At 39.9% G+C, this 278,073-nt stretch overlaps 18 protein-coding genes and 3 pseudogenes across 23 annotated transcripts in view; 5 read left to right on the top strand and 16 right to left on the bottom strand.

Moving 5' to 3' along the window:
- Window positions 1-1,665: 1,665 nt before the first annotated feature.
- LOC311500949 lies at window positions 1,666-14,897 on the top strand (annotated as a pseudogene). Its single transcript, XR_014699995.1, has 12 exons — window positions 1,666-2,122; window positions 3,490-3,768; window positions 4,265-4,564; window positions 4,786-4,899; window positions 4,988-5,005; window positions 5,102-5,136; window positions 6,341-6,441; window positions 9,669-9,970; window positions 13,143-13,421; window positions 13,797-14,099; window positions 14,308-14,427; window positions 14,839-14,897. The product of XR_014699995.1 is annotated as an uncharacterized misc_RNA (transcript).
- Window positions 14,898-24,486: 9,589 nt separating this feature from the next.
- Window positions 24,487-55,257, bottom strand: LOC311501346 (major histocompatibility complex class I-related gene protein-like; the record flags this gene model as incomplete). Its single annotated transcript, XM_084563109.1, has 7 exons — window positions 24,487-24,923; window positions 25,029-25,046; window positions 25,344-25,457; window positions 25,737-26,039; window positions 28,296-28,574; window positions 29,002-29,271; window positions 55,209-55,257. 7 exons carry the CDS (start codon window positions 55,255-55,257, stop codon window positions 24,874-24,876), a joined length of 1,083 nt encoding a protein of 360 aa, XP_084419235.1. The 3' UTR covers window positions 24,487-24,873.
- On the top strand, window positions 30,616-33,809 carry LOC311500922 (major histocompatibility complex class I-related gene protein-like; the record flags this gene model as incomplete). Its single annotated transcript, XM_084562558.1, has 6 exons — window positions 30,616-31,044; window positions 31,162-31,431; window positions 32,029-32,307; window positions 32,723-33,025; window positions 33,241-33,363; window positions 33,784-33,809. Exons 1-6 carry the CDS (start codon window positions 30,996-30,998, stop codon window positions 33,807-33,809), a joined length of 1,050 nt encoding a protein of 349 aa, XP_084418684.1. The 5' UTR covers window positions 30,616-30,995.
- On the top strand, window positions 37,364-44,118 carry LOC311501349 (major histocompatibility complex class I-related gene protein-like; the record flags this gene model as incomplete). Its single annotated transcript, XM_084563112.1, has 5 exons — window positions 37,364-37,412; window positions 37,769-38,038; window positions 42,549-42,827; window positions 43,433-43,735; window positions 43,988-44,118. 5 exons carry the CDS (start codon window positions 37,364-37,366, stop codon window positions 44,116-44,118), a joined length of 1,032 nt encoding a protein of 343 aa, XP_084419238.1.
- On the top strand, window positions 45,929-50,067 carry LOC311501318 (major histocompatibility complex class I-related gene protein-like). The gene is made up of 6 exons (XM_084563065.1): window positions 45,929-46,254; window positions 46,624-46,899; window positions 47,426-47,704; window positions 47,964-48,266; window positions 48,505-48,624; window positions 49,454-50,067. Exons 1-6 carry the CDS (start codon window positions 46,035-46,037, stop codon window positions 49,504-49,506), a joined length of 1,251 nt encoding a protein of 416 aa, XP_084419191.1. The 5' UTR covers window positions 45,929-46,034; the 3' UTR covers window positions 49,507-50,067.
- Window positions 55,258-58,294: 3,037 nt separating the features above from the next.
- Window positions 58,295-71,194, bottom strand: LOC311501314 (major histocompatibility complex class I-related gene protein-like). Of its 2 annotated transcripts, XM_084563055.1 has the most exons (9): window positions 70,924-71,194; window positions 70,503-70,829; window positions 69,276-69,439; window positions 69,067-69,193; window positions 67,539-67,805; window positions 66,990-67,268; window positions 66,567-66,869; window positions 64,996-65,100; window positions 63,852-64,817 (listed from the first exon to the last, which is right to left on the bottom strand). In XM_084563055.1, exons 1-9 carry the CDS (start codon window positions 70,979-70,981, stop codon window positions 64,804-64,806), a joined length of 1,644 nt encoding a protein of 547 aa, XP_084419181.1. In that variant the 5' UTR covers window positions 70,982-71,194; the 3' UTR covers window positions 63,852-64,803. The 2 variants fall into 2 exon arrangements, with proteins under 2 accessions (XP_084419180.1, XP_084419181.1); XM_084563054.1 differs by lacking the exons at window positions 63,852-64,817; window positions 64,996-65,100; window positions 66,567-66,869 and adding an exon at window positions 58,295-58,651.
- A 5,527-nt stretch (window positions 71,195-76,721) lies between these two features.
- On the bottom strand, window positions 76,722-80,642 carry LOC311501335 (major histocompatibility complex class I-related gene protein-like). Its single transcript, XM_084563095.1, has 7 exons — window positions 80,592-80,642; window positions 79,943-80,218; window positions 78,734-79,012; window positions 77,551-77,853; window positions 77,221-77,349; window positions 76,906-76,923; window positions 76,722-76,809 (listed from the first exon to the last, which is right to left on the bottom strand). Exons 1-7 carry the CDS (start codon window positions 80,638-80,640, stop codon window positions 76,751-76,753), a joined length of 1,113 nt encoding a protein of 370 aa, XP_084419221.1. The 5' UTR covers window positions 80,641-80,642; the 3' UTR covers window positions 76,722-76,750.
- Window positions 80,643-84,345: 3,703 nt separating this feature from the next.
- On the bottom strand, window positions 84,346-87,007 carry LOC311501345 (major histocompatibility complex class I-related gene protein-like; annotated as a pseudogene). The gene is made up of 6 exons (XR_014699994.1): window positions 86,643-87,007; window positions 86,411-86,535; window positions 86,010-86,279; window positions 85,152-85,430; window positions 84,687-84,989; window positions 84,346-84,467 (listed from the first exon to the last, which is right to left on the bottom strand). The product of XR_014699994.1 is annotated as a major histocompatibility complex class I-related gene protein-like (transcript).
- Window positions 87,008-93,361: 6,354 nt separating this feature from the next.
- On the bottom strand, window positions 93,362-141,700 carry LOC311500948 (major histocompatibility complex class I-related gene protein-like; the record flags this gene model as incomplete). Its single annotated transcript, XM_084562585.1, has 7 exons — window positions 93,362-93,456; window positions 93,553-93,664; window positions 93,748-93,863; window positions 96,680-96,982; window positions 97,092-97,370; window positions 141,251-141,520; window positions 141,652-141,700. The coding sequence occupies 7 exons, from the start codon at window positions 141,698-141,700 to the stop codon at window positions 93,362-93,364; spliced, it is 1,224 nt and encodes a 407-aa protein (XP_084418711.1).
- Window positions 101,874-106,561, bottom strand: LOC311501347 (major histocompatibility complex class I-related gene protein-like; the record flags this gene model as incomplete). Its single annotated transcript, XM_084563110.1, has 5 exons — window positions 101,874-102,130; window positions 102,412-102,714; window positions 103,954-104,232; window positions 105,899-106,174; window positions 106,513-106,561. 5 exons carry the CDS (start codon window positions 106,559-106,561, stop codon window positions 101,997-101,999), a joined length of 1,041 nt encoding a protein of 346 aa, XP_084419236.1. The 3' UTR covers window positions 101,874-101,996.
- LOC311501333 (major histocompatibility complex class I-related gene protein-like) lies at window positions 111,098-115,708 on the bottom strand. Its single transcript, XM_084563093.1, has 7 exons — window positions 115,587-115,708; window positions 114,945-115,220; window positions 113,819-114,097; window positions 113,143-113,445; window positions 112,638-112,745; window positions 112,078-112,095; window positions 111,098-111,965 (listed from the first exon to the last, which is right to left on the bottom strand). Exons 1-7 carry the CDS (start codon window positions 115,633-115,635, stop codon window positions 111,916-111,918), a joined length of 1,083 nt encoding a protein of 360 aa, XP_084419219.1. The 5' UTR covers window positions 115,636-115,708; the 3' UTR covers window positions 111,098-111,915.
- On the bottom strand, window positions 118,480-133,923 carry LOC311501329 (major histocompatibility complex class I-related gene protein-like; annotated as a pseudogene). Its single transcript, XR_014699992.1, has 7 exons — window positions 133,854-133,923; window positions 132,975-133,241; window positions 132,436-132,714; window positions 131,471-131,773; window positions 131,098-131,247; window positions 120,051-120,068; window positions 118,480-119,944 (listed from the first exon to the last, which is right to left on the bottom strand). The product of XR_014699992.1 is annotated as a major histocompatibility complex class I-related gene protein-like (transcript).
- On the bottom strand, window positions 135,758-137,953 carry LOC311500921 (zinc-alpha-2-glycoprotein-like; the record flags this gene model as incomplete). Its single annotated transcript, XM_084562557.1, has 6 exons — window positions 135,758-135,923; window positions 136,020-136,037; window positions 136,345-136,461; window positions 136,681-136,983; window positions 137,398-137,582; window positions 137,949-137,953. The coding sequence occupies 6 exons, from the start codon at window positions 137,951-137,953 to the stop codon at window positions 135,865-135,867; spliced, it is 687 nt and encodes a 228-aa protein (XP_084418683.1). The 3' UTR covers window positions 135,758-135,864.
- A 2,388-nt stretch (window positions 141,701-144,088) lies between the features above and the next one.
- Window positions 144,089-228,882, bottom strand: LOC311500947 (major histocompatibility complex class I-related gene protein-like; the record flags this gene model as incomplete). Its single annotated transcript, XM_084562584.1, has 7 exons — window positions 144,089-144,153; window positions 144,259-144,276; window positions 161,101-161,211; window positions 161,592-161,894; window positions 162,296-162,574; window positions 186,746-187,021; window positions 228,834-228,882. The coding sequence occupies 7 exons, from the start codon at window positions 228,880-228,882 to the stop codon at window positions 144,089-144,091; spliced, it is 1,101 nt and encodes a 366-aa protein (XP_084418710.1).
- On the bottom strand, window positions 145,219-151,280 carry LOC311501331 (major histocompatibility complex class I-related gene protein-like). Its single transcript, XM_084563091.1, has 7 exons — window positions 151,155-151,280; window positions 150,654-150,929; window positions 149,778-150,056; window positions 148,535-148,837; window positions 148,209-148,322; window positions 147,894-147,911; window positions 145,219-147,797 (listed from the first exon to the last, which is right to left on the bottom strand). The coding sequence occupies exons 1-7, from the start codon at window positions 151,201-151,203 to the stop codon at window positions 147,739-147,741; spliced, it is 1,098 nt and encodes a 365-aa protein (XP_084419217.1). The 5' UTR covers window positions 151,204-151,280; the 3' UTR covers window positions 145,219-147,738.
- Window positions 189,799-226,164, bottom strand: LOC311500920 (major histocompatibility complex class I-related gene protein-like; the record flags this gene model as incomplete). The annotated part of the gene is made up of 5 exons (XM_084562556.1): window positions 189,799-190,234; window positions 190,679-190,981; window positions 222,055-222,333; window positions 225,033-225,254; window positions 226,134-226,164. The coding sequence occupies 5 exons, from the start codon at window positions 226,162-226,164 to the stop codon at window positions 190,107-190,109; spliced, it is 963 nt and encodes a 320-aa protein (XP_084418682.1). The 3' UTR covers window positions 189,799-190,106.
- LOC311501320 (major histocompatibility complex class I-related gene protein-like) lies at window positions 202,979-208,802 on the top strand. 2 transcript variants are annotated; one of them, XM_084563068.1, is made up of 6 exons: window positions 202,979-203,044; window positions 203,864-204,139; window positions 205,481-205,759; window positions 206,645-206,947; window positions 207,264-207,380; window positions 207,638-208,802. In XM_084563068.1, the coding sequence occupies exons 1-6, from the start codon at window positions 202,984-202,986 to the stop codon at window positions 207,769-207,771; spliced, it is 1,170 nt and encodes a 389-aa protein (XP_084419194.1). In that variant the 5' UTR covers window positions 202,979-202,983; the 3' UTR covers window positions 207,772-208,802. The 2 variants fall into 2 exon arrangements, with proteins under 2 accessions (XP_084419194.1, XP_084419193.1); XM_084563067.1 differs by lacking the exon at window positions 202,979-203,044 and having other exon boundaries at window positions 203,422-204,139.
- A 15,074-nt stretch (window positions 228,883-243,956) lies between the features above and the next one.
- On the bottom strand, window positions 243,957-249,471 carry LOC311501323 (major histocompatibility complex class I-related gene protein-like). The gene is made up of 7 exons (XM_084563072.1): window positions 248,835-249,471; window positions 248,434-248,703; window positions 247,394-247,672; window positions 246,675-246,977; window positions 246,305-246,451; window positions 245,990-246,007; window positions 243,957-244,729 (listed from the first exon to the last, which is right to left on the bottom strand). The coding sequence occupies exons 1-7, from the start codon at window positions 248,881-248,883 to the stop codon at window positions 244,641-244,643; spliced, it is 1,155 nt and encodes a 384-aa protein (XP_084419198.1). The 5' UTR covers window positions 248,884-249,471; the 3' UTR covers window positions 243,957-244,640.
- Window positions 249,472-255,221: 5,750 nt separating this feature from the next.
- LOC311501327 (major histocompatibility complex class I-related gene protein-like) lies at window positions 255,222-261,186 on the bottom strand. Its single transcript, XM_084563079.1, has 7 exons — window positions 261,096-261,186; window positions 260,446-260,721; window positions 259,258-259,536; window positions 257,335-257,646; window positions 256,977-257,111; window positions 256,662-256,679; window positions 255,222-256,559 (listed from the first exon to the last, which is right to left on the bottom strand). Exons 1-7 carry the CDS (start codon window positions 261,142-261,144, stop codon window positions 256,495-256,497), a joined length of 1,134 nt encoding a protein of 377 aa, XP_084419205.1. The 5' UTR covers window positions 261,145-261,186; the 3' UTR covers window positions 255,222-256,494.
- A 4,177-nt stretch (window positions 261,187-265,363) lies between these two features.
- LOC311501352 (major histocompatibility complex class I-related gene protein-like) lies at window positions 265,364-269,586 on the bottom strand. Its single transcript, XM_084563115.1, has 4 exons — window positions 269,400-269,586; window positions 266,936-267,214; window positions 266,179-266,457; window positions 265,364-265,797 (listed from the first exon to the last, which is right to left on the bottom strand). The coding sequence occupies exons 1-4, from the start codon at window positions 269,446-269,448 to the stop codon at window positions 265,427-265,429; spliced, it is 978 nt and encodes a 325-aa protein (XP_084419241.1). The 5' UTR covers window positions 269,449-269,586; the 3' UTR covers window positions 265,364-265,426.
- Window positions 269,587-274,115: 4,529 nt separating this feature from the next.
- Window positions 274,116-278,073, bottom strand: part of LOC311501338 (major histocompatibility complex class I-related gene protein-like) — a 5,502-nt gene continuing 1,544 nt past the window's right edge. The window contains exons 3-7 of the mRNA XM_084563100.1: window positions 277,814-278,073; window positions 277,142-277,444; window positions 276,568-276,660; window positions 276,253-276,270; window positions 274,116-276,147 (exon numbers count right to left, since the gene is read on the bottom strand). The exon at window positions 277,814-278,073 is cut by the window's right edge and continues 19 nt beyond it. Of these exons, the coding sequence (XP_084419226.1) occupies window positions 276,098-276,147; window positions 276,253-276,270; window positions 276,568-276,660; window positions 277,142-277,444; window positions 277,814-278,073 (724 nt within the window). The 3' untranslated portion in view covers window positions 274,116-276,097. The remainder of the gene's footprint in view (window positions 276,148-276,252; window positions 276,271-276,567; window positions 276,661-277,141; window positions 277,445-277,813) is intronic.

Raw genomic sequence — 278,073 nt, 5'->3', positions numbered from 1 at the left:
TTACATAAAAATAAATAAGTAAATGAAAAAAAATATACATTCCAGTTCTTAATAAGCAGGGAGGAGGTGCCTCTGTTGTATTTATGTTTCTCTGTGCTAGCATGCCTTTCAGTGGCCGCCTTTCCTTGTGTGCTAACGTCCACATCACAGCGACAAAGTGTGCAGTATGGATGCAAATCGTCTTTGCTTCTTTTGCTGACAAACGTGTGCTCTTTTGACCATTCTGCATTAAATGAGGTCCGTCTTTTCGGCATGTTAACATTCAGGTAACGAGATGAGTGACACAGCCAGCAGGTGGGAACAGGGGGCGGCTTCTTTACATTTTCAACCAATGAGAAATCAGAATTGAGTGACACCGCTTTTAGCCAATCATTTTTAACCAATCATTTTTTAAGCGAAAGTTTGACACCATTGGACGACATGCAGCGTTGCGTTCAGGTGCAACTCCAAAAAGGAGGACAAATAAGCGTCCGGACAAGGCATTTAAATTCCGGACTGTCCGGCATAAATCCGGACGTATGGCCACCCTAAAATAAAAAATGAATACATAGCTGGGGGTTTAAGGGAGTGGGAAACACATTTCTGTGACCAGAATTTAAGTATATATAATTGTCAAAGTGGGTGAAAAGATATGTTTACCATTTCGGACAGTGCCCCCACTTAGCTACTGTCTTTATCCACTAGGTATAGTCACACAGCTGAGTTCATAAGCTTTCTAGAACACTTTGTCCTATGTCCCTTTTGATGCAGAAGTACAACCCTTCAAAAAAGGTCAATAGTTCAAAGACAGCTTTGAGACATCCAGATGGAATGTCATTTTAGCAGTGCTTACAACTGTTCCACTATTACATACCATTATAAGAGTATTATATGCCATCTGATAAATATTTAGTCTAAAAATAAATGAGACTGTTGTCATTCAGACATTGTGGACAGATGCTGATCACTCTTGATATATTACACATCCAGAAATCTAAATGATCTGCTTCCATAACCTGTTTAAACTCTTTTACTGAAGATGCAGCTCCACAATCAAAGACGTAAATAAATAAAAAAGAAATATTCAGCATTTTTAAAGGAGGTAAAGATTATTTGATAACTAAATGGAGCTTCAGAGTTTGATTATTGTTGAGGCCTTAACTGTAAATGACAGGAATCAGAGTGAAATCTGGAGCAATGGTGACGTTAGAAACAGAAATCATTGCATATGATAACACAAGTATAATACGTGTTATTTTACCACTGCAGCTGGTAAACAGAAAAAGGTATTATTGTCAGACAGTCACACTTGAAGAATCTTATGTTGGATGAAATCCCATCATTTTTAAATTAAATAGAATAGAATGGACTCCTCTGACTTGCAGGTTACTTGAATTTTTACATTTCTTGTATCTCCACTTGTAAATAAAGAAAGTTAAAAAGAAGGAAGAAGGGAGTTGTTAAAATCCAGCTTGAGGGTACACATGACAGGGTTACAAAAATAAGGGTTTATTTCATTAACTTGCTCAGCCAATGGAGGTGTAGAGGGGCGTGACAAAGTACAGAGCAGCTTTACTTTCGGTTCAGTCAACCACACTCTAAGCAGCTCAGTCAGCTGGTGGTTTAATTGTACATCTTTACAAAAATGGGAACAAGATGAAAACTTTATTTCTGTTACTTCTCTTCTTTCATGTTTCATCATCAGGTAAGATCACAATTCTATCCTTCATCATCTTTTCATTGACTTTATTTTTAACTTCACAGTCACAGTTCCGCTTCAACCTCAAAATTTAGTTTCACTTTCTCTACAACTTTATGAGAATCCAGTGTATTCATTTATTTACTGACATTATAAACCTTGTTCGTCCCACAGTGACGCACACCCTGAAAATGTACATCACTGGCTCCTCTGGACTCACAAGCCTACCAGAATATTTTTCTATGACAGTGGTTGATGACATTCAGGTGATTTACTGCGAACGCAGTGACAAGAGTTTAGAGCCGAAACATGACTGGATGAAAAAAGCCTTTGACAACGATCCTGAACAGTTATATTTCTACAGTGAGAGGTGTTTTTCACTGAGTCCTAGCCTGTTACAATCCTGGATTTCCAGTTTGAAGGAGCGCTTCAACCAAAGTGAAGGTACAGTATGTTCTGACCTCAGATCATTATAGATTATAGAATACATGTCCAAACAGAACTGGCTCATTAGTTTGTCTTTACTATAGATGGTACATTGGCATTTTGTGTTTCTCAGTTGATAAGAACAGAAATGATCAAACATTATTTTTACCACTCCTTAAAAATCCATGATAAAAAGGTATATTTTTTACTTCAAGGGGAATGACCGTTTTTACAACCTGGACCTTATTTCTGGCATAAAATATGATCATTTACTCACCCATATAACTTTGGGGTCATGTGGAGTCGTTCGGATGATATTTAGATCCGCGTATATCCATATAGTGGGAGTGAATGGGGCACCGAAACGCAGCCTCTAAATAACGCATTATCTGCCATGAAACTCATTCATTTCACCAATATTTTGTTATGATACACTATGCCCCGTTGGGTCCGGAGTTACCTGTTATCCATTTGCGGACGTGCAGCAGTTTGTTGTTCTTTGGCCAGCTGTTCCTCTCTCTCCCTCCACATCCTCCTTTCAAGGAGCTCCTCATCCGTATACTCTGGCTCAAAATGGTAAGGACGTCCATCATAAACAAAGTCGTTGTCCACAACCTCAGAATCGGAAAAATACTCAGCCATGTTGCAAAAAACTAGCAGTAGCAAATTACAGGTAAACAAGCCGTGCTCAGAGATGACATCATCCAGGTCAGAGGTTAGTAGGTCAATCTACAGACTCTGAATGATGATAACAGGTAACTAGGGACCCAATGGGGAACAGTGTATCATAGCAAAATATTGGTGAAATGAATGAGTTTCGTGGCAGATAATGCGTTATTTAGAGGCTGCGTTTCGGTGCCCCAGTCACTCCCATATATACAAGAACCCTTGAGCAGAGCCCAGCTCTTAGAGGGAGAGGACCCATCATCCCATCCTCTTGACGCCAGCCAAGTACAGGCAGGAAAAAAAGGGTGGGTGAGGTGGCAGACAAGTGAAGGGAAAAGAGAGTATGTTGGTTACAGGCGATACATCAAATTAATTGGATTCTTTTGAGTTTTTATTTTTTAATGGTATAACATTTTTTTGTGGTCAGAGAACTGACCTCTTTTGTCAGGACACAACAAGCTTGAGCAGCAGACAAAGTGACACCAAATGAAGGAAGTCATGTTACTATAATGCAATGTAAATGGTTTACAGCTGCGTAAAGTTTATAAAGTGTTGTTAAATAAAAATTAAAAAATGTTATTAAATGTTAAATGTTATAAAATGTTATTAAAACTAAATGTTTGTGTAGCACAATGCGCCATGAACAATGTTTAAAAATCATCTTTAGATATTTGTTCATGATTGTTTCTTGAAGTCTCTGGTGTCTGTTTGTCTCTCAGGTGTCCACATCTTACAGGTAATGCATGGCTGTGAATGGGACAAAGAGACTGGAGAGGTTACTGGCTTTCTGCAGTACGGCTATAACGGAGAAGACTTCATTTCATTAAATCTGACGACTAAAACATGGGTCGCTCCGAAACCACAGGCTGTCTACACCAAACTAAAATGGAATACTGATACAGCTAGAATGAATTACAATCTGAGGTTGCTCACTCAGACTTTTCCTGCATGGCTGAATATGTATGTGGAGTATGGGAAGAGCACTCTGCTGAGGAAAGGTAGAATCATGTGACCTCATGTAGTTTAGTAGTTTAGTGAACACAGTATTTCTTGTGTACAGCATCTTATTAGTCTTACATGATCTTCTTTCTGGCTGTTATTTCTGCCCTCTGGCCTTTTATTCTTCAGCATCACAGGCAGATTTACATGTTTTGTTAAGATTCAAGTACCTGCACCAACACTTGATGGTAGTCCATGAAATGTGGTACACACATTCAAAGAGGATGAACTGAATCCCTGAGTTTTCATTTAGCACCATCTTCAGGTCAAAGGGTCAGTTTATCCAATACTTAATGACCTCAGATCAGCCTCATGTGTCCTTTGTTCTTTGAGTTAATCCACAAAGACATGCAAACAGGCAGAAATAAGACGGTATTTAATTTGCTTTGATTTTCCATCTTGTGTCTCTTGACTTCTTTCCTTTCCTGTTTGTTCTTTATCATCTTTGTCTACTTCCTCCTCTCTCTCACCTCCCTACATTCTCTCTCTCTCCAGACCTCCCCTCAGTGTCTCTCCTCCAGAAGACTCCCTCCTCTCCAGTCAGCTGCCACGCTACAGGTTTCTACCCTGACAGAGCCATGATGTTCTGGAGGAAAGATGGAGAGGAGATTCATGAAGGAGTGGAACATGGAGAGATCCTCCCCAACCATGATGGATCCTTCCAGATGAATGTTGACCTGGACATTTCATCAGTCTCAGCTGAAGACTGGAGGAGGTACGACTGTGTGTTTCATCTCTCTGGTGAGGAGGACATCATCACCCAACTGAATAAAACGGAGATCAGAACCAACAGAGGTAAGAGTGACTGTGGTTTGTTGGATATTTCAGGCCTTGTCCTGCAGGTTAGTTGGTAATTTATCTAACCGGACTGTAATGAGGCTTTGAGCCACAGAAAATGTTAGAAGAAGAGTTTTATTTTATACAGATTGAAAGTAAATGAGGTGGAATGTACCTCTGTTCTAACCTTCTTTATGTGGACTGTTCTTAATCTTTTGTCATTGTTCTTTGTTCAACAGAGAAGTCCAGTAACATGACCACCACCACCACCATCATCATCATCACTGCAGTGGTTGTTCTTGTTGTCGTCTTTGCAGCAGCTGCTGGATTCATGGTTCATAAAAAGAAACAAGGTGAGCTACTTTGAGTTAGTATTTGAGCTGAATCCTACAATTTGAAGCATCCAGCATTAAAATGACCTGTCTTTACTTTTCATTTCAGACCAAAAGGCTCCACCTGGTAAGTAAAACTGATTTTATTCTGTTTCAACTGATCTAACAAACTGTTTCTGATTTCTCCAGACTATGAGTTGACCTTTAACTCTGTTTGTTTCAGACCTTACAGATAGTGAAGACAGCTCTGAGCTCTCTGTGAGACTGAATCCAGGCTGACAGTCATGTTTGGATATTATTTGGGATCCTCTTCACTAAATCGATGTCAAAGTTGTTGAATAGATTTGTTCTATTTTAGAGTTGACTATAACGTATGAAGCCTAGTGGAACCAGGTAGTGATGGTGGTTTAATTACTGAGCAGGAAATCACATTCACATGAAGTTACCTTCTGAGCCAGTGTCCCCACTGTGGGATAAACATGTTAATGGGTGTAGCTAGTGATGGCCCTCTGACACCCGAAGCTCCGACACATGCGCGGTAGCTCATGAAGCGATTGTCTCGAACCACCGTACTGAGGCGTGGTTCGGTCACGTGACTAGTGACGTTTGAACCACTTGAGTGACATTCGAAGCAGTTCAAGTACTTCAGCGGGCAACCGAATCATCCGATGGGTTCAGTTTGTCATGTGAATCATCCAGAGCACAGGTGTAAAACTGAACCGTGAAAGGGCCACCGTGGCTGCAGGTTTTCATTCCAACCATGCAGCAGCACACCTGACTTGGCTCAATCAATCAACTGAACTGCCTTCACGCAGTCATTTCAGGTGTCCTCTTGCTTGATTGGAACAAAAACTTGCCAGCCACACCCACTGCATGGGTGCTGCATGGTTGGAATGAAAACCTGCAGCCACAGTGGCCCTTTCACAGATCAGTTTGACACCCCTGATCTAGAGGGATAGAGTGTGTTCAGGGATATCCAGGATATCCTATCCTTATTTAGTGGTGTTCATTTGAATGTTTCTTTGCAGAGTAGGTTGGTTTGTTGCTGTTGTTGGTGTTAGTTGTAGATTGTAGATGGTAAGGTACTGAGAGAAATAGATAAAATAGTTACATAGTTAGATAACACTAGATTGGTAGATAGACATAGTTACATAAACGGCACCATTTAAATGGTTCATTACATGATATAGCTACGTGAAGAGTATAGGGTTACAATCCGACATGCCAAATAGGAAACATGGTCTTCAATAACTAGTATCCTTATCATTATGATTATTATTATTATTTTAATCCATTTGAAACCATACAGTAGTCTAGACTCTAGAGCAATCAAACATAAATTTGCTATACAATCCTACTGTCACTGAGACTCTGAGTCAGAAGTGCGTGTGTAACCCGCATAAAAAATCAGGTCACCAATCCTGTGTATGTCATTTAGACAGTATTATTGTATTTCCTGTAGGGGGCAGTGTTCCCCGTGAAGGTCAGTTATTGCGGGAAGTCTGCACCTGTGTGCAACGCCACTTCCTGTAAAAACGTGAAGGATACGCTGAGAGGTAGACGGTGGAAATAAGGCTAAGCAGACAGCAGCAGATAGAGAGCATTAGCGGATAACTGGAAACAGACATCTGTAAGCAGAGCCCAGTAGTCACAGACAGGTCCAGCTTCGTATCGGTAAGCTGTGAGCCGAGGAGGATTACCTTTATACTTGATGACACTCTGGTGAGTTAGCGGATTGTTAGCTGGCTGTTAGCTAGCTGCTCTGAAGGAAAAAGGCATATATTGTGTTATTAAATTAGTATATCCTGGTCTATAATGTTCGTAATATATTGTCCAGTGTTTACCATGACTTTTGTGCACTTTATATTGTAATTTTAAGCTTGAGAATAGATCGCTAGTTTTAATGCTAACGCGAATCGCGACCATGATATGCTAGTTGCTAGCAAACGCTAGCGATTAGCTAGCTAATTGTTTGTTATATTTAGCTCTTGCTAATGGCTACGTTAAAGCTAAGTTACATATTTTGTATTGAGAAGATGTATTTCATTTATTTTTATGCTGTATGAATTCCTCATTTTGTGCTTTTAGCCACTACAATGGTTTACAGTGCCACTAAGGTGTGGTATATTTCATTTGTGGTTGAAAAAATTACATAAATTGGGTATAAAAACTGTAATTCGTTTTGTGCTAAAAAGTTAAATATTAAAAAGGTGAATTAAATAGCTAAAATTGATGATTTAAGTCAAATAGAGGTTGAAAGAGATACATAAATTATGTGTTTGTTAAAAAATAGTACTGTTGTGTGTGGTAATTCATAAACAATCGGTTACATTTATGGTTAAAACTAATTGTTATAATTCATAATAGTTAATTTTTGCTTGGTGATACACATCATGCATAGAACTGAGAAAGATGTTGAGATCTGATGAGAAGTAGACAGAATCAGATGAAGAATCTCACTCACTTTCTGTGTAGGTTGCTTTTTTTTTTTTGTACTGCTAGTAGGGCTTTGGCTTTTGCCCAAAAATCATATTCGAAGTTCGTTTGTTTATTAATATTAAAATTCGAAAATATTCGAATATTTATTAATTATATTTTGACCATTAAATGTCTTCAGTTCTATATGTTCTGTCCACCAGAGGGCAGTGTATCAGTCAATGTTAATAGACTACGTGCACGAAAGGCTGAGTATTTATTATTATTTATTTTTTTATTTTTTTATGCGTGTTAAAATTTTTATTATTAATCAAACAAGATATGCAGTGTCGGAATGAAGATGTAACGAGCAGAATAACGAAGTTCGGAGTCAAAGCCCTAACTGCTAGTCTGATCAACTGTCAGAGAAAGAGAAATAGAAAGAGACGACTTAGATGGCGAGCCCAGCCCAGCGATTCTGAGAGAGAGAGAGAGAGTTGGAGATGCGGCGTGGCCAGCCGCAGAACCTTCCTTGACGACTCCAGATCATCTGAATTACAAATTCAGAGAACAGATAAGACACACACACACACCTCACCTACCTGGATAATAGAACTGAGGACGCAATAAGTGAGTGGACATAAAAAACATAAACATCTGGATTCCTTTTCATAAGTGAACTCACCAGAGCTGTGACTTCAACGGACTCTTGTTTTGTTTTATTTTTCTGGCGCCTTATTATTTTGATAAATGTACAGCCAAGCTGTCACTGTCAACTGTTGTGTGTTGACATTAAAGTGTCACCTTTTCATAAACTAACACACACTCCTCTTTGAGTAATTTCCTGGTGTAACTCCTACCGGACCTAGAGTGATGTGAGTATCTCTAACCTAACAGTTTGGACCAAAGGTGCTACACGTGTATAGTTTTGGTTCGGACAAATCACATGTTTTATGACGTATGACCCATTTCACTGCTTCATTCAGAAACCCTGTCACTGGTTTGGTTGTCTTGGCTCTTCGGGAGAGATGAGATGAGTCTTCAAAAGCAAGAGAGATTTGGTTTGACAGTGTTGCATCAGTACAAATATACTCTAACGCTACTAAACCATGATACCAAGAGCGAGTGCTGTAACATAAACATTGGTGTAAATTAGCGAAGGTTCATAGAGTGTAGTAGTGAAGTAAAGCAAACGGTCCAATGACAGTAGAGTTCACGAATGGGGCTAGTGGTACATTGATAAAACAAAGGTCTTTCATTAGTGAAGCAAGGGTTCGATTCCCATTGATTACTTTTTATGTATTTTATTGTTATATGTATATAATTTATTTATTATCGCCTTTAAACCACATATCCATGTAGTGTAGTCGAATAGGAATGTACATAGCAAATCAAGTCCCACACAAGCGTGGACCAGGACACGTCTCGATGGTACTACATTTTATTGTCCACTAGATGTCCTAATAGAGCACTGTGTCATTGAAGCTTCGATTAATGAACCTTTTTTTTTTAATCACGTAGCCTCAGTTGGCCATCACTAGACGTCGTAATCGAGCAATGTGTCGCTGAAGCCTCAAGTAAGGAACCATTACTACCCAGGAACACAAGGAACTGAACAGGAACACAAGGGAACATACACACTGGTGAATTCCCAGACGAACTGACAGAGAACAAAAGGAATGGCAGGACTATTATGTAGCCACATTGGCAGAGGGGTTAACGAGACACAGGTGAAACTAATGAGGGCGGAGCCACAAGGAGAAACCAATCCAACAATTAAAAGGGGAAAACACAGGAAGTGAAACAAGACAAGAAACAACAAGGAACAACTTTACAAAAAAAAAAAAAAAAAACAGGAAAAGCCAAACAAAACAATATAAAAAGTTTATATTTATATAAATATAAAAAGAGTCACAAAAAATATTTAAAATCCAAAACAATGAAATTGAATGTGTGATAACAATAACTCCACGATACATATTTCTACACAAGTACAAATGTTTTTCCAAGAATCATTTTTTTTTATAATTAGCTTATATGCGTTCTAAGTGATTGTGTAGAATTTGCAGACAGTTTTCTCTGTTACATACATCCTCACCAGCTTACAGCTACAGCAGCAATGGCCCCAAACCCTTGAATGGGCCACATTACACATATGAGCGTGTAAAACTTTTTATTTTGGTGAATTACGTTCACATTCTTTATCATCTTTTCTTTAAACTCTTTCCACTCGATCTTGCATGTTGCTCTGAGCCATGGCTTTAACCGCTCTGCAACAGCTGACGTTTTACCGGACTCCTTCTTCAATCAAATGATAGCCTAAGTCCATATTTTAATTTAGTATTATTATGTAATTCTTATTATTTAATTATCAGTGACATTATATTTGTTGTTTGTTCCACGGTGAAACACTCACTGAAGTATTACACTACTGGATCCTCTGGAGTCCCAAACCTTCCAGAGTTTATGATTGTTACACTGACTGATGACATCCTGGTGGGATACTGTGACAGCAACAAGATATTAGAACCAAGACAAGACTGGATGAAAACATTACTCGGTGACAATCCTCAAGTCTGGAAATGGCACACTCAGCAGTGTTTTGAGATTCAACCACACCTCTTTAAAATGAGGATGAACAGTTTGATCCAGAGCTTCAACCACAGTGAAAGTACAGGTAGGCCTACATATTCCAGGTTTTCTAAACAGTTAGTTCAGGAAGGACATTTCTCTCCACCAGACATTTAGAACTGGAGGAGCTTCTTGGATGAAATATTTCCATTTGACATCCCATGTCCTGGATGACTGAGAACCTTCACATTCAACAGTGGTCACCAGCAGATGGTTACCATTTATCAGTTCAGCAGTCTTGGATGTAAAGACAACTACTTTAGTATACATGACAAATTAATCATCTGATCTAATTTAGGAACCCCCAGTGCTCAGCTCTGGTTAGGGGTGCAACGGATCAAAAAACTCACGGTTCAGATCGTTTCGCGGATCAGAAGTCACGGATCGGATAGTTTTTCGGATCAGCAAAAAAAAAAAAAGTACACATAAATACACATAAGTTTTGTCTTTTTGTTTATTAACACTTAAATTATTAAATTAAACTATATAAAATCAACTTAAAGTGCACAAGGCATGATATCTTCTTTTTAACATAATTAATGAAAAACAACTTAAAGTGCAACATAAAAAGGCATATCTCGCGTTTTCGCTCCTGTCAGTGAAACACCGGCGTGAGGTCGCTTCAAATGCGTGGCCATGCTTGATGTGCTTCCACTGTCATATGGCTACACACCGTCACGGTTTTATCCACTAACCTCTTTCCTTCATCATTATATTTGACAGGGAAGCCAAAATGCTCCCATACAGGGGATTTAAATTACGCGGGGCGTTCAAGCTCCTCCGTTCCTCCGCTCGCCGTGACCACGCTGTGTGTGGACTGAACATGCGCACAGCTTTTATTTATTTTTTTCATAAATCAATCTGCGGATCACGTGTGTTCCGAACCGAAGATGTTGATCCGAACGGATCACGGATCAATGATGATCCGTTGCACCACTAGCTCTGGTGTGTGCTCTTACTCACTCAAGCTAGAACGTCTAGATGTGTAGAAACACTTTGAGTAGTAGGCTACCAATCAGTAATAATAATAATAATAATAATACATTTTATGTATAGGCGCCTTTCACAATACTCAAGGTCACCGTACAAAATTGTTTAAAATAAAACACAATTAAAGTACACACAAGCATATATATAAATAGATAGAATGGGAGATAGAAGTGAGACTATGGAATGGAGTAGGCCTGTCTGAATAAATAAGTTTTGAGCTGAGAATTGAAGGTGGTGACTGAGTGTGAATTTTTATAAGTGTTGGGTGATATTGTTAATGTGAAAATGGAAAGAAAGAGTGCTGTCAAGGATGACACCTAGACTCTTAACCTGGGGAGAGGGGGAGACTGGGGAATTGTCAATTTGAATGGAGAAGTTATTTATATTAGATAGGGTGGATTTGGTGCCAATGAGAAGAATTTCAGTTTTACTACTGTTGAGTTTGAGGAAGTTGGTGGAGAACCAGGTTCTGATTTTCCTGAATACAGTCCAAGAGGTAAGTGGGTGGAAAGGTGGAGCTGGGTTTGGTGGACAAGTAGAGCTGGGTGTCATCCGCATAACAGTGGAAATTAATATTATACCTATGAAATATCTGGCCAAGGGGGATGAGGTAGATGATGAATAAAATGGGCCCAAGAACAGAGCCTTGGGGAACAAAGGGGGGATGGGCGGGATGTAAATGTTTTTAAGTGAATGAATTGAGTGCAGCCAGAGAGATATGAGATGAACCAATCGAGAGATGTGTCAGAGATACCAGTGGAGGCTAGTCTATGGATGAGAATGGAGTGGGAGATAGTGTCAAATGCTGCAATTAGATAAAGGAAAATGAGGATTGAAAGGAGTCCTGAATCAGCAGCCATAAGGATTTTATAGTATATTATAGTAGGAGATGGTCCATTCAGTTGAATGACCAGAGATTCAAATGACTGGTGGGCTGGGATGGAGACCGACAAGACTTTCCATTTCTTTTGGTGAATTACCACGATAGAGGAGATAGAGTCATTAGTATAGATTAGTCAGCGACCTGTGTATTTTTGCCGAGGTGTGCCACTGAGAGAGAGAGAGAGTGGGCAGCGGGAGAGATGGGAAAGCCGGGCCTGGCAGCGGGGAGTGGAGGCACAGCAGAGGGGCCTCCAGACTCCAGGGCAAAAGATGATGGCGGCAAAGCAGCGTCCTGCTCCTGCTCCTCTAAGCTGGAAAACATGTTTGACGTGGACAACTTGGATGGGGGCGATTGAGGAGTTTTCCACCATGTCTCCCCCTGCTGGCAACGGTCCATTCACCAGGGGTAGAGGTTGGTCCCAGTAGAACCTTTGGCTTGGCTCCTAGGTGATCCCAGTGGTCAGCAGAGACATCAGTGGTAGTGGTGGGGACGGTCTTACCAAGTTCTTCAGTAGATAGAGGAGCAGACTTCTTGCCCAGGACGACAACAGAGTCATTTGAGACTGACAATGCAGTCGCGCCAGGATACATGGAGTCCATGAATTCTGCTTAATTTATGATTTGATGTAAAGCAGAGATTCTGCCTTCCAGCTCAGAGATGGTGTTTGATTTGTGGAGACAACTATTGCATCCTGGAGATGAGGTGAGTGGCGGTATGACTCGTCCAGAGGTGGAGGGTTCTGGGGAAGAAGATACAGCTGTGGCAAGTATGGAGGTCTTTGGTGCTATAGAGTGAAGTAGCAACATACTCTACTGCAGGCTAGCAGTGAGTACCAGTGGAGTGTAAGAGGGATAAGCACTTACCGGCAGAGGCCCATTTCTGGGCCTGCTGCGTTGATTCAGCTTCGGTAGGTGGATCAGATGGTTACAGTTGTAGTTCCTCCCAGCCGATGCTGAAATGTTGATGGTGCAAATTTGCTAAGTGTTGTCAGTTAGTCTGGGTGCTGATGCTAATAGGCTGAGCCGCCGAACAGCGCAGGTAGTATCAAACAGTGAATGCAGGTTAAACAGCTAGCGATTTCTGCGATTCCGGCAGAGCTGTGATAGTGAACTAAACGAAAAGTAAAATCCACTAGAAACACCTTCAATTTGTGGGTCAAAAACAGCTAAAACGGTCTCAGGACGCGATAACGATCCGGCATGCAGCACAAACACTTCAACCCGGGAGTACATTGTACTGCAGCGTCTGCATACCAGTGCATCACACAATGCATAATCATTTAAAATCATCTTAAGATATTTGTACATCACTGTTCATTGTAATCTCTGTTGTCTCTCTCTCTCAGGTGTTCACATTTTACAGAGGATAGAAGGCTGTGAATGGGATGAAACGACTGGAGAGTTTACTGGTTTTTCACGGTATGGTTATGATGGAGAAGACTTCATTGAACTGGATCTGAAGACATTGATGTGGACCATTCTGAAAGCAGAGGCTGACTTCACCAAACAGATATGGGACGCTGATACAGTTACGATAAAACAAATTGAGCAGTTCCTCACTCAAATTTAGCCTCAGTGGCTGAAGCTAAGTTTGAAGTATGGGAATAACTCTCTGCTGAGAACAGGTAGAGTCACATGACCTGATGTAGTTTGGTGAACACTATACTGTTTATTGTATATTTGTTGTGTTATCAGTTCAATGAGTCTGACTCTTTTTGATTGTCTTCTGTCAAAGATAGAGAGATGTTTGGATTTAAATCAGTGCTGAAGCTATGATAAACTGTTCAATATATCCTTAAATATACTATATGACCATAGATCAGCCTCATCTGTACTTTGTAGTTGAGGTTTATAAGCAAAGATTAACAAACTTGAACATGCTTGTATTATCATTATCATGTCAGCCAATATATAGTATGTCTGCAATTCATTCTTTTATATTTACCTGATTGATTTCTTCATCTTTGTTTCACCTTCCTCCTCTTTCTCTCTCTCTCCAGTTCTCCCCTCAGTGTCTCTCCTCCAGAAGACTCCCTCCTCTCCAGTCAGCTGCCACGCTACAGGTTTCTACCCTGACAGAGCCATGATGTTCTGGAGGAAAGATGGAGAGGAGATTCATGAAGGAGTGGAACATGGAGAGATCCTCCCCAACCATGATGGATCCTTCCAGATGAATGTTGACCTGAACATTTCATCAGTCTCACCTGAAGACTGGAGGAGGTACGACTGTGTGTTTCATCTCTCTGGTGTGGAGGACGACATCATCACCAAACTGGATGAAGAGGAGATCAGAACCAACAGAGGTAAGAGTGACTGTGGTTTGTTGGATATTTATTAGTTTTTCCTGCATCTCAGTTTGTCATTTAACTACTAATTAAATCACTTAAATCACTCGCGTATGCTATGCTGTGGAGTAGAGGTTAGAGGCGCATCACATTGATGAATGTACCTCTGTTCTAACCTTCTTTATCTGGACTGTTCTTAATCTTTAGTTTGTTCTTTGTTCAACAGAGAAGTCCAGTAACATGACCACCACCACCATCATCATCATCATCATCATCACTGCAGTGGTTGTTCTTGTTCTCATCTTTGCAGCAGCTGCTGGATTCATGGTTCATAAAAAGAAACAAGGTGAGCTACTTTGATTTAGTCTTTGAGTTGAATCCTACAATTTGAAGCATCCAGCAGTAAAAGCTGAGTAAGTCTCAGAGTCAGGAGAAGTCAGGAGAACATGACTATACTATGATGATGAGGGAGAGAAGTGATGAAGAAAGAAACAAAGTGAGAACTAAACAGAAGAGCAGAGTGGATTTATTCTTCAGGTTGAGTGAGTAGAAGAGGATCATATTCACTGGAGATAAGATGATGAAAGATATTCTGACATTAACAACTGGAACTGAAATGACCTCTCTTTACTTTTCATTTCAGACCAAAAGGCTCCACCTGGTAAGTAAAACTGATTTTATTCTGTTTCAACTGATCTAACAAACTGTTGATGATTTCTCCAGACTATGAGTTGACCTTTAACTCTGTTTGTTTCAGACCTTACAGATAGTGAAGACAGCTCTGAGCTCTCTGAGAGACTGAATCCAGAAACCTGATTGACAAAGAAAAAACAACAAAAACAAAAAACAGGACTGACCTCATGGGATGAAAAAGTGAAGTAGCATTAAAACAGTGTTCTCGATCATTTTAATGGAAGGTTTAATGGAATAATGTGCTTTTAAGGAGTGTACGTATATAACCTCAGTGTTTTTGTTACATTTATGTAGTAATTATTTATGTTTTAATTATTATTATACAGCTGGGATAGGCTCCAGCAGACCCCCCCCCACACACACCCCCCCCCCCACACACCCGACCCTTAACAGGAATAAGCGGATACAGAAGATAAATGAATGAATGAATGAATTATTATTTTTGTCTTGGCATTAAGAACTTATTTTTCTGCATTGTCATGGATTTTTATTTTCATCAGTTTATGGTGAAAAAAACACCAAAGTTTAAGCAACAAGTTAGCTGAGTATGGTTCTATTTTATTATACTGTCTAATATTTATTATCTTGTGTCTCTCTTTCTGTATTTAAATGTGTATGTTGCACCAGTTCACTTAACAGTTTAAATTAAATTGAATTCAACTGTGCGTTCATGTTCAAATCTTTCTTCACATTCAAAGTACATTACATACTCCTATGTTTGACTGAGCAAGCAAATGTATTCACATGAAGTTCCCTGTTAAACCAGGTGGATCAGCTGATGGAGTTTAGTCTGCACAGATACCGTGTACATGTAGGTGTAATGAGGCCAAGGCAAGCAGCAGACCTCATATGGGATGAAATCACCTCGGTATGGTGACGTCACCACCAGCCGCCTTCGTCAGCTGCACCTGTGGCTGAAGGAGTACTGCCTGACCAGAAGTATCCCATGTGTTGACAGTTTTGCAGCTTTTTTAAACAGGCCTCACGTCTTTAAACGGGACGGCCTCCACCCAAATCAGGAGGGCTCACGGCTTTTATCAGTTAACATCAACCTGACTGTCCAGTCCTGCACCTCAGCCACCTCCTGACTCACCGTTAGATCATGTGTACACAGACCCTCTGCCCCTCACTCACCCCGAACACACATTACACCCACACCATATACACCTCTCCATCAGTAGGCCTCTCTCTGCCACCAGAATCTCAGGACATTCACGCCATCAAAACCATCATTACACGGAGACAGTTGAAACTCAGCAATGTTTTTAGACCCTAAGGTGTTTTTAACATTCCTATAAAATACCATGATAAGCTCACGTTCAGCACAGACATCAAAATGGCTGTGCTGAATGTGAGCTCTCTTTTAAACAAATCTTTTATCATAAATGATTTATTTTAGATAAAAACTTAAGACAGTATTCTCCTGACAGAGACGTGGCTTGGCACCGATGCACCTGTTGTTCTCACTGAGGCTTCCCCACCAGATTTTAACTTTCTATTTTCTGCTGGGGGTGGGGGCAAAAAAGGGGGAGGAACTGCATCTATATCAAGAACCACAATGTCCTCAAATGAAGTTCCTTTTAACAGCTACTCATCATTTGAACATCATGCCTTTGTTTTTAGCAGCCCTCCTACTCTTTGCATAACAGTCTACAGGCCACCCCAGTACTCCACCTCTTTTATCAGTGAATTTTCAGATTTTTTTATCAGTCATTCACACAACCTACAACAGGATTTTAATAACTGGTGATTTTAACCTACACGTAGACAACACCTCAGACCCAGTACCCAGAAAAATTTTAAACCTCTTAAACTGTTTTTAAGAGATTTTAAACAGCATGTCACACAGCCGACCCACAGCAAGGGGCACACCCTGGACCAGGTCATAACCTATGGCCTGCTCCGTGGGTGTGTCCTCTGTTGTGGACTTGGCTGTGTCTGACCACTACTGTGTGTTTTTTAACATCACCAGTTTTAACCAGCAGGAGGCCCCGGTGAGAACGCTGAGGAAACGCTACCTAACTTCTGAAGTGGCTGCAAATTTTATCCAGATTTTACACAGCACTCCTGCAGAGATTTTACCAGCACCTTGTGATTTTATCATTGGCAGTTTTAATAACAATCTGAAATCACCGCTGGAGTCAGTGGCTCCTCTTTTAACAAAGACAATTAAGACAAAAGCTACACCCCCGTGGAGAACTGAGGAGATAAAGCAATTGAAAAGAGACTGCAGGAGTGCTGAAAGGAGATGGAGAAAATCAAAACTAACAGTCCACCATGAAATTTCACACCAACAACACAAATTTACAATAACGCAATCAAACTGGCAAGAATTTCCCATTTCAAAAAACTTATCACCGACCACAAAAACAATCCTAAATTCCTCTTCTCCGCCACTGATGTTTTAACAAACAGTAATTTTAACAAGTCCCACAAAACAATATCAGATACCCTCTGTGAGGACTTTGCAGACCACTTCAGAGGTAAAACTGATGATATCAGATCCAGTCTTTTATCTCAACAGATTTTAACTGTCGCCACACCTGGATCTTTGATGGTTGATGCAAGGACACTTGGTCGAGTTTTCTCCCAGGTAAACCCTACAGCCTGCCTCTAAGATCCAATTCCCACATCGTTTTTTAAAAGCTTTTAAACATTGTGAATTGCTCTTCTTCAGACAGGAATCTTCCCCACCTCCTTTAAAATGGCAGTGGCGAAGAAGAGCAATTTAGACCCCAGCATTCTTAACTAGAAAATTCCCGCAGGAAACTTTGAGAGTGACTCGAGGGCTGCTGCCGGGGTTATTAAAAAAAGAAAAGGAAAAAGATGTTAGCATTACCATTACTAATACTACTTTCATGAACCCGACTCAAACTGGTACAATTATACACACAGACCAGTGAGTGGAGGCAGCGGCAGACAAGTGTTCTCTGTCCTGCCCGTTTGACTCCAGGGCTGAAGTTAGCTTTAGCGTCGGGGCTAACCCCCTTACACTTTGTCTCTACAGCGTCTAAGGAGCACACACACGGAGGCTCGACTTTACTGACTGACACACTGTTATCCTCACTGTACATTTGATACTGAACGGCACATTTTTAGTCAAGTCACTCCAACTTAGCTGCGCTCTCCGGTCACTCGCTCACCGCTCTCTCACTCTTGCTTCACCAGTCACTCAATACGCAAAGCGTCATTCACAACAAAAGCTTAAATGAGTCTGGTGGCTGTGAGTATAGCTATTTATGGATAACAGAGAATAATACTCATCATCAAAACTAGTCTATCTCAGTACAAATCACGTTAATAATTTCATCAGGCAAAATAACAACAGCACAGAGGCACACAAACTGAACTTCACTGAACTCTTCCAAGTGTACACAGACCAGAGACTAGTGAGTGGAGGCTCACTCGTTTTCAGCATCGCTCGATCGCTCATTACGCAGTTATTCACAACCGATATATCGCTATTATAATATAATTAATATACACTTATATTAATATTAAAAAAAATCGCTAATGTTAGCATTAGCATTAGCATAGCTGGCAAGCTTGTGAGCTAACGCGCTAACCAACTACCAAGCAATTAGCTGTCGTTAGCATCAGTGGCTAGCGATTAGCACAGTCACATACACACACACACACAACAGAAATTAAGTTTCCCCGAGGAAATTAAGGGAAATTAAGTTAAATTAATTATATTAAAAACCAAATTAAAAAAATACAAATAACATCCATAATTTCAACCAGCAGATATACTTTCATTAACATAGTTAGACATCAAATCTGCCCTTGAAGATTGACACACAGCTTCAGCCGCTAGCATGACACAGCATTCTTGTTCAAAAATAGACCGACTCTAAACACTTCCATCTTAGTCCTTTGTACTCAAACATGAGAGAATAATGTCTAGCTTAAATTCTATTACTTTTTGGCTAGTGCTATTAAGCTAGCAAAGTTGAAAAAACGTAGCATGTACTTACCTCTGATGATCAATCAAAGGGGAGGAGCAGAGCGGCTGGGGGCCTTTTATATGACAGGCAACGAAAAAAGCCAGTAGCCAATCAAAATCCTCCTGGATCCGACTGTCCAATCAGATGACTGATATCTGTGGCGTCATACGCATAGCAACCACAAGGCAATTACTTAAATAAACTGAAATTAACTGCCAAGGACTACAAAAATGGCTGCAGCTGTGGCCCTGGCCTGAGGCTGCCATGGTGACTTTGCTGGTTGCCATGACTACTCACAGACACAGGAGAGGAGAAGGAAGAAATTTTGATTTTTTGCCCTCTGACAGTCCTCGCATTTGGGCTCACTGAGGCAAAACCAAAGCTCACATCAGAAAAAAAAACAGACAGTGATTGGCAGGAGAAGTTCCCGAACACACTGATGTAATTTTGGTGTCTCTGGAGTAAATATTGTGGAAACTGTGGCGAGTATAAGAAGAGGGTGGATTCAGCTTTCCTCGAAAATCAGCTTCAAATTTTGAATGGGAGTTCATGGGCAGTTGGAGCGGGACACTCCTCACTCTGGGGCACGCCATTCAAATTCAGAAAATGTCTCGTCTTAGGCGAGCACATTGTATGAATCAGGACAAGATCCTCTACAAAAGTGGAAAAAATCGAATGTCTACGATGTAAGATGTGCCCAGGAGCAGCGTGGAAAGAGAAAAATTTCAGTGAATTTCAGACAGCCTCTCTCACTCTAGCCTGTGAGGTCCCCCACTCTAGGCCGAACATTCCACACAATACACACCCATTACAAACTCAGAAATTTCACATGATTGATCACGATGATTGACGAGTGATTGATCGAAAAGTATAAAAGATATCAACAATCTGAATGGTATTTTTATAGAGGACAAATTTACCTACATTTTAAAGTTTAAATGAAGTCTCTAGGTGAAATTTTGCGGGAGGAGTTAGCTTTTGAAAATGCCCCTCAAAAGTGTCAGTTTTTCCTTTTTTTTTCGTTTTTTCGCAGTTTCCCATTCATTTCAATGGGACGAATAAATTCGCGAAAAATTCGTGTATTCCTTATAAAAGTAATAGCACACCGATCCCGATAAAGGCGCACGTTTTGATGTAATTTTTGTCGGTGTCGCCCCAAAATTGCGGGGCGAGTTTGAAATCGAAAAAAGGTACGGAAGATGAATAATAATATAGAAGAAACATGCATAGTGTCTCGTGCGTAGCCTCGAGTCACTAATAATTACCGGCCTGTATCCAACTTACCATTTTTAGGTAAAGTTTTAAGTAAATTATTTTTTTTAAAGACAAACAACATTTTAGAGAGGCATCAGTCTGGTTTTAGAACGAACCACAGTACAGAGACAGCCCAGATTTTAAATGATATCAGGTTCAACATGTATAAAGATAAACTCAGAGTCTTGGTACTACTGGATCTAACCGACGCCTTTGATACAGTAGACCATCACATTTTATTAAACAGATTGAAGAACCTGGTCAGCCTCTCTGGTACTGTTTTCAACTGGTTCGTCTCTTACCTCACAGATCGACACTTCTTTGTAAGTATGGATACATGTTCCTCAGGAACCCATGAGATCAAGTGTGGGGTTCCCCCGGGGTCAATTTTAGGCCCAATTCTTTTTAATCTCTACATGATTCCCCTTGGGGATGTCATCAGGAGGCACGGCATCAGCTTTCATAGTTATGCTGACGATACACAACTGTACATGGCCATGTCTCTTGATGACACACAGCCTATTGATGCCCTTTTTAACTGCATTTTAGATATCAAGTCATGGATGGCAGCGAACTTCCTGCAGCTCAACCAGGACAAAACAGAGGTTTTAGTCATTGGTCCTGAAGGCCAGAGAGAGAAACTTTTAACAAAATTACAAGATTTTAAACCGTCTCAAACTGTAAAAAACCTTGGTGTGATTTTTGACTCTGAGCTTAGTTTTATCCCACATATCAAAAACATAACAAAGATTGGTTTTTACCATCTTAAGAATATAGCCAGACTATGCCCATTTCTCTCTCAGGCCAGCACGGAGGTGCTGATGCATGCTTTTATCTCTTGTCGTTTAGATTATTGTAATGCCCTGCTCTCTGGTCTTCCCAAAAAAAGGATCTCTAATCTCCAATTACTACAAAATTCAGCCGCACGAGTGCTGACGAGGACCAGAGGGCGGGAGCACATTACACCGGTTTTAAAATCGCTGCATTGGCTTCCCGTGCGCTTCAGGATTGATTTCAAGGTTCTTTTACTTGTTTTTAAGTGTCTTAACAGTCTTGGGCCTTCTTATTTATCTGACTTACTTTTACCATATCAACCCTCGCGGACGTCTTCCAGCACTGGCCTTTTAACCATACCTAAAGTTAGATCGAAAACACACGGGGAGGCGCCTTTTAGTTATTATGGCCCCCGATTGTGGAACAGCCTGCCGGAGAACCTCAGGGCCGCAGAGACTGTTGATGTTTTTAAAAAGAGGCTCAAGACCCACCTTTTCAATCAGGCTTTTAATTGATTTCCTTGATTCCCTTTTCTCCTTTTAATCAGACTTTCTATCATTTTAACTATATGCTTTAACTACATGTTTTTATGGTGCAAGATGAAAGAATTTTATCTGTATTGTTCATTTTTATCCTATTTTACCGTTTTTGTTTTAGTCCGTCAGTTTTTAGCAGTTTTTAGGTTTTAGCAGTTTTTATCTGACTTTTTATCATTGCTTTTTCTATTTTTATTTTAATTATATGTTTTAACTACATGTCTTAATTTTACAAGCTGAAAGCATTTTATCTATATTGATCATTTTTATCCTATTTTACAGTTTTAGTCCCTCAGTTTTTAGCTCCAGTGTCTCCTCATGGGGGCCTACCACACTGGGAGCTGCTGCTGGTCTACTGACAGGGGTGCTGTCCTGTGGGCGGCTCTGGCCCTGGTGGCTGGAGGGCTCTGCACCTTGGTGTGGGGCCTCCTGTCTGCCCGGGTTGGGGCTGTCTCTATGGCGGTGCTCCCTGTAGTCGTGGGCTGGAGGCCCTCTCGGTGTGGTCGGCCCCCAAAGGTGGCTTTCTCCGTGCTCCAGGTCTCGGTGCCCGGCGATGTCTCTCTCTAGCTTTTACAGTGACTGTGAGCCTGTGTATGTGTGTGTGTGTGTGCGTGTGTGTGTTTGTGTGTGTGGGGTGTGTGTGTGTGTGTGTGTGGGGGGGGGGGGGGGGGGGGGGGTAGATAGATAGGTTTTATTTGTCACATGCACAGTTATACATAGTACAATGCACAGTGAAATGTATTGTTGTACCTGCAGCCAGTAGTAAAAAAAATTATAAGTACTACAGTAAACAGTAGTTTGCACACAAGGTAAGCATTATAAGTGTAATGTGTAATGTGTAATGTGCATCCATTTGTATGTTAACCCAGAGAGATGAACACAATGTTCCTCAAGAAAAACATCTTCTCAACTATGACATCAAAACATTATAGAGCAGAAAATTATGCTGAGTTTGGTTTGACAGACTAACGAGTTATGAATCAACTCAGTCAGGTTTCTGGATTCAGTCTCTCAGAGAGCTCAGAGCTGTCTTCACTATCTGTAAGGTCGGAAACAAACAGAGTTAAAGGTCAACTCATAGTCTGGAGAAATCATCAACAGTTTGTCAGATCAGTTGAAACAGAATAAAATCAGGTTTACTTACCAGGTGGAGCCTTTTGGTCTGAAATGAAAAGTAAAGACAGGTCATTTCAGTTACTAAATTCAGCTGAACAATTAAAAGAAATATTAAGGTAAAAAAGTAAATAGAAACAACTTGTATCTCGACCCTTAACAGGAATAAGCGGGTATAGAAGATGAATGAATGAATGAATGTATCTCGTTTGAGATAGGAGAAGGAGAATATAGACCAAAACCCAGGTCATGTTTCTGTTACGTCCACTCGGTAGCTCTAGGGGGAGTCGTTGACCTGGAATATTTCAGAGAGACTTTGATTTGTTCACAAGACAAAAACCAACCAACCATGAACTCAGTGTTTGAACCATTTCTGCATCAGATGTGGAAGATGTTTAGAAACTACATCTAACTCAGAGAGAAGATAGAGTTTAACTTGAGGTTGTTTTTATAATGAAAGCTGTGAATCTGAGAGAAAGGGTTAGGGTACAAGTCACTGTACAACTCAGTGAGCTACAAATGATGCAGACCTTCCAAAGAGAAGATGAAAAAGTCAAGAAAACTACTGCTGAGATTAGTTGCAGGTAAGTAGAGACAAACAGCTTTTGTTGAAGCAGCAGGACCACAGACACAAGAAAAGTTCCAGAAACAGATTGACTGATTAGCTTTATTTACAAGACTGTAACTAAGCAAGTTTCAGTAGGAGTTTCCTATTTAAACCTCAAACTTCCCATTAGTCCCCTAGAACTGAAGAAACTACTCAGATGAGTGGTGAAACGTCTTCACAAAAAATTCTACAAGTCCAGTTGCCTTTTTAAACCTTTTTTGGAAATAGATCTGATGTGATTATTCAGGTTGTGAACAAGCGGCCTTGTCAGTTTAACTGTTATTGTATTTGAAGATCAAGGAAACACTGAGAAAATGTGTAAAGTTGATTAAATTATTAACCTCTTAGGTTTAACATTACCTATCACTCCCAGTAACTCTGTTGTCCTCAGGTTTATCATGTACTCATTAAGTGAAAAGTACCTGGCACATGTGCCAAGATTACAAAGCCAGATCCAAGTGAACATTAACCAAAGAAATGGACTTGTTGTTGGTGATAAATATTCACAGGATATAATTTACTCACGTTTGCTTACTGAGCCTAGAGTGATTTTTACATTGGTGTATGGGATGTGTAGTGGCCATCGCAGAGTCACTTAAAACATAAATGTCCCTCTCTAGAGACAGTGTTTGGTTTGTCCTCTCTTGATGACTGAAGAAGGAGGGTCCACTAATTCTCTCCATCAGTGAATTTGGGGGTTGAGGTGTGTGGTGAAAGAGGTGTCTTTTTTTTGTTTGTTTGTTTTTTTTTGTCCCCCAAGATGATTGATATTAAAAGGAATACAGACCAATTCCACTCCAGACTGCTAAGTGTCACACAAGAGTTAAAAAACAAACAAACACAAAGCCTTCTAAATTTACATTGGATTTAAAGGCAGCTTCACAAACACACATGGATCTAATCATGTATGCCTTGTAGTCCTAAAAAAGACTAAAATCTCGGTAAAACGAATGTCCGTTAAAGGGAGTTCAAAGAAATCAAAGGCTGTGCAAAACTGTGCCACACAACCCAAGTTACAGTGGTTCTGAGTTTTTTATGACTACATTTTGGACTTTAGCAGCAGACAAGTAGAGACAGGCAGCTTTAGATGAAGCAGACACACTTATCTGTGAGTGGGTTCAAACTTCATGAATACCATTTTAAGGTGTGTACTATCATTAGTTTATATGACTGTTTGTTTTGGTACTGAGCAATAAAACTTCTCTTTTGTGCTCAGTCAGGTGAATCAGTTACAGAGCACCAGTCTACTTCTATCCATGTGTTGGTAACACTGAGAGCTGAACACAGTGAAAAACATCTTCTCAACTTTAACAACAAAACATTAAAATGTTGAAATAAGCTGCAGAATCCAGCTTCAACCAACAAACAGGATCGGATCAAAGATCCAGACACAGATTTATTCAGGACAGACTGTGATGACACAGATATACTGTTGATTATCTTTAAAGTTAACCAAAAGAACAATAAGGGTGATAGTGCTGCTCATAGTAATGGCCTTGCTTTTATATAGCGCTTTTCTACCTATTGGTACTCAAAGCGCTTTACAGTCATAGACACATCTACCCATTCGCTCACACTTCAGCATGTGGCACATTCCGGGGATCAAACCAGTAACCCTCTGGTTTGTGGACAACCCGCTCTACCTACTGAGCCACAGACGCCCGTCAGCTGTCAGGTCAACCTAAATCACAGATTTAAAGATCTACCTACTAGAAAGCTGCTGGAAAGTTTGTGTAGAGATTGAAAAAATAAATGAAAACATGTCTTTTGTACTCAAACATCTTCTCAACTTTGACATCAAAACATTATAGAGCAGCACATGATGCTGAGTTTGGTTTGACAGACTAATGAGTTATGAATCAACTCAGTCATGTTTCTGGATTCAGTCTCTCAGAGAGCTCAGAGCTGTCTTCACTATCTGTAAGGTCAGAAACAAACAGAGTTAAAGGTCAACTCATAGTCTGGAGAAATCATCAACAGTTTGTTAGATCAGTTGAAACAGAATAAAATCAGTTTTACTTACCAGGTGGAGCCTTTTGGTCTGAAATGAAAAGTAAAGACAGGTCATTTCAGTTCCAGTTGTTAATGTCAGAATATCTTTCATCATCTTATCTCCAGTGAATATGATCCTCTTCTACTCACTCAACCTGAAGAATAAATCCACTCTGCTCTTCTGTTTAGTTCTCACTTTGTTTCTTTCTTCATCACTTCTCTCCCTCATCATCATAGTATAGTCATGTTCTCCTGACTTCTCCTGACTCTGAGACTTACTCAGCTTTTACTGCTGGATGCTTCAAATTGTAGGATTCAACTCAAAGACTAAATCAAAGTAGCTCACCTTGATTCTTTTTATGAACCATGAATCCAGCAGCTGCTGCAAAGACGACAACAAGAACAACCACTGCAGTGATGATGATGATGGTGGTGGTGGTCATGTAGCTGGGCTTCTCAGCTGAATAAACAACGTTAAACAAAAGAGATAAACAGTTCCAGGTTGAACAGGTTTGAACAGAGAAACATCCATCCATCAATGTTCATTATACAGTACAGAAACATGACCAAATAGAAAAATCTTTATTATTTTGTCTTAGACAATCTACAGAGATGTACTGATGATCTCTAGAGATGCTAGAAAGAAGAGCATGACATGACTGAAGTAAATAATTTCCTGATTTAATTACCAACACAATCCCAGGACTAGAGCTGGAAATCTATTAAACCTCATTCTTACCCCAGTTGGTTCTGATCTGTTCTTCATCCAGTTTGGTGATGATGTCGTCCTCCACACCAGAGAGATGAAACACACAGTCGTACCTCCTCCAGTCTTCAGGTGAGACTGATGAAATGTCCAGGTCAACATTCATCTGGAAGGATCCATCATGGTTGGGGAGGAGCTCTCCTTGTTCCACTCCTTCATGAATCTCCTCTCCATCTTTCCTCCAGAACATCATGGCTCTGTCAGGGTAGAAACCTGTAGCGTGGCAGCTGACTGGAGAGGAGGGAGTCTTCTGGAGGAGAGACACTGAGGGGAGGTCTGGAGAGAGAGAGAGAGAGGAGAAAGTAGGGAAAGATGATAAAGAGCCAACAAGGAAGGAAAGAAATCAAGAGGTACAAGATGAAAAATCAAAGTAAAGATAAATAAATACTAACAATCTACAGTCAACTACTATATCAGCTCTGTCAGTCTACAGTCCCTGACAAAAGTCTTGTCACTTATCCATTTTGTAGAAACAACAGTTTATAACCTGACTTTTAATTAATCCATTGGTTTTAGAAATGGCTCATATGAAAGCTAAAACCCTCCCAAATTTTGTTTGATATGCTAAAATAAATTTGCTTCACTGAAGAAAGATTGATCATTTAATGAACACAGAAAGGTCAGATTTTGGCAAGACAAAAGTCTTGTCGCTTGGGTACAAGTTGACCCTAAGTGCCCCTCAAAAAAGTATTATCAATTTGTTTTACAAGCAATGGCTAATTACAATCCCAACAGCTTTTGAAATAATGTTTTGGTGCCAAACAAAACTGCTGAAAAGCATTCTAACGTTCACAGCTTGGTAAAGCCCACTGAGTCAGTTTTTGCAAAGACAAAAGTCTTGTCGATTATCATATGATGAACCCAATCCTAGATTACAGCCTCAAAGAATAAGAAAAAGATTTGAAGAGACTGGAGATGTTTTTGACAAGCCCAGGTCCGGCAGACCCCGCAAGACAACTGCTCGGGAGGACCGTTTGTTGGCTCGAAAATCCAAGGCCAGCCCCTTTTCCACTGCAGCAGAGCTCCACCAGGCCTTGTCACCTCAAGTCCCCGTGTCAACCAAAACAGTTTGTAGAATTCTGTCTCGAAATGGCCTCCATGGTAGAATCAGTGCCCAGAAACCAGCACTAAACAAAAGGCAATTAAAAAAACGTGTGGCATTTGCCAAGGCCCACAGCCTGCTAAAAGGATGGACGCTGGAAAAGTGGCAGAAGGTGGATTTCTCAGATGAATCTTCGGTTGAATTACATCACAGCCGCCGCAAATATTGCAGGAGACCTACTGGAGCTCGCATGGATCCGAGATTCACCCAGAAAACAGTTAAATTTGGTGGCGGAAAAATCATGGTCTGGGGTTACATCCAGTATGGGGGTGTGCGAGAGATTTGCAGGGTGGAAGGCAATATCAATAGCGTAAAATATCAAGAAGTATTAGCTACCTCTTACATTCCCAACCATAAAAGGGGTCAAATTTTGCAGAAGGATGGTGCTCCATCGCATACTTCCATCTCTACATCAAAGTTCCTCAAGGCGAAGAAGCTCAAGGTGCTCCAGGACTGGCCAGCCCAGTCACCAGACATGAACATCATTGAGCATGTCTGGGGAAGAATGAAAGAGGAAGCATGGAAGACGAAACCAAAGCATCTTGATGAACTCTGGGAGGCATGTAAGACTGCTTTCTTTGCTATTCCTGATGACTTCATCAATAAATTGTATGAATCATTGTCGAACCGCATGGATGCAGTCCTTCAAGCTCATGGAAGTCATACAAGATATTAAATATGGATCTCACAGCACCAGTACTTCATTCACTGATGTTATGCATCATATTTTTGTATTTGAAGTAAATGATTTGTTCAATTTTCACATTACTTTCTGTAGGCGACAAAACTTTTGTCTTGCCAAAATCTGACCTTTCTGTGTTCATTAAATGATCAATCTTTCTTCAGTGAAGCAAATTTATTTTAGTATATCAAACATAATTTGGGAGGGTTTTAGCTTTCATATGAGCCATTTCTAAAACCAATGGATTAATTAAAAGTCAGGTTATAAACTGTTGTTTCTACAAAATTGATAAGTGACAAGACTTTTGTCAGGGACTGTACATTCAGACACATTCAGTCTTTATGCTACATGTAAATGTCATCATGTCACCAAGTTAAATACCATCTTATTTCTCTGTTTTCATGACGGTCTTTGTGGCTTAACTCAAAGAACAAAGGACACATGAGGCTGATCTGAGGTCATTAAGTATTGGACAAACTGACCCTTTGACCTGAAGATGGTGCTAAATGAAAAGTCAGGGATTCAGTTCATCCTCTTTGAATGTGTGTACCACATTTCATGGACTACCATCAAGTGTTGGTGCAGGTATTTGAATCTTAACAAAACATGTAAATCTGCCTGTGATGCTAAAGAATAAAAGGCCAGAGGGCAGAAATAACAGCCAGAAAGAAGATCATGTAAGACTGATAAGATGTTATACACAAGAAATACTGTGTTCACTAAACTACATGAGGTCACATGATTCTACCTTTCCTCAGCAGAGAGCTCTTCCCATACTCCAGATACATCTTCAGCCACTCAGGAAAAGTCTGAGTGAGCAACCTCACATTGTATTTCATGCTCTTTTTCTCAGTCTCCCATATTATTTTAGTGTAGACAGCCAGTGGTTCTGGAGCGACCCATGTCTCAGTCTTCGGATCAAATGTAATGAAGTCTTCTCCATTATAGCCATATTGCCATAAGCCAGTAACCTCTCCAGTCTCTTCTTCCCATTCACAGCCATACACAAGCTGTAAGATGTGGACACCTGAAAGACAAACAGACACCAGAGACTTCATCAACAATCAGTATATTTTTGTTCTGAATCACATGACATCCCCAGGTAAAACTAATCCTGTGCAAATAGGACATTTGTGGTGTAATTTATACTTTACAAATTACAGACATGTCCGGTTCACCTGCCATTAAGATCACAGATGACCTCTGACATTATTACCAATTTCCAGAGGTCTCCAGGTAAAACTAGTCCCATGTAAATAGGGCTTACATTAATATACTTTTTATCACAGATTTTTAAGGGGTGGTATTAATAATGTTTGATCATATCTGTTCTTGTCAACCGAGAAACACAAAATGTCAATGTACCATCCATAGTAAAGACAAACTAATGAGCCAGTTCTGTTTGGACATGTATTCTATAATCTACAATAATCTGAGGTCAGAACATACTGTACCTTCACTTTGGTTGAAGCGCTCCTTCAAACTGGAAATCCAGAATTTGAACTGGCTGGAACACTCTGAAAAACACCAGTCAGTGTTCACCTTTAATTGTTCAGGATCGTCGTCAAAGACGTTTTTCATCCAGTCCTGTTTTGGCTCTAAAATCTTGTTGGTGCCGTCGCAGTAGATCGCCGGAATTTCATCAACCACTGTCACAGACAAATATTCTGGTAGGTTTGTGAGTCCAGAGGAGCCAGTGATGTACATTTTCAGGGTGTGCTTCACTGTGGGACAAACAAGGTTTATAATGTCAGTAAATAAATGAATACGCTGGATTCTCATAAAGTTGTAGATAAAATAAAGTCAAGTGAAAAGATGATGAAGGATAGAAATGTGATCTTACCTGATGATGAAACATGAAAGAAGAGAAGCAACAGAAATAAAGTTTTCATCTTGATTTTATTTTTGTAAAGATGTACAACTAAACCACCAGCTGGCTGAGCTGCTGAGAGCGTGGTTAACTGAAATGAAAGTAAAACTTCTCTGCACTTTATCTACACCTCCACTGGCTGAGCAAATGACTTGGCTTGTGCTTAATCACCCTGTAGCTAACGTTAGTTAAACCTTACCACAAAAAAAAAAAAAAAAAAACAAGCTCGCAACAGTAGCCTTGTAATAAATGTTATTTATATGCTGGGTTGCTGAAGTGTTGCATGCAGTATGATCAGTTACTATACCACACATACGGTTACACATGCACATAAACACACACTCATATATCCCTGTAAACATGCACCTACATATACACATATCTATCTACATAATATATACGTTCAGAAACATATACATATATGAATGTGCATGCACAGATAGTGATCTCTCAGTCAGCTGTCACGTTACGGGTTTCTAAGAGGAAATGTTTGTGTTATGTGGATACTCTATTTTTTTTTTCCAGTAAAAAAATCAATTATAATAAGTGTTTGTTCAGTCAAGTGGGCCAGTGACTGTAGTTTAGTCCCTGAAGATAAAGTGTAGATATAAGATAGAGACAAGTAAGTTAATGTTCTCTATTGTTTGTGATACTCATGAACAGAATATCAAGCTAATGCTCATGTCACACAAACTAGTTTTTCTCTTTCTTTATAGTTTTTACATTTTCACAGTGTAAAAAGAACCGTGAGCTTCACTGAGGTGATCAGTTTCCTGTTGTTGTCGCCCTCTGGTGGACAGATGGTGGACCTGATTGTGGCTTTCACTCCAAACATTGAACACATCAGTCATTTTAAATGCTCATTAAATGTTGTACATGGTGCTTTTCCCTAAAATAAATAAACATGAAACAAACAGCTACAGTGGAAGACTATTTGACCAGTTTTATGACCTTTTTATTTATAAATATCTTTTTGCTTCTTTGTTTTCATGCTGTTTCATCTAAAGCTGTCTGTCTCTACTTGTCTGCTGTATTGCTCGAAAAAGACATGAGGTAATGACAGGGATAAGTTGGTATATATTGTGCTCTTGTATGTCCAAGAAAAGAAGCTTGGCTTAAATGCTGATATCAAAGAATCTGACTTCCGAGGGGACAAAAAGACCTGAAGAACTAAAGTCCCAAATGTCTCATACAGGGGGTGAGAGGGGTTGTTCCTGTTATTCGACAGTTTGGCCAACATCCTCCTCTCCCCCACCTGCTCCACTGAGTCCAGAGGACAACCATGGAAATGACTGAATAGTGATTGGTTTATGAAAGACATATCTGCAGCTCAGCAGTAGATTCCTTGATGATTACTTTGTAATATTCTCTCTGTAAGGTCTGTATGGATGAGGAAGTGGAATTTCAAAGATCCTTTTTCTTTAATCTTCTGTCACATGTTTACTTGTGAGAAACCAAAACCGTTTGACTTGATTGTCATTAAGTTTTTGCTGCAGTCAGCAGGTTTCAGTCAAACACATTCATATCAGTCCAACCAGCTGGTGACTTGGTCTAAAGTCTTTATAGAAACAGAACAAGATGAAAACTTTACTTTTGTTGCTTCTCTTCTGTTGTGTTTCATCAACTGGTAAGATCTCATTCACATTCTTCCTTTTCTAGTTTTCTTTTAACAGAAATCTACCATATTTGTGACCATGAGTCTATTTATGTTTCACTCACATTATAAATGTTGTTTTTTCCACAGTGAAACACTCACTGAAATATTTCATCACTGGATCCTCTGGAGTCTCAACCCTTCCAGACCTTGTGCTTGTTGCATCGGTTGATGACATCCAGGCTGGATACTGCGACAGCAGTAACAACAAATTAGAACCAAAACTGGACTGGGTGAAAAAAGTCTTTGAAAATGATCCTGATCATTCAAAGCTGTACACTGACTATTGTGTTGTGGATTATCCTAATTTCTTCAAAACCATGATTTCCAGTCTGAAGCAGGTCTTCAACCAAAGTGAAGGTACAGTATGTTGTGTGTTGTATGTGGGTACCTGACCTCAGATTATTATAGATCATAGAACATAAACTAAACTGACTCATGATCATAGCCACAGAGTTCAGGTGTTAGATGTAAAATGGATGGATCAGAACAGAAATGATCAACCTTATTTATGTATAAAACAATAAATATATTTATTATTCTTTGATGAATTAAACTAGTCATTCAAAAAATGAGACCATAAAGGTTTCATTCTACATCTCAGTGTTTTTATAGTCTGCATATCTCTCTGTCACCTGACTCCTGGTCTGATCCTGGATCAGTATCTGTTCTTGTTTTCCTTAATATGCACTAGAGCAAAAGAGATTAAGTTAAAGAGAAGTGTAGGACATTCCCATGACTATGATCAGTAGCCTACATGACAATAAGGATCTCTGAGTTTAGATGTGAACCAGTTGCCTGGACACATGTAGCCTATACTGCAGCACATGTCTGATGGTCAGCATGTAAATGGTTGTTTGATTATAAACGCTGAGGGAGACGGATCCTTGTAGTGTGTGATTTTAAAATTCATCATTGTTCATTATACATTATATCTCTGTTGTCTGTATCTTATAGGTGTTCACATTTTACAGCTTATGCATGGCTGTGAATGGGATGAAAAGACTGAAGCGGTTACTGGTTCCGTACAGTATGGTTATGATGGAGAAGACTTCATTGCTCTGGATCTGAAGAACTTGACATGGATCGCTCCGAAACCTCAGGCCGTCTCCACCAAACTGAAATGGGATTCAGACAAAGATAGAATAAAATACAATGAGCAGTTTGTCACTCAGATTTGTCCTGAGTGGCTGAAAATGTATTTACAGTATGGAAAGAGCTCTCTGTTGAGAACAGGTACGTAGAATCATTAGAAAATGTTGTTGATTCCACTTGAAATTCACAGGTCACTAAACACTAAATAAATGTAAACTGTCTGGACGAGAGGACACAGAGTGGAGGAAGAAACTGGACAGAGGCAGGAGATGAGAACACCAGGTTCTCCATGAACCACCTTCATAGAAAATAACTGCTGACTGACAACAGAGGATTTTACATGGAGCTGTAGCAGTGAAAGCTTTTATTTCTGTTATTAACCTGACGGTGTCCAGTGGTTGTCCTTCTCATGGACGAAAAGAGACTGTGTTTCAATGGTTTAATGACTGCAACAGATTCTGGAACATTTTAACACAGAGAATATTTTTAGCTGTTTTACTGTGACATGGTCAAAAACTACCTTCATTAGGAGCTGATCCTCTTTCTCTCTCTCCAGACCTCCCCTCAGTGTCTCTCCTCCAGAAGACTCCCTCCTCTCCAGTCAGCTGCCACGCTACAGGTTTCTACCCTGACAGAGCCATGATGTTCTGGAGGAAAGATGGAGAGGAGATTCATGAAGGAGTGGAACAAGGAGAGATCCTCCCCAACCATGATGGATCCTTCCAGATGAATGTTGACCTGGACATTTCATCAGTCTCACCTGAAGACTGGAGGAGGTACGACTGTGTGTTTCATCTCTCTGGTGTGGAGGACGACATCATCACCAAACTGGATGAAGAACAGATCAGAACCAACAGAGGTAAGAGTGACTGTGGTTTGTTGGATATTTCAGGCCTTGTCCTGAAGGTTAGTTGGAAATTTATCTAACCAGACTGTAATGAGGCTTTGAGCCACAGAAAATGTCATAAGAAGAGTTTCATTTTATACAGACGGAAAGTAAATGAGGTGGAATGTACCTCTGTTCTGACCTGATTTATCTGAACTGTTCTTAATCTTTTGTCATTTTTTATTCAGCTGAGAAGTCCAATAACAAGACCTCCACCACCACCACCACCGTCATCATCATCACTGCAGTGGTTGTTCTTCTTGTCGTCTTTGCAGCAGCTACTGGATTCGTGGTTCATAAAAAGACAAAAGGTGCGCTACTTTGATTTAGTCTTTGATTTGAATCCTACAATTTGAAGCATCCAGCAGTAAAAGCTGGGTAAGTCTCATAGTCAGGAGAAGTCAGGAGAACATGACTGTACTATGATGATGAGGGAGAGAAGTGATGAAGAAAGAAACAAAGTGAGAACTAAACAGAAGAGCAGAGTGGATTTATTCTTCAGGTTGAATGAGTAGAAGAGGATCATATTCACTGGAGATAAGATGATGAAAGATATTCTGACATTAACAACTGGAACTGAAATGACCTGTCTTTACTTTTCATTTCAGACCAACGTTATTCATCTGGTAAGTAAAGCTGATTTTATTCTGTTTCAACTGATCTAACAAACTGTTGATGATTTCTCCAGACTATGAGTTGACCTTTAACTCTGTTTGTTTCTGACCTTACAGATAGTGAAGACAACAATGAACTCTGAGAAACTGAATCCAGAAACCAGACTGAGTTGATTCATAACTTGTTCGTCTGTCAAACCAAACTCAGCATCATTTTCTGCTCTATAATGTTTTGATATCATAGTTGAGAAGATGATGCAAATTTCCCAGCAGCTTTCCAGTTGGTATCAAGGACAGCCCACACCTAATGATGATGATCTTTAAATATGAACTCTCACAGCAGTTACTTGTTCTCTTGCAGCTCAGCATATTGATTGATCTTTAAGGTGGATGAAGATCCTAATGAATATGTTTAAATGCTGAACCAATGAGCTGGTTTTAGTTCATACTGTGATTTAGATTGACCTGACAGCTGACTGTGAGCAGCACTATCACTACTATTGTTCTTTTGGTTAACTTTAAAGATAATCAGCAGTATTTATGTGTAAATACAGTCTTGTAAATAAAGCCAATCAGAAAATATAAATCTGTTTCTGGATCTTTTCTTGTGTCTGTGGTCCTGCTGCTTCAACTAAAGCTGTTTGTCTCTGCTTATCTGTTTCTAAACTCAGCAGTAGTTTTCTTGACTTTTTCAAATTCTCTGTGGAAGCTCTCCTCAGGGCTTTGTGTACCTGGGCTGATGAGACGGTTTGTTTTCATGCAGTATAACATTAGACTTTAAAGAGCAACATTATTGTTGTGCAGAACTAAGAACATTATGAGATTACCATCCAGTGATGACACATAACATATTGATTGAGTCTAAATGTGTATGGATGAAGATTTAGGAGAGTAAGGAGAGAAAGACTGGTAAGAGGATGGAGCCAGCTGGTAAGAGACATATTCAGTGCCCTCATTCTAGTTCCACAAGCATTTTCACTTTCCTCTGCCTCCTTAAGCCCATGCCATTTGCCTAAAGTGACAAAAAAACATTACACAACCTGCCATATCATATGATACTACCATTTTGGGAAAATTTACACACACAGAATACATTCAAAAATATTGTATCATACACATGTGATAATTTAAGTAGAGAAATTATTTGGTCATACATTTTTTTTGTAATTCATAGTCATTCCCAAGAGCCATTACAGACACAAAAATTCAATGCATCACACATTATGTGGTTAAGAGCTACAGCTGCCTGTGAATATACACCTGGCCAGTAGGTGGTGTCGTGTGCATGTAAAGCTTCGAGAGATTAACCCTTTCTCGAACCAACTGGCTCAAGTGGTTGGATGCCTCATAAGGTTTCATCTCACCATCACTACCCTCCAGCCGTTCTGCTCTACGTCTGCTGCTAACTCTGCATACTTAGCTCTCTTACGCTCGTTAGCCTCCTCAACTCTATCTTCCCACGGGACAGTCAGCTCTATGAAATAGACTACTTTCTCTGGCTCAGACCACAACAGCAGATCTGGGCGTAGTTGGGTGCTAGCTATCTTGGCTGGAATAACTAGTTGTCCATTTAAATCCGCCCTCATCTCCTAGGCTCTTCCTACTCTTAACTGTCCCGTGTTATGCCTGATGCCTGCTAGTCTAGCCTTTTCTCCTTCCCATACAAACTTAATGTGTGTGTTCTCTCTGTTAACGGTTATGGAATTTACATTCACCCGTTTTTTCTCAATTGCAGCTGCTAAACATTTCAGTACCTGATTGTGACGCCAGGTATAACGTCCTTGGGAAAGACTAACCTTACAACCTGTCAGAATATGGCTAAGCATGCATACACAAGTGCACAGTGGGTAGGTAGCATCCTCACCTACCCACTGGTTTAGGTTCTGTGGAGTTGGCAGCACATCATAAGTAGCCCCTATCATAAATCTGATCCTGCTAGCCTCCATGCTCCAAAGCTTAGTGTTGTACACATTTGGTCTACGTGACTCTGAATATAGTTCAATCAGAGACACATCTGGAGAGTACTGCTGGACCTATTTAAAAAGCCTTAAATAAAAAGAAAAATCACCTAATTCGCTGTTAAACATTTAGAGGCACCTTCTTCTCAACCAATTACTATATATCAGACACTTCTTTTCAGAGTCCACATTCCACAACCACATTTATATCAAATTATGTGATTTAGAAACATTCACGTCAAATTTGACCCAGAGGACAACAGGAAGGTTAAGTAGTGAGTTGTGTGATTGTATTTATTGTGTCAATATTTGAAGTGTAAGTATGTTTTATTTAATTTCACATGATCAACCCCAGTGCCACTACTCTTTATCATGGATTTACTGCATGAAATGTTTATTTTTCATGAATACTAAAGGCCATGCATCCAAAATGCTGAACTGTCACCTGTTAATAATGATGATGAAACCCCTTTTATAATGAAATCATGGTTGGGTTTGTCCGGAAATACTGTTCAGTTTGACACGAGTTTAATTATTTATGGGAATTTATGTCGCCCTCTAGTGGATAGTGGTGGTAACTACTGGACGTTTCAATGAAGCAGGCCACACTGTGTTTGGTTATATTTATAATAAAATGGACAGATCAAAACTTTATCCTGATGATACAAACTAAACATTAATTATTACAGTTCAGCTTAAACATGAATGTGTGTGTGTTTTGGTGGCGGTGGAGAAAAATCATGAGATCAAATCATTTCTCGTTTGTTGGCCAACATTAAAAATACAGTCAGTCCTTGGTGAATGGACGTCAGTCAAAGGAATCTGAATGAGCTGCATGATTAAGAAGTGTAAAGGTCTAATTAAAGTACACACATGGAATATCAAACACTGTACACTGTGGAGTCATAGAAAATATGTTTAAAACACAGTTAATGAGCTAAGGTCAATGGGTTTGAGGTTGAAAAAAATAAATAAATCACATTATTTTTCTTTTAGCAACATTGTCCCACAGACCCGGACACCACACAAGGGTTAAAATGAAGTAAACTTGTAAATTTAAATTAAAACAAGAAGAAAAAGAGTCGATTCCACCACATTTCTGTATGAAGTTTCATAACAGATGAAGCTCATGTCACTTTATTTGTTCATCATATGAATATGATCCATGTTCAGTGAAGATGCAAATAAACAGCTGGTTGATCTGCAGCTCATTTCTGCCTCAGTCCTCCTGCTTGGATCCAGCTGCTTCCTTAAAGAAAAAAAGGGGAATTAATGTCAAGTCACGTCTGAAGGACTTTGCCTCAGTTGCACTTCTCACATTTTCAGCTTTAATGAACTTTAATCTCAGTGAAACCAACACTATTCAGTTTCAGTTTAAGTTTTTCCCTCATTTTATTGATGATATTCAGAATAAAGTGTCAAGTAACAGACACGTCAGAAATGTTTTTATACCGTCCTGCAGCCAAAATTAAAAGGCTTGTTGTATTCAACATAAATACTACAGCAGGTATAACATTAAAGAAGTCTCCTTCAACGTTTTACAATAAATCCACCACATAAAAGACATTTTACCAAGATTTTGGGACGAAACTGGTTATGTTTTTTGTATCAGAACTTCCTTCTTTCCAAAAAAAAAAAAAATAAAAATCCCCTTACACAATCAGTGGAGACTCCGACATTTTACTATTAGGTTCAGTCAGTTCTCATCCAGCTGTTGTCTTGCCCACATGTCAAATAAGATGATAAAGTTAGTTTTGCTGCTTCTCTTGTGTCGTGTTTCATCATCAGGTAAGTTCACATTCTTCATCGTCTTTTCTTTAAATTCTTTCCTCTTGACTCTGTTCCACAGTTCTGCTGCAGCCTCAAAGTTTAGTTTCACTTTAAGTTCAACTAATAATACAAATAAAACACTTTCAGTGCAACTTGAACATTTTTATCTGCACTAAATGTTTTATTTGTTTACTGACGTTAGAAACCTTGACACGTTTTCCTCTCGACTCTCCATGTTGCTCTTCCTCATTCCTTTAACTAAATACTGACCGTATCTTTTTCTTTTTTCTAGCGATATAAAATCTATTTAAAGTTATTATGTCATTGTTATTATTTCATTTACAGTGACATTATATTTGTTGTTTGTCTCACAGTGAAACACTCGCTAAAGTATTATGTTACTGGATCCTCTGGAGACCTTCCAGAGTTTGTGACCGTTGCAGTGGTTGATGACATCCAGGTGGCATACTGTGATGGCATCAACAAGATATTAGAACCAAGACAAGACTGGATGAAAAAATTAGTTGATGACAATCCTGAGATCTGGAAATGGCACCGTCAGCAGTGTTTTGAGATTCAACCACAGTTATTTAAAAGCTGGATTAACAGTTTCATCCAGCTCTTCAACCTCAGTGAAAGTACAGGTAGGCCTACATATTCAACTGTTGGTTTGGAAAGGACAAAGTCATTTAGAACTGAAGGAGCTTCTTGGATGAAACATTTTCTTTTGACATCCCATGTCCTGGATGACTGAGAACCTTCACATTCAACAGTGGTCACCAGCAGATGGTTACCATTTATCAGTTCAGCAGTCTTGGATGTAAAGACAACTACTTTAGTATACATGACAAATGAATCATCTGATCTGATTTAGTTCATCACATTTCATTTTAGGCTCAGGTAATCCATAAAAAAAGAGCAGCAGCACTAGGGTTGATAATGTAAATAAGTCAAACACTTGTGAAACAATCGGTGCAGCCACAGACTATTTAAATGATGTAAAATCATTTATCTGCGATGGACTGGCGACTTGTCCAGGGTGTACCCCACCTCTCGCCCAATGACAGCTGGGATAGGCTCCAGCAGACCCCCGCGACCCTTAACAGGAATAAGCGGGTACAGAAGATGAATGAATGAATCATTTATTGTGAAATGATGTTGGTCTGTCTTTCAGAGTAGTACAATGATCAGTTACCCCCTCAGTGAAATGTTCCTGAAAAGGTCCCTCTCCTTGGAAACTGTCAAAAAGGGTTGGCGGGATAATGGGGGTAGGACCCAATTGCAGGACAAAGTGGGCACAAAAATGTATTCAATGACAAAAACAAGATAAAACCAAAGGCAGTGCAGACAAGGCAGGTAATCCAAACTTGAAGAGACATAACTACCAGGAGACATGAATCCAGGAATGTGACAAGACAAATTTTCTATGAAAAAACATATATATCCATAAGACAAGTACAAGTACGTGACAGCAAACAAAAGGAAAGGCAGGACTATATATACACACACACAAGTGGGCAGAGGGGTGATGAGATACAGATGAAACTAATACCAATACCAATGAAACCAGAAACCAAATCAGGCCAGCTGACAGTCTTGCCTGGGCCCGGGACGAGATAATCTTAGATGTTGTGTCAGGCTTTTATACAAGCTAATGGATGTTGACATTAGAGCTAGCCTGTTAGGTTACGTTACAAGGCTGGTAAACGTTGGCTGCGCTGTTTCTAACCTTGCTCTACATTCACTTTACTAGTCCCAGCTTCACCGTCACCACCTTTTTTAAAATATTTGTTAAGAAAATCTTTAAGGCCTCTATTTTCTTGTTCCCTTCTTCTCTTTTCTTTCCTTTTCTGAGCATGGGACTAGTGCAGACATTTTGGGTGTACTGAACTTCAAATCTTCTTCTTCTTCTTGTTTTATGGCAGTTGGCAAACAATGTCTGGTTGCATTACCGCCACCTTCTGAAATGGAGTGTGGGTCTGAATACTATATTTCCCTATGCTTAAATGATCTTTATTAAACCAGTTCTTCTAAGAAAAGAAAAGAGAAACTTAAAACATAGCTACATCTCCAGAATTCTTGATCGCTATTTGAAGGAGAATTAGGAAGAAATCAAATAAAAAACTTTTATGTAACTCAAATATTAAATTTTTTTTCCCCCCCACAAATAGGCCTATTTTATTTTTTTTTTAATTATTCCATAATTTAATGAGGGCCCAGTTCTGGGCACCCCCTCTACCCTTGGCCCGGGACAGCAGACCCGTTTGTCCCCCCCTATCGGCGGGCGTGAACCAAATAACCAATAAACAGGGTGTTACCAATGGGTGTTACGTCCCCCGAAATGCTAGGGGAAAAGGGGAGTAACATACAGTCAAACCACTAATCAAGAGGAGCGACGCAATACAGGAATGGACAGGAAAACGGGGGGTTTATTTTCAAAAGTAAAACATAACCTAAAGACAAAACCCAAAAAACACAATTAAACTAAGGCCGAGTTCTCAATAGTGATGTTACGAGACGTGTCGAGGCTTCGAAGCGTGTGTCGAGAATGGAGGCGGGGTTTCCGCGAAGCGCGTATCGAGGCTTGCTTCATTTAGGGGAGGGGCCAAAAATAATGACGTCCGAAGCCTCGCTGCCCGGCTGTACCACGTGACTGATTCAGAAAGTGGTTCTGATTTTCCCGCGAGGTTTGACAGCACTATAAACCCCTCGGGGTTTTTGATAGAGTGTCAAGTTGCGGAGTTTGGATAGAGTTTATAATTTGGAGATAGTTTGGATAGTTTAAAAAGAGAGAGATATGGTTTGAAGATTTAGGAGAGTGAGGAGAGAAAGATAGGTAAGAGGATGGAGCCAGCTAGGAAGAGACATAATGAGTGCCCTCTTCCTAGTTCCACAAGCACTTTCACTTTCCTCTGCCTGTTTAAGCCCATGCCATTTGCCTAAAGTGACGGAAAAACACATAACCTGCCATATCATATGATACTACCATTTTGGGAAAAGTTACACACACAATATATATTGTGTGTTTTATTCAAAAAATATCATACACCTGTGATAATTTAAGTAGAGAAATTATTTGGTCATACACTTTTTTGTAATTCATAGTCATTCCCAAGAGCCATTACAGATAGTGATGGCCCTCTGACACCCGAGGCTCCGACACATGCGCCGTAGCTCATGAAGCAATTGTATCGAACTACTGTGCCGAGGCGTGGTTCGTTCGAAGCAGCTGAGTGACGTCCGAAGCAGTTCAAGTGCTTCGGACGTCACTCGAAGCACTTGAACTGCTTCAGACGTCACTCAAGTGCTTCGGACGCTTCAGCAGCAAACGAATCACGAGGGGTTCGGTTTGTCATGTGAATCACTTGGCGGATCGAGTGTGTTCAGGGATTTCCCGGATACCCTATTTGGTGGTGCTCATTTGAATGTTTCTTTGCAGAGTGGTTGGTTGCTGTAGTTGGAGTTAGTTGCGTATTTTGTGGAGATAGATCGTAATTAGAGATTCAGAGAGAAATAGATTAGTTCATCATCTTATCCAATAAACCAATAAATTAGTTACATAGTTAGATAACACTGTACTGATAGACATAGTTACATAGATAGTCCTAAATAGCGGTATATATAGATAAGACAGAGAGAGAGAGAGATACAGATAAGATATAGATATATATAAAACTATAGCCCAAAACTATACCCGCACTTCTGACTATATATAGTCACACTACTAAACCATGATACCAAGAGCAAAAGAAAATAGTTGACGTAAGCGCTGAAACATAAACATTAGTGCAAATTATTGACGGTTCACAGAGTGTAGTAGTGACGTAATGAAAATGGTCCAACGACAACCGAGCGTCATTAACGGGTTTAGTGGCACACTGTGAAATCACCGGTCTTTCGTTATTGAATCAAGGGATCGATTCCCATTGTTTGTTTGTTTTTTTATTTTTTATTGTTAGTATGTATATAATTTTCTTATAATCAACTTTAAACCACATATCCATGTAACGTAGTCGAATAGGAATGTGCATGGCGAATCAAGTCCCACACAAGCATGAACCAGTAAGACACGTCTCCATTGCACTACATTTTATTGTCCATACAAAAAATATAGCACGGAGTCACTGAAGCTTCGAGTAATGAACCTTTTTTTAATCACGTGTCGAGGCGTCAACAAAGCCTCGATTGCCCATCACTAATTACAGACACAAAAAAATCAATGCATCACACATTATGTGGTTATACACCTGGCCAGTAGGTGGTTTCATGTGCACATGAAGCTTCGAGAAATGAACCCTTTCTCGAACCAGTTGGCTCAAGTGGTTCGATGCCTCATGAGGCTTCATCTCGCCATCACTAGTTCTCAACATGGGAGGACAGTTCTGCCCAGAACCAGCACACAGCTCACACACTGGCAAAATGTCCACTCTCCTCAACAGGTCTTGCCTCCCTCCTAGATATAACCTGCTGATTAGCAATAGGCGTCACCTGTGGGAATCCAGAGAGGAGGAGGAGCACCTGAAACACATAAGGGAACACATGGGGGAGGAGAGAGCAACCAAACACACGGCCCCTGGGCCGTAACACAGGGAAAACACAGGGAGTAACACCAACAGGAAACCAAGAACTTAACAAAATAAAACAAACAAACCAAAAACACCGAACTATGACAGTAACCATGGCCAGTACATTCAGACATTCAGTGCTGCAGGTTGTTGACAAACCACAAGGTTAGCGGTCCAGTCCCTGGTACATGGAAGGACAGTGTCAAGTACACATGTTGAAGAGTCCTTGACACTGAACCCAGAGGAGCCCCAGTGCTCAGCTCTGGTGTGTGTTCTTATTCACTCAAGCTAGAACGTCTAGATGTGTAGAAACACTTTGAGTAGTAGGCTACCAATCAGTAGAAAAGCCCTAGATAAATACAAGACCATACCACTGACTTGTGTTTCACATGAATGTCTTGACTGTTTGTTGAATGACTGCCCCGTAAATGAAAAGGTCACATATGACTAAAGCATGCTACTGAAACCATTCAGATTGTACTGCAGCGTCTGCATACCAGTGCATCACACAATGAATAATCATTTAAAATCATCTTTAGATATTTGTACATCACTGTTCATTGTGATCTCTGTTGTCTCTCTCTCTCAGGTGTTCACATTTTACAGAGGATAGGAGGTTGTGAATGGAATGAAACGACTGGAGAGGTTACTGGTTTTGTACGGTATGGTTATGATGGAGAAGACTTCATTGAACTGGATCTGAAGACATGGACGTGGACCGCTCTGAAACCAGAGGCTGACATTATCAAACAGAGATGGGATACTGACAAAGTTAGAATGACACACAATGAGGAAATACTCAATCAGACTTACCCCGAGTGGCTGAAGAAGATTCTGAAGTATGGGAATAACTCTCTGCTGAGAACAGGTAGAGTCACATGACCTGATGTAGTTTGCTGAACACTACGTATACTGTTTATTGTATATTCATTGTATTATCAGTTCAATGAGTCTGACTCCTCTTCTGAGAAAGATAAAGAGATGTTTGACTTTAAGTCAGTGCAGAGACTGTGATAAACAGTGAACAAGTAGCATGAGTCAAGTAAGTTTACAGATTCTCAGTGTGGGACTGAATATTGAACGTTGACAAAGGTAGAAATCAACCATGCAGGCACATTGCAGCATTTCCTATTTAATGACACAGAAAGTCTACACACTACTGTTCTGATTCATTATTTGATGCTTATTGCTGTGCAGTGTTTTGATCAGATCTTTTTAAACCACTTCTTAGGGCATATACAGTATTTAAACAGTTTGATGTTGAAATGTTTTAGGAATACATTCTCTACATCTCTCACAAAAAAGTACATGCAGTGTTTTGTGTAACTATCCCAGTACTAAGGTTTGTGGTTAAACAGCTGGTGATGGTCATGTTACCAATAAATAGTATGTCTATAATTGATTTTTGAATTGACCTGATCAATAATCTAAATTATTTTTTGTTTCACCTTCCTCCTCTCTTTCTCTCTCCAGACCTCCCCTCAGTGTCTCTCCTCCAGAAGACTCCCTCCTCTCCAGTCAGCTGCCACGCTACAGGTTTCTACCCTGACAGAGCCATGATGTTCTGGAGGAAAGATGGAGAGGAGATTCATGAAGGAGTGGAACAAGGAGAGATCCTCCCCAACCATGATGGATCCTTCCAGATGAATGTTGACCTGAACATTTCATCAGTCTCACCTGAAGACTGGAGGAGGTACGACTGTGTGTTTCATCTCTCTGGTGTGGAGGACGACATCATCACCAAGCTGGATGAAGAACGGATCAGAACCAACTGGGGTAAGAGGAAATGAGTGTGGTTTGATGGATATTTTAGCTTTTGTCTTACAATTATGTTTGTAATCAACCAGATTCACCTTAAAACCTTGGAAACATTTATAATTTACGGTTTCTTTTCTTTGGCATTTTTCATTTGTTTCATGCTGTAGTTGCAGTAGAGATGGACGGAAAGGACACGGATGAATTAGTTGATGGATAACCTGCTTCATCTTGACTGTTCTTAATCTTCTGTTATTGTTCTTTATTCAACAGAGAAGTCCAGTAACATCACCACCACCACCACCACCATCATCATCATCACTGCAGTGGTTGTTCTTGTTCTCATCTTTGCAGCAGCTGCTGGATTCATGCTTCATAAAAAGAAACAAGGTGAGCTACTTTGATTTAGTCTTTGAGTTGAATCCCACAATTTGAAGCATCCAGCAGTAAAAGCTGAGTAAGTCTCAGAGTCAGGAGAAGTCAGGAGAACATGACTATACTATGATGATGAGGGAGAGAAGTGATGAAGAAAGAAACAAAGTGAGAACTAAACAGAAGAGCAGAGTGGATTTATTCTTCAGGTTGAGTGAGTAGAAGAGGATCATATTCACTGGAGATAAGATGATGAAAGATATTCTGACATTAACAACTGGAACTGAAATGACCTGTCTTTACTTTTCATTTCAGACCAAAAGGCTCCACCTGGTAAGTAAAACTGATTTTATTCTGTTTCAACTGATCTATATGTATGATTTCTCCAGACTATGAGCTGACCTTTAACTCTGTTTCTGACCTTACAGATCCTGAAAACAGCATTGAGCTCTCTGAGAAACAGAAATCAGTAACTGGTCTGACAAACACTGTTGATTGAGTCACTACTTGTTTATTTAGTTCAGTTGTTGATGATGACATCTAGTGGAGAGTTATTGAAACACAACCATAAGTCTAATTGGTGTTAAATGCTAATGCTAACACACACGAGTGTCATATTTACCATCACTGTAGTTTAGTTGTCAGCATGCTAATTAGCAATTAAAACAAAGCACTGTGACTGATGTCAATTTCAACAGCCTTTCAGAGTATTTGGTTATATTTGTGTGAGTCAGATTTCAAAACCAACAAATGTCAAAGCTTTGGTGGTGCTGGAGAAAAATCAGGAGATTAAATCATCACTTCTCATTTATAGACCAACATTAAAAATACAGTCAGTCCAACATCTCAGAAAATAACCACAGACTGAGAGGGTGCGTGTTTAAGTGTGACAGTAAATAAAGTTTCAATCAAATGGCCGAGCCTCTGTCTTATTCCTAAGGTTACTGCAATTCCTACTTCCTGCAGTTAGAATAACTTTGTTTTGAAATGCACTATTGTTCAAGTTGTTGATGTGTTTTGTGGACTTGGAGAAGGCCTAAGACCGAGTTCCCCGGGAACTTTGTGGCCTCAGAATCACGTCCCTGCTTTGTGCAGATGATACGGTTCTGCTGACTCCCATAAGACTCCAGCAAGCACTTAGACGGTTTGCAGCCAAGTATGAAGCGGCTGGGATGAGGGTCAGCACCTCCAAGTCCGAGGCCATGGTGCTCTGCCAGAAATCCGTGGATTGTTCCCTCCGGGGTGGGGGTGAGTTCCTGCCCCAGATGAGGACGTGCATGTATCTCAGGGTGAAGTTTGCGAGTGATGATAAAATTGAACAAAAGAATAGAGATGGGATCTCTTTGAAGGGAGCCGGATCTTGAGGAGTGGTTCCTTTCAAATAGCCATTATAAACACTGCCTCGTTGTTACAATCATTTATTTTTAGAAGTCAACCAGGGGTAACTGTTTTTTATCAAGGAAACAATCACTTGTAGCAAACATTCCACATGGTGGCGCAATATCCCCATGATTTGACAGTGGCGTCACTATTTTGAATTTTCCCTCACCTAAAAAAACAATAAAAACTACACAGGGTACAGATAACTTTCATGCGAAACAAATTTACTGTGAAATTTCCACACAAGAACATTTTAACAATGCAGACAACTACGTAAAAATAATAAATAATAATAATAAAAAAATTTATGTATATAAAATAATATAAATAAAACTAGAATAAAGATTAGGATAATAATGATAAAAATGTGAATGCAAAATGAGTGGCCTGGCGTCTTACACTATTTGATGTGGAGGCAGAACTAGCGGAATCAGTTGAAGAGGGACTGGTGGAGACGTCACATTAGGGCTGGAGTCAGTCAGTTATTTTTGTGACATTGGAACGCCTCTGGATTCCTCGTGGAGTCCTGGCCAGGAAGAACTGGAATGTGTTGCTGTGACAAAAACACATGGAAATGAATCAGTGGATGAAAGAAGGAAAGTTTGGATCAGAAAACGTTAATTTTAAAGCAACAGTACGATATCTTCATTTCCCATCTGGCAACGCTGCTGGAAACTCCGACATTTTACTTTCCAGTCAGTTCTCATCTTGCTGGAGTTTTGACCACACGTCGAACAAGATGATGAAGTTAGTTTTGCTGCTTCTCTTGTGTCATGTTTCATCATCAGGTGAGATCACATTCACATTCTTCATCGTCTTTTCTTTAAATTCTTTCCACTCGACTCTGTTCCACAGTTCTGCTGCAGCCTCGAAGTTTAGTTTCACTTTCAGAGATACAAATAATACAGTTTCGGTAATGCACATAAAACACTTTCAGTGCAACTTGAACATTTTTATCTACACTAAATGTTTTATTTATGCGTTTACTGACGTTAGACACCTTGACACGTTTTCCCATCGGTTGCTCTTCCTCATTCCTTAAATACCGTATTTGATTAATTGGTTTTCCCGTACGAGTAAAATCAATTTCAGATTATATTTATACCCTCCTTATTATTTCATTTACACTGATATTATATTTGTTGTTTGTTTCGCAGTGTACCACTCACTGAAGTATTACGTTACCATGTCCTCTGGAGTCCCAAACCTTCCTGAGTGTCTGATCGTAGGACTGATTGATGACGTCCAGATATGTTACTGTGATGGCAGCAACAAAATATTCGAACCAAGACAGGACTGGATGAAAAAATTACTCAACCTCAATCCTCAAGTCAGGGAATGGTACAATAAGCAGTGTTTCGAGATTTTACCTAACACATTTAAAAGCAGGATGAACAGTTTGATGCAGCTCTTCAACCACAGTAAAAGTACAGGTAGGTCTACAGTAGGTGTCTGTGGCTCAGTAGGTAGAGCGGGTTGTCCAAGAACCAGAGGGTTAGTGGTTCGATCCCCGGAATGTGCCACATGCCGAAGTGTCCTTGAGCAAGACACTGAACCCCCAGTTGCTCCCAGTGCGTGGCACTGGTGTGTGAATGTGTGTGTGTGTGTGTGCTTGTGTGAGCGAATGGGTAGATGTGTCTATGACTGTAAAGCGCTTTGAGTACCAATAGGTAGAAAAGAATATTAAGGAAGAAAATTTATGTTAATAGAGGAGGCGTACAATGTGATATGTTCTTGCCAGTACCACTTTGTTACTAAGAAATATGGTTGATACCACCACCACCAATAATACTACTACTACTAATAAAATAATAATAACAATTGACACTGAACCTAGAGGAGCTCCCAGTGCGCAGCGTCTGCATACCAGTGCATCACACAATTAATAATCATTTAAAATCATCTTTAGATATTTGTACATCACTGTTCATTGTGATCTCTGTTGTCTCTCTCTCTCAGGTGTTCACATTTTACAGGTGATAAATGGCTGTTATTGGGATGAAACGACTGGAGAGGTTATTGGTATTGCACGGTATGGTTATGATGGAGAAGACTTCATTGAAATGGATCTGAAGACATTGACGTGGACCGCTCTCAAACCAGAGGCTAACATTATCAAACAGAGATGGGATACTGAAACAGATAGAATAAAACAAAATGAGCATGTCCTCACTCAGACATACCCTGAGTGGCTGAAGATGAGTTTGAAGTATGGGAATAACTCTCTGCTGAGAACAGGTAGAGTCACATGACCTGATGTAGTTTGCTGAACACTATACTGTTTATTGTATATTCATTGTATTATCACTTCAGTGAGTCTCTTCTGAGAAAGATAAAGAGATGTTTGGATTTAAATCAGTGCTGAAGCTATGATAAACTGTTCAATATGACCTCAGATCAGCCTCATCTGTACTTTGTATTTGAGGTTTATAAGCAAGGATTAAATTAATAATCTAAATTCATCTTTGTTTCACCTTCCACCTCTCTCTCTCTCCAGACCTCCCCTCAGTGTCTCTCCTCCAGAAGACTCCCTCCTCTCCAGTCAGCTGCCACGCTACAGGTTTCTACCCTGACAGAGCCATGATGTTCTGGAGGAAAGATGGAGAGGAGATTCATGAAGGAGTGGAACAAGGAGAGATCCTCCCCAACCATGATGGATCCTTCCAGATGAATGTAGACCTGAACATTTCATCAGTCTCACCTGAAGACTGGAGGAGGTATAACTGTGTGTTTAATCTCTCTGGTGTGGAGGACGACATCATCACCAAACTGGATGAAGAACAGATCAGAACCAACAGAGGTAAGAGTGACTGTGGTTTGTTGGATATTCTAGCTTTTGTCTTACAATTTCGTTAGTAATCATCCTTACCAGATTCATTAATGTTTATCAGGATCTCCTTGCTAATTTTCTTTGCCATTTTACATGTCTTTCATGCTATAGTTGCAGTAGAGATGGACGGAAAAGACATTGATAACTAAACGAACTGATAACCTGCTTCATCTGAACTGTTCCTAATACTGAGTTTGTTCTTCAACAGAGAAGCCCAGTAACATGACCACCACCACCACCACCACCACCGTCATCATCACTGTAGTGGTTGTTCTTGTTGTCGTCTTTGCAGCAGCTGCTGGATTCATGGTTCATAAAAAGAAACAAGGTGAGCTACTTTGATTTAGTCTTTGAGTTGAATCCTACAATTTGAAGCATCCAGCAGTAAATGCTGAGTAAGTCTCAGAGTCAGGAGAAGTCAGGAGAACATGACTATACTATGATGATGAGGGAGAGAAGTGATGAAGAAAGAAACAAAGTGAGAACTAAACAGAAGAGCAGAGTGGATTTATTCTTCTATTTTATTCTAAATGACCTGTCTTTATTTTTACTTTCAGACCAGCGTTGTCCATCTGGTGAACCTTAACTGATCTAACAATCTGTATATGCTCTTTATTTACTATGAATTGACCTTTTACAGAGTTTGTTTCTGACCTTACAGTTCCAGAGAACAGCTCTCAGCTTTCTGAGAAACTGGAACCCGAAATCTGACTGACAAACACAGTTCACTGAATCACTAGTAATACAATGTGCATGATTATATAATGACTTACAACATTAACATGAATTACAGGTACACACTCAGTACACACATCATGTCAATACACACTCAGTCTTGTGGAGCCTGTTGTGGTGTAACCATGGTGCAAATGTAAACTCAACTACAAGCTTCTACTTTATATTTTTCCATGTATTAATCATCCTTTCATAATAATTTCTTGTCGTATTCACTGGTTCATGTTCTTGTGTCTCTTTCATGCTGACCTATAGCTTCAAATGAGGAGTTAGAGATGCTAATGCAGTCTTGTATTGACTGTTGTAATGTTCACATCACATTACATCACATCAGTGTCAAATGTGTCTAACATTTCCAAAATGTCCCCAATTTCAAAACATTCATGTTATGGCCCCTGCCATTTCTGTCGTTGTGTTCACAGGTGGGGCAGATTTTCCACCGGGAGACTCATCGCCACGCCCTTTGAACGACTGATTGGTCGAGGGATTCTACTTAAAGACTGTGTTACTGTCACTCTGGGGCAGCTGGAAGCGTACCTGCAACTTGCTTGACACTGGTGTGCCCATTCTGTGAATTTATGGATCTGTGCTTATTGTTCTGTTAATCTACTTCCAGAATACTTAGCCTCTGGAAACCTTTTTAATTAAGCACTTGATTTTGTTTGCCTAAGAGCTAGACTTCACATTTACACAAATTTTGGTTCACTCTGGCTAGTTTCTGTTTGTATAGACACATTTAGGTTTGGCATGTTGTTTATTGGTGTGTTTCGAGTTTGGTTAAGGAGGTAGGGTTTTCATTTGAGATTTTATTTCTTAAAAAATACTTGGTCTATATGTTTAGTTTCATTTAGTTTTACTAATTTCTTTGATTTATTCAACACCCCTTTGTCCAGCCTTAGCGCTTCCCTCACCTCTACCAGAACTGGGTCCAACAATTTAAATATGTGTCAAATGTATTGATGTTTTTATACTGATGTCTGACTTTTTAATAAAGTCTCCAGTTTTCAAAAATTTGTCTTTTTTCCACAGTCCACACACGTCTAGTAGAGTAACAGGATTATGAATATTATTTGTGTATTCAGTTAGCTCCCAGGCAAGGTTAGCTTAGCTTGAACACCAGTCTAGTACTTAGTCTAATGATATTGTGGCTCAAAGAAGAACTTTGTAATACAACTTTGTCTCCATTGTTCACATTTAGGTTAGTACACATTATATTTCTGACAGTTAATTACATTTTCAGCTCAAAGCTTGCTTAAGTAAACAGCCACCCCACCCCGACAACCAACCACATAAACATTTTGCACTGAATGTAGTTGTTTTGCACAGACTCCAGTAGTGCACAATTGTCACTTTCTATATTTATTTTACTTACTTGCCTATTTTTTTATACTCCGTTAGCTAATTTTACTCTGTTTTTATACTCTTACTTTTACTGTTTCTGCTTTGGCTTGCACAAAGCAAGAAACGGCCCTGCTCAGTGAGGTTTAACATTGGACCATAACTGAAATCTCGCTCTAATAATACATAGTACAGGTGTGCTACCTGTTGTTCACATTCAACCACGTTGTTTGGCTAACTGTCAGTGTCTGTCATTGTTGTACACGTTTGGTCCTCATGACTGAATATAGTTCAAACAGAGACACATCTGGAGAGTACTGCTGGACTGCTTTCCATCGTCAGGCACAAAATAAGTGACAAATGTAATCCTCATGCAACTTTTATCCTACCAAGTCAAAACTGACCAGATGTTTTCTGACTATTTAAAAAGCCTTAAATAAAAAGCAAAATCACCTAATTCGCTGTTAAACATTTAGAGGCACCTTCTTCTCAATTAATTACTATATATCAAGCACTTCTCTTCAGAATCCACATTCCACAACCACATTTATATCAAATTATGTGATTTAGAAACATTCGGGTCAAATTTGACCCAGAGGACAACAGGAAGGTTAGTAGTGAGTTGTGTGATTGTATTTATTGTATCATAAGTGCAATATTTGAAGTGTAAACAATGTTTTAATTAATTTCACATGATCAAACCCAGTGCCACTACTCTTTATCATGGATTTACTGCATCTAAAATGAAATGTTTATTTTTCATTAATACTAAAGGCCATACATCCAAAGTGCTGAACTGTCAACTGTTAATAATGATGATGAAATACCTTTTATAATGTTGAGCCAAAATCATGGTCGGGTTTGTCCAGAAATACTGTTCAGTTTGACACGAGTTTAATTATTTGTCTTATGTCGCCCTCTAGTGGATAGTGGTGGTAACTACTGGACGTTTCTATGAAGAAGGCCACAGTGTGTTTGGTTATATTTATAAGAAATGGACAGATTAAAACTTAAACCTGATGATAAAAACTAAACATTAATTATTACAGTTCAGCTTAAACATGAATGTGTGTGTGTGTGTGTCACATTTCAATCCATCAAATGTCAAGTCTTTGGTGGCGCTGGAGAAAAATCAGGAGATCAAATGATCATTTCTCGTTTGTTGGCCAACATTAAAAATACAGTCAGTCCTTGGTGAATGGACGTCAGTCAAAGGAATCTGAGTGAGCTGCATGATTAAGAAGTGTAAAGGTCTAATTAAAGTACACACATGGAATATCAAACACTGTACACTGTGCAGTCATTGAAAATATGTTTAAAACACAGTTAATGAGCTAAGGCCAATGGGTTTGAGGTTGAAAAAAAAAATCACATTATTTTTCTTTTAGCAAACATTGTCCCACACACCCGGACACCACACAAGGGTTAAAATGAACCAAACTTGTAAAGTTAAATTAAGACGAAAAAGATGAGTTGATTCCATCACATTTCTGCATGAAGTTTCATAAAATGAGGTAAAGTAAAGTAAGTAAGTGGTTGGTCTGCAGCTCATTTCTGCCTCAGTCCTCCTGCTTGGATCCAGCTGCTTCCAAAAAACAAAAAAGGTGAATTAATGTCAAGTCACACCTGAAGGATTTTGTTTCTGTTGCCCTTCTCACATTTTCAGCTTTAATGAACTTTAATCTCAGTGAAACCAACACTATTCAGTTTCAGTTTCAGTTTTTCCCACATTTTATTGATGATATTCAGAATAAAGTGTCAAGTAACAGACACGTCAGAAATATTTTTATATTGTCCTGCAGCCAAAATGAAAAGGCTTGTTGTATTCAACATAAATACTACAGCAGTTATAACATTAAAGTTTTACAGTAAATCCACCACATTAAAAACATTTTACAAAGATTTTATAACTAACCTCATTATAGTTGTTGTTGTATCAGAACCTTTTGTTGTAAATAACGTTAAAAAAAAAAAAAAAAGAAAAATACAAAAAATTAAAACCCCGCCTTACAGAGTCTGTGGAAACTGCGACATTTTATACTTTCGGGTTCAGTCAGTTCTCATCCAGCTGGAGTCTTGCCCACATGTCGAATAAGATGCTAAAGTTAGTTTTGCTGCTTCTCTTGTGTCATGCTTCATCATCAGGTAAGATCACATTCACATTCTTCATCGCCTTTTCTTTAAATTCTTTCCACTCGACTCTGTTCCACAGTTCTGCTGCAGCCTCGAAGTTTAGTTTCACTTTAAGTTCAACTATTAATGCAAATAAAACACTTTCAGTGTAACTTGAACATTTTTATCTGCACTAAATGTTTTATTTATGTGTTTACTGACGTTAGAAACCTTGACACGTTTTCCTCTTGACTCTCCATGTTGCTCTTCCTCGTTCCTTTAACTAAATACTGACCATATCTTTTTTTTTCTAGTTTAGAGGCTATTTGAAGTTATTATTATGTAATTGTTATTATTTCATCTACAGTGATATTTATTGTTTGTTCCACAGTGAAACACTCACTAAAGTATTACACCACTAGCAGGAGCCCTGCTAGTGGTGTAAGTCTCACGCATTGGGTGTGAGACACACGCATTTCAACCCGTTCACACGCCACACCTTGTATTTCTCACGCAGAGAAATTACCACGATAACGCGCACCAAGGTGCGCCGCTATTTTTTAAAACAGTGGAACAGGTCTGAATCAAGCGCGTTCCCGTAGAGTTCAGAGGCGCCTTTCACGCACCAACCAATCAAATAAAAAGAATATAGCAACTGAACAGCCAATCAAAAAATAGCATTGTTGTATCCGGGCAAGATTTACATTTTCCCGGTTCAGACCATACAGTCAATGGTTCAGACGCTCGCTGAGAAAAGGACACATCGAGTCACTTCACGCATTACAAAACTTCCGGGACACGTAAACCCGACCAATTAAATATTAAAATCAGTCTTGTGTCCCGTTTTTCCATTTCGTATTTTTGACCTGAGCCTAAAATTGAAATATTTATTTTCGTTTTGTGTAAGATTAAAAAACAAATAACAAATTACCAGTCACTTTTTAATTTTTTGATTTTTGAATGCCCTTTGAAAATGGAAAGAACGACTGATACACCAATTGTAAGTCATCTCATCATTTGATTTTTGTTGCTGGGGAATATTGTGTCATTTATCAGATCAAAGCCCCATCCCCACCCCAACCAAATTCCTGCCGTTGCCGCCAAAATCTCACTCTGAACTCAGTTCAAAACTTGAGAGCCCTGCACTAGATCTTCTGGAGTCCCAAACCTTCCAGAGCTTGTAGCTGTTATAGCGGTTAATGACATCCTGGTGGGTTACTGTGATGTGACTTATAATAACATATAAGTTTCATGTCTACTAAGCCACATCAGGCCATTTGACTCTACCTGTTCTCAGCAGAGAGCTCTTCCCATACTTCAAATACATCTTCAGCCACTTGGGGAAAATCTGAGTGAGGAACTTCACATTGTCTGTCATTCAAACTGTCTCAGCGTCCCACTTCAGTTTGGTGGGGACAGCCTGTACTTTAGGAGTGATCCACGTCATGGTCTTCATGTCCAATGCAATGTAGTCTTCTCCATCATAACCATACTGCATAAAACCATAAACCTCTCCAGTCATTTCATCCCATTCACAGCCACTCATCAGCTGTAAAATATGAACACCTAAGAGTGAGAGAGAGAGAAAGGTAGAACGACAACATAAACAGAGGAGCAGCTTCTCAACAGGCAATGCATGTAACTGTTTGGGGCCCCTGACCATTGGTTGGCCCCATAGAGCTGACAAATTTTAAATTGCAGCTGTGGTAATGTGTTAAGTTTTCAGTTACATTAAAAGGTCTCTCTAAGGGGCTGACACTTGATACAACTCTGCACACACAATAAAACGCAGTGTTTAAGACACTTCAAAAGGAAAAGAAGTTATCCCACTGTCAATGAAGAAAAAGAAATGATTGAAGACAGCAAGACAGTGGCAAATTAAGCATTTATTTTAGTAGCTAAAGTGAAAGCTGCTAGTCTAATTATAACTATAGGTATAGGGGAGAGACAGTAGAATAATACCATGTCATACTGTACCTTCACTTTGGTTAAAGAGCTTCTTCAAACTAGAAATTGAGGCTTTGAAGAAGTTAGGACACACTTCATAGCACTGATGAGTTGCCCAATGCCATTGTTGAGGGTCATCCTCGAACACTTTTTTCATCCAGTCCTGTTTCGGTTCAACTATCTTCTTACTGCCATCGCAGTATCCCGTCTGGATATCATCAACTGTTGAAACAGACACAAGCGCTGGAAGGGTTGAGAATCCAGAGAATCCGGTGGTGTAATACTTCAAGGAGTGCTTCACTGTGGGACAAACATGCATCCAATGCTTCATTTAAATGTATTCTCATCAAGTCATAGTTCAAATTAAATTCGAGTCTGCTGAAAAGATGATAAAGAATGTAAATGTGATTTTACCTGATGATGAAACATGACACAAGAGAAGCAACAGAAACAGTTTCACCATTTTGATTAGAACTCGTGACCAAATCGCCAGCTGGTCGAGCTGCTGCACTGCGTGTGTTCACTAAAAACGAAAGTAGAACATAAGTAGTTGAAGTAGAAAGTAGTTGAACATAAAACCTTAAAAATTAAGATAATGTGCACACAATTATTATTTTGTCCCCGCGAATGAGAATTTCGTGACCTCGATTAATTATTTTTTTTCTCGTTAGTCGTGTAGGGCAACGCGGACTGACGATGGACTCAGTTAAATCAGATCCTGATGACCTGTCACGTAGCGGACAGCTTTTAAAGAGAACACTATAAAGAAGGTGCTCTTACCTGCTGATGAAACACGACAAAAGAGAAGAAAGAAAGTCAACGTTTTCATCGTGTTTTAATTTCAATAAATAAAGGCTAAATCAGCTACATCGTTGTGACTGAAATTAAAAGTAAATGGTTGGGGTTTTTTTTTTTCAACTTTCTTTATTGACAACAACGAAAGAGCTGGCGCCTAAAGGTTGCTTTTTTTGTTAGTTTGTTTTTTTACAATAAATAATGGTTATTTTTAAAAACAACAACAAAAAATTAAAAGTCATCACTGAAGCGTCTTTCACATCAAATAACCTTTACCGCTCTTAAAATACTGAAAATGTTTTTCCTTGTTATTATTATGAGGATTTTGTTAGGGTTTTTATTTGTGGAAGTGAAATTTATGAAGAATGAACAGGATGTGTCTAACACAAAAGTGAAAAAGTGAGTTTACTGTCTGTATGACAGTAAACTCAGCTCTAAGCTATATTCAGGATAAAGTCAGTTTGGTGTAAAATAAATATAAAATAGTGGAAAATGTATAAAAAATAAAACATTTCTGAGAATTCATTCTCAATATGAATATCTTCAATAAAACATGAGCAGAACATTCTGTTGCTCTCATTGATTTCTGTTGCATCATTGTCCATATTGTGGCAATAAAAGTCTAAAGTATTATTATTGTAATATTTATGGCAATTAAAGTGAATCTGAATTAGTCAAAGTTAAACTATGGTCACACAGAAGTGTGTGGACTAATGAAAAGAGATAATCTTTTGAAAAATGGAAACTTTATTGAGAAGTGAGACATCATAAATACAAAAATAAAACTCAACAGACTCAACGCTGATATTCAAGTATTTTTATTACATTAGAAAGTACAACTATATTTGGAGGCAGCAGCAGAAATGAGACACAGAAACATAGAAAAGATGAGGAAGAATCTGGATGTAATTTTACCTGATGATGAAACATAAGAGAAGAGAAGCAAGACAACGTTTTCATCCTGTTGTTATCTCTATGAAGATGTGAGACCAGATCAGGAGCAGACATGTGTTCAGTGGCCTTCCACTAGATGGCAATAATAGGACACTGACTTCCTACACTAGTTTTTATACAGTGATTATATTAACTTAGACAGGTGAGAGGGATCCCTCCAAGGACAAACATTAACAAATAATGAATAAATGAATGACCTCCCCTCCTCCTCCTCCTCCTCCTCCTCCTCCTCCATCTTCTAGTGAGTGTCTCTGGCCTGGAGTTGTGTGTTTCTGACCTGTGGAGCTCTATACCACATCTGTGGTCCTGGTACTCATCAACCTGCCCAGTCTTCATGGCCTCCTGCAGTTATCCACTCCTACCTGAATGAACAATTCTCCATCGTGCCCATGATGCCTCTTATATTCAATCATTATAGCAGCTAACTCACCTGTGATAAAACAACCGCTGTCACTAACAGCTTTATTTATATTCATTATCAAACTGTCATATAACATCATCATCTTCAGTCAGATGTTTGTTTATCTCGTTCCTCCTATCCTCTCTCTTCTCTCTCTTTCCTGTCTCTACCCGGCTGGCCTTAGGCAGATGGGTCCATTCATATGAGCTTAAGGTTCTGCTCAAGGTTTCTTCCTGTTAAAAGGTTTTTCTTGCCACTGTCACCTTCATGCTTGTTCCGGGGGTTTCAGACTAGGTTTTGTAAAGCGTCATGAGACACTTTGTTATTGAATATAATAGCTATAATAATAGCTGCCGGTCTACGTTGATGGAGCGATAAGTGGACACTCTCAGGCTGCTCTACACCAAATAAACCTGCTTTAAGTGAGGACTTTTCTTTTATTATTATTTTTGCTGGCTCTGACATGTTTGGGCATTTTTAAAAGGATTCAGTGAGTTTAATCTAAATGTTTGTGCAGCATCTGTTCCTTATTGCTTCCACTGAAGCTTCAAAATACCCTGCATCATCAAGACTTATTTCACCAGATTTGTTATACAACGAAGCATGCTAAACATGAATTTGAATTGAATGAATTTGTCTCTGGGACAGCGTCACAGGTTGACTGCTAAAAGGAGTTTTCATCTCTCTACTCCCATTTTTCATGCTAACCTTGCCTGGATGCTAGCTGATCCAGATGTTCTCCTCTGAGTGCACAAATAATATTCATAATCCTGTTATATTAACCATAGACACAGAGAAGTGTGTGGACTTCATACAGAGAGCTACTCTTCTAGAAATGAAGGTCTTTATTGAAAAGTGAAATATTAGCAAAACAACTGAGAGCAACACGTTTAACACTGACGTTCAAGTATTAATACATGAGAAGTTGAGATCATTCCTACGTAGGTTCACTTTAGTCCACACTCATCACTAGTTATAGACACAATATGAAAGTTAATCAACAGGAAAACAAATATTTAAAACCAGTACAGAAAGCAACTATGTTATATACTTCCTATCTAATAAAGCTAAAAACTAAAAACTAATAATAAAATAAGGAAAATATGATATAGATGACTGAAGTTATTCAAGATTTTTGGAAAAAAAAAACTCATGTAACGTTATCTAAATGGCGTCTTTGCCTTAATTAAAAAATCGGACATTTTGAAAACAAATTTAAAAATAAAAGCTTAATGATGAATATATTAAAAAAATCACATCTTTCATTGAAATGATTTGTGTAACACACCTGTAACACTCATCAACATGTCTCGACTTTGTCTTTTAGCAATACAATATACCAAGGTTCAAGGTTCAAGGTTCGTTTTATTTTACAAATCATTTTAAAATACAACATACAAATTCAAATTCACAATACACAGTAAACATGATCTTGTAAAAAAGGGTAACCCCAAAAGCTTCTGTAGCTTATGAACGGGGGCCCAGTGCTGCAAAGATGACAACAAGAACAACCACTGCACCGATGATGATGATGATGATGGTGGTCATGTTACTGGGCTTCTCTGTTGAACAAAGAACAAACTACAGATTAAGAACAGTCCAGATAAAGAAGGTTAGAACAGAGGTACATTCCACCTCATTTACTTTCCATCTGTATAAAATGAAACTCTTCTTCTAACATTTTCTGTGTCTCAAAGCCTCATTACAGTCTGGTTAGATAAATTAAAAACTAACAGGACAAGGCCTCAAATATCCAACAAACCACAGTCACTCTTACCTTCATTGCTTCTAATATCTGCTTCCTCCAGTTTAGTGATGATGTCGTCCTCCACACCAGAGAGCTGAAAAACACAGTCGTACCTCCTCCAGTCTGAGACTGATGAAATGTTCAGGTCAACATTCATCTGGAAGGATCCATCATGGTTGGGGAGGATCTCTCCTTGTTCCACTCCTTCATGAATCTCCTCTCCATCTTTCCTCCAGAACATCATGGCTCTGTCAGGGTAGAAACCTGTAGCGTGGCAGCTGACTGGAGAGGAGGGAGTCTTCTGGAGGAGAGACACTGAGGGGAGGTCTGGAGAGAGAGACAGTGATAGATGGAGTGTTGTGTTTGTATTTGCTGAAATATGTAATTAGATTAAAACAAACAGACATGTTGTTGTGCATGAAGCTACACCAGGTCATGTGATTCTACCTCTTCTCAGCAAGAAGCTCCTCCCATAGTCCAAAAACTTCCTCAGCCTCTTAGGACAAAGCTGAGTGAGATGATTGACAGTGTGAGATAATCCAGCTGTGTCTGATTCCCACTTTTGTTTGGTGACGTCAGCCTCCACCTTCACAGCGATCCATGTGTTTGACTTCAAATCAAACGTTATGAAGTCTTCTCCATCGTAGCCAAACTGATCAAAACCATTAATCTGTGAAGTCTCATCGTCCCATTCACAGCCAAACATTCTCTGCATAGTGTGGACACCTGAGAGACGGACAGAGACTAATGTAGTCAAACAGATACTAAAACTATGATCTGTAACAATTAGTTACTGATCTACATGAACTGAATATTAATGTGTTACTATAAAACGATTTTGGACTGAATGCATAACATTGTACGTGCAAAATCAAAAATATTAAAACGTTTAGCAGACAGTGTTTATCTCAAATCTAAGAGGCTGCTAGACTAAATATTAGACTCTCTTGTCTTTACTCAACAAAAGTTCTTAAGCATGTGAAATAAAATGTACCTTCTGTCTGTTTTAACTTCAACATCAGATCCTTGATGGTGTCATTGAAGAACCTGTGACTGTCCCGACACTCAGCATTGTACCAGTCTATCTGTGTTGGGTCGTCTTTCATCAGCTCTGTCATCCAGTCCTGTCTGGGTTGTACTCTTTGGATGTCGCTGTCATAGTAAAGAACCTCGACTCCATCAACCATTGCAACACCAACAAACTCTGGCAGGTTTCTGACTCCCAGTGATCCAGTGAAGAAAACTTGCAGACTGTGAGTCACTGCAGAACAAAGATATTCTATTAAATTTAACATTGTCTTTGCTTGAAATCAACCCATATACAATTTGGTTAGAGTTTTGTTTTTATACTATCACCAGTGTTGGGCAAGTTACTTCAAAAACGTAATATATTATGTATTACTTGTTACTGTCATTTCAAAGTAATTCATTACATTATAATATTTCTGTCTCTGAATTGTAAGGCATTACACTACTACTGCATTACTTTTAAGTTACTTTCACCAAAAGAACTGGAAATATATATATATTTATTCTAAATGTATCTTATTATGCTCCTAGGCTTAAAGCAAACAACAGAAGAATGTAATAGGCGCAGTCAGGGGCGATTCTAGGGTCAGAGCTTTAGGGATGCTGAGCACCCCCCACCAAAGACTGGAAAGACAACAATAATGAGAGAACACATCTTCCTTTAATGTCAAACTACTGTGTCACGAAGCTATCATTTGGTTTAGAAAAGAAAGAAAAGAAATTGTATTTAAATGAGAAGATGAGGTAGGAACAATAAGTTCAACACAAACTTAAGGTCAATAAACGTCAAAAAAGCAACCCCTAGCAAGCTAACCTCCTGACTACCAGGAAGAAAAATATTATCCAATCACAATTTTTATTTAATTCCCCAATCTTTGTAAGGTAATTAGAATGCTGAAAACATTTTTTTTTAAATATTATTTTTAAACCACATACTTTCTTCAATTGTGCTATTTTTTTGTTATCTTATCATAGACAAACCCTTTTAAAATAAGACAACCAATTTGTTTAGGGGTGCTGGGACAAAACGGATTAGACGCGCCTATGGGCGCAGCGATGGCTCGTAATGCAATAAGGAATGATCATAGGCAGAATTTAGTTAAAAACAGACCTTTAACTGCTTTGTCTCCGCTTTTGTCCTCAGTTTGCTTTCTTTTCACAAAGTTAATGTTAGCGTGGCACTGCTAAGGACGAAATTTTGATTTCAGAAGTGTGTGTGTGTGTGGGGGGGGGCAAGTATTTTTAATAAAACTCTAATCGTTCAGTTCACTGTTTTTTCTAGTAGTTCTTTTAGTTTTCTATTGCTACAGATAGATAGATAGATAGATAGATAGATAGATAGATAGATAGATAGATAGATAGATAGTTTTTTATTTATCCCAAACTGGGAAATTTCTCTGTTGCAGCAGCAATGTACAGGCATTCAACACCAACATAAATATAACAAAAAGCTAAAAATCAACAATAAAAATAGAGAACTAAAAAAAAGAACAAAAATCTATACACAATATTTACAAAACCTTAAGTTTAATGTTCCCTTTTTTGGTGTGACTAGTTGTAAAGCATGTAGCAAAAAATTATCACCCAATTCTGTGTTTCACCTTGTTAGTCAACTTCACTCCAACTCAGTACCACCAATTTTACACTTATTTATGGCATATAGTAAACAGAGCTCGTTTACACAGCACCACCCAGTGGTGGGCAGGTCAAACTGGCATCACAGGTGGAGAGAAACTGAATAAAATGTCATGCACATACGCACATGGACACCGATTCAAACATTAATGTAAATGAAACCTCTGATATTACAATCCTTCTAGCTGACGTGACCCAGTCAGAACATACGCCCAACGTACATCTGTGAAAACACATCCAAGGGTAATACGATACCAGCCACGCTGTCACGGCTGATAAGTTGGAAGAGGAAGTGGAGAAAATATTCTGGCAGTGTGATTCACTTTGGTCACTCTCAGTTTCAGAGTCAGACTTCACAGCTGTTTGTGCAGCTATTGACATCTGGTGGAAAGTTCCTCTGATCCACGTCGTTTATTTGACTGTTTTCAGCTCAAACATGAATGTATGTGTCAGATTTCAATCCATCAGATGTTAAAACTTTGCAGGTTATGGAGAAAAATCAGGAGATCAAGTCATCGTTTCTCGTTTGTTGACCGTCAGATTGTCACAGCTTTCCAAAGAGACGCTCCACTGTTGTTAAAAAATACCGCCAGTCCTCAGTGAATGGACGCCAGCCTTTAGAACGAGCTACATGTTTGAGCATCAGCACTTTTCTGATTATTGTCTCTTTAGTCTTCAAACTGCATCCGCTGTCAAGACAAAGAAACAAACTGACGTCATTATCGATCTGGATACTCTCTCTTATAGAGTTAAACTTTGAGAAGAAACTGACTGTCAGCAGGTTTGAATCCTAGTGATCTTTCATTATGGGATCAAACCTCGACCTCTTTGAGAAAATTCCCATTTGATGGTGTGAACAGTGTTTCTGTGTGTCCCCTTAGAGACAAATTTGGAACTGCCAGTGACTGCACAGTAGCAGTGAGACATGTCAGCACTGCTCTCCACCTCACCCTCTCAGCCTCCAGAAGTGTCATCTCCTGCTTATCAATAGTTTCTCCACTTCTTAACCTCACTGCCAGTTCCTTGCAAGCTTTCATGCAACTGAGGTGTTCTGGTCTGTTTTCATGTGATGTGAGGTAAGTGCTCACATGATTCCAATTTGTCATTCCAGAAAATATGTCTAGAACAGCGACATTCACTGCGTTAAATGTTGTAGATTAAATGGAGCAAACCTCATGTGCTTCACCCTCTCACACATCGAAACCTTGGCCTTGTTATCATATACAGGAAGACGCTGTTCACCTCAGTACAGGAAATTCTAAATTTGTCCTTCGGTTGCTTCTTATCCACAGAATCAGAGGTTGAGTCGTGCAGCTGATTGAATTTGGGTCTTAAAATAATAGCTGCAGGTCTTAAAAGGTAAAGCGACTAAGCGACACAAATCCTCAGTTCCTGTCATGCATAGAAACAATGCACCAGTCCACTGGGCTCACTGTCTTAAGAAAAACACCAACGAACCAAGAAAACACCGTCTCAACTACACCGTAAATATGAAGCATATCTCTACAGCATCAGCAGAGGAGAGACCACAGAGCTGTGGTGGATTCTAGGGACATAATTCACTATAACATAGATGGACTACATTTTCTGACACATCGGACAGCTTGAAGTTAATGTTTTCTCCTTACGCGCCGTGTCCGTCCCAAACTCCAGTGTTGGGAGTAACGCGTTAGAAAAGTAATCTAATTACAGTAATGTATTGCTTTTTGCTGTAACGCGGTAATGTACCCAAAAAACATTTGGGTAATATTTTATTCAGTACAAAGGTCAGTAACGTGCGTTACAATGCATTTTAACCCGAAATTTAGTGGTGTTTTGTTTTTATACTATCACCAGTGTTGGGCAAGTTACTTCAAAAACGTAATACATTATATATTACTTGTTACTGTCATTTCAAAGTAATTCATTACATTATAATATTTCTGTCTCTGAATTGTAAGGCATTACACTACTACTGCATTACTTTTAAGTTACTTTCACCAAAAGAACTGGAAATATATATATATACTTATTCTAAATGTATCTTATTATGCTCCTAGGCTTAAAGCAAACAACAGAAGAATGTAATAGGGGTAGTCAGGGGCGATTCTAGGGTCAGAGCTTTAGGGATGCTGAGCACCCCCCACCAAAGACTGGAAAGACAACAATAAATGAGAGAACACATCTTCCTTTAATGTCAAACTACTGTGTCACGAAGCTATCATTTGGTTTAGAAAAGAAAGAAAAGAAATTGTATTTAAATGAGAAAATGAGGTAGGAACAATAAGTTCAACACAAACTTAAGGTCAATAAACGTCAAAAAAGCAACCCCTTGCAAGCTAACCTCCTGACTACCAGGAAAAAAAATATTATCCAATCACAATTTTTATTTAATTCCCCAATCTTTGTAAGGTAATTAGAATGCTGAAAACATTTTTTTTAAAATATTATTTTTAAACCACATACTTTCTTCAATTGTGCTATTTTTTTTGTTATCTTATCATAGACAAACCCTTTTAAAATAAGACAACCAATTTGTTTAGGGGTGCTGGGACAGAACGGACTAGACGCGCCTATGGGCGCAGTGATGGCTCGTAATGCAATAAGGAATGATCATAGGCAGAATTTAGTTAAAAACAGACCTTTAACTGCTTTGTCTCCGCTTTTGTCCTCAGTTTGCTTTCTTTTCACAAAGTTAATGTTAGCGTGGCACTGCTGAGGACGAAATTTTGATTTCAGAAGTGTGTGTGTGTGTGTGTGGGGGGGGGGGGGGGGGGGGGGGGGGGGGGGCAAGTATTTTTAATAAAACTCTAATTGTTCAGTTCACTGTTTTTTCTAGTAGTTCTTCTAGTTTTCTATTGCTACAGATAGATAGATAGATAGATAGATAGATAGTTTTTTATTTATCCCAAACTGGGAAATTTCTCTGTTGCAGCAGCAATGTACAGGCATTCAACACCAACATAAATATAACAAAAAGCTAAAAATCAACAATAAAAATAGAGAACTAAAAAAAAGAACAAAAATCTATACACAATATTTACAAAGTTTTTAAGTTTAATGTTTTTTTGGTGTGACTGGTTGTAAAGAATGTAGCAAAACATTATCACCCAATTCTGTGTTTCACCTTGTTAGTCAACTTCACTCCAACTCAGTACCACCAATTTTACACTTATTTATGGCATATAGTAAACAGAGCTCGTTTACACAGCACCACCCAGTGGTGGGCAGGTCAAACTGGCATCACAGGTGGAGAGAAACTGAATAAAATGTCACGCACATACGCACATGGACACCGATTCAAACATTAATGTAAATGAAACCTCTGATATTACAATCCTTCTAGCTGACATGACCCAGGCAGAACATACGCCCAACGTACATCTGTGAAAACACATCCAAGGGTAATACGATACCAGCCACGCTGTCACGGCTGATAAGTTGGAAGAGGAAGTGGAGAAAATATTCTGGCAGTGTGATTCACTTTGGTCACTCTCAGTTTCAGAGTCAGACTTCACAGCTGTTTGTGCAGCTATTGACATCTGGTGGAAAGTTCCTCTGATCCACGTCATTTATTTGACTGTTTTCAGCTCAAACATGAATGTATGTGTCAGATTTCAATCCATCAAATGTTAAAACTTTGCTGGTTCTGGAGAAAAATCAGGAGATCAAGTCTTCATTTCTTGTTTGTTGACCGTCAGATTGACACAGCTTTCCAAAGAGACGCTCCACTGTTGTTAAAAAATACCGTCAGTCCTCAGTGAATGGACGCCAGCCTTTAGAATGAGCTGCATGTTTGAGCATCAGCACTTTTCTGATTATTGTCTCTTTAGTCTTCAAACTGCATCCGCTGTCAAGACAAAGAAACAAACTGACGTCATTATCTTTCTGGATACTCTCTCTTATAGAGTTAAACTATGACTGTCAGCAGGTTTGAATCCTAGAATACAAATAATAGATTATTATCAGTGATTCAACATGGTCACAGGGTTGAAATATTAAAAGAATATGTTGTTTTCTCCCCTCACTGTTTATTTTCTTCCTCCAGATGAAGAGTCCACTGATGGTGACCGCCAACAGGAGCAGCACTACAACAGCTCTGACAATTAAAAGACCACCAGGGTAACCTGGAACTGGAATGACAGGACATTTAACTTCAGCTTCAAACATCTCAATGTGTTTCTGCTAGTGCAGTTTCAGTCTGAACTTTGCCGAAAGGTCAAAAGAAAAAAACTGTAGAAGTGTACTCATATTAGAGTACACTAGAACGAACCTTTCAGTGATCTTTGATGACACCATCTGTACCCACAGTATTACAATTAGTCAGTGTTTGGAATAACGCCGTTTAAAATAACGGCGTTACGTAACGCTGTTCTTTTTTCAGTAACGGGGTAATCTAATTAATTACTTTTCCCGTCGTTACAACGCCGTTAACGTTACTGGACATTAAATGCGGTGCGTTACTATTGATTGAATAAACTGTGTAATCCGAACGCACCCCTGGCTCACCGCTAGTGAGGAGGTGGGTTAATAACGAGGTAAGCGATTATGATTGGCTAAGGCAGAGCCATGTTTCATGGTAGCCAATCAGAGCCAGGTTTTTACACACATGCCAGCACACGCGCCACACACACACACAACAGCTAAACAGAGATTCCACGAAGCAGCAGAGATGGCGAGTCAGGAGCAATCCGATGAAAAGTTGGCATTTTTAAGGTAGAGATATAAGCACTACATCAATAAATAAAAAAATTAATTTTGGTCAAAGGGAGGAACGTGCATGTAATGTGTACATTATGTCCAGGAGCGAAGACTTTCTTGACATCCGTTGTAAGCAACTCTAATTTAATGAAGCATCTCACAACGACACACGCATCTACAAAGCTAGTGGCCAAAAACACCGATACCGAAAAAAAAAAAAAAAAAAAATAAATAAATATATATATATATATATATATATCGAAAGTTATGTACAAACACGTGTCTGTTCTACTCATTTCAACTGACTTGTGAAAACTGCTAAAAAAAAATCCAAATTCTTTGACATATAGCAACTTTTATTTTAACAGTAATGCAAATAGTTACTTTCCCTGGTAACGAGTTACTTTTATTATAGAGTAATTCAGTTACTAACTCAGTTACTTTTTGGAACAAGTAGTGAGTAACTATAACTAATTACTTTTTTAAAGTAACGTTCCCAACACTGCAATTAGTTAATGGACACCTATCTGTATGGACAAAATACCATGTCTGTACTATGTCAGAGAGATTTCAGCTACGGTTAAATGTTGAACTGAAATCTTCAGCCGGATCAATGCCTGCATCCGTGTTTAACAAACAATACATCAGATGTAATGTATCTGAATATATGTTAAATACAAACTGAAATAATTAAATACTCACCAGTACGAGATAAATGTTGTTTAACAACCAGGAAGGTAGAAATAACAATGACATGGACCAACACAAACTTTACTCTCTCCCTCTTATCCACATAACATGAGGTTCTTCATTTGTCGTCTGATTAAATTCTGGCATATTGTATCAGTTGGGATTTTCAAAAACAGCTGGGTGGGTGAAATGATTTATAATATCTTACCTCTGTTGGTTCTGATCTGTTCTTTATCCACTTTGGTGATGATGTCGTCCTCCACACCAGAGAGATGAAACACACAGTCGTACCTCCTCCAGTCTTCAGGTGAGACTGATGAAATGTTCAGGTCAACATTCATCTGGAAGGATCCATCATGGTTGGGGAGGATCTCTCCATGTTCCACTCCTTCATGAATCTCCTCTCCATCTTTCCTCCAGAACATCATGGCTCTGTCAGGGTAGAAACCTGTAGCGTGGCAGCTGACTGGAGAGGAGGGAGTCTTCTGGAGGAGAGACAATGAGGGGAGGTCTGGAGAGAGAGAGAATATCATAGATGGATTTTTGTGTTTGTATTTGCTGAAATATTTCATTACATTAGAACAAACAGACATGTTGTAGTGTGAAGCTACACCAGGTCATGTGATTCTACCTCTTCTCAGCAAGAAGCTCCTCCCATAGTCCAAAAATCTCCTCAGCCTCTCAGGACAAAGCTGAGTGAGATGATTGACAGTGTGAGATAATCCAGCTCTGTCTGATTCCCACTTTTGTTTGGTGACGACAGTCTCCGCTTTCACAGCGATCCACGTGTTTGACTTCAAATCAAACGTTATGAAGTCTTCTCCATCGTAGCCAAACTGATCAAAACCATTAATCTGTGAAGTCTCATCATCCCATTCACAGCCAAACATTCTCTGCATAGTGTGGACACCTGAGAGACAGACAGAGACTAATGTAGTCAAACAGATACTAAAACTATGATCTGTAACAATTAGTTACTGATCTACATGAACTGAATATTAATGTGTTACTATAAAACGATTTTGGACTGAATGCATAACATTATACGTGCAAAATCAAAAAAATGAAAACGTTTAGCAGACAGTGTTTATCTCAAATCTAAGAGGCTGCTAGACTAAATCTTAGACTCTCTTGTCTCTACTCAACAAAAGTTCTTAAGCGTGTGAAACAAAAAATGTACCTTCTGTCTGTTTTAACTTCAACATCAGATCCTTGATGGTGTCATTGAAGAAGCTGTGACTGTCCCGACACTCAGCATTGTACCAGTCTATCTGTGTTGGGTCGTCTTTCATCAGCTCTGTCATCCAGTCCTGTCTGGGTTGTACTCTTTGGATGTCGCTGTCATAGTAAAGAACCTCGACTCCATCAACCATTGCAACACCAACAAACTCTGGCAGGTTTCTGACTCCCAGTGATCCAGTGAAGAAAACTTGCAGACTGTGAGTCACTGCAGAACAAAGATATTCTATTAAATTTAACATTGTCTTTGCTTGAAATCAACCCATATACAATTTGGTTAGAGTTTAGTTAATTTTCTCAAAGATGCCAAAGAGAGTGAGGTCAAGATATAAGAAAGAAAATACATGTTATAGCTTTGTTTTTTTTTTTTTTTAAATTCCTTTGCTACAAAAGACTGACCTTACTTGAAAATGACAGAAAATGAGCAACAAAAAATGACATTTCATCGTACTATAGGAGAGATGAAGTGGATTTGGAGTCTTAAGGGGCATTAATTCACAGGTGTGTGCACAGGCTGACACAATGTGAAACCTGAGAGGACGTTTGACATTTAGTTGGTAAGAAACAGCAGAGCCCAGCGTGGAAGCCTCATAACTTAAACATTAAAACATCTTCATTTGTGTTCATCTCTGTCGTCTTTGCAGGGAAGATCATCAGATGTATATACATGGGTCTGAAATGGCAGTTTCTGTATAACTGGATTCATCTAATATGGAGGCTTTAAAGAAATTAACATGCATAAAGTTAGTTCAGATAGTATATATTATTATTAACTGAAAATAAACCTGATGGTCATCAATGAATTAATGAAATATATGGTTAAATTACAGAACAAACAGACATGTTGTTGTGGATGAAGCTACACCAGGTCATGTGATTCTACCTCTTCTCACCAAGAAGCTCCTCACATAGTAAAAAATACTCCTCAGCCTCTTAGAACAAAGCTGAGTGAGATGATTGACAGTGTGAGACAATCCAGCTCTGTCTGATTCCCACTTTTGTCTGTCAGTCAAGAACAGATTCGCCTCCAGCAAAGATCTGTCTTGCCAATCAGATTGTGTGGGTGGGATTTAATGTTGTGATGGACAGAAGAGTAACAGTAGTCATACATGTCATCTGAGAACCGTGGAGTTAAATTAGTTATCTTTATGATGTTATGGCTATCATATCAGCTAACATGAGCTTCTTAAGGCTATGATATCAGCTAACATGAGCTTCTTAAAGCAGCTAACATTTGTTTGTTTCAGCTAATGTCAGTGTTTGTGCTAACGTTGCTAAAGTTGACTGACAGTTGGACTTTCTTGGACCTGAGCTGCGTCACTCGTGTCCTCAGGTTTGTGTAGATGTCTTCAGGCTTCAGTCTCTGCAGGAGGACTGGTTCATTGCTACTCCTGATCTCCTGCAGCAGCTTGAAGCTAGCAATGTGTTTCTGTTCCCAGCTGGTGTTTAGTTAGAGAGGGGTTACTCACAGAAGACGGTGGGGTTGAAGGGGGCACTCTTCTTCGTCTCCAGTGCATTAATGGCTGAGCAGTAGATGGGACCCATGAGATCCCATCGGAGGACGTTCCTGATGGTCAGTGTGTTGGACGTCGCCTCCTGAGAAAAGAAAAAAGAACCAATGAGAATAATGACCGACAATTTCTAAAAATTTAAAAATCTAAATCTAAGATAAACTGACGTCTTTCTGTGTCACTCGTTTGCCGTCGGCCACGATGTCTGCCCTGCCGTTGGTCCAGGTGAACTTGCTGACGGAGCCCTTAGCGGTGCATGTGAGGATGACGGTGGTGTTGTGTTCAACACCTTCCAGGGGGTCGGACTGGATGATGACATCAGACACCGGCTCTGCACAGAGAACCATGGAGTCAGCATGAGGAACCTGACCTGTGACCTCTATAACAACCCATCAGATGACACTAGAAATGTAGTGGCCCCGGGGCCCCAGAGAAAGCACCAGGAAGTCAGATGTTCCTGCTTCATCAACAAATCTCCTTCATTTAAAAGTCATGTCCTGATCTTTTAATATTCACTATCGTCTGATTCTCTTCTGTTAAACCAGCGTTCAGTGTTTGTTGTTGTTCTGGTCATCCAGCGCTGCCATAAACTCCCTAATGGTTAGTGGTGATGGTGGTAGTGGTGGTGTTGGTGGTGGTGGTGGCTCATCAGTGTCTCTACATACACAGCTCCCATAAAGCTGCAGCCTGATAATCAGAGAATGTTGTGTTTCCAGTAATAATCTGGTTCAGTCAAACGAGGTTAGTTTCAGATTTGGATTTTGGGTGGATGAGGGCGTGTGTGGGTAGATGTTTCCAGGATCTTTGCTGATCAAATCCTCTTTCCAATGAGAGGCCAGTGACCAACCATCATTTTCAATCGTAATCTGAAATCCACATTTGAAAGCAGCGAGCGCTCGACCTGCTGGACTCATTCTGGATAATCCTGGAGCTGCAGCTCTGAGCCAACGCTGTGGGAACAATATGAAGGAGTGGCAACCAGTTCTGACTCCACTCACCTCACACAACAGTAACTTTTCATGTGTAAAGCTGACGGCCCTGAGGGGACATTATTGATCTACTGCAGCCAAGCGTCCTACGCTGTTTGCTGGGTGTGTGGTTTCTGGTGCTGAGTATGAATGAGAGTGAATAGTTCCCCAACAGCCGTCCTGATAAATACAGATGTAGAGGACACCAGCCAGACTCATGTTATTCCTTTAATTTCTGTTAGTTCATCTGAATATATTCAGCTTTATCGCTAGCTTCTGATCAAGTTGGCATCGATCCAGAGATAAAATAACGATTCACACACAATTTAAAACGTGATTAGAATGAAAATTAAAAACTGAACCTGTCTGATGTTATCCAAAATGATCTAGTTACAAACAGAGGTGTGACCAGGAGACATCACTCACCCAGGACCCGGAGCTCGATCTCAGCAGTCTGACTTCTATCTGTAATAACAGTGATGCTGTAGTATCCTCCGTCCTGCACCTTCAGGGGCCCCAGGGTCAGGGCTCCGGTGCTCTTGTCCACTGAAGCTCTTCCGGTGTAATCACTGCCTACCCTAACCTCCCAGGGTTCCAGGAAGATCACGTTAACACTCTTTTCCTTCCCGTCGCTGTAGTTCCACACGATCACATCGTCCTTTAGGTCCTTCAGCAGAGTCTTCAGGGTCACGTTTGTCCCCATGAATACGTCCACGGGACCGTCCGGCAGGATGTCCTGAGCCAAGCAGCATCCTGAGGAGACAAGGCAGAGAAAGTCAGAATGAGGCATGTACAAGGCTGCTGGCTTAAAGCTTCAGATTATCAATCTGCTGTCATTTCTTCTCACCCGTCAAACAGAGAACAAACACCAACGACTTCAAGGAGATCAGATCCATCCCGGACATTTCAAGTCTTCCTAGCAGAAATAGAAAGAAACACACACCCAGGTCCCAGAGCAGTGTTTGAATGAGAATGAATCATTTCCTGGAGTTTAACTGACACCACTCTACAGCTCATGTCTGATGATGGGACTCTTTTATTCATGAAGTAGTTCAGACCCTGGTTTATGGGCACAGTGCGCCCCCTGCTGGTTAACGTGTGTCTGCGCTCATACTGTTGCCAGGTAACAGACTCAGCATTAGATATAAATTATGTTAAACATGATCTAATGAAAGATCATCTCAGAATGATGATAAAGTTAAGTTAAACTTATCAATGATTCTTCAACAGCAGAATAAAAATGATTTAATTAAGGAGAGAATGAGGATGAGGAGAGACCTGAAGAGGAAGATGAGGATGAGGGGAGACCTGAGGAGGAAGATGAGGATGAGGGGAGACCTGAGGAGGAAGATGAGGATGGTAAATGGTAAATGGCCTTGCTTTCATACAGCACTTTTGTACCTATTGGTACTCAAAGCACTTTACAGTCACAGACACATCTACGCATTCGCTCACACAAGCACACACACATTCACACACCAGTGCCACACACTGGGAGAAACTGGGGGAAACAAACATCCCATAAATATCTACTAATGTTAAATGAATGAATGCATATTTTAAGATGACTTAACTTTAAATTCACTAGCAAGACCACGCCTCTTGATATTCAAAGAAGTTTATTTGACCAGGTTAAAGAGAAGGTAAAAAATAGGAGATCGAACGGAAGGGTCGAGGGGTCGAGGGGAAGGAAAAGAGAATTGAGTAGCGACTGATGATGATCCATGGACGACTGGACGTAGGAACCCAGGGAGAGGGATTCAGGGTGGGGGCATATCTCTGGAGGCATCGGCTCCTTGACCCCCTGGTTCCTGCAAAGAGATTGTCAAGGAGAAGAGAGAACAGAGAGGGTTGGGGTGGAGGGGTTTGAGAACTGAGTCAAACAGGCGAGGAGAGGTTATATGAAGTTATTTAACTTCATATAATCAGTTGAACACCATTAAACATGAAGTAACGCAGACTGCATGTTAAAGGATTGAGGTTAAGTTTCATCTGCCCCCTGTCAGACCCTCTGCAGGACTCCTCCTGGATAAAAGGTTCTGGTTCAGACCGGCCGTTCTGATGAGACGGACACTGGGTTTTCAGCTGCTCACATTAAAACTGAAGGCGGTGGAGAGGACCTGGACCCAGCTTCAGGTCTGGAAGCAGAGAGCAAAGTCCCTGTCATGGCCGAGGACTACGACCCAGAGGACAGCGAAGACTACAGGGGGGAGGAGGCTGGACTCTGCAGACCAGAGGAGACAGCAGCAGAAGGTCAGAGGTCAGACAGAGAGAGGAGGAGCGCGTCTGACCTGCAGGAACACAAACAGCTTCCTCCTGAGTTCGGCTGCAGGGTGTGTGGCAAGTCTTTCCAGAGGATGAGTTACCTGGTCTCACACACCTCAGCTCATCCCAGAGCCTGCGCCGTGTGCGGGAAACACCTGGAGCTCAGCGGCTGCCTGAAGTGTCACCTCCGAGTTCACAGGGAGACGTCGCTCGACTGCAGCGCCTGCGGCCAGAGCTTCACGCAGCGGGGGAACCTCCGGACGCAAAAGATACATTTTATTTAGTTCAATGCCAAAACAGTCACATAAACTAATGATAGTACACACCTTAAACTGCATGAAAACAAAGAATCAAAAAGATATTCATAAATAAAAAGGCCATAAAACTGGTCAAATAGTCTTCCACTGTAGCTGTTTGTTTCATGTTTATTTATTTTAGGGAAAAGCACCATGTACAACATTTAATGAGCATTTAAAACGACTGATATGTGCAATGTTCGGAGTAAAAGCCACAATCAGGTCCACCATCTGTCCACCAGAGGGCGACAACAACAGGAAACTGATCACCTCAGAGAAGCTCACGGTTCTTTTTACACTGTGAAAATGTAAAAACTATAAAGAAAGAGAAAAACTAGTTTGTGTGACATGAGCATTAGCTTGATATTCTGTTCATGAGTATCACAAACAATAGAGAACATTAACTTACTTGTCTCTATCTTATATCTACACTTTATCTTCAGGAACTAAACTACAGTCACTGGCCCAGTTGACTAAACAATATTTATATGAATGTGATTTCCTGCTCAGTAATCAAACCACCTTCACTACCTGGTTCCCCTAGACTTTATTTGATCTGGTCTCTGTAAGCTCTACTGGTATGATGATGTGTTTAAGTTAGAGTCAACTCTAAAATAGAACAAATCTATTCAACAACTTTGACATCAGTTTAATTAAGATGATCCCAAATAAAGTAACTCATGGTGTTTGTCAATCAGGTTTCTGGATTCAGTCTCTCAGAGTTCAGTGAAGTTCTCAGGATCTGGTAATTAAACATTAAACTGACTTCTCCTGACTCTGAGACTTACTCAGCTTTTACTGCTGAATGCTTCAAATTGTAGGATTCAACTCAAAGACTAAATAAAAGTAGCTCACCTTGTTTCTTCTTATCAACCATGAATCCAGCAGCTGCTGCAAAGACGACAACAAGAACAACCACTGCAGTGATGATGATGATGATGATGATGATGTAACTGGGCTTCTCTGTTGAACAAATACCAATAACAAAAGATTAAGAACAGTCCAGATACATCAGGTTAGAATAGAGGTACATCCATATATAAACATGGGTTTGTTATCATGAAGTAAGACTCCTGTCTTCCCTCACATTTACTGTTCAGCTGAACCACATTTGATCTGAGCAACAAGAATAAAAATCTTTCTTTAATCATTTGCTGACAATCTGGTTTTGCTCATGAGCAATTCCAGATTGAAATATGCGAAATTAAATGAGACCTTATTTTGGAGGAGAAAAGACATAATATCCAACAAACTATAGACATTTCCTCTACCCCCAGTTGGTTCTGAATATGTCTTATTTATTTATTTATTATTTACGTTTTTGATTGCGGAGCTGCATCTTCAGTTTAAACAGGTTATAGAAGCAGATCATTTAGATTTGTGGATGTCAAGTATATCAAGAGTGACCAGCATCTGTCCACAATTAATGAATGACAACAGTCTCATTTATTTTCAGACTAAATCTTTATCAAATGTCATATAATAGTCTTATAATGGTATATGTACTAGTGGAACAGTTGTAAGCACTGACCTGGAATATTTCAGAGAGATTTTGATTTGTTCACAAGACAAAAACAAACCAAGCATGAAAATACAAGATTACAAGATTGTGGCTGTTTAATAATATTTATTTTATTGTGTAATAATGTCAGAGACACCAGTCACAGGGAGTCAGTGTTAGAACCATGTCTACATCAGATGTGGAAGACGTTTAGAAATTACATCTAACTCAGACAGAAGACAAAGTTTAACTTGATGTTGTTTATATAATGAAGCTGCTACAAATGCTGCAGACCTTCCAAAGAGAAGATGAAAAAGTCAAGAAAACTGAGTTTAGCTGCAGATAAGTAGAGACAAACAGCTTTAGTTGAAGCAGCAGGACCACAGACACAAGAAAAGATCCAGAAATATTATATTTATTATATTATTATTATATTTTCTGATTCACTATTCAAGGCGATGATCAACACTTTTTCTTAACATGAGTGATGAAACCTAATGCTGTAACATTTCAAAATGAAAGTAAAAAAATGACCTGATCTCTGTGAAGGTTCTCAGTCATCCAGGTCATGGTACATCAAAAAAAAAAAAAGGTTTAAACCAACAACAAGCAAGTTTCAGTTGGAGTTCCTATTTAAACCTCAAACTTCCCATCATTTCCCTAGAACTGAAGACACTACTTGGATGAGTGGTGAAACGTCTTCTCAAAAAACTCTAGTCCAGTTGCCTTTTTAAACCTTTTTTGGAAATAGACCTGATGTGATTATTCAGGTTGTGAACAAGCGGTTTTGTCAGTTTAACTGTCATCGTATTTGAAGATCAAGGAAACACTGAGTATAAAGTTGGTTCAATCTTCACCCCCCTTTCCCCAGTCCCCCGGTGCAAGTTGTTTTGAGTTCTTATGTTGTAAAGTGAGCTCATATGTGCTTATGTTGCTGAGGTTTTTTTCCCGGCCCCACACTGTACTCCCCCAGAGGAGTGTAGTCTGGGAGCTGCTTTTTTTCTCCTCCCCTCTCCTCTTGTTTTTCTTCCCCTTTTCCTCCCCTTGCAGTTTCCCCATTGCGGGACTAATAGAGGTTATCTTAATTATTAACCTCTTAGGTTTAACATTACCTATCACTTCCAGTAACTCTACTGCCCTCAGGTTTATCATATAGTCATTAACTGCAAAGTACATGCGCCAAGATTACAAAGCCAGATCCTGGTGAATGTTAACCAAGGAAATGGACTTGTGTTTGGTGATAAATATTCACTGGATATAATTTACTTAGGTTTGCTTACTGAGCCTAGAGTGATTTTTACATTAGTGTGTGGGATGTGTAGTGGCCATCACAGAGTCACTTAAAACATAAATGTCCCTCTCTAGAGACAGTGTTTGGTTTGTCCTCTCTTGATGACTGAAGAAGGAGGGTCCACTAATTCTCTCCAACACTGATTTTGGGGGCTGAGCCATGTGGTGAAAGATGTTTTTTTTTTTTTTTGTCCCCCAAGGTGATCGATATTAAAAGGAATACAGACCAATTCCACGTCAGACTGCTAAGTGTCACACTAGATTTCAAAATAAAAGCCCCACAACATTGGATTTAAAGGAAACTTCACAAACACACATGGATCTAATCGTATATGTCTTGTAGTCCTAAATGCAATTAGTTCACCTAACATGGAGTTTTAGGCCGAAATCTCGGTAAAATGTATATACGTCAAAGGGAGGTGAAAGAAATCAAAAGATCTGCTAAGCTGTGCCACACAACCCAAGTTACAGTGGTTCTGTGTGTTTTATGACTATATTTTGGACTTTAGCAGCAGACAAGTAGAGACTAACAGCTTTAGATAAAGCAGACGGACTGATCTATGAGTGGGTTCAAACTTCATGAATACCATTTTAAGGTGTGTACTATCATTAAATTGTTTCTGTGTGACTGTTTGTTTTGGTACTGAGCAATAAAACTTCTCTTTTGTGCTCAGTCAGGTGACTGCTAGTGAATCTGTTACAGAGCACCAGTCTACTTCTATCCATGTGTTGGTAATACTGAGAGCTGAACACAGTGAAAAACATCTTCTCAACTTTAACAACAAATCATTAAAATGTTGAAATAAGCTGCAGAATCCAGCTTCAACCAACAAACAACAGGATCACTGACACAAAATAAGATCCAGACACAGAGTATACTGTTGATTATCTTTAAAGTTAACTAAAAGAACAATAGTAGTGATAGTCACAGTCAGCTGTCAGGTCTCAACTCAACTCAGCTTTATTTATAGAGCACTTTAAAACAACCACAGTCGAAACAAAATGCTGTACATAGGCTGTACATAAGAACATAAGACAAATGATTAAAACAATAAAACAATAAAAACAATAAAAAACACTAAAAGCACTAAACAAAAAAACAGGGTTAGAAAAAAAGCTTTTAAATATATATTCTGTTTTGCCGACGAGTGAATCAGTTCCAAATCTCCAGTCTACCTGCATCCATTTGTATGTTAACCCAGAGACATGAACACAATGTGGCTCAAGAAAAACATCTTCTCAACTATGACATTAAAACATTATAGAGCAGAAAATGATGCTGAGTTTGGTTTGACAGACGAATGAGTTATGAATCAACTCAGTCAGGTTTCTGGATTCAGTTTCTCAGAGAGCTCAATGTTGTTCTCAGGATCTGTAAGGTCTGAAACAAACAGAGTTAAAGGTCAACTCATAGTCTGGAGAAATCAGAAACAGTTTGTTAGATCAGTTGAAACAGAATAAAATCAGTTTTACTTACCAGGTGGAGCATTTTGGTCTGAAATGAAAAGTAAAGACAGGTCATTTCAGTTCCAGTTGTTAATGTCAGAATATCTTTCATCATCTTATCTCCAGTGAATATGATCCTCTTCTACTCACTCAACCTGAAGAATAAATCCACTCTGTTCTTCTGTTTGGTTCTCACTTTGTTTCTTTCTTCATCACTTCTCTCCCTCATCATCATAGTATAGTCATGTTCTCCTGACTTCTCCTGACTCTGAGACTTACTCAGCTTTTACTGCTGGATGCTTCAAATTGTAGGATTCAACTCAAAGACTAAATCAAAGTAGCTCACCTTGTTTCTTTTTATGAACCATGAATCCAGCAGCTGCTGCAAAGACGACAACAAGAACAACCACTACAGTGATGATGATGCTGGTGGGGTTTCTAGTGGTAGTGGTGGTGGTGGTGGTGGTGGGCTCCTCTGTTGAACAAAGACCAATGACGATTAAGAACAGTTCAAATAAAACAGGTTAGAACTCATTTACTTTCCATCTGTATAAAATGAAACTCTTCTTCTAACATTTTCTGTGGCTCAAAGTCTCATTACAGTCTGGTTAGATAAATTACCAACTAACCTGTAGGACAAGGTCTGAAATATCCATCAAACCACAGTCACTCTCACCTCTGTTGGTTCTGATCTGTTCTTCATCCAGTTTGGTGATGATGTCGTCCTCCACACCAGAGAGATGAAACACACAGTCGTACCTCCTCCAGTCTTCAGGTGAGACTGATGAAATGTCCAGGTCAACATTCATCTGGAAGGATCCATCATGGTTGGGGAGGATCTCTCCTTGTTCCACTCCTTCATGAATCTCCTCTCCATCTTTCCTCCAGAACATCACGGCTCTGTCAGGATAGAAACCTGTAGCGTGGCAGCTGACTGGAGAGGAGGGAGTCTTCTGGAGGAGAGACACTGAGGGGAGGTCTGGGGAGAGAGGAAGAAGGGGACCAAAAATTGATTATTAAGAAATTAATCAGGTAGATCCAAAGAATTGATTACATACTATATATCGCTAACAAGATCATCTTTGCTGATTATCACAAACACAGAGTACAGATGAGGCTGATCTATGGTCATAAAATATATTAAAGGATATATTGAACAGATGATGGTGGTTAATAAAAGTTCAGGTGATCAGTTCTTTCACTTTAGATCATGAACAAATCAAGTTCATTAAATGTATTAGAGCTATAGTGTGGGAATCTTTGTCATTTCTTTTTCTTTCTTGCAGATGTTGGTGTGTGATCACTGGAGTAAAGGAATAACAACACAACACATCAGTTGTTGCTAATATTATGTCTCCTTCAGAGAGCCTCCTCTCTGCTGTAACCTTAGTACTGGGATAGTTACAGAAAACACTGCATGTACTTTTTTAAGAGAGATGTAGAGAATGTATTCCTAAACTATTTCAACATCAAACTGTCTAAATACTGTATATGCCCTAAGAAGTGGTTTAAAAAGATCTGACTGATCAAAACATCACACAGCAATAAGCATCAAATAATGAATCAGAACAGTAGTGTGTAGACTTTCTGTGTCATTAAATAGGAAATGCTGCAATGTGCCTGCATGGTTGATTTCTACCTTTGTCAACGTTCAATATTCAGTCCCACACTGAGAATCTGTAAACTGACTTGACTCATGCTACTTGTTCACTGTTTATCACAGTCTCTGCACTGACTTAAAGTCAAACATCTCTTTATCTTTCTCAGAAGAGGAGTCAGACTCATTGAACTGATAATACAATGAATATACAATAAACAGTATAGTGTTCAGCAAACTACATCAGGTCATGTGACTCTACCTGTTCTCAGCAGAGAGTTATTTCCATACTTCAAACTCATCTTCAGCCAGTTAGGGTAAATCTGAGTGAATAATTCCTCAGTGTATCTGATTCTAACTGTATCATTATCCCATCTCTGTTTGATAATGTCAGCCTCTGGTTTCAGAGCGGTCCATGTCAATGTCTTCAGATCCAGTTCAATGAAGTCTTCTCCATCATAACCATACCGTACAAAACCAGTAACCTCTCCAGTCGTTTCATCCCATTCACAGCCATTAATTCTTTGTAAAATGTGAACACCTGAGAGAGAGAGAGAGAGAGAGAGAGAGAGAGAGAGAGAGAGAGAGACAACAGAGATCACAATGAACAGTGATGTACAAATATCTAAAGATGATTTTAAATGATTATTCATTGTGTGATGCACTGGTATGCAGACGCTGCAGTACAATCTGAATGGTTTCAGTAGCATGCTTTAGTCATATGTGACCTTTTTATTTACGGGGCAGTCATTCAACAAACAGTCAAGACATTCATGTGAAACACAAGTCAGTGGTATGGTCTTGTATTTATCTAGGGCTTTTCTACTGATTGGTAGCCTACTACTCAAAGTGTTTCTACACATCTAGACGTTCTAGCTTGAGTGAATAAGAGCACACACCAGAGCTGAGCACTGGGGGCTCCTCTAGGTTCAGTGTCAAGGACTCTTCAACATGTGTACTTGACACTGTCCTTCCATGTACCAGGGACTGGACCGCTAACCCTGTGGTTTGTCAACAACCTGCAGCAGTGAATGTCTGAATGTACTGGCCATGGTTTCCAAGGAGAGGGACCTGGTCAGGAACATTTCACTGAGGGGGTAACTGATCATTGTACTGCTCTGAAAGACAGACCAACATCATTTCAAAATAAATGATTTTACATCATTTAAATAGTCTGTGGCTGCACCGATTGTTTCACAAGTGAGGCTGAATTGTAAATGTTTTATTTATTTACATTATCAACCCCAGTGCTACTGCTCTTTTTATGGATTACCTGAACCTAAAATGAAATGTGATGAACTAAATCAGATCAGATGATTCATTTGCCATTTGTCTTAACATCCAAGACTGCTGAACTGATAAATGGTAACCATCTGCTGGTGACCACTGTTGAATGTGAAGGTTCTCAGTCATCCAGGACATGGGATGTCAAAAAAATAAAGCTGAAACAAAATGGAATATGTAGACCTACCTGTACTTTCACTGTAGTTGAAGAGCTGCCTCACACTGTTCATCCTGATTTTAAAGCGGTGTGGTTGAATATGAAAACACTCGTGACCGTGCCATTCCCAGACTTGAGGATTGTCATCAAATAATTTTTGCATCCAGTCTTGTCTTGGTTCTAATATCTTGTTGCCGCCATCGCAGTATCCCACCAGGATGTCATCAACCACTGAAACAGTCACAAACTCTGGAAGGTTTGAGTCTCCAGAGGATCCAGTGGAGTAATATTTCAGTGAGTGTTTCACTGTAGAACAAACAACAAATATAATATCACTGTAAATTAAATAATAACAATTCCATAATAATAACTTGCAAAAATATTTTACATTTGTCCCTATAAAAAAAGAAAAACATAGGGTCAGTATTTAGTTAAAGGAATGATGAAGAGCAACATGGAGTAGAGAGGAAAACGTGTCAAGGTTTCTAACGTCAGTAAACACATAAATAAAACATTTAGTGCAGATAAAAATGTTCAAGTTGCACTGAAAGTGTTTTATTTGTATTATTAGTTGAACTGAAAGTGAAACTAAACTTCGAGGCTGCAGCAGAACTTTGGAACAGAGTCGAGTGGAAAGAATTTAAAGAAAAGACGATGAAGAATGTGAATGTGATCTTACCTGATGATGAAACATGACACAAGAGAAGCAGCAAAACTAACTTTATCATCTTTTTTCATCTTATTTCACATGTGGTCAAGACTCCAGCTGGATGAGAACTGACTGAACCCAAAAGTAAAATGTCGGAGTTTCCACCGACTCTGTAAGGCGGGGTTTATTTATTTAGTTATTTATTCATTTATTTATGTATTTTAACTTTATTCACAACAAGGGAAGTTCTGAAACAAAAACAACTATAATCAGTTTCGTACCTAAGTCTTGGTAAAATGTCTTTAATGTGGTGGATTTACTGTAAAACGTTGAAGGAGACTTCTTTAATGTTATAACTGCTGTAATATTTATGTTGAATACAACAAGCCTTTTCATTTTGGCTGCAGGACAATATAAAAATATTTCTTGACACTTTATTCAATAAAGTATCGGTTTTAGGCACGGGCGGCTTCTTTTCATGACACAAGGGGGGCGGCACGAGCACTTGAAAAAAAAAAAAAAAAATCTGCAACGCTACATGGTTTTCTATTATCTGTCATATCTGTGTGGGGAATTGGCAAATTGGCGCCCCCTGCTTGCTGAGAAGGTGCCGTGCACAGAAGCTGTGTGTGAGAAAGGGAAGGGAAAGGAAAGGGGTTCGCCTCTGGGTCTCTCCCAAATTGAACGGACGGGGGGTCCACTGTCTAAATGGGCTAAAGTCAGTCACACCTTGACTTTCTTCCGTATAACGCACATTTCATTCATAATATTATAAATACAGGCCTATAATTCATGCACGTTTTTGTTTTTAGGAATTGTGTGAAATGGTCAAATAAAAACAGGTAATACAAAACGATGATGTGGTGACCAAGGTGAACTGGTTTAGTCTTGACTTCTGGTCGTGAGTGACAGCGTTGGGGAATGGGAAAAAGGTCAAAGCCATCAGGTGTCCAATTTAGGAAAAAAAGAAAAGAAGAAGAGGAGAAACAAGCAGAAGATAAAGGTATGCTATGTTCTCTCTGTATAATTACAGTATCCATGTCATGAATGAAGGGCTAATGTGAATTGGTGGTATACGTTTGTTAGCCTTTTTACTATGATGCTTGCTTATACAACAGTAATTCGTCTTAACAAACACCAGATCTAATTTCACCGTAAGATTGTGCTTTGCAACAAAACTGTTACAAGTTCAGTTATTATTTATTTCCATCACGTTGGGTCCTGTAATTAGCCAACGGACTTTTCATATCTGTAGGTAGTTTCAAAGATGAACATTTGCTACAACTCTATTTCATGACAAAACATAGTTTAACCAGTCATAACTAAAAGTGTGCCAAGCATAGAATTGGAGGCAGTAACCAAGGAGCTAATTGTTCCTGCCTGAAAGATAGATTAATATAGCGTCTAATGACAGACACTTAACATGTAAGGGCATGTTTATTTAAATTTTCAATTCATGGATGTTTTGTATAAGAGTTATATTGTAGTCTACGGTCTTGTGATGTCAGCTTCAATTGCAGTTTGAGGGGCACTTTTTGGATATTTTGGAGCATCCTCTGCCACTGGTCAGGATGGGCCACCCACCTCCCCTGCCAGACAAGACCTGCCATCTACCTACCTATGTTGGAGGTGGAGATTGTGCACCTTAAAAAGTGTGTTTCCTGTTGTAATTGCAGTAGTTGGGGTCGCCCGGGGAGCAATTCAATGTAGAACTGCCACTGCTTTATTCTGAATATCATCAATAAAATGTGGGAAAAACTGAAACTGTTGGTTGAGAGTTGAATGAGAAGATCTATTTGATCCAGTTAGTAATGAAGCATCAGCATTCTGTATGCAAGAGACTGATTGGATCACTTACTAAGTGATTAATTACTGCAGTCAATATAATAATGCATAAGTATCTCTAATTCCTCATTTGAAGCTATAGGTCAGTATGAAAGAGATGCATGAACATGAACCAGTGAATACAACAAGAAATTATTATGAAAGGATGATTAATGTAAATATAGAAGTGTAGCTTGTAAGCTTCTACTTTAACAATTAGTTTATTGTTTCTTTTTATAGTTAAAGCAGTTGTAAGCACTGTTAAAATGACTCATGTGTAAAAAAAATCCATTGAAGACCACAATCCAGCCTGGATGTCTTGGTTTGATTGGACTCTCAGTGAAACCTGTGTTTCAGTGTCCTTCCACTAGAGGGCGACAAAAACCGTGAACTGGTCACCAAGGTAAAACTCACTGTCAGGACATTTTCATATCTTCAGGTATAATTGTAATAACTTAGAAACAAAGAATGGTGATGATGATGATGATGATGATGTAAAAAGCTTAAATTTCACCAAACATTAAAAGAAAGTGCAGAAAGAAGTACTGGTTTAATAAAACAAGGAACAAGAAGAAAACTGACTCACCAGGAAACACTGCCAGAAAAATAAACTCACTCTGTCCTCCATATTAGAGAGTTTATTGGGAGCACGGGACACGTGAACAACTGCATCATGTCAAATGTGTCAAGTTCTACGTGTTACCTGAGCTGGTGTGTTTTGCACTTTAGCAGCAGACAAGTAGAGACAAGCAGCTTTAGATGAAGCAGCAGGGAGATAAATACATGATAAGATCTAGAGATAGATTCATATTTTCTGATTTGTTTTATTGGAAAGACTGAAATTATTCATTCACAGGTACAAATGTGTCAGTTTTCAACCTAAATCACAGTATGAACAAAAACCAGCTCAGATGATTGGTTCAGCATTTAAACATATTCATTAGGATCTTCATCCACATTAAAGTTCAATCAATACAAACAAGTAACTGCTGTGAGAGTCCTGGTGTCATTAATTCTGTTTTGGCATTTAGACACTGAGCAATATAAAACTATTTTTAGTACTCTGGAGTTGTAAAAACTAGACACTTTTTAAACTATACTTTCTGAAGAAAAACACAAATAAACTTAGGTTTAACAAGACAATATCAAAACATTAGAATGAAAAAGAGAAATGCTACAGAATTAGGCCCAACTCAGTAAAAACTGAGAAAAGCCAGTTTGACACATAGTAGTAGTAGTAGTTTATTGTTATAAACATAATGAGGAGAAACCCATGTACAACATTAACATGAAAACTGCAGTGTATTTACTATACTCATTCTTTTTTACATATCAGTCTTTTTTAAGCTGTTGTCTCTACAGAGGGTTATCAGACTGACACTGTTGGATGAACAGGTGAATGAGAGACATAGTACAGAGATTTGGGAACCAGCAAAGCAGGAAAACACAAGTGTAGACTTATGAATTACGATAAGATAAGATAAGATAAGATCATTGCTTATTTATCCAAGTGTGGTGTAACTTCATTTCAGTTCCAGTTGTTAATGTCAGAATATCTTTCATCATCTTATCTCCAGTGAATATGATCCTCTTCTACTCACTCAACCTGAAGAATAAATCCACTCTGCTCTTCTGTTTAGTTCTCACTTTGTTTCTTTCTTCATCACTTCTCTCCCTCATCATCATAGTATAGTCATGTTCTCCTGACTTCTCCTGACTCTGAGACTTACTCAGCTTTTACTGCTGGATGCTTCAAATTGTAGGATTCAACTTAAATCCAACAAAGGTTCAAAAAAGGCAACTGGACTTGTAGAGTTTTTTTGAGAAGACGTTTCACCACTCATCCGAGTTATGTCTTCTCAAAAAACTCTACAAGTCCAGTTGCCTTTTTTGAACCTTTGTTGGATATAACATGACCTGGATGACTGAGAACCTTCACAGATTCAACTCAAAGACTAAATCAAAGTAGCTCACCTTGTTTCTTTTTATGTACCATGAATCCAGCAGCTGCTGCAAAGATGACAACAAGAACAACCACTGCAGTGATGATGATGATGATGGTGGTCTTGTTACTTGGCTTCTCTGTTGAACAAAGAACAAACTAAAGATTAAGAACAGTCCAGATAAAGAAGATTAGAACAGAGGTACATTCCACCTCATTTACTTTCCATCTGTATAAAATGAAACTCTTCTTCTAACATTTTCTGTGTCTCAAAGCCTCATTACAGTCTGGTTGGATAAATTACCAACTAACCTGCAGGACAAGGCCTGAAATATCCAACAAACCACAGTGACTCTTACCTCTGTTAGTTCTGATCTGTTCTTCATCCAGTTTGGTGATGATGTCGTCCTCCACACCAGAGAGATGAAACACACAGTCGTACCTCCTCCAGTCTTCAGGTGAGACTGATGAAATGTCCAGGTCAACATTCATCTGGAAGGATCCATCATGGTTGGGGAGGATCTCTCCATGTTCCATTCCTTCATGAATCTCCTCTCCATCTTTCCTCCAGAACATCATGGCTCTGTCAGGGTAGAAACCTGTAGCGTGGCAGCTGACTGGAGAGGAGGGAGTCTTCTGGAGGAGAGACACTGAGGGGAGGTCTGGAGAGAGAGAGAGAGAGGATCAGCTCCTAATGAAGGTAGTTTTTGACCATGCCACACATGACATATAATATATATACATATATATATAACAGAACAGAAACCATACAATAAACACCACTGTGCTCACTAAGCTGCAGCAGGTTATGTGATTCTACGTACCTGTTCTCAACAGAGAGCTCTTTCCATGGTGTAAGAACATCTTCAGCCACTCAGGACAAGTCTGAGTGACGAACTGCTCGTTGAATTTTATTCTTCCTATGTCTGAATCCCATCTCAGTTTGGTGGAGACGGCCTGAGGTTTTGGAGTGATCCATGACGATGTCTTCAGATCCAGAGCAATGAAGTCTTCTCCATCATAACCAAACTATAAGAAGCCAGTAACCTCTCCAGTCTTATCATCCCATTCACAGCCATGCATAAGCTGTAAAATGTGAACACCTATAAGATACAGACAACAGAGATATAATGTATAATGAACAATGATGTACAAATAAAGAAGAGGATTTTAAAATCACACACTACAAGGATCTGTCTCCCTCAGAGTTTATAATCAAACAACCATTTACATGCTGACCATCAGACATGTGCTGGAGTATAGGCTACATGTGTCCAGACAACTGGTTCACATCTGAACTCAGAGATTCTTATTGTCATGTAGGCTACTGATCATAGTCATGGGAATGTCCTACACGTCTCTTTTACTTAGTTAGAAAACAAGAAGAGATAGTGATCCAGGATCAGACTAGGAGTCAGCTGACAGAGAGACTATAAATAGCACTGTGGAATGAAAGCTTGATGGTCTCATTTTTTTGAAGGACTAGTTTAATTCATCAAAGAATAATAAATATATTTATTGTTTTATATATAAATAAGGTTGATCATTTCTGTTCTGATCCATCCATTTTACATCTAACACCTGAACTCTGTGGCTATGATCATGAGTCAGTTTAGTTTATGTTCTATGATCTATAATGATCTGAGGTCAGGTACCCACATACAACACACAACATACTGTACCTTCACTTTGGTTGAAGACCTGCTTCAGACTGGAAATCGTGTTTTTGAAGAAGTCAGGAAACACGGACGAACATCTGTGACTGTAGAACTTTAATTGATCAGGATCATTTTCAAAGAGTTTTTTCTCCCAGTCCAGTTTAACTTCTATTTTCTTGTTGCTGACGTTGCAGTGATGAGCCTGGATGCCATTAACTGATGCAAAAGCCACAAGTTCTGGAAGGTTTGAGACTCCAGATAATCCAGTGAGGAAATATTTCAGTGAGTGTTTCACTGTGGAACAAACAACATTTATAATGTGAGTGAAACATAAATAGACTCATGGTCACAAATATGGTAGATTTCTGTTAAAAGAAAACTAGAAAAGGAAGAAAAGATGATGAAGAATGTGAATGAGATCTTACCAGTTGATGAAACATGACAGAAGAGAAGCAACAAAAGTAAAGTTTTCATCTTGTTCTGTTTCTATAAAGACTTTAGACCAAGTCACCAGCTGGTTGGACTGATAAGAGTGTGTTTAACCAGAAACCTCCTGTGCCAGTGAATACAAAAAAGAATCAAGTCAAACAGTTTACATGTGACAGGATTAAAAAGAGGATCTTTGAAATTTCACTTCCTCATCCATACAGAACTTACAGAGAGGAAAGGACTCTGTCAGGGTAGAAACCTGTAGCGTGGCAGCTGACTGGAGAGGAGGGAGTCTTCTGGAGGAGAGACACTGAGGGGAGGTCTGGAGAGAGAGAGAGACTAAAAAGTTTAAAATCTTCCACTTCCGTGGAATCAGTTCTTTTATATCCAGGTCCAGATGAAGACTTTTTTTGACCATGTCACAGTAAAATATCTAAAAATATTCTCTTTTAAACAAACAGTCTGTTTTTGTTCATCAAAGGGACAATCACTGTACATCGTCAGGTTAGTTATAGCAATAAAAGCATTTTAGCTTTTTAGTCCACATTTATAAAAGGTTTTGTGTCAGTCGAACATATTTCTGCCCTAGATGGAGAGCCAGACCAGGTCCAGCTACATCCACCAAAGACTCCACTGGGACACAGTGGTGAGACCTGGTGTTGTAGTGTCCTGAAGCAGGCGATAGATGGATCTGCTCTGCTCGTTCTACTCCAACCCAAAGAAGACCTTGGACGGAGTATGCATCATTGCAGTGTTCAGAAAATGTGAATGAACTAGCGATCCTTGGGCCTTAGTTCCTAGCAGGTCTCTAAGAGTTATCTTTTCAGACTTGAGGTCTTCAATATGACCTTGAATCCCAGTAGAATCAACAACATTTTTTAAATTTGCAGTTGCAGAGGAGGAGTCTTCTGGAGGAGAGACACTGAGGGGAGGTCTAGAGAGAGACAGAGAATGAGACATCTAGTTCACATCAAGCTCATGTAAAAATGTTCACACTTGTCTTTACCGGAAGTGACTGACTACGTTCAAATAATTCCATCTTTTTGTCAGACATAATCTTGGTTGAGTCATGAGCCACAAAGATCTTACAAAGCATTCAATGGATCTCATTGTCGAAGAGTTCATGTGAGAGCTGCAGTGAAGACAGTAGTTAACAAATGGGGAAAATTAAAGAATTATCTCATCCTATCTTAATCACAGAAGAAAATGGGGCAGGGAGATTGTCAAGACACTGACAGCAACATTAAAGGTCTTTTGGCAACTAATGCTTGTTTCCTACAGGTGTATCTCTCTATTTTAATCTGTCTGTGCTACGTGGTAAGGTGGAGAGACACAAGCAGTTACTACTGAAGAATACATACAAAAGACACAAGACATACATCTAACCTCTCAGAACCATGGGGAATATGTTATGGTCTGATGAGACCTAGATTGAACTCCAAATTGTAAAATCCTGAGATTGGGCTGATAAATTCAAGTCATGCAATTCTACCTGTTCTCAGCAGAGAGCTCTTCCCATACTGCAAACACTTCTTCAGCCACGCAGGACAAATCTGAGTGAGGAACCCCTTATTGTAGTCTACTCTGACTCTGTCAGAATCCCATAACTGTTTCGTGAAGACGGCTTCTTGTTTTGGGGCGGTCCACATCAGCGACTCCAGATCCAAGGCAATGTAGTCCTCTCCATCGTGACCATACTGCATACAACCATAAATCTCTCCAGACTCATCGTCCCATTCGCAGCCGCTCATAAGCTGGAACGTATGAACACCTGAGAAAGACAGAGAGAAAGAGAAGCAGAGACTGCAATGAGAAATAATGTACCAATGTCTTACAATGACATGGAAAACAGGGGAGCTACACCAGGCTGCTCTTTGTGGATTTTTGCTCTGCATTCAGCACCGTCCTCTTCCAGAGTTATCAGGTGTAGGATGATCTCACACCTACAAACAAAGGACTTAGACTTTATTCATCGACAAGGGAAATTGCTTGGTCACAGTAGCCCCAATGCACATAAAAGAAAACATTGTTCTTGAAGATCACTAGTAAATGAGAGTTTAGGTATATGGTGTAAGCTTTGCTCTGTAGGTTCCCACAGAGCTACTTATCTAAAAGAGAATGCAAAGGATATATAAGATTATATAGCTTATTAGTAAATTTCCATTACACCCTCACATCTTCTCAGTAGTATCATTAAGTCATCTGTTCTGAGGCTGTCAGAGGATAATAGATTTTTGGAGAAATATATATATTTTTTCATTTAGATTCATTTAGATTGTGTTGTGGCATCGTAGGAGTTACTGTAACACAATACACGGTGCAGAATATGGCAGCATTTGTCAGCATGTTAGCGCAAAGACTAATAGTTTAGATTCTATATTAGATTATACTCCCAGAAACTCCCAAACAATGCACAAGCCACTTGCAGCTGATATGGACACAACTATTTGTACAGTTTTTATATTTATAGTTGTGATATTTTGCACTATATGCATCTGTAGCAATCTGAACACGTTAGCGCTGTCGTCAGTACCCATTCTAGCAAAAATAATGCTCATTCTGTATATATGTCAATAACAGTGTTCACTCTAGGTAAATAGCCTGTACATCTGTATCTATCGGTAGCAGCTTTTATTCTTACAGCCATCCTGTGTGGTTGTATTAGTAGCAGTGTACATCCACTGTATAGTTGAAAGTTTCACTTGTAGATTCAATATATTTTGTTATTTTTTTTAGAAAATCCTTTTGGATTCTGTGTTGTAACATGTTGTAGTGGAGCAGTAGTCATTTTGTGTGTCTTGTCAGTGCATATGTATATATTGTTATTGTTCACATACAACAGAACTTACTGCACCTTCACTTTGGTTGAGGTGCTGCTTCAAAATGTAAATCATGGCTTTGAAGAAGTAAGGATGGTGTTCTTGACAGAGCTGAGTGTACCAGTCCAACTGCTCAGGATCGTCCTTAAATATCTGTGCCCCCCAGTCTGTGTTTACCCTGATCTTGTTGCTGTCGCAGTAACCAGTGTGAATGTCATCAACTGCTGGGGGGTATTGCACAAAACTAGGATAAGGGATTAAGCCGGGATATGTTGGTTATCCTGGCTCAATTTATCCGTGATCCGGTTGCACAAAAGCGGGATAGGGAGCAGTAGGATATGTTATGATATAAGTTACTGTGGAGATTTATTCTGTGGAGCTAGCCTGCTCCAGACCAGGCTAAGTTCCAGGATCTATTTAATCTCATCCCTTATCTCAGTCAGCAGTCACCGCAAATGGAAACCAAGTTATTCCACTGCCCACTACACATTGTTATCACATAGAATTACACCCACTGTTATTATTTAAACATTTGTGATCATTAATTTTAATCATTTTGGATAAATGATGATTTTAGATGATGTTGCAATCATTACATAATTTAGTTTCCCATAGGGCTATATATAAAATCACAGACTATTAGGGCCACAGAGCAAGCAAAAAACAAAACAAAAACAAAAACAAACAGACTTTGACAATAAAGTCAAATATTGTAACCCGTTGTTTTAGGGGACAGTTGTTAAAATGAGGGCTGTGGAGCATTTCGCAGAATTGTACTTCAATATAGGCTTCACAAACAAGGACATACTTAATCTTTTGCCAACAACAGCATCACATTGTCATAATTGTCAGGACTGTAAAAAGAATATGCATTTTTTCCGCAGAACCAGGGTCATAAATTCATGGCTTTTTCTTCTTCCTCAGTGTGGCCCTAATACTCCGTGGTATAAAATACACATCCCATTTAAATATAAGCACACATCAAAGTGTAACATCATGTTCTTTTATTGAATAAGGATAAAACAAAACATGTAAACCATCAGCTCCTTTCAAAATTGAAGTCACACAGTGACTCTACAAGATGGAAAGCACAGAATAAAAGCATATTATACAACACAAGGAGAAATACACATTCAGAGGTCTGTATAATACACCCCACATGTCTGTACACTGAAATAAATGCAGGACAAATCCATACACATGAAATGAACAGACAAATGAATGGATGCAGTAGCCTCCCTGCAAGCTTGTACACACACAATTTATAAGTAAGTATAGGCTAAGTGTATATATATTCTTTTGATCCCGTGAGGGGAAATTTGGCCTCTGCATTTATCCCAATCCGTGAATTAGTGAAACACACTCAGCACACAGTGAACACACAGTGAGGTGAAGCACACACTAATCCCGACGCAGTGAGCTGCCTGCAACAACAGCGGCGCTCGGGGAGCAGTGAGGGGTTAGGTGCCTTGCTCAAGGGCACTTCAGCCGCTTTCTACTGGTCGGGGTCCGAACCGGCAACCCTCGGTCACAAGTCGGAAGTTTTCAATTTCAAGATTTCAAGTAAATAAAAAGAAAAACACAAATTCCTCTGCCACTGCAGGATATATTGAACTGAAAAATGTGAAGCACGCATTTTAACTGAAATAATTTCGCACATATTGGTCCCTCACCAGCCGACCACCGGCGTCATCAGGGAAGATTGCAGGATTGTCCCAGTTCATGGCTGGTGGCACTCTGGGGGCCCTCTCCTTCCTCAGGCAGGCCACATTGTGGAGGACAGCACAAGCCACAGTAATGTCACATGCCCTCGAAGGGCTGACCCTTAATTTGTGCCGACACTGAAAGCATTCCTTCAGGAGGCCAAAGGTCATTTCGATTTTGGTCCTGGTTCTGGCATGGGCATGGTTGTAGGCCTGCTGTGCTCCCTGGGGGTCTGTGAACGGGGTCAGAAGAAAAGGCTGGCATTCATACCCCCTGTCTCCCAGCAACACACCAGAGAATTCACCTGTCAACACAAAATGTCATCATTACAACCTCATAAACAGAGTGATATTCCTGACAACAGCCAAGATGTAAAAAGTGGTTATTAATAGGGATTGTATGGCTCACCTTGTGATAGGCGCTGATAGACCTCAGACCTTACATTTAACATTACAACCCTTTAATAATTAAGTAGTTTTTAAGTAGAAGTGTGCATAGATTTATGTCGATTAAGGAGAAAAGAATCTGAAAATACTGAATTTACCCCTTACTTTTTCGATTTCCCCTTAATCCCCCCCCCCCCCCCCCCCCCCTTAATCAAGGAATTCCTGAATTAAAATACAATTAAGATATACTTAAATCGTCCTTAATTACCCCCTTAATCCCAACAAATAAAGGGAACCCCTGACTTGACACGTTAAATGAAGATTAAGGGGTCATACTTTAAAATGGCATTTAAGGTAAAATGAACAGCCTGTTTAACAAATTCAGGATCACTTAATTTAAATTAAGTGGTATTGGTGTGTTTTCAGGGGTAATTTAAGGTGAATTTGAGTACATTACGTTTCGTAGTGAACTGCGTTTTTGGAGATGTGAATAAACTATTTGGATTGTAGGCTAATAGTGATGTTTCAGCGGAGGGGCGAGTGTGTAATTGTGCACTACTTACGCATTCAGGCGGTCAGCAATACTTTGCCACGCGTTTTCTCTTTGACTACTGTGGTGGTGTTGCCTTTCTTCTTAATTCTATGTTTCACCTCCTCGTAGGCCTCCATGAGGAGTTGCGCCTCCGACGGGGAAAAGTACGTCGCTCTATTTGCCATGGTGAATCAGTGAATCTGCGATCGGTGGCGGGGTCTATTTGAGGAAGCCGTGAGCGCGCACTTATCCAGGATAGGTTTCACCTGAGGGGTATTGCACAAAACTAGAATAAAGAAATCCAGGATAATTGAGCAAGCGCGGCTTGACTTAGCCTGCTCGGCGCATCCTGGCTTAATTGGTTGCACGTTTGCCGAGCCAGGATTAAAAGGCGCGGCTATGTTAAACCAGATGAAGATAGCTGGGATAAATGCGCATTCACGGGATACTTAAACAGACCTCGCGATCGCTCACAGAATCACTGATGAGAACATAGATAAAAGTCGCGCGTCATATTTCACAGCCGCGGAACAACAGCTCCTGATGCAGTTTTACGAAGAGGTGAAAGATTCAATATGAAAAAAGGCAATACTATTGCCATAATTAAACAACGCGAGAAAGCCTGGCAGACAATAGCGGACCGGCTTAATGCGTAAGTAGTCCAAAACTGTACAATTAATAAACAGTGCTCCATTGGAACCGTCATAATTAGGCTACAATTGAAAAGGACTAAAGGAGTTACTTTTCAAGTTCCTCAGGAAATGTAGAGTATGATTAAGTGCAAACAAGTATCCACAATGTGTGTGTTTAATCTATTTTTCTCATGTTACGTTTTTATCTATTTTATCTTTAATAAAGAACAAACTTGTCTGGCCATAAAAGGGCCTGGCAGCAAGTTAAAATTAAATATAAGAACATTTTGCAGGCTGGTAAGTGACTTTAAATAAAGGGAGGCCAGTGATGGAGGGGATCAGGGAGGGACAGTAACCGACTCTGTCCCTGCCACAGAAGCTGTCCGCTTCATACAAGGTACATATTGTAGCACTACTGCACATGGAACACAATCAAATCAATAAATCAATCAATAATTTTTTTTTTTTTAAACTAGAAAACATTGTGGTGTCCTCCCTCTTTCCTGAATGTAAAGTAGAATTTAAAAGAGCCACCAATGCTAAGCAAAATGCACACAACAAAAAGTGACATTTAAGATCTTTTATTAACTAAAGAGAGGCTAAATCCAAAAATTAAGTGAAAAAACTTGCAATATACTGCTCCCTCACGAGTCTGCCATTAGTGTTGTCTGGGAAGATGGGAGCATTTTCCCAGTCAACATCAACAGCCACTCGGGGGGGCTGCAATGTTATGCAGTACTACACATGCAGCCATAACGTCACAGGCCGTGTCCGGGGGAACCCTCAGGTAGTGCAGGCACTGAAACCGAGGTTTCAGAAGGCCGAATGTCATCTCGATTCGAGCCCTTGCTTTATTGTGTGCATGGTTGTAGGCCTACTGTGGTGGGGTTTGGGGGTCCGCAAGGGGAGTCAAGAGGAATGACTCGCAGGCGTATCCTTTGTCTCCCAGCAGCACACCAGAGAATTCGCCTGACAATACAAGATATCATTTAGAAAACACAGCAGAGTTACACACACAATGTCCAAGGTGCTTACAGTACAAATAAAAAAAAATGCGTGGCTTACCTTGTGAAAGCCACTCGTAAATTGGACTAGCCTGAAAGACTCTGGAGTCGTGCACTGAGCCAGGCCACTTTGCCTCTAAATTGCTCACAAGGCAGTCAGCATCACAGATCATCTGAAATGTTAAGTTGTAACGTATTAAGGTCATTAAATGCACAGAATTAAGTTCTGTAGGCCATAACCACAAATCACTCTTACCTGAACATTGATGCTGTGGAAGGATTTCCTGTTGATGTAATCTCCCTCATGTTCTCCTGAGGGGCGTTTGATCCTTACATGTGTGCAATCCACTGCACCAATGACGTTAGGGAAAGCTGTAACAAAGAATAGTGAGTATCCAACTGTGACTGATCAAATTAGAAACTAATGGTTGCACATTGAAATTGAGGTTACCTGCAGTCTTGTAAAACTCCTCCTTGATGTAGAGGGGTCTTCTTTGGCCAGGGAAGGTGATGAATATGTTGCTAAATGATTTCAGCACCAGACAAACACGTCTTATTGTGCGGCAAATGGTTCCTTAATTGAGGTTCTTCTGCATCCCCAACAGAATAAAGGAAGCTCCCACTTGCAAACCATCTCAATGTAACACAGACCATCTGTGGTACAGTGAGAGCATGGCTTCACGCAGTCTGGCGCTGTATTTTTGGACCCAGCAGCCTACATAAATATCTGAGTCCATCACCTGAGATCAATTACTGCAATAAAACACATATTTATGAAACCTCTGACAGCAATTTGACAAGCAGTCTTCATTAGCATAGCAATATAACACTTGGCCTGAGTAATAATACTACCACTTAAATCAATATAAAAAGACTATTGAAATTACAAACAGCCAACAGATTTAAATGAAATGAGAAATGACTATATATATGTAATATTTTAATACAGGATAATTAAAATGATGCAACATACTTAGAAAGACCATAGACATGCTGTAAAACACATTAATTCCTCACAGGATTGACGTTGGAAATACAGGTGGATCACCAGGATTAATCTTAGCCTGGCTGTTAGCCTGGTCTGGAGCAGGCTAGCTGCAGAGAATAAATCACCATAGTAACTTGGCCGGGTTAAGTTTGAGCTGCTTTCATGCAACCGACTTGAGGCTAAATTAAGCTGGGATAACCAACATATCCCGGCTTAATCCCTTATCTTGGTTTTGTGCAATACCCCTCTGGCTTGATGAATCCGTGTCCGTTCATCCTGGCTTGGTCTTTGTGCAACCAATTAAGCCTTCACGCTCTTGTTTCGGATTCATTGAGCTCAGCTCAGTAACTTATCCTGGATGTCTTAATTCTACTTTTGTGCAATACCCCCCTGGCCTCCAAATTCACTAGATCCCAAACTGATCAAGTATCTGTGGGATGATCCACAGATGCCCCTCCCCTGAAAGGACCCACACTAACAACAGTTAAGCACTGTTGAAATTACTTGTGTGTGAAGAAAATCGGTTTAAGTGCACAATCTAGTGGTCAGCCTGAATATCTAGGTTCGCTGTGTTTTGATGACCTTCTACTAGAGGGCGACAAATAGAAATATCTAGAATTAATATAGTATAATAGAAAAACACACTCTTAAACAAGGAGAATATTTAGGCAGCAAGATGTTTTCTTAGCACTTGGCTGGACTTGATCCTCTTTGTTGTAAATAAATAGAATAACTTTGAACACTGAATACTTTTGGTTTCAACCAATGACATTTTGGGTTATAGCATGTATTTCTGTCATGCTAATCTATGTTGTGTATAATTGTAGGGCTTTGCAGGATTCAGATTATTAAATAACTGTTTCATTATAAGCTCCTTCACTTTATAGTAGTAGCACCCCGAACCAGAATGAAGTGAATGAATGAATTAATGAAAAACACAACAATTTGAATCAAATTCAAAACAATGAAGTTGAAACTTTGACAGCACAACATCAAAACATTAAAATGCACAAAAAAGTTGCTGAATTTGGCTCAACAGACCAACCAACCGACTTTGGGGGGTAAAGGCAGTTTTACATATACTCGTTTATAGTTGTGGTTTTCTCTGTTCTGGGGAGCACGGTGCTGAAGCTTCCGGAGATATGGCCCCTCCCGGAGTCTCACTCCCTGGGTTCCTCCTTCTGAACATCAGAGGACCATCATCAGTTTCTACTTTTTCCTTCATCCCATCCTCTCAAGCCCTTCATCTCATTATAATGGAAAAATACCATTAGAGTACAGAACCATGAATCCAGCTGACAAAAAAACACTATTTTTTCCACCTTACCCTACGATATAAGGATATCACATACTCTAGACGTCACTTGATTTAGTCTCTAACTGTAAACTCCACCGGTCTCAGCAGAGAAAAGAACGTGGTTTCATTGATAAAGTATCAAGCGTGTACAAGTTATCCTAAACTATAATAAGACATATCAGAAAACAACAGGGAAGTAAGTAAACAGATTTCATCCCATATACTGTAAGGTGTCTCAGTGTGTTTATCCTTCAGGTTTCTGGATTCAGATTCTCAGAGAACTCACAGCTGAACTTCTCAGAATCTTCAATGTCAGAAACAAACAGAGTAAAAAAGTCCCCTCACAGTAAACAGTTTGTTCGATCAGTTGAAACTGAACAAAATAAATTTACCTTACGAGGTGGAGCCTTCAAATCATAGAACTGATGCTCGTTTTTTATAAATGATGAATCCAGCAGCAGCAGCAACAGCAATGAGGACGAGAACAAGAACAACCAGTGCAGCAATGATAACGCTGGTAGTGGCCTCGTTACTGGGCTTCTCAGCTATATTAAAAACAAGGAGATTAAGGACAGTAAAGCCAGTTAGAAGGGAAATATGGTATTTATCAATTAATTCATCAGTGTGGGCTTGTTGTTTTGAGCTAAGATTGACTGCTTTCTCTTGTTCCATCTGCAACTATCTAATAAAGGCAATATAGCCAAATATCCATCCATTAAAGATCATGAAGAATGAAAGGTTATTTTAATGTCAAAGAAAATCAAAAGGAATCTGCTAAAATTTGTGAGTGATCCTAGAGGAAAGAACATTATATTATTTAAGCAATGTATTATTATTATTTAAATTATTAACTGAGTTGCAGGACAAAGGCTAAAATATCCAACAAACCACAGTCACTCTTACCCCAATTAGTTCTGATCTGTTCTTCTTCCAGTTTGGTGATGGTGTCGTTCTCCACACCAGAGAGATGAAACACACAGTCGTACCTCCTCCAGTCTTCAGGTGAGACTGATGAAATGTCCAGGTCAACATTCATCTGGAAGGATCCATCATGGTTGTGGAGGATCTCTCCTTGTTCCACTCCTTCATAAATCTCCTCTCCATCTTTCCTCCAGAACATCATGGCTCTGTCAGGGTAGAAACCTGTAGCGTGGCAGCTGACTGGAGAGGAGGGAGTCTTCTGGAGGAGAGACACTGAGGGGACGTCTGGAGAGAAAGAATGTTTTGATAAACCTTTGGACTGTTTCCTGTGAACTATGGGTTAGAAACTGAAAGTGTAGTTGTAGTGTGTATAAACAACATATCAGATAAGTACCTGTTCTCTGCAGAAAGCTCCTCCCATAGTTCACATACTTCTTCAGACATTCAGGGCATGTGTGGGTGCAATAGTTTTTATTGAACTGTAATCTAGCTCTATCAGTATCCCATCTCAGTTTGGTGGTGAGAGCCAGTGGTTTTCTTGCAGTCCAAGTCAGTGTCTTCAGGTCCAGTGCAATGAAGTCTTCTCCATCATAACCATACTGATTATAACCTTTGACATCTCCAGTCTCATCATCCCATTCACAGCCATTCATCCTCTGAAGAACATGGACATCTGGGAAAGAGACAGACCAGAACCAATAGAGTCACCTGGACAGATAGAAACAGACAGAAGGGCAGAGACTGCTGGGAAACTGAACACTCGGTATTTACCATAGAAACAATACCCGCATTACACAACAGAAAGAAAACCAGCTTTTCTCGTAATTGTTCGAGGCTGTTGCATATTTATATAAACACTGACAAACTAAGAGATTCAAGCAACATCTACAGCAGATGAGTTTAAAGTATTTGAGCAGATAATTGTGACATTACCTCCAGTTTGGTTTAAGTGTTGCTTCAAAGCATCAATGTTGGCTCTGAAGAACTGCTGATTCTCTAAACACTTTTGAGTGTACCACTTCAAGTGCTGTGGGTCATCATTTATTAATCTCTTCATCCAGTCCTGTTTGGGTTCAGCTCTCTGTATGTTGCTGTCACAGTAACCCACTTGAACATCATCAACTACTGCTGCTACCACGAACTCTGGGAAGTTTGGTATCCCAGAAGATGCAGTGATGAAATATTGCAGGGAGTGTTTCACTGTTGGACAAATATAGTGTAACTGCAGGTTTTAAGTGACATTCTTACAATGTTTACTTTTTAATAGACTAGGTTCAGTTTCAGAAATGATAACAATAACTAATATTATTACCACTTGGCTTCTTCTAATACTGTCACTGATGTGCAAACTGTGAGTAGACTCACTCGATGACATGAGTGGGAACAGCGTGCAACAATATGAAAATGCAGCCATCATGTTCACCTTAATTCATGTTGTCCATTAAAAATCCTTAAAATGAACTGAATCAACAACAGATACAGTCTAGAGTTGATTTGTGTGAAAAATGAACACCTACAGATCATATCATTCAGGTGAAAGCAAAACAAAAACGCTAGTATTGCCACTATCTAAAAAGGACGTACAGGTGTAAGAACTATTGCATAAACATGTCGCAAAGAAACATTTAAAATAGTTTTACCTGGAGATGCAAAGTGACAGAAGAGAGAAAACACAAACAATTTGTTCATCTTGAATTCATAAAAAAAGTAAAGCCCAACAGATATGATCAGCTGTTCTGAGATTGCTTGTAGAGTAGAAGGCGTGTCTAGTGAAGACTCATAGTCACCCAAGTCACATGGTCTGTATGTTTCTAATAATAATAATGGTTGTCTTGGCAGATACTGAGTAGCTGTAGTAGAATAAAACAGGTTTTCAGTACAGTAGAAATAAAAGCCTCATCAGTCAGTTGACGGGGTGATAAGTGGATACACTCAGTCTGCTCCACATACAGACCAAGTGAAACTGATTTAAGTAAAGATTTAAACTTTGAGCTTTTCTTTCATTATCATTTTTTCTGGCTCTAACATGTTTGTCCCTTTTGATTCAGTGAGTTTAATCTAAATGTTTGTCTTCTGTTGCTGCATCTGTTCCTTACTGCTTCAACTGAGGCTCGTCCTGATGTGTCTGTACTTGTTGACCAACCAAGCTTCAAAATACCCTGAATCATTTAACGCTAAGATCAAGACTGATATCACCAGATTCAGTTTTACTTCACCATTTGTCCTCCTCCTCTGAGACACCAGCATTACAGGTCAGAGAAAGTGGTCTGTAATGCTGGAGACAGTTTGATCTGGTCTGTAGACACATAACTGGCTAACAGGATCTGCTGTGTACTTTTGTTCTGCAGTGGACAGCAGCATTTATTGGAGACTCGTCAGAAAAAGATCTGAGACGGCACTATTGTCTTTTCAAATAAATCATGTTTGATGGTTCCTATATTCTGCATCAATATAATGGACACAGAGAAAAATATATTTTATTCTTTTTATTTATTTATTATTTACTGTGCAAAGTTTACTGTCAGATATATAATGTGTACTAAGCTGAATGTGAATAATTGAGAAAAAGTCGTATTACAGAGTTCCTCTTTGAGCCACAATATCATTAGACTAAGTATTAGACTGGTGTTCAGTGTTGGGAGTAACGGCGTTTAAGTATAACGGAGTTACTAACGGCGTTATTTTTTCATTAACGGAGTAATCTAATTAATTACTTTTCCCATCGTAGCAACGCCGTTATCGTTACTGAGAATGTAAAGTGGCGCGTTACTACAATTTGGTTGAATAAAGCGCGAGGGGCTTTGGCTACACATCAGCTGCCTGGAGAGAGCAGTGGTGGGGATGATGACACCGTTGCAAATGCGATGATGATTGGCGGGTGGGCGGATGCACTGCTCACGCTCTCTCACTGCACGCTCTTACAACCACTAAACACACAAGACCGCGACAATGGCGACGAGCCAGGGAAATTCAAAGGTAGCGTTTTCTGGAAGTACTGGCACTACTTCTCACTCATGGAAATTAAAGGCAAGAATGTGTATGTAACATGCACGCTATGCCCAGGGAAAAAAACGTTATCCACGTCTGCCTCAAGTAACTCAAATCTAATGAAGCACCAGAGGTGGAAAAAGTACTAAAATATCGTACTCAAGTAAAAGTACCAATACTTGGATGAAATATTACTCAAGTACAAATGAAATTACCCATCTGAAAAATTACTCAAGTAAAAGTAATAAGTAGCTAATTTAAAATGTATTTTAAGTAAAAGTTACTTAGTTACATTTAAAAAAAAAACAAAAAACTGTAGAACGGGGCGGGGGATCTCTCCCATGTAGTGAAAATAGGACAAGGGGTCATACATCCAAAACTGTTTAGTTTTTAATTAAAGAACACTCTATATAAATGTATAAAAATCTATACAAATGTATACACATGTAATGACAACATAACACATGTCACACATGACATGTAAGACCCTTAGAAAGGTATAATGTGCAATGTTAGTTCTGACCCTCCGATAAAACTTTTTCAAACAATCAACTGTCAATCAAACTGTCTCTGAACCGTCGTCGCTCTTCTGATCCACCTCCATCTCGTTCTCAATCTCCTACAGAAAGACTTGGCGCTTGGTAGTGGTAGCCTACATGCTGACCATACGTCACTCACTACGTGGTTCCGGGCGCGATTTTTTTTTTCGGTTTTCGTTAGTCAACGTTTTTTTTTTTACTCAGTAACGGATGGGATTTGTAATGTAGCGAAATACAATACTTCGCTCAAAACGTAATCAAGTAAAATTTAAATTACCGATTTTAAAAACTACTTGAAAAATACAAAATACACAAAAAAACTACTCAATACAGTAACGTGAGTAAATGTATTTTGTTACTTTCCACCTCTGTGAAGCACCTTACATCAACCCACGCGAATATGACACTTGTTGCTGCTGCAGCTGCTAACCCAAGTCCAAATGTAGCTAGTGTGAGCTCCAGCGAAGGAGATGGAGCCACTCTAAAACAAACAACGCTCGATTTTTCGGGTCAGCAGCAACAGGTACGGTACGGAATATTTAAGAGTAGGATAGTGTTCTGTTGTTTACATTTGTGTGTCTTAATTTTGCACTTGAATTTTATTTTCAATATTTATTTTCTATATGGTTTTATTTCTATGCATCATATGGCAGGCTGCAATCTGTTGAGTTCAAATAAATACCAAATGCTCTAAAATACTGTATATAGTGTTTTTATTCTTCAATCAGTTAATATAAACGTTAAAGATGTTATAGAACGTAACAGCGTTATAGAACATAAAAAATAACGCCAGTTACTTTGCTGAGTAACTAATTACTTTTACAGTGTGGTAACTGAGTTACTAACTCAATTACTTTTTGGGAGAAGTAATTTGTAACTGTAACTAATTACTTTTTTAAAGTAAGATGACCAACACTGTGAAAGGATGATTAACACATGAAAAAATATAAAGTAGAAGCTTGTAGTTGAGTTTGCATTTGTCATATGGTTACACCACAGCAGGCTCCACGAGACCATGTCTTAGCAAAGACACAAAAGTGGTCTCAGGAATCTAGTATCAGGTGTTTTTGACAATGTATTTAATGGATGAATGTAATTCATGTTGGTATTATAAGCCATTATACACTGCCTGGCCAAAAAAAAAAGGTCACACATTAATATTTCGTTAGACCTCCTTTAGCTTTGATTACAGGGCACATTCACTGTGGCATTGTTTCAATAATCTTCTCCAGTGTCACCAGATTTATTTCCATCCATTAATTTTTCATTTTTCATGTGTATAAACACATTCTCCATACTATTACTACTACTACTCTGATAAGGTGATGCATGATGAATTACAAAACCCATATACTGTAATGTGACTCAGTGAACTGTTTGTCAGTCAGGTTTCTTGATTCAAATTCTCAGAGGGATCAGAGCTGTTCTCAGGATCTGTAAGGTCAGAAACAAACTGTGTAAAAGGTCAATTCATAGTAAATAAAAAACAGAAACAGCTTTTTAGATCAAGTGAAACAGAATAAAATAAGTTTAACTTACCAAATGGACAACGCTGGTCTGAAAGGAAAAGTAAAGACAGGTCATTTAGAATAAAATGGAAGAATAAATCCACTCTGCTCTTCTGTTTAGTTCTCACTTTGTTTCTTTCTTCATCACTTCTCTCCCTCATCATCATAGTATAGTCATGTTCTCCTGACTTCTCCTGACTCTGAGACTTACTCAGCTTTTACTGCTGGATGCTTCAAATTGTAGGATTCAACTCAAAGACTAAATCAAAGTAGCTCACCTTGTTTCTTTTTATGAACCATGAATCCAGCAGCTGCTGCAAAGATGACAACAAGAACAACCACTGCAGTGATGATGATGATGATGATGATGATGATGGTGGTCATGTTACTGGGTTCCTCTGTTAAATAAAGAACAATGACAGAAGATTAAGAACAGTCCAGATAAAGAAGGTTATCCATCAGTTTATTCATCAATGTCCCTTCTGTCCACATCTACTGCAACTACAGCATGAAACAAATGCAAAATGCCAAAGAAAAGAAACCGTCATAAATGTTTCCAAGGTTTTAAGAAGATCAAGAAAGGAGGTCCTGATAAACATTAATGAATCTGGCTGGGATGATTACCAACATAACTGTAAGACAAAAGCTAAAATATCTAACAAACCACAGTCATTCTTACCCCAGTTGGTTCTGATCTGTTCTTCATCTAGTTTGGTGATGATGTCGTCCTCCACACCAGAGAGATGAAACACACAGTCGTACCTCCTCCAGTCTTCAGGTGAGACTGATGAAATGTTCAGGTCAACATTCATCTGGAAGGATCCATCATGGTTGGGGAGGATCTCTCCATGTTCCACTCCTTCATGAATCTCCTCTCCATCTTTCCTCCAGAACATCATGGCTCTGTCAGGGTAGAAACCTGTAGCGTGGCAGCTGACTGGAGAGGAGGGAGTCTTCTGGAGGAGAGACACTGAGGGAAGAGCTGGAGAGAGAGAGGAGGAGGAAGGTAAAACAAAGATTAAGAAATTCATCATGTAAATACACTTCCTGGTAAAAAAAAACAAAAAAAAAAAACAGGTCCCACACTTATTGGACCTCCTTGAGCTTTGATTCCAGCACACATTCTCTGTGTCATTGTTTCCATAATCTTCTCCAATGTCTCCAGATTTATTTCCATCCAGTGTTGCATTCATTTTTCACCAAGATCTTGTATTGATGATGGAAGACTCTGACCACTGCACAAAGATTCTCAATGCGGTTAAGGTCTGGACTCTGTGGTGGCCAATCCATGTGTGAAAATGATGTCTCATGCTCCCTGAACCACTCTTTCACAATCTGAGCCCCATGAATCCTGGCATTGTCATCTTGGAATATGCCCGTTAACATCAGGGAAGAAAAAATCCATTGATGGAATAACCTGGTCATTCAGTATAATGAGGTAGTCAGCTGCCCTCATTCTTTGGACACATAATGTTGCTGAACCTAGACCTGAGCAACTGCAGCAACCCCGGATCATAGCACTGCCCCCACAGGCTTGTACAGTAGACACTAGTCATGATGGGTGCATCACTTCATCTGCCTCTCTTCTTACCCTGATGGTTCTCCACTATCCTTCCAGTTTTTAATAATGTGTTGGATAGTTCTTAACCCAGTTTTAGTAGTTTCTACAATCTCCTTAGATGTTTTCTCTGCTTGATGCATGCCAATGATTTGACCCTTCTCAAACAGACTAACATCTTTTCCAAGACCATAGGATGTGTCTTTAGACATGGGTGTTTAAGAAATGAGAAGCTACTCATTGCATCAGTTGGGGTTATATTAACTTTTTGCCAGCTGAAAGATAATCACCCATGCAGTAATTATCCAATAGGAGGCTCCTACCTATTTGCTTAGTTAAATCCAGGTGGAGACTTTTTTTTGGCCAGGCAGTGTATAACGAATCAATTACAGACATAGAATATATTGGCTAATATAATAATGATAATCTTTGCTGATTAACCTCAAACACAAAGTACAGATGAGGCTGATCTATGGTCATATAATATATTTAAGGATATACTGAACAGTTTGTCATAGCTTCAGCACTGATTTAAATCCAAACATCTCTCTATGTTTGACAGAGGACAATCAAAAAGAGTCAGACTCATTGAACTGATAATACAACAAATATACAATAAACAGTATAGTGTTCTCCAAACTGCATCAGATCATGTGACTCTACCTGTTCTCAGCAGAGAGTTATTCCCATACTTCAAACTCATCTTCAGCCACTCAAGGTAAGTCTGAGTGAGGACATGGTGAATTTGTTTTATTCTATCTGTCTCAGTATCCCATTTCTGTTTGATAATGTCAGCCTCTGGTTTCAGAGCGGTCCATGTCATTGTCTTCAGATCCACTGTAATGAAGTCTTCTCCATCATAACCATACCGTCCAATACCAGTAACCTCTCCAGTCTTTTCATCCCATTCACAGCCATTTATCACCTGTAAAATGTGAACACCTGAGAGAGAGAGACAACAGAGATCACAATGAACAGTGATGTACAAATATCTAAAGATGATTTTACATGATTATGCATGATTCTTCTATTGTGCAGTCATTCAATGAACGGTCAAGTCATTCATGTGAAACACAAGTCAGTGGTATGATCTTGGCTCCTCTAGGTTCAGTGTCAATTGTAGTTATTATTATTGTTATTATTGGTGGTGGTGGTGTATTAACCATATTTATTAGTAACAAAGTGGTACTGGCAAGAACATATCACATTATACGTCTCCTCCAAACTAGCCCCTGTTGCATCACTCTGGGGCTCGTGATGGTCTCTATTCTTTGTCTCTTCATTTAATGTTCCATTGACATAAATTTTCTTCCTTAATATTAAACTGGTTTGTTTCTTTGTTTTGTATTTGTGTGTTGTCATGACCAGGCTCAAGTGGCCACAACAACATGAAGACACATCAGTATATCAATTATATACTTCATTCACCAAATTAACATGTAAAATTAAGAATCAACATATGAGATGCAGAATTCAGTAAAGTCAGCGGCGTATGATGTGCATGATTGAAGAGTATGTGTGTAAATGTTGTAGAGTGTAGGAGACGTACAGATAACCTAAAGGAACAGAACCAAACATGACAGTGAAGTGCCTGGGAAGAAGAGCAGAGAGAGACTGATTAGACAGGGAGGACTTTTTGTAACCTGGGCGCCACAGGTGCCTCAGATCACAACAATCACCTACCTGCAGAGAAGACAAACAGATGTTACTCCAATAACACACCCAAAGATAACAGGGGTCATCACAGCGTGTGTTGTGTATGTGCATACAACACAAATCATCCATACACATACCATAATATTCATCACTTTCATATTATGTATATGTCAAATATTATTATTACTGTACTGTTACCACTATATCTATCACCAATTATCAATGTTGTTTCTTTATCCTTTTTGTCTCTATTCTTTCATGCATTTATTTTTTATCCCCTTTTCCTCTTTACATACATATATCACATATATATACCTTCCAGATTCACCAGTTTCACTCTGCACCCACACACACATCCTTGCACACACACAGAGAGAGTACATAACCTCCTATGTTTGGTAGTTTTCTTGTGCCAATTGTTGTGTCCCTGTCTTGTAAGTGTTTCTGTTTTCCAGCTGCAAAAGCTTCTTCTCTATTATTATTTAATATACATGTGAGTGGGGTCAAGTTAAACATTTTATTTTGAATTTTATTTTATTTTATATTGTGCATTGTTGGAATGTGCTAAATAAATATTTTCATAATTTTGTAATTGATTTATTCTTTGAAACATTAATATTAATGTAAGCAATTGCAATGCCTTGATTTTAGTGAGGTTAGTACACAGTCATAGCCATAAATGCAATGGTACTAATAATTGTCATAATAATTTCTTTCGATGTTTTGGTTTTCAGCTGTGGGTTTTCGGTTTCGGGCCAAGAATTTTCAATTCGGTGCATCACTAATGAAAACTATAAAGTGACTCATCACTGTCTTTACATCCAAGACTGCTGAACTGATAAATGGTAACCATCTGCTGGTGACCACTGTTGAATATGAAGGTTCTCAGTCATCCAGGACATGGGATGTCAAAAAATAAAAAGCTGACAAAAAATATAATATGTAGGCCTACCTGTACTTTCACTGTGGTTGAAGAGCTGCATCAAACTATTCATCCTGTTTTTGAAGATGCGTGGTACAATCTCAAAACACTGCATATTGTACCATTCCCTGACATGAGGATTGAGGCTGAGTAATTTTTTCATCCAGTCCTGTCTTGGTTCGAATATCTTGTTGCTGCTATCGCAGTAACATATCTGGACGTCATCAATCAGTCCTACGATCAGACACTCTGGAAGGTTTGTGTCTCCAGAGGACATGGTAACGTAATACTTCAGTGAGTGGTTCACTGTAGAACAAACAACAAATATAATATCACTGTAGATGAAATAATTTAACACACTAAATCAGACTAGAAACAAAACACTAGAAAAAAAGATTAGTTAAAGGAATAAAGAAGAGCCATGGAGAGTCGAGAGGAAAATGTGTCAAGGTTTCTAACGTCAGTGAACACATAAATAAAACATTTAGCGCAAATAAAAATTTCCAAGTTGCACTGAAAGTGTTTTATTTGTATTGTTGAACTTAAAGTGAAACTAAACTTTGAGGCTGCAGCAGAACTGTGGAACAGAGTCGAGTGGAAAGAATTTAAAGAAAAGACAATGAAGAATGTGAATGTGATCTTACCTGATGATGAAACATGACACAAGAGAAGCAGCAAAACTAACTTCATCATCTTATTTCATCTTATCTACATGTGGTCAAGACTCCAGCTGGATGAGAACTGACTGAACCTAAAAGTAAAACGTGGGAGTTTCCACCGCCTTTGTAAGGCGGGGTTTTATTTTTTTTATTTTTTTATTTACAACAAGGCAGGTTCTGATACAACAACAACTATAATCAGTTCGGTACCAAAATCTTGGTAAAATCTCTTTAATGTAGTAGATTTACTGTAAAACGTTGAAGGAGATGTTGTAACTGCTGTAGTATTTATGTTGAATACAACAAGCCTTTTCATTTAGGCTGCAGGACAATATAAAAATATTTCTGACGTGTCTGTAACTTGACACTTTATTCTGAATATCATCAATAAAATGTGGGAAAAACTGAAACTGAAACTGAATAGTGTTGGTTGAGTGTTGAATGAGAAGATCTATTTGATCCAGTTAGTAATGAAGCAGCAGCATTCTCATATGTATGCAAGAGACTGATGGATTAGACTTATTAAATTATATAAACATTACAACAGTCAATATAGTAATACATACGTAATACATACATCTCTAACCGCTCATTTGAAGCTATAGGTCAGTATGAAAGAGATGCAAGAACATGAACCAGTGAATACAAGAAGAAATTATTATGAAAGGATGATTAATGTAAATATAGAAGTGTAGCTTGTAAGGTTCTACTTTAACGGTTAGTTTATTGTTTCTTTTTATAGTTAAAGCAGTTGTAAGCACTGTTAAAATGACTCATGTGTGAAAAAAATCTACTGAAGACCACAATCCAGCCTGGATGTCTTGGTTTGATTAGACTCTCAGTGAAAGCTGTGTTTCAGTGTTCTTCCACTAGAGGGCGACAAAAACCGTGAACTGGTCACCAAGGTAAAACTCACTGTCAGGACATTTTCTTATCTTCAGGTATAATCAGTGGTGGACAGTAACGAAGTAAATTTACTTGAGTACTGTACTTAAGTACAGTTTTTGAGTATCTGTACTTTACTTGAGTATTATTTTTGGGGGATACTTTTACTTTCACTCCACTACATTTGAAGGACAAATATTGTACTTTTTACTCCACTGCACTTCTGTTGATGCTCTCGTTACTCACTACTTTTGAGCTTACGTCAGCTGATTATTTTTTTATTTTTTCAAAATTCTGAGAAAATAAAGTGTTTCTGCTTATTCGCATTTGGTTTGTCATAGTCGTATACGTCATGCCATACAATCCATACAATGGAGGAAGAAACTGCAGAAACACCCGGAGAAACTCCCGCCGAGCACCCGTGGCCTTATCTCAAACCCATGTTTGAGATTTTTGCCACAAAAACTGATTCGTTTCAGTTTAAATGTTTGTTGCCCTTCTACTTGCGAACGAATTATATCGCGGCCTACAAGAACTCGTCTTCCAACCTGAAAAAGCACGTCGCGGTATGGAGAGAGATAGAGAGAGATAGACAGACTGACTGACTGACTGTCTGTCAGAGAGAGACAGAGAGAGAGAGAGAGAGAGACAGAGACAGACAGACAGACAGACAGACTGGGTGGGTGTGCGCGTGCGTTAGAATTGCGTCAGTGGATTGTATAATGACAATAAAGCTACTCTCCTTTCCTGTATTTCCTGAGATACTTTTACTTAAGTATTTTTTTTAAGCAAATACTTTAGTACTTTACTTAAGTTATATTTTGAAGCTACTTTTACTTGTATTGGAGTAATATTTGACAAGGTGTATCTGTACTTTTACTCAAGTAGTGAAGGTGTGTACTCTGTCCACCTCTGGGTATAATTGTAATGATTTAGAAACAAAGAGATGATGATGATGATGATGATGACGATGATGTAAAAAAAAGTCAATTTCACCAAACATTAAAGAAAAATGTAGAATTAAAGGTCTTTTGTGAGAATGAAAAACTTTTGGTGAAACAGTTATTTCTTCAGATGATTTGTGAGTTGAAAATCTAAAATCCAAAGGTAGAATTGGGTATTTGACGAATGAAAGGTAGGATACAACAATAACATGAGACTTTGCTGAACACCAGCCAAATGTTTTAGTCCATGTGAGAGAGGAGTGGCTCCTGAAAAAAAATACTGCTTTAAAAGCAACAAGCACCAACAAGAAAACTGACTCACCAGGACACACTGCTAGAAAAATAACCTCACTCTGTCCTCCATATTAGAGAGTTTATTGGGAGCATGGGACACTTTCACTTCTCTTAATGTCATTTAATTAGTAGTTAATTTGATGTTGTCAGAGCTGCATATTTTATAGTTATAATTTTATATCTGTGTTCTGAGTTGTTCAGGTTACTGCATCATGTCCAATGGGTCAAGTTCTACGTGTTACCTGAGCTGGTGTGTTTTGAAATTTAGCAGTAGACAAGTAGAGACAAGCAGCTTTAGATGAAACAGCAGTAGGATAAACATTATAACATCTAGAGATAGATTCATATTTTCTGATTTGATTTATTGGAAAGACTGTAATTATTCATTCACAGGTACAAATGTGCCAGCTTTCAACCTAAATCACAGTATGAACTAAAACCAGCTCAGATGATTGGTTCAGCATTTAAACATATTTATTACGATCTTCATCCACATTAAAGTTCAATCAATACTCTGAGCTGCAAGAGAACAAGTAACTGCTGTGAGAGTTCAGGTGAGCTCAGATTTCTAGAATACCATCATAAAGTGTGGACGGTCCTGATGTCATTAATTCTGTTTTGGCATTTAGACACTGAGCAATATGAAACTATTTTTTAGTGCTCTGGAGTTGTGGTTAATATAAACTGGAAAAAAAAGGCAGTTTGACACATAGTAGTAGTAGTTCATTGTTGAAACCTAATGAGGAGAGACCCATGCACAACATTAACATGAAGACTGCAGTGTATTTACTATACTCATTACTATATTGAGGGGAGGTCTTGAGAGAGAGAGAATGTTTTGATAAACCTTTGGACTGTTTCCTGTGAACTATGGGTTAGAAACTGAAAGCGTAGTTGTAGCGTGTATAAACAATATATCAGGTAACTACCTGTTATCTGCAGAAAGCTCCTCCAATAGAGCACATACTTCTTCAGTAAGTTAGGGCACGTGTGGGTGCAATAGTTTTTATTGCATTCTAGTCTAGCTTTATCAGTATCCCATCTCAGTTTGGTGGTGAGAGCCTGTGGTTTTGGTGCAATCCAAGTCAGCGTCTTCAGGTCCAGTGCAATGAAGTCTTCTCCATCATAACCATACTGATGATAACCTTTGATATCTCCAGTCCCATCATCCCATTCACAACCATTCATCCTCTGAAGAACATGGACATCTGAGAAAGAGACAGAACCAGTAGAGTCACCTGGACGGATAGAAACAGACAGGAGGGCAGAGACAGCTGGAAAAACTGAACACTCACTATTTGCATAAGGTTATGTTGATACAGACCTCTTTGATTCCCTTCAAGTACAGAAATGAAGAAGTAACACAAGCAACATCTACAGCAGATGAGTTTAAGCAGAAAATTGTGACATTACCTCCAGTTTAGTTTAAGCGTTGCTTCAAATCATCAATGTGGCCTCTGAAGAACTGCTGATTGTCTAAACACTCGTGAGTGTACCACTTCAAGTGCTGTGGGTCATCTTTTATTAATTTCTCCATCCAGTCCTGTTTGGGTTCAGCTCTCTGTATGTTACTGTCACAGTAACCCACCTGAACATCATCAACTACTGCTGCTACCACGAACTCTGGGAAGTTTGGTATCCCAGAGGATGCAGTGATGAAATATTGCAGGGAGTGTTTCACTGTTGGACAAACATGGTGTAACTGCAGGTTTTAAGTGACATATCTGTCATGGTTCTGTATCACGTTTTTCCTTGGTTTCCTGTTTAGTGTTCCTTCCTGTGTTTCCTCTTTTGATTGCTTCATTGGTTTCTCCTTGTTTCTTCACCCTGATTAGTTTCACCTGTGTCTGGTCACCCCTACCCTTTGTGTGTGTGTATATATAGCCCTGCCTTAACCTTTGTTCTTGGTCGCATCGTACTTCTCACCCGCCTGTGTTCATGTCTCCTAGTGGTTGCTATCTTTGCAGCTCCTTCTATTTTGACTGGGTTTCATTAAATACATTTTGTGCCAACTCCTGCTTCAGCCCGCTTTGTCCTGCAGTTGGGTCCTACCCCACTATGTGCAATCCCTTTGACACATTTCTACAATTTGCCTTTTAATTATTTTATAACACCATCAACAAAAACAGGAATGATGACAACAATAACAAGTATAACTACTAGGGTTCTTCTAGTACTGTCACTGTGAGTAGACTCACTTGGGAACAGGGAACTGCGTGCAACAATATGAAATGCAGCCATCATGTTCACCTTAATTTGTGTAGTCAAATAAAAATCCTTAAAATGAACAAAATCAAAACCAGGTGCAGTAGAGCGTTGATATGAGTGAATCATATCATTCAGGTGAAAGTCAAACCTATGGCTCTAACATATTTGTCCCTTTTGATTCAGTGAGTTTAATCTAAATCTTTGTCTTCTGTTGCTGCATCTGTTCCTTACTGCTTCAGCAGAGGCTTGTTCTGATGTGTCTGTACTTGTTGACCAACTAAGCTTTAAAATACCCTGAATCATTTAACGCTAAAATCAAGACTGGGATCACCAGAAAAAGAAAAATGCTATGACATGTGCTTCACATTCACTTTTACTTCACCATTTGTCCTCCTCCTCTGAGACACCAGCATTACAGGTTAGAGAAAGTGGTCTGTAATGCTGGAGACAGTTTGATCTGGTCTGTAGACACATAACTGGCTAACAGGATCTGGTGTGTACTTTTGTTCTGCAGTGGACAGCAGCATTTATTGGAGACTAGTCAGAAAAACATCTGTGACGTCATGATTGATGGTTCCTATTCTGCATCGATATAATGGACACGGAGAAACCATATTTTATTCTTTTTTCTTTCTTTATTATTTATTGCTCAAAATTTACTGTCAGATATATAATGTGTACGAACCTAAATGAGAATAATAAAGATAAAGTCGTATGACAGATTTCCTCTTTGAGCCACAATATCATTAGACTAAGTATTAGACTGGTGTTCACGCTAAGCTAACCTTGCCTGGGAGCTAACTGAATACACAAATAATATTCATAATCCTGTTACTCTGCTAGACGTGTGTGGACTTGTGAAAAGAGACAATCTTTGGAAAATTGGAGACTTTATTAAAAAGTCAGACATCAGTATAAAAAGATCAACACATATGACACTGATATTCAAGTATTAACATCAATAAATTGAGTTATTATTTAATTTGGGGAAGTAGACCACTAGACTAGACTATAGTCCCATATACTGGAAGGTGACTCAGTGAACTGTGTTTGTCAGTCAGGTTTCTGGTTTCAGATTTGCAGAGAGCTCAGAGCTGTTCTCAGGATCTGTAAGGTCAGAAACAAACTGTGTAAAAGGTCCATTCATAGTAAATAGTAAATAAAGGACATCAACAGTTTGTTAGATCAGCTGAAACAGAATAAAATCAGTTTTACTTACCAGGTGGAGCCTTTTGGTCTGAAATGAAAAGTAAAGACAGGTCATTTCAGTTCCAGTTGTTAATGTCTTTTACTGCTGGATGCTTCAAATTGTAGGTGTTGGAGCCTATTGATTCTTTGTATTTTGGAAATGCTAAGGATAATGATGACTACTGTATATGAACTATTATTTATTATAATTGTTTTTTGCTGCTCAGGCCCCTCCTCCTAGTCAGGCCATCCTCCTTCTGTGATTAGGGAGTGAGCACAGCTGTTTTTTTTTGAGTCTGTTTGTTTGTTGAAGGAGTGAAGGGAGTGAGGAGTGAAATAGTTTATCAACCACTAAATTATGTTTTTTATTTTGCTTATTGTTTGAAGTCAACCCGGAGAATATTTCTGTTTTTGTAAATAAATCCCAAACCCTTTTGTTGAAATCGAAACCTCTCTCTGTGAGTGCTTATTATTTAGTGAGACGTAGACCTCCTCCTCACAAACTACTCTGATGTTTTTTTCCCTTTTTTTGAAAGCAAGAGTAGCAATAACAGTAGGATTCAACTCAAAGACGAAATCAAAGTAGCTCACCTTGTTTCCTTTTACGAACCATGAATCCAGCAGCTGCTGCAAAGATGACAAGAAGTACAACCACTGCAGTGATGATGATGATGGTGGTCATGTTACTGGGCTTCTCAGCTGAATAAGGAACAACAACAGAAGATTAAGAACAGTCCAGATAAAGAAGGTTAGAACAGAGGTACATTCATCAATGTGGGTTTGTTTTTATGAACTAAGACTGACTGCACCTTTCAACCACATCTACTGTTCATCTCTACAAATATCCAATAAAGGCCACACAAACTAAAAATAATTATTAAATGACATAATTTTAATTAAATAAAAAAATAAGAAAAGGATCTCATGATGATCACGAGCACGGAAGCACATTGCTGCCACACCAGAATTAACAAAAACAGATCAGTATCTCCTTATAACGTACACGAGTGATTTAAGTGTTTTAATTTATAGTTAAATTACAAACTGAGTTACAAGACAAAAGCTAAAATATCCAACAAACCACAGTCACTCTTACCTCTGTTGGTTCTGATCTGTTCTTCATCCAGTTTGGTGATGATGTCGTCCTCCACACCAGAGAGATGTAACACACAGTCGTACCTCCTCCAGTCTTCAGGTGAGACTGATGAAATGTTCAGGTCAGCATTCATCTGGAAGGATCCATCATGGTTGGGGAGGATCTCTTCATGTTCCACTCCTTCATGAATCTCCTCTCCATCTTTCCTCCAGAACATCATGGCTCTGTCAGGGTAGAAACCTGTAGCGTGGCAGCTGACTGGAGAGGAGGGAGTCTTCTGGAGGAGAGACACTGAGGGGAGGTCTGGAGAGAGGGAGAGAGAGGAGGAAGGGGGAACAAAGATGAAGAAATCAATCAGGTAAATATAAAGAATCAATAACAGACATACTATATATTGGCTAACATGACAATGATAATACCAGCATGTTCAAGTTTGATAATCTTTTGATTAACCTCAACGACGAAGTACAGATGAGGCTGATCTATGGTCATATAGTATATTTAAGGATATACTGAACAGTTTATCATAGCTTCAGCACTGATTTAAATCCAAACATCTCTCTATCTTTGACAGAAGACAATAAAAAAAGAGTCAGACTCATTGAACTGATAATACAATGAATATACAATAAACAGTATAGTGTTCAGCAAACTACATCAGGTCATGTGACTCTACCTGTTCTCAGCAGAGAGTTATTCCCATACTTCAGACTCATCTTCAGCCATTCAGGGTAAAAATGAGTGAGGTCCTGCTTATTGTATTTTATTCTATCTGTATCAGCATCCCATCTCTGTTTGATAATGTCAGCCTCTGGTTTCAGAGCGGTCCACGTCAATGTCTTCACATCCAGTTCAATGAAGTCTTCTCCATCATAACCATACCGTGAAAAACCAGTAACCTCTCCAGTCGTTTCATCCCATTCACAGCCTTCTATCCTCTGTAAAATGTGAACACCTGAGAGAGAGAGAGACAACAGAGATCACAATGAACAGTGATGTACAAATATCTAAAGATGATTTTAAATGATTATTCATTGTGTGATGCACTGGTATGCAGACGCTGCAGTACAATCTGAATGGTTTCAGTAGCATGCTTTAGTCATATGTGACCTTTTTATTTACGGGGCAGTCATTCAACAAACAGTCAAGACATTCATGTGAAACACAAGTCAGTGGTATGGTCTTGTATTTATCTAGGGCTTTTCTACTGATTGGTAGCCTACTACTCAAAGTGTTTCTACACATCTAGACGTTCTAGCTTGAGTGAATAAGAGCACACAACAGAGCTGAGCACTGAGGGCTCCTCTAGGTTCAGTGTCAAGGACTCTTCAACATGTGTATTTGACACTGTCCTTCCATGTACCAGGGACTGGACCGCTAACCCTGTGGTTTGTCATCAACCTGCAGCAGTGAATGTCTGAATGTACTGGCCATGGTTTCCAAGGAGAGGGACCTGGTCAGGAACATTTCACTGAGGGGGTAACTGATCATTGTACTGCTCTGAAAGACAGACCAACATCATTTCAAAAGAAATGATTTTACATCATTTAAATAGTCTGTGGCTGCACTGATTGTTTCACAAGTGTTTCATTTATTTACATTATCAACCCCAGTGCTACTGCTGTTTTTTATGGATTATCTGAACCTAAAATGAAACGTGATGAACTAAATCAGATCAGATGATTAATTTGTCATGTATACTAAAGTAGTTGTCTTTACATCCAAGACTGCTGAACTGATAAATGGTAACCATCTGCTGGTGACCACTGTTGAATGTGAAGGTTCTCAGTCATCCTGCCTACCTGTACTTTCACTGTGGTTGAAGAGCTGCATCACACTGTTCATCCTGATTTTGAAGTTGTGTGGTTGAATCTCAAAACACTGATCACTGTGCCATTCTCTGACTTTAGGATTGTCATCAAGTAAGTTTTTTATCCAGTGCTGTCTTGTTTCGAATTTCTTGTTGCTGCCGTCACAGTAAGCTACATGGATGTCATCAATCTGTCCTACGATCATAAACTCTGGAAGGTTTGGGACTCCAGAGGATCCGGTGGTGTAATACTTCAGTGAGTGTTTCACTGTAGAACAAACAACAAATACAATATCACTGTAAATAAAATAATAACAATTAAATAATAATAGCTTAAAAATGTTCACTTGTCACTAAAAGAAAAAAAAGAAACACAAAGAAGTGTTTAGTGAAAGGAATGACGAACAGTAACATGGAGTCGAGAGGAAAACGTGTCAAGGTTTCTAACGTCAGTAAACACATAAATAAAACATTTAGTGCAGATAAAAATGTTCAAGTTGCACTGAAAGTGTTTTATTTGTATTATTAGTTGAACTTAAAGTGAAACTAAACTTCGAGGCTGCAGCAGAACTGTGGAACAGAGTCAAGTGGAAAGAATTTAAAGAAAAGACGAAGAATGTGAATGTGATCTTACCTGATGATGAAACATGACACAAGAGAAACAGCAAAACTAACTTTAGCATCTTATTTAATCTTATTTCACATGTGGTCAAGACTCCAGCTGGATGAGAACTGAATGAACCCAAAAGTAAAATGTCGGAGTTTCCACCGACTCTGTATAAGGCGGGGTTTATTTATTTATTTATTTATTTATTTATTTATTTATTTATTTATTCATTCATTTATTTATTTTCACTTTATTCACAACAAGGGAAGTTCTGAAACAAAAACAACTATAATCAGTTTCGTACCTAAGTCTTGGTAAATTATCTTTAATGTGGTGGATTTACTGTAAAACGTTGAAGGAGACTTCTTTAATGTTATAACTGCTGTAATATTTATGTTGAATACAACAAGCCTTTTCATTTTGGCTGCAGGACAATATAAAAATATTTCTTGACACTTTATTCAATAAAGTATCGGTTTTAGGCACGGGCGGCTTCTTTTCATGACACAAGGGGGGCGGCACGAGCACTTGAAAAAAATAAAATAAATAAATCTGCAACGCTACATGGTTTTCTATTATCTGTCATATCTGTGTGGGGAATTGGCAAATTGGCGCCCCCTGCTTGCTGAGAAGGTGCCGTGCACAGAAGCTGTGTGTGAGAAAGGGAAGGGAAAGGAAAGGGGTTCGCCTCTGGGTCTCTCCCAAATTGAACGGACGGGGGTTGTAATAGAAATTTTAATTTCTTTGTCTCGGCCACTCAAGATGGCCGACCTCCCCCTTCCTAACGTGAGATACTGGGCCCTTTTGTCTTTGTGGATTGTGATGTCTGGACTCGGCTTTGCGCTTAAGTGCAAGATCCTGCAGGATGCTCCAAGTGTAAAACACACCAACGGGGGGTCGGCGTCGCTACCTGCAATAGACAAAAGGGTGTGGCAACATTTCCCAGTGGGGCCACCCCTGCAGCAGACAAAGGGATGCAAATGGGGTATTCCTCAGGTATAAATGTTTAGGTTTCCCCACATTCGAGGTCTTTCTTCACTTTTGACCGCTCGCGTGTTGATTGACCTTTTCTTTGCAAAGAAAATAAAACCTTGTCGGCCGGCAGAAGTCTCCATTTCATTCTTCACCAGCAGCAGAGGAAAAACTTCCACAACAGGGTCCACTGTATAAAAGGGCTAAAGTCAGTCACACCTTGACTTTCTTCCATAGAACGCACATTTCATTCATAATATTATAAATACAGGCCTATAATTCCTGCACGTTTTTGTTTTTATGAGTTGTGTGAAATGGCCAAATAAAATTAGGTAATACAAAACGATTATGTGGTCACCAAGGTGAACTGGTTTAGTCTTGACTTCTGGTCGTGAGTGACAGCGTTGGGGAATGGGAAAAAGGTCAAAGCCATCAGGTGTCCAATTTAGGAAAAAAAGAAAAGAAGAAGAGGAGAAACAAGCAGAAGATAAAGGTATGCTATGTTCTCTCTGTATAATTACAGTATCCATGTCATGAATGAAGGGCTAATGTTAACTGGTGGTATACGTTTGTTAGCCTTTTTGCTATGATGCTTGCAATGCTTATACAACAGTAATTCGTCTTAACAAACACCAGATCTAATTTCACCGTAAGATTGTGCTTTGCAACAAAACTGTTACAAGTTAGGTTATTATTTATTTCCATCACGTTGGGTCCTGTAATTAGCCAACGGACTTTTCATATCTGTAGGTAGTTTCAAAGATGAACATTTGCTACAACTCTATTTCATGACAAAACATAGAGTAACCAGTCATAACTAAAAGTGTGCCAAGCATAGAATTGGAGGCAGTAACCAAGGAGCTAATTGTTCCTGCCTGAAAGATAGATTAATATAGCATCTAATGAGAGACATTTAGCGCATGTAAGGGCATGTTTATTTAAATTTTCAATTCATGGATGTTTTGTATAAGAGTTATATTGTAGTCTACGGTCTTGTGATGTCAGCTTCAATTGCAGTTTGAGGGGCACTTTTTGGATATTTTGGAGCATCCTCTGCCACTGGTCAGGATGAACCACCCACCTCCCCTGCTAGACAAGACCTGACATCTACCTACCTATGTTGGAGGTGGAGATTGTGCACCTTAAAAAGTGTGTTTCCTGTTGTAATTGCAGTAGTTGGGGTCGCCCGGGGAGTAATTCAATGTAGAACTGCCACTGCTTTATTCTGAATATCATCAATAAAATGTGGGAAAAACTGAAACTGTTGGTTGAGAGTTGAATGAGAAGATCTATTTGATCCAGTTAGTAATGAAGCAGCAGCATTCTGTATGCAAGAGACTGATGGATCATACTAAGTGATTAATTACTGCAGTCAATATAATAATGCATAAGTATCTCTAATTCCTCATTTGAAGCTATAGGTCAGTATGAAAGAGATGCAAGAACATGAACCAGTGAATACAAGAAGAAATTATTATGAAAGGATGATTAATGTAAATATAGAAGTGTAGCTTGTAAGCTTCTACTTTAACAATTAGTTTATTGTTTCTTTTTATAGTTAAAGCAGTTGTAAGCACTGTTAAAATGACTCATGTGTGAAAAAAATCTACTGAAGACCACAATCCAGCCTGGATGTCTTGGTTTGATTAGACTCTCAGTGAAAGCTGTGTTTCAGTGTTCTTCCACTAGAGGGCGACAAAAACCGTGAACTGGTCACCAAGGTAAAACTCACTGTCAGGACATTTTCATATCTTCAGGTATAATTGTAATAACTTAGAAACAAAGAATGGTGATGATGATGATGATGATGATGATGATGATGATGATGATGTAAAAAGCTTAAATTTCACCAAACATTAAAAGAAAGTCCAGAAAGAAAGAGAGAACAAACACATTTGTGTGTTTTTTGTGAGAATAAGAAGATTTTGGTGAAACAGTTCCTCCGATGATTTTTGAGTCGAAATTATAAAATCCAAAGGTAGAATTGGGTACTTGACTAATGAAAGGTAGGATACAACAATAACAACAGACTTTGCTGAACACCAGCCAAATGTTTTAGTTCAGTATGAGAGAGGGGGGGCTCCTGAAAGAAGTACTGGTTTAATAAAACAAGCAACAACAAGAAAACTGACTCACCAGGAAACACTGCCAGAAAAATAAACTCACTCTGTCCTCCATATTAGAGAGTTTATTGGGAGCACGGGACACGTGAACAACTGCATCATGTCAAATGTGTCAAGTTCTACGTGTTACCTGAGCTGGTGTGTTTTGGACTTTAGCAGCAGACAAGTAGAGACAAGCAGTTTTACATGAAGCAGCAGGAAGACAAACACATGATAAGATCTAGAGATAGATTCATATTTTCTGATTTGTTTCATTGGAAAGACTGTAATTATTCATTCACAGGTACAAATGTGTCAGTTTTCAACCTAAATCACAGTACAAACAAAAACCAGCTCAGATGATTGGTTCAGCATTTAAACATATTCATTAGGATCTTCATCCACATTAAAGTTCAATCAATACAAACAAGTAACTGCTGTGAGAGTTCAGGTGAGCTCAGATTTCTAGAGAATAAAATCATAAGGTGTGTACAGTCCTGGTGTCATTAATTCTGTTTTGGCATTTAGACACTGAGCAATATAAAACTATTTTTAGTACTCTGGAGTTGTAAAAACTAGACACTTTTTAAACTATACTTTCTGAAGAAAAACACAGATAAACTTAGGTTTAACAAGACAATATCAAAACATTAGAATGAAAAAGAGAAATGCTACAGAATTAGGCCCAACTCAGTAAAAACTGAGAAAAGCCAGTTTGACACATAGTAGTAGTAGTAGTAGTTTATTGTTATAAACATAATGAGGAGAAACCCATGTACAACATTAACATGAAAACTGCAGTGTATTTACTATACTCATTCTTTTTTACATATCAGTCTTTTTTGAAGCTGTTGTCTCCACAGAGGGTTATCAGACTGACACTGTTGGATGAACAGGTGAATGAGAGACATAGTACAGAGATTTGGGAACCAGCAAAGCAGAAAAACACAAGAGTAGACTTATGAATTACGATAAGATAAGATAAGATCATTGCTTATTTATCCAAGTGTGGTGTAACCGGCCCAACTGGCTTAAAAGGAATGTGATTTCCTGCGGGGTAATTCAACCCCGATCACTTCCTGGTTCTAGACTTTATATGATCTCTAACTGTAAACGTCACAATTATGATGAATCTGTCCCACAAAAGAAAAAAACATGGTTTCAGTTATCCAGTATCAAGTGTAGGACAGTGTATTTAGTGTTCACCTGTAATTCATGTAAGTTATTGTAAACTTTAAAATATAAGAAAACATATTATCAGTCAAGTTTCTAAACTCAGTTTCTTAGAGAGTTCAGTGTTGTTCTCAGTATCTGTAAGGTGAGAAACAAACAAAGATAAAGGTCGACTCAAAGTCTGGAGAAATCATAAACAGTTTGTTAGATCAGTTGAAACAGAATAAAATCAGTTTTTACTTACCAGGTGGAGCCTTTTGATCTGAAATGAAAAGTAAAGACAGGTCATTTCAGTTCCAGTTGTTAAAGGGGAACTCCGGCGCAAAATGAACCTGGGGTTAATAACACATGTGTACCGAGTTCGACCGTTCTCTGGTATTTGTTTTCATGTATTTGTTTTGTTAGTCAAATGTGACCAGTATTCTTGCAAACTGCTATTTAGCGTATAACGCTAGCCTTCGGGGCACACCTACACATAAAAAGAAATCGCTATTTCTATACCACTAACAAGGCTCACAATATCACCACACTTACACGGTAGCATAACTAGGGTCTCTACATGTAAACCGAAGCATTGAGAACTTTGCAAGTGTTGTTTATTCGTCGGTGATGATGTGAAGATGATGAAGGAAAAGATCTCCGCTGACACTGTCTCTCTTGCATATAAAAAGGTTTATTACAAAAGATTACAGCGTCTGATACAAGCATTTGCAACTGCTCGGAGAGCCCTTCTGCCAAATCGAGACTCTCTCGTTTTCCTCCGGTCGTCTCCTTTTATACCCAACATGTTTGCCTATATGCATAACATCAGGAAATAGAGGTCATTACTCCACCATATGGGAAACATACAAAAACTCGACTTGACAATCAATCCTCTAGCTCCAGGCTTCCTGTCTCCACACATAACCTAATCATTTGGTCGTTTCGTATGACCTTTAACCGTCCCATACACACTTTACATTTCCTATATGTTGGACCATCTGTTTCCTGACACTAACCTAAACACTGACTATCTTGTCCATTTCCTTGGTCCATTTCCTTGGTCCACAGAATGTTTCTTTTAGAATTCAATATACCTCATTTCCCCCCTTCGAGGCTAAACAAGCCTCGACAAACAAAAGAATAAAACATACATGTTTAACATTGTTTACAGAAATAACAATTCTGCTTGTCACATAAGCTTGGCAACACAATAATTTTATGGAGTGTGAGAATTAAAAACCTGTCAGGCAGCTATTTATCCTTAAACATCCTTCAGATAATCAAGACAGGAAAACTCCTCTCACGGCCCCTCTGCCCTAGGTGGCCACATTTAGCACTCCAGCCCAATCAAATTTTAATACTGTGTTTAAGGATATGACTTAAGCAAATACATATGAAACCCCAGAAAATAAAATCAATCCAATGTCCATCTTCCGGCTAGTCAACCCATCGGACCTTCCAATGGACCTTTCCCTGCCTAATTCCCATGTCCCTAAACATCGAGAAAAGGAAAAAACATCTGAGGTACAAATATATTTGCCCAACAGCAAAAACCATCATTCCTCAAACAATTACTACTAAAATGATACATATGTATTCATCATATAACAGAAGAAAATTGCAAACTATTGTGACTTACTATAATTATTACTGATATACAAACATTCTCTAATAATATCATCGAGTATAATATAACTAATACAGTCCAATAATGAAAACATATATATGTGAAAAGAAGGTATCCATCTGCAACTCTTCTGCAGCGTTGGCTCTCAGTATGGTATCGCTGATGCGTTGAATCCCAGCATCCTCATTCAGAGCCTTCCAATCCTTCTTATTGTCCATGTTCGAATATATGCAAACTCCCCAATCTTGCTTCTTAGGAGAAAAGAAAAGAAAAAGACAACCAGTATCGTCTTCACAAACAAACAAATGAATCACAATATCATATTAATCACATTCCATTTCCCCCCTTTCATCATAACACTCTATAGGAGGAACTAATAGAAAGCAAAAAATAATCAAAAAATATAACAAAGAGTATAATATGATTAGACATCAAAATGGATATGTCTCCACCAATTCACCTCCTAATACCACTTCATCTACATCAGTTGTTTGCAATAGTGGCATCTGGGTTTGATCCCCAGGCATCACTACTCCAACCCATCGCAATATCATTGCCTTCGCAAAGGTCAACAATAATGTACAGAAACAAAACATCACACTCAATGCTAGAAGAACTGCCACCAAAACTTGCACTAACACTGCTCCTATTGGTCCTAATTTGTCCTGCAACCAAACGTTTGCAGACCATCCAGCTCCTTTTGATGGACCAAATGCATCTCTTATGGTCCTTAATGCTTCTATAACACTAGTCATATTGTCAGAAGTATCAGGAATCAAAGTATAACAAGTATCGCCAGTTAAGTTCAAAGCTACACATAAGCCACCTTGTTTGGCCAATATATAGTCTAGAGCCATGTCATGTTTTAACAATGTCAATCTGTGACTCCTTTGAGTATTCGACAGAAAATCAAACCCTCTTATGGTTTCATTGGCGAAACCCTGTAGCGTATAGGTAATGTTATCCATATGATCTGCTAAAAATGTCACACCATACCATGGGAACAGTCCTATACCCCACTTCTCTCCTAGACTTATCCTCCAATGATAGGATTCCAAATTATGAAACTGTGCCAATTCCCAACTTTTGTAAGATCAGCTTGATCGTTTTATCCACAAATTCCCTTCCGTTATCTGAGGATATCCGATCCGGAAGTCCCCATCTACTTATAACCTCTCTGCACAAAAACTTGGCAACCGACTGAGCATCCTTTCGCTTGGTTGGACAGGCTTCAGGCCAACGTGAAAATCTATCCACGACAACCAACATGTATCTTTTCCCTTCAACTGGTCTTATCATATCAACAAAATCCACAACTAGTTCACGCATAGGACCTCTCGGAGTGGGAATATACCCAGGGGGAACTGATACACCCTTTCGAACATTATTTTTCAAACAGATAAGGCATCTGCCTATGACATAATCAATCTGTTCAAGCAAACAGGGTGCCCAAAAGCCATATTCCTTCATGATCTTTCTCCTAACTTCCTCCCTTGCAACATGAGCTAACCCATGTGCTTCCTGAATCATTAGCCCTAACAAGTCCGGAGGTGCTACTGTTAGCCCCTCATGATTTCTCCACAGACCAGTAGAATCCTGAGTGGCTCCTCGATCTAGCCACAACTGTTTATCTATAGCAGGAGCAGCTTCCTGCATCAAAATCACATCTCTAAGGGTAATTTTGTCTTCTAAATCCACTCCATGAGTGACCAGAAAAACTTCACCCAATTTGTCCCCTCCTGCGACTGCTTTAGCAGCTTCATCAGCCGCTTTATTTCCTTGAGTGACCCTCAACGCATCCATCCGATGTGCTGCACATTTAGCTATTGCTATTTCTTTAGGTTTCATCATAGCATGCAACAGCTTCATTATTTGAGCATGGTGTTGTATTGGAGAACCATCAGTTTTCTTAAACCCTCGGCTCTTCCACACCGTTCCAAACAAGTGACACACATTATGTGCATATGCAGAATCAGTATATATTGTCACTCGCTTTCCTTCTGCTAACAAACATGCTTCAGTTAGCCCCACGAGTTCAGCAAGCTGTGCAGATGCAGGCTGTGGTATAACTTCAGCCTTCTCAAAAACAAATTCTGTTCCTCGTGCTCTTACTACTGCATAACCAGCACTCAATTTGTCTCCCACACGATAACAGGAACCATCAGTCCAATATTCCAAGTCTGCCTCACGCAATGGGAGGGCTTGCAAATCTGATCTAAGCCTTGAGTATCTCTCTGCTTCTTGAACGCAATCATGCGGTTCGCCATCCTCTGGTGTTGGCAAAGTTTCAGCTGGGTTCACCGTAGCACATCTTACCAAAGTAACATCCTCCTGCTCTAAGAGTCTATGGTAATCTCTGAGTCTAGGCATAGTCAGTGTATATTTACCATAGTTCAAAGGATTTCTAAGGCTATGATGTGTGAGAATTGTCACTGGATAACCCATCGTGACTGATGACGCCTTGTCGTACATCAAATAGACTCCTACCATCGCCCTATAACACAGTGGTAGCCCTAGCTCTACCTCTGAGTATGCAGTAGAATAGTAAGAAATGGGTTGAGGATTTGTCCCAATACCTGTTGGCTGACAAAGAACTGCACACGCATATTTACCTCCGGTAGAAGTAGACACATACAACAAGAAATTCTTGGAGTAGTCTGGAAGCGATAATGCTGGAGCCTCTTGTAATCTCTGTTTGATCGTCTCACATGACACAAGACCATCCTGCGTCCAGGTCAGATTACAATGAAGCTGAGCATTGCCAGTGTCTTTAATCATAGCTCTCAAAGGCCCTGTCAGGCTAGCATAATCCTCTACCCATGCTGAGGAATATCCAGCAATGCCAAGAAATGTCATCAACTCTCTAACAGTTCTAGGCTTTGGAGCCTTACGAATAGCTTCTAACTGATTATCAGAAATGCTTCTATGTCCCTGCATTATTGTTTGACCCAGGTAAACTACCTTCTCCTGACAATACTGCAGCTTTTTCTGAGAGGCCTTATGCCCCTTCTCTGCCAGTATCTGTAGCAGTTTAATTGAGTCCTTGTGACATGTTTCCTTATCTGGTGAACAGATGATGATGTCATCCACGTATTGAACAACAGTACTTTTCAGTACCTGATCTATCCCTGCCAAATCATCCTTCAATACTTTGTTGAAAATATGAGGACTATGTTTGAACCCTTGTGGCAATCTCTCATACTCATAACTCTGCCCGTTGTATGTAAACCCAAACAACCCTTGACTTTCAACACTGAGTGGAACACTAAAAAATGCACCACACAAATCCAATACTGTAAAGTGCGTCGCATCAGGTGGAATTTGAGCTAGCAAAGTATGTGGGTCTGGTACTTCTGCTGGAAAATCAGCTACTATGTCGTTTACTGCTCTCAAATCATGTATCAGGCGATAAGAATCATCAGGTTTTTGCAAAGGCAACAAAGGTGTATTGCTCTGTGGATTCTGCGTTATCTTCAAAACACCTGCCTTCATAAGTCCTTCAATTTGAGGTTCAATCCCTCGAACTGCTTCTTCTTTCAGTGGGTATTGATTCTTCCACGGAGGTCTAACTCCTGGTCTGAGTTCCACTCTCACTGGTTGTGCTGACTTCACAAGTCCAATATCAGTACTATGCTGAGACCATAAACACTCTGGAACTTGTTGCAACATCTCCCCTCTCGTAGGGTCTGAGTCCATTTTAACATTACAAATTGACTCATGTGTCATCCGTACAATTTGTGGCTGTCCCAATCCTTGAGCAGAGATCATAATCTTAATAAATCGTTGATCTTCACTCTTCCAGATAGCCAAATTCTCTATCATCGGCACAAAAACAACTTTCTCTGCTTCTGCCATCATTTCTCCTACATGCTTCTGATCATACTCTTCAGCTACCAACAAAGTCACATGTGGGACACTGTTCTTAATATCAAATTCTCTGTCCAAGTAATCATTTGCATTTACCTTCATAGCTGCTCCTTGTGGTCCCAAAATTATACAACCTGAACTGAGTTGAACCTGGTTTGGCTGACAACTCAACCATTCATCTGAACCTGTCTGATCAGCATTCTTAAAATACTTAAGCGTGCAATGCAGCGGATACTCTGGAGGTTTTGCATTGGGCATGTTTGCCACAATGAACTTTTCCCACAGCTTCGCTGGTTCTAAAAAATCAGTGCTAAAGTTTCCAATCCAAAATACAGAGGAAGCTTCAGTCTCCATAGTCACCAACAATTGGCGAACAGTATTATCTTGCACTTCCACCAAACAACCGTCAGGTGTACATTTTATTATGCAATTCAATTTGCACAAAGCATCTCTTCCCAAAAGTGCAATAGGTGTATGTTCTGACACCAATATAGGTATTTTAGTTTTCAGATGTTTATAGCAGAGCTCAATTGGTTCCGTGAGAGGAATCAGCTGTTTTACTCCCTCAAACCCGATCGTCCGAATCAATTGACCAGACATGGGAAGATGTGTAGCATCTTCAGGCCGAATACAGGTGAAAGCAGCTCCGCTATCTGCCATTATTTCCAATGGTTTATTATTTACTTTCACCACTATTGTTGGATCTCTCTCCGGCCCTGATACTACCAGCTGACATCCCCCCTTCGGATCCTCTGGGCACCCCTAAAATCCTAGTTCTGGGCCCCTGAAGGGGTTCACCAGTCTCCCAAATGGCCTCGACTGGCCCCTGAATCCTCCTCTGAAATTTCCTCTGAAGTTTCCTCCTTGTCTATTGCACTCACGGGCGAAATGACCAATTTGTCCACAATTATAGCATACTTCTGGAGACTGCTGAAAGTTTAAATTAAACCTTCCTCCTCTACCTCTACCAAAAGTTCCACGACCTCGTCCTCTCCAGATCTGCATTTGACCCGGAGCTGGCTGTGGATAAGAAGCAACTGGAACTACTGCTGGTGGCTGTGGTGATTGAAACTGAACTTGATTTGGCTGAGATTGTATCTGATGTACTGGCGGTTGAGCCTGTGCAACCACAGCCTGTTTCTTCTCCTTCTTTTTACTATCCACCAGCTGTATTTGATTAAGCTTTCTAAGAACTTCCTGGTCCTGCTGTTTCTGATCAAACTCCTTCTTCCTATATAACTCCACTTGATGAGCTATATTATCCATGTACGTTCCCTTTGCTGCACTTCCAAGACCAACAACCTCTGCTAGTTTACTCCTCACAGGTGGGGGCAGTCCCTTCTCTATTTTTGCTCTCAGAATTGACTGCTCCATCTGGTTCAAAGCTGGATCATTTCCTGTAACACTTCTCCACACCTGATGAGCTCTTGACACATAAGCCCTTGGATTTTCTTCTGGACCCAATGGCTCAATAAAAATATTATCAGGATGCACATTTGTTGGAAACGTGTCTTTCAATGCTCTCCACATATGACCTCTGTTTGCAGAAAACAACTCCGAATCGTTAACAGCTGTGCCCACATAGCGATTCAGTCCTGCTCTCTGTAGGACTTCTTCCATACCTGGAACTCCCAGCAGGCTTGCCAACAACCTCTTAATGTCACCCATGGCAATTTGTGTTCCCACCATAATTTCCTCTAGTTTTGAAATCCACGGATATGCTCCACTCTGTAGGGTTGGCAGTTTTTCAAGTATGTCAGACATATCTGTATTCTGCCATGGCTTGTACTCCAAATTCTGTCCTCGAATTATCACTGGACACATTTTATCACCTTCCTTCTCTTTAGAACGTAATGAATATCTCTTCTCTTTTGTCTGAGAATTTTTCTTCTGCAACTCTTTCTTCTGTACATGCAGTTTCTCTAATTCTTCTGGAGTAAGTAGAAGTGAAGAACATTGATCCCTACTTCTCTCAAACTCTCTCCAACCTCTATCCCTGTCCTCCTCTAACTCAATGCTAAATTCCTTCGGGAAAAAATCCCTTAAAGATGAAGCTCTCCTACTTTCCAAATCTCCATCACTGTCCCCATTCTCACTATCAGTAGAGCTGTCATCTCTTACAGTCTTTCTCCTCCTGCTGTTTCCTTGTCTCTCTGCTCTGGCCAAAATACGCCTGACAGCTGGATCATATCCACCTATTTCCTCAACTTCACTCTGATCACTATCATTTCCTTCCTTCATCCTCCTAACCCTCATGTTACCCCTAGTTTCCAATTGAGATGTTTTCTTCTTACTTTTGGAACTTGGGTACATTTTTATAATTGTTTCTGCTTGCCCTGTTTCTATTATTCGATCATCCTCATTCCTGATACAGTAATCACCTTCCTGACTAATCACTGGAAGCTGCGGATAAACATCCTCAAACTTTACCGCCTTTTCATACGGTGGGGGTTTCTTCACTGGAGCCGTATGAGAGAAAGGTGCATTAATCTCTGCCATCAACTTTTCTGTCTCTTTCACACTCTTCGCTACAGCCTCCACATCTTTATTTCTTTTTTCTTTAGCATCCTTTGACCATCTCTGTCCTTCACTTTCAAACAACTTGAGAATCCCAAGCTCTACCTGTCTTTTCTCATTTCGTTTTTTACCTTTCTTTCCTTTCTTTTGTTCAGCCTTATACACCCCCACGAGCACTTGCATTGTCTTAATTACATCTGGGTTAAAGGTCCCCTCTTTGGGCCATGGTTGCTCAATCTCAGGCCAGCGTTTATGCCATTTTTCCATCATCCTTTCAATGCCTTTAATTAGAGAATTATTCTTTTGTACTACTTCTATCGGAGTAATTATTTTTGACATTTTAATGCCGTTCTGTATTCTTGCACACTTAAATTGAAACTACTTACTAAATTTAAAAACTTCTCAAAGCTAAATTCAGCACAACACATAAACAAACTATAAACCTTGTATCAACAACTCCCAACCAAGTTCAAATCAAATGATTATGCTCCATTAACTAGTTAAATACCACAACTGGTCAGTCCGTTGCCAAGCCTCCTTTAAACCACTAGCACAAGAGATGCACACAAAAATGAAATACACTGCGTTACCTCTCAAGCTGAGAGACAAAACCACACAGTAATAATAATAGCAATAATTGGGTATGCACACAGATGTTCAGTACATAAACAAGCATTTAAAGAGTTTGTGGATAAAACAGTCACTGGCCTCTAATCACACTGGAGCCATAAGCTGATCTTGCTGTCATCAGCGTGCTGCGCTCCGTATGACGCCCTGAGCAGCTTCTTCACCCACTCTCACACACCACAGAACAGTTAAGAAAAGAACAGACAGGATCTCAGTATCTCCTCCTCACAGATCTTTTATAATAGCTTAACATATAATTCAATATAATTCACACCCATTATCTATCAACCTCTAAAGTTTGCTTAACCTCTTTGAACTCCTAACATCACAATTACACAAACTTTAATTTATTTTACTTTAAAAATCACCTCAAATCTTTTATTAATTATTATTACTCACAAACGATATATAATAATACCTTTTTCCTCTACCTCGTTATCACTTATTATAACAATTACTCATACGTGTACACACTAACCACCCTCATTAATTTCTCTATTTGTCTTCAACTGTAAATGTCCTTTGGGAACTCATGCTTTAATGTTAATGTGTGTTAACTCAGTGTTAATACGTCCTCAACTGAGGCTCATGTAAAATGTTTCCCAAAAAGACTCATTGTTTTTTATCTTTTTTTTCTTTTATTAACAAAAAGTCTTTCGAAAAAGCTCATAGGCGTTTAACAGATACAATTTTTTTTATTTAATGTCTTCTCAATGAAGCTCATAAATTTGAGCAAATACAGTCCTCTCAGTTTGAGGCTCATGAAATAACGAGTAGAAGACAAATATTTCCCTTATAATTACTAAAACCACCTCCTATTTTCAACCGTAACCTATATATGTATTTTCAATATATATATATTCTTATTATAAACCACATACACCAACTCATGCCGCAGCCATTCACACACAGAGACAGAAAGAGGCAGAGAGAAAAAGAGATTTCTGGTCTGCAGCGGGGGGGGGGGGGGGGGGGGTTTCAGCAGAGCGTGCAGCTCTCCTCTCTTACACACATATACAGCGCACACACATTTTAAAGAGCACTTCAAACCAAAAATGAACCTACCTTTATGAGATCTAGAAATTCAGTGAGAGGCTGCTTCAGACACAGTTCGTCAACTAATGTTCGAGTGGGAGCTCCAATTGAATTTTAATTCTACATCCCCAGTTCCTAGAACTGACCTGAAATCCACCTAGTGAATTTCCAGGTTTTATGGCCCATCTAAGATCGCCTCCCTGAGGGCTTTATCCAAATACTGCGGCTTTTTCCTCTTTAAAACTTATTCTTCACTTCTCTTTTCTTACTCTTTAAACCTTTATTCTCTTCACTTCTTTTTACTTCAACTCTTTATTTCTGTTTCCTTTATTCCTTTAACTTCAACTCTTATTGCTTCAACTCTTTTTTCTATCTTCTCTATTGTACTCCCCCCTTTTGCGTTGCTTACAACGCAATAAAACTGAATTTAGAACGGAGTACCTCCATCAACATCAACATCACATGTCACACACCCATACACAGTCCTTTACGGTGTAACCAAACAGCACGCACACAGACTCAGTCCCAACGAACAATGCTCACCCGTTGCGGCCGACTTGGTGAGAAAGCGAAGGTGCGCTGGAGCCGACGGCGACGCTGCAGGTCACAACACGTCCGGAGTTCGTGACGCCAAAGTTTTGTTGTTTATTCGTCGGTGATGATGTGAAGATGATGAAGGAAAAGATCTCCGCTGACACTGTCTCTCTTGCATATAAAAAGGTTTATTACAAAAGATTACAGCGTCTGATACAAGCATTTGCAACTGCTCGGAGAGCCCTTCTGCCAAATCGAGACTCTCTCGTTTTAACCTAAACACTGACTATCTTGTCCATTTCCTTGGTCCATTTCCTTGGTCCACAGAATGTTTCTTTTAGAATTCAATATACCTCACAAGTATACAGGCAGTTTATTAAAAAAGGAATACAGTACCGTTCGCGTCCGGCTCGCATATCCAGGCGGGCGCCATCTTGGGGAAACTGAACTGTCTGTTGCCGGAAGAAAGCACTGAGAGCACTGAACGAAGAGAATTCAGTTTCCCCAAGATGGCGCCCGCCTGGACGCGAACGGTACTGTATTCCTTTTTTAATAAACTGCCTGTATACTTGCAAAGTTCTCAATGCTTCGGTTTACATGTAGAGACCCTAGTTATGCTACCGTGTAAGTGTGGTGATATTGTGAGCCTTGTTAGTGGTATAGAAATAGCGATTCTTTTTATGTGTCGGTGTGCCCCGAAGGCTAGCGTTATACGCTAAATAGCGGTTTGCAAGAAAACTGGTCACATTTGACTAACAAAACAAATGCATGAAAACAAATACAGAGAACGGTCGAACTCGGTACACATGTGTTATTAACCACAGGTTCATTTTGCGCCGGAGTTCCCCTTTAATGTCAGAATATCTTTCATCATCTTATCTCCAGTGAATATGATCCTCTTCTACTCACTCAACCTGAAGAATAAATCCACTCTGCTCTTCTGTTTAGTTCTCACTTTGTTTCTTTCTTCATCACTTCTCTCCCTCATCATCATAGTATAGTCATGTTCTACTGACTTCTCCTGACTCTGAGACTTACTCAGCTTTTACTGCTGGATGCTTCAAATTGTAGGATTCAACTCAAAGAAATCAAAGTAGCTCACCTTGTTTCTTTTTATGAACCATGAATCCAGCAGCTGCTGCAAAGATGAGAACAAGAACAACAACCACTGCAGTGATGATGATGATGATGATGGTGGTGGTGGTGGTGGAGGAGGAGGACTTATTATTGGACTCCTCAGCTGAATAAAGAACTTTGAACAAAAGAAGAAGAACAGTTCAGTTTTGACAGGTTAGAACAGAGGTACATCCATCCATCAATGTTCATTATACAGTAAAGAATCATTCTCACGAGTGATTCAGAGAGAAGAACATGACATCACTGAAGTAAATAATTTGTTGATTTATTCTTATTCTTTAAATTACCAACAAAATCACAGGGCTACATCTAAAATATCCGTCAAAATTTCCTCTTACCTCTGTTGGTTCTGATCTCTGTTTTATTCAGTTTAGTGATGATGTCATCCTCCACACCAGAGAGATGAAACACACAGTCGTACCTCCTCCAGTCTTCAGGTGAGACTGATGAAATGTCCAGGTCAACATTCATCTGGAAGGATCCATCATGGTTGGGGAGGATCTCTCCATGTTCCACTCCTTCATGAATCTCCTCTCCATCTTTCCTCCAGAACATCATGGCTCTGTCAGGGTAGAAACCTGTAGCGTGGCAGCTGACTGGAGAGGAGGGAGTCTTCTGGAGGAAAGACACTGAGGGGAGTTCTGGAGAGAGAGAATGTTTTGATAAACCATTGGACTGTTTCCTGTGAACCCTGGGTTAGACACTAAAAGCCAGTGTTGGGTATCGTTACTTTGGAAAGTAGTTAATTAGGTTACAATGTTACCATCAATTAAAAGTAATCTGTTACGTTACAGCGTTACCTATGAATAAAAGTAACGCGTTAGAGTACTCATGCTTTACCAAAAATTAAATTTTGCTGGCAAATTGAAAATAATGTGCGTACTTCCACGATTCAGAAGCTGTCCTCTCTGCCATCTTGCCGGTGGTTCAAAAACACACACACACACACACATACACACACACACAGGTAACGTAGGTCAGCAGGGCACAGGTGCATCATCACAGCGCTGCGCCTCCGCTGACACAGGTGGCACAGTACTGTCTGATAAAAAGCAGCTGCAGTCGAATTTTTTCTTTCCTTATCCGGAGAAATTCATAAAGCAACGGATTACTTTTTAAAAAAAATAACGAAGTTACTGATTACTTAACGCACAAAACTAACGTGTTACGTTGCAAGTTACATGAAAAAAAGTAATTAGAGTACTCTAACACGTTACTTTGTAACTTTGTAACTTTGTAACGCGTTACTCACAACACTGCTAAAAGCGTAAACAGTTGAAGAGTGTATAAATCAGATAAGTACCTGTTCTCTGCAGGAAGCTCCTCCCATAGAGCACATACATCTTCAGCCATTCAGGGCATTTCTTGGTGCAGTAGTCTTTATTAAATTCTAGTCTAGCTTTATCAGTATCCCATCTCAGTTTGGTGATGTTAGCCTGTGGTTTTCTTGCAGTCCAAGTCAGTGTCTTCAGGTCCAGTGCAATGAAGTCTTCTCCATCATAACCATACTGATTATAACCTTTGACATCTCCAGTCTCATCATCCCATTCACAGCCATTCATCCTCTGAAGAACATGGACATCTGAGAAAGAGATAGAACCAATAGAGTCACCTGGACGGATAGAAACAGACAGAAGGGCAGAGACTGCTGGAAAAACTGAACACTCAATATTCACCAGAGAGACGATGCCCACATCACACAACAGAAAGAAAACCAGCTTGTCTCAGAATTGTTCCAGGCTGTTGCATATTTATATAAACAGTGACACACAAAAAAAGAGATCGAAGCAACATCTGCAGGAGATGAGTTTAAAGTATTTGAGCAAAAAATTGTGACATTACCTCCAGTTTGCTTTAAACGTTGCTTCAAATCATCAATGTTGGCTCTGAAGAACTGCTGATTATCTAAACACTCTGCAGTGTACCGGTTCAAGTGCTGTGGGTCATCTTTTATTCATTTCTTCATCCAGTCCTGTTTGATTTCAACTCTCCGTATGTTGCTGTCACAGTAACCCACCTGAACATCATCAACTACTGCTGCTGCCACGAACTCTGGGAAGTTTGGTATCCCAGAAGATGCAGTGATGAAATATTGCAGGGAGTGTTTCACTGTTGGACAAATATAGTGTAACTGCAGGTTTTAAGTGACATTCTTACAAAGTTAAAACAAACCTATGTTTTCATAAAAAACACAAAACAAATTTGTTTTTAATGTATTTTGTTTGATAGATAGATAGATTACTTGTCACGAAGGAAATTCACGTTCCGTTTTATATTTGTAGTACTCTATCATGAAGGAAACTACGACAAAGTTTCAACTAAAGTTACAGCATTAAGCTTTAGACAGTTTGCCTTTTAATTAAGATATAACACTATCAACGATAACAATAACTGGTATTATTACCACTAGGCTTCTTCTAGTACTGTCACTGATATGCAAACTGTGAGTAGACTCACTCGATGACATGAATGGGAACAGCGTGCAACAATATGAAAATGCAGCCATCATGTTCACCTTTTCATGTCGTCGATTTAATATTCTTAAATTAACTAAATCAACACCAGATGCAGTCTAGAGTTGATTTGTGTGAAAAACGAACACTTGCAGATCATATCATTCAGGTGAAAGTAAAACAATAACGCCAGTATCTCCGCTATCTAAAAAGGACGTAAGAACTGCTGCATAAACATGTCGCAAAGAAACATTTAAAATAATTTTACCTGGAGATGCAAAGTGACAGAAGAGGGAAAAAACACATAATGTGTTCATCTTGCATTCATTAAAAACTGAAGCCCAACAAATATGATCAGCTGTCCTGAGATTTCTTGTAGAGTAGGGAACTGCGGTAATGCCAGCCTCCACTAAACACGTGTGATTCACGTCATTCATGCACGCTGTCAATCAAGTGTAATGAAGAAAAAAAATATATGAATAAATAATAAGTAATGACTAACTATTATTTGCAATAATTTGATATTGAATTACAATCAATAGTAAGGTATGATAAGTGGTGGAAAAAGAAAGACACAGGGCGTGGTGTTGTTCCTGAACTTAAGTTATTTTCAGACTAAATCTTTATCAGATGTTTTTAATAGTAGAACTTTCATGTAAAACATCGTTTTCACTGCTAAATACAATCACATGACATCGATCCTGCAGGAATTTAACAAAATCAACTAATTTGTAAATATAGATATCTCTACTAACATGTTGTCACTTTGTCATTCTGGGTTGTTGAGTGCAGCTTTTTCTTCTTCGACTTTAACAATTAAATTAATGTTTCTTTTTATAGTTAAAACAGTTTTAAGCACTGTTAAAATGACTCATGTGTGACAAATCTTATCTATTGAAGTCCACCATCCAGTGTTAGTTTGATTAGACTCTCAGTGAAAGCTGTGATTCAGTGTCCTTCCACTAGAGGGCGACAACAACCAACTGATCACCGAGGAGAAACTCACTGTCAGGACATTTTACCTTTAGAAACAAAGAGGATGATGATGATGACGATGATGATGATGATGATGAAGAAGAAAGTTAGACTTAGACTTAGATATACGTTACTCATCATTTTCAGTTGCACACTCTTGAGAACCACAAATAAAAAGAAAGATAAAATAAAAGCAAAATCTTATAAAATAAAATAAACAAAAAATGTACAACATTAGCATATGAACAAATGTACAAAGAATAGAGAAACCACTACATTCCACAAAATATTAAAGGAATTCATTCTACAAATAATTTCAAAGTCTAAAATTAGAGCTGAGTAAATGTCAAACGAAAGGAGTCACTGTGTCCTCCTCTTGGGCAACAATAATACTTTCTGATTGGAAAGATGGGACGACTGCTCCTGTCTACAGATGGAGAGACATGATCCAGGCAGCTCTGGGACCCTGAAGACATGTGATATGTTGGAGAGACTTTCATTCTTCTGTGACAACGATTTAAGATTTGAGGGAGTCAGTGTTTGAACCATGTCTGCATCAGATGTGGAAGACGTTTAACTCCTCAGACCTACATCAGACTCAGAGAGAAGTCAGGTTTTAATTCTGAAGGCCAACTCTGACACACTTTGCTCTTTACTTTGCAGTTACAGAGCACCAGTCTACTTATATCCATGTGTTGGTAACACTGAGAGCTGAACACAGTGAAAAACATCTTCTCAACTTTGACAACAAAACAAAAATGTTGAAATAAGCTGCAGAATCCAGCTTCAACCAACAAACAACAGGATCACTGACACAAGATAAGATTCAGACACAGATTTATTCAGGCAAGACTGTAATTACACAGATATACTGTTGATTATCTTTAAAGTTAACCAAAAGAACAATAGTAGTGATAGTGCTGCTCACAGTCAGCTGTCAGGTCAATCTAAATCACAGTATGAACTAAAACCAGCTCAGATGATTGGTTCAGCATTTAAACATATTCATTAGGCTCTTCATTCACATTAAAGTTCAATCAATGTCAATATAAAAAGCTTTTAATTATATATTCTGTTTTGCATGCAGCGATTCAAAAATGTATAGTTTGTGCTCAGTGAGGTGACAACTACTGAATCAGTTCCAAAGCTCCAGTCTATTTGCATCCATTTGTATGTTAACCCAGAGAGATGAACAAAATGTGGTTCAAGAAAAACATCTTCTCAACCATGACATCAAAACATTATAGAGCAGAAAATGATGCTGAGTTTGGTTTGACAGACTAACGAGTTATGAATCAACTCAGTCAGGTTTCTGGATTCAGTCTCTCAGAGAGCTCAGAGCTGACTTCACTATCTGTAAGGTCTGAAGCAAACAGAGTTAAAGGTCAACTCATAGTCTGGAGAAATCAGAAACAGTTTGTTAGATCAGTTGAAACAGAATAAAATCAGTTTTACTTACCAAGTGGAGCCTTTTGGTCTGAAATGAAAAGTAAAGACAGGTCATTTCAGTTCCAGTTGTTAATGTCAGAATATCTTTCATCATCTTATCTCCAGTGAATATGATCCTCTTCTACTCACTCAACCTGAAGAATAAATCCACTCTGCTCTTCTGTTTAGTTCTCACTTTGTTTCTTTCTTCATCACTTCTCTCCCTCATCATCATAGTATAGTCATGTTCTCCTGACTTCTCCTGACTTCTCCTGACTCTGAGACTTACTCAGCTTTTACTGCTGGATGCTTCAAATTGTAGGATTCAACTCAAAGACTAAATCAAAGTAGCTCACCTTGTTTCTTTTTATGAACCATGAATCCAGCAGCTGCTGCAAAGACGACAACAAGAACAACCACTGCAGTGACGATGATGATGGTGGTGGTGGTGGTGGTCATGTTACTGGGCTTCTCTGTTGAACAAAGAACAAACTTAAGATTAAGAACAGTCCAGATAAAGAAGGTTAGAACAGAGGTACATTCCACCTCATTTACTTTCCATCTGTATAAAATAAAACTCTTCTTCTAACATTTTCTGTGACTCAAAGCCTCATTACAGTCTGGTTAGATAAATTACCAAGTAACCTGCAGGACAAGGCCTGAAATATCCAACAAACCACAGTCACTCTTACCTCTGTTGGTTCTGATCTGTTCTTCATCCAGTTTGGTGATGATGTCGTCCTCCACACCAGAGATATGAAACACACAGTCGTACCTCCTCCAGTCTTCAGGTGAGACTGATGAAATGTTCAGGTCAACATTCATTTGGAAGGATCCATCATGGTTGGGGAGGATCTCTCCATGTTCCACTCCTTCATGAATCTCCTCTCCATCTTTCCTCCAGAACATCATGGCTCTGTCAGGGTAGAAACCTGTAGCGTGGCAGCTGACTGGAGAGGAGGGAGTCTTCTGGAGGAGAGACACTGAGGGGAGGTCTGGAGAGAGAGAGAGGATCAGCTCCTAATGAAGGTAGTTTTTGACCATGTCACAGTAAAACAGCTAAAAATATTCTCTCTGTTAAAAATGCTCCAGAGTCTGTTGCAGTCATTAAACCACTGAAACACAGTCTCTTTTTGTCCATGAGAAGGACAACCACTGGACACCGTCAGGTTAATAACAGAAATAAAAGCTTTCACTGCTACAGCTCCATGTAAAATCCTCTGTTGTCAGTCAGCAGTTATTTTCTGTGAAGGTGGTTCATGAAGAACCTGGTGTTCTCATCTCCTGCCTCTGTCCAGTTTCTTCCTCCAGTCTGTGTCCTCTCGTCCAGACAGTTTACATTTATTTAGTGTTTAGTGACCTGTGAATTTCAGGTGGAATCAACAACATTTTGTAATGATTCTACGTACCTGTTCTCAACAGAGAGCTATTCCCATAGTGTAAATACTTCTTCAGCCACTCAGGACAAGTCTGAGAGAAGAAGTGCTCGCTCTTTTTTATAGTAACTATGTCTGAATCCCATTTCAGTTTGGTGGAGACGGTCTGAGGTTTTGGTGCAATCCTGTAAACCTGTAAACCTGTAAAACGTGAACACCTGTAACATACAGACAACAGAGATATAATGTGTAATGAACAATGATGTACAAATAAAGAAGAGGATTTTAAAATCACACACTACAAGGATCTGTCTCCCTCAGAGTTTATAATCAAACAACCATTTCCATGCTGACCATCAGACGTGCTGGAGTATAGCCTACATGTGTCCAGGCAACTGGTTCACATCTGAACTCAGACATCTGAACATCTCTTTTGTACTAGTGCAGGCATGGGCAAACTACAGCCCGCAGGCTTTTTAATCCGGCCCGCCGAACCTGTCTTTATTATATTAAATAATATTATTAAACCTTATTTATTTGGCATTTTCCCTGCAATGCCTGCGTTTCCCCAGTAGATGGCACACCCCATGTGCACTGGCCTTTGTTGAGTGTATTTACTCTCTTGGTCACACGCTTTTCCCCTTGAACCCTTCCATAAAAATGAGTGGTGCAAAGAAAAGAAGAGTGGACAGTGAGTGCCAAGTGTTTAATAAGGAGTGGACAACAAAATATTTTTTCACTGAAGTCCGATCAACAGCAGTTTGTCTGATATGCCAAGAAACGGTCGCAGTATTCTTTGAGTACAATATCAGCCGTCACTTTGCTACGAAGCATGCTAACTACGCTAGCAAGCTGTCAACGCAAGAACAGGCGGCTACTGCTGAGAGGTTGACGGCTTTTTTACAGACTCAGTAAAACAAGTAAAACATCACTGTATTGTACAATAGAAGACACCAGGCTCCATAAAGCTCTGGTTGAATTCCTAAAAGTGATCTGAAAGTGTTGTAGCCAATGAGAATCATTGATGGATCACCCTCTGAAAAGGGGCATCAAAGCGTTGAAGAAGTGTATGGTTAGGTAGGCAGATGCCAAAGCATGATAGTAGTTTTTTTTTTTGTGATTTTTTTTTTTAACTGCTGTTAATAAATGCATTTTTTTTTTTCAAAAAGCCTTGCATATCCATGCTTTACTACCTATTAAAGGCCAAAACCTTTTATGCAATGGCCTTTACATTTCATTTATATTACTTGTTGGGCCTGGGTACTAAGGCACTCAGTATTGGGGTTTGGCTATCATGAATAATTAATAATTAACAAAAATAATTATTTATTATTAAATAATTGGATCTGAATTACTAGATCACCTCGGGGCACCACCCTTCTAGGAAGGGAAAAGATAGCCAATTAATCAAAACAGTCTCATAAATTATACTAAATTGTCAATTTGGAGTTCGGATTAATAATTAACTTAATAACTATAACCAAAATTACCACGTTAACAACTAGTTAAAGTTGAAGGAATTTGGAGTTCTTGGCAGTGTAGAGGTTGGCAATATTCACTCTTGTGCAACATTAAACAGACAGGTATGTTTAAAAGACATTTATTAACAAGAATAAAAGTAAACATACATTCTAACTACAGTCTACTCTATACAGGTGTGTGTGTGTATGTGTTTGTGTGTGGGTGTGTGTGTGCGTGCCAAGATGGCCGCCGGTTGTGGGCGTGCCAAGATGGCCGCCGGTTGTGGGCGTGCCAAGATGGCCGCTGGGGCCTTGAGGTCTTGAACACAAAGGAAACAAGATGGCTGCTGAGTGGGGACACTCATGTGCCGTGTGCTGGCTGAATGCCTTTGTGGAATGTGATAAGAGAATGTGATAAGAGGTGCCAGGTTAGAGAAAGGATGGTTAGTTTAGCATGTGTCTATGTGTTGCATAATCTAAACTAACATCAAGTCACTATACTAAACAACTCAATAAAAACAAATATCACATCAAATCAAAGTTCTATGCTTAGCTTAGCTTAGCTTAGCTTGACTAGGCCCAGGTCATACTACCAGATTTGGTGGAAAGTCAATTTCTGGTGTGTTGCTCCTGTGGCTGGTGGTTCCTGATGGAAAGCCAAACTGGAAAAAGTTGAAGTCCTTGCTGTGTGTTCCTGATGGCAGACGTTGGAGGGAAACCGGCCGCTCCTTGAGTCCTTTGAAGTGGCTTGTTAGCAGCTCGGTGCTAACTAGCCGTGTTGCTCCTGTTGTTTGGGAGTTTAGCCTGCAAACCTTCTGTTTGTTGGCTAAAAGAGCTGGTGTAGATTCCTCAGCAGGATCTCGCTTCGCTGCTGTAAGGAGAACAGGCCTGTCACCCAGCTGCAGCCGAGCAGCTGGGGGTCTCCACGTGAAGGTGTGGAGTTGAAGAGGTGGAAGAGTAGAGAATAAGAGAGAGAACAAATGGGGCGTTCTATTTGTCCACCGAACTCGTTTTCCGAGTCGTTTTCCCGAGTTACGAACCGGAAGTTGCAAATAGAACGCCCCCGAGGTCGTATATACAGGTCGTCAACTCGTTGAGGCTCAGAGGACCCCGAGTTCAGTTTCCAAGATGGCTACCACGAGCATCACACGTAGTAAACATTGTGGTTTTCTACTGTTTTAAGCACTTTTGTCTTTGTTGTAACCAAATGTAGAAGTCGTACACATAGCAGTGTATACGGTTACCCAATAGGCATGTCGCTACAGCTAAATACCGCTTAATAAGTTATTTTGTAGCTTGTGCAGTTTAAATTGGCTAGAGACGCTCCATGTTGCTATGACAACAATGCTGAGTCTTGAGCAGAAAGCGGAGCAGTAGCCTATCGTTAACGTTAATCAAAACGGAATATTCAGATATCAAACTGTGAAATATGTTTGTGTAATATGTAGTGAACATGTGAAATCCGCCGTGGTTGCACTGTAAACGAGATAAACACTATAAATGTTACGAACCGTCCAAACTGCCTAGTGCAACCAAGCACATTGAACCACATTGATGAACCACAAACTTTGATTGTAGCTGTACTCTTTCAGAGCTAGCGCAACAGCGACTTTCCTGGAGGCGTCCATCTTTTCTCCGATCTCTCGTAAACAGAACGCAAAAACCCGCTGTAACTTGTTTTCCGACACGGATGTGACGTCACTCCCGAGTTGCAAGTCGCGCTTACAAGACAAATAGAACGCACCAAAAGGCCAAACGGTGCATTTTATATGACCTGATGACCTCAGAGGTCACATGCCACTGTCAGCCAGTGAACTGCTTGGTCAGTTTTCACACCTGGAGGATTGTGGGACTTAGAGTTTCCAGGGCTTCCCTTTGTCTCCAAGACAAAGACAAAACATGTGGTTAACTTGATTATGCATGGTGAGCTGCCATAGCTCACCACCAGGTTCAGATCCCAACATACTTCACACAAACACTACATCCATCTGCTCCTGGCACGGCCCCTCTGTCAAATTTTAGAACCCACTGTGCCCCACGAGTCAAAAAGTTTGCCCACCCCTGCATTAGTGCATATTAAGGAAAACAAGAACAGATACTGATCCAGGATCAGACCAGGAGTCAGCTGACAGAGAGATCTGCAGACTATAAAAACACTGAGATGTAGAATGAAACCTTTATGGTCTCATTTGAGATCATAAAGGTTTTTGATGTTCAGGTGAAGGACTAGTTTAATTAATTAAAGAATAATAAATATAATTATTGTTTTATACATAAATAAGGTTGATAATTTCTGTTCTGATCCATCCATTTTACATCTAACACCTGAACTCTGTGGCTATGATCATGAGTCAGTTTAGTTTATGTTCTATGATCTATAATGATCTGAGGTCAGGTACCCACATACAACACAGAACATACTGTACCTTCACTTTGGTTGAAGAGCTGCTTCAGACTGGAAATCGTGGTTCTGAAGAATTCAGGATACTCAGCAAAACATCCATAAGTGTACATCTTTAACTGATCAGGATCATTTTCAAAGACTTTTTTCACCCAGTCCAGTTTTTGTTCTAATTTCTTGTTGATGCCATCGCAGTAATGAGCCTGGATGTCATCAACTGCCACAACAGCCACAAGTTCTGGAAGGTTTGAGACTCCAGAGAATCCAGTGATGAAATATTTCAGTGAGTGTTTCACTGTGGGACAAACAACATTTATAATGTGAGTGAAACATAAATAGACTCATGGTCACAAATATGGTAGATTTCTGTTAAAAGAAAACTAGAAAAGGAAGAAAAGATGATGAAGAATGTGAATGAGATCTTAGCAGTTGATGAAACACGACAGAAGAGAAGCAACAAAAGTAAAGTTTTCATCTTGTTCTGTTTCTATAAAGACTTTAGACCAAGTCACCAGCTGGTTGGACTGATCTGAATGTGTTTAACCAGAAACTTGTGTTGGCTGTGCCAGTAAAAATGAAAAAAAGAATCAAGTCAAACAGGTTTTGTTTCTCATAAGTTAACATGTGACAGAGGATTAAAAAAAAAAGATCTTCCTCATTCATGCAAACCTTACAGAGAGAATATTACAAAGTAATCATCAAGGAAACTACTGCTGAGCTGCAGATATGTCTTTCATAAACTAATCACTATTCAGTGATTTCCATGGGTGCTTTTTAAATAAAGTTGTTCTCAGTATTCTGAGTTGTTGATGTGAGGAACTGAATCATGTTCAATGTGTATAATTGTGTGTGTTACCTGAGCTGGTGTTTTTTGGACTTTAGCAGCAGACAAGTAGAGACAGACAGCTTTAGATGAAGCAGCAGAGACACAGACACATGACAGGATGCAGAGACACATTTATACTTTCTGATGTGATTCATTGCCAAGACTGTAATTACTCATATCACCTTGTTTCTTTTTATGAACCATAAATCCAGCAGCTGCTGCAAAGATGAGAACAAGAACAACCACTGCAGTGATGATGATGATGATGATGATGTTGAACAAGGAATGAGAGAAAATTAAGAACAGTCCAGGTTATCCATCAATTTATTCATCAATGTCCTTTCTGTCCATCTCTACAGCAACAACAAAAAAAATGACAAAGAAAAGAAAGCGTAAATTCTAAATGTTTATAAGGTTTTCAGAAAACTAATGTCAATTATTACTAACTGTAATATAAAAGCTAAAATATCTAACCACAGACATTTCATTTCATCTGACGTCAAAATGATCCAAAACTCAGAGACGACTGTTAGAGCTACGTTAAAACAGCATCAACAGTTGTTTTAACTTTCTCAAAATTATTATTATTCATTCTTTAATTTTCTGTAACTGCTTGTCTTCTGGAGGGTCGTGGGGGTGCTGGAGGTGGGGTACGCCCTGGACAGGTCTCCAGTCTATCACAGGGCTAACACAGAGAGACAGACAACCGTTCACACTCACACCTACGGACAATTTAGAATCACCAATGAACCTAACCAGCATGTCTTTGGACGGTGGGAGGAAGCTGGAGAACCTGGAGAGAACCCACGCAGACACAGGGAGAACATGCAAACTCCACACAGAAAGGAACCAGTCAGCCCATGGATTCAAACCTGGGACCTTCTTGCTGTGAGGTCTAAGTTATCATATCAAGCAGCACGCAAACCCAAGAACATTAGTGAACTGGAGGCCTTTGCCCATGAGGAATGGGCTAAGATTCCCCAGGAACGCTACCAGAAGCTGGTGTCTGGCTATGCATCACGTTTGCAGCAGGTCATAACAGCAAAAGGGTGCTCTACTAAGTATTAAAGTTGCTTATCATTAAGGGGTTGAATAATTTTGACAATGCAGTGGTCATTAAAAATGATATTTTTGTGTTGAATTTGGAGAAACCACTTGTAATATTAGTTGTGTTGAGCTATCTAAGTTGCTCTTGCTTGATTTGTTTATTGCAAACCTTTGCTAATTTGTACATTTTGCAAATAAACCTTATTTGCAGTGGGGGTTGAATAATTTTGATTGCAACTGTATGTATAACTGTGCATGTGACAAATAAATCTTATCTACATTAGTGTTTCTGAGGAGTACTGTGGAGGCACATTGTTCATCTTTGATCACACTACTATATATGTGAAGAGCTCCCTAAACAAGAGACACACAAGAGAACAGAAGAGTAAATCCTGTCTGTAGGGATAATATCAAATGGTAAATGGTAAATGGCCTTGCTTTTATACCTATTGGTACTCAAAGTGCTTTACAGTCACAGACACATCTACCCATTCACTCACACAAGCACTCACACATTCACAAACCAGTGCCACGCACTGGGAACAACTGGGGGTTCAGTGTTCAAGGACACTTCGGCATGTGGCACACTCCGGGGATCGAACCGCTAACCCTCTACCTACTGAGCCACAGCCGCCCCCAAATGACATCTATAGTGGAATACTGTATTATTCATTCATCTTCTGTAACCGCTGGTCACTGGGAGACTAGAGCCTATCCCAGCTGTCCTTGGGTCAGAGGTGGGGTACACCCTCCAGAAGCCGCAGTACCCGGAGAGAACCCATGCAGACACAGGGAGAACATGCAAACTCCCCCTTACTGTATTTAGTGCATTAAATCAAAGCAATAGAATATAACATGATTTGTGTCATTAAAATGACAAAATCTTTGAAATGATCAAAAACACTCATGTAACATTCTTCAAAATATAACACTGCAAACATCTCATACCTAACATTTAGAAAACAGGTTTAAAACCTTTTAATAATAATCTCACTTTTGTTCATATGAGGTTTCTGGATTCAGTCTCTCAGAGAGCTCAGAGCTGTCTTCACTATCTGTAAGGTCTGAAACAAACAGAGTTAAAGGTCAACTTATAGTCTGGAGAAATCATCAACAGTTTGTTAGATCAGTAGAAACAGAATAAAATCAGTTTTACTTACCAGGTGGAGCCTTTTGGTCTGAAATGAAAAGTAAAGACAGGTCATTTCAGTTCCAGTTGTTAATGTCAGAATATCTTTCATCATCTTATCTCCAGTGAATATGATCCTCTTCTACTCACTCAACCTGAAGAATAAATCCACTCTGCTCTTCTGTTTAGTTCTCACTTTTTCTTTCTTCATCACTTCTCTCCCTCATCAGCCAAAGATAGAGAGGTTCTGATACAACAACAACAACTTTTACGAACAACTTACGAACTTGTACGTACCAAAATCTCGGTAAAATGTCTTTAATGTGGTAGATTTACTGTAAAACATTGAAGGAGACTTCTTTAATGTTATAACGGCTGTAGTATTTATGTTGAATACTTGAGCCTTTTCATTTTGGATTCAGGACAATATAAAAATATTTCTGACGTGTCTGTTAATTGACACTTTATTGTGAATATCATCTATAAAATGTGGGAAAAACTTAAACTGAAACTGAATAGTGTTGGTTTAATGTTGAATGAGAAGATCTATTTGATCCAGTTAGTAATGAAGCAGCAGCATTACCATATGCAAGAGACTGCTGGATGACTTACTAAGTGATGTAAACATTACAACAGCCAATATAATAATGCATACGTAATACATACATCTCTGATTCCTCATTGATGCAAGAACATGAACCAGTGAATACAACAAGAAGTTATTATGAAAGGATGATTAATGTAAATATAGAAGTGTAGCTTGTAACCTTCCACTTGTTTCTTTTTATAGTTAAAGCAGTTGTAAGCACTGTTAAAATGACTCATGTGTGAAAAATATCTATTGAAGACCACAATTCAGCCTGGATGTCTTGGTTTGATAAAACTCTCAGTGAAAGCTGTGTTTCAGTGAAATTCCACTAGAGGGCGACAAAAACCGTGAACTGGTTACCAAGGTAAAACTCACTGTCAGGACATTTTCTTATCTTCAGAATCAGAATCAGAATAGACTTTATTGCCAAGCATGATCGTACATACAAGGAATTTGCTTTGGTGTTGTTACGCCTAAAATAAAATATAGAAACTATATTATAGAATAAATATAGAAACTTGCTCTCAGATATATAAACATAAAAATACAACAAAATACAAAACTATATACACAGTATATATATATATATGTATATTCCACCAGAACATTTACTGTGGGATGGTAGTGGGTTTGATGTGTTCATGGGGGGGGCTTGGCATTGTTCAGCAGACGCACTGCGGATGGAAAAAAACTGTTCGCCATGCGAGTGGTCCTGCACTCGATGGATCGCAGCTGTCTGCCAGAGGGGAGTCTGTTGAATAGTCCGTGTCCAGGGTGAGAGGGATCAGCCACAATCTTAGCTGCACGCTTCAGAGTCCTGGAAGCGTACATCTCGTCAAGAGACTTCAGACTGCAGCCAATCACCTTCTCTGCAGAGCGAATGACACGCTGCAGTTTGCTCTTGTCCTTAGCAGAGGCTGCAGCATACCAGGTGGTGATGGAGTTGGTGAGGATGGACTCAATGATGGCAGTGTAGAAGTGAACCATCATTGTCTTTGGCAGGTTGAATTTCTTCAGCTGCCGCAGGAAGTACATCCTCTGCTGTGCTTTTTTAATTAGGGCGCTGATGTTCAGCTCCCATTTGAGGTCCTGGGAGATGATGGTGCCCAGGAAACGGAAGGAGTCCACAGTGTTGACTGTAGAGTCAGACAGGATGATGGGGAGGAGTGGGGCTGTGTTCTTCCTGTAGTCCACAATCATCTCCACTGTCTTGGAGGCGTTCAGCTCCAAGTTGTGGCGGCTGCACCAAGTCACCAAGCGGTCAATCTCCAATCTGTAAGCACTCTCATCTCCACCTGAGATGAGCCCGATGAGGGTGGTGTCATCCGCAAACTTCAGGAGCTTGACAGACTCGTGACTGGAGGTGCAGCTGTTGGTATACAGGGAGAAGAGCAGAGGAGAAAGGACACAGCCTTGAGGGGAACCCGTGCTGATGGTACGGGAGTCTGAGATGTGTTTTCCCAGCCTCACATGCTGTCTCCTGTCAGACAAGAAGTCTGTAATCCACCTGCAGATGGAGTCAGGCACGGTCAGCTGGGAGAGTTTGTCCTGTAGTAGAGACGGAACGACCGTGTTGAAGGCCGAGCTGAAATCCACAAACAGGACCCTGGCGTTATTGTAATAACTTAGAAACAAAAGAATGATGATAATGGTGATGATTTAAAAAGACTCAGTTTCACCAAACATTAAAGGAAAATACAGAAATACTGATCTTTTGTGAGAATAAGAAGATTTTGGTGAAACAATTAATATTTCAGATAATTTGTGAGTTGAAAATCTAAAATCCAAAGGTAGAATTGGGTATTTGACAAATGAAAGGTAGGATACAACAATAACAAGAGACTTTTCTGAACACCAGCCAAATGTTTTAGTTCATGTGAGAGAGGAGCGGCTCCTGAAAAAAATACTGCTTTAAAAGAAACAAGCAGCAACAAGAAAACTGACTCACCAGGAAAAACTGCTAGAAAAATAAACTCACTCTGTCCTCCATATTGGAGAGTTTATTGGGAGCACGGGAAACGTGAAGAACTGCATCATGTCCAATGGGTCAAGTTCTACGTGTTACCTGAGCAGGTGTGTTTTGGACTTTAGCAGCAGACAATTAGAGACAAGCAGCTTTAGATGAAGCAGCAGGAAGATAAACACATGATAAGATCTAGAGATAGATTCATATTTTCTGATTTGATTTATTGGACAGACTGTAATTAATCATTCACAGGTACAAATGTGCCAGCTTTCACCCTAAATCACAGTATGAACTAAAACCAGCTCAGATGATTGGTTCAGCATTTGAACATATTCATTAGGATCTTCATCCACATTAAAGTTCAATCAATACACTGAGCTGCAAGAGAACAAGTAACTGCTGTGAGAGTTCAGGTGAGCTCAGACTTAAAGAATACCATCATGAGGTGTGTACGGTCCTGGTGTCATTCATTCTGTTGTGGCATTTAGACACTGAGCAATGTAAAACACACACACACACACACACACACAAATAAACGAAAAAAAAAAACATCTTTAACAACACAATATCAAAACATTATAATTAAAAAAGAGAAATGCTACAAAATTAGGCCCAACTTAATATAAACTGAAAACAGGCAGTTTGACACATAGTAGTAGTTCATTGTTGGAAACATAATGTGGAGAAGCCTATGTACAACATTAACATATCTATCCAACAGTGGTGTAACCAGCCCAACTGGCTTAGACGGTAACGTTATGTGAAAGTGATTTCCTGCTCAGTAATTAAACCGTCATCTTTAACTGGTTCCACTAGACTTCATTTGATCTGGTCTCTAACTGTAAACGTCACAATTATGATGAATCCGCCCCACAAAAAAAAGGAACATAGTTTCAGTTATCCAGTATCAAGTGTAGGACAGTGTATTTAAAAATATAAGAAAAATATACTGTCAGTCAGGTTTCTGGATTCAGTCTCTCAGTGAGCTCAGAGCTGACTTCACTATCTGTAAGGTCTGAAACAAACAGAGTTAAAGATCAACTCATAGTCTGGAGAAATCATAAACAGTTTGTTAGATCAGTTGAAACAGAATAAAATCAGTTTTACTTACCAGGTGGAGCATTTTGGTCTGAAATGAAAAGTAAAGACAGGTCATTTCAGTTCCAGTTGTTAATATCAGAATATCTTTCATCATCTTATCTCCAGTGAATATGATCCTCTTCTACTCACTCAACCTGAAGAATAAATCCACTCTGCTCTTCTGTTTAGTTCTCACTTTGTTTCTTTCTTCATCACTTCTCTCCCTCATCATCATAGTATAGTCATGTTCTCCTGACTTCTCCTGACTCTGAGACTTACTCAGCTTTTACTGCTGGATGCTTCAAATTGTAGGATTCAACTCAAAGACTAAATCAAAGTAGCTCACCTTGTTTCTTTTTATGAACCATGAATCCAGCAGCTGCTGCAAAGACGACAACAAGAACAACCACTGCAGTGATGATGATGGCGGTGGTGGTGGTGGTCATGTTACTGGGCTTCTCTGTTGAACAAAGTAAAGATTAAGAACAGTCCAGATAAAGAAGATTAGAACAGAGGTACATTCCACCTCATTTACTTTCCATCTGTATAAAATAAAACTCTTCTTAAAACATTTTCTGTGGCTCAAAGCCTCATTACAGTCTGGTTAGATAAATTACCAACTATCCTGCAGGACAAGTCCTGAAATATCCAACAAACCACAGTCACTCTTACCTCTGTTGGTTCTGATCTGTTCTTCATCCAGTTTGGTGATGATGTCGTCCTCCACACCAGAGAGATGAAACACACAGTCGTACCTCCTCCAGTCTTCAGGTGAGACTGATGAAATGTTCAGGTCAACATTCATCTGGAAGGATCCATCATGGTTGGGGAGGATCTCTCCTTGTTCCACTCCTTCATGAATCTCCTCTCCATCTTTCCTCCAGAACATCATGGCTCTGTCAGGGTAGAAACCTGTAGCGTGGCAGCTGACTGGAGAGGAGGGAGTCTTCTGGAGGAGAGACACTGAGGGGAGGTCTGGAGAGAGAGACAGAGAGGAAGGTGAAACAAAGATGAAGAAATCAATAATGTGAATAAAAAGAATCAATTACAGACATACTATATATTGGTGGTGACATACATGATGATGATAATACCAGTTTAACTGCCATAAATATTATTTATGTTGCTATATTTTTTGGTAATTTGCATGTATTATTTTTTGTTTCTTGTTTAATGCATACTGACCGATTTTGATGGAATTATGTATATGAGAGGAACTTTTATTTTATGTATTTCTGTGTTGCACGGGGACACTTTAAGTAGTAGCAACCAGGAAGTTTATGTTATACACTGACATGTGCTGTCTTCTCCAAGTTGATGAATGGCAGGAGTTGTTACGCCTTGATTAGACGAAGTTGAAGAAAAGGTTGCCCATTCCTTCCGTTTTGCTTCTCATTCCCTCATGGTGAATTGCAGCCAGCGAGGTATATGTGTTTAATGTCTGAATATTGTTGCGCATTTTGTTAATGTTTAATTGCTCGTTAAGCTTATTAGCGGATGCGTGTCTGTCTGAACGTTACAGTGTGTGTAATAAGTATTTTCTGTGTGTGATTGTATTTCATGTAGTTCGACGGTGGATTTCATGGACGATAATTGAAGCTGCGATTAAATCCATCAGTAATTGACAACCCTGGTTCCGTGTATTTCCTGAGGGAGTGATAACCAGCATGTTCAAGTTTGTTAATCTTTTCTTATAAACCTCAAATACAAAGTACAGATTAGGCTGATCTATGGTCATATAATATATTTAAGGATATATCGAACAGTTTATCATAGCTTCAGCACTGATTTAAATCCAAGCATCTATCTTTGACAGAAGACAATCAAAGAGTCTGACTCATTGAACTGATAATACAACAAATATACAATAAACAGTATAGTGTTCAGCAAACTACATCAGGTCATGTGACTCTACCTGTTCCCAGCAGAGAGTTATTCCCATACTTCAGAATCATCTTCAGCCAGTCAGGACACATTTGAGTGAGGAATTCCTCAATTTCTTTTATTGTAACTGTACCAGCATCCCATCTCTGTTTGATAATGTCAGCCTCTGGTTTCAGAGCGGTCCATGTCCATGTCTTCAGATCCAGTTCAATGAAGTCTTCTCCATCATAACCATACTGCATAATACCAGTAACCTCTCCAGTTGTTTCATCCCATTCACAGCCTTGTATCACCTGTAAAATGTGAACACCTGAGAGAGAGAGACAACAGAGATCACAATGAACAGTGATGTACAAATATCTAAAGATGATTTTAAATGATTATTCATTGTGTGATGCACTGGTATGCAGACGCTGCAGTACAATCTGAATGGTTTCAGTAGCATGCTTTAGTCATATGTGACCTTTTTATTTACGGGGCAGTCATTCAACAAACAGTCAAGACATTCATGTGAAACACAAGTCAGTGGTATGGTCTTGTATTTATCTAGGGCTTTTCTACTGATTGGTAGCCTACTACTCAAAGTGTTTCTACACATCTAGATGTTCTAGCTTGAGTGAATAAGAGCAAACACCAGAGCTGAGCACTGGGGGCTCCTAAATTAGATCAGATGATTCATTTGTCATGTATACTAAAGTAGTTGTCTTTACATCCAAGACTGCTGAACTGATAAATGCTAACCATCTGCTGGTGAGCACTGTTGAATGTGAAGGTTCTCAGTCATCCAGGAGATGGGATGTCAAATGGAAATGTTTCATCCAAGAAGCTCCTTCAGTTTTAATGACTGGTGGCGAGAAATGTCCTTCCTGAACTAACAGTTTATAAAACCTGGAATATGTAGGCCTACCTGTACTTTCACTGTGGTTGAAGCTCTGGATAATACTGTCCATCCAGCTTTTGAAGTCATGTGGTTGAATCTCAAAACAATGCTGAGTGTGTAGTTCCCAGACTTCAGGATTGTCATCAAGAAAGTTTTTCATCCAGTCCTGTCTTGTTTCTAATATCTTGTTGGTGCCATCACAGTGAGCAGCCTGGATGTCATCAACCACTGTAACCATCATAAACTCTGGAAGGTTTGGGACTCCAGAGGATCCAGTGGCATAATACTTCAGTGAGTATTTCACTGTAGAACAAACAACAAATATAATATCACTGTAAATCAAATTATAAGAATTACGTAAATAATAATAAATTAAAATATGGACTCAGGCTATCATTTGATATAAGAAGGAGTCCGGTAAAACGTCAACTGTTTCAGAGCGGTTAAAGCCATGGCTCAGAGCAACATGTAAGATCGAGTGGAAAGAGTTTAAAGAAAAGATGATAAAGAATGTGGACGTGATCTTACCTGATGATGAAACATGACACAAGAGAAGCAGGTAGAAGAACGTTTTCATTCTGATTTTATTTTATTGTGATGAAGACACTGGGCCAGATCATCAGCTGGTAAAGAGCTGGGAAGCTGAATCAAAAAGTAAAGGCTGACTGAGGTAAAGCCAGCCCACACTTTGTTTTGTAGTATGAAAATTTTCAGAGCGTATGCGAGAACAGCTTTTCAAAATAAAAGCGATGAGGGTAATTTCCCAATTATTCATTCAATCATTCAGTCACTCTGTCATTAAGTAAATAACGAGTGTACAGTTTGGAAATAAATTTTTTTGGAGACAGATTTAAGTTTTTTATTTGTCAATAGTTTTCATTTTAAGACCTTTTATGGGCTTTTATTTTGAAATTGTACATATTTCCTGGGTGACGTCTTTAAGAGGTGTACTAACAGGTCTCCAGTCTATCACAGGGCTAACACAGAGAGACAGACAACCATTCACACTCACACCTACGGACAATTTAGAATCACCAATGAACCTAACCAGCATGTCTTTGCTTTTTTATGTTATGTTATGTTGTGTTATGTTATGTTATGTTATGTTATGTTATGCTGAAGGTGTTGGTCACTACTGGTCTGTTGGTATTTAACACCAGTGCCACCTACTGGATTCTCTGACAAACTGGCTGACAGGATTCATGGTCTGTTATTTAATCAGGAATGCTTTAAAACTGCAGAGTTCAACGATGCGTGTGCAAAACTGGACGGCAGCATTCAGTAGCGGTTCTACATTGAATTACTCCCCGGGCGAGACCCCCTCCTCAGATACATAAAACAAACAATAATATAAAATATTACGAACAATATACAAATACAATATAGAATAAATATTCTAAATAGCACAAATCCGTCATCACACAAATAACAGAAGAAAGGAGGAGAAAACAAGGAAACCTAATTATTACACTATTGCACTAAGAACAGAAAACACAAACTAAACCTAAAACCTGACCTTTCTGGCCTTCCTTGATGCAAAATCATCAATAATGTCATCATATGAAATCTGCTCCCCTATTGAGTGATTGACAGTGATGATGGCAAGGCCAGTGAGCTGTTCCTGAGACATGGTTGACCTCAGGTACGACATGATCAACTTCAGTTTTGAAAAGCTCCTCTCTGCTTGAGCAGTAGAGGTGGGCGGATCGATCCAAATATCGATAATATCGATACCAACGTTGGTATCGAGATTGATCGATACCATTGTAATGAGATCGATACTTAAGTTTCAGTTTCTCTCGTTTCATTAAAGAAGCGACCCGACTCTGTTTGTCTAGATGCCGCTGCTGTCACAGAGCAGATCAGGCTCACTTTGCTCCTCCTCCCCCTCGCGTGTGTTTGTTGTACCGTCACGTGACTCCGCGGCGCCAGGTGACCGAACAAGCCCACCGCTACCAGCCAGGCTCGGCCAGCAGCAACGCATTACACACAACAGAGAAAGAGTAGGGCTGTTTGGTTATATTTTCGGGCCGAAAATGAAACGATAGCAAGTTGTGCTATTTGTAAAAAGGTGGTAAGATACAGTGGTAACACAACAAACTTGTAAAAGCATATAGAAATCCCCGCCCACTTGGCCCCTACAGATGCTGATAAGAAGAAAAAAAGTGCAAAGGCAAAAAAAGGCAAATCACGAAAACACTTAAAATGTCATGAGAATTCATTCAAATTTAGATTGATTCAGATTGATGGCGCATCCACCTTAATTTTTAAAAAGTAACGATATCGGTATCGGTATCGGCGATATTGGCCCAGTATTTACTTGGTATCGGATCGATACCAAATCTAGCGGTATCGCACACCTCTATTGAGCAGTGACACCACTCTAATGACCACTGACAACTGTTCTGTGTGGCTTATATCCAGGGCGCAGTCCAGAATTATTGAAAAAAAAACTTTGCCTGCTTGATGTCATCCACTATAGCAGATATGATTTTGCTGCTGCTCAACAAATCAATCAGTTCATTCAGCACATGATGGCCTAGGTAGCTGTTGTGACTTGCTGTTTCTCTTTTGACACGGTTAAGGTGATCTTTCATTATGGGATCAAACCCGGCCATAAGTTCAACCTCTTTGAGAAAATTCCCATTTGACTGCACAATAGCATTCAGTAATACACAGGATAAGATGTTATAATCCCTTGTGCCAAAATCCCAGGCAAAACACATTTAGAGGCCCTGTTCAGCTAAGAGACCCTACCTAACCTATGGTCATATAATATGACAATTAACCTATAATCTACATAAACTAAGTAAAAGCTGCTGGCTTGTAAGCCCATTGAGCAGCATAGTTCAGACATTGTAAAACATTAGCTAAACGCTGCTGGCTTGTATGGCCCGCTCAGCAGCTAACCATAGCTACCACGTAACAAGAAGACAACAGCAGTATGCAGCATGTCATTGGGGTTTTCAAGTGGGCACCTCCCTTCACCGATGTTTCGTTAAGTTAGGCCCACGACACCTCGAGAAGGCTTAACAGTGATTTCCAGCGTCCTGGAGTCACCCCCCTCCACACCGCCACTGCACAACCCTGTTTCCCTCACCATTCGATGTCTATCAACAGCTAATATAGTAACTAATAACAATAACCACGTAACAAAAACAAATCTACCATGATTCGCCCCGTTGATGCGGACTGAACCACGTAACAAACAAACATATCTAACGTGGTTCGCCCCGTTGATGCGGACTGAACCACGAGCCAAACAAACAAATCTACCATGATTCGCCCCGTTGATGCGGACTGAACCACGAGCCAAACAAACAAATCTACCGTGATTCGCCCCGTTGATGCGGACTGAACCACGTAACAAACAAGCAAATCTACCGTGATTCGCCCCGTTGCTGCGGGCCGAAAACACGTAACAAACAAATCGCGTAATAAACAAATCGAGGCCTACATGCGGCCTTCCTTACCTTAGCTAGTTCCCCAGCTAGCATGCTTTCTGCGCACCCATAACCAGTCGCTGGCTCTCTCTGCTGCCCGGGACATGTTGCTAACCGCAGTCCTCTGGCTCCTTCCCCGTATGCCCAGCTCGCTCAGCAGAGCAATCACCGACTTTGCCACAAATCCACGGCAACCCACTTCTACCGGGCGGACATAAGCCTTCCATCCATTCTGCTCTGCATCTGCTGCTAACTCTGCATACTTAGCTCTTTTTCGCTCATTAGCCTCCTCAACTCTATCTTCCCACGGGACAGTCAGCTCTATGAAATAAACCACTTTCTCTGGCTCAGACCACAACAGCAGATCTGGCCGTAGTCGAGTGCTAACTATCTCAGCTGGAATAACCAGTTGTCCATTTAAATCCGCTCTCATCTGCCAGGCTCCTCCTACTCTTAGCTGTCCCGTGTTATGCCTGATGCCTGCTGGTCTAGCCTTTTCTCCCTCCCGTACAAACTTAATACATCTATTCTCTCTGTTAACGGCCATGGAATTTAAATTCACCCGTTTTTCCTCAATTGCAGCTGCTAAACATTTCAGTACCTGGTTGTGACGCCAGGTATAACGTCCTTGGGAAAGACTAACCTTACAACCTGTCAGAATATGTCTAAGCGTGCAGACACAAGTGCACAGTGGACAGGCATTATCCTCACCTACCCATTGGTTTAGGTTCTGGGGAGTTGGCAGCACATCATAAGTAGCCCCTAACATAAATCTAATTCTGCTAGCCTCCATGCTCCAAAGCTCTCTCCACTTCAACTTCCTTTTCTCCACACTCTCCCAGTTCACCCACTGACCCTGCTTAGCCTGCGACACTGCCTTCGAGCATCTAACTGCTTCCTCCTGCTTCTGTACTTCTTCCACTACCATCTTTCTCCTTTCCACTGCTGATGCCTTGCTCCACAGAGGTTTCCCTGCACACAGCCCTAGGCCTCCACGCCCTTGCTGTACATGACCTATGATATCTCTATGTTTAAGAGCTGCCTGTGCTTGCTGTACTGCCTCTTTTGCCTTCCACTTCCTCCCTGTCTTAATAGTAGGCGCTACACTCCTAACCACTGGATCCTTTGACTGAGTAAGAGTCATTTCCAGTCTAACTTTAGCACACTTAAACTCCTCTGTTAGGCTGGTAACTGGGAGCTCCAGAATGCCTTTCCCATACAAGGCTGTGTCACTTAAGCAGCGTGGGACACCAAGCCACTTTCTGATAAATGAATTAATCATTCTTTCTAACTTTTCTACCTTTGAAAGGGCAACCTCATACACCGTCAGCGGCCACATTAGCCGAGGCAGTAAACAAAATTGCCAGCACCACAATTTTAACTTCCCTGGTACCCCTGACCGGTCTATGCTTGAAATGCCTTGAATCATTTCCTGCCTCAACCCTTCAAACTGCGCCTTATCACTAAGACTTGCATCATACCATCTTCCCAAGCTCTTCACTGGCTTTTCCAGCACTGTGGGAACTACCTCATCATTTATAACAAACTTCTTATCTACTACCTTTCCTTTAACAATAGAAATACTCCTAGATTTAATAGGCTTCACTTTCATCCTAGCCCACTGCAGGTTGCTATTTAGCTTATCCAGCAATCTTCTGGTACAAGGAGCGGTTGACGTTGCTGTCGTCATGTCGTCCATGTAGGCCCTGATTGGGGGGAGGCGAAGCCCTCCTTGCAGCCTTTCTCCACCTACCACCCATTTGGAAGCCCTAATAATAACCTCCATTGCCATTGTAAAGGCTAGTGGAGAGATTGTACACCCTGCCATGATGCCTACCTCCAGCTGCTGCCATGCTGTAGAGTACTCTGCTGTGGTAAAGCAGAGTTGAATGTCTAAAAAGTAGGCTTTGACTAAGTTTTTTATACTGCCTGGAACTCTAAAGAAGTCAAATGCTTCCCATAACAAACTATGCGGCACTGACCCAAAAGCATTAGCCAGGTCTAAGAATACAACATGCAGGTCTCTCTTCTCTTGCTTTGCTAACTGAATTTGGTGCCAAATCATGCTGGTGTGCTCTAAGCATCCAGAGAAGCCTGGGATCCCAGCCTTTTGCACCGACGTATCAACTAGTCTGTTTTTAATCAAGTAACTAGACAACCTCTGTGCCACAACACTGAAGAAAATCTTCCCCTCAACATTAAGCAGACTAATTGGTCTAAACTGGCTTATTTCCAATGAGTCCCTCTCTTTGGGAATAAAAATCCCCCCTGCCCTGCGCCATGCCTTGGGAATAACCTGTTTCTTCCATACTACTTTCATCAATTTCCACAGGAACCTCAGCACATCTGGTGCACTCTTATACAGCCGGTAGGGGACCCCATTAGGTCCCGGGGCTGAAGAGGCTCTTGCACGTCGTACCACTTCTTGAACCTCTTTCCACCTTAGTGGGCTGTCATCACACTGGCTAACTATTTCACCAATAGGTGGAATATCAGAGGGTAGTGCCAACTTTCTAAACCTGTCCGTATCTTTATGCACCTCCTCCAAGTACTCCTCAAGCCTCTCTCTTGGTACCGTGAGGCTACCATTCTTTTCCTTACTAAATAGTGACTTCACAAACCTAAATGGGTCCTTATAAAATGCTAATCTAGCTCGCTCTTTCCTTTTCCTATTTTTCCTAATGTTCTCCGCCCTTCTTAACGCTGCCAATCGCTTCCTAACATCTGCCTGTAAACAATCAATACCTTCCTTCTCTTCAGCTGTAGCTTTCCTCCACTGCTTCTTAAGGAGTCTCCTCTCCTGTACGAGCCTATCGATCTCTTGCTGACGCCTCGATCTAACCACCTGTCCCTCTTGTTTCTTCTGTTTCTCAACCACACCAAATCTTTCCTTACCATAACCATAAATAATATCTCCCATTTTCTCCAACTTACTCTCTGCCGTCCCTTTAAGTCTACCTAGTACACTAACCAAATCACTATTGATGTCCTCCCACTGCCTAATATCTGATGCACCTGGCCATTTGATCCTTGCTTTCTGACCGCTAATTTTCTCCCTTTTTGGCTGGCTGGCCTCTCTGTCTGCCTCAGTGCTTGTACCTGCCTCAACATTAGGGGTACTGATGTCCTGCGAACTGTGGGTTAACTCCTGTCGCTGGACTTCAACCGACTGACTTAATGCACTTCTTAAGAAGTAGCTATCAATGCGGGGTCCCTGTGTTCCCTCTGCCAAGCACTTTTTCCTCCCTTGGTGGATTCTGAGGCCCTTTACTGTTGTTATCTTTTGCCAGCCACACACACAAACCTGCTGCTTCTTTCCATCTTCATCTGAACTAGTAGCTTCCATTAACGTGCCTTGCCTACTCGGTGTCAAATTCATTCCTGGGTCAAAAGCCGTGTCAGTCCAAACTGAGTCATCTTCCGCCCCTGCTCTCGCTGACTCTAGGGGTATTTTATCATTAGTCGTCTTTGTAGCAAGTTAGGGTGTAGCCCATGGCTTATTAAAGCCTGGGCTACTGCCACAATGAGCAGCTAACCCATTGTAGCCCCGGTGGGGACTGTTCCCTCCTGTCAGCTGTCTTTCCATGCTGTCACTAGGTCTTTCCCTAGTAGTCAGCTGCACTATTCGCAACAGTCACTAGCCTAGGCTAGATATAGCATTCAGTAATACACAGGATAAGATGTTATAATCCCTTGTGCCAAAATCCCAGGCAAAACACATTGTTCAGCTAAGAGACCCTACCTAACCTATGGTCATATAATATGACAATTAACCTATAATCTACATAAACTAAGTAAAAGCTGCTGGCTTGTAAGCCCATTGAGCAGCATAGTTCAGACATTGTAAAACATTAACTAAACGCTGCTGGCTTGTATGGCCCGCTCAGCAGCTAACCATAGCTACCACGTAACAAGAAGACAACAGCAGTATGCAGCATGTCATTGGGGTTTTCAAGCAGAGAGACATGTCAGCACTGTTCTCCACCTCACCCTCTCAGCCTCCAGAAGTGCCATCTCCTGCTTATCAATAGTTTCCCCACTTCTTAACCTCACTGCCAGTTCCTTCCATGCTTTCATGCAATTGAGGTGTTCTGGACTGTTTTCATGTGATGTGAGGTAAGTGCTCGCATGTTTCCAATTTCCCATGTCTAGAACAGTGACATTCACTGCGTTAAATGTTATAGATTAAATGGAGCAAACCTCATGTGCTTCACCCTCTCACACATCGAAACCTTGACCTTATCATATACAGGAAGAAGTACAGGAAATTCTAAATTTGTCCTTCGGTTGCTTCTTATCCAAAGAATCAGAGGTTGAGTCGTGCTGCTGATTGAATTTCGGTCTTAAAATAATAGCTGTAGGTCTGAAAAGGTAAAGCGACTAAGCGACACAAATCCTCAGTTCCTGTCATGTGATAGAAACAACGCACCAGTCCACTGGGATCACTGTCTTAAGAAAAACACCAACGAACCAAGAAAACACCGTCTCAACTACACAGTAAATATGAAGCATATCACTAATTACACAGTCTTCATAGAGATTAGATTCTATTATTAAGTCTATTGGTTTGACAGTCCATTCTAGGCCAGTTATCACCAAAACTGTATTTTATCTAGCTTTTAGGATCAACCAATCACACCTTCTGAAATGATGACTTATACCTACCAACAGGGTCAACCACACCTCCTCACTAAGATCAGAGTTTCTGTCCATTCCTTGCTCAGAGTTCTCTAAGAATTTTCTGGAATCACTCCTAAGCTAAGACTTCTAGCTAGGAATTTTTGGGCTCCCTGAGAGGATTCTCAGAATCTTTAGGAATACGGGCCCTGGTTTTTCTCCAGCACCACCAAAACTTTGACATTTGATGTTTTTTAAATCTGACACACACACATTCATGTTTAAGCTGAACTGTAATAATTAATGTTTAGTTTTTCATCAGGTTAAAGTTTTGATTTGTCCAGTTTTTATAAATATGACCAAATACTCTGAAAGGCTGTTGTCATTGACATCAGTCACAGCGCTTTGTTTTAATTGCTAATTAGCATGGTGACAACTAAACTACAGTGATGTACATGGTAAATATGACACCTTGTGCATTAGTCTGGAAAACAGTTTAAAGAAAAAACCTGCAGTTGATGGTTGTGCTTATGAGAAAGGAAAGCATTTAACACCAATTAGACTTATGGTTGTGTTTCAGTAACTCTCCACTAGATGTCATCATCGACAACTGTAAAAACTGTGATTCTAATACTAATAATCTAATGACCCAGGGGTGGGGGGTGCGTCCTTGTCTACCTATGTCTGTGAAAACGAATTATACCATGAACATCATTAAGCTGAGGATCTGGTGTGTACTTTTGTCCTGCAATGGACAGCAGCATTTATTGGAGACTAGTCAGAAAAAGATCTGTGACGGCACTATTGTCTTTTCAAATAAATCATGATTACTGGTTCCTATTCTGCATCGATATAATACACAGTAAACCATATTTTATTCTCCTCAGAATTTGGCTCATTAGCTAGTTTAACAATATGTATAAGCGAGCTTTGAACTAAAAGTGCAGTTTACAGTCAGAAATATGATGTGTCCTAACCTAAATGTGAATAATGGAGAAAAACTCATATTACAGAGTTCCTCTTTGAGCCACAGTATCATTAGACTAAGTATTAGACTGGTGTTCAAGCTAAGCTAACCTTGCCAGGGAGCTAACTGAATACACAAATAATATTCATAATCCTGTTACTCTACTAGATGTGTGTGAACTTGTGAAAAGAGACAAACTTTTGAAAATGGGACACTTTATTAAAAAGTCAGACATCAGTATAAAGAGAAACATTTTTATTTTTTATTTCTAAGAAAAATTCTCACATAGTGGTACAGCACCGCGTGAACAATAGTGCCAACAATTCATAAAGAGATACATTTGACACATATTTAAATGTTTTGGAACATCTGACATTTCTGAAATGTTAGACAGCAACACATATGACACTGATATTTAAGTATTATTACATATGTTTAAGTCTCAATCCCTGGGTCCCTCTACCATAATCTGTTTACACATTCAACTCGCTTCATATCCCCCCTTTTTCATCCCATCCCCTTGCCCCATTTCATTTCATCCCATGCCCAGTTAGTAGTCTACCAGCAGTATTTTTGTCAACCTGCAATCAACTGCTGGATGACTTACTAAGTGATGTAAATATTACAACAATCAATACAAGACTGCATAAACATCTCTAATTCCTCATTTAAAGCTACAGATCGGCATGGAAGAGATGCAAGAACATGAACCAGTGAATACAGCAAGTGTAACCGCTTGTCTAGTGAAGGGGTTGCGGCGGTGCTGGAGCATATCCGAGCTGTCATCGGACGAGAGGCAGGTTACCCCCTGGACAGGTCTCCAGTCCATCGCAGGGCTAGCACAGAGAGACAGACAACCATTCACACTCACACCTACGGCCAATTTAGAATCACCAATGAACCTAACCAGCATGTCTTTGGATGGTGGGAGGAAGCTGGAGCACCTGGAGAGAACCCACGCAGACACAGGGAGAACATGCAAACTCCACACAGAAAAGAACCAGTCGGTAGTTGAGTTTACATTTAACTAATAGTGACTCAGTGTTCGTCAGGTTTCTGGTTTCAGTCTCAAAGCCTGAAAGCTGTTCTCAGGATCTGTAAGGTCAGAAACAAACTTTGTAAAAGGTCCATTCATAGTAAATAAAAAACATAAACAGCTGCTTAGATCAGTTGAAACAGAATAAAATAAGTTTCTATTACCATGTGGACAATGTTGATCTGAAAGGAAAAGTAATGACAGGTCATTTAGAATAAAATAGAATAATAAATCCACTCTGCTCTTCTGTTTAGTTCTCACTTTGTTTCTTTCTTCATCACTTCTCTCCCTCATCATCATAGTATAGTCATGTTCTCCTGACTTCTCCTGACTCTGAGACTTACTCAGCTTTTACTGCTGGATGCTTCAAATTGTAGGATTCAACTCAAACACTAAATCAAAGTAGCTCACCTTGTTTCTTTTTATGAACCATGAATCCAGCAGCTGCTGCAAAGACGACAACAAGAACAACCACTGCAGTGATGATGATGATGATGATGGTGGTCATATTACTGGGCTTCTCTGTTGAACAAAGAACAAACTAAAGATTAAGAACAGTCCAGATAGAAACAGGTTACAACAGAGGTACATTCATCAATGTGGGTTTGTTTTTATGAACTAAGACTGACTGCTCCTTTGCACATCTACTGTTCATCTCTGCAAACATCCAATAAAGGCAACGCAAACTAAACATAATTATTAAATAACATAATTTTCATGATATAAGAAAATAAAATAGGATCTTATGATGATTACAAGTACGGGAACGCAATGCTGCCACACCAGGAATAGAAAAACGGATGAGTATCACCTTATAACGTACACAACTGATTTAAGTGTTTTAATTTAACTGAGTTACAGGACAAAAGCTAAAATATCCAACTATAGACATTTCCTCTTACCCCAGTTGGTTCTGATCTGGTCTTCCTCCAGTTTGGTGATGATGTCGTCCTCCACACCAGAGAGATGAAACACACAGTCGTACCTCCTCCAGTCTTCAGGTGAGACTGATGAAATGTTCAGGTCAACATTCATCTGGAAGGATCCATCATGGTTGGGGAAGATCTCTCCATGTTCCACTCCTTCATGAATCTCCTCTCCATCTTTCCTCCAGAACATCATGGCTCTGTCAGGGTAGAAACCTGTAGCGTGGCAGCTGACTGGAGAGGAGAGAGTCTTCTGGAGGAGAGACACTGAGGGGAGGTCTGGAGAGAGAGAGAGAGAGAGGATCAGTTTTTGACCAAGTTACACTAAAACAGCTAAAATATTCTCTGTTAAAAATGTACCAGAGTCTGTTGCAGTCATAAAACCATTGAAACACAGTCTCTTTTTGTCCATGAGAAGGACAACCACTGGACACCGTCAGGTTAATAACAGAAATAAAAGCTTTCACTGCTACAGCTCCATGTAAAATCCTCTGTTGTCAGTCAGCAGTTATTTTCTGTGAAGGTGGTTCATGGAGAACCTGGTGTTCTCATCTCCTGCCTCTGTCCAGTTTCTTCCTCCACTCTGTGTCCTCTCGTCCAGACAGTTTACATTTATTTAGTGTTTAGTAACCTGTGAATTTCAAGTGGAATCAACAACATTTTGTAATGATTCTACGTACCTGTTCTCAACAGAGAGCTCTTCCCATACTGTAAATACATCTTCAACCACTCAGGACAAGTCTGAGTATGGAACTGCTCGTTGTCTTTTATTCTACCTATCTCTGAATCCCATTTCAGTTTGATGGAGACGGCCTGAGGTTTTGGAGTGATCCATGTCAATGTCTTCAGATCCAGAACAATAAAGTCTTCTCCATCATAACCATACTGTAAGAAACCAGTAACCTCTCCGGTCTCATCATCCCATTCACAGCCATTCATAAGCTGTAAAACGTGAACACCTATAAGATACAGACAACAGAGATATAATGTATAACGAACAATGATGTACAAATAAAGAAGAGGATTTTAAAATAGATAGATAGATAGATAGATAGATAGATATGATAGATAGATAGATAGATAGATAGATAGATAGATAGATAGGTTTTATTTGTCACATGCACAGTGAAATGTATTGTTGTACCTGCAGCCAGTAGTAAAAAAAAATATAAGTACTACAGTAAACAGTAGTTTGCACTCAAGGTAAGCAATATAAGTGTAATGTACACCGATAGAGAAAAAAATAAAATAAAAATATAGACGTAAGACTCAAGTGTAAACTTAGAGGGGGGTAGTTGTATATGTACATAAATTTACAGTATTTAGCAGCTACATGAATAAATGAATAAAGTGCAGTGGTATTTAAGTCCAGTTAAGGCTCAGAGTTGAGCAGGCGGATGGCATGTGGATAAAAACTCTTCTTCAGCCTCTCAGTCTTTGTCCTCAGGCATCAGAATCGCTGGCCTGATGGCAGTAGAGAGTAGAGAGAGCTTGTCCGGGGTGACTGGGCTGTTTCAGGATCTTTGTGGCCCTTAACCTGCAATGTTTGGTATAAATGTCCTGCAGGTTGGGGAGGGGGGTTCTGATGGTCTGCTCCGCTGAACGGACCACCCTCTTGAGGGCCAGGAAGTCCTGCCTGGTACAATTTCCCATCCAGGTGGTGATGCTCCCACACAAGATGCTCTCGATGGTGCAGGTGTAAAAGTTCCTGAGCACCTTGAGAGGGAGCTTAAAGTCTCTGCGGTGTCTCAGACGCCGTATGGCCTTCTTCACGATGGTGTTCAGGTGATGAGTCCATGACAGGTGCTGTGAGATGGTCACTCCCAGGTATTTGAAGGTGTCCACTCTTTCCACCTCAGAGCCACAGATGATAAGTGGATGGAAGTCCCTCTGCTGTTTCCACAATCAGCTCCTTTGTTTTGCTGACGTTCAGCAGGAGGTGGTTCTTCCGGCACCAGTCCTCCAGGTGGGACACCTCCCTCCTGTAGGCTGTCTCGTCGTCGTGGGAGATTAGTCCTACAACAGCAGTGCCATCAGCAAACTTGATGATGATGTTGGAGTCTGAAGTGGCCTCGCAGTCGTGTGTATAAAGCGAGTACAGCAGAGGGCTGAGCACACAGCCCTGGGGGGATCCAGTGTTGAGAGTCAGGGGGGCTGAAGTGTGGTGACCCACTGGGACCACACTTTAAAAAATCACACACTACAAGGATCTGTCTCCCTCAGAGTTTATAATCAAACAACCATTTACATGCTGACCATCAGACATGTGCTGGAGTATAGGCTACATGTGTCCAGGCAACTGGTTCACATCTGAACTCAGAGATCCTTATTGTCATGTAGGCTACTGATCATAGCCATGGGAATGTCCTACACTTCTCTTTAACTTAGTCTCTTTTCCACTAGTGCATATTAAGAAAAACAAGAACAGATACTGATCCAGGATCAGACCAGGAGTCAGCTGACAGAGAGATCTGCAGACTATAAAAACGCTGAGATGTAGAATGAAACTTTTATGGTTCTATTTAATTCATCAAAGAATAATAAATATATTCATTGTTTTATACAGAAATAAGGTTGATCATTTCTGTTCCGATCCATCCATTTTACATCTAACACCTGAACTCTGTGGCTATAATCATGAGTCAGTTTAGTTTATGTTCTATGATCTATAATGATCTGAGGTCAGGTACCCACATACAACACACAACATACTGTACCTTCACTTTGGTTGAAGACCTGCCTCAGACTGGAAATCGTGGTTTTGAAGAGGTGAGGATACCTCACAAAATAATGGTTAGTGTACATCTTTAAGTGATCAGGATCATTTTCAAAGACTTTTTTTCACCCAGTCCACCTTTGGTTCTAATTTCTTGTTGCTGCCGTCACAGTACACAGCCTGGATGTCATCAACTGTTGCAACAACCACAAGCTGTGGAAGGTTTGAGACTCCAGAGAATCCAGTGATGAAATATTTCAGTGAGTGTTTCACTGTAGAACAAACAACATTTATAATGTGAGTGAAACATAAATAGACTCATGGTCACAAATATGGTAGATTTCTGTTAAAAGCAAACTAGAAAAGAAAGAAAAGATGATGAAGAATGTGAATGAGATCTTACCAGTTGATGAAACACCACAGAAGAGAAGCAACAAAAGTAAAGTTTTCATCTTGTTCTGTTTCTATAAAGACTTTAGACCAAGTCACCAGCTGGTTGGACTGATATGAGTGTGTTTGACTGAAACACATGCATTTGGCTGCACCAACCAAAAGTGAAAATAGAATCAAGTCAAACAAGTTTTGTGTGACAGAGGATTAAAAAAGATCTTTGAAATTCCACTTTTTCATCCATGCAGACCTTACAGAGAGAATATTACAAAGTAATCATCAATGAAACTACTGCTGAGCGGCAGATATGTCTTTCATAAACTAATCACTATTCAGTGATTTCCATTGGTGCTTTTTAAATAAAGTTATTCTCAGTATTCTGAGTTGTTGATGTGAAGAACTGCATCATGTTCAATGTGTATAATTGTGTGTGTTACCTGAGCTGGTGTGTTTTGGACTTTAGCAGCAGACAAGTAGAGAAAGAAAAAAAAAAAACCTTTAGATGAAGCAGCAGGAAGACGTAACACAAATTAAACAGCTGAAAAGTAGGACGTTTCTGCTAAATAGGCCTATACTGAAAAATATTATAAATTATATTAAATGAAGTAAATGAAGCTGTATGAGCTGTGGCTCATATTGGATTCAGCATTGAAGAAAATAAGACGATTCAAGAAAACAACTTCTCAACTTCACAATATTTGTTTTCCGTCAAGAGTTCAAGCTAAGCTAAGCTATGTTATGCTAAACTAATCTAAGCTATGCTAAGCTTGTCTGGGAGATAACTGATCCAGATGTTTTTATCCAGCTCATTTGTGAGAACACTGAATACATAAATAATTTTCATAACCCTGTTAAACTAACTACAGTCACAGAGAAGTGTGTGGACTTATGAAAAGAGACGACCTTTAAAACAAATAGACACTTTATTTAAAATAAAGTACAAATATAAAGACCAACACATTTGACAAACATTTTTATAAAGACATTTAGTGCAATTATTGCTGTTTTACTGTAGTACCTTTTTACTACCGGCTGCAGGTACAAAAATACATTTCACTGTGCATTGTACTATGTATAACTGTGCATGTGACAAATAAATCTTATCTACATTAGTGTTTCTGAGGAGTACTGTGGAGGCACATTGTTCATCTTTGATCAAACTACTATATATGTGAAGAGCTGCCTAAACAAGAGACACACAAGAGAACAGAAGAGTAAATCCTGTCTGTAGGGATAATATCAAATGGTAAACGGTAAATGGCCTTGCTTTTATACCTATTGGTACTCAAAGTGCTTTACAGTCACAGACACATCTACCCATTCACTCACACAAGCACTCACACATTCACAAACCAGTGCCACACCAGGGAGCAACTGGGGGTTCAGTGTCTTGTTCAAGGAAACTTCGGCATGTGGCACATTCCGGGGATCGAACCGCTAACCCTCTACCTACTGAGCCACAGCCGCCCCCAAATGACATCTATAGTGGAATACCCTATTATTCATTCATCTTCTGTAACCGCTTGTCCTGTGAAGGGTCACTGTGAGGCAGGAGCCTATCCCAGCTGTCATTGGGTCAGAGGTGGGGTACACCCTCCAGAACCCATGCAGACACAGGGAGAACATGCAAACTCCCCCTTACTGTATTTAGTGCATTAAATCAAAGCAATAGAATATAACATTCATGACTTGTGTCATTAAAATGACGCAATCTTTGAAATGATCAAAAACACTCATGTAACATTCTTCAAAATACAACACTGCAAACATCTAATACCTAACATTTAAAAAACAGGTTTAAAACCTTTTAATAATGATCTCACTTTTGTTCATATGAGGTTTCTGGTTTCAGTCTCTCAGAGAGCTCAGTGTTGTCTTCACCATCTGTAAGGTCAGAAACAAACAGAGTTAAAGGTCAACTCATAGTCTGGAGGAATCATCAACAGTTTGTTAGATCAGTAGAAACAGAATAAAATCAGTTTTACTTACCAGGTGGAGCCTTTTGGTCTGAAATGAAAAGTAAAGACAGGTCATTTCAGTTCCAGTTGTTAATGTCAGAATATCTTTCATCATCTTATCTCCAGTGAATATGATCCTCTTCTACTCACTCAACCTGAAGAATAAATCCACTCTGCTCTTCTGTTTAGTTCTCACTTTGTTTCTTTCTTCATCACTTCTCTCCCTCATCATCATAGTATAGTCATGTTCTCCTGACTTCTCCTGACTCTGAGACTTACTCAGCTTTTACTGCTGGATGCTTCAAATTGTAGGATTCAACTCAAAGACTAAATCAAAGTAGCTCACCTTGTTTCTTTTTATGAACCATGAATCCAGCAGCTGCTGCAAAGATGACAACAAAAACAACCACTGCAGTGATGATGATGATGGTGGTGGTCATGTTACTGGGCTTCTCTGTTGAATAAAGAACAAACTAAAGATTAAGAACAGTCCAGTTGAGGGACATGTTATAATATTTTCAGCCGCATTAAACAAAAATTGCAGCAACTTTAAATTACTGTGGAGCTAACACAACCCCTCATCATAACACAGCGGTTATGGAAATAAAATTAGAACGCCAGTAATTTGAATTAAATTGCAATAAAGTTACACATGACCCACGACATAAATAACAAAGAGCATATAGGCTCAGGAACAGATAAAAAAAAAAAAGAGGATCCATCTGAGAATTTTCAAGAGCAGCGCAGGTGGCTCAGCCAGTGACGTGCGGTGAGGTTCGTGGCACAGATTTACAATTATGCAATGGAATAGCTTAAATTCTCCATTCAATTGAATCTGAATCATATCTGGCCAAAGGACCAATGTCAATCTATAGCGGTTAAGAGAGATTATAAGAAAGAGAGTGTGTTTGTCGTAGCAATTCCACAGTTCATTCATACTCATTCAACATGAGAGTAGCCAGTGAGAAAAAAATAAAGACTAATGGAAATATGGATTTGAACTGAAAACCAAATCGTCACCTTAATCAAATTATAATACTGAGTTGTTAAATCTTCTGATGATCTGATTCATTTTTAATACAGACTGTTATTTTTGGCTTTCACGCAGAGAAAAAATCCCAATAAACGGACCGCGACAGTACAGTTGACTCAGCGTAGAAGAGAGAGTAGAACAGCATGAACCAATGGCTCATTAGCGCACTCTTCTATGAGGCAGAGGTACTGGCTGCCTCATCTCGTTTTTCAGTGCGGTTTAATGTCAGATAAACAAGACTAAATATGTTACACTCATGTATGAAATACAGGCTACGGAAGATTAAGACACATGATAAAAATGTAAAAATGAAAAAAATGATCGAAATGATGGAAATCATACAGAAATTGCATTTATATCACAGACCAATGGAAAACTAGTGTAAGTTATTTCATTGTCGTTACTTTTCATGATGCTAGAAGGTTCTTCTCCACCATTATGTTTTTCATCTCGCGCACCCCCTAGAGGCAGGGGGTGCGCGCATCACACTTTGGGGATCTCTGAACTAACCTGCAGGACAAGGCCTGAAATATCCAACAAACCACAGTCACTCTTACCCCAGTTGGTTCTGATCTGTTCTTCATCCAGTTTGGTGATGATGTCGTCCTCCACACCAGAGAGATGAAACACACAGTCGTACCTCCTCCAGTCTTCAGGTGAGACTGATGAAATGTTCAGGTCAACATTCATCTGGAAGGATCCATCATGGTTGGGGAGGATCTCTCCATGTTCCACTCCTTCATGAATCTCCTCTCCATCTTTCCTCCAGAACATCATGGCTCTGTCAGGGTAGAAACCTGTAGCGTGGCAGCTGACTGGAGAGGAGGGAGTCTTCTGGAGGAGAGACACTGAGGGGAGGTCTGGAGGGAGAGAGAAAGAGAGAGAGAGGAGGAAGGTGAAACAAAGATGAAGAAATGAATCAGGTAAATATAAAGACTCAATTAAAGATAAACTATATATTGTCTAACATAATAATGATAATACCAGCATGTTCAAGTTTGTTAATCTTTACTGATTAACCTCAAATATAAAGTACAGATGAGGCTGATCTATGGTCATATAGTATATTTAATGATATATTGAACAGTTTATCATAGCTTCAGCACTGATTTAAATCCAAACATACCTCTATCTTTGACAGAAGACAATCAAAAAGAGTCAGACTCATTGAACTGATAACACAACAAATATACAATAAACAGTATAGTGTTCAACAAACTACATCAGGTCATGTGACTCTACCTGTTCTCAGCAGAGAGTTATTCCCATATTTCAACATCATCTTCAGCCACTCAGGGAAAATCTCAATGAGGTAACGATGAATTCGTCTTAATCTAACTGTCTCAGTATCCCATCTCTGTTTGATAATGTCAGCCTCTGGTTTCAGAGCTGTCCACACCAGTGTCTTCAGATCCAGTTCAATGAAGTCTTCTCCATCATAACCATACCATACAAAACCTGTCACCTCTCCAGTCGTTTCATCCCATTCACATCCGTGTATCACCTGTAAAATGTGAACACCTGAGAGAGAGAGAGAGAGAGAGAGAGAGAGAGAGAGAGAGAGAGAGAGAGAGAGACAACAGAGATCACAATGAACAGTGATGTACAAATATCTAAAGATGATTTTAAATGATTATTCATTGTGTGATGCACTGGTATGCAGACGCTGCAGTACAATCTGAATGGTTTCAGTGGCATGCTTTAGTCATATGTGACCTTTTTATTTACGGGGCAGTCATTCAACAAACAGTCAAGACATTCATGTGAAACACAAGTCAGTGGTATGGTCTTGTATTTATCTAGGGCTTTTCTACTGATTGGTAGCCTACTACTCAAAGTGTTTCTACACATCTAGACGTTCTAGCTTGAGTGAATAAGAGCACACACCAGAGCTGAGCACTGGGGGCTCCTCTAGGTTCAGTGTCAATTGTTATTACTAGTGCAGTGCCCGTCGGAAGTATGTATAGTGGGAGCTGAAGGAGATTTTTCAGTTGTGACCTTGTCGTGACCCATATCTCCTCCCCACAAAGACATTAATTGTAATGTTTTTACTGGTGGTTTTAATTGTATTAGCAGTGCACATCTTCGTGCCCGTAGCGAGACACCTGCCCAGTTTCAAATCAATCGGGCCAACGGTTCGCGAGATATGCGTGCCACAGACAAACAGACACACAGACGCTTCTTGATTTACTGGTGCAGTGCCCGTCGGAAGTATGTATTCCTATAGTGGGAGCTGAAGAAGATTTTTCAGTTGTGACCATTGTCGTGACCCATGTCTCCTCCCCACAAAGACATTAATTGTAGTGTTTTTACTGGTGGTTTTAATTGTATATACACATAGTAACATACAAAATACAAATGTAAAATCAGAATCAGAAATACAGTAGCCTATGTACATTTACAAATAAATAAATAGTGTTCAACAGAGTGACTGCTTGAGGAAAGAAGCTGTCTTTGTGTTGGCTGGTTTTGGTAAACATCTTCGTGCCCGTAGCGAGACACCTGCCCAGTTTCAAATCAATCGGGCCAACGGTTCGCGAGATATGCGTGCCACAGACAGACACACACACACACACACACACACACAAACTCACCAAATAAGTTAAAAGAAATTCTTGATTTATAGATAGATGATAAAATCACTCATGTTTTGTCTGTCTTGCTGTTGCGATGAATAAACTGTAAAATAACGTTGTCTCCGTTGCCATGGTTACCATCTAGCGTTTGAGCCAGCGCAATAATTTAGAACTGTCATCAGTTAGAGCGGAGAAAACCTATTTTACCGATATATTTTACATTTCTTATCCAAACAACGTCAAACTTAGCAGTGCACATCTTTGTGCCCGTAGCGAGACACCTGCCCAGTTTCAAATCAACCGGGCCAACGGTTCGCGAGATATGCGTGCCACAGACAGACAGACAGACACACACGCTTCTTGATTTATAGATAGATGGCGGACTACATGCACTGTAAGAAATGTCCGTAGAAATACGGTCCAATCTACTGTATTATTAGCAATGTATTTTCCGTATTTGATTATCACAGGTGTTTTTCCGTTTTTCGGGTTTGCGCATTGCATTGTGGGTACAACTGAAAGAAATGTCCGTAGAAATACGGTCCAATCTACTGTATTATTAGCAATGTATTTTCCGTATTTGATTATCACAGGTGTTTTTCCGTTTTTCGGGTTTGCGCATTGCATTGTGGGTACAACTGAAAGAAATGTCCGTAGAAATACGGTCCAATCTACTGTATTAATAGCAATGTATTTTCCGTAGTTGATTATCACAGGTGTTTTTCCGTTTTTCGGGTTTGCGCATTGCATTGTGGGTACAACTGAAAGAAATGTCCGTAGAAATACGGTCCAATCTACTGTATTATTAGCAATGTATTTTCCGTATTTGATTATCACAGGTGTTTTTCCGTTTTTCGGGTTTGCGCATTGCATTGTGGGTACAACTGAAAGAAATGTCCGTAGAAATACGGTCCAATCTACTGTATTATTAGCAATGTATTTTCCGTATTTGATTATCACAGGTGTTTTTCCGTTTTTCGGGTTTGCGCATTGCATTGTGGGTACAACTGAAAGAAATGTCCGTAGAAATACGGTCCAATCTACTGTATTATTAGCAATGTATTTTCCGTATTTGATTATCACAGGTGTTTTTCCGTTTTTCGGGTTTGCGCATTGCATTGTGGGTACAACTGAAAGAAATGTCCGTGGAAATACGGTCCAATCTACTGTATTAATAGCAATGTATTTTCCGTATTTGATTATCATAGAAAATACTTTATTATCACAATGAAAGTTTTTGTTCAGAAACAACACAAAATGATCACTTGAGGACAAATAAAAACAAATTATTTTTCAGGCAGAGTTTTCAGAAACTATAATACAATTATAAAATTAAAAATTATCACTAAAATTATCACTCCACAACAAATATGATAAAGAATGCAAGAAACTGTTTAGGAAGTACAATACAAAAATAAGGCAACATTTCTCCTCTTTAGTGCACTTTTTTCTTCTTTTCAGGGTTCTGTGGGGCCAGAGGGCTGAGAATTTTAAAAATTTCCATATGCTTATACGAGTTTGTTGTGTTACCACTGTATCTTACAGCCTTTTTACAAATAGTACAACTTGCTATCGTTTCATTTTCGGCCCGAAAATGTAGCCAAACGACAACACTACTCTTTCGCTCTGCCATTCTCCTGCCCCGTCTCTGCGTTGTGTGTAATGTGTTGCTGCTGGTCGGGCCTGGCTGGCAGCGGTGGGCGGTGTTCGGTCACCTGGCGTCGCGGAGTCACGTGACGGTACAAGAAACACACGAGGGGGGAGGAGGAGCAAAATGAGCCTGCTCTGCTCCGTGACAGCAGCGGCATTTAGACAGTCAGGTCGCCTCTTTAACAAAACGAGAGAAACTGAAACTTAAGTATCGATCTCATTACATTGGTATCGATCAATCTCGATACCAACGTTGGTATCTATAGTATCGACATTTGGATCGATCCGCCCACCACTAATAGAAAATATCTGCTTGACAATATATTATGGAGCTGGGAACAAATCCAAATAAGCAACTACACTTTAGAATGAAGTCCACCCCTCCCGCCCCCCCCAAAAAAAATAATAAAAACAAACAAACAAAAAAAAAACGAGACTATAAAAAGCGACCTGGCAAACCTGCTACCCTCCTCTTCTGATCACAGGATTACAGACATCCAGGAACACGAGAAATTTTGGACTTCGAGCATACGGGAGTGAGTTATCGCACCTCTGTGGGGAAACGATATAGATATATAGGTATATATATATAAAAAGGAAAAAAAAAAAAAAAAAATTTGAATAACGCTATTGTCTAAAAGCTATCGTTAGCTTTAGCGATAAAGTTTTGCTTATGTCAGTGCTAGTTTGCTTGAAATATTTCCCCAACAAAAATAGTTAATGCTATGTTGGTGTGTAATATTTGTGGCATTAACTGTGTCTCCTCTGCTGACATGTGGTCACAAAGACTGTGGGCGGAGGTTTTCCTCATATAATAGTCTTGCTGTGCACATGTCACGTTTACACCCAGATCCAAAGACACGACAAAGCTGGAACAGTGGTGTGTCTGTACAGTTAAAGTGTTCGTTCAATTTTTGCACCAGGGAATATGTAGACGTGAAAGGACTTGTGTCTCACTTGAGTGGCCACATACAAGAGGGTGTGACTGTAACTTGCCCCTTTGATGGATGTTCTAAAACATTTAACGTAAAGTCATCCTTTTCGTCTCACATTTCCAGGTGCCATAGAGGGTGGGATGTCACCCGGATAGCACCTGTTCATCTATGTGAACTTGCAGAGCAGTCATTTGCAGGCGAAGGATCTAATGTTGTAGAGCCTGATGGAAATAATGATGATGTCACTGATGCAGGAGAAAATGTCAGTTCAGACAGTGATAACATGCAAGACACATACACACAGAATCTAGCTCTGTTTTATTTGGGTTTGCAGGCAAAATATTTAGTTCCGGCGTCCACAATTACAGAGATAGCAAATGAAATGAAAACTCTAAATGATCTTCAACAGGACTACACATTGGATGTGCTATCTCGAGAACTTCAACAGTACGGTATTTCAGCAGACACATTAACACGTCTTGGTAACAAAGCATACCAGCAGAGCCCAATGCATGAAGCCTTGCATGCAAATGGTCCTTTAACTACGCACCACAGAAGGCTGCAATATTACAAAACACACTGTAACTATGTTCAGCCTGTTGAAGTCACACTTGGGTACAATGATAGAGGACAGAAGAGGCACTATCATTACATCCCGGTACTGGAAAGCCTTAGAGCATTGCTAAAACAGGGAAGTGCAGCTCAGCACACTTTTAGTCCTCTTCCTGTTGAAGATGCTACCCTCCGTGATTTGACTGATGGACATTCCATTAAGTCTAATGCCATGTTTACCTCAGAACCAGATTCTTTAAAGGTGATGCTTTTTCAAGATGCTTTTGAGGTTGCTAATCCTTTAGGATCTGCAAAGCAAAAACATAAAGTATTAGCTGTCTACTTCACACTGGGAAATTTATATCCACACCAGCGATCCACTGTTGATCAGATCCAGTTGGCACTGCTCTGTATTGAAAAAGACTGTAAATATTTTGTTGTGGATAAAGTTTTCACTCAGCTTGTGTCAGACTTGTGTGAGTTAGAGTCAAAGGGCATATATTTTGATGGAAAGACATATAAAGGTACTGTTGCATGCATCATGGGAGATAACCTGGGCTCCCACATGATTGGTGGCTTCACAGAAAATTTCAGCTTTGCTCAGTACTTCTGTAGATACTGTCTGGCCACAAAAGCTGAATTTCAGTCTAACCCTCTCACAGTATTCACTCATAGGGATCCTGCTGGTTATAATGAGACTGTGCAGTTTTTGGAGCGTCACCCTGAAGTGACCATGCACCAGGGCATTAAAGGCAACAGCATTTTCAACAAACTGTCCCATTTCCATGTATGTCAGCCAGGACTGCCACCCTGTCTAGCGCATGACCTGTTTGAGGGTGTGGTTGACTATGATGTAGCATTGTGTCTGCAGTTCTTGATTAAAACAAAGAAGTGGTTTGGTTATGAGTTGCTAAACAACAGAATCAAAACCTTTTCTGGTGAAAGCAGCGATAAGCCAAATGCTGTTCCCAGTAAGGGAGGAAAGCTTGGAGGCCATGCAGCCGAAAAAACAGGTGGCTGTTAAGGGTTTTGCCTATTTTAGTGCATGACAGAATTGAAGATGCTGACAGTTCTGTATGGCAACTTGTACTTCTTCTGAGGGAGGTTGTTGAATTTGTCTGTGCACCTTGCCTTTCACAGTCGCAGATTGCTTACATGAAGGTTCTGATTGAAGAGTATGTGGAAATGAGGCAAGAGCTGTTTCCAGATGTAAGTCTCAGACCAAAACATCACTATCTGCTTCACTATGCTGACTTGAGTTTACAGTTTGGTCCACTCATACATACTTGGACCATGTGCTTTGAAAGTAAACACAGTTATTTCAAAAGATGTATCAGGTCAAGTAAAAACTTCAGAAATGTGACTAAGTCACTTGCAGAGAGACATCAGTTATTTCAGGCTTATCAGTGTTGTGGAAGTCTATTTAGCCCCCAGGTTCAAGTTCCAGACTCCACCAAGTTCTATCCAGAGCTATATGATGAGAAAGTAAGGGCAGCAGTTGCTGAATTTGGACTTAACTCCTGTAACTCAGTTGTCACAGCAAAGGTCCAAGTTAGAGGAACTTCATATGGAAATGGTATGATTGTCTTACTAAAATATACAAAAAGGCAACTACAGTTAGGACAAATAGTGAGCATTGTTGTAAAAAATGAAACAACTGTCCTACTTTTGCTTCAAGGGAAAACTGCCAGTTGGATTCCTAAGCTTGGAGTCTATGCAGTTGATGAAAATAGTTCTGACCGTAAGTTCATCTGCAAACATCTGGACAAGCTCTATGATTATTATCCACTTCCTTCTTACCACAGAGGTGCGAGGTCACTAATCCCACTTAAACACATGCCGCCATGGAGCTTGTGAAAGAATTAGTTCAAAAAGGTGTGCCATCTCTCACTAATGATCTGGTGGACTCAATCATGACGAGACTTGACGCGATTGGAGTCAGCAGCGTTGATGACCTGAGCTTTGTGACAACTGAGGACATTGATGGAATTCTGCCTCCCATCCAGTGCAGAAGACTTATCAAAGCTTTCAGTGCAGGTATGTTTTTAGATTTCTATTCTATTGGTGCTTTATTTGCATGATTATTTTTGAGAAAACGATCATCAGTAATGGCTTTATAGCTAACAGGGTAAAGAAGAACAGGAGTCCGGTACATTCAAAACATTATTTGAAAAGGGAAAGACAAAGACATTTGATATCACAATATATCTCCTCTCAGCAGTGCATTAATAAAATGGACCCTTATGGGTTGTTCCATTTGTACTTAGATAAACTTTATTCATCCACAAGAGAAATTGCTTGGTCACAGTAGCTGTGACTGTACACTCTTCAGTTACAGATCTATGAGGGTTCAAACCTAATGCTGAGAATGAGTGTATTAATGTAACATTGATGTCATTAAATTTTGGTGATGTATTCTATCCATAGGGACACAAGCTGTACCCATATCGACACCACTGCCACAGAGTGATCATCAAATACCACCTTCGACACCCGGTCCTGTTGAGTCCCCATCCTGTGAGACCTATTCTGTCCCATGGCACAAAATGCCCCCAAACCTCATGGTTTCCTTGGGTGAAAAGAAAAGAGCACAGCCAAAAGACAGAAGAGAGATGGTCCGTATCATTATTGATGATTTACTCAGTATAGAGCCTGGAAGGCCTGGAAGAGCAAAGCTTCGGGGAATCGCCAAGCAGATTGTAGAGCAATATCCTTGCTCTTTTCAAGACAGAGGGCTCGGGGGAACTAATGTCATTGGGACAGGATATGATGCTCTCTTTATCCAGCTAGAAAACAGAGTTGAAAATGCAAGGAGGCCTTCAACTAGCTGCTCTCAAAAGAGGCCAGCAGAGGGTGAAGATGAAGTGAGTAAAAGGTCCAGAAATTCGGACTGTTATGGATGTATGCAGTGGCAGCCTGCTGTTGAGGATAGACCAGGACTACACTCAAAACGAGATGAGCTGAAAAGTGCCTTCAAAAGCCATCATCTAATGGTTGGGCTGCAATCATCTGTTATTATCTTGGCAATTATTCTATAGATAACTTTTCCACTAATCGAGAAGCACAAATTGATTTATTTGAAATGTCGTCGTCGTCGTCGTCGTCTTCCGCTTATCCGGGTCCGGGTCGCGGGGGCAACAGCTTCAGCAGGGAAGCCCAGACAGCCCTCTCCCCAGCCACTTCCGCCAGCTCCTCCGGAGGAACCCCCAGGCGTTCCCAGGCCAGATGAGAGATATAATCCCTCCATCGTGTCCTGGGTCGGCCTCGAGGTCTCCTACCGGTGGGACATGCCCGAAACACCTCTCCCGGGAGGCGTCCGGGAGGCATCCTTACCAGATGCCCTAGCCACCTCAACTGACTCCTCTCGACGTGGAGGAGCAGCGGTTCTACTCTGAGCTCCTCCCGTATGTCCGAGCTCCTAACCCTATCTCTAAGGCTGAGCCCGGCCACCCTACGAAGGAAACTCATTTCGGCCGCTTGTATTCGTGATCTTGTTCTTTCGGTCATTACCCAAAGTTCATGACCATAGGTGAGGATTGGAACGTAGATCGACCGGTAAATTGAGAGCTTCGCCTTTCGGCTTAGCTCTCTCTTCACCACGACCGACCGGTTAAGCATCCGCATCACTGCAGATGCCGCTCCGATCCGCCTGTCGATCTCTCGCTCCCTTTTACCCTCACTCGTGAACAAGACCCCGAGATACTTGAACTCCTCCACTTGAAGCAGGACCTCCTCCCCGACCCGGAGTGGGCAATCCACCCTTTTCCGACTGAGGACCATGGCCTCAGACTTGGAGGTGCTGATCTTCATCCCAGCCGCTTCACACTCGGCTGCGAACCGCCCCAGCAGGAGCTGAAGGTCGCTGTTCGATGAAGCTAAGAGGACCACGTCATCCGCAAAAAGCAGGGACGGGATCCTCCGATCACCGAACACAACACCCTCCCCCACCCGGCTGCGCCTAGAAATTCTGTCCATAAAAGTTATGAACAGAACCGGTGACAAAGGGCAGCCCTGGCGGAGTCCAACCCTCACTGGGAACAGGTCCGACTTACTACCGGCTACACGGACCAAACTCGCACTCCTTTGGTACAGGGACTGAATGGCCCTTAGTAAGGAGCCATCCACCCCATACTCCCGGAGCACCCCCCACAGGATGCTCCTGGGGACACGGTCGTAAGCCTTCTCCAGATCCACAAAACACATGTGGACTGGTTGGGCAAACTCCCATTTCCCCTCCAGCACCCTAGTGAGGGTAAAGAGCTGGTCCATGGTTCCACGTCCGGGACGAAAACCGCATTGTTCCTCCTCGATCTGAGGTTCAACCATCGACCGGACCCTCTTTTCCAGCACCCTGGCATAGACCTTCCCAGGGAGGCTGAGGAGTGTGATCCCCCTATAGTTGGAACACACCCTCTGGTCCCCCTTTTTAAAAATGGGGACCACCACCCCGGTCTGCCACTCCAGAGGTACTGCCCCCGATGTCCACGCAATGTTGCAGAGGCGTGTCAACCAAGACAGCCCTACAACATCCAGAGCCTTGAGATACCCAGGGCGGATCTCATCCGCTCCCGGAGCTCCACCGCCGCGGAGTTGTTTTACTACCTCGGCGACTTCTGCCCCAGAGATTGGATGGTCCAACCCCAGGCCCTCCGGCTCCGTTTCCTCTATGGAATACGTGTTGGTGGGATTGAACCGTCACCTTATCGTGGTGGAGGAGTTTGAGTGTCCTAATGACCCTAGGAGCTATGCTGTCCGGGGCAATTTGCCCCTGGTAGGGTCTCCCAAGGCAGACTGGTCTTAGGCGAAGGGCCAGACAAAGAACGGTTCAGATGACCTTTCATGAAGAAGACCAAGAGGAGAACGTGTACCCGGCCCGGAGGGTTACCGGGGCCCCACCCTGGAGCCAGGCCTGGGGCTGGGGCTCGTGGGCGAGCGCCTGGTGTCCGGGCTTTCGCCCATGGGGTCCGGCCGGGCCCAGCCCGAACGGGAGACATGGGCTCACCTCCCTGTAGGCCCACCACCCGCAGGAGGAATATGAAAGGTCCGGTGCAATGGGGATCGGGCAGCAGACCAAGGCGGGGGCCTTGGCGGTCTGATCCTCGGTTATGGAAGCTGGCTTTCGGAACATGGAACGTCACCTCTCTGGCGGGGAAGGAACCGGAGCTTGTGGAAGAGGTTGAGCGCTATCGACTAGATATAGTCGGCCTCACCTCGACACATAGCGTCGGCTCTGGAACCCAAGTCCTCGAGAGGGGTTGGACCCTCTTCTTTGCTGGAGTTGCTCCGGGTGAGAGGCGGAAGGCCGGGGTGGGCTTTTTGCTTGCCCCTGGACTATCGGCCTGTACGTTGGGGTTCTCCCGGGTGGACGAAAGGGTTGCTTCCCTGCGCCTTCGGGTCGGGGAACGGGTCCTGACTGTTGTCTGCGCATATGCGCCAAACAGCAGTTCAGAGTACCCGCCCTTTTTGGAGTCCCTAGGACGGACGCTGGATGGCGCCCCGACTGGGGACTCCATTGTCGTGCTGGGAGACTTCAACGCTCATGTGGGCAATGACAGCGTGACCTGGAGGGGCGTGATTGGGAGGAACGGCCTGCCTGATCTGAACCCGAGTGGTGTTCAGTTATTGGACTTCTGTGCGAGTCGCAGTTTGTCCATAACTAACACCATGTTCGAACATAAGGTTGTTCATCGGTGCTCTTGGCACCATGACGGCCTAGGTCGTAGGTCGATGATTGACTTTGTAGTCGTATCATCTGACCTGCGACCGTATGTTCTGGACACTCGGGTAAAGAGAGGAGCAGAGCTGTCAACTGATCACCACCTGGTGGTGAGTTGGATCAGATGGCAGGGGAAGACGCCTCGCAGACCTGGTAGGCCCAAACGAGTAGTGAGGGTCTGCTGGGAACGCCTGGTGGAGGAACCTGTCAACATGGTCTTCAACTCCCACCTCCGGCAGAGCTTCAACCGCGTCCCGGGGGTGGTGGGGGACATTGAGTCCGAATGGGCCATGTTCCGCTCCGCCATTGTGGAGGCGGCTGTTGCAAGTTGCGGCTGCAAGGTCGCTGGTGCTGGTCGCGGCGGTAACCCCCGAACCTGCTGGTGGACACCGGAGGTGAGGGGAGCCGTCAGGCTGAAGAAGGAGGCCTACAGGGCATGGCTTGTCTGTGGGTCTCCTGAAGCAGCTGACCGGTACCGGATGGCCAGGCGGTCTGCGGCGAGGGCAGTCGCTGAGGCAAAAACTCGGGCGTGGGAGGAGTTCGGTGAGGCTATGGAAGAAGACTATTTGAAATGTTGTCTCCCTATTTTCAGGAATCAACTATTCAGCAACTGATGGCCGATACATATTCCATCCAACGAGAAACTATTAACAAAGGACACAGTATAAACGCCATAATGGAAGAGTGGCCATTTCTTTTTGAAGCCATTCACCTATTTGAGCACACAGCCACCCTCCTGGGCTTTTCAGTCCAAACCAAACTGGCAGAGGAAATTTCCAGAAAAGGAAAAAGTATTCAAAACTTTTTTGCCTCAAAAGGGATGAAGATCGGTGATGATCCAGTGCAGTTGATCTCTGGCATTGCAAGACACTTCAAAGAACATCCTGATCACTTTTTCTACCAAAATGAGGTAAATGATATGCATATAAACCCCAGATAATGATCATAACATTATTAGCTGAAATCAGTGTTTCTCATAGACTTAAAAAACTTACTGTAGGTGGTGGAGGTATCACTCACATAAGAATAATTTAAAAAAATGATTCATTTCCATTCGCTTTTGATGTCCCTTTACAGTAATAGGCTACTGTCTGTTTTTTAAGATTGTAAATTATGATAATTTAAAAATTAGCGATCATAGTTGATGCTACTCTGCTTCTCTCTACTACTACTGCTGTTGTGACTTGTACCATCATTACTGTTTCTATTACTTTTACTACTGAACTTGGTGTTGTTGTCTCTGTGTACATTGGAAACAGTTAATCTCATTCACATTTTCAGATACAAGCCGATGAGGCTCTGGTTTGAAACCCATTCTATAGAACTCCGGACGTCATGTGACTTTTTTTGTTGACGACGCCATATTGGCAGGAAAATTCAGAGGGAAATGATCGCCAGCGCTGATTTCAGGCTGTCAGAGTTTACTGCATACTTTAGAAACACGGATATAAAATGACCAGTACAAGGCAAAACAGATTATATATCACGGACCCTTATCATGCCCCAAGTGTGTTTTTTCTTTTTTTTTTCTCCCAGCCTTTATCAAAAGAAATATTTGCCTTAAAATCAGCCCAAAATGCTCAAATGTTCAGGAAGTCCACTCCTTGCACTTGGTGTAGTTCATTTTCAGATAGGAGGTGCTGTTTTGTCATAACATTGTTCATGTTCATCACATTCAGTGTACATTTTGCTTTAATCTTCACAAAAAGGACTCATCTGATGGTGAAGGACTGATACTGACGAGCCTCCCAAGTACCCCATGCATCCTAATCTCAGGTTTGTAATCTGTATAATTTGTGATGTTTTGTGGGAGGGTATGGAACTTGTTGATAGACTAAATTCTTAATGTATGTACAATTTTGAGACTGAAAAAAAAACTATGGAAGACTTTTAGTGTCTTTTTGAAGAGTATGCAATAATGTGTTTTCTTGAATTAATGTTATTTTTCATACATTTTAAGGTGACTGCCATTTCAAGATTGCTGTCGATCAGGAAATCGTAAATAACCACATTACGTCCCCCATTGTGGCGCTGAGCTATGCTTTCTCGATGTTTTATGTCTGCAACATAAAATATCCAAAGGAGATGTCAACTACGTTGGAATTCATACAAAGGTAAGTGTAACAGTTAAAATTATAGTTTTGCAATGGTTGTGCTGACCTCTGCCTTATTTGTCCACCAAATGACTACCAGACATCAAACGACTACTTGCACCATTTCTCCCAACAGTAGCCTATATTCAATTTGTGCTGGAAGCCCACTTTTGTTTTTTTTTTACATAGATTTTTATCTATTGTTTTCCATCATAGATAAATACAAATCTAATCATATATGATACAATATTGACAGCATTGTGGGCTAAAGCAGTTATTATCCCTGTCATTTTGTAGTCTATTACTGATAAGACATGGCTGAAACACCAGGGACTCTTCAGCGTATGGCACATTCCAGGGATTGAACCGCTAACCCTCTGGTTTGTGGACAACTCGCTCTACCTGCTGAACCACAGCCATTGTGATTCAACTGTTTCACTTTCACCCACGGGGTGTTAGCTGCTCAGGGCCCATCATCGCCTGACGGCGGAGGAAGAGCCAGGGCTCAATCGGCCAGCTTGGTCCATTCATCTCAGGAAACACTATGTCATGCACCACTGCGGTTGTTAGAGAGAGATGTTCATGTGTTTGAGTAGTTCTGCCTGTATGGTGATTGGCACTTGACTGATATTGATAGTTATAGCTACATGGCCTCTGTCAATATCAGTGGAGCCACAGATTGAAGTCTTATTATTTTGTTCTCTTCTTTATCTGTTGTCAATCAGGCCTTCTGTGTACATTTGAGGGTAATTTTGAAAATTCTTCAATGTATTTCTATTTGATACATTTGAGTTTGTTCACATAATGTAGACTTCAAAGTTCTGGAGTATAAGAGTATTTATCCATCTCAGCCTTGTCTGCATGTTACTCTGTATTATAGTTTAATTCATTTAAATGCATGTGTAACTAAAATGCTTTTACATTTCCTTAGAATTTTCCTTGGAATAAATCCTGGCCAAGGGTCCAAGGCAGAGAGGAAAAAAGGCGCAAAGCAACAACATGTACCACCAAGGTTGTTGAAGTTCCTGTCCGACCTTAATACTTTTGAGAACCAGTGGAAAATTTGACATCTCTTTTTCGCACGCACACACGTGCACATAGTGTTTTTTTTTTAATTAGCATAGTTGAACTTTCTTGTTTGTAGAGTTATGTGTATTACTTCAAATGCACTTGAAGAACTAGAAAAAAATAAAATAAAATTGTTCTGTTCATATTGTGGTAGAATCAAATTGATTGACAGAAGCTTCTATGAAAGGTATTACGAATAACCTGTAAATCTACGGAATTAAGCGTTTTAGCATTGACTGAACCCACGTAGCAGAGACATGTGGCCCAGATCTGGCTTGAAGCCAGCACAGGTGGCGTTCACTCGGCACTGGCATACGGCATGTGAACCGGACATGGCCCAGATGCGGGAAAAGCGGCACCGTCTTGACTCCGACAGACAGATGTGAAGTGCCGAATTCGGCCCACATACCAGCTTAGACCTCTGGGCCACATATGTGAGGCCGGAGTCATCCCACCCTTAAAGTTATTTTTAGATATTTTTGAGTGAGTTGTTGTTTAACATCACAGATTTAATAAAAAATAAATAAAATACCCACACTCAACGTAAGTAACGTAAGTAACCGTCCAGGTGACTGAGGCGACCGACGTCACTGTGGCCAGAGCTGATGGCTGCTCATGCACTCCGGTGAGACGGACAACTAGTGATGGGCAATTGAGGCTTTGTTGAAAAAATGTTCATTACTCGAAAATTCAGTGATACAGTGCTCTATTAGGACATCTAGTGGACAATAAAATGTAGTGCAATGGAGACGTCTTACTGGTTTATGCTTGTATGGGACTTGATTTGCCATGCACATTCCTAATCGACTACATGAATATGTGGTTTAAAGTTGTTTATAAGATAAATATATACATATAAAAATAAAATAAACAAAAAAGCACCAATGGGAATCGAACCCTTGCTTTATCAACGTAAGACCGGTGATTTCACAGTGTAGGCTACCACTAGCCACCTTAGTGGAGGGTCCTTGTCGTTGGACCATTTTGATTACGTCACACAGTCGTGAAAGTTTTGGCGTATTTGCGTTTACGTGTGGACAGGGCCAAAAGCTCTCATGTTGCATTGTTGGCGTTGACAAATCAATTACTCTTAGAGTCCCTCTGTCCTCCACCTCTGAAACTGAAGTTAGGTTCATAAACTCATTCCCAAACAACGAGTCCATAAACTGAAGTCTGATGTTTCCCTGAAGATTACACTGTTTTTTGACTTCAGCCATAAGGTCTTCAAGAGATTCAGGGAGTCCATGTGCAAGACTCAGCCTCTGAGAGCTGCCATCAGTCAGTAAGATCTTCACGATCACAGGCATGGCCATCTTCAAAGCGCTTTATTCTGCAGAAACAAAGAATATTAATCAGACATCAATATAATTTAAAATGTCAAATCTGGTATAAAATATAGTAGTATGGCGGGAAAAAAAATAGAATAGTCAAGTAATATGTATTTAATTGAATTTCAGACATTTTAGCACTTCAAGAACCTGAGGACACCCTACACAGAATTTTGAAGCTAGGTTAGAACAAATTAAGTCTGAACAAAAAAAAAAAACCCACAAACAATCCTAAACATGTCATAACTTCATACAAGTTCTTATTTCCCCTCCTCCCCCACCCGCCATAGTCAGTCTGGTGCAGAGGCTAAGTAAGATGAAATTCACTCAACACTGGCTAGCGGCTGCTCTCCAACAGCTGTAGCACTGTGGGCAGCGGAGGGCCCGGGAGCCGCGGGCTCAGAAATACACACCGACGGTTACTGTCCACAGTAAATTAACTAGCAGGTGTTAGCTAAAGTTCCCCAACATGGTATGGAAATAGGATATAAGTACACAGAGTTAACAAGCTTGTTATAGTACGTTACTGTTTGAAAACATGGCTCGAATGTCGCCCAACTTCAAAGAACATATATAAATTTGAAGAACTTACTTTTTCAGATATTGTGTCGCAACGTCTTGTTGAAAAGCATGGAGACTTTCCCACAATGTTCTGTTACGGTTCGCGGTCTTTCCTTCTAAGAGTTCTTCTTCTTGGTCTGTTTTTGGCATCTACCGCTGCGTAAACGCCATCTTCTGTTTCGGAGGAACACTGTCTGGCGACATTAAAACGGCAGAGACTAAACTCGATTACAATGAGTTTGTTTTTTTAATTTGATTAATTTCAATCAACTTGCAACAAACTAGTTAGTTCAACATTCTTTATAAACAACTTGAGTGTACTTGATTAAACCATGTTCACAAACAGAAAATAAATGAATTGTGTTGTTTTTACTAACTTCACTTTTGTAAATTCAAAGACCCAGTATTTCCATTTTTTCAGTGTATCGGTTCCCTGAATATGCGTTAATGTGTGAAATGGAAATGAGAGGCATTAACTTACAACACTTTGTAGAAGACGCTTGCTAAAGTTCACTCCATTTACTCGTATTGGTTCGCGGGACAGAGCTGCCTCCTCCAATAAGGCAGTGACGTTGACGTATCGCAACAACGGGCCAACCCGCTCAATGAGGCGTCTATGTTGTCTATGACGTTAACGAGCTGTAGCTCAGCATGTTAGCATGTTAGCCATAGCAGTTTGTTCAAATAGAATGAGTGAAATCTGTGCCAATAAGCATTGCACATTTAAACCTTAATACCATTCCATAACAGATGTTTTTTATTTTATCTTCAGAAATACAAGTTAATCTAAAAAACAAGGATTACCGTTAAGACTTTATATTTTAGCTAGGGATGTCCCGATCCGATCACGTGATCGGAAATCGGGGCCGATCACGTGGTTTCAGACTCGATCGGAATCGGACGTTACATCCCGATCAGGGATCGAATATATATATATATATTTATATTTATTCTCATTATTTTTTTTATCAGATCTATAATATTTCAAAACAAATGGGAAAAATAACAGCTTAGTATTTGCTGTTATGTGGTGGTACAGAGTCAGAACAGAACAACACAGAAACAACGTATGCGGCATGACGTCACTTTGCTGCGTGCTGTAAAGGAAGCAGAACACGGCAGCAACTTCAAGCCAGTGGCGCGAATATGTCTGCGGTGTGGAGATATTTTAAAGTTGATGAAAGAAATTTCGCGATTGTTGATATCATAGAAGGATAAAATAAAAAATCAGGGATATCCTGGATCTGTTTCTTCGCTGTTCTTCATTTTTTTTAATGTACTGTAGAAGTATCGGATCGGGACTCGGTATCGGCAGATACTCAAAATCAAATGACTCGGACTCGGACTCGGGGGCAAAAAAAACCTGATCGGGACATCCCTAATTTTAGCCGACTAAAATTACTATATATTTAGTTGACTAAAATCCTATGATTTTTAGTCGACTAAAACTAGACTAAAACTAAAATGATTTAGATGACTAAATTATGACTAAAACTAAAATGATATTTTTGTCAAAAGACTATGACTAAAACTAAATCAAAATTAACACTGGTGGTCTGCTGGGGGAACAGCATTGCAGCCAGTGACGCCAACAGACTGAACAAACTGATCAGGAAGGCTGGCTCTATCATTGACTGCAGACAGGAAACTTTGGATTGGTGATGGAGAAGAGGACTCTGAACAAACTGTTATCAATCATGGATAACCCTGACCACCCTCTCCACCACACAATAGACAGACATGGAGCAACTTCTCCAGAAGGCTCTGACAACTTCGTTGTCTCAAAGAACGCTACAGAAAATCTTTCCTGCCTCAAGCCATCAGTCTGTACAACTCCTCATCTGTGTGTGACAGATGACACTCTGGACTTTTGTTTTTCTTGCACATTTGCACATGCTTGTTTGGTTATTGGTTGTAAATTCATTATATTTCATTACAATTTAATTACATTTTTTAATATTCACTTATTTTTAATATTCACTTATAATTTTTTATAAGTTTTTTAGTTCTCTATTTTTTATTGTTGATTTTACCTTTTTGTTATATTTTATGTATAGTGTCAAGTGCCTGTACATTGCTGCTGCAACAGTGAAATTTCCCAGTTTGGGATTAATAGAGAAACTATCTATCTATACTGTTACCACTATATCTATCACCATTTATCAATGTTGTTTCTTCATCCTTTTTGTCTCTATTCTTTCATGCATGTATTTTTTATCCACTTTTCCTCTTTACATATATTACATATACCTTCCAGATTCACCAGTTTCACTCTGCACCCACACAACACAGAGTACATTGGTAGCTTTCTTGTGCCAACTATTGTATCCCTGTCTTGTAAGCGTTTCTGTGGTTTGTGTTCAATAACAATAAAAATTGTCATGAATACTATTAAGTGACTCATCACTGTTTTTACATCCAAGACTGCTTAATTGAAAAATGATAACCATCTGCTGGTGACCACTGTTGAATATGAAGATTCTCACTCATCCAACATATGGTTTGTCAAAAAAAAAATAATTAAGCTAAAACAAAATGGAATATGTAGGCCTACCTGTACTTTCACTGTGGTTGAAGAGCTGCATCAAACGGTTCATCCTGCTTTTGAAGACGAGTGGTACCATCTCAAAACACTCCGCAGTGTGCCATGTCGACATATGAGGAATGAGGTCGAACAATTTGTTCATCCAGTCCTGTTTTGGTTCGAATATCTTGTTGCTGCCATCACAGTGACCCATCTGGACGTCATCAATCTGTCCTAGCATCACAAACTCTGGAAGGTTTGGGACTCCAGAGGGCAAGGTAATGTAATACTTCAGTGAGTGTTTCACTGTGGGACAAACAACAAATATAATATCATTGTAAACTGAATAATAAAGATCATATAAAAATAATTTAGAATAGTCTTTACACTTGAAAAAAAGATCCGGTCAGTATTTAGTTAAAGGAATGAGGAAGAGCAACATAGAGTCGAGAGGAAAACGTGTCAAGGTTTCTAACGTCAGTAAACACATAAATAAAACATTTAGTGCAGATAAAAATGTTCAAGTTGCACTGAAAGTGTTTTATTTGTATTATTAGTTGAACTTAAAGTGAAACTAAACTTCGAGGCTGCAGCAGAACTGTGGAACAGAGTCGAGTGGAAAGAATTTAAAGAAAAGACGATGAAGAATGTGAATGTGATCTTACCTGATGATGAAACATGACACAAGAGAAGCAGCAAAACTAACTTTAGCATCTTATTCGACATGTGGTCAAGACTCCAGCTGGATGAAAACTGACTGAACCCGAAAGTAAAACGTCAGAGTTTCCACCAGATGAGAAATTAAGAAATATGTTACTGTCGCAATAAAATGCTCGTAACTTGACCCAGACTACAATATGCACTAAAATAACTTGAACAATCACACGCTAGGGCAGTGCATTTAAAAACAAAGCTATTCTATTTAGATGGAACTACAGTAGCTAACCTAAAGAATAAGACAGAGAACTCGGTCATTTCAGAGAAACAACTCCTTTACTTACTGCCTCACTTAAACACACCCACCCTCAGTGTCCGACCGCAGCGGTGGGGACTGACCAACTAAAGTTATTATTACCTCCTCCAAATGATCAGCTGACTGCATGGCAATGTTGTGTTCAGACAGAAATCCTGCTTGCTCAGTTTGGCTGTTTAGACCGAGTTTTAAATTTTTGCTTTTTCATTTGTTTGTTGCAAACACTGGGCAGGGATTTGATTCGGAGCCAAAGACTTTTTTTTTTTTTTTTTTTTTTAAATAATAAATAAATAAATAAATAAATAAAAATAGGGAGGTTCTGATACTTTTACGAACTTACGAACAACTTACGAACTTGTACGAAGCTGATTATATAATCAGCTTCGTACCAAAATCTCGGTAAAATGTCTTTAATGTGGTGGATTTACTGTAAAACGCTGAAGGAGAATGTTATAACTGCTGCAGTATTTATGTTGAATACAACAAGCCTTTTCATTTTGGCTGCAGGACAATATAAAAATACTTCTGACGTGTCTGTTACTTGACACTTTATTCTGAATATCATCAATAAAATGAGAGAAAAACTGAAACAAAAACTGAATAGTGTTGGTTTAATGTTGAATGAGAAGATCTATTTGATCCAGTTAGTAATGAAGCAGCAGCATTCTCATATGTATGCAAGAGACTGATGGATGACTTACTAAATTATATAAACATTACAACAGTCCAAAGGTAGAATTGTGTATTTGACTAATGAAAGGTAGGATACAACAATAACTACAGACTTTGCTGAACACCACCCAAACATTTTAGTCCAGAGGAGTGGCTCCTTAAAAAAATACTGGTGGAAAAAAACAAGCAGCAACAAGAAAACTGACTCACCAGGAAAAACTGCTAGAAAAATAAACTCACTCTATCCTCCATATTAGAAAGTTTATTGGGAGCAGGGGACACTTTCACTTTTCTTGATGCCATTTAATTAGTAGTTATTTTGATGTTATCAGAGCTGCAGATATTACAGTTATAATTATTTATATACCAGTGTTCTGAGTTGTTCACGTGAAGAACTGCATCATGTCCAGTGGGTCAAGTTCTACGTGTTACCTGAGCTGGTGTGTTTTGGACTTTAGCAGCAGACAAGTAGAGACAAGCAGCTTTACATGAAGCAGCAGAAAGATAAACACATGATAAGATCTAGAGATAGATTCATATTTTCTGATTTGATTTATTGGAAAGACTGTAATTATTCATTCACAGGTACAAATGTGCCAGCTTTCAACCTAAATCACAGTATGAACTAAAACCAGCTCAGATGATTGGTTCAGCATTTAAACATATTCATTAGGATCTTCATCCACATTAAAGTTCAATTAATACGCTGAGCTGCAAGAGAACAAGTAACTGCTGTGAGAGTTCAGGTGAGCTCAGATTTCTAGAATACCATCATAAGGTGTGTACGGTCCTGGTGTCACTCATTCTGTTTTGGCATTTAGACACTTAGCAATATGAAACACGTAAACACAAATAAACATAAAAAAAATATCTTAGCTTTAACAACACAATATCAAAACATTAGAATTAAAACAAAAAAAAAAAAAAACGGTACAGAATTAGGGCCAACTTAATAAATACTGAAAAAAAGGCAGTTTGACACATAGTAGTAGAAGTAGTAGTAGTAGTAGTAGTTCACTGTTGGAAACATAATGAGGAGAAACCCATGTACAACATTAACATATTCATTCCACAGTGGTGTAACCGGCCCAACTAACTAGCAGGTTCCACTAGACTTCATTTAATCTAGTGTCTGATTGTAAACATCAAATTATGATGAATCTGCCCCACAAAAGAAAAGAACATGGTTTCAGTTATCCAGTATCAAGTGTAGGACAGTGTATTTAGTGTTCACCTGTAATTCATGTAAGTTATTGTAAACTTTAAAATATAAGAAAAATATATTGTCAACTAGGTTTCTGGATTCGGTCTCTCAGAGAGTTCAACGTTGTTCACAGGATCTGTAAGGTCTGAAACAAACAGAGTTAAAGGTCAACTCGTAGTCTGGAGAAATCATCAACAGTTTGTTAGATCAGCTGAAACAGAATAAAATCAGTTTTACTTACCAGGTGGAGCCTTTTGGTCTGAAATGAAAAGTAAAGACAGGTCATTTCAGTTCCAGTTGTTAATGTCAGAATATCTTTCATCATCTTATCTCCAGTGAATATGATCCTCTTCTACTCACTCAACCTGAAGAATAAATCCACTCTGCTCTTCTGTTTAGTTCTCACTTTGTTTCTTTCTTCATCACTTCTCTCCCTCATCATCATAGTATAGTCATGTTCTCCTGACTTCTCCTGACTCTGAGACTTACTCAGCTTTTACTGCTGGATGCTTCAAATTGTAGGATTCAACTCAAAGACTAAATCAAAGTAGCTCACCTTGTTTCTTTTCATGAACCATGAATTCAGCAGCTGCTGCAAAGATGAGAACAAGAACAACCACTGCAGTGGTGATGGTGGTGATGATGATGATGGTCATGTTCCTGGGCTTCTCTGTTGAACAAAGAACAAACTAAATACTAAGAAAAGTCCAGAAAAAACAGGTTAGAACAGAGGTACAGTCATCCATAAATGTGGTTTTGTTTTTATGAACCAAGACTGACTGCTCCTTTCTACCACATCTACTGTTCATCTCTACCATAACTATCAAACACAGACAACATGACCAAAGAACGTTAAATGAAGCAATTATTAAAGAATATATTGACTAAGGTCACAAACTGCATTGACGTCTTTACGAGTCTCATTCAATGGATCCACCACGTAAAATGACAATACAATCACTGGTACAGCAGCCACTCAGTGGCGTATAGGTTCGTTTTGTTGTTTTTTGTTGAAACAACTCACTGATTTTTATTATTAGTTAAATTTTCAACTGAATTGAAACACAAAACCTCAAATATCAAAAAATATCCAACAATATTAATTTCCTCTTACCCCAGTTGGTTCTGATCTCTGTTTTATTCAGTTTGGTGATGATGTCGTCCTCCACACCAGAGAGATGAAACACACAGTCGTACCTCCTCCAGTCTTCAGGTGAGACTGATGAAATGTTCAGGTCAACATTCATCTGGAAGGATCCATCATGGTTGGGGAGGATCTCTCCATGTTCCACTCCTTCATGAATCTCCTCTCCATCTTTCCTCCAGAACACCATGGCTCTGTCAGGGTAGAAACCTGTAGCGTGGCAGCTGACTGGAGAGGAGGGAGTCTTCTGGAGGAGAGACACTGAAGGGAGGTCTGGAGAGAGAGAGAGAATGAGACATTTAGTTCACATCAAGCTCATGTAAAAATGTTCACACTTGTCTTTACTGGAAGTGACTGACTACGTTCAAATACTCCCATCTTTTTGTCAGACATAATGTTGGTTGAGCCACAAAGATCTTTCAATGATGGTGACTACACTGATCAGCCACAACATTAAAACCACTGACAGGAGTAACACGAAGTAACATTGATCATCTTGTGACAATTCAGTGTTCTGCTGGGAAACTTCTGGACCTGGTATTCATTGGTGTGGATGTTACTTAGACATGTAGCACTCACCTAGACCAGACCAGGCTCCCCCACCCCTTAGCAATGACACTCCTTGATGGCAGCAGCCATCCCCAGCAGGATGCAGCCTGACACAGACACACACACAAAAACACTTTAGGAACAACTAAAAAAAACTATGAAGAACGAGGTGTTGATCTGGCCTCCAGATTCACTAGACCCCAAACTGATCAAATATATGTGGGATGTTCCACAGAGGCCCCTCCCCTCAAAGACCCCCACTAACAACATTCTGTTGCCAGACACCACAGGATACCCTCAGAAGGCCCATGTCCATTCTCTGTCACAAGGGAGACATACACAATATGAGGTCATAATGTTATGCCTGATCTGTGTGTGATTTATGTAGATTAGGATCACATATCTTGTCAGACAATCAGGTAGCGTTTTGTAAAAAGGTACAGCAGCAAAACGTCCCCAGATCAGCTAAACTTCATCCTTCTAGTCTCCATGACTAATAAACCTCCAAATGACCACCACCCTGAGTCCATAGCCCTGAGACCATTACACTTCCTGGTGAAGCAGTTTGTTGTTCCAAACATCATTTAACATGAGCAGTGTGTTTTCACAGGAATGTTCAAATGTAGTGTCTGTTTATCTGTTTTTCTCTTTCAGATAAAGTCACTAGTTTGCCTCTTCTGTTGCAATGCAGCTGAAATATTAGTGTTACGTCAACATTCAGATTACTTCCAGATGTTTGACACATACCATGGAAGCAAAAGAAAAAGTTCCAGCCAAAACTTTCAGTTGTTGAACTGTTAGTGTTACTCTAGAGCAGGGTTGTTTAACATATGGCTCAAGGGCCAAAATCAGCCTGCTAGAAGGTCTAATATGGGTCCAGTTGTGTGTTCTGTGTTTATACAGATACTGTGATGATGAGTATATCAAGAATGAAAAGCTCTTTACATATTGTAAGCAGGCAGGTTCTGCAAGAAGGTTCTGGGTTTGAACCTTCCTGTCCAGCTTGGATCTACTCACATTCTTTTTGTTGCTACTGACTGTAATCTAGAAAATTAATTAGACTTTTTTTAATCTGCCTTCTCTCTCTCTCTCTCTCTCTGACACACTCTACAGCCATTAATTTAGAAAAGTCAGACATTCACACGCTGTGCAGATGTTGTTTCCATGGCTTGGGTGGATGGGTGGATGGGACACCAGCATTCTCCTCCTGAATCCTCTTCATGTTGTCTCCTCTGGGTTTGTGATCTCACCAGTGCCTTGCCCAGCTCCTGGAGAAATAACCATCTCATCTGGAGCTTTCCTCTTTTCCACTCTGGGTTCAAAGCCACTCACAGTGTGCGGTCATTGAAAATATGTTCTTTTATATGTACTTCACAGAAAAGAAGCCAAGGGCCAATCAATTAATCCCATGGCTCCATAGTCTAGTGTGTCCATATTTTAACAGACATTCAAGAAAAAATGTTTTATGATCGTCTCGTTTCTTTCATTATCTCCAGCAGGTTGACATATTTAGTTCAGAGTGAAATGTCTGGACAACTATCAACCCCGTTATCCCACTATGTGAAGATTTCCATGAAATCTACACAATCATGGTCCAAAGAGAATGAACTGACTTTTCATTTAACTCCTCATCTGGATCAGTAATATCTGCAGCTCTGGTGATGAAGAAGAAGCATATCAAGAATATCAAGCTGCTGCTAATGTCACATGTTTTTTGGTTTTTTTTAAATCAGTATTGTTTTCAGGAGCCCCTCCTCTCTCACATGGACTAAAACATTTGGCTGGTGTTCAGCAAAGTCTGTTGTTATTGTTGTATCCTACCTTTCGTTAGTCAAATAACCAATTCTACCTTTGGATTTTAAATTTCCAACTCACAAATCATCTGAACAATTAATTGCTTCACCAAAATCTTCCCTACTCTCACAAAAGATCTTTCTTTCTGCAATTTCCTTTAATGTTTGGTGAAACGTTGTCTTTGTACATCATCATCATCATCATCATCATCATCTCTTTGTTGAGTTATTCCAGTTATACCTGAAGACAGTGGCGGCTGGTGAATTTTGTATTAGGGGGGGCGCAAAGTTTGTAAATCAAACCCCTGTAGGGGGCTCTGGGGGCATCCTCCCCCAGTAGATTTTTGTGATTTTCACGTACAAACTAAGCATTCTGGTGCATTCTGACAAAATAATAAAGACAAAATAGAACATCTCCTTACAAAGACAAATGGGGCCATGGAACTAAGTTTTAACTTAATTTATTTGCCTTGTAAAATCCAGCAAGTTTAAAAGTGCTAATACGTCATTTTAATCGCATATAAATATTTGACCTGAGAACAGTGAGAAGTTATTTTTTCATATGGATTTTTAGTATACCATTGAATAATGACTGAAATTTCCCATCCAAGGGGCCAACCAAAGCGGTTTCATCAGCTTCTTCGTTCATGTTCACTGTTGTTTGTAGTCTGAAGTAATGAACGCTAGTTGGTGCTCCAGTATAATCGGTCCGCCGAACTCATCCAGTGAGAAACGTTCCGCGGTGCAAAAATAAGTGTGATTAAAATGCGTAAAAAATGATTAACCCGTTATTTTTGTGTATTTAATTAATCTTAATTAACAAGTTAAAGTCCCGGCCCTAGTTTTAAGTCCTTCATCCCCGTTGTAGTCCATAACATCTCTGTCCCGGGACTTTGAAACAGCACGCAGGGGAAACAAAAAAAGCCGTTTAGCATACACGTTTGAGGTGAAGCTCCTTGTGTATGTCCTCCCACAATCAGTAGGCTAGCCTGCTGCGAAATGTTTAAGTCCGGACAGTCGGGTCCCAACTCCTTCACCCTTTTCTTCTCCACATAGATATATATATACCAGAGCCCGTCCACCATATTATTATATTATATTCGTCTACCATATTAGACGTTCTCTGGTATATACAGTCAATGCAGCCGACCGACGAAAATTGCGCGAATGTTTCCTGATGGACGTGATTGATTGATGAATTGTCCAATCAAGCAGCTATCTCTTTGCTCAGTTACGTATGACGCAAGCGCGTTAGGACGAGCCCCAAATCCTCATTGAAAATGCATTGAAGGCTCATTTTCCGAAAAAAAAACTTTTAACATGAGAGTCAATGGGAGAAGCTGGGGCAATTTTCCACGTTGATGAATTCGCCCAGAGAGGCGGGACCATTTGAAACGCGACTTGAACCTGACGATTCTGATTGGACAATGACAGATAATATGTCTAGAACACTGAAAACTACTTTTGCTGTGATAGAATTTGTAAAAAAAAAAAATCCTCTTTCTCCCAGCTGGTAGGGCGTCGCCCAAATCGCCCCTATACACCATCCGCCCCTGCCTGAAGATACGAAAATGTCCTGACAGTGAGTTTTTACCTTGGTAACCAGTTCACGGTTTTTGTCGCCCTCTAGTGGAAGGTCACTGAAACACAACTTTCACCGAGAGTCTCATCAAACCAAGACATCCAGGCTGGATTGTGGTCTTCAATAGATTTTTTTTCACATGAGTCATTTTAACAGTGCTTACAACTGCTTTAACTATAAAAAGAAAAAAATATTAAAGTAGAAGCTTACAAGCTACACTTCTATATTTACATTAATCATCCTTTCATAATCATTTCTTGTTGTATTCACTGGTTCATGTTCTTGCATCTCTTTCATGCTGACCTATAGCTTCAAATGAGGAATTAAAGATGCGTATGTATTATTATATTGACCATCCATCAGTCTCTTGCATACATATGAGAATGCTGCTGCTTCATTACTAACTGGATCAAACAGATCTTCTCAATCAACACTCATCCAACACTATTCAGTTTCAGTTAAAGTTTTTCCCACATTTTATTGATGATATTCAGAATAAAGTGACAAGTAACAGACACATCAGAAATATTTTTATATTGTCCTACAGCCAAAATGAAAAGGCTTGTTCAACATAAATACTACAGCAGTTATAACATTAAATAAGTCTCCTTCAGCGTTTTACAGTAAATCCACCACATTAAAGACATTATACCAAGATTTTGTTACGAAACTGATTAGTTATTGTTGTATCAGAACCTTTTGTTGTAAATAAAGTTAAAAAAAAAAAATAATTAAACCCGCCTTACAGAGTCGGTGGAAACTGCGACATTTTCTACTTTCCGGTTCAGTCAGTTCTCATCCAGCTGGAGTCTTGACCACATATTGAATAAGATGACATAAGATGCTAAAGTTAGTTTTGCTGCTTCTCTTGTGTCATGTTTCATCATCAGGTAAGATCACATTCACATTCTTCATCGTCTTTTCTTTAAATTCTTTCCACTCGACTCTGTTCCACAGTTCTGCTGCAGCCTCGAAGTTTAGTTTCACTTTAAGTTCAACTAATAATACAAATAAAACACTTTAACTGCAACTTGAACATTTTTGTCTGCACTAAATGTTTTATTTATGTGTTTACTGACGTTAGAAACCTTGACACGTTTTCCTCTCGACTCTCTGTTGCTCTTTAACTAAATACGGACCCCTGTTTTAAGTTATTACTATGTAATTGTTATTATTTCATTTACAGTGATATTATATTTGTTGTTTGTTCCACAGTGAAACACTCACTTAACTATTACATCACCGCATCTTGTGGAGACTCAAACCTTGAGTTTGTGACTGTTGCAGTGGTTGATGACATCCTGGTGGGTTACTGTGATGGCAGCAACAAGACATTAGAACCAAGACAGGACTGGATGAAAAAATTACTGGATGAGAATCCTCAATTCTGCGAATGGCACTGTAGTCAGTGTTTCAACAATGTACCACCCTTCCTTAAAACAGTGATTAACAGTTTGAAGCAGCTCTTCAGCCACAGTGAAGGTACAGGTAGGCCTACATATTCCATTTAGTTTCAGCTTTAGGTTTTTGACATCCCATGTCCTGGATGACTGAGAACCTTCACATTCATCAGTGTTCATCAGCAGAGTGTTACAGTTTATCAGTTCAGCAGTCTTGAATGCAAAGACAACTACTTTAGTATACATGACAAGTTAATAATGATCTGATTTAGTTCATCACATTTCATTTTAGGTTCAGCTAATCCATAAAAAAGAGCATTAGCACTGGGGTTGATAATGTAAATAAATAAAACATTCACAATTCAGCCTCACCTGCGAAACAATCGGTGGAGTCACAGACTATTTAAATGATGTAAAATCCTTGACACTGAACCTGGAGGACCCCCCAGTGCTCAGCTCTGGTGTGTGCTCTTATTCAATCAAGCTAGAACGTCTAGATGTGTAGAAACACTTTGAGTAGTAGGCTACCAATCAGTAGAAAAGCCCTAGATAAATACAAGACCATACCACTGACTTGTGTTTCACATGAATGTCTTGACTGTTTGTTGAATGACTGCCCCGTAAATAAAAAGGTCACATATGACTAAAGCATGCTACTGAAACCATTCAGATTGTCCTGCAGCGTCTGCATACCAGTGCATCACACAATGAATAATCATTTAAAATCATCTTTAGATATTTGTACATCACTGTTCATTGTGATCTCTGTTGTCTCTCTCTCTCTCTCTCTCTCTCTCTCTCTCTCTCAGGTGTTCACATTTTACAGCTTATTGAAGGCTGTGAATGGGATGGAACGACTGGAGAGGTTACTGGTATTGTACGATATGGTTATGATGGAGAAAACTTCATTAAACTGGATCTGAAGACATGGACGTGGACCGCTCAGAAACCAGAGGCTGACATTATCAAACAGAGATGGGATGCTGAGAGAATTAGAATAAAACACAATGAGGAATTACTCAATCAGACTTACCCTAACTGGCTGAAGCTGAGTTTGAAGTATAGGAATAACTCTCTGCTGAGAACAGGTAGAGTCACATGACCTGATGTAGTTTGCTGAACACTATACTGTTTATTGTATATTCATTGTATTATCAGTTCAATGAGTCTGACTCCTCTTCTGAGAAAGATAAAGAGATGTTTGACTTTAAGTCAGTGCAGAGACTGTGATAAACAGTGAACAAGTAGCATGAGTCAAGTAAGTTTACAGATTCTCAGTGTGGGACTGAATATTGAACGTTGACAAAGGTAGAAATCAACCATGCAGGCACATTGCAGCATTTCCTATTTAATGACACAGAAAGTCTACACACTACTGTTCTGATTCATTATTTGATGCTTATTGCTGTGCAGTGTTTTGATCAGTCAGATCTTTTTAAACCACTTCTTAGGGCATATACAGTATTTAGACAGTTTGATGTTGAAATATTTTAGGAATACATTCTCTACATCTCTCATACAAAAGTACATGCAGTGTTTTCTGTAACTATGCCAGTACTAAGGTTTGTGGTTAAACAGCTGGTGATGGTCATGTTAGCAATAAATAGTATGTCTACAATTGATTTTTGGATCTACCTGATTAATAACCTAAATTAATTTTTGTTTCACCTTCCTCCTCTCTCTCTCCAGACCTCCCCACAGTGTCTCTCCTCCAGAAGACTCCCTCCTCTCCAGTCAGATGCCACGCTACAGGTTTCTACCCTGACAGGGGTCATGATGTCATGATGTTCTGGAGGACAGATGGAGAGGAGATTCATGAAGGAGTGGAACATGGAGAGATCCTCCCCAACCATGATGGATCCTTCCAGATGAATGTTGACCTGAACATTTCATCAGTCTCACCTGAAGACTGGAGGAGGTACGACTGTGTGTTTCATCTCTCTGGTGTGGAGGACGACATCATCACCAAACTGGATGAAGAACAGATCAGAACCAACAGAGGTAAGAGTAACTGTGGTTTGTTGGATATTTTACCTCCTTATTAAGAAAGGACAATGATGAATAAATAGATGGATAACCTTCTTTATCTGGACTGTTCTTAATATTCATTTTGTTCTTTGTTCAACAGAGGAGCCCAGTAACATGACCACCACCACCACCACCATCATCATCACTGCAGTGGTTGTTCTTGTTGTCATCTTTGCAGCAGCTGCTGGATTCATGGTTCATAAAAAGAAACAAGGTGAGCTACTTTGATTTAGTCTTTGAGTTGAATCCTACAATTTGAAGCATCCAGCAGTAAAAGCTGAGTAAGTCTCAGAGTCAGGAGAAGTCAGGAGAACATGACTATACTATGATGATGAGGGAGAGAAGTGATGAAGAAAGAAACAAAGTGAGAACTAAACAGAAGAGCAGAGTGGATTTATTCTTCTATTTTATTCTAAATGACCTGTCTTTACTTTTCCTTTCAGACCAGCATTGTCCATCTGGTAAGTGAAGCTTACTTTATTCTGTTTCAACTGATCTAAGAAGCTGTTTCTGTTTTTTATTTACAATGAATTGACCTTTTACACAGTTTGTTTCTGACCTTACAGTTCCAGAGAACAGCTCTCAGCTTTCTAAGAAACTGGAACCCGAAATCTGACTGACAAACACAGTTCACTGAATCATTACTAATCGTACAATGTGCATGATTATATAATGACTTACAACACTAACATGAATTACAGGTACACACTCAGTACATTGTTAAAAACACCTGATACTAGACTCAAGAGACCACTTTTGTTTCTTTGGTGAGACATGGTCTCGTGGAGCCTGTTGTGGTGTAACCATGGTGCAAATGTAAACTCAACTACAAGCTTCTACTTTATATTTTTCCATGTATTAATCATCCTTTCATAATAATTTCATGTTGTATTCACTGGTTCATGTTCTTGTGTCTCTTTCATGCTGACCTATAGCTTCAAATGAGGAATTAAAGAAGCTGATGCAGTCTTGTATTGACCGTTGTAATGTTTACATCACTTAGTAAGTCATCCAGCTGTCGGTTGCAGGTTATCAGGAATGTTGCTGGTAGACTACTAACTGGATGAAATAGACCTTCTCATATCAGGCCTCTTCCTTTTCACTGGCGCCTTGTGGTTTATTGGTAAACAGAGAGAGAGAAATGGATGGAGGGATGAGAAATGTCAAGGGAAAGGGATGAAAAGGGTCAAGCGGAAGGGATGAAATGTATCAAGGGGATGGGATGAAAAGGGGAAACATGAAGCAGGCTGAATGTGTAGACAAATGATGGTAGAGGAACCCAGGGATTGACAGTTAGGACACACTTTTTAAGGTAAGCGTGGGAAATACAGTGATATGGGGATTTGAGTCTAGTTCTCAAAATTATTTAGTAACTTCATTTATTGATGTTAACACTTAAATAAAACATCTAAAAAAAACTTTCGTCCCCTCTGCAATAACCACTGTGAACAAACAGAAATAGACACATGCTGCTGTTAACAGCCCACCCTCCTTTTTGTTGAAGAGTGTCTGACTTTGTGTAATGTTTTTGTCTGTTTTATAATGTTGTCGTGACAGACAATAATGTCTATCTATCTATCTATCTATCTATCTATCTATCTATCTATCTATCTATCTATCTATATCAGTGGACATTTCAGAAATGTTTCCAATTTCAAAACAACATTCATGTTACGGCCCCTGCCATTTCTGTCGGCATGTTCACAGGTGGGGCAGATTTTCCACCGGGAGACTCATCGCCACGCCCTTTGAATGACTGATTGGTCGGGGATTCAGCTTAAAAACTGTGTTGCTGTCTCTGGGGCAGCTGGAAGCGTACCTGCAGCTCGGTCGACACTGGTGTGCCCATTCTGTGAATTTATGGATCTGTGCTTATTGTACTGTTCAGCTACTTCCAGAATACTTAGCCTGTGGAAACGTTTTCAATGAAGCACTTGATTTTGTTTGCCTAAGAGCTAGACTTCACATTTACACAAATTTTGGTTCACTCTGGCTAGTTTCTGTATGTATAGACACATTTAGGTTTGGCATGTTGTTTATTGGTGTGTTTCGAGTTTGGTTAAGGGGGTAGGGTTTTCATTTGAGATTTTATTTCTTAAAAAATACTTGGTCTATATGTTTAGTTTCGTTTTGTTTTACTAATTTCTTTGATTTATTCAACACCCCTTTGTCCAGCCTTAGCACTTCCCTCACCTCTACCAGAGCCTGGTCTAACAATTTAAATATGTGTCAAATGGATTGATCTTTTTATACTGATGTCTGACTTTTTAATAAAGTCTCCAATTTTTAAAAGTTTGTCTCTTTTCACAAGTCCACACACGTCTAGTAGAGTAACAGGATTATGAATATTATTTGTGTATTCAGTTAGCTCCCAGGCAAGGTTAGCTTAGCTTGAACACCAGTCTAATATTTAGTCTAATGATATTGTGGCTCAAAGTGGAACTCTGTAATACGACTTTTTCTCCATTATTCACATTCAGGTTAGTACACATTATATATCTGACAGTAAACTTTGTGCAATAAATAAAAAGGATAAAATATGGTTTTCTCCGTGTCCATTATATCGATGCAGAATAGGAATCATCAATCATGGTTTATTTGAAAAGACAATAGTGCTGCCACAGATCTTTTTCTGACTAGTCTCCAATAAATGCTGCTGTCCTCTGCAGAACAAAAGTACACACCAGATCATGTTAGCCAGTTATGTGTCTACAGACCAGATCAAACTGTCTCCAGCATTACAGACCACTTTCTCTAACCTGTAATGTTGGTGTCTCAGAGGAGGAGGACAAATGGTGAAGTAAAACTGAATCTGGTGATCCCAGTCTTGATCTTAGCGTTAAATGATTCAGGGTATTTTGAAGCTTAATTGGTCAAAAAGTGCAGGCACATCAGAATGAGCCTCAGGTGAAGCAGTAAGGAACAGATCCAGCAACAGAAGGCAAACATTTAGATTAAACTCACTGAATCAAAAGGGACAAACATGTTTGGCTTTTATTTCTCCTGAAGATCTCAGTGTGGTTTAACATTGGACCATAACTGATGTGATAGCCCTTGGCCATTTTGTGTTTTGCTGGCTTTCTCTGTACTCCTCCCTTCTCAGGTTCTCTGCCTGCTTCCTCCAAACCTCATTAGGGAGATACACCCCACCTGTGGCCATCTACAAAGGCATGGCCCTTCGAAGATATCATCCTTTCCTTCCTGGATGGCTGGTGGGTTCAGGCACCGCAGCATAGTTTTGTTTGTTTGATTTGGTTTGGTTATGTTCTGTTGGCTCTTTTGTTGAATAAATTTATGATTAATTTAACTGGTCGCTGTGTGTTCTCCCTATTTGGTTGTGCTCTCCAACGAGTTGGGCCATAACACTGAAATCTCTCTCTATAATATATAGTACAGGTGTGTATTATCTACCTGTTGTTCATATTCAACCACGCTGTCTGGCAAACTGTCAGTGTCTGTCATTGTTGTACACATTTGGTCCACATAACTCTGAATATATTTTAATCAGAGACACATCTGGAGAGTACTGCTGGACTGATTTTCCTCGTCAGGCACAAAATAAGTGACAAATGTAATCCTCATGCAACTTTTGTCCTCCCACGTCAAAACTGACCAGATATTTTCTGACTATTTAAAAAGCCTTAAATAAAAAAAAAAAGAAAAATCACCTAATTCACTGTTAAACATTTAGATCCACCTTCTTCTCAATTAATTACTATATACTAGACACTTTCTTCTTAGAATCCACATTCCACAACCACATTTATATCAAATTATGTGATTTAGAAACATTCGGGTCAAATTTGACCCAGAGGACAACAGGAAGGTTAAGTAGTGAGTTGTGTGATTGTATTTATTGTATCATAAGTGCAATATTTGAAATGTAAACAATATTTTAATTCATTTCACATTATCAAACACAGTGCCACTACTCTTTATCATGGATTTACTGCATCTAAAATGAAATATTTATTTTTAATTTATACTAATACTTATATTTATATTTATATTTATACTAATTTATAGGCCATACATCCAAAGTGCTGAACTGTCATCTGTTAATAATGATGATGAAATAGCTTTTATAATGTTGAGCCAAAATCATGGTTGGGTTTGTCCAGAAATACTGTTCAGTTTCACACCAATTTAATTATTTGTGTCATGTCGCCCTCTAATGGATAGTAGTGGTAACTACTGGACGTTTTTTATGAAGAAGGCCACACTGTGTTTGGTCATATTTATAAAATCTGGACGAATCAAAACTTTAACGTGATGATAAAAACTAAACATTAATTATTACAGTTCAGCTTAGACATGAATGTGTGTGTGTGTTTTGGTGGCGCTGGAGAAAAATCAGGAGATCAAATCATCATTTCTCGTTTGTTGGCCAACATTAAAAACACAGTCAGTCCTTGGTGAATGGACGTCAGTCAAAGGAATCTGAATGAGCTGCATGATTAAGAAGTGTAAAGGTCTAATTAAAGTACACACATGAAATATCAAACACTGTACACTGTGCAGTCATTGGAAATATGTTTAAAACACAGTTAATGAGCTAAGGTCAATGGGTTTGAGGTTGAAAAAAAATCACATTATTTTTCTTTCAGCAAACATTGTCCCACACACGTTTATATTGTCCTTCAGCCAAAATGAAAAGGCTTGTTGTATTCAACATAATACAGCAGTTGTAACATTAAAGAAGTCTCCTTCAACGTTTTACAGTAAATCCACCCTATTAGACATTTTACCAAGATTTTGATACGAAACTAATTATAGTTGTTGTTGTTGTAGCAGAACCTCCTTTGTTGTAAATAAAGTTAAAAATGAAAAAAATACAAAAAATAAAACCCCGCCTTACAGAGTCTGTGGAAACTCCGACATTTTGGGTTCAGTCAGTTCTCGTCCAGCTGGAGTCTTGACCACATGTCGAATAAGATGATAAAATCATTTTTGCTGCTTCTCTTGTGTCATGTTTCATCATCAGGTAAGATCACATTCACATTCTTCATCGTCTTTTCTTTAAATTCTTTCCACTCGACTCTGTTCCACAGTTCTGCTGCAGCCTCGAAGTTTAGTTTCACTTTCAGTTCAACTAATAATATAAATAAAACACTTTCAGTGCAACTTGAACATTTTTATCTGCACTAAATGTTTTATTTATGTGTTTACTGACGTTAGAAACCTTGATACGTTTTCCTCTCGACTCTCCATGTTGCTCTTCCTCATTGTACAGAAGATCAACCAGTTAATTGATGTCAGCATCACTGTGCATGCAGTGTGCTCGTGATACGGTGCTCCGCACCTATCAGGTTTCCGATCACGAGTCTGATCGCTGGATTGTGACTGTGCTGAGGAGGAGAACGACAAGAGTTGGAGAAGTAGCGATGTCGCAGTTTTGGATTACAGGATCAGAGTTGGGACTTTTATTACCTCATTCTTTGTTCATCCGATTGCTTGTGTATGCGTCATTAAGACTAAACCAAATTCAACAAGCGTATGTAAATAACTGAGTGGCATGGTAATAAGAGTGTGGGTTCCTGATTGGTATTATCAGACTTCATACTGATCACATCTGTTCTGACCGGACACCCTGTGGAGATTGCAGTTAGAACAGAACCAGCATAGTACTCCATTTCAATCAAAGGTCTCAAACCAGTAACTCCATTACAGTCATTCTTTTAACTAAATACTGACTGTATTTTTTTTCTTTTTTCTAGCGATATGTGTAAAATCTATTTTAAGTTATTATATCATTGTTGTTATTTCATCTACAGTGATATTATATTTGTTGCTTGTTCAACAGTGAAACACTCACTGAAGTATTACACTACTGGATCCTCTGGAGTCCCAAGCCTTCCTGAGTTTGTGGCTGTTGCAGTGATTGATGACATCCAGGCTCTATACTGTGATGGCAGCAACAAGATAATAGAACCAAGTCAAGACTGGATGAAAAAATTACTCGATGACGATCCTCAAGTCTGGAAATGGCACACTAGGCTGTGTTTTGAGATTCAACCTCCCGCCTTCAAAAGGTGGATGAACAGTATAATCCAGCTCTTGAACCACAGTGAAAGTACAGGTAGGCCTACACAGTCTAGGTTTTATAAACAGTGACGATTCAGTGCGTATCTCGGTGTGGGGGTCACGGTTCGGTACAGATTCGGTAAAATGGAAAACAAGCAACAAAAACTCACATGTATAAGACTAGCTTTAAGTAAAAAAATAGAATAAAACATAAAACAAATAGGAGGGTTCTCATACCATTCATTCTTTTGTTCATACAGAGGAAAAGAAAAAGCACAATATCTTGTAGGGATAAACTGAGGTAGTCAGGTAACAACTGGCACTTCCGGTAACTTCATTATAAAAAACTAACATTTTCAATGTTGTATTACACAGTAAAATGTAAACAGTGAACATACTCTCACGTTAACAATATTGTCAAACAAGTCAAACAACTCCACACTTCTCTTAGTACATCCATGCGCCACACTCTCCCTTACTTTTCTTCTTCATCTCTTTTTCTTCTTCTGTATTCTAATGATGTTAGCTGGCAGCTTTTAGGCTCATTACCGCCACATGAATTGCAGTGAGGACTCGACTTTTTCTTTTTTTAATAGGCTACTCACTCAGACATATTTGCTGTATGACTGCATGTACCGAACCGTGACGCCCGTACTGACACCGCGGAACGAATACAATTACCGTTACACCCCTATTTAGACCTGAAGGAGCTTCCTGGATGGAAAATTTCCATTTGACTTCCCATGTCCTGGATGACTGAGAACCTTCACATTCAACAGTGGTCACCAGCAGATGGTTACCATTTATCAGTTCAGCAGTCTTGGATGTAAAGACAACTACTTTAGTATACATGACAAATGAATCATCTGATCTGATTTAGTTCATCACATTTCATTTTAGGTTCAGGTAATCCATAAAACAGAGCAGTAGCACTGGGGTTGATAATGTAAATAAATAAAACACTTGTGAAACAAGAGGTGCAGCCACAAACTATTTAAATTATGTAAAATCATTTATTTTGTTGAAGAGTCCTTGACACTGAACCTAGAGGAGCCCCCAGTGCTCAGCTCTGGTGTGTGCTCTTATTCACTCAAGCTAGAACGTCTAGATGTGTAGAAACACTTTGAGTAGTAGGCTACCAATCAGTAGAAAAGCCCTAGATAAATACAAGACCATACCACTGACTTGTGTTTCACATGAATGTCTTGACTGTTTGTTGAATGACTGCCCCGTAAATAAAAAGGTCACATATGACTAAAGCATGCTACTGAAACCATTCAGACTGTACTGCAGCGTCTGCATACCAGTGCATCACACAATGAATAATACTTTAAAATCATCTTTAGATATTTGTACATCACTGTTCATTGTGATCTCTGTTGTCTCTCTCTCTCAGGTGTTCACATTTTACAGAGGAGAATTGACTGCACATGGGATGAAACGACTGGAGAGGTTACTGGTAGTATGCAGTATCATTATGATGGAGAAGACTTCATTGAACTGGATCTGAAGACATTAACGTGGACTGCTCTGAAACCAGAGGCTGACATTATCAAACAGAGATGGGATGCTGATACAGTTAGAATAAAACTAAACGAGGAATTCCTCACTCAGACTTGTCCGAACTGGCTGAAGATGAGTTTGAAGTATGGGAATAACTCTCTGCTGAGAACAGGTAGAGTCACATGACCTGATGTAGTTTGCTGAACACTATACTGTTTATTGTATATTCATTGTATTATCAGTTCAATGAGTCTGACTCCTCTTCTGAGAAAGATAAAGAGATGTTTGACTTTAAGTCAGTGCAGAGACTGTGATAAACAGTGAACCAGTAGCATGAGTCAAGTAAGTTTACAGATTCTCAGTGTGGGACTGAATATTGAACGTTGACAAAGGTAGAAATCAACCATGCAGGCACATTGCAGCATTTCCTATTTAATGACACAGAAAGTCTACACACTACTGTTCTGATTCATTATTTGATGCTTATTGCTGTGCAGTGTTTTGATCAGTCAGATCTTTTTAAACCACTTCTTAGGGCATATACAGTATTTAGACAGTTTGATGTTGAAATATTTTAGGAATACATTCTCTACATCTCTCATACAAAAGTACATGCAGTGTTTTCTGTAACTATGCCAGTACTAAGGTTACAGCAGAGAGGAGGCTCTCTGAAGGAGACATAACATTAGCAACAACTGATGTGTTGTGTTGTTATTCCTTTACTCCAGTGATCACACACCAACATAAAAAATAAATGACAGAAATTCCCACACTATAGCTGTAATACATTTAATGGAAATCTACACGATTTGTTCATGGTCTAAAGAGAAAGAACTGATCACGTGAACTTTTACTGAGCACCATCATGAGTTCAATATATCCTTTAATATATTTTATGACCGTAGATCAGCCTCATCTGTACTCTGTGTTTGTGATAATCAGCAAAGATGATCATGTTACCAATACACAGTATGTAATTGATTTTTTGGATCTACCTGATTAATTTCTTAATAATCTAAATCTATTTTTGTTCTCCCTTCCCCCTCTTTCTCTCCAGACCTCCCCTCAGTGTCTCTCCTCCAGAAGACTCCCTCCTCTCCAGTCAGCTGCCACGCTACAGGTTTCTACCCTGACAGAGCCATGATGTTCTGGAGGAAAGATGGAGAGGAGATTCATGAAGGAGTGGAACATGGAGAGATCCTCCCCAACCATGATGGATCCTTCCAGATGAATGTTGACCTGAACATTTCATCAGTCTCACCTGAAGACTGGAGGAGGTACGACTGTGTGTTTCATCTCTCTGGTGTGGAGGACGACATCATCACCAAACTGGATGAAGAACAGATCAGAACCAACAGAGGTAAGAGTGACTGTGGTTTGTTGGATATTTTAGCTTTTGTCTTACAATTACGTTGTTAATCATCCTAACCAGATCCATTAATTAATCAGGACCTCCTTATAAATTTTCATTTTTGGATATACCATGACCTGGATGACCTTCACAGACTTAAAAACTTGGAAACATTTATAATTTACAGTTTCTTTTCTTTGGCATTTTTCATTTGTTCCATGCTGTAGTTGCAGTAGAGATGGACAGAAAGGACATTGATGAATAAGTTGATGGATAACCTGCTTCATCTTCACCTAATCTTCTGTTGTTGTTCTTTGTTCAACAGAGAAGCCCAGTAACATGACCACCACCACCACCACCATCATCATCATCACTGCAGTGGTTGTTCTTCTTGTCATCTTTGCAGCAGCTGCTGGATTCATGGTTCATAAAAAGAAACAAGGTGAGCTACTTTGATTTAGTCTTTGAGTTGAATCCTACAATTTGAAGCATCCAGCAGTAAAAGCTGAGTAAGTCTCAGAGTCAGGAGAAGTCAGGAGAACATGACTATACTATGATGATGAGGGCGAGAAGTGATGAAGAAAGAAACAAAGTGAGAACTAAACAGAAGAGCAGAGTGGATTTATTCTTCTATTTTATTCATTCATTCATTCAATCAATTAATTCATTCATCTTCTGTAACCGCTTGTTCCTGTTAAGGGTCACGGGGTCTGCTGGAGCCTATCCCAGCTGTCATCAGGCCAGAGGCGGGGTACACCCTGGACAGGTCTCCAGTCTATCACAGGGCTAACACAGAGAGACAGACAACCATTCACACTCACACCTACGGCTAATCTAGAATCACCACTTAACCTAACCAGCATGTCTTTGGACGGTGGGAGGAAGCTGGAGTATGTGCATGCGACCCACATCCCTGTATGTGACCATAGCAACAAACCCTAAACCAATTCTAGCTGGCGCCTACAGTAATGTTAACATCACTAATTAAGTCATCCAGCAGTCACTTGCAGGTTGTCAAGAATGCTGCTGGTAGACTACAAACTGGGCATAGGTTGAAAAGGGTCAAGGGGAAGGGATGAAATGGGGAGATATGAAGCGGGCTGAATGTGTAAACAGATTATGGTAGAGGGACCCAGAGACTCAAACACAGGTAATAATACTTGAAAATCAGTGTCATATATGTTGCTGTCTAACATTTCAGAAATGTCCCCAATTTTCAAAACATTTAAATATGTGTCAAATGGATTGATCTTTTTGTCTCTAACCTCTCTGATGATCTCTTTCTCTAACCTGTAATGTTTGTGTCTCAGAGGAGGACAAATGGTGAAGTAAAACTGAATGTGAAGTACTTGTCATGGCATGCTTCTTTATCTGCTGATCCCAGTCTTGATCTTAGCGTTAAATGATTCAGGGTATTTTAAGGCTTAGTTGGTCAACAAGTACAGACACATCAGAACGAGCCTCAGTTGAAGCAGTAAGGAACAGATGCAGCAACAGAAGACAAACATTTAGATTAAACTCACTGAATCAAAAGGGACAAACATGTTTGGCTTTTATTTCTCCTGAAGATCTCAGTGTGCTTTAACATTGGACCATAACTGAAATCTCTCTCTAATAATACATAGTACAGGTGTATATTAACTACCTGTTGTTCATATTCAACCACAATGTTTGGCTAACTGTCAGTGTCTGTCATTGTTGTACACATTTGGTCCTCATGACTCTGAATATAGTTCAAACTGAGATACATCTAGAGAGTACTGCTGGACTGATTTCCATCATCAGGCACAAAATAATATTTTCTTCCCGTTGTTCAGTGAGTCTTTACAGCATTCAGCTGTAAGTTGATTGAATGACGCCAGCTCATTAGAGGGTCAATCTTGCACTTGTAAGATAACTTAAACTTAGTCTTAGACAGACCTTATTTGTCATTTAGATTTCCATCAAAATTCATTTTCGGTGCAATGGCTCAGAGCACAGCAGGAATATTGACAGGAACAGTATATACAAAATAGAATAAATATACATATAAAAAACTTAAAATGGAGATAAACATTATTGCACATTTTATTGCTGGGTAATAGGAGTGAGTGGGTGAGAAGGGGGGAACTATTTATAATGCGTTAAGCAGTCTCATGGCATACGGCAGGGGTCACCAAACTTTTTTCTCTGGGGGCCACATTATCATTCCTGACTGTGATGAGGGGCCGGGGCCTGGTCAGCTATATAACATAGAATTGTATGACCCAGACCAAAATGACCACCAGCATTGTGTAGTAGAGATTACTAGCCTGGCACAGCCATCCCCACTACTATATCCACACAACTATATCAACACTTGATTCCTGGCACATATTTGTTTATCTTTACTAGTGTTTTGCAAAAGTAGTAATCGAGTCTTCACACTTTGTTTTAATTTGCAATACCACAGGTATTCCATTTATTTATTTTGTAATAAAGATAAAGATTATAGGTAGGCCTGTTGATATTAATAATAATATTAATAATAATTGTGTGCAGCACTTAATAAAGGTCAAATAAATAGACCTATAAAATAAATAAAAGAATAAAAAAAAAAACATTGAAAATATAATAACATGAGTAATAGAACAACTAGCCAGCTCTTATGCCTATCCAGGTGAGCATGTTCGGTAGTAATAAAGTGAAAAAAGTGGGGAAAAAAAGAAAATGCTAAAAGTTAAAACTGGAAACACTAATAACTATAAATTGTCGCGGTCTGATCAGCGCCAACCTGGAGAGGAAGGCCACATTTGGAGTTGTGTGATGCAGGCGGTAAGTCACGTTTCTTTTTCAAATGCTGCAACCGTGCAGCACGTCTTTACGCAAGGTGTTCAGCACCACAGTTACATGGACAGCTGTGACAAATTGTTTACTGTTGCCAAAGTGATCAGCACCATGAACAGTTACACGGACTCTGTGACACATTGTTTGTTCTGGTTCCACTATGTATGTGTATATATTGTTTTGTGCAAGTTAAGATTTTTGCACGCTTAATTAATGTGGCCGAGGCTCCGGGTTCATTGTTATTACAAACCTACGACCAATCAGCTCTGAATTATCTTTGAATTAAAAGTTTATTTTGGTTTCCGATTGAGAACTGATCTCATGTCTTGCGTTTCATGATTTTCTCTTTATTTCTAATAATGAGATTCATATCAGTGTGTATACTACACGTAGGCTACACATGCTTCACTTGTATCATTGTGTATTTTCTGGGTGGCTTCGTGAATAAATAACGCAGTTGACTATGTGTCACCGCTGCATGTAACAATATTGCCATGGTGTAGGAGTCAAGCCGCGCTGGTATATATATATTTTTTTATTAATGTAGCGAGTTGCAGCGCAGAGCTTTTTTTTTCTCAGCACCCCCTGCTGAGAATACGTTCCCGCGGCTATGATCTCGAGCATGTGATGAAAATTCGGCAAATATAGTTCATTTCATAACTAAATATCAATTTTTAACTGAAAAAATCAACAAAATACCAGATGCAGACATGCTATTATTTTCCAAAAAGCAATTAAATAAAATAGGCCATGACGACTTTTGGGGATTGCCTCATGATGGGGGGGGGGGGGGGGTCTGAGGTGATGTTCTGAGCCCTTGACAGACAGCGTTTCTTTGAAGTGTCCTGGATGGGAGGAAGTGAAGTCCCGATGATTTTCTCCACTGTCCTCACCACCCTCTGTAGGGACTTCCAGTCGGAGGTGCTACAGGCCCCTGACCAGACAGATGCAGCTGGTCAGTGCTCTCTATAGTAGCTGTAGAAGGTGGTGAGAATGGGAGCAGGTAGGTGTAGTCCCCTCATCCGGCTCAGAAAGTGCATACGCTGCTTGGTCTATTATCTGCACCCCCGGGAACCTGATGCTGCTGACGATCTCCACTGCTGAATTATTGATGGTGAGAGGAGCGTGGCTGGGCTACCTCTTCCTGAAGTCTACGACAATCTCTTTTGTTTTTCTGACATTCAGGATTAAGATGTTGGTGTAACACCAGTCCACCAGATGTTTCACCTCCTCTCTGTAAGCCTGGTCATTGTTGTTGCTGATGACGCCCACTACTGTCGCATTGTCTGCAAACTTCACAATGTGGTTAGTGGTGAACCTAGCGCAGCAGTCGTGGGTCATCAGCGTAAACAGCAGTGGACTCAGGACGCAGCCCTGGGGGGAACCGGCGAACAGGGAGATGACACTGGAGACGTTTTTCCCACCTGCACACACTGAGTTCTGTTGCTGAAGGAAGTCCAGCAGCCAATTACATAGGTGGGTGCTGAATCCAAGGGGGGACAGTTTATTTATCAGGTGCTGTGGGATGATGGTGTTGAACGCGCTGCTGAAGTCCAGAAACAGCATCCGCACATCTCTTCTCCCCTCCAGATGCTCCAGGCTCCGATGGAGTGCAGAGGAGATGGCGTCCTCTGTGGAGCAGTGGGGGTGATAAGCAAACTGGTATGGGTCAAATGTTGGGGGGAGTCTGGAGGTAATGAGACTCATCTCCATCAGAAATGACTCTAGTGAGGGTGGTGTTGTCTACAGACTTCAGGAGCTTGACAGACTGGTGACCTGGAGGTACAGCTGTTAGTGTACAGGAAGAAGACCAAAGGGGAATGAACGCAGGTGCTGATGTCAGTCTTGCCTCCGGAGCAGAGGAGGAAGTGGAGAGCCATGTTTAATGCAGACCTGCTGGCTCTGTAGGCAAACTGCAGATGATCCAGGAAAGGGTCGGTGATGGATTTGATGTGGGACAGAACAAGGTGCTCAAATGGAGTAAATGCTATGATCCTTGTTTTTGTTGGGATAGCAATGATGGTCGAGGTCTTGAAGCAGGACGGCGTGTGACGTGATTCTAGTGAGGTGTTGAAAATGTCTGTGAACACTGGAAACAGCTCAGCACAACACTTCATTGTGGACAAAGAGACAGAGTCTGGTCTGGGTTCCTTCAGAACTCGGATTTCAGTTGTTTGTTGATCAGCAAGTCCTTTCCGTCCCCTCGTCTGTCCATACAATGTTTATGAGACTGCACAGATGAGAAGTCCTGATCAGAGGACTTCTTAAATTTTGACTTAAAGACATATGGATCACTTGTGAGGAGGATTTTGGACTGTGGGAAGATGTTTCTGCTGAGAACCGGTAGAATCAAATGACCTGCGTCAAACAGTATGTCTGTTTGTTCTAATGCATTTAACAATTAGCAAAAATCCATTGCGACTCTATCTATCACTGTCTCTCTCTCCAGACCTCCCCTCAGTGTCTCTCCTCCAGAAGACTCCCTCCTCTCCAGTCAGCTGCCACGCTCAGTGGCGGTTCTACATTGAATTGCGCCCCGGGCGAGACCACCACCGATAACTGAACTTGGAACAGTTTTGTTGCAAAGCACAATCTTACGGTGAAATTAGATCTGGTGTTTGTTAAGACGAATTACTGTTGTATCAGCATTGCAAGCATCGTAGCAAAAAGTCTAACAAACGTATAGCACCAGTTAACATTAGCCCTTTATTCGTGACATGGATACTGTAATCATACAGAGAGAACATCTATCTTTCCTTTTTCAGTCCATCTCTGTTTATTTGACACTCGATAATCAACAGATTTCCATCCTCCAACGCTGTCACTCACGACCAGAAGTCAAGACTAAACCAATTGACCTTGGTGACCACATAATTACCTATTTTTATTTGGCCGTTTCACACAATTCATAAAAACAAAAACGTGCAGGAATTATAGGCCTGTTTTTATTATATTGTGAATGGAATGTGCGTTATATGGAAGAAAGTCCAGGTGTGACTGACTTTAGCCCTTTTATACAGTCCATTCAATTTGGGAGAGACCCAGAGGTGAACTGTCCCCCGCGCTCCCCTCCCCTCACACACAGCTTCTGTGCACGGCACCTTCTCAGCAGCAGGGGCGCCTGCAGCTGAGATTTAAGTGCTCGTGCCGCCCCCTTGTGTCATGAAAAAATGCCGCCCCGGGCGGCTGCCCGGTTCGCCCGTGCCTAAAACCGCTACTGGCCACGCTACAGGTTTCTACCCTGACAGAGCCATGATGTTCTGGAGGAAAGATGGAGAGAAGATTCATGAAGGAGTGGAACAAGGAGAGATCCTCCCCAACCATGATGGATCCTTCCAGATAAATGTTGACCTGAACATTTCATCAGTCTCACCTGAAGACTGGAGGAGGTACGACTGTGTGTTTCATCTCTCTGGTGTGGAGGACGACATCATCACCAAACTGGATGAAGAACAGATCAGAACCAACAGAGGTATGATATTATAAATCATTTTACCCTTTAAGACATGCAGCTGTTTTTGAAAATCCCAATGGAAAAAAACGTGCCAGAATTTAATCAAACACATGAAGAACCTTGTGTTCTGTGGATTAGAGGCAGAGAGTAAAGTTTGTGTTGGTCCACGTCATTGTTATTTCTGCCTACTCTTCCTGGTTATGTTTTTTTTTATTATAATTACTGTAAAATAAAGTTATTTTAAACAACATTTATCTCTTACTGGTGAGTATTTAATTATTTCAGGTTGTATTTAACATATATTCAGATACATTACGTCTGATATATTATTATATAGTACAGACATGGTATCTTGTCCATACAGATAGGTGTCCATTAACTAATTGTAGTACTGTGGGTACAGATGGTGTCATCAAAGATCACTGAAAGATTCATTCTAGTGTACTCTAATATAAGCACACTTCTACAGTTTTTTTCTTCTGACCTTTCAGCAAAGTTCAGACTGAAACTGCACTAGCAGAAACATGTTCAGACGTTTGAAGCTGAAGTTTAAATGTCCTGTCATTCCAGTTCCAGGTTACCCTGGTGGTCTTTTAATTGCCAGAGCTGCTGGACTGCTGCTCCTGGTGGCGGTCACCATCAGTGGACTCTTCATCTGGAGGAAGAAAATAAACAGTGAGGGGAGAAAACAACATATTCTTTTAATACTTCAACCCTGTGACCATGTTGAATCAATGATAATAATCTATTATTTGTATTCTAGGATTCAAACCTGCTGAGTCAGTTTCTTCTCAAAGTTTAACTCTATAAGAGAGAGTATCCAGATCGAGTCAGTTTGTTTCTTTGTCTTGACAGCGGATGCAGTTTGAAGACTAAAGAGACAATAATCAGAAAAGTGCTGATGCTCAAACATGCAGCTCGTTCTAAAGGCTGGCGTCCATTCACCGAGGACTGACGGTATTTTTTAACATCAGTGGAGCGTCTCTTTGGAAAGCTGTGTCAATCTGACGGTCAACAAACAAGAAATGAAGACTTGATCTCCTGATTTTTCTCCAGAACCAGCAAAGTTTTAACATTTGATGGATTGAAATCTGACACACACATTCATGTTTGAGCTGAAAACAGTCAAATCAACGACATGTGTCAGAGGAACTTTCCACCGGATGTCAGCAGCTGCTTCAACACAAACAGCAAGAACAATTCTGTCTCTGAAACTGAATCACACTGCCAGAACATTTTCTCCACTTCCTCTTCCACCTTATCAGCCGTGACAGCGTGGCTGGTATTGTATTACCCTTGAATGTGTTTGTGTGTGTATATGTGTGTGTGTGGGAGTGGGCTTGTTTTCATTAAGTTGCAGTGGCCAGTTTCTCATGAAATACAAAAGTTGTGGGTTTTAACTTGTTAATAGTTGGTTTTAAGGCAAAGGTTACAATTAGAGTTAAGCTAGGGCTAATGTTATACCCTAGGGTTAGGGTAGGTTTGGAGTTTGGTTGTTTGAAGAACTTATCCTGGGTCAGTGTATGACATGCTGTTCTAGCCTCCTAAAACAAAGCCCACAGTAAAATAAAATCTATCAGGAGAAGTAAATAACATTGACCACTGACCATTAACCCTCCAAATGAGGTCCCATCCCCTACCTTTACCTCCCCTTAACTTGGTCAAAATAAACTTCTTTGTACATACTGAGGGTTGGTCTTGTTAGTGAATATTTTATTAATAAAATAGGAATGAAAAGGGGTGTTATTTTGCTTGGCCGTGAAATCATTTGGTATCAGTTGTTTCTTCCAACTTTGACTTGTCCTGATGCAGGATCTACTTTTATGTCGTGGTATCTCTTCCTTTATTTTACTAAATAATGTGTGGACTGTGTGCGCGTGGAAAACAGCCTCCTGTTCATGCTGTTTGAGATGCCGATGGTTCAGTTATGTGTGCAGTAACAACATTCATTCATTCATTCATTTATTTTTCTTGTCCTCTGGAGGGTCATGAGGGGGTGCTGGAGCCTATCCCAGCTGTCATTGGGCGAGAGGCAGGGTCCACCCTGGACAGGTCTCCAGTCTATCTCAGGGCTAACACAGAGAGTCAGACAACCATTCACAGTCACACCTACGACCAATTTAGAATCACCAATGAACCTAACCAGCATGTCTTTGGACGGTGGGAGGAAGCTGGTAGATTTGAACCTAGAACCTTCTTGCTGGGAGGCACAAGTTCTAACCAAAATTGAAAATTCTTCTGTAAAGAACTGTTGATGCACTGTTCACTCGTCTGTACAGCCTGTACACATCCCCTACTTATGGGAAGTGTGGGACTCCAGATGCAGTGAAGAAAACCTCAACAGTTTCACTGCACAAGAGTCATTTTGTTAGTCACTACACTTAACTCTGTTACCAGGAAGCAGAGTTATTTTTTCTAACACACAACTTCTCTAGAATTGCCTCCCAACCCAAAATTAAGCCCGTGGGAAGCTCTGTCTGCTGCTAAGTTTCAAATATCAAATAACAACAAAAGAGGAGGTATTCATGAGAACCTTGAAAATGAATACTAGCACTTTAGTGTAAAAAAAATAGTAAATGATGAGCTCTGCCTAGGGTTGCATCTGACACCACTGATCACACTAGTTTCACAGATTTACACCCTCCAATCTGATTAGTGGAAGTGGAATAGTAGTCTGTGTAAATATATCCAGTTATTTTACCACTGAATCAGTGTCCTGTTATTGTGCAACCTCCGTTTTAATGTGTCAGCAATTTCCCCAGATGAATCTTCCTTTATTTCTAGACCTCTTGCTTCATTTGACCCCACCATGCCCTCAGCTTCCCACTTCCAGTGAAAACAGTTCTGGCGTGCGAGTCCTTGTCTACCAACTAAATTCTAAAAAATACTCTGGGTTTAAATATTCTGCATTAAAAAACATGTAGGACTGCCAAGACTGCTTTGTAGTGTGTAAAAGTGGACTTCAGTATACACCAATCAGGCATAACATTATGACCACTTTCCTAAGAATGTGTAGGTCTCTGTGGTGACTCATCAGAGAATGGACATGGGCCTTCTGAGGGTGTCCTGTGGTGTCTGGCAACACAATGTTGTTAGTGGGGGGTCTTTGAGGGGAGGGGCCTCTGTGAATCATCCCACAGATACTTGATCAGTTTGGGATCTAGTGAGTTTGGAGGCGGGCGGCACAGTGGTGAGGTGGTTAGCACTGATGCCTCACAGCAGGAAGGTCACCGGTTCGAATCCATGGGCCTTTCTGTGTGTAGTTTGCATGTTCTCCCTGTGTCTGCATGGGTTCTCTCCGGGTACTCCAGCTTCCTCCCACCATCCAAAGACATTAGGTTAATTGGTGATCAAATTGGCCGTAGGTGCGTGCGCGTGAGTGTGAATGGTTGTCTGTCTCTGTGTTAGCCCTGCGATGGACTGGCGACCTGTCCAGGGTGTACCCCTGCCTCTTGCCCGATGACAGCTGGGATAGGCTCCAGCAGACCCCCGCGACCCTTAACAGGAATAACCGGGTATAGAAAATGAATGAATGAATGAATTTGGAGGCCAGGTCAACACCTTGTGCTGTTCTTCATGTTTTTTTTTTTTAGTTGTTCCTAAAGTGTTTTTGTGTGTGTGTCTGTGTCAGGCTGCATCCTGCTGGGGATGGCTGCTGCCATCAAGGAGTGTCATTGCTATGGGGTGGGGGTGCCTGGTCTGGTCTAGGTGGGTGCTACATGTCTAAGTAACATCCACACCAATGAATGCCAGGTCCAGAAGTTTCCCAGCAGAACGTTGAACTGTCACAAGATGGTCAATGTTATTTACTTCTCCTGTCAGTGGTTTTAATGTTGTGGCTGATCTGTGTATATTGCTATGATAGCCATACTACTTTGCTTTCTTTTCAAAGTAACCAATGATTATGTATCCTTACGCTCTCTCAGTAAAGTGGAAGGTTGGACACACAGGGGCCTAATTTATTTCTCCTCAATTGCAGCCAAACCCACAGTGAAAACATCCAAACCTAAAGAAAACAGATAGAAACAACGCACCAGTCCACTGGGATCACTGTCTTAAGAAAAACACAAGTGAACCAAGAAAACACCGTCTCAACCACACAGTAAATATGAAGCATATCTCTACAGCATCAGCAGAGGAGAGGCCACAGAGCTGTGGTGGATTCTAGGGACATAACTCACGATAACACATTCTACATCCTCTTATGTGTTTAACCCAGATAAAGTCATACGTTCATCAAAAAGGCAGTTTTGTAGTTTATTGTGGGAAAACATCTCCTGTGCTAACGTGAACATGTAGAGCAGAGTTGAACATGTTTGACAGACCTTCATTTTGAGTCATAATATTACATTTTCTAACACATCAGACAGCTTGAAGTTCATGTTTTCTCCTTACGTGCCGTGTCCGTCCAAAACTGAGTCAGTCTTGTCTGGGAGTCAGCTGATCCAGATGTTTCCATTCAGCTCCATTGCACAAATAATATTCATGATCCTGCTGAACTGACTGCAGTCACAGAAACACGTCTGGACTCACGAAAAGAGACAATCTTTATTGGAAAGTGAGACATCAGGACTAAAACAAAGAGCAGCACGATTGAGACTGAGGTTCAAGTATTTTCATCAATACTTTGAGGTTTCAGAGGAGTAATGCAGAGGGACACTGATCATGTTCAGTGTTCTTTGACTTGAACACAGAGCTCTTTAGTGGCTTATAAGACTGTACTGTCACCTGTTCCTGACCTCGTACCTAACATACATTTAAACTGCAGTACATACAATTCATAACATTATGACCACCTTTGTGCCTCCAAAACAGTTGTGACTCATTAGTGAATGAACATGGACCTTCTGAGGGTGTCCTGTGGTGTGTGTGTCTGTGTCAGGCTGCATCCTGCTGGGGATGGCTGCTGCCATCAAGGAGTGTCATTGCTATGGGGTGGGGGTGCCTGGTCTGGTCTAGGTGGGTGCTACATGTCTAAGTAACATCCACACCAATGAATGCCAGGTCCAAAAGTTTCCCAGCAGAACACTGAATTGTCACAAGATGGTTGTTATTTATTTCTCCTGTCAGTGGTCATAATGTTGTGGCTAATAGGTGCACACTACAACTTAACCAAACCTGCTTTATATCTACAGTGTATATGTGCAGACTCAGCTATGTTACCTGTTACACCTGATGCCTAATAGTTGATTCCACTACACGTACTATAGAGCGATCGCTCCGTTCGCGCGGTCATTTCAGCACTTGATTTTAAATGACACCACCTGAACAGTGGTGAGCACCAACCGACAAAGACACCCTCCTGCTACTGGTCCCTTCCCAACATACTCTGCTGCAGTTTGAGTGAAACACAACACAGACCAGAAAGAATTAATTTGATTCTATGATTTCAAAGAACAGAATATTCCAGAACATTCCTGGTTCTTCTCGTCAAAAGGAACTATTGCAGTTTGATCCAGGCATACGGACTGCTCTCCCCTCGCAGCATATGCTTGTTTTAGGAATTATTTTTTAATTCTTGCACGACTTCACCTGCGACCAAGGTGCAGGGAGGAGGAAAATAAATTGTTGAAAAGGTCAAGAGTCCTGCAGCACCTGCAGCACATACACTACAAGTGCTGCTCCTGTGGCATATCTTTGTTTGACTGGTCAGGTTGTGATCTCATTGATAATCCTTTTGTTTTGTATTTTTCAATAAATGTCAGCGTGCACACCAACTGAACCAGTTTTTGGTGTAGAATAAGAAAAACAAAAGTTTGAACGCACCCTTGATAATATAAATGTTTGTAGAAACCTGCAATTCCTGCAGTTGTAGTAAACCATAAAATACTATCAGAAACAACATGCAGCATGCCTTAAAGACACAAAATCACATTGCTGAATGAATATGAACTAAAGGCTAAAACAAAATAATTTCTATAATTTTGAAAAACTAGTTTCATCCCACATAGGTGACCCTCTGAACTGTGTTTGTCAGTCAAGTTTCTGGTTCCAGATTCTCAGAGAGCTCAGAGCTGCTCTCAGGATCTGTAAGGTCAGAAAGAAATAGTATAAAAGGTCAACTCATAGTAAATAAAAAGCAAAACAGTTTGTTAGATCAGTTGAAACAGAATAAAATTAGTTTTACTTACGAGGTGGACGACGTTGATCTGAAATGTAAAGTAAAGACAGGTCATTTCAGTTCCAGTTGTTTATGTCAGAATATCTTTCATCAACTGGGGCCTCATGGAAAAAGACTTGCGTGGATTTCCTTCTAAAACGTGGCGCACGCTCAGATTTAGAAGCATTTAGAAGCACATTTCCTTTGTACATCCCAATCGAGCGTATCTAACCCCTCCCTGTCCGCGCCCCTTTTTAATATGCAAATTATATTTAAATTGACCCTGGACCTGAGATTCCCCTCTCTGCGCGATCAGAAAATGAAAACATAAGGATGGGTAAGACGGGAAAAAAGAAGAACTTCACAGAAAGCGAATTGGAGACGCTACTCACTGGAGTGGAGATGCGCAAAAATGTCCTCTTTGGCACGCTGCCACAATGTTTACTTGCATTTGCGCATCACGTATGATCTGTACATTGGTCGAATGAAAATGTTTCCTGTTGACATTTACAAATTCATGCGATGGCGCTTTTATAGCAATGTGTGTGCAGTTGATAGCTCTGATTACAGTCAGAAAACCGTCTCTCGCTGCAAATTGCTCTTTAATGTTGAGCTGTTCAGCTGCATTGTATGGGAATCTGATATACCTGACTGACATGCAGATAACTCCGTCCCACATGGCTTGCATGGCTCTGCTCAGGGTCGACTGGCTCAGTCCCGATCGGTTGGAGTAATAGTTTTCACATTTATGACAGTTTTCCGGCATCACCTCTAAGTGTCGCCAAAGGATCGACATCTGTAGAATCCAACGTACGCCAGCCACGTCGTTGGCGTTGGCACGTACAAAGTTCCTGGACATTTCACTCTTGATACATCTGAACTTTTCCGTGAGCGAGTACATACGGAACGTTTTTGTACGCACGCAACCTTCGTACATGAGGCCCCTGCTCTCCTGACTTCTCCTGACTCTGAGACTTACTCAGCTTTTACTGCTGGATGCTTCAAATTGTAGGATTCAACTCAAACACTAAATCAAAGTAGCTCACCTTGATTCCTTTTATGAACCATGAATCCAGCAGCTGCTATGAGGAGGAGAACAAGAACAACCACTGCAGTGATCAAGATGATGATGATGGTGGTGGTGGTGGTCATGTTGCTGGGCTTCTCTGTTGAACAAAGAACAGCGGAGGATAAAGAACAGTAATCATGAAGCAGGTTAAAGTTTATTCATCAATGTGGAGTTGTTTTTATGAACAAAGACTGACTGCAACTATCCAAAAAGTCGAACATGACCACATTTTTATAATTTTGAGTGTCTCAGGAAATCAAACAAAAAAAAAAAAAGGATTGGCTGGCGCACAAATGATCCTATAGAGAAGAACATGAAATGATTTAAGTTATGTATTATTATTATTAGTTAAATTATCAACTGAGTTGCAGGATGAAAACCAAAATATCCATCAACATTTCCTCTTACCTCTATTAGTTCTGATCCGTTCTTCATCCAGTTTGGTGATGATGTCGTCCTCCACACCAGAGAGATGAAACACACAGTCGTACCTCCTCCAGTCTTCAGGTGAGACTGATGAAATGTTCAGGTCAACATTCATCTGGAAGGATCCATCATGGTTGGGGAGGATCTCTCCATGTTCCACTCCTTCATGAATCTCCTCTCCATCTTTCCTCCAGAACATCGTGGCTCTGTCAGGGTAGAAACCTGTAGCGTGGCAGCTGACTGGAGAGGAGGGAGTCTTCTGGAGGAGAGACACTGAGGGGAGGTCTGGAGAGAGAGAATGTAGTAGGAGGTGAGGGGAGAGGGTTGATGAAGGAGTGAATGATGAGAAAGAATAAAAATGGTAGAAAATGAAGGAAAAAAATACTATATTTTATACATATATATATATATATATATAGCCAGCCACCAGGGGGGAGCTCTACTTGCTTTGGCTTCACTTTAAAGAAGCTGTTCCGTCGTCCATCTTTATACTGTGTATTGTACAGTCATGATTTTAGCTAAACGGTAATGTCACCATGCTAACATGCAAACAACGATAATATCAGCATGTTTATGTTCTTCAGGTGTAATACCATCTTATTTCCAACAGTTTGCATGATCATCTTTGTTGATTAATCCCAAGAACAAAGCCGCACATGAAGCCATGAAGGTCATAAAATATTGGATAAACTGACAGCTTGACCACGAATGTGTAGATTTCATGTCCAGACATAAACTAAAAATGTTATCCTAAAGGAAAGGAGAGGATCACCAAAAACCATCAGAATACATAAAATATGGAGCCAGACCATTAACACAGATGTTAGCATGTAGGGCAGTAGTCACCACTCAAAATGTTATGCAGCCTGTTTAAATTCAAATGTATTGTGACATTTGTAAATATTATTTATACCCTATAAAATGATTTTATACTGTAGGGCAAATTAACAGTAAAAGATCATTGCAGCCTGCCGGATAATAAACAGAAAATCAGCCCAAACGTTTGACATTTGTTAAATTGGGGTTAAGTAATTAGTTCATGAAGATAAACTACAAGATAACGCCAGTCTGCACTCATTTTTGTGAAGCAGTTTCTCACAAACACTAAACTACAGTAACTAGCATCGATTTGAAGTCTAAGTTCTCAAAACATCTCTCTAGCTTCCCCCCAAAATTAGCCTATAAGAGTCGCACTGATTAAATTAGTAATACAGTCAACACAAACACTGTTGTGTGCATCAGACTACGTCACGTGACTCCACCTGTTCTCAGCAGGGAGCTCCTCCCACTGTCCAGATACATCTTCAGCCACTCAGGACAAATCTGCGTGAGGAACCTCTCGTAGTTTTTTATTATAGTCGTCTGGGCATTCCAGTTCAGCTTGGTGGACTCGGCCTCTGGTTTCAGGTCGACCCACTGCAACGTCTCCAGATTCAGCGTGATGAAGTCTTCTCCGTTGTAGCCATACTGCTTGAAACCAGTGACCTTCCCCACCGCTTCGCCCCATTCACAGCCATACATAAGCTGCAAAATGTGGACACCTGAGAGAGAGAAAACAAGAGAGAGAGATGAGTATGAGTTGCTATTCACAGCTATTCTTCAATTGATTTGTTGAGTCTGTGTGAATAGGTCTGACTCAGGTTCAGGGAATCTGCACTATGCAATTTTACTCTGCATTTTACTCTTACTTTGCAAGGTTGCATGGAGATCAGGTATGAACAGCACTTTCCAAGTCCCGGCTCAAATTGAGTTCTGGGCAGTGACTCTCCAGAACATTCCTCTCGGTAACTTCAAACCATGTCCAAGTCATTGTTTTTATGGAAAATAAGTTGCAGTTCTCTTGCAGAGTGAATCACACTGTCCTCCAGGATTTCCCCATTTTCTCCAGAATCAGCCTAAAGGACATTTTTCTTCCTCCAGTTGAACTTTGAGTCTCTAAGATTTGCTGCTGAACCTTTTAACTCCTTCATAGTAGTCATAGGTGTGTTTGTGTCCTCTATCACTTGTCTTCTTCCTGTACGGTCTCTCAGTTGCACAACTACACATGTACCATGTTCCTTCCATGTCTTAATGACGGATTTAACTAAACTCCAGGGTATACTCAGTGACTTATAATATTCAGTAAAGATTTCTCAGAGTAGCTTGATGTGTTCTTTTTTGTCTTCATGGTGTATTTATAGCCAGAAACACTGATTAACCAGTGACGTGGACCTTCCACACACACAGATGTCTTTATACTACAGCCACCTGAGACACATTCACGGCACTCAGGTGATCTCTGTTACACTAATTATGAGACAATTCTGATTGAAGTCAGTCACTTTAAAGGCCTAAATATGCACTAATTCAGTTACATTACTTTGTAGAAAACAGTTTTTACTTTGACTGTTAAGGTTTTTTTTGTTTTTCTTTTCTTTTTTTGTCGACCCACCAATCAGCCACAACATTATGACCACTGACAGGAGAAGTAAATAACATTGACCATCTTGTGACAGTTCAATGTTCTGCTAGGAAACTTCTGGACCTGGCATTCATTGGTGTGGATGTTACTTAGACATGTAGCACCCACCTAGACCAGACCAGGCACCCCCACCCCATAGCAATGACACTCCTTGATGGCAGCAGCCATCCCCAGCAGGATGCAGCCTGACACAGACACACACACAAAAACACTTTAGGAACAACTAAAAAAGAAAAAAATGAAGAACAGCACAAGGTGTTGACCTGGCCTCCAAATTCACTAGATCCCAAACTGATCAAGTATCTGTGGGATGATGCACAGAGGCCCCTCCCCTCAAAGGCCCCCCCACTAACAACACAGGACATCCTCAGAAGGCCCATGTCCATTCTCTGATGAGTCACCACAAGGGAGACCTGCACAATATTAGGAAGGTGGTCATAATGTTATGCTTGATCAGTGTATATTGACCATGATTTTATACCTAAAAGCAATAAAATGGGCTAGCATGAGAGGAGGGATGAGTGGGATGGATGGAAGTGTATGAGTGAGTGGGTGTGCAAGTAGCTGGCGGGGGAGGGCTGGGTGGGTGGGAGGAAGGGAGGGGGGGAGGGGATGGGTGCTGCCGGGGTCCCTGGGCGTGTGGCCTGGGCGCGGGGGCGGGTGCGGGCCCATCCCGGGCGGCTGTCTGGGGCGGCCTGGTCCTTGTGGGCGTCGGCTGGGCCTCGTGTCTGGTGGGGGTGGGGGGTGCTGCCCTCGGGCTCGGGGGGCCGTGGACCCTGCTTCGTGCCTGTCCCGGGTGGCCGGTTGCCTGGGGAGGTCGGTGGCTGCCTCTCTTGGGCCGCCGGGGCCTGCTCGCCGTGGCTTGGGGGGGGGTTCTGGCCGGGGGCCTCCTATGCCACCATCTGGATGGAGGCATGTCCCTCTGTGGTGAGGTGATGGGGACACGCACCCTGGGGTTGCTGCTGGTGGTCGGGGTCCTGGGGCTTCCTGTCTATCCTCTGCTCTCCTTGGGGGAACGGTTGCACCATCACAGCCATCTTTAAGCCATCTTTAAACACTCTTCACCCTCATTCTGCATGGTGACACAGTCACTGCATCCTCTGGTGAACATTTAAACCGTGTATACAAACCGTGAACATTAAGGACTACTGTGGTTTAGTTATCTGCTGTGTTATACAAACATGTATGTGTAGACTTAAACACGAGTGTATGAAACTTTTGTGCCATGGTTGCTATGTACTCCAATGTAATCTTTCTCTGTAATCTTTCTCTTTTGTGTGCCTTTCAGTATTGTCAGCTTGCTCTCCGGCCGAGGCCGGGCGATGTCCTTTGTTGTGTTTCTCAACAGGTGTAGCAGTTGCTGCGTGGCGTATCGCCTTTTTTTTTTCTCTCCACCCCCCCCTTTCAACTTTATCTATCTTCTCTTCACTTTCTCTCTCCCTGTCAGGTTCGGCAATATTATGTAAAGGTCCATCCATCAACATGTATAAATAATAAAATAAAATTTAAATAAGTTTAACTTCGATTATCAAGAGGAGCCTTATCATCCATAAAGCTCCCCTTGGCAAAACAAAATTTGCTCAGCACAATATAATGAACAGACCATTATTCTGCTTGTTTCGATGCTGGACAGGACAAAAAAAAAAAAAAAAAAAAAATGGGCTAGCATCAGGGGATAATAACCCAATAAAAAGACATATACTAAAAAAAAATAACAAATTCCCCACCAGTTTAAATTCCATGGTCTAATTTAAGGTGTCAACAGAGAACCAACTTTACCTTCACTCTGGTTGAGGCTCTGTTTCAAGCTGTGAATCCTGGCTTTGAAGAGGTTAGGGAAATTCTCAAAACATCTCTGAGTGTAATAGCCTCTTTGCTCTGTGTCGTAAGTAAATATCTGCTCCATCCAGTCCTGCTTGGGTTCAAATATCTTGTTGCTGCCGTCGCAGTAAAAAAGCTGAACGTCATCAACTACCGCGACACCTAACAGGTCTGGAAGGTCTGGGAGTCCAGAGGAGGCGGTGAACAGGTATTTTATTTTATTTTTATTTTTTTAAATCTTTATTCCAGACACAATAAGCGGTCCATAGCAACGACAACAAACAAGATAAAAACAGAGAGATAAAGAGACAGACACACAGATAGAGAATCAACGCTCCACATAATTCATAAGCAGGCTATCCCACCAATGTTTTCTAAGCCTGGATGAATACCTATAGCAGCTCCTATTTGGGCTAGTCAAAGCCACAATAATGCTGTTCCCCGAGTTATCCAGGCGGCACATAAAACAATACATTAAATTTCTTAGAAGTGCTTCACAGTTGGGTGCATTTAAATAAACAAAGAGTTGGCTAGCACTGTGCCACCTGGGCACCTGAAGCAACAACCTCAGTCCATCATTATAGGCCACTATGAGCCGCCGCATACTGCTTTTCCTATAGCTACACCAGAGGTGAGCTGTATACATAGGTGTACAGAAAGTTCTGAAAAGGGAACATTTAACATCAACTGAGCACATACTAAACCTACGAAGGAGCATATTAGCTTGTGCATATTGCTTCGAACACTGCCTATAAATATCTCTATCATCCTGCCAATCATCAGTAAGAAAATGCCCAAGATACTTTGTCTCCTGACATATCATGAGCGGATTATCATCTAGAATAAACAAAGGAAACACTAATCTCTTGTCCTCTTTGCTCCTGACTATCATTACATTACTCTTCTTGACATTAAATTTAATGTCATAATCCTTTCCATACTGTGAACATACCTTTAGCAAACTTTGTAGACCAGCACTGTACGGACTAAAAATAACCAGGTCATCAGCATACATTAAATGATTTACAACAGTATTTCCAACAAGACAGCCTGTGTTACATGTGTTCAGCTGTCTTGACAGGTCATCCATGTAGACATTAAACAAAATAGGAGACAAAATGCCACCTTGGCGAACACCATTTTTCACATGAAACAGGGCCGACACAACATTACCCCATTTAATCCTCACTGTTTGGTTGGCATACCAGAATACAAGTATTCTAAGTATGAACTTTGGAATACCTCTGGCTAACAGTTTCAAAAATAATTTTTCATGATTGACTCTGTCAAATGCCTTAGACGCATCTATGAAACACAAAAATACAGTGGAATTTTGACTTTTATAATGGCCAACAATTTCTTTAAGAGCATAAATGCACATGTCTGTACTATGTTTTCTTTTAAAACCAAATTGATTATCCATGGTTAAAATGAACATTTCTATTCTTGTTAATAAGATCCTTTCTAGAACTTTAGATAAAATACTAGCAAGGGCAATAGGTCTATAGTTATCCATGCAGTTTAGTTTCCCAATCTTGTCCTTAATGACAGGCACTAGCAGAACAGAGGTGAGAGAATCTGGGAGAACCCCATGGATCATGAAACCTGTGAAGCACATTGCGAGCAGAGGGCTAAGCCTATAGCTGGCATTTTTTAAGTGCTCAGCTGTTATAAGATCTATACCACAAGCCTTGTTGCTTTCTAACATTCCAATGACTTCATATACATTGTCAGGTCTAATAATCATGTTCTCAGAAGGGTCAACATTTTCTACCATCAATACATTACTTTTAACACAGTTAAATAAATTACAATAGTGTTCACGCCAGAGCTCAGCTATCATGGCAGGTTCACAAGCACCCTCTATATTAGATGGTAGGGAAGTTTTACAGTTGTTCATAATTCTGACCTCTTTCCAGAAATCATTGGGATTATTAACCCTCAACTTCCTGGCGAGGGAATCAGCTCTCATTTTGTTCTCTCATATCTTTTTATATAAGGAAGTGCACATTTATATTTTGCATTTGTAAGTTTTTTATGCTCAAACAAAGACCCTTGTCTAGGCCTCCCTGCATGTGACCAGAGTTTGAAAGCTTCTCTCGCTGCGGCATGCTGTTCAGCTACAAAGTCATTCCATCCAGGTTTGATGTTACAGGCCTTGTTTTTATGTTTACTTAAGGACTTACTAGAAGCATTAAGGGCAGCCACAATATTGTCATACATGCCACAAAGTTTGATACAATGATTTGGATTTTTACAGTTCATGTTAAGACACAGAAGAGCATCAATAGGGAGCGCAATATTACTTAATAAGTTTTCAGTTTCAGTAAAATATCGATTTAAATCCTCCTTGGTCAGATTTGTCCAATCCAGCCTCCCACTAGTAGTATCAGCATCTTTATCAGCCAGCAATGGTATATTTTCAACATTCATGGAGATGACAATCGGTATATGATCAGTAGTAGCCATACCATAGTAGATATCCATATTATCTATAGCTGCATGAGCATCTGCTGTACACAGGCAGTGGTCAAGCCACGAGGTTGTGTGCCAGGCTTCACTGACATAGGTAAAACTATTGTCAGGCAGAAAGATTTTGCTAGATAATATGAGATTGGTATCACTACAGAATTGCGGCAGGTGTTTAGCAAATAAAGATTTCTGATCAGACAAATCAGCATTAAAATCCCCAACAACAAAGACACAAGATGAACCATTATCGTCAATAAAGGAATGTATGATTGCTAATCTCCTCAAAAATCCATCCTCAAATTCCTGAGACTCATAAGGTGTATAAATATTTATGAGTGTAAACTTCTTTTTATTACAATTAATTTCAAGCCCAATAGCCCAGTCAACATTCAATCTTAAAACTTTAACAAATGGATCATATTTCCTGTTCCAGAAAACTGCCACACCTCCAGGTATCCTCCCTTGTACTATTTTTGTGCTGAGGTCTGTGGTGGACTCTCCAGCACCATAGAAGTCCAGTGTACTCAGTTTGTCCAAGTCTTGTTTAGCAAGCCAGGTCTCTTGAAGGCACAGAATGTCACACTCCTTCAGTAAAGCATCAGTCACCAAACGTCTTGTTACGTCAGCTGCACTGTGCCCCACACGCAGGCCACGCACATTGTATGATATAACGCGAATCTTGGTTTACAGTCCACTCATCCCAGGCATATCATCCCTCAGTGCGCTGCTTTTCTGTGAGCTGAGATACCCTCTGGCCCAGACGATACACCTGTTTAACCTCTTGTCCAACGCTTCTCATAGTAACGCCGTACAAAGCAGCCGTCTGGCCATAGCACTGACATGAAATGAGCTGTATCTGTTGTAGGCCGATTCAATCTTACGGCATTTTACCTCTCGCCCCAGTTTCTCTTTTAAATAGTCACAGAGAGTGTCAGCGTCAAGGCTCGGGTCAAATCTGGTTGCAAACACACTCACCAGTTTTGTCTTGACAGCTCGTATGTTGCCTTCCGTGCTTGTGCCAGTTATGCCAGTCCGTTTATGCTCACGTTTCCCCGTACTTTTGTAAGACGAGGTTTCACTTGGATGTCGGAGTCTGCAGGTAGCCTACTGGTATCTCAGCGCGTGTTTCCCTGAGGGACAGAATTTATAATCTCAACAAATACGAAAATGAAGACAAGCTGCGGTTAAAGTAAAACTACAGTTGGAGGCTGCAGCAGAAACGAGACACAGAAACATGCAGAGTCGAGTTGAAAGAAAAGATGATGAAGAATGTGGATGTGGTTTTACCTGATGATGAAACATGACACAAGAGAAGCAACAGAATCAACGTTTTCATCCTGTTGTTGTGAAGACGTGAGACCAGGGGGGTATTCCAGAAAGCAGGTTTACCGCTAACTCTGGGTATGTAAACCCAGAGTTAGCGGTAAACCTGGGATTTCGGTTCCAGAACGCTCAAATATGATCAGGCTATGTAAGTAACTATGGTAACATAGGCTCTGAACTTAACTGGGTATGTAAACCCTGAGTTAGCGGTAAACCTGGGATTTCGGTTCCAGAACGCTCAAAAATGATCAGGCTATGTAAGTAACTATGGTAACATAGGCTCTGAACTTAACCTGGTAGGGGTAGGTTTTGTTCAGGTTATGTTCGGGTATTTAAGTGCATGTTCAGCCAGACCGCTGTTTCCACACTTGTCACACAATGACGTTTCCTTTTGAGGAAGATCCAATTGACATTGAAGCACAAATCATTCGGGCTATTCACCGTGAGAGGATGATAAGACCACGACTTAATATCCTTTCTTTTCCTAATGAGTTTTTGCCAGAGCACTACTGTTTTTCTGCGGAATCTTTAATTTATTTAAACAACATTCTCCATCCCCACATTTCGAACGTTACGCATCGTGGATTCGCTCATCGTAATTGTTGCGCGTGCGATAGCCTATTGCACAACATTGCAACGTTGCGCAATGAATTAGTTCCTGCTATTGAGGAGCAGATAGGAACACATTCAGCAACTTGACATCAGAGATGGTCAAAGAATGCGTGATGAAATCTGTCACAATCACTTCAACCAAAAAAAATAAAATAAATGCACGTAAGACTGTTTCACACATTTATTTGCCCATTGCGTGTTTCATGGCCTGAAAAGAGAAAACACTTCATTATAGAGCAAATGTTCTGATCCAGTGTTCTCATGCACTGACAGAAAACATGAAGAAACTATGCTCTAGTCTCTGCACAGCATTTCTTTACCTCGATTCCTCCGTGACTGCTGATAATGTCTATTCATCCTCCTATTGTTTATATGAACGGTAATATTGGCTATAAATTGGTCATTTTCGAACATGCAAGGCTACAAAAATTAGACATAAGTGATTTAGGCGTGGGCCTATTAGGGTAAATACATTGCACTAGTTCATGTTGCTCCTCCTGGGAGGTTGAGGGCTCCGATGACGTGCCCCCAGGAATCCCCTCCATCATCGGACGCCCTCGATTGATACTGATCGCCAACTCCTCCACAGGGGTGAGGGGGGACACCGCTGGCCCAGAACCAGTCTTCCTCTCCTCTGCTTTCTTCCTATTGGCTTTGAAATGAACGTAACTTGTTGCAATATGGCAATTCAAGAATATAATACTGGATAAGTGATGTCTAAGATGATGCACCCAGATATATCTTACCAACTTGGACAATGTTTTTATATTTTGTTTTGACCTGCGGCCACGTTCTCTTGAGGGCGGTCGGGTTACATCTAATTAAAAATAATACAATATATGACAAGGCAGTCTATAGTATAAGAAAGTCTCATACAAAGCAGTTAATATGTAGCCTAATATCTACTGAATTATTGTGCTTCTGACACATTAGTGTGCTATAGCCTACTAAACTTGCGCATTTACGCGGTCGGCAATTCTCTGCCAAGCAAGGTCTCGTTCCTTGGCAGACGCGCAAGTATTGCTTTTTTTCGTTATTATCGCTCTTTCCTCCTCGTACGCCTCGAGCAGAACTTGCTGCTCCGCTTCAGAAAAATAGGCTGCTCTGCGCTTTGCCATTTTTACTCATGGTTTCGACTCTCAATAGATGATGCCTTTATAACTTCGCCGTGATCGCGCACAACTCTAGGTTAAACAATCGGGGGTTGATTGAACTGATTGCAAACCGGTGTTTTGGAACCGACAGCTCGGGTTTAGTCGCCTCAGGTTCAGACAACCCAGAGGTTAAGTTTTATCTCAGTGTTTGTTAAACCTGCTTCCTGGAATACCCCCCAGGGGGGTATTCCAGAAAGCGGGTTATGTGAAAACTCTGAGTTTGTTAACCCTGAGATGAAGGAAACTCTGAGTTATCCGTTCCAGAAAGAGAGGTAACTTAAACTCTGGGTCTGTTACTGCGGTAACTTACTCTGTGAACATAACCTGCTCGCTGGCAGGTTTACTATGAGAAACCCAGAGTTTCTACCTGTCGCCTAGCCACACGAAGAAAGCAGTTAGACATGGATTGCCCATTCATTAGAAATCCAATCGACATCGAAGCCGTATTGATTAGAAATGCATTACGTCGTGAGAGAATCTTCCGACCCAGATTAGACGTTTTATCATTTCCCGAGGATTTTCTTTTTGAACGCTACCGCTTTTCATCCAACAGTGTCATTTATCTCAATAACCTTCTTCGGCCATATATCACCAACCTCACACACCGCGGACGAGCACTCACATCAGAGCAAACTTTATGCATAGCGCTACGTTTTTTTGCAAACGGCAGTTTTCTTTATAACATCGGGGATGCAGAGCATTACGGAAAGGCAACAGTGTGTAGAGCTGTGAGGAAGGTAACCCTCGTACTGAAACGCCTGTTACCAGTGATGGTGGTGTTCCCCGGACACAAACCTGTTCGCACCATCAAAGAGGAATTCCACAGGATTGCAGGTTGTGACTGATGTAGAAATCATATATTCTGTTATTTTAAATTATGATATAGGCCTACATTCTGCTGCGGCCTCAGAGTGGGGTCAGTAGCTTAATTAGCTGTCATTTTGCAGGCCTTCCAAATGTGATAGGATGCATAGATGGGACACAAATCCCTATTACCGCGCCTACACAAAATGAAGGGGACTATGTGAATCGAAAATCCTTTCACAGCATCAATGTCCAGGTATGTGACCTACCATCTTAAAAAATATGTACATGAAAATGTATACATTACAATACAACTAACTCATGTCATTCTCTGCACTGTAAAGATCATATGTGATGCAGCTTCTCTTATTACAAATGTAGAAGCTAAGTGGCCTGGCTCAGTTCATGATTCCCGGATCTACCGGGAGTGTAGTCTGAGCAACAGATTTGCACGTGGTAAGGAAGCTAAAGCTTTGTACAAATGTTCTTTGTCTCCCTTTCTAAATGCACTCAAATGTGTCCTCTATAATTACAGGAGAGTTTGATGGCTACCTGCTGGGGGATCGAGGCTATCCATGCCAGCCCTCTTTGTTGACCCCTTACCCTGACCCTGAGCCGGGGCCCCAACAACGTTTTAATGTGGCCCACTGCAGGACTAGAGCCCGGGTTGAGATGACCATAGGCATACTCAAATCCCGGTTCCAGTGCCTGCGTAAGCTCAGGGTCACCCCAGAGAGGGCATGTGACATCATTGTGGCATGTGTTGTTCTCCATAATATTGCAATTATTAGAGGAGAGCAACACCCTGCCGTACAAATCAACGACGCTGAGGATGACCATCCCATCCCTGCAGATGTTCAGGATGGAAGGGCAGTAAGGGACCTCATCGCCCGAAACCACTTTTGATTAAAAATAAAAGACAAATTCACATGTGATTTGGTTCTTCTTTATTCCCTAAAAGTACAAAAGCAACAGTCAGGATTTGTAATATAGTTCCAACCATTAACATATTTCACATATTCACCTGTTTCACCATGACAATGCACCCAGCTCAACTGGCGTTCAAGTAATAGAATTTCCAAGTCTGTTTTTCTGATTTGCCGGTCCAGGTACACCATTTCTTTTTCGTTTTTTTTTAATGGTTTTCATTAGGTGCACCCTGTACAACTCTTTTACCGGCAACTGGGAAACATATGGACGACATTTAATTCCTGCAGTTCTACATACAGATTTAACATGGTATTGACCGAAAATCTCACTGTGTCAAGCTGTGCTCTAGAAGTTGATGGACCCTCCTCTTGGTGATGCCCAGCCATGTTCTGTTGAAGGACAAGAATGTGCTAGTTTGTCCATTATCTATGCTCATCACTTCAGTGTACATGTCAAACTCCAAATTCCACTCAAGAATGTAAATGAATATGAATGGGTAGAGCACTGCCAGTAGCTATACATAATATTAAGACACACTTCAGTAGGCCCCTCCGGATCTCTCCCTGTGGCAGCAGACAGCGTTTCCTCATCATCATCATCCTCCTCCTCCTCCTCCTCCACCACCTCCTCCTCCTCCTCCTCCTCCTCCTCCTGTGATGCAGGAAAAGATACTGTTTCAGAATACTTTGAACTACCATCTGAGGCAAGATCTGAGTATGGAATACTTACAGCTGCAGGGTTAACGATTGTTTCAGTCGGAGGCTGAACCAGGCAGATGACACCATCCACAACTGTTGGGTGGGTGGATATATATTTGTTAAAAAGTAGGCTATATATATATATGTAAGTTTTATTTTTAAAAAAGACATAAGTGTATACTTGCATCTGATGTAGGCACTTGTGTCCTGGGGGGTGACAGGCTCAGATGAGCTTCCCCCGGGGATGCCTTCAGCCACAGGGCGACCCCTGTTTTGGCTGAGAGCCAGCTCCTCAGCCTCTGTCAGAGGTGGTGGAGGTGGCCCTCCACCCGTTTTTCGGGCCGCTGCCTTCTTTCTGTTGGCTGAGCAGAACGCAATGTTTGCAATCTGAATTAATATTTACTTTACGTTTAATAGCCTAAGTCAATTAAAAAAAATAAAAATAATCAAAGTGAGGTGCAATCATAGCCTAGCAAAATATGCCTTACCTTTTTGAATGATGTTTTTATGTTTCATTTTGAGCTGCTTCCAAGTCCTCATTTCTCCTGTTGGATTGCACCTAAATGAAAAACTCAGATTTCATTCCTACTTATATTCATAACTATAGGCTATGCTACGATCTTACGGTTAATTGTTACGTCAATGGAATAGTACATTCAAACTTACGCGTTGACTCGGGCAGCAATTTTCTCCCATGCCGTCTCTCTCTCCTTCGCTGCTGCAGCTGTGTTGCATTTGCGGCGAAATATGTGCTCATATTCTCCGTAGGCCAGCATAAGGATCTCCAACTCCTTCTCACTGAAATAAGTTGATCTTTTTTTGTTCTCGGTTGTCATGGTGACTCGTGGTATCGGGGCTCCATTGATGATGGCTTTTTATAGTTGTTGTGCACGCGCGTAACTCGAGGTTAACATACTCAGAGTTGATTGAACTAACTCAGATCAGCTGTTCTGGAACCGGATATTCAGAGTTTCCCGACTCAGAGTAAGTCAACTCAGAGTTCAGGAATAGACTCAGAGTTTGTTGAACCTGCTTTCTGGAATACCCCCCAGATCAGCAGCAGACTGAGCCGCTTTGACTGAATCTAAGGGCGTATTCACACCAGGAAGGTCCGTTAGTTCACTTGCTTTGGTCCGGACCAAGTGCGGTTCGCTTTCACACTGTGATTAATTGCAACCGGACCAGAATTTATAAACAAAAACACATGTGCTAAGGTCGTTCAGCCATTGGCTGGTAAACGTATAGGCGGGGTAAAGAAGGAAGCCAAATGTCCCACGTAAATAGGCTACAATGGAGACTTTGCGTACTGTAGGTCTACTTGTTATTATGCTAGCAATATGGTTTATAAACTTACAGCTTGTGCTCGAGCGTCAAGACCGTTTGATGCAACATGAGTTTAACCATATCATGCTCGTTATTTTGCAACGGCTCATCTCTACCTAACCTACCTGCGTTTGTTTGCTTCACGTGTCTCTCTCTGTTGTGTGTATCACTGGGCTATCCTACATTTCCCATAATGCGCGAAAACTACGGGAAACTACGGGAGCTCGTCAAATCCAAAAAGGTAGATTTTTGCAACTTGGGTCGGATCGAGGTCGGGCTGCTTTCACACCATAAAGGAACCGCACCAGGGTTCGGTAGGAACCGCTCCGAGACCACCTCCTCAGCTGGGTCTCGGTCCGCTTGTTTGGTCCGCACCAGAGTTCGAGTGATTGTATTCACACCAGTCAAAAAGGTCCGAACCAAGCAAGGAAACGAACTTGAGTTCGTTTTAATCGAACTAAACAAGGCAGGTGTGAATACACCCTAAAACTAAAGGCGTATTCACACCTGCCTTGTTTAGTTCGATTAAAACGAACTCAAGTTCGTTTTAATCGAACTAAACAAGGCAGGTGTGAATACACCCTAAAACTAAAGGCGTATTCACACCTGCCTTGTTTAGTTCGATTAAAACGAACTCAAGTTCGTTTCCTTGCTTGGTTCGGACCTTTTTGACTGGTGTGAATACAATCACTCGAACTCTGGTGCGGACCAAGCGGACCGAGACCCAGCTGAGGAGGTGGTCTCGGAGCGGTTCCTACCGAACCCTGGTGCGGTTCCTTTATGGTGTGAAAGCAGCCCGACCTCGATCCGACCCAAGTTGCAAAAATCTACCTTTTTGGATTTGACGAGCTCCCGTAGTTTTCGCGCATCTATCAAGAAGCGTCTGTGTGTCTGTCTGTGTCTGTAGCACGCATATCTCGCGAACCGTTGGCCCGATTGATTTGAAACTGGGCAGGTGTCTCGCTACGGGCACGAAGATGTGTACTGCTAAGTTTGACGTTGTTTGGATAAGAAATGTAAAATATATCGGTAAAATAGGTTTTCTCCGCTCTAATATTTCCAGTTTCCTGATGACAGTTCTAAATTATTGCGCTGGCTCAAACGCTAGATGGTAACCATGGCAACGGAGACTCAACGTTATTTTACAGTTTACAGACAAAACATGAGTGATTTGATCATCTATCTATAAATCAAGAATTTCTTTTAACTTATTTGGTGAGTTTGTGTCTGTCTGTCTGTCTGTGGCACGCTGATTTGAAACTGGGCAGGTGTCTTTGTGGGGAGGAGACATGGGTCACGACAATGGTCACAACTGAAAAATCTTCTTCAGCTCCCACTATACCCAGCCGGCACACGACCGACCTTCAACGTTGAAATATAGGTGAAATAACGTCAGTTGTTGCGTCAATGTTGAAACAATGTTGAAACAATGTTTAATGCTAAATGGTTGTAAAAAGATCAAGAAAATCAATGTTGAATTATAGGTGAAATAATGTCAGTTGTTGTGTCAATGTTGAAACAGTTCTTTTTTATTTATTTATTTATTTATTTATTTGTGATCGTAGTAGACAGTAACGTTACCGTAGCCCACACAGCAGCACAGACTCTTCAGTCTTACGGACCTTCGCGGGGTTTAACCAGACGTTCCACGAGTTCCACCAATCAGATGCATCACTGTGGGATTGTGGGATTTTTCAGGATTGTGGGTAATGAAGTACTTATCCAAGACATCGCGAATAAAAGGCATTTATCTCAAAACAAGGTTAGTGTCCTATGAACTTTTGGTGTCTACATGAGCATATACAATCGCTTAGTACAGCCGTAGCTGGTTTTAAGTCAACCATGTGCAGTTAAGTTTTTATGGCTTATATCCGAACTGTCAATGGAGAAATTGCATTGGTATCTACTTCCGGCATCGGCTGTGGGCGGGACTGTGATGCTCTATTGCGCACAGCAGCGGGAAACTACTGGACACTACGCTGCAGCACAGCCGGCTGAAGTAAGTAAGTGATTTCATTAATGGTTTGATTTTGAGTTCATTTTCTTTAAACAAAAAGTATTAACATAAACGTTATTAGCTATTAACAATAACGTTATATATTCTAGCTCGTGAGGCGCTAATTTACTAGCTAGCTAACGTAAGCTACAGTTAGTCAGTCAGCTGCCGCCTTCTATAGAGTTGAACGAATAATGCTAACGTTAACATTAGCTACTGAACGTTAACATTAGCTACTGAAATTTAAACCAGTCTGCGTTTCTCTATAAAGTCTCATTAGCTAGCTAACGGTAACGTTTCTCTATAACGTCTCATTAGCTAGCTAATGGTAACTAGCTACGAACTTGCTAATTAGGCGCCGCTTACTTAACACAGTGTGACTGATGGCCGTTATTTGGAAGTTATTTGAATGCTTTAATTTGACCGAAAATGTATTAACGTCAACATGACTCTGGGTCTGTCTCAAATCGCGTACTTCTGCACTTACAATACCTAATTTGAGTACGTGAGGGCGTTCACACTGAAAATTCCAACGAGACTCATAACGGTCAAAAAGCTGTGTGGAACGCTGCACACTAAACGGTAGCCATCTTGGTTACGAAGCGGAAGGGGAGGGACTATCAACCCAATTCAAACTTGCGATAGTGGCGGCTGATATCGGCGGCAGTGATTTGGAAGCGGTGGTGGAGCAGTTTTACAGGTTCATACAGATGTAAGTTATAATATGACATTTAATGAAAATGATCTATATTGCTGTTTTACACGTAGTACTATTAAATTGCTGCTCGATATACGCTCGCGGTCAAAATCAAAATACGGCGTTAGTCATTCGTCATTTCCAAGTATAGGCGTAGTACCCGATTTGAGACGATACTACCTTTTTGAAAATTACGCTCTACGGACGTAAGTGCATAGTGCATGATATCGAAGTGTACTGACGAAAGTACGCCATTTGAGACACACTAACATGTGGTTTTAAGCTAGGCTATATTTGTTAGCTAGCTAACGTTAGCTAATCGTGTGTTCAATTCTTCAGGAGTTCTACTGAGAAAAAGGCGCGAGCGTTAGCTGGAGAGGGCAGAACATTTTAAGGTAAGATACGCAACAGTTTTGAATGCTATTTTTTCTAGACTATGATGCAGTGTAATTCCATTACTTTTAGCGGTAATGAGCATGTAACGAAGTATTTTTGTAAATCAAGTAACGCAATTACAGTTACTGAAATTTAAATTTACTATACTTTTTTTTATTTATTAAAGAAAAACAAGCAAGGTGCTTACATGACAAGGACAAAAACACTGTAGTCTAAATTCATACTGTGTGTTTTTCAGAACTCTTTCAAATGCCTTGATGGCCAAGATGAGTATGAAAGGGGGATCGGGGAAGCTGTCATTTTCCCAGTCACGGCTCTGCAAGACCATCTGTGGTAAGTTTAAATTGAATATCATATTTTGGAGCTATATGGTTTTGTGGAATTAACAGTGTAAACAGAATTTGTGATACATGTGGTAAATGGACTACACTTATACATATAGCTTTTATCCAAAGCACTTTACAATGAAAGACTCTCCTTCACCGATTCACACACCAACGGCAGTTACTGCCATGCAAGGCGCTATCACGGCCCATTGGGAGAATTTTGGGGTTCAGTGTCAAGGACACTTATTCGGTCTGGTGGACGGTCTGGCCGTCATGCAATCCCTCTGTCAGCCACTATGGCGCGAGGGCGCACAGCTAGGAATGCGCCAGGGATGCGCAGGGCCAGGAACACACACACACACGTGCAGTGCAGTTCCACGGGCCATCCAAATGCGCCACCCCTAGTGTTCTCCATGCATTTTTTATTTTTTTTTCCTCAAATCAAAATAATACGTATGCCATTATTATCTTGTTTTGATTTGGTTTTGAATACAATTTTGTTGAAATAGTTGTGTTACAAGCTTGGTACCTAAGAATCCTGACAATGGTGACAACTTGTAGTTATTACATCTGCTAGTTGACTATCAATGAGGTCTTGCAGCCAAAAGTGTTAAAGGTTGTATCAGCGATTTCTGGCCCAAAAAAGGCCCAAACATAAATGATCACATTCATCTAATCTTTCCAGCCTAGGCTCTGAGATCTGTACATAAAAATAATTGCTATCAACAAGTGTGCACCACCCACTCAAAGGCAAAACAAAGTGTTCCAACCAATAACCGACGAGATGCGCGTTTAGGAGAGTTTCAATTGCACCGGAGGGAGGGGGAGGGAGTAGCGAGCTAGCGTTCTGTTTTGTTTTAACATCAACAGAGTGACGTGGCCATTCTTTTTGTGTACAGATCGGAGCCTAGGTTGCCTACAGAGACACGTTTTTTGACGGCTTGCTTATGGGGCAGGCAGCTAGCGGATCGTTAGGAAAGATTAGATGAATGTGATAATTTATTTTTGGGCCAGAATTCACTGATCATATCTGCAAGCATGTTAGACTACCCAACAGGTTTAAATAAGTGATCACAACCACGTAAAACGCAAAAACATGAGGTACCTAATAATTCTGCACGCACTGTACTTACACTGACCGCGAGCGGACAAAGCGCTTTACAATGACCTCTCGTTCACCCATTCACACACACATTCATACACCAATGGTGGCAACTGCCATGCAAGGCACACACAGATCCACACACTATGCAAATGGATATTTTTGCTTGTTCACAAAGGTCCGTTCGGCTGGTTGGTCGAGCGCAGCTCAGTTGGTAGAACGGGTCGTTCAGTGATCGGAATATCCCTGATTCAAATCCCGGAGAATGTCCACAGGCTTTTTCACTAGTTTTTGACAATAATGGTTTGTTGTTTCCTCTTTAGATGCAGTCTTCAGCAACCATAAAACCACCCTGACCCAAATAATGGACATCATGGCAAAATTCTTGAAGTATGCACCGGAGAGGGTGGGCGTCGGAAGATCCCTGCTGTTGCCGTTGCTGAATGATTCGGATAGATAATTTATGTTGTAAAACAAAACAAAATAAAATAATGTAAAAACAAAATAAGCTGACTGGTTCTTGATGGAGGTGTTTATCATTTTTGTGTGTGATATGCCTACTGCAAGTTGCATAGGCTAATATAGGTAAAATGTTGAAGCAATGTTGCAATATCAATGTTTATTCAACGTTGATTTCTAGTTGAGGCTTTAACCATGTTGGATTTGCGTTGTTTCAATGTTGTTTCAATGTTGCAATATATCATATTCACCGTTGACAATGTTCACCTATGTTGAAATGGCGGATGTTGAAACAATGTTGCAATATCAACGTTGATTCAATTTGCAAATCCAACACATAATTCAACGTTGATTCACCCTCTGTATATAATGTTTATTCAACGTTGAATCAAATGCCAGCAGGGCTAGAACTGAAGAAGCTACTCGGATGAGTTGTGAAGCGTCTTCTCAAAAAAATAAAATAAAAACACATAACACATACATAAATAAACAAGTTCACAGTTGCCTTTTTAAACGCTATTTTTGGATTGAAGCACGATATATCTGCAATTGCCAGGTCAGCGGAAAAAAAAACGGCAATGGTCAGCTAGCTAGTGTTGCGTCGGTCGCGAATGATTCGTTCGTTTGAACGAATCTTTTGAGTGAATGTACTGAATGGAATCACTTCATAAACTGATTCGTTCCTTTCTCAGTTCAGTTGAGCTCAGCCGCAAGAGTGCCGGCCGGGAGTGGAACTGCCGGGGGCAGTCTAACAATCAGACATTTGGTCACAAACAGGCTGGAAAAATGCACGCACATAATGTTCGGTCTTCGGTATGTATTATTTCACCAGACGGAGCACCATATTTGCATTAGACCTACAGGGGAATACATAATATAAAACAGTGTATATAATACCCTTACATTAATACACGTCTATAAGCTCTGACTGCCAGGCAGATTTAAATATCTGAAGTTTTTAAAAGTAACAGAATTTCTGCTGTAGCTGTGATGTGTGTGTGTGTGTTTTTTTAAATAGGCTATATATAAACTCCTGGGGGGTATTCCATCAAGCAGGCTAAAGGCAAAGCCAAGCTTAAATGGCCAAGTCTGGCTAATATGAGTGAGAGTTCGGTTCCATCAAAGAGGCTGAGATTAGCCCCAACTCAGTAACCATGGAAACTATGACTCCGGCTAAGCCTCAACCATGGCTAAGCCAGAACTGTGGCTCAGGTTTCCGTTCCATCAATCTGAGCCTCAACCCTGTTCCACCAAGGTGGCTAATGTGAATGCCAGCCAAGTAACCATGGTAACTTATCCTGCCAGGCAAACCTGGTCTGTAGCTAAAAGCTAAGGCTAAAAGTGAAGCTTAGCACCATCTATGATCAAAGAATGTCCAATAGACAGAAACAGAGACACACAACTGTCATGGAATGATAAAATAATATGTAAAACATAAAATATATAATAAAATGTATTAAAGAAATGATTTATACTAATAATTATATATATATTATCTATAAGTACATTAAAGAACATTATCACGAAAATAAAATATAATAAAAAATAAGACACAAATGAATTAATTAATAAAATTAGCCAAAAAATATAATAAAAGGAAATTGAGGCATTGAAAATAAAAGATTGAATATGTACACCAAACCACAATTAGATGTAAATGTGTAAAACCACCACCAGCACCAAGGGTCTTCCAGGACAGGACCAACCCGTTGACCCACACAGATGCGTACCTGTGGGAGAGGTACCGGTTCAGCAGGCAAAGCATTGTGTATTTATGCAGTTTGCTTGAACCACACATTATGAGGGTCACTCGCCGCAGCCAGTCTCTGACCACTGTGCAGTCAGTCTGTATTGCACTGCGGTTCTTTGCCAGCGGTACATTTCTCTACAGTGTTGGTGATGCTGAGAAGTTAAGCAAGGCAACTGTTTTCAGAGAGGTAACAATTATATGTCCTCTATTCATTTGTGATTATTTCCAGCATCGCCACATATTATGCAAAGGAGTTGAGATGATCACATGGGGTGTCCATGATGTCATATTGCCATAGGCCATGACTAATTGGAAACAGAGACAGATGGCAATGAAGTAATATATTTATTTGAATAAAGTAATTTCCATAGTTATCTTTCATATTTATACATTAAACATGACACAGAGCAAACACATTACAGGTAAGAGCAGTCTACCTGGCCCTGAAGCAGTTCCTTAATATCTACATCACCTTCCCTGGCCATCATGACCCACAGCGGATCAAGGAGACATTCTATGCAATTGCAGGTTTGTGACAGTCATGTAAAATACTTTGATTAAATGTAGCCTATCATTATCAAAACTGTAGGCAAGGCAACTTTATATAGCACATTTTAGCACAAGGTGATTCAAAGTGCTTTACATCTGGGACAAAATACAGAAGTAGCACAAATACAGCATGTAAAAATGACAGGCTTAAATGAAAATGATATAAATTCTATACAATTAAACAGAGCAATTGGCCATGCAGGAAATAAATTAAAGCTATCCCATCGATTTGCATAACAATCAGTTGATAAATGTGATGAATATCACTTTCTAACATTACTACTAGGGCTGCCAAATGATAAAATAAGGAGGATTTCACATAAATTGCAGTGAAACAATAATGCTATTTTAATTATGTTCATATGAATGTTACTTATTAGGGCTGTCTTTTTGTTCTTTGGGGATTTTCCTTTTAATTTTAGGGATTTGGTTGCATTAATAGGTCCACATAATTGATTAGTTTAAAACAAAAACCATCAAGAAATCAATTGGTAGATTATTGTCTACATATATTTTGTCCCTTTGATGGGGGATTTATATAACATGATGATGCTGAAATACTTAATTTTCTTTGTCACTTAAATTGCCTGTCGGCAATATTCTGCCACGCCATATCCCTCGCTTTATTGATTGCCGCGGTATTGCCCTTCTTTCGGATTATGTGGCTGTAATCCTCATATAGCTCCATGAGGAGGGTTTGCTCCGCTGCAGAGAACATTTCTGCACGCTTTCCCTTGCTTTTCGGCACTCGACTATAATGGGCTTTTTTTTTCCCCTGTGGGCGTGCACAAGTTGAGACTTAACAGGTGAGGCTTGACTAAGCGTCAGGTGGAGCCAGCTGATTTCACTTGATGGAACGACTTGAGGCTAGATTGGGAAGTAGAGCTTAGTCAAGCTTCAAGTTTACACCTAAGTCTGGCAATTCTTAGCTACGTTGATGGAATAACCCCCAGGGGACCATCACTAGTTTGGTTTTTGGATCACACCAATTTGGGGATTTTTTCCCCCTGGTTCAGAACAGCAGCGCTTTTGTTCCTGATTCCTGATTAACTTTTTTTTACTATGCTAAACTCTAGTTATCTAGATGAATAATGCATTAGATTAAATAAGGACTTACATTAGATATGACAATGCTACGATCACAGGGAAGTGAGATTAGAAAAGTGCGACATTAGCACTAAAATAAAGATCAGTGCATTTGACACATATCCAAGTATTTTACCAATACATTATTAGAGCAATCCTGGGCCACTGTTCATGTTCAGTCATGTTTTGACCTATCACTGGGCTCTGCGGTGGGCTATCAGGCTGTCAGTTGACCATCACAGCTTGATACAGTGTAGGTGTAGGGGCCACCTTGTTTCCTGTGCAACGGAGGAATTTAGGGACCATTTTAAAATCTCATGTTTTAAAATGCTGGTAAAATGTTAACAAAAAGATGCAATTCACAACACTTGAGAAAGTACATTGTTAAATCACTATTGATGAACTCATGAAATAAAGTGAATTACAATTTAACTGGGCGAACTGTGTTTGTCAGTCAGGTTTCTGGATTCAGACTCTCAGAGAGCTCAGAATTGTTCTCAGGATCTGCAAGGTCAGAAACAAACAGAGTAAAAGGTCCATTCATAGTAAATGAAGGGAACAGTCTTAAAAACGTCTAGATAAAATAAGTTTTACTATACCAGATGGAAACTTTTGTCTGAAATCAAAAGAAACGACAGGTGATTTCAGATGAAAGTAGCTCATCTTGTTTCTTTTTATGAACCATGAATCCAGCAGCTGCTGCAAAGATGACAACAAGAACAACCACTGCAGTGATGATGAGGATGGTTGTAATGATGATGTCACTGGGCTTTTCTGTTGAACAAAGAACAAACGAAAAAGTAGGCTAAAGTAGTTTAGGGTGCTCTCACATCCTGCACACTGTGCAAAGGCTGTAGCTTAGAAACGTCCCAAAAGCAGCAAATGAAGAAGAACATTAGGAAATCATGCAGACTGCAAGGTATCAGAAGATAAATACTCATATTTCATAGGAAGTGTTTGAGTCTCATTACTTTTGTAAGAGTCTATGAGCTTCTTTTGCTATTCCATTAAGTAGATACTTTTATGTATTATAATTGATTTAATTTATTATTTGTTCTGATAAATTACTAAGTTAATTACTGAACAAAGGTTAAAATAACCCTAACCCTAACCCTATAATCAATTTCGTTTCAAAATCTTGGTAAAATGTCTTTAATGTGGTGGATTTATTGTAAAACTTTGAAGGAGACGTCTTTAATTCAAGATTCAAGAGATTCAAGATTTCTTTATTGTCAATTTCTCAATACGTTCACAACATACAGAAAAACAAAAAAAAAAATGGGTAGAGTTCAGCACCCTGACAGCCTGGTGGACGAAGCTGTTCAACAGTCTGGTGGAGCCGGCCCAGAGGCTCCGGTACCTTTTCCCCGATGGCAGGAGACTGAAAAGGGCATGTAGGGGGTAAGAGGGGTCACTGGCAATGCTGGTGGCTCTGCGAGTGAGGCGGGTGTGGAAAATGTCTGTGAGGGAGGACAGAGGGGCACGGATGATCTTGCTGGCTGTGTTCACTATGCGTTGCAGGGTCTTTCGGCAGGAGGCAGTGCAGCCTCCGTACCACACAGTGATGCAGCCAGTGAGGACACTCTCAATGGTGCCCCGGTAGAAAGAACACATGATGGAGGGCGGGACTTGTGCTCTTCGCAGTTTCCGGAGAAAGTAGAGGCGTTTTTGAGCCCTCTTGGCAAGTGATGTTGTGTTATTAGTCGAGGAAAGGTCTTCTGTGATGTGCACCCCCAGGAACTTGGTGCTGCTCACCCTCTCCACAGCAGCACCTTCGATGGTCAGCGGGGGATGCTGGGGGTGACCTCTCCTGAAGTCGACAACAATCTCTTTTGTTTTCTCCACATTGAGGATGAGATTGTTGTCTTTACACCACTGCACAAGTAGGCTCACCTCTCTTCTGTAGTTGGCTTCATCGTTGTTAGTGATAAGGCCCACAACAGTTGTGTCGTCCGCAAACTTGATGATGTGGTTGGTGCTGTAGGTTGGGACACAGTCGTGGGTTAGAAGGATGAAGCAGCAGGAAGATAAACACATGATAAGATCTAGAGATAGATTCATATTTTCTGATTTGTTTCATTGGAAAGACTGTAATTATTTATTCACAGGTACAAATGTTTCAGCTTTCAACCTAAATCACAGTATGAACAAAAACCAGCTCAGATGATTGGTTCAGCATTTAAAAATATTCATTAGGATCTTCATCCACATTAAAGTTCAATCAATACGCTGAGCTGCAAGAGAACAAGTAACTGCTGTGAGAGTTCAGGTGAGCTCAGATTTCTAGAATACCATCATAAGGTGTGGACGGTCCTTGTGTCATTAATTCTGTTTTGGCATTTAGACACTGAGCAACATAAAACTATTTTTAGTACTCTGGTGTTGTAAAAACTAGACACTTTTTAAACTATACTTTCTGAAGAAAAACACAAATAAACTTATAAACACAATATCAAAACATTAGAATGAAAAAGAGAAATGCTACAGAAATTAGGCCCAACTCAGTAAAAACTGAGAAAAGCCAGTTTGACACATAGTAGAAGTAGTAGTAGTAGTAGTAGTTCATTGCTGGAAACATAATGAGGAGAAACCCATGTACAACATTAACATGAAGACTGCAGTGTATTTACTATACTCATTCTTTTTTACACATCAGTCTATTTTGAAGCTGTTGTCTCCACAGAGGGTAATCAGACTGACACTGTTGGATGAACAGGTGAATGAGGGACATAGTACAGAGATTTGGGAACCAGCAAAGTAGAAAAACACAAGTGTAGACTTATGAATTACGATAAGATAAGATAAGATCATTGCTTATTTATCCAAGTGTGGTGTAACCGGCCCAACTGGCTTAAAAGGAATGTGATTTCCTCCGGGGTAATTCAACCCCGATCGCTACCTGGTTCTAGACTTTATATGATCTCTAACTGTAAACGTCACAATTATGATGAATCTGTCCCACAAAAGAAAAAAACATGGTTTCAGTTATCCAGTATCAAGTGTAGGACAGTGTATTTAGTGTTCACCTGTAATTCATGTAAGTTATTGTAAACTTTAAAATGTAAGAAAAATATATTTTAAGTCAAGTTTCTAAACTCAGTTTCTTAGAGAGCTCAGTGTTGTTCTCAGTATCTGTATGATGAGAAACAAACAAAGATAAAGGTCAACTCATAGTCTGGAGAAATCATCAACAGTTTGTTAGATCAGTTGAAACAGAATAAAATCAGTTTTTACTTACCAGGTGGAGCCTTTTGGTCTGAAATGAAAAGTAAAGACAGGTCATTTCAGTTCCAGTTGTTAATGTCAGAATATCTTTCATCATCTTATCTCCAGTGAATATGATCCTCTTCTACTCACTCAACCTGAAGAATAAATCCACTCTGCTTTTCTGTTTAGTTCTCACTTTGTTTCTTTCTTCATCACTTCTCTCCCTCATCATCATAGTATAGTCATGTTCTCCTGACTTCTCCTGACTCTGAGACTTACTCAGCTTTTACTGCTGGATGCTTCAAATTGTAGGATTCAACTCAAAGACTAAATCAAAGTAGCTCACCTTGTTTCTTTTTATGAACCATGAATCCAGCAGCTGCTGCAAAGATGACAACAAGAACAACCACTGCAGTGGTGATGGTGGTGATGGTGGTGGTGGTGGTGGTGGTGGTAGTGGACTTGTTATTGGACTCCTCAGCTGAACGAATAACTTTGAACAAAAGAAGAAGAACAGATCAGTTTTGACAGGTTAGAACAGAGGTACATCCATCCATCAATGTTCATTATACAGTAAAGAATCATTCTCACAAGTGATTCAGAAAGAAGAACATGACATGACTGAAGGGAATAATTTGTTGATTTATTCTTATTCTTTAAATTACCAACAAAATCACAGAACTAAAGCTAAAATATCCTTCAACGTTTCCTCTTACCCCAGTTGGTTCTGATCTGTTCTTCCTCCAGTTTGGTGATGATGTCGTCTTCCACACCAGAGAGATGAAACACACAGTCGTACCTCCTCCAGTCTTCAGGTGAGACTGATGAAATGTCCAGGTCAACATTCATCTGGAAGGATCCATCATGGTTGGGGAGGATCTCTCCATGTTCCACTCCTTCATGAATCTCCTCTCCATCTTTCCTCCAGAACATCATGGCTCTGTCAGGGTAGAAACCTGTAGCGTGGCAGCTGACTGCAGAGGAGGTAGTCTTCTGGAGGAGAGACACTGAGGGGAGGTCTGGAGAGAGAGAAAGAGGATCAGCTCCTAATGAAGGTAGTTTTTGACCATGTCACACTAAAACAGCTAAAAATATTCTCTGTGTTTAAAATGCTCCAGAGTCTGTTGCAGTCATAAAACCATTGAAACACAGTCTCTTTTTGTCCATGAGCAGGACAACCACTGGACACCGTCAGGTTAATAACAGAAATTAAAGCTTTCACTGCTACAGCTCCATGTAAAATCCTCTGTTGTAAGTCAGCAGTTATTTTCTGTGAAGGTGGTTCATGAAGAACCTGGTGTTCTCATCTCCCGCCTCTGTCCAGTTTCTTCCTCCACTCTGTGTCCTCTCGTCCAGACAGTTGACATTTATTTAGTGTTTAGTGACCTGTGAATTTCAAGTGGAATCAACAACATTTTGTAATGATTCTACGTACCTGTTCTCAACAGAGAGCTCTTCCCATAGTGTAAGAACATCTTCAGCCACTCAGGACAAGTCTGAGAGTGGAACTGCTGAAAATATTTTATTCTAGCTGTGTCTGAATCCCATCTCAGTTTGGTTGAGACGGCCTGAGGTTTTGAAGTGATCCATGTCAGTGTCTTCAGATCCAGAGCAATGAAGTCTTCTCCATCATAACCAAACTGTAAGAAGCCAATAACCTCTCCAGTGTTTTCATCCCATTCACAGCCATGCATAAGCTGTAAAATGTGAACACCTATAAGATACAGACAACAGAGATATAATGTATAATGAACAATGATGTACAAATAAAGAAGAGGATTTTAAAATCATTTCTTATTGTGATCCACTGCTATTCTCCAAGTCTTGTGTTCTCCTGAGTCAAGGACATATAATCAGTGAACCTTTTCTTATCCTCAGTGTAGAGAGTAGAGAGTAAAAGTTGGATTGATTGCTCTGATATCAGTTCTGTCCTCCATTCTACTCAAACTGAGTGTTTGTGTTAATTTCTGCAGTGACAGTATGGCTCCCTTACTTTTCCATTTAATGTCATTTCTCCACACTTTCACATTTCAGAGGAGGAAAATAAATAAATATTAATCTGAGCAATCACAAACTATCAACAGAAACTGGTGTTACATTTGTAGTGTGGTAATGTGATAAGCTACTAGAACAGACTGATTATTGAGGGCAGGTCATGACCAGAAGCTGGACTGTACTGGCTACATGGTCTGACCTCTGACCCTGCTCTGTCCCAGCCTCACCAACAGGAATCACACTACAAGAGACTGTCCCCATAAAGTTTAGAATCAAACAACCATCAGACATGTGCTGGAGTACAGGCTACATGTGTCCAAGGGACGCATGAATAAGGTTGATCATTTCTGTTCTGATCCATCCATTTTACATCTAACACCTGAACTCTGTGGCTATGATCATGAGTCAGTTTAGTTTATGTTCTATGATCTATAATGATCTGAGGTCAGGTACCCACATACAACACACAACATACTGTACCTTCACTTTGGTTGAAGACCTGCTTCAGACTGGAAATCGTGGCTTTGAAGAAGTTAGGATACACTGCAACACATCGGTCAGTGTAGAACTTTAATTGATCAGGATCATTTTCAAATGCTTTTTTCACCCAGTCCAATTTTTGTTCTATTTTCTTGTTGCTGCTGTCACAGTATCCAAACTGGATGTCATCAACCGATGCAACAGCCACAAGTTCTGGAAGGTTTGAGACTCCAGAGAATCCAGTGACGAAATATTTCATTGAGTGTTTCACTGTGGAACAAACGACATTTATATTGTGAGTGAAACATAAATATTCTCATGGTCACAGATATGGTAGATTTCTGTTAAAAGAAAACTAGAAAAGGAAGAAAAGATGATGAAGAATGTGAATGAGATCTTACCAGTTGATGAAACACGACAGAAGAGAAGCAACAAAAGCAAAGTTTTCATCTTGTTCTGTTTCTATAAAGACTTTAGACCAAGTCACCAGCTGGTTGAAACGATATGAGTGTGTTTAACCAGAAACTTGTGTTGGCTGTGCCAGTAAAAATGAAAAAAAGAATCAAGTCAAACAGGTTTTCTTTCTCACAAGTTAACATGTGACAGAGGATTAAAAAAAAAGATCTTCCTCATCCATGCAGACCTTACAGAGAGAATATTACAAAGTAATCATCAGTGAAACTACTGCTGAGCTGCAGATATGTCTTTCATAAACTAATCACTATTCAGTGATTTCCATGGGTGCTTTTTAAATAAAGTTATTCTCAGTATTCTGAGTTGTTGATGTGAGGAACTGCATCATGTTCAATGTGTATAATTGTGTGTGTTACCTGAGCTGGTGTGTTTTGGACTTTAGCAGCAGACAAGTAGAGACAGACAGCTTTAGATGAAGCAGCAGAGACACAGACACATGACAGGATGCAGAGACACATTTATACTTTCTGATGTGATTCATTGCCAAGACTGTAATTACTCATATCACCTTGTTTCTTTTTATGAACCATGAATCCAGCAGCTGCTGCAAAGATGAGAACAAGAACAACCACTGCAGTGATGATGATGATGATGATGATGATGTTGAACAAGGAATGAGAGAAAATTAAGAACAGTCTAGGTTATCCATCAATTTATTCATCAATGTTCTTTCTGTCCATCTCTACAGCAACAAAAAAAATAAAATAAATGACAAAGAAAAGAAAGCGTAAATTATAAATGTTTTAAAGGTATAAAGGTTTTCAGAAAACTAATGTCAATTATTACTAACTGTAATATAAAAGCTAAAATATCTAACCACAGACATTTAATTTCATCTGACGTCAAAATAATCCAAAACTCAGAGACGACTGTTAGAGCTGCATTAAAACAGCATCATCAGTTGTTTTAACTGTCTGTTGCCGGAAGAAAGCACTGAGAGCACTGAACGAAGAGAGCTCAGTTTCCCCAAGATGGCGCCCGCCTGGATAAGCGAGCCGGACGCGAACGGTACTGTATTCCTTTTTTAATAAACTGCCTGTATACTTGCAAAGTTCTCAATGCTTCGGTTTACATGTAGAGACCAGTGGCGGCTGCTGGTCTTTCAAATAGGGGAAGCCCGATGTAACCCATGTTAAAATATGACATTAATAAGAATAAATAGATTAAAAACTGCATAAATAAGTTTGAAAGTTAAGTGATTGATTTAATGTAAGTTAATTCATCAGTTAATTAAAAAAGATGTTAATACAGCAATAATTTAATGTTTAAGATTAAAAAGTATGCTGACAGAAATTCAAGTCGCTGCCCCTTTAAGGGACAGGTGGCGCTAGACGCAGCACCTCAGTGACGCTGCAGCAGAGACTTGAGGGAGAGAGCAGAGGAAAAATCGGAGAGAACGAGCGGTGGATAATAAGCAGAGAAAGGATTGAAAAAGTTGATCTTGCAGTTGGAAAAACATAACTTACCTGGTCGGGAACTGACGGGGATTTTATGAGAACTAAGCCACACCGGTTTTGGTCAGGTTTTTTGCTTGGTTTGAAGCTCGGTCGGAGCAAGGATTGGTCTGCAGTGTGCGGGCGTGCACCTGCACAGACGGGATTTAAGATGGCGAGCCAGACCCAGATCTTCAACTCATCTTCTCCATCGCATCAGTGAGGAAATCTGCTGCGTATGGTGACTCGCTGCCAGAGTGGTAGGAGTATCAGGAACTGGTTTTGAACTGAACACTGATTGAATTATTTTCTCTGGACTGAATCGAACTGAATCTTTTCAACTGAACTGGATAATTGAACTCACATTGGGATTTGAACTTGAAATTAAGGTGTTATACTTTTATTTCCATATTGAGTTCATATTTGAATGTGATTTGAAATGATTGTGGTCCACTTTGATGTGATTTTGCAATTGAAGGTATTATCTTACCTGTAAAAGAAAGGAAAAGAGTTAACTCAGGAAGAAAATAGGAATTCTAAAATAGGTGCAACCTAGGAAAAAATGGTCTAATTTAACTTAGATTAGATTAGACTAAAATAACTTAGGTGAACTAAAGAACAAAAAAAGAGTGAAATACCTTTTCATTTAATATACTTACCTCAAGTTAAGACCCTGCAGGATATTTTTGTTTTGTGTATTGTATTTTATATCTGTGTTTTGCATTCAGTAAATTGCCGGCCTTTTGTATGTAAAGAAACGGTCTGTGGTGTAATTATTTTTGCTCCCCACTCCTTAGAACCTAGAACTGGTCCAGTAGTGCAGTAAGTGGTGTGATACCGGTGCTACACCAGTTTTGTAAAATTGGCCAATTATTACATCATTAAATTTAACAGGGTTACTAATTAATTCTCCTTATATTGTATAGGCCTATGTTTATAGTTATTATTAGTTAATTACAGTGCATGAAAATGCACTCTACTGTTATCAGAAGCGTTCTTCGTATTATTATCATTCTTCAAACCAAAATTAATTTAATTGATTCAGCTTGAATCGTTTAACGTAGAAACTTCATTCAACTTTTAAGCTATCAACTTTTAAACTACAGTGGGCGCAGCTAGCTAGCTGGCTGGCTAGTTTACCCCCTACAACTGCAAATAAACGAACTTTTTAAAACTAAAATGAAAACAAGTAGCAAACTCAATAACGCTATATATTCACGATTTTATTTTGACAGATGGAAATAGTGCGATATATCGCAACAGATAATTAGCAGTAGCTTAGTATTAACCCTATGGTATTACTGTAACTTCACTCGCCAAATATCCGCATGGGACTGACCTAAAATCCTTCGATGCAGAAGTATAGTCTGGTATAGGCTTAAAGCGCTGTCAATCACGACGAGTTCCAGCCACGTTAACAGTTCATCCAATCATCATACAGAAGCTCGGCGTCCTGGTACATCCCACTGCCCATTCACTCCCAGAGACGCCCGGCTTCCCTGGAAGTGACGATTTTGGAGCGTTTGTCCAATAAATGTCGAGCTTTTTTGCCCTGAGATCGGCCCATTCTGAAGCCCCATTGAAAACCCATTGAAGCCGAGCCTCCATGGGTTTTTAAACGGACCGTGATATGAGAAAAAAAAGCACGATAGACGAACGGCTAAAACTTATTAACGATTGTGTTATTATAAGAAGTAGCCATGAAGTCGATCATGTTCTAGCACATTTTAGTTTGAGTAGTAACGTAAATTCGTAGTATTTGACGAAATTGCCAGTGATATTTTAGGGGAGGCTGAGCTTCCCCTGTAGTCTTAGAGCAATCGCCTCTGGTAGAGACCCTAGTTATGCTACCGTGTAAGTGTGGTGATATTGTGAGCCTTGTTAGTGGTATAGAAATAGCGATTTCTTTTTATGTGTCGGTGTGCCCCGAAGGCTAGCGTTATACGCTAAATAGCGGTTTGCAAGAAAACTGGTCACATTTGACTAACAAAACAAATGCATGAAAACAAATACCAGAGAACGGTCGAACTCGGTACACATGTGTTATTAACCCCAGGTTCATTTTGCGCCGGAGTTCCCCTTTAATTCTCGCTTTTTCTGCGCCACCCTTGCTATTTTTATTTTCCATTTTGCAAACACCCTTGCATTTCTGGGGCTGGAGCCAGGCTCCAAACACCACTGACGGTGTGCGGTGTGCACGGACGTGTTACGTCAGGCTGCGTCTGCAAAAAAAGAAAAAGAAAAGAGCTGCAAGTGGAGACGGCCCAGCGACAGCGGTAACAGCCAGTAGCGGTTTTAGGCACGGGCGAACCGGGCAGCCGCCCGGGGCGGCATTTTTTCATGACACAAGGGGGGCGGCACGAGCACTCGCAAAAAAATAAAATAAACAAATAAATCGGCGCCGCTACATGGTTTTCTGTCATATCTGTGTAGGGAATTGGCAAATTGGCGCCCCCTGCAGCTGCAGTCGCCCCTGCTGCTGAGAAGGTGCCGTGCACAGAAGCAGTGTGTGAGAAAGGGAAAGGGGAGGGGGGCGCGGGGGACAGTTCACCTCTGGGTCTCTCCCAAATTGAACGGACGGGGTGGGGGGGGTCCACTGTATAAAAGTTAGTAACACCTTCACTTTCTTCCATGTAACGCACATTTCATTCATAATATTACAAATACAGGCCTATAATTCATGCACGTTTTGGTTTTTATGAATTGTGTGAAATGGCCAAATAAAAATAGGTAATGATGTGGTCACCAAGGTGAATTGGTTTAGTCTTGACTTCTGGTCGTGAGTGACAGCGTTGGAGGATGGAAATCTGTTGATTGTCGAGTGTCAAATAAACGCAGAGATGGACAGAAAAAGGAAAGATAAAAGGTATGTTCTCTCTGTATGATTACAGTATCATGTCATGAATGAAGGGCTAATGTTAACTGGTGCTATACGTTTGTTAGCCTTTTTACTACGATGCTTGCTTATACAACAGTAATTCGTCTTAACAAACACCAGATCTAATTTCACCATAAGATTGTGCTTTGCAACAAAACTGTTCCAAGTTCAGTTATTATTTATTTCCATCACGTTGGGTCCTGTAATTAGCCAACGAAATTTTCATATCTGTAGGCAGTTTCAAAGATGAACATTTGCCGTTTGCTACAACTCTATTTCGTGTCAAAACATAGTTTAACCAACCAAAGTGCCAAGCATAGAATTGGAGGCTAATTGTTCCTCCCTGAAAGTATGCTGTTACCGCCACTGGTAACAGCATACACGTGATACCCACTCAGTGCCATGACTGAACATCGGCCCAAAATAAATAAATACATAAAAATAATAATTGAACACCGGCCCTCGCGGCCCGAAAGTCAGACCGGCCCACCGGGAATTGTCCCGGTCCTCCCGATTAGCCACTCCGGGCCTGGTAGTGATAGTGCTGCTCACAGTCAGCTCTCATGTCAACCTACTATACTATCTACTATAAAGCTGTTGGAAACTGAAATAATTTAGTTCCAGAGCTCCAGTCTACTTGCATCTATTTGTATGTTAACCCAGAGAGATGAACACAATGTGGCTCAACCTGAAGAATAAATCCACTCTGCTCTTCTGTTTAGTTCTCACTCTGGTCATCAGAAATACAATGCATTGAGCTTTAAGTGAAAAATATTTTCATCAAGTCAAAACTGTGATGGCTCCATGCAGAATGGAAAGAGTTTAAAAAATAACATGAAGGATGTGCTCTCACCTGATGATGAAACCGACCAACGTGCAACTCAGTCATTTTATCTTGATTATAATAAATTAGAAAACACATCATAATGATGACCACTAATAACAAGACCTCTAGATCTGAGCTCACAGGAACAAATGTGTCACTGCAACAACTCCTGCACCTGCAGCTACACAGGAAATAAACGGTATTAATAGTTTTCTGGATCCACAGAATTTATTTGCAGAGTCTCAGGATTCTTCATGAAGATATGAGTGTATACACCCACACAGATCTGGGATGTTGAAGACATGTGATGTAAAACCTGACACATTTCAGAGAGACTTTCATTCGTCTGTGACACTGATGAGACACCAGTCACAGGGAGTTTGAACCATGTCTGCATCAGATGTGGAAGACGTTTAACTCTACAGACCTACATCAATCTCAGAGGGAAGTCAGGTTTTAATTTGATAACACTTGTTTTTACAAGAACAGCCATGAGACTGAGAAAAAAGCTGTTACACAGTAAAATGTAGAACTCATTTGCGCTTAAATGATGCAAAAGAAAAAGAAATCACTGTCAGGAAGTCTAGTGCTGAGCTGCAGACATAACTGCCTTTTGTCCATGAGAGATTCTTGAATAACGTTATTATAATTATCATCAGTTTTCTTCAGGTGAGGAACTGCATCATATCCAGTGTTTCAGGTTATGTGTGTTACATGAGCTGGTGTGGTTTGGACTTTAACAGCAGACATGTAGAGACAAAAAATAAATAAAAACTTTGGATGAAGCAGCAGGAAGATGTAACACAAATTAAACAGCTGACACAGTAAAAAGTAGGACGTTTCTGCTAAATAGGCCTATACTGTGGTAAAACTAGGCTAAAATATTATATATTATATTAAATGAAGTAACTGCTGTATGAGCTGTGGCTCATACTGGATTCAGCATTGAAGAATAAAAGACAATTCAAGAAAACAACTTCTCAACTTCACAATATTTGTTTTCTGTCAAGAGTTCAAGTTAAGCTAAGCTAAGCTAAGATAAGCTAAGCTAAGCTTGTCTGGGAGCTCACTGATCCAGATGTTTTCATCCAGCTCATCTGTGAGAACTCTGAATACATAAATAATTTTAAATTAAACTTAAACTAACTACAGTCACAGAGAAGTGTGTGGACTTATAAAAAGAGACGACCTTTAAAACAAATAGAGACTTTATTTAAAATAAAGTACAAATATAAAGACCAACATATTTGACAAATATTTTTATCAACACATTTAGTGCAATTATTACTGTTTTACTGTAGTACCTTTTTACAACTGGCTGTGTTATGCCTCTGTATTAGGGCGGAGAGATACAGAGTGACAACTTCTTGCTTTCATGTCGCTACTGTACAGCTCCATGGTAACATTTATTTCACACATATGATCAATTAACAATACAACGACAATGATACTAACGGTTACAATGAAGAAAACAGTTACAACGGCTACTCTACATATAACGTTCATCATGACTACAACAACGAAACATTAAACATTAATTAATTCCACTCGCACGGCAAAACTATGGTTTAGAACTGTAAGATTAGCACTCACACACATTTAACAAGTAACACAATCAAGATAAACAGCAATTATTACTTTTTTTAACTTTGTTTACCTGTATTAGGGCGGAGAGATACAGAGTGACAACTTCTTGCTCTCATGTCGCTACTGTACAGCTCTATGGTAACAGAAGCCCACTCTGCCTCTTGCCCCACAAGAACTAAGTAAAGTCTAAAATGGTAGCATGACAGTTATTAAGTAAAAATGAAACAGTTACTAATATTTAAAATAAGAAAAATGAACACTAACACTAATACAACACAACAGATGTCTTTTTGTTGTTATTTGTTTGTTTTAACTGCATTTTTACGTCTCCTACAGCTGCAGGTACAAAAATACATTTCACTGTGCATGTGACAAATAAATCTTATTTACATTAGAGTTTCTGAGGAGTCCTGTGGAGACACATTGTTCATGTTCCATCACACTACTATATATGTGAAAAGCTCCCTAAACAAGAGACACACAAGAGACCAGAAGAGTAAATCATGTCTGTGGGGATAATATCAAATGACATCTGTAGTGGAATACCGTATTATTCATTCATCTTCTGTAACCGCTTATCCTGTAAAGGGTCACTGGGAGGCTGGAGCCTATCCCAGCTGTCATTGGGCCAGAGGTGGAGTACACCCTCCAGAACCCATGCAGACACAGGGAGAACAGGGAGAACTCCCCCTTACTGTATTTAGTGCATTAAATCAAAGCAACAGAATATAACATTCATGACTTGTCTCATTAAAATGACAAAATCTTTGAAATGATCAAAAACACATTCTTCAAAATACAACACAACAAACATCTAATACCTAACATTTAGAAAACAGGTTTAAAACCTTTTAATAATAATCTCACTTTTGTTCATAGGAGGTTTCTGGATTCAGTCTCACAGAGAGCTCAGTGTTGTCTTTACTATCTGTAAGGTCAGAAACAAACAGAGTTAAAGGTCAACTCATAGTCTGGGGAACTCAACAGTTGGTTAGATCAGTTGAAACAGAATAAAATCAGTTTTACTTACCAGGTGGAGCCTTTTGGTCTGAAATGAAAAGTAAAGACAGGTCATTTCAGTTCCAGTTGTTAATGTCAGAATATCTTTCATCATCTTATCTCCAGTGAATATGATCCTCTTCTACTCACTCAACCTGAAGAATAAATCCACTCTGCTCTTCTGTTTAGTTCTCACTTTGTTTCTTTCTTCATCACTTCTCTCCCTCATCATCATAGTATAGTCATGTTCTCCTGACTTCTCCTGACTCTGAGACTTACTCAGCTTTTACTGCTGGATGCTTCAAATTGTAGGATTCAACTCAAAGACTTAATCAAAGTAGCTCACCTTGTTTCTTTTTATGAACCATGAATCCAGCAGCTGCTGCAACGACGACAACAAGAACAACCACTGCAGTGATGATGATGATGATGATGGTGGTGGTGGAGGACTTGTTATTGGACTCCTCAGCTGAACAAAGAACTTTGAACAAAAGAAGAAGAACAGTTCAGTTTTGACAGGTTAGAACAGAGGTACATCCATCCATCAATGTTCATTATACAGTAAAGAATCATTCTCACGAGTGATTCAGAGAGAACAACATGGCATGACTGAAGTAAATGATTTGTTGATTTATCCTTATTCTTTAAATTACCAACAAAATCACAGGGCTACATCTAAAATATCCGTCAAAATTTCCTCTTACCTCTGTTGGTTCTGATCTGTTCTTCATCCAGTTTGGTGATGATGTCGTCCTCCACACCAGAGAGATGAAACACACAGTCGTACCTCCTCCAGTCTTCAGGTGAGACTGATGAAATGTTCAGGTCAACATTCATCTGGAAGGATCCATCATGGTTGGGGAGGATCTCTCCTTGTTCCACTCCTTCATGAATCTCCTCTCCATCTTTCCTCCAGAACATCATGACGTCATGAACCCTGTCAGGGTAGAAACCTGTAGCGTGGCAGCTGACTGGAGAGGAGGGAGTCTTCTGGAGGAGAGACACTGAGGGGAGGTCTGGAGAGAGAGGAAGAATTGGACCAAAAATTGATTATTAAGAAATTAATCAGGTAGATCCAAAGAATTGATTACATACTATATATCGCTAACAAGATCATCTTTGCTGATTATCACAAACACCAAGTACAGATGAGGCTGATCTATGGTCATAAAATATATTAAAGGATATATTGAACAGATGATGGTGCTTAATAAAAGTTCAGGTGATCAGTTCTTTCACTTTAGATCATGAACAAATCAAGTTCAATAAATGTATTAGAGCTATAGTGTGGGAATCTTTGTCATTTCTTTTTCTTTCTTGCAGATGTTGGTGTGTGATCACTGGAGTAAAGCAATAAGAACAAAAACACATCAGTTGTTGCTAATGTTATGTCTCCTTCAGAGAGCCTCCTCTCTGCTGTAACCTTAGTACTGAGATAGTTACACAAAACACTGCATGTACTTTTTGTGAGAGATGTAGAGAATGTATTCCTAAAATATTTCAACATCAAACTGTCTAAATACTGTATATGCCCTAAGAAGTGGTTTAAAAAGATCTGACTGATCAAAACATTGCACAGCAATAAGCATCAAATAATGAATCAGAACAGTAGTGTGTAGACTTTCTGTGTCATTAAATAGGAAATGCTGCAATGTGCCTGCATGGTCAGGCATGCAAACTGGTCAGGGGTCAAAAAGGTGAGAAGAGTGCACGAAGAGGGAAATGGCCACGAACCCCCCCCCCCCCCCCCCCCCCCCCCCCCCGCTTGGTAAACAGAGATTTACAAAGACAACAGACTACAAATTCACTAATTTTTACCAAAAAAAAAAAATTTTGAGCCTGAAGGGCATCCTCGGGCCTGAAGGGCATATTTCACTGTCTGAATGGAGTTGAATGTGCCAATTTTCATGTTTCCACTTCTTCCGTCAATAATCTCATTCATGAGACTGAACGAGGATTCAACTCTGGGGCCGTGAAAAACAGAGAGATTTCCGGCGTCTGAACGTCTTATTTTGCTTCTCCCTTGTCGAAGACTGAATTAATGAATTGCTGTAACGTACTGCGGTATTGATCGGTGACGTGCAAAGCGCTTGCAAGTGGCGGGTAAAGTCTGTGCATGTTTAATAAACACATAGGGGCTATGCATGGGGCTCTGACAACACATTTCAATATGTGTTCGCGTCTGTAAATAAAGTCAGCGGTTATATATACCGTATATAGAACATTATATTATTATATTATTAAAATATATTAAAATAAAAGTCAACGAGTAGGCTACCCCACCCCCCCACCCCCAAATATTTTCTCCTCGGATTTGCACGAATCACATAAGTCACCCAATTTGGATTGAAAACGGCGAATTTCGCCGAAAGGTGAGGAGTTTCCATGCCTGATGGTTGATTTCTACCTTTGTCAACGTTCAATATTCAGTCCCACACTGAGAATCTGTAAACTTACTTGACTCATGCTACTTGTTCACTGTTTATCACAGTCTCTGCACTGACTTAAAGTCAAACATCTCTTTATCTTTCTCAGAAGAGGAGTCAGACTCACTGAACTGATAATACAATGAATATACAATAAACAGTATAGTGTTCAGCAAACTACATCAGGTCATGTGACTATACCTGTTCTCAGCAGAGAGTTATTCCCATACTTCAAACTCATCTTCAGCCACTCAGGGTAAGTCTGAGTGAATAATACCTCATTGTGTTTTATTCTATGTGTATCAGCATCCCATATCTGTTTGATAATGTCTGCCTCTGGTTTCAGAGCGGTCCACGTCCATGTCTTCAGATCCAGTTCAGTGAAGTCTTCTCCATCATAACCATACCGTGAAATACCAGTAACCTCTCTAGTCGTTTCATCCCATTCACAACCATCCATCCTCTGTAAAATGTGAACACCTGAGAGAGAGAGACAACAGAGATCACAATGAACAGTGATGTACAAATATCTAAAGATGATTTTAAAGTATTATTCATTGTGTGATGCACTGGTATGCAGACGCTGCAGTACAATCTGAATGGTTTCAGTAGCATGCTTTAGTCATATGTGACCTTTTTATTTACGGGGCAGTCATTCAACAAACAGTCAAGACATTCATGTGAAACACAAGTCAGTGGTATGGTCTTGTATTTATCTAGGGCTTTTCTACTGATTGGTAGCCTACTACTCAAAGTGTTTCTACACATCTAGACGTTCTAGCTTGAGTGAATAAGAACACACACCAGAGCTGAGCACTGGGGGCTCCTCTGGGTTTAGTGTCAAGGACTCTTCAACATGTGTACTTGACACTGTCCTTCCATGGACCAGGGACTGGACCGCTAACCCTGTGGTTTGTCAACAACCTGCAGCAGTGAATGTCTGAATGTACTGGCCATGGTTTCCAAGGAGAGGGACCTGGTCAGGAACATTTCACTGAGGGGGTAAGTGATCATTGTACTGCTCTGAAAGACAGACCAACATCATTTCAAAATAAATGATTTTACATCATTTAAATAGTCTGTGGCTGCACCGACTGTTTCACATGTGAGGCTGAATTGTAAATGTTTTATTTATTTACATTATCAAACCCAGTGCTACTGCTCTTTTTATGGATTACCTGAACCTAAAATGAAATGTGATGAACTAAATCAGATCAGATGATTAATTTGTCATGTATACTAAAGTAGTTGTCTTTACATTCAAGACTGCTGAACTGATCAATGGTAACCATCTGCTGGTGACCACTGTTGAATGTGAAGGTTCTCAGTCATCCAGGACATGGGATGTCAAAAAATAAAAGTGAAACAAAATGGAATATGTAGACCTACCTGTACTTTGACTGTGGTGGAAGCTCTGGATGATACTGTTCATCCTGCTTTTGAAGCGGCGTGGCTGAATCTCAAAACACTGATGACTGTGCCATTCCCAGACTTCAGGGTTCTCATCAAATAATTGTTTTATCCAGTCTTGTCTTGGTTCTAATGTCTTGTTGCTGCCATCACAGTAACCAACCAGGATGTCATCAATCACTGCAACAACCATAAACTCTGGAAGGTTTGGGTCTCCAGAGGATCCAGTAGTGTAATACTTCAGTGAGTGTTTCACTGTGGAACAAACAATAAATATAATATCGCTGAAAATTAAATAATAACAATTCTATAATAATAACTTGCAAAACATTTTACACTTGTCGCTAGAAAAAAAGAAAAAGATAGGGTCAGTATTTAGTTAAAGGAATGAGGAAGAGCAACATGGAGAGTCGAGAGGAAAACGTGTCAAGGTTTCTAACGTCAGTAAACACATAAATAAAACATTTAGTGCAGATAAAAGTGTTCAAGTTGCACTGAAAGTGTTTTATTTGTATTATTAGTTGAACTGAAAGTGAAACTAAACTTCGAGGCTGCAGCAGAACTGTGGAACAGAGTCGAGTGGAAAGAATTAAAAGAAAAGACGATGAAGAATGTGAATGTGATCTTACCTGATGATGAAACATGACACAAGAGAAGCAGCAAAACTAACTTTAGCATCTTATTTCATCTTATTTCACATGTGGTCAAGACTCCAGCTGGATGAGAACTGACTAAACCTAAAAGTAAAATGTCGGAGCTTCCGCATCGACAGCGTAAGGCGGGGTTTATTTTTTTATTTTTATTTTTTTTTAACTTTATTTACAACAAGATGTTCTGATACAACAACAACTATAATCAGTTTCGTACCAAGATCTCAGTAAAATGTATTTAATGTGGTGGATTTACTGTAAAACGTTGAAGGAGACTTCTTTAGTGTTAGAACTGCTGTAGTATTTATGTTAAATACAACAAGCCTTTTCATTTTGGCTGCAGGACAATATAAAAATATTTCTGACGTGACTGTTACTTGACACTTTATTCTGAATATCATCAATAAAATGTGGGAAAAACTGAAACTGAATAGTGTTGGTTGAGTTTTGAATGAGAAGATCTATTTGATCCAGTTAGTAATGAAGCAGCAGCATTCTCATATGTATGCAAGAGACTGATGGATGACTTACAAAGTGATAATAATAATCCTCATTTGAAGCTATAGGTCAGAATGAAATAGATGCAAGAACATGAACCAGTGAATACAACAAGAAATTATTATGGAATGATGATTAATGTAAATATAGAAGTGTAGCTTGTAAGCCTCTACTTTAACAATTAGTTTATTGTTTCTTTTTATACTTAAAGCAGTTGTAAGCACTGTTAAAATGACTCATGTGTGAAAAATAAAAATAAAAATCTAAAAATCTATTGAAGACCACAATCCAGCCTGGATGTCTTTGTTTGATTAGACTCTCAGTGAAAGCTGTGTTTCACTGACCTTCCACTAGAGGGCGACATGAGATTAATTCATTGGTCCTCGGCTCCTTTTATGTGAAGAACAAAGAATGTGAGTGGATCCAGTCTGGACAGGAAGGTTCAAACCCAGAACCTTCTTGGAGAACCTGCTCGCTCACAATATGTAAGACATTTATTTTTTTTCTTGATATCACTACTCAGCATCACAGTATCTGTATAAACACAGAAGACAACTACTAATTTCTCCCACAGGCCATACTAGACCCTCTGGCAGGCTGATTTTGCCCCTCAGGACAAATGTTTGACACCCCTGCTCTGGAGCAACACTAACATCTACAACAGTTCAACAACTGAAAGTTTTGGCTGGAACTTTTTCTTTTGCTTCCATGGTATGCGTCAAACATCTGTAAGTAATCTGAATGTTGATGTAACATTAACATTTCAGCTGCATTGCAACAGAAGAGGCAAACTAGTGACTTTATCTGAAAGAGAAAAACAGATAAATGGACTCTACATTTGAACATTCCTGTGAAAACACATTGCTCATGTTAAATGATGTTTGGAACAACAAACTGCTTCACTAGGAAGTGTAATGGTCTCAGGAGTGAGGACTCAGGGTGGTGGTCATTTGGAGGTTTATTGGTCATTTTCCAGAAGAGACAAGAAGGATGATGTTTACCTGATCTGGGGGCGTTTTGCTGCTGTGCCATGTTGTACAATATCAAGATCACCATGTTTTTGTCAAAGCACAAAAAAATAGGCTTGTGTTTAGTTAAGTCTGGAGAGGAATATAAAAGCTTTAGCTGCCTTTTCACAAAACGCCGTCTGACTGTCTGACAAGACATGTGATCCTAATCTACATATGTCACACACAGATCAAGCATAACATTATGACCACCTTCCTCATATTGTGCAGGTCTCCCTTGTGGTGACTCATCAGAGAATGGACATGGGCCTTCTGAGGGTGTCCTGTGGTGTCTGGGAACAGAATGTTGTTAGATCAGTAGTGAATTTGGAGGCCAGGTCAACACCTTGTGCTGTTCTTCATGTTTTTTGTTTTTGTTTTTTTTGGTCTGTCAAGCTCCCGAAGTCTGCAGATAACACCACCCTCACTAGAGTCATCTCTGATTGAGATGAATCTTCTTACAGGTGGGACATGGAACATCTAGTGAGTAGCACAGTGAAAATCAAGATAAAAACCTAACCAAAGATTCAGTGCATCACTTCAGTTTACTCTAATTATAACAAACCAGATATCCAGAGGTTGTGGAGCTGATTGAATTCTGTGGTGCTTCTGTCACTTAGGCTTTTTCAAAATAGCTGCAAGGATTGGTCATGATTTTGTGATTAGTTTTCCTGGGTTTCTGTTTCCTGTTTTATTTTGTTAAGTTCTGGATTTCCTGCTTTGTGTTAATCCCTGTGTTTCCCCCTTTTGATTAGGTCATTGCTTTCTCCTTGTGCTCTGTCTTGATTTGTCCCCTGTGTCTCGTCATCCCTCTGTCCCCTGTGTGTATATATAGCCTTCCCCTTTGTTCTCTGTGATGTTGTATTTGTCACTTGTTGTACGTGTCCCATAGTTTTGCTTCGTCTTGTTTAGCTCAAGTGTTGATTCTTGTAAGTCGTCATAGTTTTTTGTTTCTTATCTTATCAGAATTTGGTTTATTAGCTGGTTTAACAATATGTAGATGCTTGTTTTGAACTGAAAATGCAATTTACTGTCAGATATATAATGTGCACTAACCTAAATGTGAAAAATGGAGAAAAGGTCATATTAACAGAGTTCCTCTTTGAGCCACAATATCATTAGACTAACTATTAGACTGGTGTTCAAGCTAAGCTAACCTTGCCTGGGAGCTAACTGAATACACACATAATATTCATAATCCTGTTACTCTACTAGACGTGTGTGGAAAAGAGACAAACTTTAGATAATTGGAGACTAAAAAAAAGTCAGGCATCAGTATTAAAAGATCAATACATTTGACACATATTAAATAATAAATTGGTGACATTCCTGAAATGTTAGGCAGCAACACATATGACACTGATATTCAAGTATTAACATCAATAAATTATGTTAATAAATAATTTTGAGAACTAGACCACACCCCATATCACTGTATTTCACATGTTCACCTAAAAAAGTGTGTCCTAACTCTTTCTCTTCTGTCTCTGTTCATCTCAGTCCTCAACCCCCACCCTATCCATCCCTCTCTTTTCTTTTCTTCCTCTTCCATCTTTCATTACAGGAACCAGGGGGACAAGGATCTGAAGCTTCCTGAGATGTACCCTTAGACCCTTTTCATCCCATTACCTTCAACCTTTCTCATCCCTCCATCCATTTCTCTCTCTCTCTGTTTACCAATAAACTTATCTGAAAGTCACAAGGAGCCAGTGAAAAGGAAGAGGGCTGATATGAGAAAGTGTTTTTGATCCAGTTAGTAGTCTACCAGCAGCATTCTTGATAACGTGATAACCAACTGCTGAATGACTTACTAAGTGATGTAAAAAGTGCATTACAGAAAATATTATGAAAGGATGATTAAAACATGAAAAGATAAAAAGTAGAAGCTTGTAGTTGAGTTCACATTTGCACCATTGTTACACCACAACAGGCTCCATGAGACCATGTCTTAGCTAAGAAACAAAAGTGGTCTCAGGAATATAGTATCAGGTGTTTTTGACAATGTACTGAGTGTGTACCTGTAATTCATGTTGGTGTTGTAAGTCATTATATAATCCATCTTAAAAAACACATTGTACTACCAGTAGTGACTCAAGTCATTATATACACACATACTACTACTAGTAGTACTACTATAATGCATGATGGTTTAATAATCCCATATACTGTAAGGTGACTCAGTGAACTGTGTTTGTCAATCAGGTTTCTGGTTTCAGTCTCTCAGGGAGATCATAGCTGCTCTCAGGATCTGTAAGGTCAGAAACAGACAGAGTTAAAGGTCAATTCATAGTAAATAAAAAGCAGAAACAGCTTCTTAGATCAGCTGAAACAGAACAAACTTACCAGATGGGCGACGTTTCTCTGGAAGGAATAGTGAATCCACTCTGCTCTTCTGTTTAGTTCTCACTTTCTTTCTTCATCACTTCCTCTCCCTCATCATCATAGTATAGTCATGTTCTCCTGACTTCTCCTGACTCTGAGACTTACTCAGCTTTTACTGCTGGATGCTTCAAATTGTAGGATTCAACTCAAAGACTAAATCAAAGTAGCTCACCTTGTTTCTTCTTATGAACGATGAATCCAGCAGCTGCTGCAAAGAAGACAACAAGAATAACCACTGCAGTTATGATGGTGGTGGTGTTACTGACTGAACAAAGAACAACGACAGAAGTTAAGAACAGTCCAGATAAAATAGGTTAGAACAGAGGTACATTCCACTTCATTTACTTTCTATCTGTATAAAATGAAACTCTTCTTCTAACATTTTCTGTGGCTCAAAGCCTCATTACAGTCTGGTTAGATAAATTACCAACTAACCTGCAGGACAAGGCCTGAAATATCCAACAAACCACAGTCACTCTTACCTCTGTTGGTTCTGATCTGTTCTTCATCCAGTTTGGTGATGATATCGTCCTCCACACCAGAGAGATGAAACACACAGTCGTACCTCCTCCAGTCTTCAGGTGAGACTGATGAAATGTTCAGGTCAACATTCATCTGGAAGGATCCATCATGGTTGGGGAGGATCTCTCCATGTTCCACTCCTTCATGAATCTCCTCTCCATCTTTCCTCCAGAACATCATGACGTCATGAACCCTGTCAGGGTAGAAACCTGTAGCGTGGCAACTGACTGGAGAGGAGGGAGTCTTCTGGAGGAGAGACACTGAGGGGAGGTCTGGAGAGAGAGAGAAAGAGAGATGAGGAGGAAGGTGAAACAAAGATGATGAAATCAATCGGGTAAGTATAAAGAATCAATTACATACATACTATATATTGTCTAACATAATAATGATAATACCAGCATGTTCAAGTTTGTTAATCTTTGCTGATTGACCTCAAATACAAAGTACAGATGAGGCTGATCTATGGTCATATAGTATATTTAAGGATATATTGAACAGTTTATCATAGCTTCAGCACTGATTTAAATCCAAACATCTCTCTATCTTTAACAGAAGACAATCAAAAAGAGTCAGACTCATTGAACTGATAATACAACAAATATACAATAAACAGTATAGTGTTCAACAAACTACATCAGGTCATGTGACTCTACCTGTTCTCAGCAGAGAGTTATTCCCATACTTCACACTAATCTTCAGCCACTCAGGGAAAATCTGAGTGAGTAATTCCTTAATTTGTTTTATTCCAACTGTGTCAGTATCCCATCTCTGTTTGATAATGTCAGCCTCTGGTTTCAGAGCGGTCCACGTCAATGTCTTCAGATCCAGTTCAATTAAGTCTTCTCCATCATAACCATACCATGAAAAACCAGTAACCTCTCCAGTCGTTTCATCCCATTCACAGCCTCCTATCCTCTGTAAAATGTGAACACCTGAGAGAGAGTGAGAACAGAGATCACAATGAACAGTGATGGTACAAGTATTCATTCATTCATTTATTTTCTGTAACCACTTGCCCTGCAAAGGGAAGCGGGACCTGGTCAGGAACATTTCACTGAGGGGGTAACTGATCATTGTACTGCTCTGAAAGACAGACCAACATCATTTCAAAATAAATTATTTTACATTATTTAAATGGTCTGTGGCTGCACCGATTGTTTCACAAGTGTTTTATTTATTTATATTATCAACCCCAGTGCTGCTGCTCTTTTTTATGGATTACCTGAACTTAAAATGAAATGTGATGAACTAAATCAGATCAGATGATTCATTTGTCATGTATACTAAAGTAGTTGTCTTTACATCCAAGACTGCTGAACTGATAAATGGTAACCATCTGCTGGTGACCACTGTTGAATGTGAAGGTTCTCAGTCATCCAGCACACGATGTCATCATGTCAAATGGCCTACCTGTACTTTCACTGTGGTTGAAGCTCTGGATGACACTGTTCATCATCCTTTTAAAGAGGTGTAGCTGATTCTCAGAACACTGCTGAGTGTGCCATTTCCAGACATGAGGATTGTCACTGAGTAATTTTTTCATCCAGTCTTGTCTTGGTTCTAATATCTTGTTGCTGCCATCACAGTATAAAGACACCTGGATGTCATCAACCTGTATAACAGCCACAAACTCTGGAAGGTTTGGGACTCCAGAGGATCCAGTAGTGTAATACTTCAGTGAGTGTTTCACTGTGGAACAAACAATGTCATGTCAGATCACAAGTCATCTCAAGAGCAGAGGGGAATCTGCACTCCAAACCTGTAGAGGGCAACCACACACAGGAACTCAACAGGTGCTCAACAGGAAGTCTTATAGGGACCATATTTGCCTGCGCACCCACTGAAAAGCATGGCATGAAATGTTTGGATGCTGCTAACCTCCTCACTAGCTCTTGGAAGTAGTGATGGGCAATCGAGGCTTTGTTGAAGCCTCGACACGTGATTCAAAAAAAGGTTCATTACTCGAAGCTTCAATGACACAGTGCTCTATTAGGACATCTAGTGGACAATAAAATGTAGTGCAATGGAGACGTGTCATACTGGTTCATGCTTGTATGGGACTTGATTTGCCATGCACATTCCTATTCGACTAGATTACATGGATATGTGGTTTAAAGTTTATTATAAGAAACTTATATACATATAACAATAAAATAAATAAAAGAGAACAAATGGGAATCGAACCCTTGTTTCGCTAACGAAAGACCGGTGATTTCACAGTGAACCACGAACCTCATGAGTGATGCACCGCTGTCGGTGGACCATTTTGATTACGTCACTGCTACACTCCATGAACCGTTGCTAATTTACACTAATGTTTATGTTTCAGCGCTTACATCAGCTATTTTCATTTGCTCTTGGTATCATGGTTTAGTAGTGTTAGAGAATATTTGTACTGAATGCAACAGTGTCAAACCAAATCTCTCTTGACTCATTATTTGCTCTGAAGACTCATCTCATCTCTCCTGAAGAGCCGAGACAACCAAACCAGTGACAGGGTTTCTGAATGAAGCAGTGAAATGGTTCATACGTCACAAAACACGTGATTTGTCCTAACCAAAACTATACACGCACTTCTGACTATATATCGATATCTTATCTGTATCTCTCTCTCTCTATCTTATCTATAACGCTATTTAGAACTATCTATGTAACTATGTCTATCTATCAATCTAGTGTTGTCTAACTATGTAACTAATTTATCTATTTCTCTCTGAATCTTACGATCTATCTCCACAAAATACGCAACTAACTCCAACAACAAACCAACCTACTATGCAAAGAAGCATTCAAATGAGCATCATTAAATAGGGATAGGATATCCGAGATATCCCTGAACACACTCGATCCCACCAGGTGATTCACATGACAAACCGAACCCCTCAGGTGATTCGTTTGCCGCTGAAGCATTCGAAGCACTTGAACTGCTTCGAACGTAACTGAAGTGCTTCAAACGTCACTAGTCACGTGACCGAACCACGCCTCGGCACAGTGGTTCGATACAATTGCTTCATGAGCTACGGCGCATGTGTCGGAGCCTCGGGTGTCAGAGAGCCATCACTACTTGGAAGTCAAGACCGCATTTCATTGTTGTTAAACTCCTCACTTGCCTGAAGAAAAGACCACAACTCCTGATCAATCCAGAAGACGCAACTGGTATGGAATGAACAACTTTGGTTGATTGATTGGTGTAATGAAGTCATGCTTCTGGAGTGAATTATTATTATTATTATTATTATTAAGGACATTAGTTTGTTATGCTATGCTCTTTGCTATGCTATGAATATTGGTGAATTTAGTTAAGTGATGACGACCTTATGTAACTGTTTGAAACGTTAACTTAAATTACTTTTGTTTAAGAGTAGTGTAAAGTTTGTTTAAGGATAACTTTGAAAAGAAAACATTTACTGTTATTTATTTGAAACTAAATGAATGTTTTTCTGTTTCTTGAAGGTTATCAACCTATTCTATTTTGTTTTATTATCTTCAAATCCATCATTTATTCAACTGAAAACTGAAAACTCAACCTGTCGTTAAGAAAATAAATGGAAAATAAGAAGAATTGAGTTGTCCTTTGCATCTCTTGAAGATTGATCAAGCAGTTTTTCAAGTTTGGGCAGAGTTGTGGTCACAAAAACACACAGAACTTGACAAACAATAAATATAATATCAAGATTAAATGAAATAATATGAATTATTTAAATAATAATAAATTAAAATATGGACTTAGGCTAACATTTAATATAAGAAGGAGTCCGGTAAAACGTTACGTCAACTGTTGCAGAGCGGTTAAAGCCATGGCTCAGAGCAACATGTAAGATCGAGTGGAAAGAGTTTAAAGAAAAGATGATAAAGAATGTGAATGTGATCTTACCTGATGATGAAACATGACACAAGAGAAGCAGGTAGAACAACGTTTTCATCCTGATTTGATTTTATTGTGATGAAGACACTGGGCCAAATCATCAGCTGGTAAAGAGCTGGGAGGCTGAATCAGAAAGTAAAGGTTGACTGAAGTAAAGCCAGCCCACACTTTGCAGTATGAATCTGTTCAGAACGCATGCAAGAACAGCTTTTCAAAATAAAAGCGATGTTTGGTGAGAGCAATCATTCATTCACTCTGTCAGTGAGTAAATGGTGAGTGTACAGTCTGAAGGGGAAATAGTTTGTGGAAACTTTTGTATCTTCTCTTCTCTTCTCTTCTCTTCTCTTCTCTTCAACATGTCAGTACTAGTCTGTTGATATTTAACACCAGTGCCATCTACTGTATTCTATGACAAACTGGCTTTTCCTGTGCAGGGGTCAAACCTACAGTTGACTCTGTCAAGTCGTCTGTGAATTCACCAGTGTGTTCCTGTTCAGTTCCTCGTGTTCCTGGGTAGTAGGGGTGTAACGGTACACACAAGTCATGGTCCGGTACGTACCTTGGTGCGGGGGTCAGGTTCGGTACGGGTTTGGTACAACGGGAAAAAAGCAACAAAAACTCACTCATGTATAAGACTAGCTTTTTTTCAGTTATTTTGAACAGACACCAGTAGACTTCTCTGGCAGCTTTTCAAAGTATCTGATGATACTGCTCTCTCTTTAAGTGCGCAGGGAGCCAAACCTACAGTGGACCAGGAAAAGGCTTCAGCATTTGTCACTGATGTTCGTAGTTGTTTTTCATTGAGACCTCACTGAAATAGATGCAATTTAAAAATACGATTAACAAATCCAAATCAACAAAAACATCTTCTAGCAACATTGTACAATAACACTGTGCAGAGATTAGTGACATGGATTCTAGGGACATAATTCACTAAAATAAAAGGTTTTACACACTTACAATGTAATGTGGCCCCTTCAAGGGTTTGGGGCTATTTCTGCTGTAGCTGTAAGCTGGTGAGGATGTATGTAACAGAGAAAACTGTCCAGAAATTCTACACAATCACTAAGAAGAACACAGATAAGCTAATTATATATATATATATATAAAAAAACTTACTGTTGGAAAAAAAAAAAAATTTGTACTTGTGTAGAAAATATATGTCAAGGAGTTATTTTTATCACACATTCAATTTCATTGTTTTGAATTTTGAATATTTTCTGTGACTGTTTGTTTTGTCTTGTGTTTGATGTTTTTATTTTGTAAAGTTCTACCCTGGTGTTTCTTGTCTTGTTTTACTTCCTGTGTTTTCCCCCTTTTGTTGTTGGATTGGTTTCTCCTTGTGGCTCCGCCCACATTAGTTTCACCTGTGTCTCTGCCCATGTGGCTACATATAGTCCTGACTTTCCTTTTTTTTTCTGCCAAGATGTCTGTGTATGTTCCCTTGTGTTCCTGTTCAGTTCAGGTGTTATTAGGTAGTGATGGTTCCTAACTGGAGGCTTCACAATTTTTTTGCGTTGTTTTAACCTATCACCGGGCTCTGTGGTGGGGTATAGGGCCGTGCTTCCATTAGACTTAACTTGACCTGTAAACATTAATTCAGTTTACAATGCAACATATTTACAACCCCTGGCAAAAATTATGGAATCACCAGTCTTGGAGGATGTTCATTCAGTTGTTTAATTTTGTAGATAAAAAGCAGATCACAGACATGACACAAAACTAAAGTCATTTCAAATGGCAACTTTCTGGCTTTAAGAAACACTAAAAGAAATCAAGAAAAAAACTTGTGGTAGTCAGTAACAGTTACTTTTTTAGACCAAGCAGAGGGAAAAAATGATGGAATCACTCAATTCTGAGGAAAAAATTATGGATTCACCCTGTAAATTTTCTTTCCCAAAACTAACAGATTAGATCTGCTCGTTCGTCTGCAGTTAAAAAGGAGTGATCACACCTTGGAGAGCTGTTGGACCAAGTGGATTGACATGAATCATGGCTCCAACGAGAGATGTCAATTGAAACAAAGGAGAGGATTATCAAACTCCTTAAAAAGGGTGAATCATCATGCAGTGTTGCAAAATCTGGACCAAGTACAAACAACATGGGAAGGTTGTTAAAAGCAAGCATACTGGTAGATCAAGGAAGACATCAAAGCATCAAGACAGAAAACTTAAGGCAATATGTCTTGAAAACAGAATATGCACAGCAAAACAAATGAGGAACAAATGGGTGTCCGAACTGTAAGAAGTCGCCTAAAGGAAATGGGATTTACATACAGAAAAGCTAAATGAAAGCCATCATTAACACCTAAACAGAAAAAAACAAGGTTACAATGGGCTAAGGAAAAGCAATCGTGGACTGTGGATGAAAGTCATATTCAGTGATGAATCGCAAATCTGCATTGGGCAAGGTGACGATGCTGGAACTTTTGTTTGGTGCCGTTCCAATGAGATTTATGAGGACAACTGCCTGAAGAAAACATGCAAATTTACACAGTCATTGATGATATGGGGCTGCATGTCAGGTAAAGGCACTGGGGAGATGGCTGTCATTACATCTTCAATAAATTCACAAGTTTACGTTAACATTTTTCTTATCCCATCAATTGAAAGGATGTTTGGGGAAGATGAAATCATTTTTCAACATGATAATGCATCTTGCCATAGAGCAAAAACTGTGAAAACATTCCTTGAAGAAAGACACATAAGGTCAATGTCATGGCCTGCAAATAGTCCGGATCTCAATCCAACTGAAAATCTGTGGTGGAAGTTGAAAAAAAAGGTCCATGACAAGGCTCCAACCTGCAAAGCTGATCTGGCAACAGCATTCAGAGAAAGTTGGAGCCAGACTGATGAATAGTACTGTTTGTCACTCATTAAGTCCATGCCTCAGAGACTGCAAGCTGTTATAAAAGCCAGAGGTGGTGCAACAAAGTACCAGTGGTGTGTTGAAGTGTTCTTTTGTTTGTTTGTTTGTTTTTCATGATTCCATAATTTTTTCTTCAGAATTGAGTGATTCCATAATTTTTTCTTCAGAATTGAGTGATTCCATAATTTTTTCCCTCTGCTTGGTCTAAAAAAGTAACTGTTACTGACTACCACAAGTTTTTTTCTTGATTTCTTTTAGTGTTGCCATAAGTTGCCATTTGAAATAACTTTAGTTTTGTGCCATGTCTGTGATCTGCTTTTTTTTCTACAAAATTAAACAATTGAATGAACATCCTCCAATACTGGTAATTCCATAATTTTTGCCAGAGGTTGTAGTGGTGCACAGAATACTCAAACAGACCTGGTTCTTCTTGCCATAGGAGCTGCTTTGACCATCACAGCTTGATACAGTATAGGTGTAGGAGCCACCTTGTTGCCTGTGTAACGGAAGAATTTAGGAACGTTTTTAAAATCTTGTTGGGAATAGTTGTTAAAATGCCGGAAAAATGTTTACAGAAAGCTGAAATCCAAAACTCTCAACAGCTCAGAGCTGTTCTCAGGATCTGTAAAGTCAAAAACAGAGTAAAAGGTCCATTCATAGTAAATGAAGGAAACAGTCCTAAAAACATCTAGATAAAATAAGTTTTACTATACCAGATGGAAGCTTTTGTCTGAAATCTAAAGAAACAACAGGTAATTTCAGATGAAAGTAGCTCACCTTGTTTCTTTTTATGAACCATGAATCCAGCAGCTGCTGCAAAGATGAGAACAAGAACAACCACTGCAGTGATGATGATGATGATGATGATGGTGGTGGTGGTTGTAATGATTATGTTACTGGGCTTCTCTGCTGAACAAACGAAAAAATAGGCTAAAGTAGTTTAGGGTGCTCTCACATCCTGCACACTCTGCAAAGGCTGTAGCTTAGAAACGTCCCAAAAGCAGCAAATGAAGAAGAAAATTAGGAAATCATGCAGACTGCAAGGTATCAGAAGATAAATACTAACATTGAATAGGATCATAAGTGTTTGAGACCGATTACTTTTGTAGGAGTCTATGAGCTGCTTTTGCTATTCCATTAAGTACATCATTTTATTTATTATAATTGACTTAACCCCCGCGACCCTTAACAGGAATAACCGGGTATAGAAAATGAATGAATGAATAATTGACTTCTTTCATTATTAGTTCTGGTAAATTACTAAGTTAATTACTGAACAAAGGCTAAAATAACCTTAACCCTATAATCAGTTTGGTACCAAAATCTAAAATATCTTTAATGTGGTGGATTTACTGTAAAACATTGTAGACTTCTTTAATGTTATAACTGCTGTAGTATTTATGTTCACAAGCCTTTTCATTTTGACTGCAGGACAAAAAAAAAAAATAAAAAATCTGACGTGTCTGTTACTTGACACTTTATTCTGAATATCATCAATAAAATGTGGGGAAAAATAAAACTGAATAGTGTTGGTTGAGTGTTGAATGCGAAGATCAATCTGATCCAGTTAGTAATGAAGCAGCAGCATTCTCATATGTTTGCAAGAGACTGATGGATGACTTACTAAGTGATATAAACATTACAACAGTCAGAATAATAATGCATACGTAATACATACATCTCTAACCACTCATTTGAAGCTATAGGTCAGCATGAAAAAGATGCAAAAACATGAACCAGTGAATACAAGAAGAAATTATTATGAAAGGATGATTAATGTAAATATAGAAGTGTAGCTTGTAAGCTTCTACTTTAACAATTAGTTTATTGTTTCTTTTTACAGTTAAACCAATTGTAAGCCCTGTTAAAATGACACGTGTGAAAAAAATCTTTTGAAGACCACAATCCAGCCTGGATGTCTTGGTTTGATTAGACTCTCAGTGAAAGCTGTGTTTCAGTGACCTTCCACTAGAGGGCGACAAAAACCATCAACTGGTCACCAAGGTAAAACTCACTGTCAGGACATTTTCTTATCTTCAGGTATAATTGTAATAACTTAGAAACAAAGAGATGTTGATGATGATTTAAAAAGACTCAGTTTCACCAAATATTAAAGGAAAATGCAGAAATACAGATTTTGTGAGAATAAGAAGATTTTGATGAAACAATTAATTTTTCAGATGATTTGTGATTCGAAACTCTAAAATGCAAAGGTAGAACTGGGTATTTGATGTTGAACACCAGCCAAATGTTTTAGTCCATGTGACAGAGGAGGGGCTCCTGAAAAAATGCTGGTTTAAAAAAAACTGACTCACCAGGAAACGCTGCTAGAAAAATAAACTCACTCTGTCCTCCATATTAGAGAGTTTACCGGGAGCACGGGACACGTGAAGAACTGCATCATGTCCAATGGGTCAAGTTCTACGTGTTACCTGAGCTGGTGTGTTTTGGACTTTAGCAGCAGACAAGTAGAGACAAGCAGCTTTAGATGAAGCAGCAGAAAGATAAACACATGATAAGATCTAGAGATAGATTCATATTTTCTGATTTGATTTATTGGAAAGACTGTAATTATTCATTCACAGGTACAAATGTGCCAGCTTTCAACCTAAATCACAGCATGAACTAAAACCAGCTCAGATGATTGGTTCAGCATTTAAATATATTCATTAGGATCTTCATTCACGTTCAAGTTCAATCAATACGCTGAGCTGCAAGAGAACAAGTAACTGCTGTGAGAGTTCAGGTGAGCTCAGAGTTCTAGAGAATACCATCACAAGGTGTGTACGTTCCTGGTGTCATTCATTCCATTTTGGCATTTAGAGACTGAGCAACATAAAACACACAAACACAAATAAACATGAAAAACATCTTAGCTTTAACAACACAATATCAAAACATTAGATTTAAAAAGAGAAAAGCTACACTATTAGGCCCAACTTAATATAAACTGAAAAAAAAAAAAAAAAGGGCATAAGGTGTGTACGGTCCTGGTGTCATTCATTCTGTTTTGGCATTTAGACACTTAGCAATATAAAACAAGACACTTTTTAAACTATATTTTCTTAAGAAAAACACAAATAAACTTAGCTTTAACAACACGATATCAAAACATTAGAATGAAAAAGACAAATGCTATAGAATTAGGCCCAATCCAATAAAAACTGAATAAAGCCAGTTTGACACATAGTAGTAGTAGTAGTAGTAGTTCATTGTTATAAACATAAAGAGGAGAAACCCATGTACAACATTAACATGAAGACTGCAGTGTATTTACTATACTCATTCTTTTTTACACACCAGTGTATTTCGAAGCTGTTGTCTCTACAGAGGGTTATTAGACTGACACTGTTGGATGAACAGGTTAATGAGAGACATAGTACAGAGATTTAGGAACCAGCAAAGCAGAAAAACACATTTATAGTGTAGACTTATAAATTAAGATGAGATGAGATCATCCTTTATTTATCCCACAGTGGGGAAAGAGACATTTCTGGTCCCTGACCTTACATATGTTGACCTATACAAATGTCACATAGTCTGTGAAACTATACTACACACTTAACTACATTAACCGGCCCAACTGGTTTAGAAGGTAACTTCATATGAATGTGATTTCCTGGTCAGTAATTAAACCACCATCACTACCTGGTTCCACTAAACTTGATTTGATTTGGTCTCTAACTGTAAACGTCACAACTATGATGAATCTGTCCCACAAAAGAAAAGAACATGGTTTCAGTTATCCAGTAACAAGTGTAGGACAGTGTATTTAGTGTTCAACTGTAATTCATGTAAGTTATTGTACACTTTAAAATATAAGAAAAACATATTGTCAGCTAGGTTTCTGGATTCGGTATGTCAGAGAGTTCAGTGTTGTTCTCACTATCTGTAAGGTCAGAAACAAACAGAGTTAAAGGTCAACTCATAGTCTGGAGAAATCATCAACAGTTTGTTAGATCAGTTGAAACAAAATAAAATCAGTTTTACTTACCAGGTGGAGCCCTTTGGTCTGAAATGAAAAGTAAAGACAGGTCATTTCAGTTCCAGTTGTTAATGTCAGAATATCTTTCATCATCTTATCTCCAGTGAATATGATCCTCTTCTACTCACTCAACCTGAAGAATAAATCCACTCTGCTCTTCTGTTTAGTTCTCACTTTGTTTCTTTCTTCATCACTTCTCTCCCTCATCATCATAGTATAGTCATGTTCTCCTGACTTCTCCTGACTCTGAGACTTACTCAGCTTTTACTGCTGGATACTTCAAATTGTAGGATTCAACTCAAAGACTAAATCAAAGTAGCTCACCTTGTTTCTTTTTATGAACCACGAATCCAGCTGCTGCTGCAAAGACGACAACAAAAACAGTGATGATGATGGTGGTCATGTTACTGGGCTCCTCTGTTGAAGAAAGAACAACGACAGAAGATTAAGAACAGTCAGATAAAACAGGTGAGAACAGGGGTACAGTCATCCATAAATATATGGTTTTGTTTTTATGAACCAAGACTGACTGCTACTGTTCATCTCTACCATAACTACCAAACACAGACAACATGACCAAAGAACACTAAAAAATGAAGCAATTCTTAAAGAATACATTGGCTAAGTTCACAAATCCTTTGGATAATTTAAATTGAAGATTGTGAATAAATGTTTGATGCAACTGCATTGACGTTTTTACGAGTCTCATTCAATAGATCCACCACGTAAAATGACAATACAATCACTGGTACAGCAGATACTCAGTGGCTTATATGTTTGTTTTGTTGTTTTTTGTTGAAACAACTCACTGATTTTTATTATTAGTTAAATTTACAACTGAATTGAAACACAAAACCTCAAATATAAAAAATATCCAACAATATTAATTTCCTCTTACCCCAGTTGGTTCTGATCTGTTCTTCATGCAGTTTGGTGATGATGTCGTCCTCCACACCAGAGAGATGAAACACACAGTCGTACCTCCTCCAGTCTTCAGGTGAGACTGATGAAATGTCCAGGTCAACATTCATCTGGAAGGATCCATCATGGTTGGGGAGGATCTCTCCATGTTCCACTCCTTCATGAATCTCCTCTCCATCTTTCCTCCAGAACATCATGGCTCTGTCAGGGTAGAAACCTGTAGCGTGGCAACTGACTGGAGAGGAGGGAGTCTTCTGGAGGAGAGACACTGAGGGGAGGTCTGGAGAGAGAGAGAGGAGGAAGGGGGAACAAAGATGATGAAATTAAGTTAAAGAATCAATACTACTAGAACAGACATACTATATATTGGCTAACATAATAATGATAATACCACCATGTTCAAGTTTGTTAATCTTTGCTGATTAACCTGAAACACAGAGTACAGATGAGGATGATCTATGGTCATATAGTATATTTAAGGATATATTGAACAGTTTATCGTAGCTTCAGCACTGATTTAAATCCAACCATCTCTCTATCTTTGACAGAAGACAATCAAAAAGAGTCAGACTCATTGAACTGATAACACAACAAATATACAATAAACAGTATAGTGTTCAGCAAACTACATCAGGTCATGTGACTGTACCTGTTCTCAGCAGAGAGTTATTCCCATACTTCAAACTCAGCTTCAGCCACTCAGGACAAGTCTTACTGTATATTTCCTTAATTTGTTTTATTCTATCTGTCTCATTATCCCATCTCTGTTTGATAATGTCAGCCTCTCGTTTCAGAGCGGTCCATGTCAATGTCTTCAGATCCAGTTCAATGAAGTCTTCTCCATCATAACCATACCGTTCAATACCAGTAACCTCTCCAGACGTTTCATCACATTCACAGCCTTCTATT

This window comes from Chelon labrosus (assembly GCF_963514085.1).
Source record: "Chelon labrosus genome assembly, chromosome: 16".
NCBI classification, from domain to species: Eukaryota; Metazoa; Chordata; class Actinopteri; order Mugiliformes; family Mugilidae; genus Chelon; species Chelon labrosus.
The sequence above is the reverse complement of the archived record's forward strand: the minus strand, read 5'-3'. Positions and strand labels throughout refer to the sequence as shown.

Coding starts and splice junctions, on each gene's coding strand:
- LOC311501318 (XM_084563065.1), top strand. CDS start 46,035: ATGGAAATGAATCAGTGGATGAAAGAAGGAAAGTTTGGATCAGAAAAC. Junction 46,900..47,425: donor CAACCACAGTAAAAGTACAG/GTAGGTCTACAG, acceptor TCTCTCTCTCAG/GTGTTCACATTTTACAGGTG. Junction 48,625..49,453: donor GGTTCATAAAAAGAAACAAG/GTGAGCTACTTT, acceptor TTGTGTTCACAG/GTGGGGCAGATTTTCCACCG.
- LOC311501314 (XM_084563055.1), bottom strand. CDS start 70,981: ATGTCCGGGATGGATCTGATCTCCTTGAAGTCGTTGGTGTTTGTTCTC. Junction 70,830..70,923: donor GTTTGTTCTCTGTTTGACGG/GTGAGAAGAAAT, acceptor TTGTCTCCTCAG/GATGCTGCTTGGCTCAGGAC. Junction 69,194..69,275: donor AACGAGTGACACAGAAAGAC/GTCAGTTTATCT, acceptor TTCTTTTCTCAG/GAGGCGACGTCCAACACACT.
- LOC311501335 (XM_084563095.1), bottom strand. CDS start 80,640: ATGATAAAGTTAGTTTTGCTGCTTCTCTTGTGTCATGTTTCATCATCA. Junction 79,013..79,942: donor CAACTACAGTGAAAGTACAG/GTAGGTCTACAT, acceptor TCTCTCTCTCAG/GTGTTCACATTTTACAAAGA. Junction 77,854..78,733: donor TAACTCTCTGCTGAGAACAG/GTAGAGTCACAT, acceptor CTCTCTCCCCAG/ACCTCCCCTCAGTGTCTCTC.
- LOC311501333 (XM_084563093.1), bottom strand. CDS start 115,635: ATGCTAAAGTTAGTTTTGCTGTTTCTCTTGTGTCATGTTTCATCATCA. Junction 115,221..115,586: donor GTGTCATGTTTCATCATCAG/GTAAGATCACAT, acceptor TTTGTTCTACAG/TGAAACACTCACTGAAGTAT. Junction 114,098..114,944: donor CAACCACAGTGAAAGTACAG/GTAGGCAGGATG, acceptor TCTCTCTCTCAG/GTGTTCACATTTTACAGAGG.
- LOC311501331 (XM_084563091.1), bottom strand. CDS start 151,203: ATGAAAACGTTCTTCTACCTGCTTCTCTTGTGTCATGTTTCATCATCA. Junction 148,838..149,777: donor TAACTCTCTGCTGGGAACAG/GTAGAGTCACAT, acceptor CTCTCTCTCCAG/ACCTCCCCTCAGTGTCTCTC. Junction 148,323..148,534: donor ACAGATCAGAACCAACAGAG/GTAAGAGTGACT, acceptor TTTGTTCAACAG/AGAAGCCCAGTAACATGACC.
- LOC311501320 (XM_084563067.1), top strand. CDS start 203,782: ATGTGTAAAATCTATTTTAAGTTATTATATCATTGTTGTTATTTCATC. Junction 205,760..206,644: donor TAACTCTCTGCTGAGAACAG/GTAGAGTCACAT, acceptor CTTTCTCTCCAG/ACCTCCCCTCAGTGTCTCTC. Junction 206,948..207,263: donor ACAGATCAGAACCAACAGAG/GTAAGAGTGACT, acceptor TTTGTTCAACAG/AGAAGCCCAGTAACATGACC.
- LOC311501323 (XM_084563072.1), bottom strand. CDS start 248,883: ATGAAAACTTTGCTTTTGTTGCTTCTCTTCTGTCGTGTTTCATCAACT. Junction 247,673..248,433: donor GGTCTTCAACCAAAGTGAAG/GTACAGTATGTT, acceptor TGTATCTTATAG/GTGTTCACATTTTACAGCTT. Junction 246,978..247,393: donor GAGCTCTCTGTTGAGAACAG/GTACGTAGAATC, acceptor CTCTCTCTCCAG/ACCTCCCCTCAGTGTCTCTC.
- LOC311501327 (XM_084563079.1), bottom strand. CDS start 261,144: ATGCTAAAGTTAGTTTTGCTGCTTCTCTTGTGTCATGTTTCATCATCA. Junction 260,722..261,095: donor GTGTCATGTTTCATCATCAG/GTAAGATCACAT, acceptor TTTGTTCCACAG/TGAAACACTCACTGAAGTAT. Junction 257,647..259,257: donor TAACTCTCTGCTGAGAACAG/GTATAGTCACAT, acceptor CTCTCTCTCCAG/ACCTCCCCTCAGTGTCTCTC.
- LOC311501352 (XM_084563115.1), bottom strand. CDS start 269,448: ATGAAAACGTTGTTCTACCTGCTTCTCTTGTGTCATGTTTCATCATCA. Junction 266,458..266,935: donor CAACCACAGTGAAAGTACAG/GTAGGCCATTTG, acceptor ACTCTCTCTCAG/GTGTTCACATTTTACAGAGG. Junction 265,798..266,178: donor TAACTCTCTGCTGAGAACAG/GTAGAGTCACAT, acceptor CTCTCTCTCCAG/ACCTCCCCTCAGTGTCTCTC.